General features: G+C 37.1%; 4 protein-coding genes and 5 long non-coding RNA genes across 61 annotated transcripts; 5 read left to right on the plus strand and 4 right to left on the minus strand.

Moving 5' to 3' along the window:
- The first annotated feature begins 528 nt into the window (after positions 1 to 528).
- LOC116256476 (uncharacterized) lies at positions 529 to 4,082 on the plus strand. The gene is made up of 3 exons (XR_004173137.2): positions 529 to 886; positions 1,180 to 3,285; positions 3,662 to 4,082. It is a non-coding gene; the product is annotated as an uncharacterized LOC116256476 (long non-coding RNA).
- An 11,464-nt stretch (positions 4,083 to 15,546) lies between these two features.
- On the plus strand, positions 15,547 to 23,511 carry LOC116255564 (uncharacterized). Of its 5 annotated transcripts, XR_004172897.2 has the most exons (8): positions 15,560 to 15,697; positions 15,931 to 16,086; positions 16,754 to 16,839; positions 18,373 to 18,597; positions 18,800 to 18,871; positions 20,160 to 20,668; positions 20,802 to 20,942; positions 22,910 to 23,511. It is a non-coding gene; the product is annotated as an uncharacterized LOC116255564 (long non-coding RNA). The 5 variants fall into 5 exon arrangements; XR_004172895.2 differs by having other exon boundaries at positions 15,547 to 16,086; positions 18,373 to 18,622; XR_004172894.2 differs by having other exon boundaries at positions 15,548 to 16,086.
- A 20,223-nt stretch (positions 23,512 to 43,734) lies between these two features.
- LOC116256796 (uncharacterized) lies at positions 43,735 to 66,651 on the plus strand. Of its 19 annotated transcripts, none has more exons than XR_007573550.1 (18): positions 43,735 to 45,088; positions 46,853 to 47,027; positions 47,119 to 47,171; positions 48,540 to 48,621; positions 52,653 to 52,703; positions 52,780 to 52,851; positions 52,952 to 53,002; positions 53,241 to 53,333; positions 53,639 to 53,862; positions 53,949 to 54,125; positions 54,765 to 54,915; positions 56,514 to 56,690; positions 57,642 to 57,931; positions 63,291 to 63,514; positions 63,601 to 63,777; positions 64,417 to 64,637; positions 64,734 to 66,119; positions 66,273 to 66,651. It is a non-coding gene; the product is annotated as an uncharacterized LOC116256796 (long non-coding RNA). The 19 variants fall into 19 exon arrangements; XR_007573551.1 differs by lacking the exon at positions 66,273 to 66,651 and having other exon boundaries at positions 43,737 to 43,861; positions 44,948 to 45,088; positions 64,734 to 65,247; XR_007573558.1 differs by lacking the exon at positions 66,273 to 66,651 and adding an exon at positions 49,927 to 50,237 and having other exon boundaries at positions 43,750 to 45,088; positions 64,734 to 65,247.
- Positions 50,055 to 52,200, minus strand: LOC116256795 (uncharacterized). The gene is made up of 2 exons (XM_031633281.2): positions 50,862 to 52,200; positions 50,055 to 50,186 (listed from the first exon to the last, which is right to left on the minus strand). Exons 1-2 carry the CDS (start codon positions 51,685 to 51,687, stop codon positions 50,113 to 50,115), a joined length of 900 nt encoding a protein of 299 aa, XP_031489141.1. The 5' UTR covers positions 51,688 to 52,200; the 3' UTR covers positions 50,055 to 50,112.
- On the minus strand, positions 56,711 to 81,712 carry LOC116256797 (uncharacterized). 26 transcript variants are annotated; one of them, XR_007573570.1, is made up of 9 exons: positions 73,315 to 81,712; positions 73,121 to 73,224; positions 71,962 to 72,043; positions 71,688 to 71,870; positions 71,292 to 71,405; positions 59,766 to 59,940; positions 58,729 to 59,369; positions 58,588 to 58,660; positions 56,711 to 57,288 (listed from the first exon to the last, which is right to left on the minus strand). It is a non-coding gene; the product is annotated as an uncharacterized LOC116256797 (long non-coding RNA). The 26 variants fall into 26 exon arrangements; XR_007573568.1 differs by having other exon boundaries at positions 58,588 to 59,369; XR_004173216.2 differs by lacking the exon at positions 58,588 to 58,660 and having other exon boundaries at positions 56,716 to 57,288; positions 59,196 to 59,369.
- Positions 81,713 to 92,619: 10,907 nt separating this feature from the next.
- On the minus strand, positions 92,620 to 101,206 carry LOC116255790 (protein ACTIVITY OF BC1 COMPLEX KINASE 3, chloroplastic). The gene is made up of 7 exons (XM_031631802.2): positions 100,715 to 101,206; positions 100,339 to 100,566; positions 99,381 to 99,716; positions 98,614 to 99,169; positions 96,088 to 96,274; positions 95,608 to 95,974; positions 92,620 to 93,044 (listed from the first exon to the last, which is right to left on the minus strand). The coding sequence occupies exons 1-7, from the start codon at positions 101,102 to 101,104 to the stop codon at positions 92,919 to 92,921; spliced, it is 2,190 nt and encodes a 729-aa protein (XP_031487662.1). The 5' UTR covers positions 101,105 to 101,206; the 3' UTR covers positions 92,620 to 92,918.
- A 5,922-nt stretch (positions 101,207 to 107,128) lies between these two features.
- Positions 107,129 to 108,301, plus strand: LOC116256515 (uncharacterized). 3 transcript variants are annotated; one of them, XR_007573669.1, is made up of 4 exons: positions 107,132 to 107,300; positions 107,390 to 107,429; positions 107,528 to 107,656; positions 107,922 to 108,301. It is a non-coding gene; the product is annotated as an uncharacterized LOC116256515 (long non-coding RNA). The 3 variants fall into 3 exon arrangements; XR_004173147.2 differs by lacking the exon at positions 107,922 to 108,301 and having other exon boundaries at positions 107,129 to 107,305; positions 107,528 to 107,892; XR_004173148.2 differs by lacking the exon at positions 107,922 to 108,301 and having other exon boundaries at positions 107,528 to 107,892.
- Positions 108,302 to 113,997: 5,696 nt separating this feature from the next.
- On the minus strand, positions 113,998 to 168,438 carry LOC116256166 (kinesin-like protein KIN-14I). 3 transcript variants are annotated; one of them, XM_031632423.2, is made up of 25 exons: positions 168,275 to 168,438; positions 167,455 to 167,627; positions 162,239 to 162,311; positions 160,957 to 161,088; positions 160,634 to 160,872; positions 153,194 to 153,521; positions 148,187 to 148,286; positions 147,894 to 148,075; positions 147,673 to 147,788; positions 147,472 to 147,574; positions 132,133 to 132,285; positions 131,900 to 132,046; positions 131,593 to 131,793; positions 130,444 to 130,608; positions 130,185 to 130,331; positions 129,993 to 130,070; positions 129,774 to 129,914; positions 129,127 to 129,321; positions 128,919 to 129,045; positions 128,606 to 128,808; positions 128,273 to 128,455; positions 116,609 to 116,704; positions 116,198 to 116,395; positions 115,438 to 115,709; positions 113,998 to 114,611 (listed from the first exon to the last, which is right to left on the minus strand). In XM_031632423.2, the coding sequence occupies exons 2-25, from the start codon at positions 167,607 to 167,609 to the stop codon at positions 114,413 to 114,415; spliced, it is 3,933 nt and encodes a 1,310-aa protein (XP_031488283.1). In that variant the 5' UTR covers positions 167,610 to 167,627; positions 168,275 to 168,438; the 3' UTR covers positions 113,998 to 114,412. The 3 variants fall into 3 exon arrangements, with proteins under 3 accessions (XP_031488283.1, XP_031488281.1, XP_031488282.1); XM_031632421.2 differs by having other exon boundaries at positions 147,894 to 148,078; XM_031632422.2 differs by having other exon boundaries at positions 147,894 to 148,078; positions 167,455 to 167,637.
- Positions 168,439 to 237,150: 68,712 nt separating this feature from the next.
- LOC116256432 (uncharacterized) lies at positions 237,151 to 239,700 on the plus strand. 2 transcript variants are annotated; one of them, XM_031632796.2, is made up of 3 exons: positions 237,151 to 237,254; positions 237,444 to 237,685; positions 238,798 to 239,700. In XM_031632796.2, exons 2-3 carry the CDS (start codon positions 237,455 to 237,457, stop codon positions 239,374 to 239,376), a joined length of 810 nt encoding a protein of 269 aa, XP_031488656.1. In that variant the 5' UTR covers positions 237,151 to 237,254; positions 237,444 to 237,454; the 3' UTR covers positions 239,377 to 239,700. The 2 variants fall into 2 exon arrangements, with proteins under 2 accessions (XP_031488656.1, XP_049934352.1); XM_050078395.1 differs by having other exon boundaries at positions 237,165 to 237,334.
- The last annotated feature ends 11,719 nt before the right edge of the window (positions 239,701 to 251,419 follow it).

A 251,419-nucleotide genomic window follows, 5' to 3' on the forward strand; every position in this document is an offset into this window, starting at 1 on the left:
GCTATTTGGCATGCATGCATGCATGCAACATTCAGCTAACTCATGATTTGAGCCTTGAGTGTCGTTTGAAACACTTCCCCAGCCAAGCAAATCTGTTCCGGATCTTCAACGGGCCCAGAGCCACCCCAAATGAAGCTGGACACATTTTTATAAAAGAAACATTTCGATCTTTAAATATAAATTTAAATTTTTTTTTATGTGGAACCCACCTTGGGAGGCCAAGGAGGCAAAAGCCCCCCTTATTGGCAGGTGGCGTTTCGCCCCCTCTTGGCTGCCCTGGCACGCTGCCAAGTGCTGTTGCGCATGACATGGCTGGGACAACGTCCTGGCGTGACAACGCTAAGAGGTCGTTTGATAGCCACAAGACACGCGTGTCCTGTTTTGTTGATTTTTTCATTAGACGTTGGACATAGAACAGGCTGGACAGGACGGACGACTGAACTAGGGTATAAATAATTTTTTGGTTCCATCCTGTTCCGAGCTAACCCTCGGAACAAACAAAACAGAAACTTCGTCTGCCGCCCCCGACAACCACGACCCCAACCCGAGCTTTCGACGCCATCTCCTTCTCCTCCACCTCTGCCCCCATCTCCCCTGCCTTTCTCCTCTTCTCTGCCCCAAGCTGCCTTTCTCCTCCATCTCCGCCCTCGTCTCCGCCCCCGAGCTGCCCCTAGGCCTTCCTGTTTCTCTCCTTCTCCTTGGTCGTCCGAGCTGCCCCTAGCCCTTCTTGTTTCTCTCCTTCTCCTCTGTCTCTGCTGGAGGGTGACCACCGCAGCATCGCTTGCAGCTTCTCAGCGGGCGTCCTCAAGCAAATCCTCAGCAGGGTGTCTTCCAGCAGGTCCTAAGCAGCGGCGTTCAGCAAGGCAGGGTGACCATTGCATTCCAGGTACGGGTCTATTCCCATCTCGCACACACACTCTCTCTCTCTCTTTCCTCTCTCTATTGTTCGATCCTATTGCTAAAGCTCCTTTTGCATTTGTTGCAAATGGCAACGATTACTGGATTTAGGCTTTTTACTACAGAATGGAAGATGCTCCCAAAATGTTTGTGGAAAAGCTTGACCGACGTCTTGTGTCATGATAAGCACCGTGTGCACAGTAAAATGTCTGTGCACATGTATGTTGTCTCTTTGACATGGGAAACCCTTGTCCTGAAATGCTTGATCCCATTATGGTGCAGGACCAAGCAAAAGAGAAAATTGGCATCATGACAGACCCGAGGCACATCCACAATGACATGCACGGAGGTGGATTCAGATTCAATCACATACAGCTCATGTTTTCATGGTTTTCGTAACTTCTAATACATTTTTATGGCATTTCCATTAATTTCATTTTCAACATTTTATTGGTTCAAAAATAAAGGAAAATGTTTTACCCTGCTTTCTGAAACACGCTGTAGTTGACAAGCCAAAGCCACGTCAGTCAGTTAACATATCATGTGACATGGATGTGGATATATAATCATGATATAAGCACACAGTATACATGGATCAAAGCTCACCTGATCTACCACTTAAAATTAAATTTCCAGCACACCAAAGTGTTTTTAGTTCATGGGTCACTAGGTAACTAGAGATTTTAATTTTGTGGAGCCAGTGTTTTGAATTATGAACCACAATAGCGAACTTGATGACCATTCTGCAATAAGATGGACAGTTGCAGAAAACAGCAGTAACATCTAAAGAGAAAGACAATGGGCTGTCAAAACAATGAACAAAAGGTATGAGAATGAGGAACTTAAAAAACATAGCAAGTTAATGCACATATCTACACAACTCAATCCACACAAATATAAACAACAAAAATTTTCATAAGAAACTCACTGCTCTTTGGCCCCCAATCTCCCTATCATGTAGATGAGGATACTCAAATTGGTTATCAGCACAAGAATAAATATACGATATCATCATGGTGCCTTCCGATTGCTGCCTGTAACATGGCATATAATACTCTGGGTAGTCATCCAAATAATCATTCTTTTTTGTGTGGAAGGGAGGAAGAGAGCTGTTATTCCATCGCAAAGTTGCCAAGGTCACATGGAGACAAGTGTGCAAAGTTTGACAGGAAGGGAATTCCCTGTATAGAAATTCAACGGGGAATTAGATTTTGGTTTGGTTAAGTTTGAAAGGGTGTTGTTGTAATTTTCTGTTACTACAGCATTGCCCTAAACTCCATGTTAAAAAGAGTCAGCATTTTTTGCATTTTTGTTTTGTTCAAATAGTAGAGGTCCAGTGCTTGAATGTAGGAAGGCCCTTAGTCTCTCTTGACCATATAAATCCTTATGTTTTGTATGTTTTCTTCTTTTCTTGAGAGGGCATGGCTCTTAGCACACAAGGATACCATCCAAGTTCCCTTGGGTGATCAATTGGCAAGGCAGTTGGTCCTTAATTTTGAAATTGTTACGTGTACTAGTAGAGTAACCATGGGAATTGAATGAGTTGCAAATCGATTTGATTCATTGCCCAATACAAGGTATGTGTCATAAACTACATATTTACTTTTTATTATTTTGTGATGGTTTTAAAATTTTCCTTATTTGTTTTTTATACTTTTAATTTTGAAAAATGTATACAATAATATAGTTTACTGATTCATAACCTGGTCAGTGATTTGAATTGGCGAATTCACTGACAGGCTAGCTTTGTAGTTTGGTAGATACAATTCAATTCTTGATTTTATTTTACAACATTGAATCAAATATCTGGTTCACACTCCTTAAATGTTCGTGATATTGAAATGAACTTTTTTCCTTTTCACTATTATTATATTTTTCAACGAGGCATATGGAGAGTACTTCAACAACAGGTTGCATATTATCTAGCTGGAGGCTTCCAGTTGTTAAAACTCTTAAGATTCCACCAGACTTAACCAGAAGTATTCTCAGTTTTGGCCTTCACCGCGAAAGACAGAATGCCTTCAATTAGTTCAATTAGACTTCTGTTTTCTTCCTCTTATTGTATACAAAATTGGTTTCTTTGTCGCCTTCCTAGGCCATGACAGGCTTTAATGGCCACTAGCATGGATCAAGAATTTGAATTTCGAGCAAAATGCAACAACATTTGAAATAGATCTAGTTGGTGGTGCATTGAATGGTAAATTGAATCCACCAAAAGCTCGGCTCCTAGAATGAGTTAACATTGCCATTGTGTGGGAGGGAATAAACTTTGTTGTTCCATATTGCTGCAACATTCTCCTCAACATTTTGCCAATAGGTGACTTGGGTTTATCATCTGGTAGCAGATTCTTGATGACTGCTCAAGTGGCTTAATCGCATCTAGCACAAGTGAGTACTCGCCAACTTCCATCTCTAGATCTATAAATTTGAGATTTTGTTCTAATTGGTCTAGAATCAAGTCACCATATGTAAATTTGAGTTTGTCTCTTTTGCCTAGAATTGCATTATGTAAGTTTGAATTTACCTGTTTTTTGCTTAATTTTCATGTATATGCTTGCATTTTTGTGCTTTATTTATGTTTGGCTAGAATTGTCATATGCCAACTTGAATTTTTTGAATTTGTATGCTTTTTTGCTGAAATTTCACATATGTGAGGTTGAGTTTTTCTCTACGCACATGAACTGAAGCATGTTTCTTTAGAATCGATAAGACATGTCACAAGGCATATATTTTTGCTTTACAAATTTTTATTTATGTTGATCAGACGTGCAATCGATGCGTCCTCTGTCAGGCCTTTGATGAGATTAGCAGCTTCATGTTTTAACATTGAATGAATGTCGCCGGTGTCCTTTCCCCCTAGAATTTGGCATCAAGGAATCATGAGTTCCTGTTGATTTTGAAGGGTACATCAACAACAGCTCTTGGCCACACAGTTCATCTGAGTTTGACGAATCTCTACATTTCAAGTACTACATGAGTATGTGATCATAGCTGCTATAGAAGAATGCGTAACCCATGGCCTATACGCAATGCCCAAGAACAAGAGAAAGAGTGAGAGAGGAAACAGACAACCTTGGTTGCTTACCATTTGTCGACATGAAGGCGGAGCCTTTTCTTCAGTGTTTTATTGAAGAACAGAAGAGCAAGAAGAAAAAAAAAAGAAGAAAATTGTAATGTTGCCTACCCTTGTCTCTATGTGTCCCAATCACATATCATAGACGAAATTTTGTTTTTTACAATGATTATAAAATTTCTGAAGTGAATATAGTGATTATTTGGTCGTTTGATATACATTATCAAATTTGTTTACTTGAATTTAGGTTTGAATATAATGTCATATTGCATCGGAACCATTGACATCCCTCTTAAAACCCAAAGAGGTTCACGAGAAAATTCCTCTTAAAACAAACGTCAGACAGGACGGACAAAACAGACAAAACAGACATATGTGAAACAAACGCTGAACAGGATGAACGTGGTGTTCTATTCTTAAAATCATCAAACGGTAGACAAAGAACACTATTGTCCATGAAGACAGGACAATAATGTAATGGACAGGACGTCCTGTCTGTCCTGTCCTAATGGACAGCAATCAAACGACCTCTAAATGTTCAACATGCATAGGCAATCCTGGCCATGCCTGTCCTGCGCCAGTCGAGTCAAGGCCTATCTCCTCGACATGTCCCCTTTTGGGAAAAAACCGGCCCCCTTGGGGGGCGGTTCTGGCCTTGGTGGGTAGGCATTAGGCTTGCCAACACCTTCGGAGAATGTTGGCCTGGCTAAAGCCAATCCCTTTGGCCAAGGGCTATAAAGGGCTATAAAATAAAAAAAAATGAAATAATTAAAAAAAGTTTGAAATTTACAACAAAACATTGTAAAATTTAAAAAAACTTAAATTTTGGGTTTTGACACCAAAATTTTATATAAATACTCCACTGAATCTTCACTCTTTAGTATGACCTAATCCTTATAGAACTTTTACAGCTCTTCCATTTGAAGTTTTGGAGTTTTTCCCCTAACTCTTTTTTCATTCCTATGCTCTTCTCTCTCTCTCTCTTCTTGTCTCATCTTTTTCAACCTTGGGTGGTAGTCTCTCCTTTAACTTTTATTCTTCAAGGAGCATGATGAGAACCCTTGGAGAACATCATAAATCCCTTAGAGTCTCACTTGAAAGACTTCATGATCTTCTAAAATAAAAAATGTCTTTCGACCGCTCTATTTAGAGGTATGTAACCATCTTTCCATTCATTTTCCCCTTCGTCATCTCCTCATGGTCATACCAGAAAACTTTAAATCTTTTCCTTGGAGTCAAGAGCTAACATTGGGTGCACAGGAGAATGAGCAAAGTGAAATAAATTTCATTTATGCTTCTAGGCTTGAAATATGTTTATTTCTTTTCTTTGCTTATTTCATATATAGATTGTTTATGTTTACGATAATATTCATGCATAGTTGCTTGACTTTTTCTTAAAATGTCAATAAGCGGTAAGAATAAGAACTTAAGATGTTATTTTATCATATTAATTTTTGAGGTTGAGACTTGTTCAATTTGAAAAAACTACTACAAATGTGTACCTGTTAAAGTGCATTTTCATGACATTCCTATGCTTTGTATTGATTATTTTTCTTAATCACCTAATTAATGATCTCAAAGAGAGCTCCTTTACGTTATTAACTTTTTATTCATGTACATTTAATTTTCTCTCATACCCAATAGTAGAATAAATAAATTTCCTTATAGTAAATAAAAGCAAATTTAAATCACTATTGTCTTTATATACATATATAAATATATTTTGAATCTCGTTTTTTTAAAGAATTTCAAAAGCAAAACCCTCTTTAAACAGTCATGCAGACTTAGCCTAAGCTCTTTGATCTGCTCAAGTTCCTTTTTAGCATAAAAGACTGAAGTAAAAAATCCTCAATATATATATATATATATATATATATATATATATATATATATATATATATATATATATATAAACTTATAAAAGAAAATTTAACTGAAAAGAGAGAGAGAGTCCAGCATAACGAGCGACCACAAGTGGACGTATCTCACGAGTGGTTTAATTGGATGATCGGACGTTACAGCCCTTTTCGTGAGAAAGGGCTACTCACTTCTCCCTCGACACAGTCTCTGTTTGTGTTGGGTGTCATCCAGAAAAAAAAAGTGTAAGTACTTTGCCACATTTCCCGTGCCCATCATTTCTATATAATTCCTATAAGAGCAGGGAATAAGTTCAGAGGCCTCCATCACCCAAAAGTGGTTAATGGAGAAAATACAAAAGTGCCTGGGATTGTGATAATCTGTTTCTTGTTCAGGTTCTAGTTGTTCGATCACAAAACTAGCTTACTGGTCATCATAGACAAATATATGGGGGAAAGATGGTAATTCATTAGAGTTCCTTCTCCTCATCAAGTTTTTCAAGAACAACATCAAGGAATAAAATTTTAATTCAATAGTTCATGCATCAATGACACTAAAAAAGAAGGGGGCAAAGAGATCGAGACTGTGAGTTCAATGAGGAGCGACTCTGAGAGTTGGGGACGGGTGAGGTGGGTGACGGAGGAGGGTGTGCCGGCGGACTGCAATATCCACTCTAGGCAATGAGGATCACAGGTACGTGCCCCGACTTTATCTATATGGGGACGGTGCTTGAGAGTAGAATGAGGGCAGACATTGTTGGCTGTTAGAGCCACTGCGTGAGGGTGGGAATGTGGTGGCTGTCGGTGGGCGAGCAAGGCCGGTGTGTAGATGGTGGAGAGCATCGCTACGGTGAAAGCGGTGTGAAAGGGTGGTCGCTCATTATGCCGGACTTTCTCTGTTTCTATATATATATATATATATATATATATTCTTTCTCTAAAGTCCTCTTTTTGTGTGTGTACATATATATATATAAACTTATGAAAGAGAAATATTAGGTCAAAGAGAGAGAAAGATAAAATTATAGATGTATTAAGTTTATATATATATATATATATATATAAAATCTCTCATCTTTCTCTCCTCTTCCTCTTTCTTTTTTTTTTTTTTCTCTTCCTCGCTTCACAAATGATCACAAGCACTCCTCTCTACATAACTTAAGCAAGATGAGGTGAAACTCTAGATAGGTAGTAAACGAATTAGAGTAATAATTCAAACCTACTTAAGATTTCAAATGAATATTCTATTGATTACAAAAGATATCTTCAAAAATATCAATGTTAACTTTCAAAGATTTTCAAACACTATTTGCAAAGGTTTCTTGATTCCAAAATCTCTCAGATCGAAATGGTTTATTCCCTAAAAAGGAATTTCAAATTTTTTTTATCTAAAAGTCTATAAGATATCGATTTTCAAAAATTTTTTCCAAGCACTACATCACATTGAGGCTGAAGAGCATGTTTAAGTGACTATAAAATGCATTGGGAGTGAACATAGCCCTTGGATCCGTTATTCCTAGAGTGTATGGCCAATCCTTGTACCGACAAGCGAGTTCCTTTTTTCTCTATAAAACTTATTTTTCTTAAACACTCTAAAATCAAACCAAATCAAATTTTTGTGATGCAAAATGATGGCGACTGTAATGGGACCCATCATTGTTTGGCTATGTTCACCATTTTTGCATTTCAATTCACTAAAACATTGTTTATATTGCCAACATTAAAGAATGTCCCCTCTTTTGGTCTTGACCTCGTCTGCATTGCATCACATGGTTTGGTGGATATGTTTGCTTTGTTGTGTATAGGACCAATTGAGGAAGATCAATTATTTTCACTTATATTTATAATCAAATATACCCTCCTCAATTTAAGGTTGGTTGAAAACAATATTTATTCTTTAACCTTATGTTTGTTACTATCTTATTCAACATTGCATTAGAGACATGCTTGCTTATATTACAAAATCTCCTCCACCTATTTGTCTTAATTATTATGTTGCTGGGTTTGATCTTAGGTAGTAATAGAAGACAAAGCCTTACAAATACTACAGCTTGTGCAGGAAAGCCTCATCATTAGTACCATGCGTAGCAAATTTGAGGTATATTAATGGATTACTATCAAGGAAAAATGAAAAAAAGCCTATCCTTTAGTTTCCTAAGAAGGAACCTATGTTACTATTAAGCCATTTGGCTAAGGTATATAAGCATATGTTAATATTAGATAATCATGACGCAAAATTATCCCAACTAGACCTCCACACCTTTTAAATTTTTTTTTTTTTTTTTTGCATGTAGAAAGGAGATTTTGATGAAGTCATTGCACCCAAATATAAAAAAAAGGTTATGAGAAGAGGTAAAGCTTAGCTCCTTGCCCATTTCATAATAAATGCAGGTGCTTGAAAAGATAGTAGTAGAAATTATAAGCCTAACAAAGAAGTAAACTTAAGAAGGACATGCAATCACCCAAGGAGAACGAAGAAATAAAGAGTAAACATTCGGGCTGGAGCTATGATCGAAAGTTCACTCTGCTCAGCAACTTTACGAGAAGATTTTGGAATATTTCATTGTCGAAAGAACCATCATCCTACCAAAAGTTTTAGAACCACTAAGAATGATGGAAAACGACAAAGAAAAACTGTATAAGTTTCATCATGCCCATGATCATGACACTGAAGATTGTTTTGTCATCAAGAATATTATTTAGTATTTCATTAACAAATATCTCAAGAATGATGATGACAACATTTCTGAAGTCCTAAAGAATTCATTTCTTGATGAGAAAACAACAATTGCAGTTGTCACTATGCTCTTGTATCATCCATAGGAGTATATCTGACCTTATGATAAAGATGACTCACACCAAGTTATGGTAATAAATCGAAGTAAGGAACCTTTAGATTTCATCAGTATCATGAATAACAAGGTAGCAAATTCATCTAGTAATTCAACAGTAATTCTCAAGTCCTTTTGCATGAGATGACGAGCCATCATATGACTATTCAAATGAAGACCATGTTATATAGGAGAACTTACCCCTTTAGAAGAACATCTTATTGAAGAAAATTGAATTCAGGCTTCCAAAGACCAGTCAATCACCTTCATAGAAACAAATCTTACAAAACGAGAATATTATCACGAAAATGCACTTTATATCATTGTCTAGGTTACTAAGATGACCATGCCACATGTGGAAGTGGCTTAAATAGTTGGCTTGATATCACAACCAAGGCTTTGAGTTTTTGTGAAGATAAGTACCTCCCAATTCACAACAAGATCTATGGATACAATGGCCGAAGTATGAACAGCAAAGATATTCTTAACATGGACATAATAATTGAATGTACCAGCCATTGCATCTCTTATCATGTGATGACGTACCTCCATCATACAACCTACTTTACGAATGTCTATTGATGCACTACTCTCCATTAGTGTATCAAGTGGAATTATGGAGTATTCGCCATTATCATACATTCCCATGATCTAATCAAGAGCTTGGTACAACCAATGTTTAATAGGAAAGTTCTCTCCGTGGATGTACCCAACATCAGGGCAACGAAAGAGACATCTTTAGAGGAATGTATGTAAAATATGGAGATAGGCAAACCATCTGGAGGTGCCTACCCTATTTCAAGTAGTGGTATGAACTTTCAAAATTATCCCATGTATGTCCATTAAGTAAAAAAACCCGAAGGGGTTTTAGTTTCTCTTGAAAGGTGGCTACCGCCTGTTCACTGGTCTTAATAAGAAGCAAGATGACTTCTTAGAGCTAGTCGCCATTCCTTTTCAGATGAACACCTTAGAATTAGGGTACACAAGAAAAGTTTGAAAAGGGCCTTTGTTGACTGATAATATTCACCTTTGTCTTACAAACCCCAACATGAATTTTGTGATCTAACCTTGTTCACATCTAGTCCCATGAGAGGACCCTCCTTATGTACTAAGAACTTTTTATATGAAATTACTTTTGTTTAATTTTTCTTTATCATCCCATTTACATGATATTGATACTTAACATGTCTCAGTTCTTTTTTTTTCCTCAGAACTTTTTTAGAAAGCATCGGTTAAACATGTAGTTGATGAAATAGAACCTATGGCAACACTCGAATAATAGTTGATATAATTTACCCAAATTCAAAATCAAGAATATTTGTCACCTTTGGTTAATGATCCAATTGAAGAAATTAACATTAGAACTAGTTAAAATCTTAAAATCATTCAAATTGGCACAAGTTTGTTAGTAAAAGAAAGAAAAAAAAATTGATAGACTTCCTTGTAAGTCATCAAGAAGCATTGACATAAACCTATGAAGATATGTCAGGTTTACACCCCAAGATGGTTGAAGTTTGCTTGCCCCTAAGTTCCAATTGCAAGTCAGTGAAACAAAAACTGCACAAGCTAGATCCAAAGAGCCTGTAAAAGTAAGATTAGAAGATTTAAAGGCTAAATTTATTTGTGCCATCCATTATCCAAGTGGTTGGGTAACATTGTGGATGTCTAAAAAAAAAGAATGTCAAAGTCAGGTTATGCATTGACTTTCGAAACTTGAACAATGCCACACTAAAAGATGATTATGCTCTTCCAAACATCGATATATTGGTAGACAACACTATAAGCTATGACATGTTCTTTTTTATGAATGAATATTCAGGATACAACCAAATCAAATCAGCAATGAAGTATCATCCCAAAACTTTCTTTACCATGCCTTGGGGTACTTTTTGTTACACAGTAATGCTATTTGGATTAGTGAATGCTAAAACAACTTATCAAAGAGCTATGATTGCTATCTTCCATGACCAAATGTGCAAAATCATAGTTGCATATATTAATGACATCTTAATCAAATCTAAATTAAGAAAGGATAAAATTGAAACTTTTACCCAAGTAATTGTGTGACTCTTATAGTACAAGCTTTGTTTGAATCCTCAAAAGTGCATGTTTGGAATTGAATATGCTAAATCTTAAGCTTCATGGTTAGTAAAAGAGAGATCGAGATGGACCTTATTAGAGCTAAACCAATCATTGATATATGCCACCACCCACTAAAATCAAAGAACTACGAAGTTTGCAAAGATGAATCCAATATGTTAGACAATTCAACTATAATATAGTCATGAGATGTAAACAATTCAACCATTTGCTAAAAAAATGAGTCAAATCTGAATGAGATCTCGAGCACCAACAATTATTAGAAATGATCAAGAAGTATCTCATAAACATGCCAAACTGGAAACCCCTCGTATCGAGGAGACCATTGCTACTTTGCATTACAGTAAACGAATCAGTGTGTCGGGGTTTATTGGCACAGTACGAAGAAGGAGGTGGCTTTGAGTATGCAACATATTACATCAGCAAAACTTTCAGTATGAAAAAAGTACTCTTCCATAAAGAAAACTTGTTTATTACTGGTTTGGATGTATTAGAAGTTGAGACATTATTTGTTAATTAGTGAGACCAAGATACTCTCTAAGCTAAATCCTCTTAAGTATATCATATAACAAAATTGGTGCATTGGGAAATGAATAATAATGTTAATGCAATTTGATCTGGAATATATATCACAAAAGTTAATGAAAGACAAATGATACCAAATCACTTGGCAGATTTTTTTAATATAAAGAAATCAAAGCAGATGATAAATTTTCTGATGAGCACATTTTAAGAATGGAAGTGCAACCGGTGGACAATATTCTTTGATGGATTTAGGAACGTGATAAGGGCAGGTATAAACATTTTGCTTATCATTGTTGAAGGTGAAATGACTCCATACACTTTGAAGCCTGACTTTCCATGTACTCATAATATGGTTGAATATAAGATTCTCATACAATGGCTTCGTCCTCTGTTAAATTTTCAAGTAAAGAAAGTACATGCCTTCAACCATTTTTAGTTTATCATAAACCAAGTAAATGGAGAATGACAAGTCAAAGACGAGAAATTCATGCCATATCAAGAAATTGTTGCTTCCTTAATCTGTTAGTTTAAAGAAGTGCAACTGGCTCATGTGGAAAAGGATAACAACCTCATTGCAGACGGCCTTGTAAGTCTAGGATCCACCATCTCATTGAGAGCCAATGAAACAATCCATTCTTTGGAGATTGGAAAGTTAAAACATCTTGCTTTTGAAGCAATGAAGCAAATTCATCACATCCATGAACAGAAGATACCTTGATATTACAATATCAAGAGCTATATTGACAATAGAGAACTTTCAAATGGAATGCCTAAGATAGAGCAAAAAACAATTCATCGCATGTCAGTAAGGTACTTTATTCTTGGAAGAGTACTATATAGACATGGTTTCATCACTAAATATTCTTGATGTCTTGATGAGTATGAAGCCAATGAAAATCATCAAGGAGGCCCATCAGGAAGAATGTGAAGGTCATGTTGGTTACCAAACCCTCACAAAAAAAAAAGTTAGTGCAGGATATTATTGGCTTACTATATCAAAAGATTGTTACCAATTCATCAAAAGATGTAAGAAATGTTAGTTGCGTCCCCTATAATTCATGCACTAAACTTTCACTTGCATTCGGTAATATCTCATTGGTCCTTTTCAATGTGGGCATTTCATATAGTTAGACCAACATCTTCTATAACTTATAACAACCACAAATAATTCGTTGCAACTGACTGTTTTACCAAATGAGTAGAAGTTGTTACACTCAAGACAATAGAAATGCGTCATGTAGTGTCTCTCATTCATAAGAATTTTAAGTGTAGATTCGGAGTCCCACACTATATCAGGACAAGCAAAAGCCACCAATAAGATCTTGATCGACATCTTGGTGCAAATAGCAGAAACTTGATGAGATTGACACGAAAAGATGCACAATGTCTTGTGGGCATATCGCATCATTATGAGGGCCCCAACAAATCCCACCCTAGTAGGGCTAGTCTATAGAATGAAAGTAGTTATACAACTTCACATATTAAAGCCCGCCTTGAAATCTACTTCTCTTATAGAGCTTCCTTTAAATTAGAGATTGATGCAGCTCGATCTACTAGATGAGAAGAGGCTAAAAACAACTGAACATGCTAAAACATATCATCAAAAGGTGGCTAGACCGTTCACCAAGTCAGTTATAGAAAGACATTTCAAAGTGAATGACCATGTCCTATGATCTATGGTGTATCTTAGAGGACGACCTCGTGACAAGTGGACACCAAATTAGGAAGGCCCTTACATTGTTAAGGAAGTCTTACCTAATAACTCATACAGTTTGATTGATGCTGATGGGGTGGAACTTACCGATCCTATTAATGCTCTTCACCTCAAGAAATTCCATGATTAGTCCTCTTGTATTAAGTTTTCAATCAATGACAAATACTTTTGTCCTCTGTGATTTGTCACTTATCCTTTTGGATCTTCCTAAGTTCTAAGAAAATAAGTTACACAGGCTTTTTTTTTTTAAATACTTTTTGATAATACCATTAAAAACCCAAGAGCAACCCATGTAGATAAGGGTTATACATGCAATGCAAGCTAAAGTAACCCACTCAAGTAAGGAGTTAAACCTGAACTCAATCTTGACAAACCCATGCAAGTAGGAGGTTAAACCTGCAACAAGCTCAAAATAATCCATTCATGCGTGGAGTTAAGCCCGAGACACAATTCCTAACATGTTTCTAATTTCAAATTTGTGCAAGATCAAAATTTAAGGTGTTTATCTTTGCCACTAAGCACGACATATACCGGCTTAATAACAAAGAGGAGCATCTGTTATCACCCCAAAATGTTCGAAAAGACTGCATTTGACAAATTTTGACAAATTTCAGTAATTTTAGTCGATTTTTCCTTCAATTGATAATTGATCGCACATGTAAAATATTTGGATCTAATTTCAGACCTTGAGCCCAGGCTCACCCCAAAATGAATTCCTAGATTCATATTCAAATCCAAATTTAAGGTTTAGATAAAAAATTCAACCTTAGATCCATATCTAGATCCAAATCCAAGCCCTAGATCTAAAAATTACGTCCCATTCCGAAATACAAAGTCAAAGTCTAAATTGAACCCAAAAAGCAAAATGAAGTTCAAGTTAGGAAGATAGATCTGGAAAACCATTCTTAGGTCCAAATTATATCCAAAATCAAAATTTGGACTCAAATCAAAATTTCAATTCAAAATCCGAAATCAAGGCCAAAATGTCAAATTTTGGCGCTATTCAGCACAAACACGTGCACGCAAGTTTCACCTTTGCTTTTCAACTCAATCTCGCATAAAAAATTTTAAAATGTGTTTTCAAACCAAAACTTCCATCTAACTCATGATTCAAAACTTTGGTGTTGATCGGAATACTTCCGTGACCAAGCAAATCTGATCTGGATCTAAAACAAGCTTAGAGCCACACACAATGAAGCCAGACACATTTTTATCAAAAAGAACATTTCGCCCTTTGAAAATATACCTTTTAAGATGTAACTTTTAAATTTTTTATGTGGGACCCATATTGGGAGGTCAGGGAGGCAAAAACCATGTTTAATGGCCCAAAAATGGGCCATTAAAAGGGTGTTCGCTCCCTTTCGCATGCCATGGTGTGCTGCCAGGCACCCTGGCCAAGCAGTGCATGGCCTTGCCGCGTGCCTTGGCTAGGAACTGCCATGCCAAGCATGCCTTGTGCCAACCGAGTTAGGGCCTGCCTCACCAGCTGACCCTCTTTTGGGCAAAGCCACCTCTTGGGGTGGTTTTGGCCCTCTTGGGTGGGCATTAGCCATGCCAACACCCTTCAAAGGGGATTTGCAGGGCTAAGTGACAATCCCCTTTGGTCAAGAGCTATGAAATTAAAATTTTTGAAAAGGATTCAAAAAAAAGTGTGAAATTCGCATGAAAACATTGTGAAATTAAAAAAAATTCAAAATTTGGGTTTTGGATCCAAACTCTTCATTAATACCCCCCAAATCTTCACTCTTGGGTATAAGTTAACCCCTTGGGAACTTCTAGAGCTCTCCTACTTAAAGTTTAGGAGTTCCACCCTTGCTCTTTGTCAATTTCTTTACTCTTCTCTCTCTCTCTCTCTCTTCTTGCCTCTTCGTCTTCAACCTTGGGTGTTAGTCTCTTCTTTGACTTTCATTGTTCATAGGAGTATGAGGAAAGTCCTTGGAGACCATCATCAACACCTTGGAGTCTTACTTGAAAGGCTTTTTGATCATCCGAAGAAGAAGATTTGCTTTCTTCCACCGTTCCATTTATAGGTAAGCAACCATCTTCCTGTTCATTTTTCTCTTTATCATCTTTCCATGGCCAAGCAAGAGAACTAAAGTTTTTTCTTCAGGGTCAAGAGCTACTCTTGATGAGTGCATCGGGAGAAAAATTTCATTTTTTCATGTAGACCAAAAATATATTTATGTCTTTCCGTTGCTCATTGAATGTGGACATTGTTTACGTTTACGATAATATTCATGCATAGTTGCTTGATTTTTTATTAAAATGTGAATGATTTGTAAGAATGAGAGCTTGATATGAGATTTCTTTTTTATCATATTAATTTTTGAGGTTAAAACTTGTTTAACCCAAGAATGCCCTGTGCATATATACCTCTTAAAGTGCATTCACATGATATTTCTATGCTTAGTATTGATTACTTCTTAATCACCTAAGTTATGATCCCAAGAAGAGCTCCCTTATGCTATTAACTTTCCATTTCATGTATATTTACTACAACAATTAGGCTCACCTGCTACGACTGTTGCTTAGGGCGTCATTTGTCGCAGATGATTAACTAATCGTGCCTCTTTCCATTTATAAGCCATATTCCCGCCATTTATTTGGTCCAATTAGTTGGAACACACGAGCGAGCGTTTAATCATCAAAATCTCTCCCTCCCTCTGTGTTGCAGGAGGTCCTTGAATGAACTACAACAAAGGTTCTCTTTCTCTCTGTTCGATTTGTCCATCAGCCTCTTTGTCGATCTATCGAACATTTTTCATCCACCTCTCCGCTTCTCTCCCTCATCTGTTTTCTCTTCCTTGGTTCGTAGAATGCCGAAGACAAAACCCAAATTTTGTGCACAACTCATCCACCATGACAACATTGTAAAAAATTAGGGTTTCATTCGTAAATGTTTTCATGTCTGGGGCCTGTTCCCATCTATTGTAGTGTCGTGTGGTAGCCAGACCCATCCGATCAAGCCCTGCATTGGAGATTGTGAATGAAGGTAAGGGTGTGTTCGCGCTGCCTGGCGGTACTGACCAGAAACATCATCGGCAAGAAGCACTTCAACCAAGGGGACAAGCAACTGCCCTACCCTCTCAGGTATACCACAGTATATGCTCCCTCTGATCTCTCTCCCCCTCTCCCTCTCTTTATAGACATAACCTGCTAGAACGATGATGATAATTTCCTTCGCATGATTTACTCCACTAACTGGTATTTTGTATTCTTATTTTTCAGATGACAAAAGAACAACCTTTAAATTTGTGAAATTTAAAACTGGATTTTATAAAAAATTAATTGGAAAAAAGAGAATGAGAAGAAGATTTTAGGAAAGTTCAAAAGATGAATTGCAAAATTAACACAATTTAGTATGCCTAGAAATGTTGATCTTTTAATTGTGTAAATCATGAATGATTAGACCCGAAGGAGTTGTTCACAACAGAATGGGCCTTCGCTACCCTGTGAGCAGCCAATGCTTCTTGTTCTACGGGCATTAGTCCATGTGCAAGCTCTGGTGAATCACCAGGGGTGAAGGAAGACCATCTGATGGGTTTCACCACGAGAGGGTCTGTTGGTGCAAATTTTAATTTTTTATAGCAGCATTAATTGCTAATAAAATTTCTAATAACTCTTAGTGCAGTTATTAATTTTTTGTTTTCCATTTCTTTCAATGTGCTCTTTTCTTTTTCTGTTTCTGTTCATCTTTGTCCTAAAAATCACATTTGGTGAGTGGCTAAAGGTTTGAATTTTACTTGAACTGCGACAGGAGGGATCTTCTGCCCATGGCGAATTTAACTCCAAGAGCCTACATCTATTAATCTGCAAGAAGCTATCTTATCCATTCATGGAAAGGTACTTTAACTCATTGTGGACAAGTTTACATGCCCCACTATAAGCATGAATGAATATAGAAATTGAATGTGGCTGACCTATTGTTGCTTGTTTGGTCAGTTTTTGAAAGACATGTTTAAATTCTTACGGTTATTAAGTTGGAATTTTCTTGTAAGAAAGCCTAGATGAACCTTTGATTTTGTTTTCCATATGGTTGTAATGATCCCTAACTCAAAACGGGGTTCAAATATGATCTCCTTAAAAAGGATGGTGTTTTAGTTTGATGTCTTCATAAGAACACTTGCCAAAAAACTATGGGTTTGAGGCTCTAGGAATGTTATATCAAAACTAGGCTTTGAAAATAACGATTGTTCATATGTCTCTTCGCTGGTTTTAGGTATGTACAATTTCCACAATTTTATGTTTGTATTTTCTTTATTTCCTAGAAGAAGCGGAGTGCGTCAATGCAAATTTAACCTCAGTTGATATTATCAATTTTAGTCTTGCATTTCACAATGGAGAAAATGTCTAATCTGGCCAATTGTCGACCATGATGTCTTGAATTTGTGTCTCCATCGGAATTCATTCCTTATGCATTTTACTTATCTTCTCTGCTAGTTTACGCATTTCATTAGTTTCATTTTTTAATCAAAATTTATTTTTATAACGTTCAAATCTCTTGAACCCTTTAGTAGTTGTTGGATTTTGAGCCTCCTCTTGGCTTTTGATCATTCAATCAACCCTTTTTTTTTTCATCTAGCATTTTTTGGTATAGTCCTTATGGTATCATCTTAGGCAAAATCAGTTTTTAATGGAAGAAGTAACCAGAAATACTGGGCTTGAAAGACTTGTAAGCTTTTTTTTGGAATTTGGTGAGACATCATGGAATGGATCTTTCAAGACTTGTAAATCATTCATTCACTCTTTTTTTTTTTTTTTTTTTGGAATTTAGGGAGAACATGGACTAGATCTTTCACCAGTCCTTGTTTCTTACAATTTTTTTATTAGAATTTTTTGAAAACCAAAATGAAAATTTTAAATTTTGAGTATTTTCATTTGGTCGAGTTTAGTAAAGAGCCTCTTGTGATGAATATTGTAAAGTCTTTTTTTTTTGGTCTTCGAACTCTTGCCTTCACAATCATGAGTCTCTAATTTTGCCAAATTTCCTTTTGCTGGTCTCATGACCGACATGAGAATTCTAATCTTTGGATGCACCTTTTACTGGGATTCAATAAAATTGAGTTGGGACGTCTTTTCAAGCCCACAGCCAAGTTCCAAAAAGATTTGTGAACTATAGCTTTAGGGTTTTCTTCCATAGAGCAGATCCAAAAGAACCAGTTCCAATCTTTCATAAAACAGTTAACATAAGAAAAGCTTCTTTGGGTGTCCTTCTACTCTAGTTTTCTTCCCTTTGACTAGCTGACTAGTTCCATTCGTTGTGCCATCCCATGCTTGAGCAGCTGTCTAGTTTTTCATTGGCTTACACCATTGCCATGCTTGAGCAGCTGTCTTGCTTCCTTTTGCATATCAGTGATGCAACGTGCTGTTCTGCAGGTCCTTTTCTTCACAAATTCTGGAGCAGGGGCCAATGAACTTGCTATGATGATCACATGCCTGTATATTTCTTTAGCCAATCGATACATCACTCTCCTCCTATTATCTGGTCAAATGTGTAAAGCTTCATCACCTAGAAGTCCTCCTGTCCTAGGGTGGACCAATCATTGACTTGTGATTCCAGGATATGTTGAACAAAATTCGTCAGGATTCCCTAAATCAATGGTACACCAACATAAATAGAATTGCTGTGAGCATCAAATAGATTTATCTCTTAGTCATTTTTATGTGTCCTACATGTCTATGCAAGTCTCTTCTGCTTGTTAATTGTTACATATATATGCATATAAGGCTCATAAGTAGGATATGTATGCTTCAGTTTAGTGGGTTTCCTTGTGGAGTGAATAAATTTTTGGTTTAATGATAGACTGATCAAGTTTTTTCAAGGAAAAAGTTGCTGGATGGGAACCTCCACGAGCGATTTAGGAAATGTTACCATGTAAGTTGCATAATCATTCTCTTTGATGGCAACTTATTCTTATTTTTCTTGATGCACACATGCTGCTTCATATTGTCAATGGTTTACTTGATTCGAACTGCTTTGACTTGTGAGATTGTCATGAAGTGACATTTTCTTTAAACTGATCATTGTCTAGTTTTTGCTTGTGGGATGCAGTTATTTCGTTATTGCAATTTAGATATTAACCTATGTAAACTCTTATGTAACTTCTTGTATGTTTAAATGCAAAAAAAAGGTGTACCTACTGAATAAACAACATTTTTTAAAATGGAAGGGCCTAGCAGTGACAACAATCACTACTAAAGGTGACGCTAGTAGTGACAACAATCACTACTAAAGATGACGCTTCCGCCGCTATAGACCATATTGGCAAATAACTTCCATCCTTGCCAATAATGGGGGAGGCATTGCCAATAAGATTAATGGCAACAGCTGACACCCTAAGGAGTGGCCTTTCCCAACATCACAAAGGGCAAGGGCATCCTGGATTATCCCTTAGGGTCAGCATCGACAACGGCTTTGTGGCCATTTTCCAGGGTAAGAGCCATTGCCAAAAGTAATGTTTGTTGTAGTGTTTTCTCTCATACCCAATGGTGCGAGAAATAAATTTTATTATAGTAAAAAAAGCAAGTAAAAATGACTATTGTCTTTGTATACAAATATAAATGCATTCTGAATTTGTTCTTTTTTTAATTTCAGCCCAAGTTCCTCTCTCGCCAACATTAAAATTGAAGTAAAAAATCTTCAAAATTATCTCTCGATCTTAATATATATATATATATACAATTTTCTTTTAAGGTCACTTTCTCCATCTCCCTTTCTTTCTTTAACTTAAAATTTTCTTTTAAAGTTATATATATATATATATATATAAAATTTGCAGTAAATAAAAAATAGAAAATAAAAAAAAAACTGTTTGGCATTGACTTCACCAATCAATCAATGTTGTGCAAGAGAGAGGGATTGATAGAGAGATTGACAAAAATCTACAAAAATGGATAAGGAAAAGAATGTGAGACCAAGAAAGAGAGAGGCAATGGGTGAACACGAGGGAAGTGCAGAGAAAGGGGCCTAAAGATGGAGGTCATAGATTCAATGACTGAGGGATGCTTGATGGTGGTCAGATTTGTTCTTATAAGTTTTAGGGGGAGGGAGGCACATAGGAAAACTTGAAATGTAGGAACTGTTTGCCAAACTAGTGCTAGGAGCCGATTTCTAAATCAAGGTATTGTTGTAGTGACAATAATAGGTCGTTTGATGGCCACAGGACACGCAGAACAGGACACGCCTGTCCTGTTTAGCAAATTTTTTCATCAAACGTTGGACACCGGACAGGCTGGACAGGACGGACGACTGAAGGAGGGTATAAATGATTTTTTTGTCCCTGTCCGTTCCGAGCTAACCCTCGGAACAGACAGGACAGAACTCATCTCCCGCCCCCCGACGACCCCGACCCCAACCCCAATCCCGAGCCCTCGACGCATCTCCTTCTCCTCCACCTCCGCCCCCATCTCCCCTGCCTTTCTCCTCTTCTCCGCCCTCGACTGACTTTCTCCTCCATCTGTGCCATCGTCTATGCCCCCGAGCTGTCTGATTCTTGTTTCTCTCCTTCTGCTCTGTCGCCCGAGCTGCCCTAACCCTCGCCCTGTAGCCCCTTCTTGTCTTCCTTGCCCCTCACGCTTCTTCACCCTCCTTCAACCTCTCGCCTCCTTCAAACGTGCAGTGGATTGAAGTTGCCCCTCGCCCTACCAATCAAACAATCTGCCCATTCCACAGGTATGTCCCTGTCTTATGGCTGCTTCTCCATTCTAGGCATTTGTGAACCAAAGGTCTATGTTGTATTAATGTTTTGATATCTCAGATTCTCAAGCAATCTTGCCTTTTTCCCATTGTCGTTTTTCCTTTGCAGGCAGACCAACCGTAGCTTCCGTTGCAGCCCAGCAGCTCCTCAGCTTCCTCTTCTCCTCTCCTTAGCAGGAACGACAACTCTCTGCGACAGTGACTCATCCGACTCATTTCCGGCATTCCTGAAGAGCATCTCTGGAGAAGGGTATATCCCCAACAATTACTTCGTTATGGTTCTCATCTTTTGTTTCCCCTTTTCCTCTGTTCTCCTGACAGATTATTGGGCAAGAACTTAATAGTTTAATCTTGGATTATGTTGCCAATCTGAAATAGTAATTTCTACGCAGTCGATGGATAGTTTTACTGATTTGGTTCCTTTGGGATTTTATTAAGGTTATTAAAAACAATAAGGGTGTGCTAATTACTTCACCTTTGTTCTTCACTTTGTTAAATTTGCACAGAAATGTGCTGTGCGGCTTGATAATGGATATTGTAGATGGAAATTCATGGTTAAACTGAAAATTGTTTTCCTACATAGGTATTTCGGTAGACCTATAGTGGGCTCCATGTGGAGAACTTTTGTTATTGCAGGTTGCGACGAGTTTCTTTTCAATCTTTCAATGTTGTGTGTAATGAAGTTCTGAGTACTTTTCGATGATTGACCGCCTACTGTTTATGACCGTTGCTTTTAGGATGTTGTCTTCCATGTAAGATGAGCTGATTCGGACATGAGGACCCTGGTTTTTGCCATTAATTAGTGAGAGGTTTAATCTTCAGTTGTAAAATCATTTTGACATTTTTATGTTTTATGTTAAAAGGTATCAGATGAAGTTTAAGTTTTTCTCATTAAGAAAACGGATGAGGATGGATCATGAGGGCATATGAACAACTTTCATTAGTTAAGTGTGATAGTGGAATATAAAGACAAAGAAATGTATAGCAGTTAGAAAATTATGTATGCAATCCAATGTCGTAAGTTGGGCCTTATGTCATACGTCAAAAGGGTCTACCAGGAATGGCATCTTTTTTTTCACTATTTTGTTTCTATTATTCACCTGCTCGCACTACAACTCAGCAAGGTTCAGGAAAAGTTGGAAGGTAGAAAATCAACTTCTTGTCAATGCAAAAGTAAGTTATGGTGGTCCTTTTTTTCCAACAGCTGCATGTTCACATGTTTTTCAAAATCCTGTTGTCTTCCCGATGGTTACTGTCATAGAGAATACAGTGTTAATGACTTCTGCTACAAAGCCTGCCAGGGATATAAATTACCAAAAAATGGCTATGTAGTGTGTACAATGTAAAAAAACGTAAGGGGGAAAACAGCCTACAAAATCAAGACAGTGCATCCCAATTAAGCTTGCCTCATAAGCAGCTGCTCATACTTTCTTGGCTCAATGTAGCTCATCGGCCTCAAACTTGATAGACAGCTTCAGGCTCTTGGATGCATGACATGGCATGTGAGCCATACAAATGTCGAATGTGAGATTTCTATACATACCTTAACTAGCTAGGAAGAAAAAAGCACTATGCCATGGTCAATGTACACTTCTATGGTCAATGTCATAGTGTGTGTGTGTGATCTGTAGAAACCAGACCATTAAATTAAAGAATGTTTGCTGATATGGTGAACTCATCGAAAATATGCATGTCTCTGTTGTTCTCTCTCTCTCTCTCTCTCTCAGCTTTGGTACACATGTTCAATGATGTCTCTTTGTATATGTTGTTGTTAGTGAAAATAATGGCCCTCTCCATTATTGTTCAGGCCAATTTTGTGAACTGATAGGCTGGTATCAATTTTGCATTTCAATAACATAAAAACAAACATTTCCCATGATTCCTGTATTCAATTTTTTTCTCTTACTTTCCATATTCAATCATTTACCCGCTACAGATCTTTGTCAGTGACTAGTTCTCTATCTTCTTCTTTTCTTTTCTACTGAACTTATTTCTACAGATCATCTCTCTCTCTTATACTAGATACATATATATATATATAGAAAGAGGATTGAAAGGTGTAACTTAGAAGGAAGAAGCATGTTGTCATCGTTATTAGAAATGAGTTCTTTAAACTGCATAGGTTCCTTCCTTTCGCCAGTCACCAATATATTTTGATAAAAAAAAATTCTCAGCTAACTCTAGTTATGTTTCGGTGCTCCTTTTTGTTTTGGTCAGGGGTGATACTGCATACTGTACTCTAGAGTGCAGGCAGCAGCAGATGAACATCGATGAGAAGAAGGAGAAGTGCTCGATGACATCCATGAAGAAGGAGACAGCCCCTGTTGGGTCTGAGCCCTCCGGGAAAGGAGAAACAGTTGCTGCAGCATGATGATGTTGATGATGATCCACATTGTGTTCTATGGAATCTTAGATGATGATGATGATGACACATCGTTTTGCTGCCATTTCAGATGTTCTACCTTATAAATATGTCCTGTATTTTTATAATTTTAGCAAGGGTAGCACTAGTTCTGGGGTTAAAGTGAAGTTAGGACCTTGTTTTTAGAAAAAAAAAGTTGTGGAAATGAAGAATGCTGGCTCCTTGTATGAATGGCTAGGGTGCAACAAGAATTTTCCTTAGATGGGTATCCAATGTTCGCATGAGTTTTGAGAGAAAAGAAGTGAAAAAGAAAAAGTGAAAAGAAAGTATAAGAACTTATTGTTATTGTCCTGGGCTTCTTTCTTCTTCGTGTGAAAAAGATGGTAAAAAAAAAAACTTGGTTGTCTTGTACGGCTCTCTTCTTCCCTCTGTGAATGAAACTTCATTTTAAAGATCACCAAGAGTCATTGTTATGTATCTTCGCGTCCAGAAAGGTTTAGTTGGACATATTATAATCTTTTTCACCCATTCTGGTGCTCGTGACTGCCAACAAAGTATTATGTATTGCAGACAAATTTCTAATTTATCTTTCATAATTGTAATTAAATTTGTTTATTAAGCCAACAAACGTCAGACAGAACAGACATATACGAAACAAACGTTGGACAAAAAGAACATGGTGTTATGTTCTTAAAATCATCGGTGGACAAAGAACATCATTGTCTATAAGGACAGGACAGCAATGTAATGGACAGGACGTCCTGTCTGTCCTGTCCCAATGGACAGCAATCAAACAACCTCTAAGCTACAGTAATCCGTTTGAAAGGAAACTAACCGTAACTTTTTTATTTTTTAATTCAAAATTATAATTCTCATTTCATCAAACATGTTATTGTCAATTCTAGAATTAACATTCTAAGCTATCAAATGATGCAAGAAACTGGAAGTGAAATTTTCATTTCAATTACAATTTGAAGTGCAATTTTTGTTCAAGAATGAGAATCAAAATTCTCTCACTTCAATTCCCCTTAATTTTAACCAATTCTCCATCAACTTTGTTTCTGACATATTTGGATCTAATTTCAAACTTTGGACACAAAGCTGAACGCCAATTTAGACTTATTTTATAGTTCAAGTCTGGATCCAGTCTAAAAACTCATAAAAACACCTAAAACAAATTCCTAAATCTAAATATGGATCCCAATCCCATATCCATATCCAAAAATAGATCCTTAGATCTATGTCCAAATCCACGTACCAGCTCTAGAACCAAAACAGATATGTGGACCCATATCTGAATCCAAATGCCAGATGTATAACCAAAACAAATCCTTAGATCCATATCGGAATCCAAATCCTAGCTCTAGATCCAACTGAGGTCCCTAGATCCATTTCTAAATCCCAATTCGAGCTCGAGATCCAAAATACATACCTAGATCCACATCCAAATCTAAATCCTAGATTTAGATCCAAAACATATCCCCAACTCCATACTTGATTCCAAATCCCAGCTTATATCCAAAACAAAGCCCAAAATCTACTATTAGAGCCAGATTACAACTTTGATCCAAAATAGGCTTTGGTATCCAAAACCAGATCTAAAACTGAACTACAGATCCAGACCTAGATCCAGATTTCAATTTTAACTCATTTGATCAAAATTTGAGCCTTGGGTCTAATTTAGATCCAATATAGATCCATGATCTAAAGTTTGGACTATATCCTTTTTTTGTTTCCATATTCTTAATTCAGATCCAAATTTAAATCCAATTCTATATTTCTATCACATCTAGATCCAAATCTAATATTGAGATCCAAATTTGAATTTCAGATCCAAATTTGGGATCCAAATTCAAATCTGACACCTAGATCCATTTTTAGATCCAAATTCATGTTCAAGATCCATCGATCATTGTATCAACTTTTGGCTTAAAATTCTACTTGCCTTGAAATGTGGACTTGGTTTCAAATCCAAATCCAAGTCATAGATCCTTCCGAGTTCCCAAGTATCGAAGTGTTATGGTCATTTTCCAAATTACCATTGATTTCTTGTTCAAAATTTCTAGATATCTTTGAATTTTCTTAAATGCCATTGTATTATCTAAATATCACTCAATTTCTCAAATATAGCATTATTTTTGTCATAAATGCCAAAATACCCTCCATATGCCCACTGCTGACATGGCAGGCCATACCAAGCATGGTCAAGCATGGCTAGGCTTGGCCACTGGTTGACCAAGTACGTCCCTGGTTAGCTTGGCCCAGCCAGGGCCAGGTTAGGCCTATAGCCTGCTTGTAGCTGGTCAGGCCCAAGCTACCAGCTAGGACAGGACAGAATAGGCATGTACCAGCACGACCCTTTTAGGCTTACCATTTAGCCAGGCCTTTGAGGGGCAAACTGTCTCTTGGCTTGGTCAAACCAACAAGGTTCTCGTTTTTGGACTGATTTGGCCCCCTTTTTATGGGGATAATGATTAATTATACTTTAAAAATGACCTAACCTTAGACGTCTTCCCTCTATAAATACCCCTTCACTTTTACCTTACCACATCCACAAACACTTGAGTCTTCTCTCTCCTCTTCTAGTATTCTTCCTTTTCTTGTTCAACCTTTTTCTTTTATTAGCTCTTTTTCTCTTCTTTTTCTTCAGACAACAATTCTAGCAAATGGAGACTAGGAGGCTAATGAACAACTTTTGAAGAGAATTTCAACCCATTTGAACCACCATTAATGAGCTCTTTTTGCCCATAAGAGCCATGGAGCCACCTCACTTTTAATTTTTTCATATGTAAAATTTGTATTTTCTAGATTTTTCTTCTCTCTCCATTTCATGGCAAACCAATGAAGGTCTAGGACTCTCTCTAAGGCTAAGTATCTTCCTTAATGCTTCGGGAGCATGACCAAGGCAAGCATAGTCTTTTTTATATCTCTTTCTTTATGCTTCTAACATGTATCCTTTTTTCAAAATTTTCTCTCTTCTTCCTTTTCGTTCTCTTATTATTTTTCTCTTTCTCTATATTTTCTTTTCTCTCTCTTGTACATATTTAGTTATAATATATACCTATATAACATATATACAGACATATACTATAGTGTGTAAATATGTATATATTTCATATAGTATATTGTATGTAAATGTATTATGTAACATATATATGTTGATTGTATGTATATATGTACATGTATATGACATAAGTGTATAACTATAACATATATGCATTACATAAATTATGTATGTGTATATATATGTAGACATATTGTTATATATACTATATACATATACAATATATGTGTATATTATATACATGTATAACATATAATATACAATTATATACATATATGTATACATATCATAATGCACTATATGTTATTACATATATAGTATGTATATTATAATACGAGATATGTCTATGTTTATATACATATATACATATAACATATTATATAACTTACACACATTATATTTATATATACATAGTATAATATATATGTATTGTAATATATACGTTGTTATACATTAAGTTATGCTGCAACATAACGTTGCATACATTATGTTATACACATAATGTATAGCATAATGTATAATAACATATATATATATATATATATATATATATATATATATATATATATATATATATATGTGTGTGTGTGTGTATATACATTATAGACACGTTATATACATAATATTACATGTTATATATATAATATAATATTATATATATATATATATATATATATATATATATATATATATATATATATTCTACATATATATATATATGTGTGTGTGTGTGTGTATTGTATTATTGTATGATATATGTATAGTAATCTATATTTATGCATCAATAAATATATATCATGCAATATGTAATATATATACATATATCACATGTTATGATGTATGACATATTATAACATATTACATATAATATATATGTACATATATAATATTATGTATATTATATATATATATATATATACACACACATTATTTTTTACATGTTATACTATATATGTTATATATATTATAAAATATAAGAATATACATATTATATATTGTGTGTATAAGCATACAATTATATAATATATTGTATATATGCATCATATATCTTGATCTATTATTAATCTCTCTCTCTCTCTCCTTAGTTTTCTTTCTCTTTTTGATATCTCCTTTTCTCTATTTCCTTTTCTATCTACGTTTCCCTCTTTATATCTCTCTTTGGCGCCTTTCTTTCTAATTTCTGTTTGTCTCTATCTCTTTCCATTTCTCTTTTAAAGTCTCTCTTCTATTTCTTTTATTAACCTTATTATGCCTTTGATTTCTCTTTAAAATCTCTATTTTTTTATTTTTAATTATCTTTTTCTTTCTCTTTCAAATCTCTGTTTTTTTTAATTTCCCTTTCTCTTTTGCTAATTTATCTCTTTATTTTTCTCGTTTTCATTCTCCATGTGTCTCTCTTTAAATCTTTCTTTTAAATTCCTTCCTCTCTCTTTTATTAAATCTCTCTCCTTTCCTTTTTTATTTTACTCTTCCGTTTACTCGAGACTCTTTTCTCTTTTTTATCTCTATTTTTTTGCACTTTATTTCTATGATACTATCTCTCTTTCTCTCTTTTGCTCTCTATATATCTATTTCTCACTCTTATCGTACACTTATCTTTTCCTCTCTCTTTTTACTCTCTTTCTCTATCTCTTTCTCCTTGTGAATGTGCATTACAATGGTGAGGATTTGAGAATGAAAATTCTCTTTCTTTATATTTTGGTGAAGTTGATACATATCCAATTCAAAAAAACATAAAAAATAGACTAGATGTATATATTAATTTGCATTGACCATGTCATTTTCGATTTTTCAAAGTCCAAATCTATCCTCCACCATATTTCAATCATTCATTTTTTCATAGTCATCTCGTGGCTATCTATATTTTCAATATATCTTTGAATGATTTGCTACATGAAGATTTACCCAATTATTTGTCAACAAGTTTTTCTTTTTCCTTGCTCTATTGATGTATATTATGGTAGGAATGATTTATCTCTTTCTTAAGCATATAGAAAAATCATTTTAGCATGCACACACAAGGCATTTTTGTATTACATATTCACAAGCACATCTCTTAGAAGTTTAAGTAAGACAAGATTAAGTCAAAATTAGATGATAATCAAATTAGGGCAAAATCTTGAAACTTAAGATTCTAAGAAAACACTCTCACAAATCATAAGATTTTGTCTTTCAAATATCAAACTTTTACTCTTTTCCAACATACTAATTAATTTTTAAACTTTTTGCAATATTGCAATATTTCATCCTTTTGGCTTTATGATGAATTGAACTACGATCATCACCCTCTAATGCAATGTCTTAATTTCAAAAGCAAAGCTTAGAAAACTTGTTTTTTATAAAGCATGTCAAGTTGGGCCCATGTTTTGCAAAACAAGTAATTTACAAATATGTTTCAAATCATATTTCCTCAAATAAGTTGAAAACTTTAATTCTCATAACTATCTTCAAACATAACGTATCTTTCAGAGTTCTAGTGACAATATTCAAAAAACTTATATGATTTTAAAATATACTTCTTTGAACAATTTATTTTCTAAACTATTTCTGTATATCAATCTCAAGTTTCTAAAGTTACTATCATTCAAAGTTCATTAAATACCGCTAACACCAAAGTTCTATCTTGAGGGTGCTATATTTTAAACCAAACCCTATTTAAATTTCTTCAAAATCTCTATCTATTCTTTAAATTTTAAATTAACTTGAGCATACATGCATATAGAATTTTAGAATGACATTTTAAAATATTAAAATGTGCAAAGCAAAGGGTTAGTTCTTAATCAGTTTATCTCCAATAAATGCATTGAAAACGGTTGGACCTCGTACTGACAGGCGAGTCTCTCTCTCTTTCTTCAAAATATAACCTCATCTTTCTAAACCACTCCAAATAACAAAATTAATTTTTTGATGCAAATACCTGATAGCCACATAAACCATGCTTGAGGGGATGGGTGTGGTGTAATGAATTAAAATTACACTCTAGTGTTTTATGCAAGGGTGGAGCATGGGGTTGGCAAGGACAATGTCTCCCTCAAATTTTGAACAAATAAAATTTGACAATTAAAATCTAAAAAAAATTTCATTTGGACCTTGTGAAATTTTGTAAAAATGTAATTCTGCCCCGTAAAAGTTTTCATAATATAATTTGATGCCTCTCAAACAAAATTTCTTGCTCCAACTGTCCTTACAGGCTGGAGCATGACACCAAGCTAAACTATGCCATTTCCACATAGGCATCAAAGCAACCCTAGACCTAGGTGGGAGGATAAGGACATAAATGTATATCCTTGTATTGCCTTTGTACTTTGTACCATAAGAAATGTCAATCCATGTTTATTTGAGTGCCTCTAGTATGAATAAATTTCCAATATTGTTTAGTGAATGATATCACCAAAGATCTTATTATGGTATTAGTGCATTAATAGATAGAAAGTATCAACATTTTTGTTATAGTTATACAAGTCGCCAATAGCTAGGCAGAAACTTTTAGTCTCAGTACCAGTAGGAAAAATCCTTGAGATACCACCTGAGTCCATCTCGTAATCAATTGACAACAAACCTTATTATGACATTACTGTTGTAAACAATGTTGTAAAACGTGTATCGTAAGCCGTATCGGTCGGGCTTTAAGATATGCAGTATCGTAACGTATCGTAACCGCATCGTAAATTTTTAAAAAAAATTATTAATAAATCAGAAAAAAATTTAAAAAAAATCAAAAAATTCAAAAAACATGTTTGAGATAATGATAGACTTATTATTGCTATAAACTTATGCGTTCATCATTCATAAACATCAAAATTCATAACAATATCATTCAACAAAGCATAAGGCCATAAGCCATAAAGTGATAAAGTCATAAAACATTCAATCAAGTGTTCAACAACCATAGATTCATAACTCTTAAGTTTTTGATACATATAAAATGAAAGCACTCTTGACTTGACTCTCATTCATGATTCATCATTCATAATCTTCATCATCTTCATCTTCATCTTCATCTTCATCGTCAAGAATTGGAAGATCTTCACCAACATATTCAACACTAGCACCAGCAGTAGTAGACTCTCCTTCATCAACAAAGCCTTTTGTTGCTTCAGCTTCAAGGTTGAAGCATTCAAGATCTTCCTCATCAAATATTGTAGCTGGTTCTTCCTCAATCCATGGCTCTAGATCGTCAAAATTTTCCAAGCTGATAGGATCGAACTGAGATGTGTGCTTCCTTGCTAATGATTTTTCTAATTCTCTACATTAAATAAGAGAAAACTTGTTAGTATATAATTTCATATAAATATATTGTACAAAAAATGTAAACATTAATTAAGCTATATGCCTATATTACCTTTGTTTCAACCTCATATTATATCGAACAAAGACAAGGTCATTCTGTTGATCTGATCCAGATCCAACACGTCTAACCATGTCTAAGCACATTTATCTAGGCAGGGTTATGATTGTAATTTTTGTAATTGTTTTATTCTAGACTCTAGGTTATTGTGTTGCTTCACTCTAGGCTCTAGATTAATGTGCTGCTTCACTCTAGGCTCTAGATTATTGTGATTGTTTCATTCTAGATTCTTGTAAGTTGTGTAGAAGGATCACTATATAAATGGGTTGTGTGAGAATGTGAATACTCACCTCCCTTCCTCATTTCTCTTTTCCTACTCTCTCTCTTATCTTTCCTTTGCTCAATCTGGACATGGGTTATACTTCGACACCCTAAATCTAACATGGTATCAGAGCACGGTCTGGCTGTTTCTGCCAAGGAGAATGTTTGAACAGACTTGAAATACCTGGTTGGTTTTCTCTTATACTCCTTCTAACATTCTGCTCCTAATACTTCATCTATCTTGACAACTCTCTTATATTTCTGTTTGTATATATCTACGTTGATAGATATATAATGGATATTCTCTCACAATCCAATATGTCCTCCAACTTCTTGCCACACCTTATTTCTGAAAAACTGAACCACTTCAACTATCTTACCTGGAAAAGACAAATCACTCCTTTCATAAGGAGTCAGGATCTGTACAGACATCTTGATGGCTCCATTCTAATCCCACCACAGTTCATTCAACAAGAGGTTAAGAATGAGAGAGGATAGACAATTGCCACTCAGGAAATTCGTAACCCTCAATTTATAACATGGATGAAACGAGATCAAAGCCTTGTTGCGTATATCACATCAACGCTCTCTCAAGAAGTGTTGATTTCTCTTTCTGATGACTGTACAACAGAACAGTTATGGATCAGTCTTGCTGAAACCTATTCTCAAATTTCAGAGGCACGTATTCTATATTTGAAGAAAGAATTTCAAAATCTTAGCAAAGGATCAATGTCGATTATGGAATATTTGGGACGTCTTAAAGGGATAGCTGATCAGTTAGGAGTTGTTGGATATGTTGTTTCCGACAAAGAAAAAGTCCAGCAGACTCTTAGTGGCCTTGGACCAGATTTTTATGCCTTCACTATTGCTCTTGAAGTTTTGCCTATCTTGCCCACCTTCAATGAACTTCAGGGCAAGCTGCTTCAACATGAAATGAACATGAAACAACTGATGAGAGGAACAAACCAAGGTAATGCTCACAATGTTTTAGTTATGGAAGCTTCTGCAGGTCATAGAAAAGGAAATGGGGCTCATCAAGGAGGCATGAATCGTGGGCATGATGAACAAACTAGCAAAGGTATTCTGCCAACACCAAGTATTACAAGAAGATTTTAAACTAATACCACAAAAAAGGTGCCGACGTGCTTCCAATGTAACAAGAAGGGTCACATCAAAGAAAATTGCTGGTTCAATCCACAAAACAGAAGCAATAAACTTGAAGCCAATGCACAACAAATACTTATGACTGCCCTCTCCAAGATGACAGTGAAACAAAATGATCTAGGCGAATGGTATTTGGATTCAGGTGTTGCTACTCATGTAATTGGAAATGCTGGTAAGTTACATGACCTTCTTCCTTATTCTGGTAAAAGTAAAATAGTTACAGGTGACAGAGGTTTTCATCCTATCACACATATTGGAAATGCACAAATTTCTCTTCCTACATCACCATTTCCACTATCTTTGTCAAATGTTGCCCTTGTTCCAAATATCAAAAAGAATATTATTTCTATTTCTAAACTTGTAGATGATACAAACTCATCTGTTCAATTTACTTCTTCTTCTGTGTATGTCAAGGATCTTCTAACGAAGAAAACATTCGTCGAAGGGGAACGCCAAGGAAATATGTATGTTTTCAAGGAAAATCCTTATTTCTTCCAGTCCTCTTCAAGTCCAGCTCAAGCGACCTGCTTTCCTTCCAAACCTTCACAAATTCCAAGTTCTAGCTGTCTCCAATCAGACGTCAGTAAGTCAAATTTATGGCATGGTCGTATGGGACATTGTAGTCGTGGTTTTTTTGGAAAAACTTGCATAAGATAATCTCATTCCAAAATCCAGTCTATATTTTGATTCTTATGACAAAAAATGTTCTAGTTGTGAACTATGTAAGAGTCACATACTTCCTTTTCATAATATCAATAAAAGAGCTTCTAAACCTTTTGAGATTGTCTATTCTGATGTATGGGGGCCAGCTTCGATTGATTCTTTGTCTGACTCTGGCTATTATGTTTTGTTCATAGATTCTTATTCTCGATATACTTGGATTCACTTCATGAAACAAAAAGCAGAAGTGTTTAGTATCTTTCGAGAATTTCATGCCATGATCCATGCCATGATCCAAACACAGTTCTCGTCTAAAGTTGTGCATTTCCATTGTGATGGTGGGGGGGAATATTCTTCACATGACTTTATTAACTTTTTACGAGAAAATGGGATAACTCGACAGATTTCATGCCCATACACCCCACAGCAAAATGGTGTAGCTGAACAAAAACATCGTCACATCGTGAAAAGTGGTATGAGTATGATGTATGATAGTAATACTCCTATTATTTTATGGACGGAGGCTTTTCACACTGCTGTGCATATAATAAATCGTCTGCCTATGACAATTTTGGATTCAAAATCTCCTTACTTCACTCTTTTTTGTCGAAATCCAAACTACAACGATTTAAGGGTTTTTGGATGTGTGTGCTATATTCACATTGACTTGTCATTGAGAAATAAATTTCAGAGCAAAGCAATGTAATGCAGGTTCGTTGGCTATGCAGATGAATACAAAGGTTTCAGATGTTATGACCCTACAACCAGACGCATCAAAGTATCGAGAAATGTTGTGTTTGATGAACACAACTTTAACATTTCTACTAAGAATTCTCAACTTGTGGAATCATATGATCCTTGGGTAAGTGCTGAGTTATTTGCAGGAAGCAGTCTAGAATCACATCCACATGATGAGACAGGATCTTCACATATCATACAAACAGAAGGAAACAAAGAACTTGTTCTAGCTATGAAAGAAGGAGAAAACAATGCTTCATGTCGATTTTCATGACAAGTTTATACTCGTCAAAAAAGAAGGAGAGATGACAATCCAACCTCTTCCCACGTTGAAGTCTATGATCAGCCTGTTAGAAGATCTGTGTGAGTGCGACACCCCATTCATAGATGGGTAAGTTATGATAATTTCTCCTTAGATTTTCAACTCTTTATGTCTCAAGTTATAAAACGAGATGAACCTACTTCTTTTGAGGATGCATCCAAGTCGTCGCATTGGATCAAGGCAATGAATGAAGAAGTAAATGCATTACATGAATGTGAGACATGTAAAGTTGTTCCTAGACCCAAAGAAAAGAATGTAGTAGGTTCGAAATGGATTTATAAAATTAAATATAAACCTGATGGCAGTATAGAAAGATATAAGGCAAGATTGGTGGCACGAGGCTTCACACAACAATATGGAGAAGATTATGATGAAACATTCAACCCTGTGATCAAAATGGGAACAATCCGTGTGATTATATCATTGGCAGTTGAATATAGATGGAGACTATATCAAATGAACGTGAAGAATGCTTTTCTTTATGGTGATTTGAGGGAGGAAGTATATATGGAACAACCTCCAGGATATACGGAAGGAGATTCTCATGCATGGGTTTGTAAACTAAGAAAATCTATTTATGGACTCAAACAGGCCTCACGCTCGTGGTTTGACAGTTTCTCCTGCAAGATTCAAGGAAGTAATTTCCGGAGATGTCCTCTAGATCACTCTCTTTTCATCTATCGAAAGGAAAAATATTTACTTTACTTCTTATAAATGTTGATGATATTGTTATCACAGGCAATTCAGAAAAACACATAGAAGAAGTTAAAGTTTTGATGATGCAAAACTTCAAAATGAAAGAGCTTGGTGATTTACGATTCTTTCTTGGAGTGGAGATTGATAGGCACAATGATCTCCTCACATTGACACAATAGAAATGCACATTGGATCTGCTGAAAAAAAATAGGTATGTCTGATTGTAAGCCTGTTGGAACTCCTAGTATTCTAAATCAAAGACTAAGTGCTCAGGATGGAGAGTTATATGAAGATCCTACACAATATCGAAGTGTTGTTGGGGCACTTCAATATCTTACATTCACTAGACCAAATATTATATATGTTGTGAATCAAGCATCTCAATTTATGCATGCACCTAGAGATACTCACATGGATGCTATCAAAAGAATATTAAGATATCTAAAAGGGACAATAGGAGATGGCTTAGTTTATGGTAAGAGTGAAAATATAACTGCTGGACATGAACTTATGACATTCACAGATGCAGATTGGGCTGGAGATCCCAATCAAAGAAAATCCATTTCTGGTTTTTGTATTTTCATTGGACATAATCTTGTGTCTTGGAGTTGTCGAAAGCAAAAGGCGGTGGCAAGATCCAGCACTGAAGCTGAATACAGATGCATGACTGCAGGCGCTGCTGAAGCTACATGGGTTAGACATTGGCTAGAAGACATTGGAGAAAAGATTAAAATGTCAATGTTAATGTGCGATAATCAAAGCGCTATTAACATTGCTTTTAATACCATACAACATGGTCGAACAAAGCACATTGAGATTGATCAACACTTTATTAGCCAAAAGGTGGAACACAAGGAGATTCAACCTATTTATGTTCGTACAGATGAACAAGTTGCAGACTTATTTACAAAAGGGCTAACGAAGCAACGATTATGGTTTTTAAAAGGTCAAGTTGTACATGGTGCAAAACCATATGCAACTTGAGGGAGGATGATAAGATGTTGATCTGATCCAGATCCAACACGTCTAACCATGTCTGAGTGCATTTATCTAGACAGGGTTATGATTGTAATTTTTGTAATTGTTTTATTCTAGACTCTAGGTTATTGTGTTGCTTCACTCTAGGCTCTAGATTAATGTGTTGCTTCATTCTAGGCTCTAGATTATTGTGATTGTTTCATTCTAGATTCTTGTAAGTTGTGTAGAAGGATCACTATATAAATGGGTTGTGTGAGAATGTGAACACTCACCTCCCTTCCTCATTTCTCTTTTCCTACTCTCTCTTTTATCTTTCCTTTGCTCAATTTGGACGTGGTTATACTTCGACACCCTAAATCTAACACATTCAACCTTTTATGTTCGAGCCTATTCCTTTTTTTGCTATGGATATGTTGGAACACACTCCAGTTCCTTTCACATCCACTAGCATTGCATGTCTAGCTGAGGACTTAATGAAAAACACTCAAAGTCTTCCAATCTACGATTATACGGTAAAAAATTAAGAATATATGGTAAGAACATGAGATTTCATACCTTACGAAGAAGAAATGTCTGAAATGAAGAAAACCCCTTTCCTTCCACGAAAATCAAGCACGCACAAATCGACCCCTTAATCTTCGATTTGACAATGAAAATCAAGTTTTTCACGGTGAAAATGAACGATCGCCCTCCCTCATGGCACTATCCAAGCGTTAGAAATGAAGAACGGAAGAAAATTTTCAAAAAGAAGCCTAATAAGTAGGTCTCGGGCCCCCTTTTGCATTTTTAGCCCGTATCGTACGATACGGGGTGTATCACTCCGTATCGTACGATACGGGCTCTGTATCGCACGATACGTGCGATACAGGGCCGATACACCCCCTTTTTACGATACGGGGGGTGTATCGTACCATTTTTTTCAAACGAGACGATATGTATCGTACGATACGTATCGTACGATATGGGGTCGTATCGTACGATACGTATCGTACGATATGGGGTCGTATCGTACGATACGTACAACATTAGTTGTAACAGTTAGAGGAAACTTGCACCATTGCTATAGTTGTACTAGCTAGTAGCAAATTATAACTAGAAATGATGAAACTTCTACAACCACTAGGCAGAATGCTTGGGATGTCATTGCAGTCCATTGTTACGGTCGACGAAAACAAGTCCAAACCTAATGGAGTAGCCATCTGCCCACTCAAAATTGTCAAGGAGTGACCATGCAAAATATCCCCTCACATCAACTCCTTCCCTGCCAAAGTAGCAGCAGATTACACTGGTACTGTTGACATATGTGTACATATTAAGAGAGTATTGTAGACACGTAATATTTAGGCATGAAAGAATTAGCTCTTGTTGAGCAAAAGAAAAAAGCTAATAGGCTTCAGCATGGCATAACTCACTAAGCACAATGTACATAATTAGTTTAGCATGCTTATTGTGTTGTAGCATCAACAAAAAGAGTTTGAGAACTTCAAGAAAATTGATGCACAAAGTACTTTAACAAAGCCACATGTGGCTGCTAGGATTGCTATATCCTACATTTCTTTGAAGCCTGCCAACTTTAATTCGAGAAATAGAATTCATTAATCTAGCGTGATTCTGCTCTAGTTTTCTAATTCATTAATCCATTAATGTAAATTAAAGTATTGACTCATTGGTTTAACTTTTCTTCTTTTCCAACTATAATTAGCTGCCTCTCTAACTAACCAACTTACTGAACTTGACATCATTATTTACTTCATCGACAAAATATTAAAATTATATTTAGAAAATGGTCCATAGTCAATCAAGTTTTTGTTTATTAATGTTGCCAATTGCCCAAATTTTTTATTAGGAAAAAAATGATAGTGTTGAATCAAAATATTTTATTAAAAGGAAGTGTTGGAAATTTTGATTAACAGAATGAGTGACCATGCAAAGATACTTGGTATGGTTTTTTCTCCTTCGTAAGCAAATAAAAGGAGTTGGCTTTGCTACTGTATAGCCTCAGGTAGGTAGTAAAGATTCCCAGAATAGTATCCCATTCTCCATGGATCCATAAGTGCTTCCACTAATGAAAGCGTATTATTGATGAACTCTGAATAGCTTGTAACACTGCATCCAAAAATTTCAAAATCAATAATTGCCACAAGCTACATATTCTCAATTTCACATAACTTGAGCACTAGGGATTAGAGAAAGAAGAGGCACCATTTTCTGTAATAAATATTTTTGGATTACTATATTTCTCTTTAATGTATAGCAGCAGTTCCTTTATTCCCTTAGGGTGCATATATAACCAAGATGAAGCTGCCTGTGATTGAACGTCAAAAACATAAGAATACTTCAATTTATGAATGAACCAAGCTAATCATACTCAAGACTCAAGTGGTAGTAAGTTGGAGGAATATTGTTTCCACTTTAGTGCAGCATTGAACCCTAAAGGCATGGGGAAGGGGGTTCAACTTTCATCAAGGCAATAGGTTCCCTCCCACTCATGACTCCCAAAAATGTTTAAGATTCAAGTGGTTGCACGAAAATTTAATGTGGTCTTATTAAGAAATCTAGTTGAATTTTAGAAAAGAAAATTTTGGGACATCATCAAAATGTCAACCACTTACTAGAAGGGGCATTTGGCAAAATTAATACACTATTACGGTCTCATGAACCTACCCAAAAAATTGAGGTGGATTCATAGGGCATTCTTTCATACTGTTCGATGAAGTTGCTCCAATTTTTATAGTAGGTTCATGGGACAATAACAATTTGTTATTGTTACCAAACTGGCCTTAAGAGTCAATTCCAAAAATTGTATGATGACTAGCTAACAAGATGTATATCTATCCGACATTCACTCGGCTAAGATATAGGCAAGTTATCATTGTGGTGGGTCCATGTTGGCATAATCTAGTCCAAATCTAAGTGAACCTAGCATGACTCTAAAAGAAGGGCCTTCTCCACATATATTCAAATTAAAGCAGTCGAACATTGACCTTGTGAGTGGACGTTGAGCCATTTGCTAAACAAAATCAATCCAACATGAAATTATAGACATGGAAAAAATAGTCCCCTTAGGGCAATGTCCACAGTTAATGATCTTATTCTCCCATCTTCCGACAACTGTGATGTGATGGTTCTCTTGCTTCTATTTCACTTTTCTCTTTTGCTCGCACGTTAGAGATGAGATTATTTTGTCATCTTATATACAAAGCCATTGTTTTGAAAGTTCTATCTTAGAATTTCAAACATTTATGGGGAGAAATACATTTGAGGGAATCTCATGGAAACCCTAAGACTACAGGATAAAGAGGCAAAACAAGCCTTAAGATCCCCAAAATTTACTAATAAACAGTTAGAGGAGAACAGAAATTGGTAAAGCATTGCTCCATGGGACTCATCAGTTGATGGATATCCTAAACCTATCTGTACTGTGATAGTAACGAGGCAGTAAAAGAGAACAGAGTGCTGATGACTTGAGACAAGTTGAACCACCAGTATTTGTCTTGAAATCATACATATAGATGAAAAATCTTGTTAAGGAGGACCTACTAATTGAGGTAGTAACAAATAGAATATTTGGGCATCCAATATTTCACCGTTTCTTGTCTTGGTTTGTGGGAGGAAGCTGTTGGAGACTCTGAGAACATTGTTTTATGATTCTTTGTTTCTGTTAACCTGCATCTCATGATTACCTGGTGTTGTAGGATCTTTGCTTGGTCCTGCATCTGTATGATGTTATTGAACCCTGGCTGCTGTGATGCATTGTGGACATGACATCCTGGAAGGCCAAAAGTTGCTTAAACGAAGCTTATCCCAGTCATGTCCATTCCCTAGAAGATGGACTGCAAGTAGATACTTCCAAACCATTAATGTGTCAATTACAAATAAATATTATCTTATGTCTATTCATCTTTCATTATGCAGTTTAGTCTCAAAAAGGTAGTTTATATTGCTCTTTTGTGTTTTTCAAGAACAATTGATGTCAAGATGCATCAAATGCAGTATGTGGTTCATTCAAAGCAACTAACAACTGAAGAAGCTATTGCAGCTGCAGGGGGTGTGCAAGTAACTTTTGGGTGCTTGTACAACATAAATTTTGAAGTTTGGCAGTGTGGAAGTTGTGGACGATTCTATCGGGAGGTCAGAACTTTTCTGTTGGTTTCGGCTTGGAAATTTGCTATTCATTTGATGAAACAAAGTATTCTTAATTATGTGATGTAGGTGACTAATGTTGCAGTGGTTTCTTTGTTTGGGCATAAGCATAATCTGAAAGGCCAATTTGGTAAATTTTCTGCATTCTTGTGATATCACACTTGAATCCACATTATTTGATCCTCACCTTTAACCTCTCTCTCTCTCTCTCCCTCTAGTAGTTACATGTGTGAATCTGCTGAGGTAATTGCTGCAGCAAAATCCTGCTTGCTTGAGTTGTTTCCATAAAAAATAGAAGTGTTCTGAGCACATATGATGCAGCAGAAGAGTTGAATGCAGAAGTTTTGTGTCCTTTCTGAGCACATATGATGCTGCATAACATCTGATACTGCAGCTGCAGCTTTCATAAAAAGTACATCCAACAGGGTGCTCAAGTATCTCGAGTTTGAGTAACAAACTTTGTGGTGTGTTTGGATGGATTTGATTCGATCATTGTTTTACACAGTGGGCACAACAAAGGTATGGTAGTAGATCTTCATTGTTCCTAATTTATAAGTTGTGCTGCTTGATTTCTTTAGAATTGAAGTGGAAAAGACTCATTAGGAGACACTATTAAGATTGCGGCTTGGCCCACTTAATTACTACATTGGTTGTTGTGGAATTTATATACTCTTAGACGTTGTCCGGAGACAAAATTAAAAGTCTATCACTAAGAGAGAACTGTCCTATAAGCATTAGCTATCATTTGAGATGTAGCAGTGATTACTGGTATTTTTTTAATAATTTCTTATGGTACCTATAATAATGGATTACTAACTTTTATCAATCCAGCAATATTCCACACACACACACAACACCATAGAGCTATATGTTCGAGACATCCATATGGGTGGACGACAAGAATAACACACACACACACACACATATGTGAGTATGAAAAACATTGTCTTAGGGTGGAGTGGATGGTGCATCGATGAGCTTAGTATCTTTTATTAAATAAATTAAGTTAAAATGAAAAATATTGCTCGATAACTTAAACAATTGAAAAGGTTGGGCTCGTTTAGATTGGTTTATACAATCTATAAAATAAGTCTTATATATGTTCTGCATCAAGGACTTTTCTTGTGGTAGTGGTAACAATGGGTGGGTGGGTCTTGCATTCTCTTTCGACCAGCAGAATTCGTACCTCGTTGATTATGCCTTGCGCATAGTTCAAGCCTGCTCAATTCAATTAGTGAAGTAAAGCAAACAAGCAGACTTAAATTTGGTTCACGCAATGCATGAAAATTAAATCGGATGATTTTGGAAAACTAGGAGATACATGTTTTAAGTATTGGTATTAGTTATGTATAGGCTCAACTACTCGAGGTCATAATCAAATCAAATATTGGATTGTGTCTGGGCCATTGACATCCCTTGCTCTTGGAACTCAAAATGCATGCTAAGAAACTGGCGTGTGTGAATGAATATCTTTTGGCAACTCTGTACTAATAATAATGTGTTAAAGCGTTTGTCACCAAGTTCATAATTAAGATCGTCATTAGAAGGACGCAGCCACTTGGTTAGAAGTTCATGCGTTGTTCAAAAACTTTGGTTAAAATCCTTCTGAACGTGGTTTTTGGTTGGTGAAAACGAGTCAACTGGTCCATTTAATCACATAATTTTAAACTTGTTAACTAATTAATTAAATGTGTTTCTCATATTCTAAACCATGAAAAAGAACATGAAAATCATATTTTTCAAAATCTTTAATTGCTCACTTTAAATATGGGTTGCTATTGTTTCTGTATGAAGAACATATCTATATATCCATCAAATTTGTCAAAAAGAAACAGAACATATGAAAAAGGGCTAAAATGGGTATTAGTTATTAGTGAGCATGCTTATAGGATCTGTCATGCGCTCGGGATTTAGGGCGATTTGGAGATCTGGATAACAAGCTATCTACAACCCTCAAAGTTTAGGGGTGAACAACCAGCCGAGTAACTCAAACTCGATTCTTTAAAGCTCGGCTTGAACTCAAGTTCGAGCCAGCTTTTCTACTCAATGAGCCAAACTTGAGTTGATGGTTCAGCTCGTTTAATTTATCAAGTCGAGTTCGAGTTTGTTTAACGAAGCTCGCATAACCCAACTCGGCTCATTAGCTCAAGTAACGTATTTTCTCCAGTTCTTTTGTCGATGCTTCACTTTCGCATTCTTTTTCTCTCTATTCACTGGCTTTTTCCTTCGTTCTCATGAACCCCCACCAGCCACAATTTCTTCAAACTACAAGCTATAGCATCAACACTAACTCGCTAAGGTACACCCTCTTGCTGTTGGCCTCTCCCATCCGTTTATTCTCCCATTCTCTCTTCCTCTCTTTAATCTCTCTCTCTCTCTCTCTCTCTATATATATATATATATATCCTCCTTGATCTCACACACTCTCTCGTTTTGCCAAAGGGAGGCTTTCTGGAACCCTCGCTTGGCCGCAAGGGTTTCCCTCAATCCCTTGCTTGGGCGAGGGTATGCCCAAATGTGGGTTTTAGAAACCCTCGCTTGGGCGGGTGAGGGTTTTAGAAACCCTTGTGTTGGGTGAGGGTTCCTCGCTTGGGCGGGTGGGGGCTTCCAAAACCTTTGCTTGGGCAGGGTTTTTAAGCTGGGAATGTTATGTTTCCCAAAAAGATCTTTGCGGGCCAAAGCACTGAAGATATTCTTCGGCTGGCAGGCAAGAAAGGCATGCCCATGATAGTTTTGAATCGAAAGACACTTTGGAAAATGACAGAAAACCTATACTTTGTCTTGTCATGATGAAGAAAATAAAGGTAAGATAAATCTGAATTTGCTTTACATTTGTAGGTGTTTGACAACATCTGGCTTCTCACAATGTATGATTTGTGCAACATCTTCGTACAACATTGATGTAACATTCCCCTAAATCACTTGAACCATTGCAGGGCGTAGAGTTGGGTTCTGGGTGGGGGAGAAGCGGGTGATGGCAGTGGCTGAGTTCCAATAGCATTCACATTTGATTTAATGAACTATGTGAACAGGAAAATGCTAAGGAAAATGCCAACAGTTGGTGTTGGCGGTGGTGGTTTTCTGTTCAAAGGCCTAGAAAGGCTACAGTGGTGGTGGTGGTAGATCTCCAAGATTCCAAGGCGAAGCAGTGAGTCTCATATATTCAAACGAGTTTGTCGAGCCTTAATCAAGTCAAACTCAAGCTCAACAAATTCGGCCGAGTCAAGCTCGAGCTGCTTCCGTCGAGCTATTCTCAAGCTCAAGCTCAAGGTTTCATTAGTCGAGTCGAGCTCGAGCTGGACTCGGCTCGTGTTCACCTCTACTCAAAACCCATAAGATTCATGGAGTTTAGGGTTATATAATAAGTCTTAAAAAAATTTGAAAGCGCTGCACATTTCTCGCCAACTTTATTTTTCCTCAAAAAACGTTACAACGCTGTCAGCTTTTCTTACTTACACATTAGGTGACTGGAAAGCATCCATGGTGATGATTGATTTTTTTAATAATACATTCTTTACCCAAAATTATTATTTCAAGATTTCAGTTAAAGCCTACAAACTTGCAACAAGATATTTTTAATAATACGTTAGGTGGCATGGATCGAGCTGGATTAACCTTAGTGAAATTTGTATTTATTAAAACTAATTTAAATTAGAAGAACATTCTTGAACAATATCACGTAGATCCGTGGGTGGTCCGATATATATATATATATATATATATATATATATATATATATATATATATATATATATATATATTGTATAATTCAGGCACTCCTTAAAAAAAATCAGCCGACAAAAATCAAAAGCAATGTTGTAAATATGGTTATGGCCAGACACATTGGTTTACCCACTAACATGGCATATTGGCTTGCAAATATTGTTACCCGTAGAACAATATTATCATTTTTCCTTTTTTTAAAGATTGTAAATATAGTTCAAATTTTTAATTAATTTATATGACGAGAAACGAAACTTAAATAAAAACTTTATTTTCAAAAAGAGAAAAAAGAAAAAAGAAAAGCGAATCACTTTTATTTCTCTCAACCTAACTGCAAACACATTTAATGATTTAATCCGAATAATTGTCGTTATAGGACGACAACAAAAACAATACAGCAGATTTCCTAAATAACGATGAAAAATTCCGATAAATTCTCGAAAAGAAATATCTGGACACTCTTCACCTCCGGTCAGTAGCCTCGGCAACATATTTTCTTGATGGGAAAAATACCTTGGTGGGACCGAATGGGCTGCTGCAAATCGGATTCCGAAATAACAAGGCGGGAGGGGAGGATATTGTCATTTTGAGGAACGCTAGTCTAAATATTTAAGCGCGCAAGGAGAAAAGAAAAAGGAATCTCTTTTTTTCTGTTCTTTTGGAAAACCGTCGTGAAGGGAAGTAACGAAAAAGAATTCTGGAGGAAGAAGGTTAGGAATCGACCCTTCCCCTGCCTGCCTGATCACCTTCGAAAGCATGCAGGAGCATGTTTCCCTCTGCGGATGCTTGTGTTAGTAACTGAAGAATTACGATCGCGATCGATTCCCGCATGATCATAGCTCAACTCTTGGTCGATCGTCGTTTTTGGTTGATCGTTCTGATCGCTGATATCTCTGCTGCTAACCGATTTCTGTTCGGAATTTCTACTCTGATCGTATGATTGTGGGTTATATTGAGGCTGCATTTCTTTCAGTTGTAATTTCCGTCGATAATCCCATTTGTGCTTGTGTGATTTGATGTTTGCCTATGTGAATGATTGTGTTAGTATCTGGAGAATTACGATCGCGATCAATTCCTGCCTGATCATAGTTCAACTCTTGGTTGATCGCTGTTTTTCGTTGATCGTTCTGGTCACTATTCCGATTGTTGATCTCTGCTGCTGATCGATTTCTGTTAGGAATTTCTACTCTGATCGCACGATTGTGGGCTGTATTGAGGCTACATTTCTTCCAGTCATAATTTCTGTCGGGATTCCTGTTTGTGCTTGTGTGTCTACCTATGTGAATGATTGTGTTAGTATCTGGAGAAGTACGATCGCGGTCCATTCCCTCCTGATCATAGTTCAACTCTTGTTCGATCACCGTTTTTCGTTGATTGTTCTGATCGCTATTCTGACTGCTGATATCTCTACTGCTGGTCGATTTTTTTTCGGAATTTTTACTCTGATATCATGATTGTGGGTTGTATTGAGGCTGCATTACTTTCAGTTGTAATTTCCATCGTGAATCCTGTTTGTGCTTGCGTTATTTGATGTTTGTCTCTGGGAATGATCATGCTAATATCTGGAGAACTACGATCGTGATCCATCCCTACATCATCATAGTTCAACAATTGGCTGATCGCCGTTGTTCGTTGATCGTTCTGATCGCTATCCCCATTGCTGATATCTCTGCTGCTGGCCGATTTCTGTTCGGAATTTCTACTCTTATTTCATGCTCGTAATAATCATCTTATGATCATAGTTCAACTCTGATCGTTCTGATCGCCTGATTGTGGGTTGTATTGTTTTGAAACAGGATTCCCAAGTTGAAATGATCATCTTCTGAAAGAAATGCAGAAGATGCAGCAAAGTGCAGGCCAAGTAGGAACAGGCATCTCATAACGGTTGTTGGTGGGCTGATGTTTGTTGGGGCTTTTATGTTTCTCCTTCAACTTGGGTAAGTGAGAGTCTCACGTTCTTGGGCAATGCCATAGATAGACAATATCATGATTCCACATGTTCTGCTCATATGAAATGTAAAGTGACCATTTCTTGAACTTATTCTTTTAGTTGCTGTTGATTGACGTCGTTTGTAAAAAGCTGAAAAACTTCCCTTTATTGACCAAGCACTAAAGAGAAACCCTCTCTCTATATTTTACTCCCTAGACCTATAAATCAAGATTCTGTGTATCCCATGACACGGACTCAAACGGTAAAATATCCTAACCAAGATTAACGGCTTCCTCTAGGCATGCAGATTTTTTTAACTTTAAATGTTCATTCACAAATGGTAAAATATCCTAACCAAGACTAACGGCTCGTCTAGACAAGACCCTATATAATTTATCATTCTGCCATGTGTGAATGATTTTTTTTCTTTTTATTCTTAATAATATATAAATCTTAAAAGATTATTGAAAATCTTATAAAATATTATTTTATGTGGAAGGAACATCAGTTACTTCATCCTGCAAAACAATGACACAAGGTCATGTTTTTACCTGCATCTCGCCATAAAAATGCAAAGCTAAAGACCTTCATGCAAGGCAAAATGATTTTTGTCCTCAACTGACCTTTTAGAAAAGAATAAGTATGCTGGGATATTGGAAGCATTAGGTGGGTCATCAAATGAAAATTTCTCTTGAAAAAACTAAGAAGGTGGTTAGGCACTCCAACTGTCTCTCTGCCTCTCTCTCTTTGTCTCTGTCTCTGTCTCTGTCTCTGTCTCTGTCTCTCTTTTTCTCACACGAACACACACACTCTTTGCCTATTTCTTTTGTTTGGAGAACCATCTGATCAATGGCAATGGTGGGACTCTCTCATTGTGGATTTGAAGATGATGAGCAATTTATATCAATGGAAATCCTCTTGTCAGCTTCTTGTTTTTATTGTTATAGGCAAACACTAGCTTTTGTTTTCAAAAACTCTTGGTTCAATTGTATCAGCTAGTAGGTTCTGTACAAGCACAAAATCGTCCAATATCTTTGTTGTTTTACCTCTGCATCAATAAGTGTTGTGTATTTTGTTTTTCTGGAAGATTTTGATGCACTAGAGTATAAAGAGCACTTGGTTTTATCTTATTCATAATTATTATTTATTACAGAAAAGGAAAAAATGTACAGAATTTTATATTTGCTGGTACTGCTTTCTAACTAGTATTTCACAGGTTTCACACTTTCCAATCATTCATTCCTACTTTACATGCTGCCTCTGGCTTCCCTTGTTTATAAGAGTGCCAAGGTTCAATTTGTTGAGGAATTCAAAAAATCTACTGTACTAAAAAATGGAGAAGGAGCCCATCATCTTGACAGATTTATGATCACGGGGGGGAATTAAGATGAAGGGTCATCTATGTTGAGGCTGTATAAACAATCTCATGGGAAAGTCTACTTGTTTGGCAATGAGATATCAATGCTCCTGCTGAGAAGATTAGTCAGTCTTTCAGTCAGGGACTCAGGAAACAATCTCCAAATATTAGTTTCTGGACAAATAACAAATTAAGCTGTGATGAGAATTGTTCTCCGTTTTCTTTGGTTTGGTGTTGCTTCAACATTTGTATCATATCTTTATGTGTGAGTTTTTTGTGTTGCTGTTTTTTTTTTTAATCCGAAAGACTTCACTTTGATGTCGCTACACCTACTTTTTTATGTTTATTTATCCTCTGTTGAATCATGTAGCCATAGATTGTCAAATGTAAACTATGATAGTGATAACCATGCAGGAAGGGACTTCAAAATCCAAAGACTGTTTTCTACAAGACCTACATCTTTGTTCTAATTGCATATGCAAGTGTCCAGCTGGCCTTTAGCCTACTCATGCGCATTCCAGCTTGTCATAGGCTGACGAACCGATGTGATCAATGGCCTGTTATGAGATTTATCAAGTGGATGCATCAGGTTTGGTTTCTCCATTGTTCTTCCCGTTGTATTTTCTATGGATCTGATTCATTTGTTGTTGTTCCTAACAACTGTTCTTTTCTGATTTAAGGAAAGGCATTATGTTGGACGAGGAATGTATGAGCGAACAACTGACTTTATCAAGTAAGTCTGTATTTTCCTGTGGAAATATCTTTGTCTTGTTCTCAAACATGGAATATTGTTTTAGTTTGATTTTGTGTATATGAAGGATTTTTTAGGTGTTTGGGTGTGCCCATGAGTAGGGTGGTTCTCTTGGGCCCTTGGCAGTTGTTTTGGCTTATTTCAATAGTGTTGTGCTTCACAATGGCTATGTCACATAGGTATGGGTACATACCATTTAAAAAAAAAACTTGGGTACGACTATATATATATATATATCTATATATCTATATATATATAAAATCAAAAAATAAGAATTCAAATTTTAAACAAACAGAAAAATGAAAAGAATAAAAACCCTAATTTTATGACAGAAATGGACTTGGTTAACATTGAGCATGTCAAAAAAAAAATAAGGATATGGTCTTGGGTATGTTGATCGTACTCGGGACGTAGCATGGGCATACAGGTACCCGTACCGATGACATACCCATATGGGTATGGATGCTGCTCCATAAAAGCAATACTTGTGTGACTTAGCACAATGGTTGTGTTCCACAAAATTGATTTTCTGATCTTTGATCATGTGCTCTACAAGATGCATGTAGTTGTGCAGAGATGCTTGCTAGGTCATTTTAGATAATGAAAAAATAGATCAATATAAACTTTCCATCATGAATATGTGCTTCAACAGGCAAGCGTGTCAGCTAGTACTTTTGAGTTTTGATATCTGAGCTTCTATTTCTAAACCAAAATTTATAAACTCAGATTGCATTCTTTAGATGATTGTTTTGGATATACTAGGAAATTGCACTGGGATCCAGGGGTAATGGTTGGACTTTGTGAAGTAATGAATACTTATCTTAGGTTTGTATCAGACAACCACACAACCAAAAGAGAAAATTTTAGACTGAGGAGGAGGAAGACAAATAAGACAGTTTGGTCCACTTTTTGACTTTTTTGTGTCCTTGGTGTTTCTTTCTTGTTTCTGTTGCATAAATGTTTGGGTTTTGAGAATGCTTCCATTTTGATTCTTGATAGTGATGGCATTTCATTCTTTTGAAGCCCAATTGTGTGCAATTGGAATGTACATTTTCCTTGTACTCTTTTGGTTGTTAGGCACGTTGGACTGGATGAATCCTTTTGGCTGTTGTGAAGTCTGACTCTTTACTGTGTGAACTGGCACACAGTCCCATGAACAGGGTGCTCACGTTTTTTTCATACTGATAAAATGCAGATATATGATTTTCTGGCTTTGTGTATTTGGAGTGAAATTCTCATTTGCCTATTTCCTTCAGGAAAGTAAAAGCATATACCAATTGCTAACTGGTCGATGATGGTTCTTCTGTTTATGTTTCATCTTTCTGACTGTTTCCTTTCCAACATATGCAGATAAGGCAATTGGTCAATCCTACAAAAATTATTATAAGTCTTAATGGGCTAGAGTATTCGTGGCATGATCTTGTATCAAAACGTGAGTTTTTGCTGCCTTTGTCTAGTCATAAAATACTTTCGAGGGATTAAACTAGGAAGGTAAAATGTTCTTGTGGCCTGCATAAGCTCACATGCCTAACTACAATGGAAACAATGCATCTGTCATGCCAATGTTGAAGATTGCTGCTCTTTTCTTGAATCCTTTCCTGCAGGCCTCATGATATGATATTTCATCACTGATGTTGTTTCTGTTGTTTTCTGCTGCTAAGCAGGCTGCAGGCCAATTTCTCTCTGATTAATTTGTTATTGTATAAGTATTTTGTTCCAGATGGCAGATACAGGATCACTCTAAGTGCTTCTGAATTTGGCTATATTTCTGAGTTTGATGGTACAGAAATATATTTCTAGATTTCCACTTGTAAATTCTTTCCTTTGTTTTGTGAGTTCCATACCAAAATCCATCTGCAAAATAAGACCATAGGAAGTACAGATCAACCGCATAACAGAACCACATTTGGAATAAACTGCAAAGTGTAAACTGTGACCTTCTTGACAATGCGGTCCAAAAGCAGGCACAAACTTCTGCAGAGAAAGCAACAAGTGCAAAATATGGATGATACAAGTGTTGAGCCTGGAAGGCATATCAGCAGTTTTTTTTTTATTGTCGACAAGATAATTTTACAAGGTTTAGTTATTCAATGTCAATGAAGAAGAGGAAAGAAAAGCAATGTTGCAGCATAGGGTACAACTAAGGGAACTATTAAACAGGACAAGGGCCAGCAGCAAGATGAATGTTTCAAGCTTTACAAGCTTGCAACTTAGTCTAAAACAAACAATTAACACCACAGATATTATAACGATTTTAAAGACGAGAAGTAGGGAACAGACATACTACCTGACCAACTCTTGTGCCCCCTTGGAGCATAGTTAATAGATGGAGTAGTGAACGTGTCCACCTCGGGGTGTTAGGGCTTCAGCCAGTATCTCATTAGAGATGCATTGTGATTACATGGATGAAGGAGTATTTGCTCCATACTTTGAGAATACATCTGTTAGAACAGCTCTTTCCCTGATCTTCAATCTGCACTTTCACAAAAATGTCTGTGAAAAACATGCTCTGTAGTGAACTTGAAAAACATATTCAACATGCACCTAAATAAAGCTATCTGTTCATGGCATAACAGCACCTGCTTGCAGAACCAAGGACCTTCAGTGATTTCAACCCCTTCTCAGGTTTTGGGCCTTTCACTTGCTTCTTTCTGATCTGCATCTTCTTTTGTTTCCTTGGTGTTGACATATTGGATGATGCCGTCTCCACTCTCGCTATCAATATCCTCCTTATCAGAGTTTCCAGCAGGAGTTATGGTTCCTGCAGGGTCTTCAATCTCACTTCTATATGATGGTTCCATGGGAAGATTCGTAGACTCACTTCCACTAACTTTTGTGTCCAAATCTGCAATCTTTAATCGTGGACTATATCTAACATTGCTCTGTGCTGATCCAGAATCAGACTTGGGAAGGCTGTCTGGCTTCAAAGCATCACATGAAATTTGTTTCTCCATTTTACCAAAGACGACAGTCTGCCCAGAATATAGTTCAAGGAACCTACATACAACAGAATCAACAACAGCTGATTACGACAAATGTTTACGCAAGGTCAGTCATATCAAAACATCCAGGTTGCCCAAATTCTATGCAGAAATGAACAAATGGAACAATTTTACAAACAGAAAATATAGAACCACGTTGAACATTAACAAACAGACGAAATCAAATTGGTATGCAAGGACATGCACTGGTAAAGTTCAAACATATTTAAAAAGAGAATCGTATGCATTTCTTCGCTTCAATGGATGGTTTAGACAAGTCTCTGAATTGAAATATCTGCTCCGGGAAAGCACCCGACGACAAGATGAGCATACCACCGGATTTGGCAGGTTACAGCTCTGAGGCCTCATAAGTTCTACCGGTGTTTCTAGAAAGATGTAACAGAAGAATGCCAGAACTTGAACCATATAGGCATATGTACAGCAAGGTGAAAAAGAAAACGCAAGTAGCAGTCTAGCAGATGCCGCAAATTCAAGCTTGTAGACATTCCAATAGTCATCAGAAACAAAAATTTCCAAATGAGAAGTACAGTGACGTCCATATGAACTGCAAAGGGTAAGAAGTTAAAAGCCCAACCCGATAAAACCAAACATACCAACGATGATACAAAAAATTGACAGTGTAAGCTACCTTCTAAAGCAAAATTATAAGAAATTGGTGAAAAAAAAATACCATCCTGCTGCTGCTTCAAGGGTTGCTTCATTGACTCAGATTTCGATTTGTTGCGCTTCAGATTGTTGAGGTTCGCCTCTTGGGCTTTCCGACTCTGTTCAATCTCCTGGAGGAGCTGGCCTTCCAGACTCGTTTCATACCTCTTCCCTTCGCCGAACCCCCAGGGCCTTTTCTCCAGCCAACTCCTCATCTTGTCAAATGGCAATAGCTCGCCATCATCACTACCACCAACATCCTCATTTTCCCCTTCTTCATCAAAATCATCAAAACCATCATCATCATCATTACCCAACTCGACATCTACGTAGTGGGTCCGCATTCTGGCTCCTTCCTTCTTCCTCGTAGCATTGACATAGAGGCATCGCGCCCTGCCAACAATGGCAGGAGCGATTGACGGAGAGAAGGAATAAGTGTAAGGCCTGGTGGCTATGGTAGCGGAAGAGTGGAGAGGGCGAGGGCTGCCGCAGCGTTCAGCTGCATGGCACGGGAGGACAGAATGTAGTAGCGAGGAGAGACTCCACATCCCCGGCGCTCTACTGGTCGGACGAAACCAGGAAGCGAGGAAGGTCGGACGAAACCAGGAAGCGAGGAAGAAGCTCTCGCGTGAGACGGAAGGAAGAGGCGGTCGGGAGAGCGGAGAGTGCCCAACGGGCCGTAAAAAATTTCCGGAAAAATATTTCCGTCTATCCAGCTGGAAATATTTTTCCGGAAAAATATTTCCGGAATCGACCTCAACGGTCGAAATTTTTTTTCTGTGTTTGTTGGAATGGAAAAATTTTGAAATTTTGAAATTTTTTTCCAAGTGAATAGTATTTTTCCAGGCCATCAAACGGCCCCTTGGGGAAAGATAAGAGCTTAACCTAAACCATTTGTAAAACTTTCAATCAGTTGAGGACTCAAACATTTGTGGAAAATCATCACTATTAAACCAACCTTTCATATAGAAGTCCCTAGGAGAGTTGGTGAAGTTCATTTTGCTACCCAACCAACCAATGCTATTTTCCACTTTAGTGGTTTTCAGCATAGTGTCATGTTTAGTTTTCACTTTCATTGTGACATGGGTTGTTTAGGTGCTTTGTTGTATTAGTTGCTTGGTTTTCATTTTCCAATGCCTTCACTTGTGTTGTTTAGGTGATTTGTTGTATTAGTTGCTTGGTTTTCATTTTCCAATGCCTTCACTTGTGTTGCAGACCGACTATCCCTCGGCTCCACGCGGGCCAAATAGGTTTGAAAAAGTCAGCCGTGACAACTTGATTCTTTTGATAAATAAATTTTTGCTGCACAACTTATTGTTTGAAAGTGTCAACGTCCAAGGATGTCGTGCATGATCTAATAAATTTATGTATATATTACATATATGAAATACATGTAATATATTGTGTATATACTGTGTACATATAGTTGTATGTATATAATATTGTAGTATATGACATAAATAGTATATAGTTATATGTATATGTATATATAATAGTTTTATATATGTATATTACATAAATATTATATATAATTGTATATAATGTATATATGACAGCATAAATAGTAGATATTATATAACGTATACATAAATGTATAATATGGAGAGCATGACTGGTTTTGAAGGATGTAGATAACACCTCTTCTCCAATATGCCCATTTTATTAAATAAATCGCTTTAAATTTACACAAAAAAAGGACAAATAACTGGAAGGCTCAAAGTTTATTATTGATTATGCTGCACAGTTTCAACTGTTAAGTTTGGTATTTGTTACGTGCATATTAGTTGATTTTTTAATTTTGGTGGATTTTTTTTAGGAAGGATATGAGGACATGTTGGAACTGAAATCGATTCAAGAAATGTAGAAGGTTCATGATGATTAATTTGTTTCATTGAGGTCTAAGTAGTTCAAATTCTCTTTCTTACCTTTGTCATCTTCTGCAGTATGTCAATACGAAAACACAGAAAATATCTCTGCTTCTGAAAAAGCGGATTACCACACCAAATTGGATCAAGGTAATTGAAATACATCAACCTTTTTTCTGCCTGAAGGATGAAAATAAAAGTCATGTTATGTTCAGGCACTTATTTCTTCATAATTGATAATTTTACATAGCATAAGGAGCGCAGAGAAGTTCACATGTTCGTAGACCTGCTTCTTCAAGAGGTAAATCATACGTTGTGCTCTTTAAGCTAAAGTTACTTGGCTACCAGGCTTTTTTTCTTTTTTCTTTTTTATATTTGGTGTTATAGTGACATGTACTATCTTCCATGCCCTGTGGGCCTATACTGTAGCACATAGGTCATAATGGCTAAATTTGGCTCTGGCTCACCAATTCATTTTTGGGTTTTTGGTTTCTGTATTATTATTATTTAGGGCTTTTCAAAGTTCTTGCAATATACAGGAGATAAGGCATATCTAATCATGGAGCTTCCAATGGAGCAATCCTAATCTTCTCAGAAATTTCTTGAGTTTAGTTCCTGGGTGCAAAATAGAGGTAGTGTTTCCAATCAATAGTGGTCGTCAATTTTATGTTATGTTTTAACAAGTTACAAAAGAACTTAGTCAATTTGATTGGTCCTTGATCTTGCACTTTGCGTGTTCTGAAAAGAAGGGAGAGGAGTATTCATAAGTTTCAGTAGTATTTATTGGTAATATACATGTCGTAGAAGTAAAAGAATATAGTATTAAGTTTTTGAGAAACTATTTTTGTAACCTAACTGGGAAAATTCAAGTTTCTTCTCTGAATGTATGAGTAGATGACACGCCATCATTGATTATCATATATTTTCCTGTTCCCAGCTGCAAGCTGCAGAAAGCGAAGTCAAGCAGATTTTAGTTCGCTGCTCAACGCCAAAGCATCATCGCTCTGACAGCACTGGTAGTGCAAATTCCTCTCGCGGTAACCCTCTTCGGGACGAAAAAATTAGCATACACAGCAAGTTCGAAGCCAACTGCTTGAAAGTCATCTTGCTAAGATTTTAAAGCAAAAAATGGAGATCTTCACAAAAATTGAGTTTACGCAGGTAATATGTAACTGATTTCTGGATATGTTATTTAATATAGGCATGTCCATGTAAAAAATATAAATGTTTCTGCTCCTTGTTTACAGGAGTCTGTGATCTCAACCATTGTGAAACTCTGCTTGAAAAGCTTTGTACAGTTTGGGAGACTCCAGACTTTTAACCACAGTGGATTTCAGCAAATCTAGTTGGACATGCAGTTCCTTTGAGCGCCTCTTAAAGAAATTGCCGATGATGATGCAGCTATTGATTTCCTACTTGATGAGGTACTTTATTGAAATTTCAAGCTTCACAAACTATAAGCTTAAAATCCACCTAAGCAGCGCTTCTGGCAAGGGTACATAGCGTACTGGTTTAGAGGTTGGCCATTGCATTCATAAAAAGATAAATACATTTTCCCAGTATGCTGCAACTGTTATCATTGTTTCATGTTGGAGTTCTGCCTTTTAGCAACATCCTAGAATTAACAGGAAGATGAAGGTGATTTTGAGGGAAAGCATTCACTATACCATAGATGCCAACAGCTGGCTGCTAGCAGTTATGTTTTGCAGCTAAAGCCTAAAACTATTGAATAAATGATTTCCCTTCTGAAAATAAGATGAATACATTGCCCTATGTGGACTCCCGAGGTGTTAGATTTATCTACTTTAGTTCTCATGGAAATGGTATGGTACAATATAAAAAAAAGACAGGTGTTGTGTCATGGAAATTAGTTCTATTTAGATGTTAGATACATTTTGATGAGAACCTTTTAGTTTTGTTATTTTGACTTGATTTTGAATGAAATCTCTATCCCTAGGTGATTGTTGGTGTGCATCCTTTGGATGGTTGGCTGAAAGCCTGAATCAGTTATGAATGTTTGTCGTGCTATGTTTGTCAACTACTTTCTTGTTTCAAATTTGCAGGTCTGTGTGGCAGCTGCAGAACGTTGTCTTGATTCAATTCCTCTAGAGCCAGCTATTTTGGAGAAACTGATCCAGGCAAAATTGCCCAAGAGTTGATCAATGGAGCTGATGGTTTGAAAAATATCCGATGCATTATTCTGCGGGCCAACAGGTGGTCATTCGCACACTGGCCTGTGCATGCTTCACTGTCACCACTTTTTTTCTGTATTTCCCAAGATCATGCATACGGAATTTTGTTAGGGATAGAAGTCTTCCACAAAAATTTTAGACATTTTCTAAGTTTTCCTTTTACTTAACGTAAAACATGCCTTGCTGTATGCAGCTTGTGTGGGCCACTGTCAGAGGAGCTTGTGTGGGCCATTGTCTTGAAATTTTCATGGCATAAATTTTCTTAAATGTTTCTATGAGCAAATATATTGGTACAATAATTTGTACTTTCCATCCAGTTTGCGATGGAGGTCTGGAAATTCATGGATGAAAAAAAAACATTAAAGTTAACCAAAATTGCTCAGCACTTATGCTTCTCTCTTTGATTAAAAGTGGCTATCTAGATCAGGTAGGCTCAACTCCGTACTGGTTTTGATTTTACTATTTTCCCCCACAATACTTGTTGCTTCCAAAATAAAGTAGCATAACCTACTTTAGCTGTGCATCTTTGTTTCAAATTGTGCTCATTTCAAGTTTACTGGTAGTGACTGCTGCTTTATCTGAACATGAACTTGGCATTCTAAGTGTTAGCTTTATGATGAAGGGCCAAATTGCTTGTAAATTGGCTGAATCATGAAAACAGTTGTTGTTTGGATACCTGAACATATTCTTTCTTGTCCATGTTCCAGGTTTTGGTTAATGTCAAAGCCCCTTTGATGAGCCTATTCTTACTTTTTTTAAGTAGGCCGTCAGAAGTTAGTTGACTAACCAATAACGTTACCAAATTGACTGAGTTTTTTGTGACTAAATGGTAAGGTGTGTGTTCGTATTGAATTTGTGTACAAATATCTCTTACAGAAGATTCAAATTGACCTCAAAGTGGAATCTCATTCTTATCAGGTCGTTAACAAAAAATTTTCTCTTTTCGTTGCTAAACTCATAAGGTATGAAGGTGATGCAAGATGAATTAAGATTAACGAACCTTAATCCAACTGCATCCATTACTAAGCTAATAACTATGCTTAACACTAATTATAACTTAGGAAAGGGAAGAACAGGAGAGAGAAACAGCAAACTATTTCATTAAGCAAACCACTATACTAACTGGAAGAACAGAGAAAAGTAAAAGAGATTGCATTTCTTTCAACTCATTCACCACCTACAAAATAAACCAACGTCCCCTTATATAGAGAAAGGGGATGGATTACGGATCTGGATCCGTTTACAAGTACTAAAAATCTAACTAGATCCAATTACAAGATTTGGTTATGCTTTCATCTTTCATCAGAAGGTCAACAAGCAGAAGTTTAGAGGAAGAAAATTGACTGAAGGAAAAGCAATTGCAAGTCCAATTTTATTTGGAACCGATTCTAATTCCAGGATAGTAGCTTATCTGCTATTGGTGTTAGTCTTTGTTTAGTTATTTCAACTTATCAGTGCCTTATATGTAATTTTTGCATTCTTTTTTTAGCACATTGGTGGTATATCGTATTCTCTTAAAGTTCTCATGTCTTGTTTGTAAGGATTTTAATTTCTTTAATTTTTTTCTCTGCTCTTTCAATACTTTTAAGGAGATGTATGATTTGTTAATCTTTTTTTCAGGCAGTTAATTGGTTGAAGTTGCTTGGGAAGAGTCGTCAAACAAAGCCTCATCTGTCCATTTTTAATCCCTTCTTGCGTAGTTGCAACCAAAATTCAGACCTTGCAAATGAGTGTTTGCAACTGATGGACAAACAATTTATCTGCAGGTCTGAGGAAACCTATGGAGAGCTTCTTAAGGTCTTTTATCCTGGGAAACTTTCATTGAACTATGCACTTTGTCTTAGCACTTGTGTCTTAAGTTGTAACTCTTTTCAAATACATTTTTCCTTAACATAAGTTTATTAATTTTAGTTATTAGGGAGTCCTCTCATTCTATATGAGTTCCTAGGCCTGGACTTTTATGCATTCATGTGCTAAGATGATGCGTGTCCTCACTATTCCAGTTGCATAGTAAGAATTATATATTAATTTAGAATTTGTTGGCAGTGAAGGAGAAATTGAAAAGTGTCACACCCCAACCTTTTGGCCCTCAAACAAACTTTTTTTCTAAACATAAAGCATTGAGGTACAACTACACAACAATTCAAAAAAAGAGGGAGCTATGTCATTTGAAACCATGGGGCAAACTTTCATTTATATAACAATTTCAATTCATACAAAATCACATCTATTTGTATGACAAAAATACCTCAAACCACAACTTTGATGCCTAGCAAAAATAAGACATCAAAAAGACCAAACCATGACGCGCCGGCACTACCAAAGACCCAAAACCTCCCCAATAGGATGTGAGTGAAGCTATCTGATCAACCTGCTGCCCCGGGTTCGCCAAAACCTGAAAAAAAGAAACAACTGAAGGCTTAGCCTTCGCTGTATGGCAGCAAGCCAGGAAAATCCCAAACCCTCTTAGGTAGGGCTCAAAACTGAGAACAATCATAAAAACAATCTATCGTCATGTCGTGTCAGGGCATAGACACATCATTTGCCAAGAAAACCCTTAACATAGACCACGACATGAAAAGTTACTCAAGGGCCACAATAACACAATCTCAATCACATGCAAGGCATGCTTAAACATTCCATTTCAATCATAGCATTCACATGTCCATCAATCACATACATTCGTTTACACACATTCATTTTCATTAACTTTAGTGAATTGACAGTTTTTTGTGGGTGCAAACACAGGCACGTGCACATTACGGGCGGCCCATAGCCGAGAGACAACCCCCGTGGTGGCCAAGAACAGTATGGATCCATTCAACCGCTGCAACAGTAGAGCACTCATCCATGGATGTGTGAATTCCAAGGAGAGGTACTCAGCCTTCCCTAGGACACCCAGGTTGGGAAGGCGGGAGCCCAACGCTTCAAGCACATCACACAACAGTACCCTGGGGCCTTGCACCGCCTGCGCTCCGAACAGGCGAGACCAGTGGCGAAAGCGGGACGTCTCCCAAACACATAGCCACATCCCACTGGTCTCTCATCTCTTATTCTTTCATTATTACCATTATAATAGCACATTCATAAAATGACTGACTAGCTCATGAGGTTGGTACACTTCACGAGTACACCCACACCTCCAATTGCCTCCACACGAGGTCTACACATATCATTAACAATCATAGCTAGCCGTCATACAATACGGGTACAACTACCCTTCAATTTCAATCAATTGCATCATTGCCCGCGGCAATGTGTATGCAACAAAATACAACCTTCACATCAATTATCGCATCAGTCACATCAATTATCTCTTTGAAAAACTTAGCCAAACCACAAAGAGTAGTCTCGATCTGTGATTGACTCGTAGCTGTCCTATGCAGTTATCATTCTAAGATGCTTTCTAATGCACAATTGGGGTCGAGGAGACACTTGACTCGATAGCCCACCTTATCTGTCCTAAGCAGTTATCAATTCTAGCATGCATATGCAAATGCGTAACAGTTTTCAAAACATGCTTCTCATAGTCTTTCAAAACAAATCATATCATATATCAAACAATTTGCATGCATACACACATTCATTCACAAAACAATCCATCAATCACATCACAATCCTAAGATCCCACAATCTTAGGAACACACATTCACACAATTGCCCAAGCAGGGATTTGCCTGGAATGCCGCCATACCTGTCGCGCATCCACTAAATACCTCAAACTACGACCCACATTGCTTAAGGCCTACTAGACGTGCCCGGTGTACCTGCAAACATTACCAAATGGTAAGTTCTCTACTTGTTTCGCTTACAATCGATACAAATCTGAAAATACCATCATCAAGGCATGTCTTCGCCTCAAATGAGTGTCGACCCACGAAGCCCTCCGAAAAGGGTCTCTTCCCAACCCTCGAGGTTGCCACCAACGATTAGAACTCAAACTTATGTTCGACTTATCACATGTGCGATTGTCACTTGTTTTCCTTAGTTGAGGCATCTTCCTCACCATTAAGATTCTCAACATACAACGCATATGTACATCAATAGAAGCCTATTTCCCAAGCTTGCTAAAACGGTTCTAAACCTTCACCATAACATCACAATCTCTACCATGCTTTCCTATTGCTTCGAAGATCAACACATCATGCTAGAAAAACACTTATACATATAGATCCTCGTCCATCTCAAAATGGGCATAAACTTCCCCAAATTAGCGACATCTTTAGCATGCCTTCTAAATCGTCAATTTTTAATTCTAGCATGCTCAAACAATAATTATACGTACTCCCACAGAAAATTTACAATAATCTAAGCTCGATTAGCCCTTTTTCACCCCAATCTTAGAATTCAAACTGTCGTAGTGCTCCCGGTAGCCACTTCAAGAGTTCGATTGAGCTCCAACGTCAACGATTGATCACTGCCTCCACCACCAATGCATTCTAGTCGTTGGTATGAGGGGAAATATGTGTCTCCTAGCTGCAAATCCAATCCAACAGCCACCAAAAGTCAAAATCAACGAAAAGGTGGTTTAAGAGAGGCATCTGTCGTTAGAAGAAGCCCATGGTAGTTGTGTGGGAGGCTGAAAACAAGTGGGAGAGGGCGCTGACAGAGAGGAGAGACTGAGAGATAGAGGTCGGACAAAAGGGGAGAGACAAGAGAGGGCAGCAAAGGATAAGGAACGTGCGGGTGAGAGCTGGCGGGAAGGGGAAGGAGAGAGTGAGGTACATAGACAGAGAGGGCGAGACAGTGTGGGAGAGGCGGAGAGAGGGGCATAGCACGGGAGAGACAGACAGAGAGGGCGACAGTGGGTGAGAGTGGCGGAGGAGAAGAAGGGAGAAAGAAGGGATAGGGAGAGGGAGTCCGACAGCTTACCTGTGCAACGCCGTCGCCGCTGCTGTTGTCCTTCCTCCGCCGGCCCAATCATCGTTGTCGCCACACTTCCGCCTTCCTCTTCTCACACGGTCGAGCCAAAGGAAAAAGACGAAGTGGAAGACGAGGGGGAAGAAGCCCCCGTGTTGGGTCCGGGTCTGGACCCGATCCGGCCCACCTGAGAATGCCGAACGTTACAAAAAGTGTATGGAAATTGACAATAAAGCAAGGCAGTGCCTAATTGTGGAGTGAGTGGAAAGTTACACAAAATCTATGAATTAAGTTTCTTGCTATGTAACATGGGTGCAGGGTGCAGGTGCTAGTGCCAGTGCAGGGTGCGGGTGCAGCTAGAGCATATATATATATATATATATATATATATATATATATATATGTGATCTGTTATATAAGTAATTTTATTTGTCTATATTTTTAAACTTTTTTTTATCAAGGTTACTTTAATCTCATACAAAATTCAAAGTTTTAATAAATAAAATAGGGGAGGAGAGAGAGAAGATGGAAAAAAAGAAGAGGGAAAGATTGGAGAAGGAAAAAAATGACAAAAAAAACAACAAAAGAGAAGAATGGGCAGTCAACAGCACCTGATTTGGCTTGATCGAGTCAGGTGCCATGTTGTGCCGCATCCGCACCCGAGGCGACGTGGGTGCGCCACCATATTTGGTGCACCCGTGTGACTTATATTTCTTGTTTTTAAGATTTAGGAATCATTTGTCTTAGCCTTACAAGTTTGTTGGAACCTTAAATTGTGTTCTCTTTGTGTCCCCTTTTCCCACAAGAAGGCATGATACTGTGTGTTTCTTCTTTGTTTACATTTTGGAAATATATAAGATTTTGTTTCTTTCTTCTGTGGCTCAAATAGGTATGAAGTTTGGTCGACAAAGATAGTAGACTTTAGTAGTGTCCAAAATTCATTTGGCCTGAAATTTTGTGAACTTTGATACCTATCCTGTTTTGAAAGAGAACAAATGCCCTCCAGGTCACACAGAATTTATGTCCTTTAAATATGCTGTGCCCCAGCAATATGCCAAACGAGATGGTAGAGGATATCAGAAAATGAAACTAGACAATAATGGTTAGGTGATGTTCTGCAAAACTTTCAAAAGAAAATGATTGAAGTACTGACTTGTATGCTGTTGTATTAAGGATGACCAGAAAATCAACCTTTGAACATCAATCCCATGGGTCACCAATTTGGCCACTCAAATTCTTAGTGACCTGGTCTAATAAGCTGCAGTGCCAGCAACATATATTTGAGTGCATCCATTTACAGAATTGATATAACAATGTAATGACTTGCTCCTGTGTGGACCCTAATGAGCATATGGAAGTTTATAGCCTACTTGATAACTATCTCCTATTTGCATACAAAAAGAGTTATGAACCAGGAACCAAGGTAGTAAGGGAACGTAAGTATCAACCTTTCTCAAAAACTTAGATGCAAGACTCTTCCCCAGTCAATCCCACACTTGAAATGCTATGAACAAGCCCTTATTTTATCAATTTTGATTTATATAATTTTGGATTTTTTTTATGAGGTCATATGAGATAATTGGCTGCTGAAGTTAAAAAATTTTGCAGCTCGCTGTTCAGCAGCATAATCTCGTTGTATTTAATGAATTTTGTGGGGAATACAGAAAACACTACACACCGCGACTTGTCTGCACCCACAAATTTATACGTGCTTTTTCAAAACTAGGGGACTCAAGATCTGCATACGATACCTTGAAACGTATGGTCAAAGCGACATGCATGCCTGGCCTTTTCACCTGTTATGGCTGCCTGGCCTTACTAGGGGACTCAAGATATGCATGCCTGGCCTTTTCACCTGTTATGGCTGCCTGGCCTTACTAGGGGACTCAAGATATGCATGCCTGGCCTTTTCACCTGTTATGCCTGTACATCTCATTGCAATGTAGCTTCTTTGCTAACTCTTCTTTCTTTTCCTCACATATTGTGTAGTACCTGAACACTATAAGCTGTTTGTTGAGGCAAAGTTCCTAGTAATTTTATATCTCAGTCCACATTCAAATTCATTTGTTGATATGTATAGTATACTATAAAATATATACTACATACATGTATTGTATATATGTTATAGTATATCTATATATGTATATTAACATATCACATACTATATAAGTATACACATATCACATGTATAATAGATATACGTATTATATTCCCTCATACATGTATATACCATTATGTATATCATTTGAAACAATATATGTATGTATGTACTATATTATATACATGTAATATATATATATATATATATATATATATATATATATATATATAGTTACATGTATGCTATGATGTAATACATTAATATGTATATATAAGATATAGTTTGTATAATATATAACAATAACATGTATGTTTATATGTTTTAATAATATGTAACATGTATATACATAATATGTATGTACATATATAGTATGCTATTAACATGCATAAAATATATATATACATATATGTATACATATATGCACATATGTTATAAATTATAATATATGTATAAATATATATGTATTCAAATATATACATATACATGTTATAACATATAATATTATGTGTATATATATATATATATATATAATGTCTCATAGTTTTAAACAGCGAGGTTTTTCTCGGGTTTAATACGGTGAGCTTGAAAAAAATGAAAAAAATACGAGAAAAATGTGGTAAACTTTTACAAATTTTAAAAAATTAAAAATGGAAGAAAAATAAAATAATTAGGAAAGTAATAACACAAACATCAAAAGATAAGTAGATTTGCAATAAATAAAAATAAAAAACTGTTTGACATTAATAAAATGAAAAAACTGAAAAAAATGTGTTAAAAACGTGTTTTTTTTAACGTTTTTTAAAAAAATACGTTTTTAAAGTTTAAAACGGCAAATTAATTTATCGGGTTTTTTTTCGCATTTAAAAAAAAAACACTTTTTCTGTGACTATGATATATAGTATACACATATGCTATGAATATATACATATATGTTACACTTGTATATATTCATAGTATGTAACTATGTTATATAGTATGCATCTATGTCACATGGGTGCGGGTGCGGCTAGAGCATATATATATATATATATATATATATATATATATATACACGTTATTTGGAGCATCCAATGGAGCAATCATAATCTTCTCAGAAATTTCTTGAGCTTAGTTCCTGGGTGCAAAATAGAGGTAGTGTTTCCAATCGATAGTGGTCGTCAATTTTGTGTTATGTTTTAACAAGTTACAAAAGAATTCAGTCAATTTGATTGGTCCTTGATCTTGCACTTTGCATGTTCTGAAAAGAAGGGAGAAGAGTATTCATAAGTTTCAGTAGTATTTATTGGTAATATACATGTCGTAGAAGTAAAAGAATATAGTATTAAATTTTTGAGAAACTATTTTTGTAACCTAACTGGGAAAATTCAAGTTTCTTCTCTGAATGTATGAGTAGATGACATGCCATCATTGATTATCATATATTTTCCTGTTCCCAGCTGCAAGCTGCAGAAAGCGAAGTCAAGCAGATTTTAGTTCGCTGCTCAACGCCAAAGCATCATCGCTCTGACAGCACTGGTAGTGCAAATTCCTCTCGCGGTAACCCTCTTCGGGACGAAAAAATTAGCATACACAGCAAGTTCGAAGCCAACTGCTTGAAAGTCATCTTGCTAAGATTTTAAAGCAAAAAATGGAGATCTTCACAAAAATTGAGTTTACGCAGGTAATATGTAACTGATTTCTGGATATGTTATTGAATATAGGCATGTCCATGTAAAAAATATAAATGTTTCTGCTCCTTGTTTACAGGAGTCTGTGATCTCAACCATTGTGAAACTCTGCTTGAAAAGCTTTGTACAGTTTGGGAGACTCCAGACTTTTAACCACAGTGGATTTCAGCAAATCTAGTTGGACATGCAGTTCCTTTGAGCGCCTCTTAAAGAAATTGCCGATGATGATGCAGCTATTGATTTCCTACTTGATGAGGTACTTTATTGAAATTTCAAGCTTCACAAACTATAAGCTTAAAATCCACCTAAGCAGCGCTTCTGGCAAGGGTACATAGCGTACTGGTTTAGAGGTTGGCCATTGCATTCATAAAAAGATAAATACATTTTCCCAGTATGCTGCAACTGTTATCATTGTTTCATGTTGGAGTTCTGCCTTTTAGCAACATCCTAGAATTAACAGGAAGATGAAGGTGATTTTGAGGGAAAGCATTCACTATACCATAGATGCCAACAGCTGGCTGCTAGCAGTTATGTTTTGCAGCTAAAGCCTAAAACTATTGAATAAATGATTTCCCTTCTGAAAATAAGATGAATACATTGCCCTATGTGGACTCCCGAGGTGTTAGATTTATCTACTTTAGTTCTCATGGAAATGGTATGGTACAATATAAAAAAAAGACAGGTGTCGTGTCACGGAAATTAGTTCTATTTAGATGTTAGATACATTTTGATGAGAACCTTTTAGTTTTGTTATTTTGACTTGATTTTGAATGAAATCTCTATCCCTAGGTGATTGTTGGTGTGCATCCTTTGGATGGTTGGCTGAAAGCCTGAATCAGTTATGAATGTTTGTCGTGCTATGTTTGTCAACAACTTTCTTGTTTCAAATTTGCAGGTCTGTGTGGCAGCTGCAGAACGTTGTCTTATTCAATTCCTCTAGAGCCAGCTATTTTGGAGAAACTGATCCAGGCAAAATTGCCCAAGAGTTGATCAATGGAGCTGATGGTTTGAAAAATATCCGATGCATTATTCTGTGGGCCAACAGGTGGTCATTCGCACACTGGCCTGTGCATGCTTCACTGTCACCACTTTTTTCTGTATTTCCCAAGATCATGGGTACGGAATTTTGGGGATAGAAGTCTTCCACAAAAATTTTAGACATTTTCTAAGTTTTCCTTTTACTTAACGTAAATCATGCCTTGCTATATGCAGCTTGTGTGGGCCACTGTCAGAGGAGTTTGGCAGTTCGTTTGCGTTCTCTTGGGTAATGCGGCACTTTAAACTGAGCTCTTTCCATCACATGCTCATGGTCTTACCGTGCGCAGACCTTGCAGGCAGGTTCTTCTAGAAATTCATGAATAAAATGTAACTGCCACGTTGTGTTGGGACAGTCCCAACTTTCTTCTCAAAATTGAATTGAGAAGGCTTTTGTTGCTTAAAGGGAGATACTGCTCAAGGATCTGTTGTAAGTAATACCTTACTCTGGTTGACTTTTCATATATACTTGTATAGTGCACGCAGCGCTGGTTGGTTGTTCCCGGTTTATATAGTTACCGGCCTAGGTTTTTGACATTGTACATTCGGGTTATGGAGCTTGTTAGAAACTTCCAAGGCAGTTCAGCACTATCTTTCTGTGGTGAGTACATGGCATTTTCTTTCTTTCTTTGTATAAACAAGCTATGGTAGCAGATCCGACCAAATGGCAGTGGCATATTGAATTTCTTCAGATTGAAGTTCTCAAGTCCAGCCCCGGTTGGTGATTGAAACTCTTGTTGACAAAAGGTATGTTATTTTTGTCAATCTACATAATTTCAGTTGCTTTCTCAAAAACATTGCCGTCCAGGCTGTGCTTGCAATTGAACAGTTGGAGTGAGAATAGTGCGTTTAGAAGATGGCAGCTGCTAATTTGTGTTTGCCCAGTGTGTGGCAGTAAAGATCTCACTTTGTGGTGATACGTTCTCTTTTCATTTTTAAAATCTACACAAATACCCCCTTAATTAAGGATGGGCAGTGGGCTTACGATTTGACATTGGAGCTGGCCCAAAATTTTTTATTTCAACTCCATCAACATAAGCAGTACATGCATGAGTACATGCATGAACAGTGTGTGGACATGATACTCCCTTTTTCCTAGTGGACCGCCGACGTGATGCAAGCCTTATTTAGCCCTGCTTTTAGGATTCCATGGTGACGTTCGGCCAGGGGGCAGTAGGACTGCCTTGCAGCCATGGTTGGTGCGGTGGTCGAGCTCACGAAAGTGGCGACTTTGGTTGGCCATGCTTTTGATTGTTGGAAGATTTTTAACTATAAGTTGTCGGCTCAAGTTTCAGCATGATGCAAGTACAAAAAGGGAGATATGACACTTGAAAGCCGTAGAACAGAAACAGACGTAGGAGCCAATTCTATCTGATGCACAATCAACCAAATTTAAAAAAATTGTAACTCCTTTGTCTGCTGGTTGAGTCATGTAATATGTTGTTGTTGGGAAGATAATTTCAAGACCTTTTCAATGAGTATAGGCATGCAAGGATCCTACACCGTTATAGGACGATTTGCTGGAAAAGCCACAGATGAGGACAGTTGCCACATGAATCGATGGTAACTCTCTCGTTCCGACTCTGATTGAGGCATGTAATATCTTGTTGGAAAGCTAACTTCAAGAGTTTTTGACGGATATGGATCGCAAAGGTTTGTCGTCGTTTGGTGTGGTTGATTTGTTGGGAAAATGATTAATGTGTTTCTGCATAATAGGATGTATAGGTCTTCCGATCGGCTGGATTTTGTGTTGATGGAGTAGATCAGGGCCTACGATTCCTTAAAAGAGATCTACGTTTAGGGTAGAGTTTTCGATAGAGTTCTTGCTTGCTGGGGAGCTCCACATCAAGGGTGAAGCTGCAATGCATGGACCTTGCAGGATGGTCGTGGAATGTTGTCGCACAGTTTGGGATTGAGGACAGAGGAAAGAGGGTGGTGGTACTCAAATAATTTGTTCGTACTTTTTAAAGAACTTGCTATAGATTCAAATACTCTTGTATATGAATTATCATTTTCTTTTAGGTGTTTACCTAAAGAGATCATTAAATCGATTATTGTGTTAAGATGAGATTTGTTACTATGAAACTCATGTTGGTAAGTATTTCCAAAATAACATTTGTGAGAAATGTTAGATTGGTTATGTAAATACTCGAATTTATTCATTACTATTAACCTTGGATGAGGTCACCATATCTTGGTGTCTCTTACCATTTCTCTATTATGAATGCAGTTTGTAATTTGGATTTTATTAGGCTTAGTAAGACTATAACCTTTTGTACTTTCTAAATCATACAAACATATTTTGCATGTCCTAGTATCTGCATATGATCCATACAAATCAAATCCTGGATATTCTAAGTCTTTCTCCTTTTTGGATTGGAAATCCTTTTGTTTGTCAGATTGTGGTGTTAAATTTTTCTACTTCTCTAATTGTTGAAGTATTTATTTTATGTAGGATTAGCTGAGCAATCCTATCCCTTTTTCTAATAAAGAAATCTTTATCAGAATGATTAAAGAGGAGAATTTTTACTTTACCTCTGTAGTCTGCATCAATTATTCCTACTCCTACTAAGATTGAGTAATTAAATGCAAGACCGCTTCGAGATGCAATTTGTCCATTGGAACTGCTATGGTCAGAACCTTACTAACAAGAGCAGTTTTTCCTCTTGCAGGGACAACTGTGTTATGGCTACTTTCTAAATCACAACGGGCTGCTCTGTTCATCAGCCTAGTTGACAGAGATACAGTTGGATCAAGACGCTGGATCCTAAGATAGTTATATTTTTTCTTTTTATTGAAAAAGCAAAAAAATTTTTGAAAGAAATTTTCCATACTTAAATGAAGGATTTTAAATCAGAAGTTTAAGTATAAAACCTTAAACTTGGCTCTGATACCAAAAATGACGATTGGACGGGTCACCAAATCCATGGTAGGATTTAATGCTATTGGTGCATCGCATTTATGGTCAGACACCATCAAAACGAGGTTGATCTTCTAGCAAGAAGGTTTTCTTCTCTTCGAGATCTGATTTCTTCTTGAAGAGATTGTTCATCATCTTCAAGAGGCTCATGTCTTGGTTCATAGGATGCGAACCTAATAAATTCCTGGCCTTCACTATTTTCATAATGAAGAGCTCCCTTAAGAAGACTGGTAGAGGATTCATCCTCTATAAATTTTCCTATTTCCCATTCTGATCCTACAAGTTCTTCTGAATTGTAGGACTTGGGTTTGATGAATTTAATACCTTGTGATGCTACTGCATCAACAATACCATCAACGTTCAAGTTATATTTAATCTGACCATTATTACTTAATCTTCCTACGATGGTGACAAAGACTAGAAGGTTGTCTCCTTCAATCATATCTTCATATCCTCGTGTCTGGATTCCCACACAAAGATATTTTTGAAAGTCTTGAATACTCATATAGGTATTAGGAACTAAATATATAATCTCAGCTCCCTGGTTGAGATCGATTTCCATTGCTCCTAAATTTGCTTTAGCAGCTTTGTTGAAGTGTTTGTCAAGAATCATGACAAAACACTTTCATTCGATTAAACCTATATGAATTAGGTTATAACCCCTCTCTCTCAACCTACGAGCTCCTTTCAGACTTAATAGGTTAATAGTGTTAGAGTATTATATACTAATATATAGTGTTATATACTCTTTGTTAAAGTATTAGACAGTAATATAGTGTTATAGTTTTATATAGTATCATAGTGTTATATATTGTTATAGTGTTATATAGTATTATATACTGTAATAGTGTTATATAGTGTTACAGTGTTATATATTGTTATAGTGTTATATAATCTTATAGTGTTATATTGGGTTATAATGTTATAGTGTCATAGTGTATCATATATGTTTTCATAGTATTATATAGTATTATATACTGTAATAGTATTATATAGTGTAATAGTGTTGTTATATAGTGTTATATAGTGTTACAGTGTTATATAATCTTATAGTGTTATAGCATTATAAAGTGTTATACAGTGTTATAATACTATAGTACTATATAACACTCCGATACAATAACACTATAACACTATAAAACCACATAACGTTATATCATTATAACACTATAACATAACCCACTATAACATTATAACATTAAATAACATTATAACACTATATAACACTATATAACACTATAACACTATATAACATTATAATACTATATAACTCTATAATACTATTAATACTATATAATACTATATAACACAATATAATGTTATAACACTGTGTAACACTATATAATACTATAACTCCATATGACACTTCATAAAAGTATTTAGCGCAGTATGACACTACATAACATAACACCATATAACACTTTGTAACGCCATAAGACACTGTATAGCACTATAATGCTATAACATTATATAACACTATATATCACTATAATGATATAATGTTATATAACACTATATAGGACTATGACACTATAACAATATGTAACATTATATAGCACTATAACACTACAACACTATAACAATATATAACACAATAACACTACGACATTTCTGTTACTTTCGGGTCATGACTGTTTCTTTATCATGACACACTAATGGAGTTTTTTTAGTTTTCATAAATCTTACGGGAAGACTACCATATATATCCTGATATGGCTGCATACCACAGCATTTCTGTGGCTCTCGGGCAAGCTGGTCTGATAAAAGAGTTACTGCATGTAATTGATTGCATGAGGAAACGACCTTCAAAATTATTACAAAAAATGCACTGGATCCGTTGTTTGGAACCTGATGTGGTGGTCTACAACTCAGTAAGTATTAGTGATGTTTATTGTCTGGATAGGCCGTAAACTCATAATCCAAGAATGAGGTAGGTGCAACGCCAGCAAACCTGATGAGTACTTACGGCCTAAGGGCATCACTATTTACTTGGTGTGGGTTAGTTTTGGCATTTGTAGTGCCTTTTTAAGCTGGCATCTGCCTGGATTTACCCAACCAAATTCATCTTAGGTTCGAGCAGCTGAGTGGATAGGCCTTTATGAAGATGAGAGCAATATTGTTGTGATGCATATGTACTTCATGAGATGTATTTTTGATAGGCACTCAAAAAAGGACGCGATAGGGACTCAAAAAGGACGCGATAGGCACTCAAAAAATATAACAGCAACAACGACACCGCATAGACTGGTTTTATGATAAAAAGGTGTTTACTAACAGGTGATTAGCGGATAGACAAAACAAATTGTGATAACACAATTGTAGGATTGTATACACAAATAAAATCATGTTTTGAAGGACACGATAAGCAATTAGAAAAATTAAATGCAAGTATATGGACTAGTTTCATAGTAAAAAAGTGTTTATAGGAGGCGATAAACAATCAAACAAAACATATTACAATAACACAACTACAGTTTTATGATGCACTCAAATTAGATCATGTTTACAAGGATGCGATAAGCACTTAGAAAAATTAAATGCGATTACAAAACTGTATGGACTGGTTTTATGATAGAAAGATATTTACTAAAAAGTAATAAGCAATAGGACAAAACAAATTACGATAATGCAATAGGAGGATTTGTTTTATGATACACTCTAATAAAATCATGTTTACAAGAACGTGATAAGCAGTCGAAAAAAGATGAACTGAAACAACAACATTATATAGACTGCAAGATTCATTTTAGTATAAGTTGTCGGACAAAAAAGATTATGATAATGCAACTATTGGATTTGTTTTATTCTACACTCAAATAAGAAAATGTTTAAAAGGAAACACGATAAGCACTCTAAAAAATTAAATGTGACAATGACATTGCATGGACTAGTTATACAATAAAAAGGTATTTGCTAAGAGGTGATAAACAGTTAGACAAAATAGGTTACGATAATGCAACAATAGGATTTGTTTAACCAGACACTCAAAAAATTTAAATGCAACAATAATGAGACTATATGAACTGGTTTTACTATAAAAAGGCATTTACTACAAAGCGATAAGTAGTCAAACAAATAATGCAACTACAAGATTTGTTTTATGATACATTCAAGTAAAATTATTTTTACATGGACATGATAAGCACTAAAAAAAAATTAAATTTGATAACGACATTGTATAAACTTTTTTTATGATAAAAAGCAGAAGGCAATAAGTAGTTGGACAAAACAGATGATGATGTTAATTGAAGAAAAAAAAAAGGAAAGCAAGCTGTCAAGTCTATAATTTCATGTTGGATTGATTTTGTTTAGCAAATGGCTCAACGTCCACTCACAAGGTCAATGTTCGACTGCTTTAATTTGAATATATGTGGAGAAGGCCCTTCTTTTAGAGTCATGCTAGGTTCACTTAGATTTGGACTAGATTATGCCAACATGGACCCACCACATTGATAACTTGCCTGTATCTTAGCCGAGTGAATGTCGGATAGATATACATCTTGTTAGCTAGTCATCATACAAAATTACTAGCTATTAGGCATCATTATCCATTGGGATAGTTCAATAACCATTAAACTACATGCAAGACCATCTATGGCCAATTACTACAAATATAACAAGAAAAAAAAAAGGCAAAACTCCAGTAATCACTGTCCCTTCTTAGTGATTATCAATGTCTGAACCTTTTCCCCCTCGAATTCTAAGTTGCTTCATTATCATTCCATCCCCAACCACCTTGTGCTTCCTTTGTAAAGAACGTCCAATAGTCCAACTATACAAACTTACTGTTCAAAAACAAGCTATGAGAATATTACCTCCATTGCAAGGCCATAAGTTGCTGAAGAAGGTTTTAGGCCATTATGCTTGAGCTTTTCAAGCACCCACAGTGCTCCTTTCCACTGCTTATGAGTGGCACAAGCATTTCACACCTAGAAATAAAAAATGAAAACAATAGGTTAAATGCCTATCCACTCAGCTGCTCGAACCTAAGATGAATTTGGTTGGTCTTTCAGCCACTGTCGAGTAAATCCAAGCAGATGCCAGCTTAAAAAGGCACTACAAATGCCAAAACTAACCCATGACCCAACACCATGTAAATAGTGATGCCCTTAGGCCTTAAGTACTCATCAGGTTTGCTGGCGTTGCACCTACCTCATTCTTGGATTATGAGTTTACAGCCTATCCAGACAATAAACATCACTAATACTTACTGAGTTGTAGACCACCACATCAGGTTCCAAACAACGAATCCAGTGCATTTTTTGTAATAATTTTGAAGGTCGTTTCCTCATGCAATCAATTACATGCAGTAACTCTTTTATCAGACCAGCTTGCCCTTGAGTCACAGAAATGCTGTGGTATGCAGCCATATCAGGATATATATGGTAGTCTTCCTGTAAGATTTATGAAAACTAAAAAAACTCCATTAGTGTATCACGATAAAGAAACAGTCATGACCCGAAAGTAATAGAAAGAACGCAGTACCCGCATTGCTTTAAAAATGTTCAAAGCTTCTACATGTCGCCTTGCTTTTCCAAGGATTGCCAAGAGTTTTGTGTATACATATCTGCCACATAAGATGATATGATAATGTAAATGAAAAAGAAAAAACATACGTGCAGGCACAAACCCCACCTTGCTAACTCTACAAATCACACAACCACTTATTAACAAAAAGCACCACTCTAAAATCAGGTTTGAAACCATAGAGTGATTAAGCATGAAGGTCACGGACAAAAGTAGTATCAAAAGTTCAACTAGCATATGACAATTTTATCGATGCAAGCAGTTGTTCAATGTCATAAAAGAGTAAGTTCAGAGTTTCCAAAGGATGTATACCTAAAGAATGAAAATGATTGTAGTGATGCAAGCACATTCTTAATCTCAGAAAGAGAAAAGTTGTTTAGCTACCAAAGTCTAGGTCCCTAGGTTACCTATTGACCTGAAAGCCACTAAAGACTTTTTACCCTTTTTAGACTTTAGTTACCATTCAACAACTAAAGCTACAAATATACCTCTCAGTAGAATCATTAGTACACTCATATATACTAATACAATGTCTAACATGTAGATGTATTTATTTCCAAAACTCAACATGTTGAACGCTTTACACAGTGTCTCGAATAGGGACCATGCAGGTATGCATTCACACATGCTCATGCACATCTGCACATAAAAGACATGCATGCAGAGAAAATTAATATTAGTAATAACTTGAAAAGGGGGACCCAATGCCTATACCATCTTCCTTAGGAACTTGCATACAGGTATCTATTCCTTGACCAGAAAAACTAACTAATTGATCCCCATATAATTATGATATAAGCCATTGTGACATATTGTTCCCAGATATACTCAATTTTTAATAGAATGAGCCAGATAAACAATTTAAACGTGATTCAACTTGTACTGAATATCATGCTGAGCAGCAAAACCATAAGACAGCAAAATTTGAACATTAAGTGCCAAAAACCAGGAATAAGGTTACACTACTAGCAAATGCAACATAGTTATCTTTTTAACAGCAGGCAGCTAGAAATAAATAACCATGAGAAACATAACAGCATAAGAAATGAAAGCAAACATGAGCTGCTGTTAGAGCAACTGCTCTAACAGTGAAAGTTGTTCCTATTGCAATCCTCACCTGGATGCTGCACTGGTGGCAACTCAGTTTGTAGGTTACCTATGTTTGACATCCAATCTGCTGAAAAGTTTCCCCATAGCAGACAATATCCTGCAATCTGGAAACTTAAATTCAAAAAAGGAAACCTATGATCAAGCCCAACTCACTGAATCAAAGGAACACAAACTAGTCTATCTTGTTCATCATGAGAGTACCTTACACCGGTGCCAACGCAGCTTCTGGGTTGGCTGTGCTTGACATCCAATCTGCGGTAAGTGTCTGCATATCAGACAATATCCTGCAATTTGGAAAAAAAAAATCATTCAAACAATAAACCAAGGATATCACCAAACTCATTAAATCAAAGGAACATAAGATAGTCAATCAGAGTTGAAATCCTTAGAGAGAGAGAGAGAGAGAGAGAGAGAGAGAGGAAAGAGAATGGGAGAAAGAGAGAGCATAAAAAGCGAGGAGGATCACCATCAAGGAGAGAACAAACCCTACACACGACACCAATAAAAGTAGTAGCAGTTATCATGAAAACTAGACCAGGCTACCAACAAAATCAAAATACACGAAACTAAGGTTAAAATTTAAGACCAACATATCCAAACCAGGCCCAAGAACAGGCATCCGTCATGAACCCAATCCCAACAACAGAATCAGCAAAAGCAAGAATAATCAGAAAAGCCTAAATATCACCAAAGCATCACACCCAACAACAGAATTCGCACAAGAAAGGAAACAAGACAATAAAATGCAGTCGACGGTACTTATGAGAACACCCAAAACGGAATACATGAAATCCTCCAACAAAACTTCTATTCTGCGACTGCAATGGGCATAGAAGTTACCGGGAGGAAGAGAAAGGGAAACAGACATAGTAAGGAGCCCTAATGTTGGTAAACAGCACCACCCCCCCCCCCCCCCGACCTTTATTTTTCCCATCGGCAGCCATTGTAAACAGCAATGGGCCGCGATGGCTGCCGGTGGAACAGAAAAGGGAGCTCAAGACACCAAGAAGCGATTCGCTGTTCGGCTACCACCTACCCACAGCAGAGAAAAAGAGAGAGAGAGAGAGAGAGAGAGAGAGAGAGAGACCTGAGTAACCTGACGAATGACAACCGACAGGACACTGTAGTCACAGGAGCTTCCGAGATATGGACGCCGGACGGGAGATCAACCATCGGAGAGTTGGAGGACGCGGCGGCCGACCAGGGAGAGCGGTAGTCGGGAGTGAAGAACTCGATGAACGTCGAAGAAGAGGCAAGGCAAGGCGACGAAGGACTTGACGACCACCGAGGATGAGTGGAGGAGCGAAAGAAAGAATTCCGCCGCCACCCGATCGTTCGTTCACATCTGGAAAGCGGTTTAATATTTAAAAAAGGAGTTGTGTGAATCGTTTCTTGCAACAACTCGAACCAGTTATCTTTTGAACCGAGTCACGCTTTAGCTAACCGATTCAGTGAACAACTCCATTCTGCTTACATAAACCAGTCGAGTCATGAACTCGTACATGGTTAAGACTCGGCTTGAGCTCCAGCCAAGCTTTAATGAGTTTTAGCTTCTAGTTCAGGCCTACTTCCACAGCCACCCGATAAAAATTATTGGGCGGCTTTAGCTCTAATGCAATGCATTGTGATGTGTGTGAGTAGCGTGTGACTTCTATGGCCACACCCTGACCATATAAATTCACAAATCATATAAATATGATATTTATATATATATATATATATATATATATATATATATATATATGTCATTACGAGTAACTAAGAAACTGAGTGGCAAAGCGGTTATGGAGTGAAAAGGTTGATGCATGTTTTCTTCATTTCACGATAATGTCGCATGAACAATTAAATAATTTACTTCTTAATGCATCTAGATGATCATGATAAGGAGCAGGACCTGTGGAGCCCAAGTCAGGTTCTTTAACATCAGACTAATAATCATGAACCAACAAAACATAACAGTGGATCAAGAGATCAAGAGAACACATATCCAAAGGCTAAGCCTATCTATCTGCCCATATGCAATTCACTAGGTCTGTTACATCACATTGGCGTCAGTCATGACTCCAACCTCCACCTGTCATATACGCAGCACATCCACATACCACATTATAACATGCAACTATAAATAGTACGTAACAAGTATAAGAACAAGCCATGCAACAGATATAATTTTGATTCATTCCCCTCTAGGGAGGATCAATCTAACATTTCTTGGCGGTACACTTCTATGGTCAAAAGGCACAACACCCCGAAACATAATAAGGTCTGCTAAAGGTTGCCTAGTTGACTATTCATGCAATCACATTCAACTATTCATGCAATTACATAGGCGATGGAAAAATCGACAACATATCATTCGCATGGGAACATGCGCACAACAAATCCCAAACAAGACAAGGTACGCAGTGCACCTCAAGAAGTCAAAAACAAGCCAAGCGGACCACCAACAGCAATATGTGGCCACGGATAGAGTTGTGGTCAAGCCGGACTGGCCACGGTCGGCCGCCGACGACTGGCAAAATGGCTCGGGCAATTCAAAAACTAGCTGCAAAGGCGCTATTTCACAAACTAGCTAGTTGGGGGTTTGCATAATATCCCAGTCTGCACCATTTTTCGTCAAGCAAAAGTTATCAACACGTGCAGCACATGAAATAAGCATGATTCCAAAAATATGGTGTGAAATTATGCATTAACTGAATCAAAACCATTTCCGAAAGCAAAAAGGGATGCTAGGGACACCATACCTGATTCTTGTTGATTTGACCGCCTGAAAATCAGTCTCCTCCCTCCCCTCGTCTCTTTCTTCTATCCCTCTCTTTTGGTCTTGAAATGGGGGTCGTGCAACGACCTCCCTCTTATTTTATTTTATTTTTCAATCTTGTCCCCAATTTTGAAGCTATTTACTTTCAAACTGAAAGATATTTAGTAACTCTTAATTATGGAATAGTTTAATTAAGGTTAATCTATACTTAAGTCGCAGTCAAGTATATCTTAATCTTGTTGTTAGTTCCTTAAGAGTACCCAACATTTACATATAAGCAGCTCATGAGTTCTTAATAATTTCATTTAAGCTTTCCAAAATTCTCAAAAGAACTCATACAACATATATAGCAGATTATAAACATATATTATATATTGTTATTATGGTGCATATATATAACGTACGTTATAAGCTATATACATATATAATCCTAGGTTGTATAATATATGCAATATATTATAAGCAATATTACATATAAATTATATGTATACATATAATATATTGTTAGATATGACATATACAAGTATATTACATATATTATATATGATATATGTACACAATATGTGTGTACTTGGGCCTTTGACAAGTACCTGTGTGGCATAGTCATCTATAAAATCAACGGTAGAAAAGATGCTTCCATCATCTTATACACTAAAATATGGATGTGATTAACAACCTTCAACTTAAACGTAGAATAGATTGAAAAATTACTGGTTGACATCAGCCTTGTCGAACAACTCCCATATTTTCTAGTAATAAATGGAACACAGGCTCCGGTACAACTCCTGTTTTATCAAAATCAGCAATCTCAGCTCCTTAATCTGCCCAGAGCTGAATCTGTATGCACTGTCAACACAGCACAGAGGTTCCTTCATCCTCCTCATAACTGTTCTTCATCTTCACACTATCCCACACCTCACATCTTCTTTCTCCTGCCAGCTAACTACAATCTTTTATGCTCAGTTATTGAGAGTAATGTGGGAAGTTCGTTATCAAATCCTTATTGTGCTGCTCCACTATATCCCAGTTCCTGCGGTAACATCTTTAACATTCCATTGGCTTCAGATGAGATAACAAGCTTTTGCTGAAAGTGTCTTCAGGTCCTACAGTTGCGTCAAGCTAGTCCTAAGGGTGGGAAGGGTGTGTTTTTTTTTTTTGGGTGTGGGGATGAGAAAAACTTTCCAGAAGACCCACAATCCAAACCTTTCCAATTATAGCAAATCAGTCTATACAGGACTACTTTAACCAGCAATTACAACCTCAAGCCCTTGGCATATATATACTGCCAAATAGTTTACGTGGAAGTTGGATCCACATCAAGAGAATCCTTTACCATATTTACACGTTTTCACTGAAAGTTCAGGGACATACCTAACTAGAAAAAGAAACAGGGATCTAGTTGCCAACAGACCAAAACTAATGCTTTGTCAGTTGCAGAAGAATGCAAGCTTCCGTGTAGTCATGAGCTTAATTTAAAACACGATAATATTGGCAGCCAAAGTTCGCATGTCACATACCAAAAGTAAGAAGGTTCAGGAAAGTAACTGAAGGAGTTAACAAAAGACAACAAGTAAATAGAGAACATAATTTTAAAGGCAAGCATGGGACCAGAAAGCAGCAACGTACATGATCTGGCTCCCATGACCATCCATGAGGTCCCTTAATTTGGACAACAAAAGAACCCTAAAGTTACAACACAAGATACACAATGTTAGTAAGTACAAAGGACATCAGCAACATAGTGAACATGGATAATGTTAGTAAGAGAAGAGATCCTTTCTGCCTAAGGCTTTAAGCTGCCACAGCATTTATTCCTTTGTCTCTTAGATGAATTGGTAGCTCATTATATGCGAAAATGTAAGCATGTGTGTGTGTGTATACGTCTCTACGAAAGCACCTGACATCTTGATACCGCACATGTTAGAGTCTTAGCTAAATATTGCACAAATACATGGAATATACTTGGCAGTGACTGGCACATTCGGGTAATATCCCCAAAAGACCATACTAGATTATAAATGCCCATAAGTTAATGTTCTTAATTACCTTATGCAATAGAAAACCATAAGGACTGAATTATAAAGTTCCAAACATAGATAAAAGAACATAGACCAAGTACCTTAAGGTTGTTTTCTTTCTAGAAACAAGCCAAACACAAAAGTCTTTCTTCAATATCAAAAAGGAGTTGGAGTTCTAAGTTAGTGATTCATAAGAACATTTTACATTTTTGTACAAAAAATTGAGAAACTGAACAACTAAGTCTAAGACAATCACTAAAAGCTGATCTTCAGCAGAAACAGCCAATTCAGCCCACCTCACCACCAAAATATCTGTGTCACATGGATATGGTTATGAGTGTGGGTGCATCTATGACAATTGACAATATGGGTTAAAACACAGCAGCATATATATACAGGTTCTCTTCATCAGTCATTATGAAGGAGAGGAAACCCAGCTCTAGGAGGCCATCGGTTCACGCAATCTCTCTCTTGCAAGTTATCTGCCCCCATTGGTGGCTCACCCCTTGCCCTCTGGTGTCTTAACTCGCTACCATCAGATTCTTCTTGCTGGTACTCTCTCTCTCTCTCTCTCTCTCTCTCTCTCTCTCTCTCTCTCTCTCTCGCTGGTAAACTGTACATGGTAAGGGTGTTATTCTTTTTCCCTTTCTTAAGTTTAATGTTTTGGATTGGATCTGACCAAATCTCATCTAACATACCCAATCGCTCAGGGCCCCAGGCATATCTGTGTCAAAAAAAGCCATTCCAACACAGATACTCCAGGGCAATTCCCATACCCCATGTTGCTTAGCAAAATATACAAAACAACCTTTCACTTTGTAATAATCAACCTGCCTTCTTACCCATTTACTATAATGAAGAGTAAATCTCTAAACTCTAAAGTTCCCGAACCATATTCATTATCAGATGTTTCATATCAAAGGGGTATTTTTTATATATTAAGTGTCCTAAAACCTAAATGAACATGAAAGTTGCACGTAAATGAACATGAAAGCTGCACAAAGGACCAACAGATACTATAGCAACCAGAAGCTATTGATTTATCAAAAAGTGAGCAGCATTAAAAAGTAATAAGTTTTTGATGCAGAAAACAGTTATAAACTGCAGAGGCTTGAGTTTTACATGACAGAAAAATATGTTGTGACAAAATTCAGCAGCTTGATTCAGGAAACTCTTGGAATCATTAAATGAAGAAGAGAGACATTTACAGAAACAGTGAACAAAACCGATGGAAACATCTGTTAGGAGTGGAACAGCACTGCAGTTTAATTTACTATAACACTTCCAGCAAAAAACTTACAAAACGTCCAGGCAACCAGAAAAATAAGAAAGCTAATGAACCTTTTTCTGATACCTTATCATAAACTGGAATGAAATAATAACCATTTGGAGCACACTGAGTGCTTTCTTTCACTAGCCCATCAACTGTTTGGAGCTCAACCTATATTTTCGTTTTATGTGTAAAACATACAATGCAGAATACTGAATTAAATAACTTGGAAAATTCAAGAGGAATATTGAAGGATATACAAGCCGGAAAAAAAATCATGAAGGTTAACTAAAACAAAATTTAAAATGCAAAATCATAATATGGTAATTACTATTTATCCCAACATTTGCATGCATGGATGAAAGAACACTTCATCTGCAATTCGTGTATGCACATGATTGATGAAAGAACACTTCATCTGCAATTCGTGTATGCACATGATCGTGTATGCATGTGCGCCCCTGATGAACATAAAAGCTCTTCCACAATATCTTCACCTCACAATACTGCTGATCTTGAAGTCATAGGATTTTAGGTATAAATTGCATAAAACACTAAGCAATATGCTCTATAACATAGCAAAGTTACTCCAACTGAATCGCAGTGCATATCACCAGTAGTACATGGTTCGATTCTACAGCCACGGTGCATCAAGATGCACAATGAAGTGTCATAAGTGTGACTTTTTCATCTAAAATATCATTAAAATATTGCATCATCTGGGCAGTCATTCCAAGGTTGTTAAATCAAGCTCCAAACAAGAACGAATAGCAAAAAATCCAAAGTTTTAAATACGTCGAAGGAGAATAAATAAGCAAACAGTTGGCGCTAAAGAATATGTAAATCCATAAACTTTTGTGGACCGTGTGGGCAACTGCCACACAAGCCCACATTTAACTCTGCCCCGGTCTTATTCCATGTCAAAGTAAGTACTCTTTTTATGTTTCCCTAAGATGATGGATGAAAATGGCCTATTAAATATATGATCGAGATGCATTCTATTAAAGAAAGCTGGGAACCCGTTAGTCAAAGAATTAAAAGTACTATCTGATGAAAAGAAGCATATGACATAAAACATTCACTAAAATGAAAAGAATGCCAGCAAGGAAAGAGCCCCGACAATTCTGCAGCAAAATGAATCAAACGATAATGATCAGTGTAGAGCATCGGCTTTCTTTCATCCTCACGTACAAGTTACGAATTGTGTACTTCACCATTGCAACAAAACAAACCTACTCAAGATTAAAGTAATAATTTGTGAATTTAAAAGGAGTTCACCAAATAGTACGCGTGAAGAACAATGTTTTTCAGGAAATCATAAGGAATAATAATTCTTGTTAACATTCATATAACCCAAGAAAGTATTACCTATTAGATCGTCTTCCAATATTCGATATGGTAAAAGAATCAATCGAATATGAAAGGGTGATGCTGGAGGATCTCTTTTGACTTGTGCAATTAACAGGCACAAGCACCAGTAATCCGACTACTGAACACGGCACAAAAAGCTTTGTGCTGAAGAAGAAAAAGCACAGAAATGCAAATATGGTCAATCATAGTTTCATACAGAACGGTCCAAAAAACATGCTTACTGCAAATATGAGAATATCTCATGCATAAATTATGCTGTCGATAGAATTTCAAAAGAAGAATAAGGATTTGACGGGAAAAAAACAAGAATCATTGATCCGGACAGAAAGAAAGAAAAGAGTTCACTTGCAGGATGTAAACACAGAGCACAAACCACATCCGAAACCCATCAAACTGGAATTCAACAAAAAGAAGGAACAGACATAGGAAAAGAAACAGAGCCAAGAAAAAGGAAAGTAAGCCGATGGATCATGACAAGGAAAAAGAAAAAGGCAAACCTCTTTACCATCAGAAGAACAAGACCATACCGCAAAGGCCCATCAAACGTGATGAACAATGAGTGAACCAACGATTTCTATTGACCAAGTGTGAAAAAGTCAGAAAAAATTGTTAGACGGATAGAAATCTCTGCCGCTACACAACACAAATCGAACTGTGTCCCATCAGATTTTAAAGACCTTAAGGTGATACTTCCTCGCAGGATTTCCCCTCACCCAACTTCAAGAAACCGTTTCAAAAGGGGAAACACAGCAACAATCTTCTTGCCCCAGACACCAAATTCCCAGAAGAACAAGAAGGAAGAAAAAATCCAACAACATCCGAAAATAGCAAAAGAAGGCTACCCAAATTTGAAGAGCCTAATGACCACCAAGGCGTCCAGGCCGCAGTTCCTCATGAAGTCGTCCTCTGTTACCCGAAACGCCGGCCCTACCCGCTCGAAAGAAGGAAGAAACCTGCGGAACGAGAAGGCGTCTTCCTGGTAGCGGGGGGGAAAGCCCCCTCATCCCTCGACATGGCCCGAGCGCGATATACGACGGCATTCCCTGGTTGCTTCTTGAAGATGGAGAACAGTACGAGGACGATAAACAGGAGGCCGATGTGTGCGTCAAGATTGGAAAAGAAACCGCTCAAAGTTGAGGAGATGGAAAGCGGAAACCCGATTAGATCAACAGTGTGTGCGTGAAGATTGGCTCTCAAATATAAAAATGGAACCGAAATAATGCCATTTCATAAAAATGAATGAATTCGATAAAAAAGTAATACTTAAACTTAAACTTGAAATCTCATTCTTTGAATTATTTTTATATTTCCCTTGCTCCTCCAAATTCAATAATATGGAACAAGTTTTGGTATTGTGTGTGTTTGATATGAATTAGATGAAAAGAAAGGCGATGGCATTGTCCAAATCAAATTTCGAAAATGAATCGACCGGTTCAATGATTCTGCCCATTTAAAGTTAGCCAAATTGGTTGTGCATTAGTAGTAACATATTATCATAAGTACATTTTAAAATATGGTTTGATACATGTCATATTGTTACCATGTCTATCCAATCACTATAGTGTGCTCATGTTACCTATAAAATGGAAGATGCTGGGGTTTTATAACTCCAGGGGTTTGTTTCTCCACATATATCCAAATTCAAATAAGTTGAGCATTGACCTTTTGAGTGGACATTGAGTCATTTGCTAAACAAAATCAAGCCAACATGAGCATTAAATAAGGTACTTGATTGGCATTTTTTTTTCTCCAATTAAGGTTGATGGTACAAAATGAGGTACTTGATTGGCATTAAATAAAAACACTTGAACTCACCGGAAAACCAATAAGCTTGCCATTCCTTTCATTGAAATTAATGCAAAGTTGGCACATATTAGTAGAATATACATACAAAATATGTCTAAATAGCTACCATTCAAATAATAAGATCTCAATTTTAAAATTAAAATAACATTTGTTTTCTACATGGCACTTCTTCAAGAGCAATTATATAAAGCATATAATCGTTCATATCTCTCTCTCATTCATTCATATGTGGATGGAAAGGACACATCAACTGGCCAAAAGAACTCATATACATTTGTAGTCTATCAATGATGATAAAGTATGGTATGGCTTGAGAGTCAAATAGCGGCAAAGCCCAAAAATTCTAGCTAACTGGCATAGTAACGCATACTTGGGTCCAACAATTCCATCGGAGCGAGTATGTTTGAATGTATAATATTATCTTGCTCAGACCAATAAATAGTGCTAGGGTTATAGTTGACGCAATCAATTGAAAACCAAAAGACCATACCAGAATAGGATTATGTACATTCCCATTGTGTTATGAGAGGGGGTCATCCGAACATATGTAAATAGATATAGATACAGATCCTAAGGTAGTTCATATGGCTGGACCTAAGACCCAAGTTCATTTAATTTTTACTTAAAAACATGCAGGCCCTATGCAGACTTCTGTCCACATGGGCCCACATCTAACTCTACCAATATTACCACAAAAATTTTAGGAAAGATGCATATACGTGTGCATGTGAATTAAGTAAACACTAAGTTTAATTAACCTAACAAAAGTGATTAAGAGCTTTTAAGGTGTTGCATGCAAGTTATCAGTTCAAATTCAAATTATGATTTTTCATTTTATCTTCTTAAAAAGTGATTTTACGCATATCACATTATAAATGGTCATCCACCAAATTTATTTGACCTACATGCTCAAGTATTTAATCTACAAACCAAATCACAAGGCCAAGATGCCATTAGGTTTAAAATAGTACCTAACATTGTCTGCAACTAAGCAACAAAGATACCATCAATGGCCTCCATCTTAGTTTCAATAGTGTCAAAGATGTCAAGGTATTCAAGGCTGGTAAGGGTGAGATGGAAACAATAGCTTTGAGGGATAATTAAGACCTTTGATATTTCAAACTAATGTATTCATTATTCATACAAAGAACTATTTTATATATATATATATATATATATATATATACAAGTGGCCGCTTCAGGAATGTAGTTTGCATTCCTTAGACTGCCTCTATCTTGTGGGTGTTTGAGGAAACAAGACCATGAAATTTTTCCATGAAGTGAGACATGTTTGAAAAAGTAATTTTTTGTTCTAAAAAGTCTCCAAATGCTTGAATGTTGTCAATAAGACAACATGCACTAAACAAATTAGGGTCGAACATGAAATGCCACAAAACAACTTCATAGATGAGTAAATTGCCTCATCTTCTTTTTCCTCATGAACAGTTTAAGGAAAAAGGAAAAAATTATTATGAATTAATGTTAAATAACTAAAATGCCCTATCTTCTTTTTCATATGGATGGCTGTGAGAAAAGGTTGGCAATAATGCCAAGATGACTAAAATGACTTATCTTCCTTTTTTCATTGTTTTTCTTCCAACTGTTTATTTGAACTCAATAAATGGTCAAATATTACATATATAGATCAAGTTGTAGGAATATATCTTCTTGTGTATGGGTGATATATATATATGTATATGTGCGCCTATGCACAAGAAGATTTCTTCCTGCAGCCTGAACTACGTTAGGAATTAAAAGATATAAAACTAAATACTAAAAACTATGAAAAACTGGAATAGATCTCAAGAAAATCAATGCAACAAGCGAAATAAGAGATGAAAGGGAGAAGTAGAATGCACAATTTTAGTGTTTAACAATATGAAAATATCAAAGCAAATCGAAAAGATGCTCTGGTCAATTTAGACCCAATACGGGCGGTACCTTGTACTCCAAAAGTACTTGTATTCAAAGCTAGAAGTGGTTTGGCATGGGTAGTGAACACAAATCTACATAACCATATATCTTGGGTTGGCAAGCCACATACAATACTTGCAGATTGTGCCAACTAAATCTTAAGCAATGTTGAGCTCACACCTCTACCAATTATTTGAAGCCCTTAGGAGGTGTTTGGCAATAGTAACAGTACTAACTATCCTATGAATATGCCGCAAAGATTGGGTTCAATTCATATATCAATATAACAAAATGTTCCATAAATTTATCTTAATTTGTGCTGCAGATTGTTCGAATATCAACAAAATATTCTCATTGCCAAACTGCCTGTTAGGTACAACCTTGACAACACGTTGAACCCATCTAAGCCAGCTAAGGCAAGTTATTTCTACAAAACACTTTACCTATCTCTGTTGCTTCAGCACCCCTATTGTTGGTTATAGTTATCTCTAATATTGTTTGTAGCTAACAAATGATGAGTGGTGATGTCAAAGTATTGGAAACTACAGTGATGTCAAGGTATTGGAAACTACTCATGCTTCATGTATGACTTCCTCAAGGAAAGGGATATTTTTGAAATTTAATACCTGAAGTAGAGCAATGACTTTGTAGCCTGTAAGATAATTTGATGCATAGTAGGTAGTGTAGTAGTTGAGTCCAAGAAAATCAAAGGACCCTTTTTTGCTTCCTCCCTTGTGAATCTTGGGAGGCGGCTCCCCACAAGTGACCTCATACTCGGTGGATAATCACCCTTGGTCAATGGATCCATGAACCTGCATATGTATATAATCGCAATAAAGTCCTTAGAACCATGAAAGTTCTATCGGCATTCTTTTGGCTTGCATGTCTCTAGTTCAGCAATGGCCTGAAGCTCAAGAATATTTTCAAATCATTAAGATCATAATCAGATCAAGTTGCCATTTTGAACTTTCCGTGCACCCTCACATTGTGCATGTGAGGATATTTTCATCTGTCTTAAAAAAAAAAAAAAATTCCTTTCCATTTTTGTCTTTACAAATGAGAGATCTAGCTTTTCCTAATGAAGGGTGTTTTGTCATTTAGGGCCCCAAACAACAACTTAGGTGTTCGGGACTGAACATAAAACTGGTTCAACATTGAGTAGGCTTTCTTTGCACGTGGTCGATGCATGGCCTCGTGCATTATCATTTATTGAGGGAATTTTCATCTTTTTAAAAATGTAACTTTTAGCTTTATGGCTATGTCCTTAAAAGGGAGACGCTTTTTCGTTTTCCCTTTTTTCGTAAAGGGGTAGTGGGGTCTTTTGTCCCGACCATTCGCTTCAATGCATGGCCCGCATTGCTTCTCCGCCTGTTTGCATGGGAAAAGAGAAAAAAGAGAAAGAGAGAGAGAGTACATAGTTAATTACCATCCGAACATGAAATCAAGTGCTCGTTGTGCTGCCATGCGGTTGGACGCAGAAGTTGAATATGTAATGAACCAGTTGCTCGCCAATGTAACACCTATTTCTCCCTTCTGTTCTCCCTGCCCCTGCTTGCAGCCATGTACATCCATCAAACAAAAAAAATTATATCTTTTCTCTTCTATCGATTGACGTCATTCTATTGTTATCACGAAATATGATATGCAGCTTATAACACTTTGCATCTGCAGGCCGTGAACTTCACAAATAACAAAAAGATTAGGCCGCATAGAAAGCTCATATATATGACAATGACATGCATATAAGCAGGTGGCTTACGTCTGCCGTTAATGAGAGTTCTACATATGTCTCGGAACTTGTCAAGTAATGACATGCACGTGGCTTACGTCTGCCGTTAATGAGAGTTCTACATATGTCTCGGAACTTGTCAAGTTTCTCTGTGGAGGCAAAGCTACAAAATTTTGGCTACGGGGTACTAGCCCGCCTCTAACCTAGTAGGATGAATCCGCATTAACCTAAGTATGGTGTGGACACAATGTATGGCTGAACCCAAGCGCAGCTCAGTCGCAATAAAATATTTTTAAGGGCTGGCATGGGCAGTGGCCCACACCAGCCCCACTCCGCTACTTTTCCACATGAAGACCATAGCAGATTACGCGTTTGGGGAAAAACACATTAACAGAAGCACTGTTTTGGTTCTCAACGTTACAAAAATAGCCCTACTGTTTGTACAAAAAAGTCTCTCTAATGAGGGACAAGATGAGAAAACAAAAAGCTCATTTTCTCTTCCAAGGGGACAACATGATGCTCAGGGTGAGCATGCCGAGTTCTTTTTTTAAGGGTGCTTACTATAATTTTCAAATTTTACAAGGGCTAAAATAGATTTCATATGTAAAATTTTAATTTTCAAAATCTCGCTATAGGGGTAGGGACTACTAGAGATGTCAAGACTCTAATCAGATATATCATTTACTATTTCCACTTTTTCGGATGTCTATATATTAAGATTTGAATTCATATTCAAATTTGGGTGAAGTGAAATCAATAACATGTCCGAATCCAAAATCCAAATTCATAATATAAATCCAATTTGTAGATTAACAACAGAATTTGAACCCGATTTTCAAGCCAATCGTAAACCATATTATAAACATTGAGTAGAGGACATTTATTAAAACTATATCTGGCCTAAATCCAAATCCATCAATATTTACTTAAATTCAAATTAAAATCTGAATCCGATCGGATGTCATTGCTTATATCGCAATTCAATCTGAATTCTTAATCAGATGTCAAAATTTATTTCTCATATCCTATTTTGTTAAATGCAGTTCAATCAGGCATTAGATCTAAGTCAACATCCCTAGGGACCATAGCCAGCCCGGCCCCTAGCTCTACTCTACCTCCGATGCAATGGCTTGTAAGCGGACGAACACATGAATACTATATTCGACCCTAAACACTAGTCACCATGCTCTACACTTACATAGGCGCTACTTAATTCCAAATTCACCCCATGCATTAGTTTATTTTCTATATGTTCATTCCTTATCTATTTAGTGGAAAGGAGTTCCCCAGCCCGATTGGATTCGCATGGAGAAGGTCACATGGATCCCCTACTACTACTACTACTACTACTATTATTATTATTATTATTTACAAATTCATTTTTTTAGTAAGAAGTTATATTTTTCTTTCTCATATTGGAAAACCTTAGAAAAATGAATTACAAATATATTTTCTGTTCAAGTAATAATTGAGGAAATATATATAAAAGGAAGTTTAGGCGAATGAACAAGTGATATCGAAGGGCTGTGAACTTAAATACCTTGTATTTGTCCTTGTAAAACTTGACTGCACTAGCATGGGAGAGCAGAAAGTTATGGGCAACTACATAGGGCTTCGTCCCAGAATTTAAGGCAAGGCAGTCCCCCCAAACCTTGGTGCACCGGCCAGGTGGGCAAATGCCCCTAACGTATCCACCGTAAGTGTATGAATAAGGCTCGTTGAGTGTGATCCAACTTTTCACTCTATCTCCAAACTCTTTTAAGCATATATCCACAAAATTTGTGAAATGTTCGCTGCAAGTGATCACAATATAATTATGTTAAGCTAAATCTTTTAAGTTTTTATTGTTTTAACTTGACTCTACAAATCTTCCAACACAAAGCTGTTATGTTATGAGACAGACTTCCTTCATTTGTAGAGTGAATAAGAAAAGTATTTTATCCTGTGGTCCTACTTTCTAACAAGAGAACTCAAGATGCTACCTTTCTTCCTATCTCCCATGGTCAAGCCGGCAATAGTCTTTATTCCCTTATTAACAAAGAATAGAAGAATTGACTGTACAAATATGAGAATTTTTAAGTATGATACAGTTATTTTCTCTAGGTGTTCAAGGGAATCGAACCCTATTGGGAGCCATATTAAATAGTCTGTAGTTGACCCGCCCTTACACGCTGTTTGGCTGGAGGGAAAGGAAGGGAAAGGAAAGAAAAAAACAATCAATTCTTTGTTTGGTTGATTAATTAAAAAGAAGATAAATGAAAGAAAAGTAAAAAGTTTGTTTGGTTGTAAATGAATGGAAAGGAAATGGAGGAAAAGGCTTTGCTCTGATGTAAATCTAATCCCTCTCAAATTGAAGGGATTGGGAAAGAAAGAAAAAGTCTATCCCTTTTTACCATATATACAATTTCCACGTGCCTGCAGAAGAAACATCAACCGACCTTGTGTGGCTCTTTCTCTCCCTCCTCACCGCTGGTCAATACTCCAATGGGCGCCAGGTCTGTCTCTCTCTCTCTCTTCCCTGCCATTGCTCGAGACTTGGATTGTAATCTTCTCCATTGAGACCATACCGACGTCGCTGTTTCAGCCCGCATCATCTCTAGGCATTTTACAAGGACTCAGTCTTCATTATCTTCTGCTGATCAGTTTGACCATCCAGCAACTCCTAAACTGATTGCTCTTTCATATACAATTTTTTTTATCAGATTTATTACTATAGAATGAAATGTCGAGCGTAAGTGTTGTTCCACTTTTATTGAATCAGGAAATCAAATTAAAAGTAATTTTATTTAAACGATAAATTTTTTAATGTTAGGAGTATTATTTTAAAGTATTATAAATTTTATTCTTTCCTTTCCTTTACAAGCTTTATAATCACCTGTTTCTTTTACTTTCCATTACATTCCTTCTTTCACATTTCCTTTCCCTCTCTTCCCTTTCCACCCCTCCCTTTCCTTCCATCCAAACAAAGCGTTAATCTACCGAGAACCCTATGTAACATAATGCCTTTGCAAGAAGTTGCACAGCTACAAAGTAGACACTAATTTAAAAAATCATGAACCATTTAAAATATACATCAAAATGATTGAAGGGCACCATATATAAATAAAGAAACACTTGATATGCATCTTGTACATAAATATGCAAGTGTTTGGAGTCAATATGTAAATAAAAAAAGAGCAATTTTGTGTGAGCAACTGCCTGCACAGCACACATGTGGGTTCCCCTTCTCTGAAGCAAAGTGTCATGATGGGGCCATTGTAGATCAAGTTTTGTAATATTAGAACTACCTCTTAGGGCCCGTTTGATGGCCACAAACAAAGTTGAAGAAAAATCAAATGGATTAAAACCCATCGATTGGTTACCAAGAAGTAAATGTTCATGGATAAAATTTTTTGTCCTCTGACGGGCAAGGGATTAAAATCTCTGAAATAACGTCCACCACGTGATTAAACTGGATAAAAATCTACCTGGAAAAAAGAAAAATGACCGTGGCAAAATGCCTCAACAGAATAGTTAGCTGTAGCGAAAACGTCATCACATGGTTGAGATCGGTTTAACATTACTGGCTCAAGCAAAAGATGTTGTTGCATGTTTCATAAAATGCCTTCATAATGCAATCTATATTGTCAACCATCTACCAATGCTCAGTCTAAGACAATGACCACCCTGTGATCTCATGTTTCATCCATATCCTGATTATAGTTAATTAAGGGTATTTGGTGTGAATGGTTATCCTCCGCTCACTAATTACAACTCACACAAGATGGAACCAAAAAGGAGACCATGCATCATTATGGATTATGGAAGAAAACACAAGGGCCATTGTTATGAACATTCTGTGAAGAAAATTTATATCTCACGTCATATTTACTTTTATGAAACTTTGAAGCATCAACGATTATTATCTAATCGGATCTGTCTAGTTGGGAAGTGTCATTCAAATGCAACTCAAATCCGTCCCTGATGAAATCAGTATTGAAGATGCTGATGTTTGAAGCAATAATCATGGCCAAGTTGCCTCATTACCTCCTAGTATTGAGCATAATCAGTCAATCAGTGAGAACATCTTCCACTCAAACAAGCAATACTCAGAATGCATCTGCGGACCATGCTAATGGCGGTGGTGAAGTTTCATTAGAGTTCTATTTTCTCCTCCAACAAAGAACATGCACCATATGGTAACAAGAACGACTGGCTCCTTAAAGTCCAAAAAGTTTGTGGTTGAACACTCCAGTAATTCATGTTTGGAGGAGGTGGAGCCAATGTCATATGTTAAGGCATCAAACCAACGTAAGTGGCGAGATGCTATGGATCATGAATTTCATGCTTTAATGCATAATGAGACGAGACTAGGCACTTGGTTCCACCACAGGATGCAAGTGTTGATTATGGAGAGACATTCAACCCAGCAACAAAGCCTATTACAATTGGAGCTTTGTTAGATTTAGCCACAAAACATAGTTGGCATCAGCTAGATTTTGACAATGAATTTTTAAATGGGCTTCTAGACAAAGATGTGTTTATGAGACAACCTAGATGTGTTTAGGAAACAACCCAAAGGCTAGGAAAGTCCACAATATCCTGAATATGTACGCAAACCTGACAAAGTCATTTGTGGACTCAAAGAGGCACCGTGTGCATGGTATAATCGCTTAAGTAAATACTTGGAAAGCATTGGATTTAGAATGATTCAGTCAGATATTTCACTATTTATTTTTGCAACGAAGTCGGTACAATTTTATGTTCTAGTATACGTTGATAATATTCTTGTCGCAGGTCCATGTAAAGCAGTGTTTGCTGTAGAGGAATACAATTTAAAATCCTTTTCCTTGAGCTACTACGAATTTCTAGGGCATCAAATACATCATTAGGAACTCTATTCCTCCAATTTGAACTCCGTCCACATTTCCATCCTCAAGCATTTGGTAACAAGAACTGTGTTATTGTCTCAAGAACCTACCTTAAATGTTCGAGACAGATTCATTGAACATTGGTCCCAGTTCTTTATGAACCTAAACAAAACACTGTGTAGTGTTTCAAGAATATATCTAAAATATTCATTCATTGAACATTGGACCTAGTCTTTTATGAACATACCCAATATTTAAAACAGATTCATGGAACAAGAATGCAACAAGAATGCAGGATTCGTGTTACCAAATGCCCCTCTGCAACTACCATTCAACATGAATTAACATTACCTCCCTAGCAGCCACATATAGCTGATCAAAGGAAAATTTTGGGCATCTTCTCATAGATGTCTTTTGGGATTGCAATCTTCGGTTGATCACTTGGGGCCAGTTTGATGGCACAGACAAAAATCCATGGATTGAAGTCTATGGATGAGAATCCAAGAGATAAAAATCCATGTGCTGATTTTTTGTCCGTGCATGTTGAGCATAGACAAAAATCCATGGATAGATGTCCATGACTTGACGAAGCAGGATAAAATTTCAAGAATAAAAAATTAAACCGTTGCCTGAAACATGTACAGTTTACAATGTGTGAAGAAATGCCATCTAAACAAAACGCCATTTCCTGGTAAACCAGACAAGCAAACTGATAAAAAAAATCATACAAGCTGTTGAACGAGAAAAATTACTTACTCACCCAAACTTAAAGCATCACAAAGCATTGTCAGTAAGCAAACTGATAGAAAACCTCTCAAGCTCCTTAAAATAACATAAAACCTAAACATGTTCACCTTCATACACATCCTCTAAGTATCTGATCATATCCAAGTGACTGAGTATAACAATGAGTGCACCTAGCAATCAACCATCTATAACTCAGCTAGATGGAAATACGCTACTATAACAGTTTGAAAAATATAATGTCAAAGGAGTACCAATCGTTTGACTAGCCAAACTCAGACAGAACATAAAACGTAGAACGAACATCAGATTACCAATTTTTCACAGCTAAAGCCTAGCAGGGTTGCGTCTAGAATATGGCCCCCTCAATCTAGTCGCATGTCAGAGGCTGGAACTACTAGACATACTACCGTGTAGTCTTACTCCGTCCAAAACGGAAGAAAATCAGGTTAGATCAGTTTTAGATGTATGCATTAGTAAATCTGAAAGAAAAATCCAAATTCCAAGAAAAAATAGTAATAATTATAGTGTGAACTAGCAGAAACAAGCTAGCTGATAAGCATCATTTGGATTTATCCATTGGAAGAGCTTAGGATCGACGTAGGAATCAAATTCTGATAGGTGACCGTGTGCTCTTACCAGTAACCTGTGTTAAACCTTGAAAAAATAGTAATAATTATACTGTGAACTAGCAGAAACAAGCTAGCTGGATCAGCATAATTTGGATTTACCCATTGGAAGAGCTTAGGATTGACGTAGGAACCAAATTCTGATAGGTGACCGTATGCTCATACCAGTAACCTGTGTTAAACCTTATAGAACTCAATCCGCTACCCGTTTCAGCTACTCGAGATGTAATAGAAATGCAAATAAGTTCAGGAAGCAGACAGATTTAAACTCTCAACCTGGATCCCCCACTCCGAAATTACGATCACAAACAGAGCACAGTGTGGAACGTCCCAATATGTTCATCGAGTAATCTTTTTGTATGCGTTCTATTCTCAAGGACTTTGTGTGTGCTCATCCACTCCACACTCCAGAGAGAAAGGTAAACTCCCAAGTGTTACATTATCCGGTAAGGCTGAACTAAAAAACAACCAAACGGTAAAAGGAACAGCTTCCATGTTCTTCAGAAGGAACCCTGTTCAAGGTTCCTTAGAACAGATTTTATATATCTTGAACTTAATTCAGGATTAGAGTCACCAGACATGCCAATACACAAGTATCGGCCAACCCGATGTGAGATCATCGAATAAATAATCAGCAAACAAAAAGAATGGGAACTCTCCTATACATATTGTACAAAAATATGACATCAAGGGCTGAAAGTATCCCACATCTCTCATGATGGATTTGCAGGAAGAGTTGGAGGACGAAGAAGTTGTTGCAGTAATCGTGCAGCCAGACGCTGGGTTACACCTTGAACTATAACACCACCAAGTACACGAGCTTCAGGTTCTTGAAGAATCTGTTCATCCACAGTTCAAGTAAGTTTCTTCAAAATTACATAAGCAATGGGTCCTAGTAGAACTTGTCTCCAACTTCGATTGAACAGTATCATTCTTGAGGGGAACTTTATACAAGCTAGCAGAAAAGTCTGGGCCCTGAGCTATTATCACAGCGCTGCCAGGCACGAATGCATCATATTGCAAACCACATATATACACAAACTCAAATAAAATGACTGATCCATATCGCTACTTTATTGTCAACAAATGTGTAAAAAAAATATTATCTGATTCCTAAGCATCCGTTCTGACAAATTCTGTTCACATGAACTAGCAGAAATAAGCAATCATACAACCAAAAAAATAGAATCAGGAATTTTCATGGATACAGATGCTTGCTAAAAGCTTGTACGTAATTAAATTGGCATCCATGCTCAAGCTTAATAAGGTGACCAAGCTGATAAAATTCAAGATCATGTCAGGTCATCTAAAAATTTGATAAGCATAAACAGCTTGGGTGTCATAATCTAACGTTTCTGCCATAGGAGTCACATATTAAAAATTACATTGGCATCCAAAACAAAGGGAACCTAAGTAACACTGACTCTCTATGTCACATGGGTGCGGGTTAAGTACCGGTACGGGTACGGTGATACGGGTTCTGGTACGGTAATTTCGAAAATTGTGGGTATGCGGGTATGGAAAATCTTTAAATTCTAAAAAATGATAAAATGAAAAAAAAAACATTAATAGTTCACAAGTGTAATCCCATAAAAAGATGCAAAACAAAAAATATATAATGAACAGAAAAATTCAAAGAATAAAACAATAAGTAATAACAATAAGTAATCAGCAGTTATAGAAAAGTGAGAAAACCGATCACGATCAGCTGATCACTCTTCATTTAGGCTTGTGCATAAGCTTGGCTGATCGGCAGCATCATTTTTTTTGGTTGATGAAGGGAATTGAAAGAAATAGCTGATAGATTTATCAAATTTTTAATCAAAAGTGGCAGCAACCAAACAAAACTGGCAGCCGAAATAGCCGATAGAAATGAAATGCAACCAAACAAAAGTGGCAGCAACAGATAAACACACAAAATCAAACAAAACATCAAAACGTATATAAATATATAGATTTATGGTTCAATCTTCAAACAGAAACATCCCCAAATCAAAGAAACGAAAAAAACCCAAATAAAAAAAACGGAACCCTAAGTTGTAATAGTGAAACTTACCTGGCTGCCGCCGTGCACCCCCGGACGTGGCCGTCGGTCGCAGGACGTCATCGCCACCACCAGCCATCGCTCTACTGTGGAACAACGGCAGTCGGGGTCGAGCTGAAGAGCCCGACCTTTCGTAACATAAAAATGATGGTTGAGCTGAAGAGCTCGACCTTTCGTAACATAAAAATGATGGTTTTTTATCGTTTGGATCGGGTCTGACCCAAACCCGATCCAACCCGTACCCAACATTCTCGCCATACCTGGTTCCACGTACCAGCGTACCGGAGTGGGTACATGGGACCCGTGTGACATAGATGACTCTTCAAAATGGTTGCTGCACCTTAGTGGTGTTGGATGCAGCAACAAACAAAATAACCTTTTTTCCATTGAATCATTGATAAACCCATAGTTTGTTAACCATTAATTGCTACTTTTACTACTTGTGAACAATTTTATATATATATATATATATATATATATATATATATATATATATATATGCATGCATGTTTTTTCGGAAAATCCAACACTAGCACCTGTACCTGCACCCCACATATGTGACAGAGGGGAAGTATCAAAAAATTTATGAGTATGCCTTCTACTTTTGCAGATGACTTAGCATCAAGCTTGTCCAAGGTTGAAATTGAGAAACTCAACCTCTTGTAAACCTATGGAATCAGCATGGCCTGTGCAGTCCTAACCATGATTGGTGGTTCTATATTACTGAAGTCAAACTGACAATTTTTTTATTTTTTAAAAGCATTTTAATTGTAAGCGTAGCGGTCTTGATAGTCACCAGCTATATTATACGAAACCTTAGAAAATGGCAGGGATATAAAAGAACATTCGATTTTTTTTTTCATATTAAGTAAATCTAAGATATACATAAATTGGTTTTCTTTATGAGTTTAATCTGAAGATCCACACTTAAATGTATGCATCATTTAGGAGCAGGCAACAGTCTTGCATCACATGCAGCAAGTTTTGCCAAGCAATTCTATGAAAGCCTGTCACCAACTTGATTGGTTAATAGATCATAAACAGCCAGGTTCAATAGATAACTGACAAGATGGTTTACGTTTGGCTTTAACTTTTGTATTGTCTCATGCTGCTCAAAGAAGAATACTTCTGCATTATTATGTTAAGAAACTGAGTACACTGCTGCTGCTATTGGATGAAGTGCACGCAAGAAGATTTGTGTTTGATGCAAATTATGCAATAGGTGCATCATAATGCCAAGAAAAGGAAAAATAATGCACTTGTTCTTGATGCAGAGAATCAAAGATACATTAGATGAAATCTACCTATACATCATGAAAGAAACTGAAACAACAGAGGGAAAATTAAGTAGAATTCACCTGTAAAAGTGGCTGCAAAAGAGAAGGATCAAAATCATTTGAAGACCTCAGAAGGCTCCATATCCTGAAGACTTGGTCTCGAAGTTCCAGCATCATTTCCAATTCATTTTCACTCATCTGAAGGGGGCTAACTGTACTACCATTAGCAATTAGAGTCCTCATAACTTGAGGAATGGAGTTGTATGTGTCGTATGCTGTCCCGATTGCTATAGCTTCAGCAACACGAGTTGCCTCTTTAGTCACTAAAGTTCTAAGATCTTGACCATTAGGACCTAACAACAGCTTCAATACCGGTTGCAAGGCATCTTTTGCAGTAAAATCTTTGTCCTTACGCCCCTGTACAAGTAGGTTCTCAAGCCTGTTCCACCTGCAAAAAAAAGTGAAGCCAATTTAGGCAAATTTGCACGATCGATATACCCAGGGATTTACTATGATAAACAGTCTTAAAAGAAGCATTGTCAATGAAATAACAAAACTTGCCTGAATTTACCATCCTTGAACAGCAACTCAATTAATGCATCTCTCAGGTACGGACTTGGATCAGTAAGAAGCCTCTTAGCAAAATAAGGATATGAAGCAGCAAGGACTTTAAAATTTGGATCAGCATAAAGAGCTAATCCTTCTAGGACTGTAAGCGACCTCAATATCAATGCATAATATGCTGGAACTGTGATAACCATGAAAAAGCTTGGTATTAGGAGGACAACTAGAAAAAAAATATGAAACAAGAAAACTAGTAATCATTTTATAGATGCTTAGTGAATTAAACCCGACCCAAAGTGGTACAAAGGATTAAACATATCGACCACAATAAAATGAACATTCTAGGAAAACAATTTGAACCACCAATTAAGAAAAAGATACACAGGATGCAGATTTGTAGTTTAGAATTGCTGGATCTCAACATATAACCACCAGCCAAGATCCTTTTGACTATGTCAATTGCCATACTGCCATTTCCATGCTGACACTCCTGCATTTTAGGATCAACTTTTTTCTCAATTGATAAACCTCTCCATCCTCTCTATGGAATGAACAAGGAGTATAGACAAGAGCTTACAGTAAGTGAAGTACAGCCAAGATCTAGCTCATGGAAAGCATGAGCTACACACTCGAGCTTAAGTTGGCTGGCTTATATATTTTAATTCTAAAAAAAATAGAACTCAGAATGCATGTCCTGGGTTCTTGCCTCCAACTACGTTATTTAAAAAGTAAGTGCAGTACAAAGTTGTAAGTATTCGAAATTATGTTCCCTTAACGTCCACAATGACATAAAATGTATTTATACTCGGTATCAGTTGGATAAAGAAAATTAAGAGAAGAAACAGAAAAGGAATTAGTTTTTAATTTAGTTTTAAATTTTAATCGATTTAGAGTGGAAATGTTCTAATCAGCTCGTTGTCTGGCCAGTTTCTGGACAGCAGGGTCGTTCTGACAATTTTGACTTGATCTGAAGGATTTTCCAGATCAAAATTAGTGTGTAGTAAGCTAATAAGGTCTAGATTAATGTATCTAATCTGAAAGTTTTGGTTTTATATTCGGTGTTCATTTTCTGTTTCTGTTAGGCCTCTTAAGTAGCAGATTTCTGTTTGGTTATTTCCCGTTGGAGGCAGACTTAACTTTTGTTTTATTCCAGTTAGTAATTAGAGTTTCATTTGTTGTTTTCTGTTTTCTGAGAGTTATTACTTATTGGGTTGTATTGCACTAGGTCGTTGGGTTTGTATGATCTTATATCTGTTGTAGGTATATGTTGTCTGTTCTCATTTCGGGTAAGCAGGTCATTAGTTATTAGTTTTCTTCAACTGATTAGAGATAGTCTAACTTCAGTTTTTATTTTATATCTTGCTGTAAATCTCCATAGTTCTTTTGAAAGCTAGTTGGCTCCCTGTTTATTGAGATTTCCAGCAGAATTTATCAGGTTATAATGGGACAGCTTAGTAATTATGCTATATGTATCCCATTAGGTAAATACTCTAAGGAGTATAGGATATTATTTGTTCTCGTTTGTAGTGTGGTTCATGTTTTTCTTAGTGCATGTGTGTTGGCCTTGAGGGGTAACCACCAATATCAAGTGAAGAGCAGCCTAAGGTGGAGTTTCTGGATGTTGGTGGCCCCTTGAACCTGGATCTGGAAACAAGAGCAGACAAAATCTTTCGAGCATGGTGTAGGATTTTCTAGTTGCTGCTTGTTTAATTCCACATTGTAATTAATTTTTATTTCGACAAACTTATTGTATAGATAGTTGGTCTCTTTTTATTATTTTCCAGACTTTTTTATTAGCTTAACTTAACAAAAGTGCATTTTCTTTTTGTGTTTGAGTAAATTATTTACTCAACTTATCGCCATTCTCCCATTTTATGAGAATTCATCCTGATTCATTTCTCTATTTGAACAGGATAACTGGTTTATACTTTGGTGCATGGTTCAAAGTTCAAGCTTATTTTCTTACAATCATGTTTTCAAAGGAGTTGCATTGAATCTTATTTATTTTTATTAAATTTATTTTTTGTATTGTTTACAATATTGATAGTCATAGACTCATCTTTTTCATTGAGAAAAACTTATGTTTTCCATTAGTTCCAACAGTTAATATGTTAGTTTACTGGCTTCTATTTCCTAGACCGCCTAAAGCACCTAATCTTGCCTAAACTCTACAGTCAACCTACCAAGGCCCAAAAGAAAAATTAAGGCCTTCATAGCGAAGAAAAATGGCTTAGAATTCAGTATGTTAATGCCCTGAAATTGCCAATGGACTTCAAACAAAGATTAACAGCATTCACATGAATCCATGAATGTGAAACAAGGGTCATTAAAACTCAAGTTCTAGTGCTACCATCAAAGACATATCTGCACAAGCTAAAAGAAACCACTCCAATGTAGCCAAATAAATAGACCTGGGGCAAAATAAAGAACAAGACATTTATTGTAGCTAAAAGGAGCTAGAAATCATGAATTGCAGTTAGACTTTTTCATTTGTCTGTATATTGCAGGGAGATCAAGACATACCATCAAATGGATATTGGTAAAGAACAGCTCCCAAGCCATCCACGATTGTCTTAAAATTCAGCTCACTAACAGTTGAATTGAGAGCATCATCAAAGAAGTTCTTCAGTGCAGGCACTATTGGGGAAACATCTACTTCAGGAGACAAGAAGTCTAAAGCGTAATAGTCACGGGCCATAGCTTCATAATCCCGATTAACCATATGGACAACATGGCCAATAATAGCAAATCTTGCTTCTTCTGGGGTCTCGCTCATCATCCCAAAATCAAGGAAAGCAAGTTTCCCTTCAGGTGTTGCCAAAAGATTACCAGGATGAGGATCTGCATGAAAATATCCAAATTCAAGTAACTGCCTGAGACTGCATTGTATGCCAGTATTCACCAAATTCAAAAGCTTCATCCCTTGCCGTTCAATTTCTTCTTGCTCGTTTAATTTGACTCCGTCCACCCAATCCATTGTCAGCACTTTTGCACTGGTGTAGTCCCAGAAAACATCTGGCACAAGTATGTCCTCCTTATCTGCATATAACTTTTTGAATCTACGTGCATTTTGTCCTTCCTGTTCAACAGAGCTGCTTTATCTTAGACTAACATGTCCACTTAATTAGGATAAAATAACTACTTTCAGTGAAGATGACTATCAGATTCTGCAAATATTGTAGGAGGTTCATCTTAACTTTTTTTTTGCCACATATGGACTACCATCTCCTATAGAAGATAGCAAAATCTAGAACAAGACAAAGGAACGATTGCTTGATGATCACATCTACCTGCACATAGTTAAGCTCCTGATAAACTCTTCTTGCAAACTCATCAATAAGTGCAACAACATCACTGGTGATAATGTCCACGTATTTGTTTATAAGAAAGCCCAGGTTTCTCAGCAGGTAGAAGTCAAGTCCTACTGCTTCCTCGATATTGGGTCTTTGCACCTTGACAGCAACAGTTTGTCCGGAATATCTAAGTTGAGCTTTGTAAACTTGACCCAAACTCGCGGCAGCAATTGGAGACGGAGAGATGAGTGAGAAGATGGACTCGAGAGGGAGACCCAACTCTCTCTCGATACAGGAAAATGCATCAGCATCAGGAAAAGTTGGCAAAGCGTCCTGCACAGTCATCCAAAGACATTTTGTAAATGACAAGCTCTCAACACATAGGAGCATGATTGACTTCTTTCAGCAGGATATTCCTCTAAGAACAACAATAATAGAAGAAATATTCATCTCTACCGCTGGCGCAACAAGTAAAGAGCCCTGAGTTCAATGAACTGATTAGGATACTCCAATATTTTCAATACAAGGGCAGTCACCATTATCGTCAGATGCATACTAAAAATGGCACAACAACGGAAATTACGAAACAAGGTGGCACCTCCACCCGAGAACAGGCGAGCGTTTCATGCAGGATATACGCGAAGAACTTAAAACCATTGAGACACAACGGACCGGTGACTGTTCAACCTTCCGTTCAGAAATAGGAACACTCTCCGCAGGCAAAGCTTCTCAGTGGACGAGCAAAAGAAGCAGATCGTTACTATGGCAAGACGACCAGATTACTGGAGAACTACCTTTGCTTTCTCTTTTCTTTGTCTTGCACGAAGCAATATGTAGAAACTTATGTACTAGTTGATGACTTTGGTAGTGGCGGCTGCTCGGCCATTTAGAAGAAGCGCAATCGAACAAGCACCAGCACAGCTGTGCTAATTGAGGGCAAGCAGGGAAGACATACCTGAAGCTGCGAGAGCTCCTCGATATACTCGGGCGGGCAAAGATCGGGTCTGGTCGATAGACCCTGACCCACTTTGACAAATGTTGGGCCCAACCGGGTGAGGATTCCCCTCAGCTCTGCCGCCCTAAACCGCTTGTTTTCCTCCAGCCGGCCGCTCCTCTGGTCCACTACAAGCTTGAGAGCGAAAGAACCCACTGCCACGAAGATCTGTACGGTTCTCTGCACAACCTACAAACGCAAAATGGAAAGGGGTCCAACCGTATTACTTTATATGTTGCAAAGATGTGGAAGAAAAGAAAAAACTCTTGGCTAGTGATGGAATTGGGGAAGAGATTCGAGAACAGAGAAAAGGCCCTAACGACGGCGCGTAACCGACCTTGAGCGGACGGGCTCCATAATTCTGAGCTAACAGGTCGGGACTGTAAACTGTGGCGTTTGCGGCGCGGGCCATTGCCCTGGCTTCCGCCTGAAGATCTTCCTGCATTGGACCCTTGTTCTTGCCCTTCGCGACAGCAAAACGGTCGCCTTTCCCTCTTCCCATAACGCTAACCCCATCTCCGCTTCCGGATTCCGACGAAGAAGCCACTCCGCCTCTCGGCAAGATTGGTGCAGGGCTAGCTTCCACAAGAGCAGCCGCAGCGGCACCGGCCTTCCGCTTCTGTCTGCGTCGTTGGAAGCCATGGAGACGCACCACCCTGTTATCTTGATTAAGGAGGAGGCGAAGGGAGGAACCAAGAGAGGGACACAGAGACGCAGCCGCAGCCATCTTCTTCGCTTCCCTGTGGCAACCGTGCCAAAGGTGCGCCTCCTGCCCGGTATCAGAACAGTAAAAATCCGGTTTATTTGACGTTTCCCAGTTTCCTCGCTTTACGGTTTTTCGAGGGTTGAGTTGTGCCACGTGTCATGCGTGCGAGAAAGCCATTGGCGCGAAGCAACGTCTTCTGCGTGGTTTCGGTGAGATCTTTGTTTGGGGACCTTTGATTGCTCTTGCTGCCTTTCTTTTATGATTGAGTGAAAGCTTATCTCATTGCTTTGTTGTCACTTTCAAAAGGTGTGCTCAAATTTGCCTTTAGCGTGTTGCACCAAGGTGCACTTTTTAGGACTTGGGAATGCAGAAAGTGGACTTGCTTTGGTTGTTTTTATAAAAATAGAAGAAAAAAGTGTGCTCCAATTTGAGTTAAAAATGGAAAGAGTTGGATAAAACCAAATAGAAATTTTTTCGTTAATTCGATTACTTTTTGAGAGGAGAAATGTTATAGGAAAAAAATTTACTTTATTCGCTTTCTCCTTATTTTCAAATTAAATGTGGGAATGAGATATCTTTTCCAGCTACAAATTCTGAGATCATCTTTTCCAGCTACAAATTCAAGTAGTAGAAAAGTTAGTTTTCTTGGAAGAAAGGTCTCAAGTCGTTGAAAATGCTTATCAACTTTTATGAATTTTAAAATAACATATATTTTAGTTTGAGAATTTTTTTACATGCTATGCTATGTATTTATTAGTGCCCCATAGCCCTATAGTCAAAAATTTCTATCTCTGCCACTGCTCCTATCCGTTATCATGGGAAAAGTCAGGATCTTTCAAATATCGCAGCAGCCTTAGGCAGTTTTCAATTATACGTTTTCAAGTAGCTACCTGACATTTCAGATATTTGTTCATGATTTATTCTGGGCATAACTGCTCCAATTTCCAATGAAGGATGTTGAGAGGTAGGCTCCCCACCATTTATTGAGAACGAATCATATGTACATGATAAAAAAAGATGTACAAGAGTGACAAGGATGCTAAGCATCAATAGTCAGAGCTGCTAACACAACAACCCCTCACAAGTGAAACAAAAACCAGGCAAAAACAGCCTCTACCAAAGAAACAAAATTGAGCATATACGATGATCAACTAGTAGAGTGCTCCAATTTACTAAATACAAACACAAATTGCAATTAGTAAGAAAGTTAAACATCCAGTAGTAATGTTTTCAGAGCGAGAAAGTTGAAGCTATTTACACTGTTGCCTATTCTTATGTGCATAGTGACATACAGAACATTTTATAGCAAATGTACAGCTCCATCAAATTGGGTTGAGTTTGCCAAGTTACTGCAGTAGACTCCATATGTTAGAATGCCAATTCCTTTCGAGAACTCTCTTACGGCCATCACATTGAAACGAATGAAGTTGTCTCTACTTCTAATCCTATTCATGCACAGTTACTCTGGCAGACTAGAGGCCATGTGATATATAAACAGCAAAAATCTTGTCAACCATACAGCTATGTACTACAGCATTTTGCGATCATTAACCTATTAAAGTTACAGTTGATCAGAATCTTGAATTCCTTATATTCTTGATCTTGCAAGGTAACGCAAAAAAACATAGCACACTGTTAAAGTATGCGAATGCAATTGACACCCATGTACATTTGACAGTTGATATTTATGAGTGATGAAAAATTCCATTTTTCAGGTCTCCTGTGTACGGGTAGTGCACTCACACAAGCAAAGAGACATCCATATTCGTTGAACTAACATATCTACCAATATTGAGTGGACTATGGATAAGTTCTTTTGCAATTCTAATAGGAAACATTGTTTGCATTAGGCGATAGGGAAGGCCATCAAAGAATGGTGAATGGGAAATTCGGTGTGTCACACCCCAATGAAAAATCCCATCTTCCCCATTCTTGATCTCCATCAACAAGCTCTCTCTCTTTCTCTCTCTCTCTCTCTCTCTCTATATATATATATATATATATATATATATATATATAGTGTTTTTTTTGTGGTGGTGGTAGGGGGAGGACGCGTGAGGGAGGCGGTGGTTGGAAAAAGGGGGGGGAGGGGATGTTATTCGTGAGCCTCTCTTGCAAACCTAGACCTTTTTATTGGTATTGTCTTCAACTTTGTTATTGTCTACTTCTCAGCACAAAAGAGAGTATGGAAAGGAAGGGGGCAACAAAGTTGTTCAAGTGAAGTGCATTGGGCCCTCATTGAGGAAGAATATGCATGTTTTATGTTCACTTTTTTTTAATTAAATATTTTTTTCATGAAACCACAAATAAATGGACTCTATCTATGAAATCAAATAGTACCTTAGAGTGAAAAAAATATGAGCAAGACACAAGTTATAAAGTCAAGACATAAACCAAATACATTTGACACTTAGTCAGGTGTTTGTTTCAACCATTTTATTACTGAGAAGAGGGTCTCAGTAGTAAATTTGGGCACTTTGTCCAGTCAAACATTAACTAATGCACCCTTACTCGATGTTCATCAAGAACTTTCCTTTTTTTCTCGCTTTTTCCACAAAGAGTTATGTGGGGAAAATTCTCAAAGCCCTTTGACTTGTGTTACTAGAAATCTTGGATTACATTTCCACATAAAACATTAAAACACAAATGAATTCATGCTTGATTTTTTCGTGACGCATAAAACCAATCAAATCCTTACTACACATGTAAAATGTGCATTTGTATATATTAATTTATTAATGACATGTGTTAATTTCATTTTATGTCACAAGGAAATCTAATCATGCGCTTTCTTTCAAAATCTGTTTGCAAAATCACTATTTTCTTTGAAATACACACCTGCGCAACAAGCAGTAGGAACTACACTTCAGTTTGTGATAATGTGTTGAGTCATTGCAACATTTGATTTTTCAAAAACTCAACACGTTTTTCAAAAATTAACACTTAAACCGTCCATTCAATTGAATAAATGTAGTAAACATGCCTCTAACTTGTGAGAATGGGAGCGAAGTGAAGCACGAATATTAAATTTGACGACGTTTACACCCCAAAATTGATTTTGGATTTTGAAATGCATAAAAAATGAAGGTTTGTTTATAAAAATGAGCAAAAGTCACTTGCCCATTTGTACGAGGTCTGGCCATTCCCATCAACTTTATTGAGGATAAATTAGTCTCTTTGCTTTTCACATTTCAATAGCTTTAAGTGTTATCATAAATTCTATATTCATGTGTGCTTAAATTAAGTAAAATTTTCAAATACTAAAAGTGTCAAAAAAATTAAATAGGGTTTGGTATAAAATATAGTGCCTTTAGTCTAGAACTATAGATTTAAGGGTATTTTAATGAACCCAAAATGATAGTGATCTTAGAAAGATAAGTTTGAAATGTTAGAAAATAAATTGTTTAGAGAAAAGATACTTTAAAATCATTTGAATTCTTCCACCAATATTCTCATTAAAACTCAAGTGTAAAAGAGAATTTATGCTTGAGGATAATTTTGGTTTCAACTTATTTAAAAAAATATTATTGAAAAACATAGTTATAAATTGCTTGTTTTGCAAATCTTAACTTCGATTTTTCATGCTTTGTAAAAGCAAGATTTTCAATCTTTGTTTTGGAAAATAAGATCTTAAATTGAAGGGACGATGGTCATAGTTCACATTCATCATAGGGTCAAAAAAATGAGGGACGTTGTAATATTGAAAATTAAAGCAGTGTGTTGAAAAAGAGCAAATAATTTGATGTTGAAAGGAAAAAGTATCATAAAATCAAGGTGATTTGTGGTTTAGGGTGATGTATGCAGTTAATGAGTTAGCCTAGTCTACAAAGGAATGCTTGCATTTCATTTTGAATCGATTGTCATTTCCTACTGCTTCTGTTTATTTTGCTGTTGCCCTTGTCTTGTGGAGGGACCGTTTTAAGAGAGAAATGACAGCTAGGAAAGTGGAAGGAAGAGGAGCTTTTCTGGTTGCAGAAAAATGGACAGACTCTCATTTGTAAGGGCTGTAATTGTTGTTCAAAAACTGTTGATTGCATCTTTCTCTATTTGTTGTTGAACTTTTTTTAATGGTTGGAGTAATTAGGTGTTATTTTTTCTGGTTTTGTAAGCTCTCACGGCCTTGTGATTACCTTCTTTGGGTACTTCAGTTTGTTGTTCTTGTGTACATATCATTTTTTGATTTGTTTGTAAAAGAAGGGAAGGGGACCCTACTCTCTAGTAGCCTTGCATTGGAGAGTTAAAGTGAGAGAAAGAGAAAGTAAGAATAAGTAAAAGAAAGAAGTTAAAAATATAAACAAAAGATGAGTTAAAAAGAGAAGGAGGGACGAACTAAAAAGAGAGATTTTAAGACGGAGAGAAAGAAAAGGAAGCAAAGAGCCGCCGATAAAGAGAGAAATAATTGAAAAGAAAGAAAGATAGAGTCGTCTTAAAAGGATAGAAAAAGAGATATTAGGAAGTAGTACTTGTCTCGATCATGCTCTTAGAGCTTTAGTGAAGATTCTTAGCTCGAGAGGGATCCATAAACCTGCATTAGCTTTGCATGAAGTAGAGAAAGAGAGAGATAGAGAAAAAGAGAGATATATTAAAAAAGAAAGAGACATGAAAAAAGAGAGAGAAGCAAAAAAAAAGGCAAGGAAAGACTAAAAATGAAGTTTACTTACGTGAAAGAATTCAAAGGCTCTAAGAGAGTGGCTGCAACTAGTTGAAGTCAAGTTCCACGAGTTCACCACAAACTCCTTCAAGGTCCTCTCCCATTGAAAATGGATGCTTGACATTGAAGATGAAGATAAAAAATAGAAGAGGTGAAGAGTGAGAAAGTGTAAGAGAGAGAAATTAGAGGAGGAGAAGAAGAGGATTGAGGAGAAAAAAAGAGCAGTCAAGGTGTTAAGGCATATGTGTTAGAGGAGTTAAATGATGTGTAATTATAGAAGAGAGAAAGAGCTCAGTTAAGCTGTCACGTTAGCTATGGGGCCGCAGAAATAGAAAAAGGGTATTGGGGGAATATTTGACACAAATAGAGCCATTTTTAGAAAAATGAAGAATATTTTGAGAAAACCCATGGCATTTTGGGAAATTCAAGGATATCATGGAAAAATTAAAGGTATTTAAAGAATTTTGAATAGAAAAAACAATGTCATTTTGGAAAAGGTATATGACTTGGATTTGGATCTAAAGCCAGATCCAAATACCAGTGCAAGTCAACATTGGAATATTCGAAGCGAAAATGGGAAAAAGCAATAGATATGGATTTCAAATATAAACTTGAATTAATGGCTCATACATGGACCTGGATTGGGATCAAAAGCTCAGAATGGATCTAGAATCACATATTTGGAATTGAATATCAGATTTGGATCTAGCATTGTGGATTGGGTGAATTGGGATAGCACATGGAATTTGATCTAGTTTTGGATTTGGGAAAGGATATGGATCTAGATTTTAGAACTTGGATTTGATTGGGTAAAAATGGATCCAAAACTCATATTTGGATCAAATTGGTCCAGAATTGCGATTGGGTTTAACTTCAGGTTGAAATTATGTTTTGGATCTGAAAGCCTATTTCAGAATTGGTTTGATCTGAAATGTACTTTGGATCTGGTTTGGATCTAAAATTTTGTTTGGGATTTAGTTTTGGAACTAAAAGACCGTTTTGGATCTGGATTTGGATCAAGGGATCAATTTTGAATCTAGATCTGGGATTTGGACCTAGATCCGAATCTAAATCAAGATCTAGGGTCCTTCTTGGATTTAGAGCTAGGATTTGGATACAGTCTTCAATCAATTTCTTGATTTTAGGTCTTATATAAGTTTTTGAACTATATCTAGCTTTGGATTTGGATCTGAATTGTGAAATAAGTTTAAATTTGGGATGTGTCTGAATTTAGGGGTCTGAAAATAGGTCCAAATGAGTTGGAAATCGAGTTGGCGGTCAAATCGAAGGAAAAGTTGATCAAGGCCCGTTTGACGCACAGCAATCCTGAAAATTTAAAACGGTCGGTGGTGAGTGCATCAAATCAAACGTCAAAAAAATTCACCCGCAAAAAGCGTACGAGGAAGGAAAAGTTAACGCGGAAAAAAAAGTCGGAGCGGACATTTCTCTCAAAACCTCTCCTTTTCTCTCCTCTTTCCCCTCCGTCGGAGCCCCTCTGTCGCTGCCTCTTCCTCTCCATCAAAGCTGCATTTCTTGAGCCAACTTCGCGCTACGTCCTAACACGTAGTAAGGTTACTTTTTTTTTTTTTCCCCTATCCCTCTGTTTCTGCTATACGGTGCCCTAATCCCTTTCTCCTCCCTCCCTCCCTCTGCAGGGTTGGCTGAAAGAAGCTGCATTTCCAGTATGATACGGAGGTAATTCGTGTCTTTTCTCGTCGTATTCCCTTCCCTGAATTGCCGTTCTCTCTGATTGTTTCTCACTGTTTTGATCCGCCACGAATATCTTGGTTTAGGCATCTAAGCGAGCTTGGAAAATCGCTTGCTCCTTCTCCCCTGCGGTTGTTGAGGTCCCAAGGGGAGAGACGTTTGTGATTGGCCCAATCGACTTCCCTGGAGGTTGTTCATCCAAAGTTGCTCTGTTGGTATGTTGCAATGATCTTCTTATTGATTTTGGCCTTCCGTTCTTGAGGTTTTGGTTGTAGGGCATTTATAAGAAATAGTGTAGCAACTCTTTGAAGAACATTAGTTTGTGAATGGGCTAATCTGAACATTAGTTTTGCAACTCTTTATAAGAAATAGTTTCGGGGAAAATCTTGTGAATTCTCAACCCATTCTCCCTGTTTCTATCTGAATGGTTGTTGTGACGTGAATGGGCTATTTGAAGAACTCACCATTCCTTTGAACCAGAATGTGTGCCCCTGCGATGACTTCCACTTTGTTGCTGATCGTCCTGCAGAGCATTCTTAAGTCAAGGGGAGAAATGAGTAGCATGAATTATGTTTTAAAGATTCTTTATGGTGTTGCGATAGGACACTATATTTTAAGAATTTTGCTCCAAAGTCGTGAAGAAAGGATTTTGTGTCTCTGTGACCCTGTGGTCTGTTCTTAGTGCTGGTTAAGGTGGTTTTCCAGTATTGCAGTATTGCACTAAATAATGAATAAAATTTTGCACTAATAGATCTCAGATGTAAGACTGATTGAATAAAGAAGAACATGCAAGAAAGTGTTCATGAAGATCAGGAAGAAAGTGTTCAAGAAAATGCACGAAAGTGTACATTTTACTTTTGCTGTCGTATGTTTCTAAGATGTATCAATGAATATGTTTCTAAGATGAATTTTCAATCAGTCTTACATCTGAGATCTATTAGTGCAATACTGGAATAAGTTTGTCTTCATTAACCTAGTAAGACTTTCTTGCATGTTCATTTTCTATAACCTAGTAATGACTTACCTACATAACAAAAAAAAAACAACTTCTAACTTCCAGAAAAAAAAGTCTTTCATATTGTTTACCTTGTGCACCAAACACAATTAATTTTACCCTGCAAAAAACTACCATATGCACCAAATACAGTTAATTTTACCTTGCAAAAACTTTCCTATAATCAAACAGGACCTCAAATGGAAGAGATTAAACTTTTATTTTTTTCAATATTCTTTTTCATGGTAAATTTACCACGTTAAATTCTTCCATGCCATCAAACGGGGCTTAAGGGAAATTGAAGCATTTGAGGACAAAAATCCTTCAAATGTGTTGTAAATTCATCATAAAATTTTGAAAATTTCTGAATGTAGGCTTTTGAAAAAATTGGGTTGATTAGGACGAGATCTTGTGGACTATAAGAGGACGAATATTTGTGCCATGGTTCGAAGCTATGTCAAGGCACTTATCAAAATTGTCAGGACTCTTGATGGGCTGGCCATTTGGGCAGCATTAGATGTTGGCAAGGTTATTATTGACTACAAATGCCCGATGATGTGGATACTGTGTTTGCACCTACCTCATCTGTCAACAAGACAAAGCAAATAAGCAAAGGCTAGGTAGGATTGAACCCCTTTCTATTTGGCTTATGGGATTATCTTCATGGACTGTGTTTGCACCTACCTCATCTGTCAACAAGACAAAGCAAATAAGCAAAGGCTAGGTAGGATTGAACCCCTTTCTATTTGGCTTATGGGATTATCTTCATGGACTTCATTATGGGTTTGCCAATGGTAGATGGACATAAAGCCATCTTGATGGTAACAAATTAGTTTTATGCTACTTTGTTCTTGCATCTTGAAAGTGTGATGTGGAGCTAACCACAAAGCTGCTAATTTGAAACATGATAACCATAGACATAATGGAAAGCCTAGTCAGTGATGGAGACCCTCGCTTCATTAGCAAGTTTTGGGGAGAAATCTTTCATCGGCTTAAGACCAAATTGATATTTGCAACTAGCTTTTACTTGCAGATAGACAACAGACAGAGACAATTAACACTATTTTAGAAAAGTACCTTCCGACACTTTATCAATGTGAATCAAGACAACTAGGTGGATCTCATTTTCATTGCTTAGTTTTATCATAATATGTAAATGAGTGAATCTAGCCATAATCCCTTCAAGATCACAACTAGAAGGCAACTGCAAACACCAAACACCTTTAACTATGAAACACAAAAGATGGTTCCCTTTACCCCACAGGTTTCTTAAAAGATAGGGAGGAGCAAATAAAGCTGGTGTAATGGGCTGCAAGGTGTTCCACCTCTTATAGGGACTTGTGTTCGAATTCTAGAGTGGTCATTGTCACATTTCTGTGAACTTAGGGATCAGGCAAAAAAAAAAAAATGCTGGCTAAAAAGTTTCCACACAAACGGTGAAGCAGATGAAGAAAATGGGCTGATTGAAGAAAATGGGCTGATTGAGGGCCGCAGGTAGGAGACTAAGTGCTGGTTAAAAAATATGAAGGACCCCAACTGGTGACAAAGAAAATTGGAAATCTCCCTCTACAAGATTAACTTACCTACAGCGGTGCAACAACATCTATTATTTCACATGAGCAACTTGAAGCCATACCATGCAAATCATAAAGATGAAAAGATGTCAGGAAAAACGGGATCAAGTACCTACTTCACAACCAATGTTAATTAGCGAAGTGGATTATTTTACCCATCATTTTGGAATGCTAGGGTTCAGATTGTGCAAGTATCTTGTAAAGTGAAAGGACCAGCTAGAGGATGGAGGCACAACGGGAGGAAGGTAGAGACTTGCAGGAGTGTAACTGGAAGACTGGTACACGCTTATGTTATTGCCGGGAACTTCAATTTGACTTAAAGTGGGAAGATTTGTCATACCCCATCATTTTACTCATCATGAATTTGCCCTATAGAATGAAGTAGATTCATGGAACAATAGTTCTATTATCTATTGTTCCATTATCCCATAACACTGCCCCAATCTTTGGGGCGGATTCATAGGACACTCCCAAGGTGTTCCTGTTGCCAAACAACCCCTAAGATACCTAATGATTTGCACCAACCTTCTTGATATAAGGTATAGGCTACATATTTAATTTGGATCTTATCAAATTAGCCAGATTTTTGCTCAAGTTCTTCTTGGGACATGGAATGCACTCCGCTGGATCAAAGTTCAACTAGCCATTAGCTGTTAGAGCTTTTAACTGGACATATTAAATTGTGCTTGGTTGCATCCTTTATCATGACTCCAAACTTTAAACTTCATCGTCGACTTTCGGATGAAAATGGACTGGGGTGGTCACCTTTCATTAGAGAAAGAATAAAAAATGATATGTACAATTACAGGAAGTTGCGTGGCTTCAGGTCATAGTAACCTTTGCTTCCGAGAGCAAAGAAAGAACAGGAGAAAAAAAAAACAACATTAGAAATTCTCAGAGTAGCAAACTTCATGCCTACGTTTCGGACATTATTAAAAAATAAGGATCCTTTGTAGCTGTGAAGCCAAGATTTCGATCAAGAGTTGTTGGCTCTATTTCCTATCATAGTAGAAGAATCAGATACTTGCTCTGGCAATGCATGACAAATAGAGGATTCCGTGAAGTCACCTGTCTTGAGATCCAGCAGAAAGTGAGACCACATGGTCGTAGAACTTAACCATAGAATGCCCACAGAAGTGGCTCCTTTAATCGAACGACCAGTTGCCACTTCCATCAAGTGCCCACTTCCTTGAGAGGACTGCCAAAAAGGACTAAACGCACCTGTGAATAGCCAGATCTTTTTTGGGTTTCAAGTGCAATGTGCTCTAGATTTTTGGATCTCTTCTCCGTAAGATGGACCTCTCTTCTCTGAATTTTTCTCAAATTGGCCAGATCTTCGCTCAAGTTCTTCTTGGGACATGCAATGCACTCCGCTGGAACAAAGTTCAACTAGGCATTAGCTATTAGAGTTTTTAAATAGGCATATTAAATTGTGCATGTTGCATCGTTTATCATGACTCCAAACTTTTAAACCTCTTCCTCGACTTTGAAAAAACAAAAAAACAAGCACGCATGATCATAACCAGCTTAAGAACCAAAATAAATCTGTTGTACCATGAATGCACCCTAATCATTGGAACAGGTTCATGGAACAGAAATTAAACTATACTCGTTATCAAACAACCCCACATGTCTAGAAAAAATATATCACCAAAGCGGCAAGAACCAAAAAGCTCTCAATACAATATATACTAGAGGCACACCAGATTTCGTACCGTATATGCAGTACACAAAACGTATATCTGATTTAAAGAAGTTACAATCACAGGATGTTCGAGAGTGTTACACGTGTGCAGTCCATACTTCTAGAAAAAATTACCACTCAATTAATCTGCCACCAGACTCTTGCTGTCGCCTCATGCTGGATGGCGGCCGTCGCTAGATTCGCGAAGGGCGGTGCGTTTTTCTTTTTAATTATTTTTTTTAAAATAAAAGGCCTTCGATCGTCATTTTTTACTTTTTGTTATAAGTGAAACGGCCCTTTGAAAGTTAACATGAAACATTCGGTAGTCGTCTGATGAAGCTTAAAGGTTGGGCAATTTGTCATTCGCTCTTTTCTTGAGCTGCTTCCTGCAATTTTTCAAAATAATATCTTCACATGGTATTTGATGCAAATGTTATCCAACACGCATTACAGCTTCCAGACAACTGATTGGACGATGCCTCGATGATAAGAAATAAGAACAAAACACTGGCCCTCTGCCCCGGACGTGCACGTTAAGATGGCAGCCATTAAATCATATTGTTTGTACCACAAAGTACCACATAAAAGTTCCACGCCAAGCCAGGCCAAAGCAAACTAAGGCTACAAGGCAACGTAGATCGATTCAAAGCAAGCCGGCGTAACAAAAGCAACCCGACAATCAACCCGTATACCTCCGCACACGAGGAGGAAGACGCCAAGGGGACGACCCACCACCTCCCCGCAACCCCACCCCCTTTTCTCTTGGGTGCATAATACGATTTTACATATTTTGAAGAAATTAGATAATGCTCTACCCAAAATTCTGTGGAGTCCACAACAAGAAAACCATAGGCTATGTCACGTAGGTACGAGTATGGAGTTTTTGCATATAGGTACGGTGGTACCGCGATAATATTAATTTTTTAATTAAAAAAAAATTATAAATTTTATCATTTCAAAAAAATTGTTTCTTTGTCAAAGTGTCAAACTTTTATCATGATTGTGTTTTGAATTTTTTTTAAAACTATTAGCCATATAGGTAATTTTGAAAAACTATTTCCACCATTTTGAAAATTGTTTAAAAGGGTGGGGTGGAGGGGGGGGGGTGGGGTGGAATGAAAATTTTCATTTTAACGGTTCGAACTTTTTTTTTTCCATTTTTGCCTTTTTCTTCTCTTTCCTCTACACTGTTCTCTTTCTTCATTGGAAAACCAGACTGGCATCTTTCCTCTACACTGTTCTCTTTCTTCATTGGAAAACCAGACTGGCAACGAACGACCAGTGACGGGCAACAGATGGGCAGCGACCACCTGTTGAACTTGACAAAAATGCTTGTGTTGCATGGAGAAAACCCAGTCTGTTTGCAGGTGGGTTCAACGTTTTCAGTTTGATATTTCGTCTTCTTCTACCCTCTCATCTCTTCATCTTTGTCTATTCTACCTAAGAGAGCCCTCTGCTCGTTCAAACCCCCTATGAGATAGAGGGTTTGGGAAATCCACTATGCAGAGTTTGGATCTGATTCCAACCCAAAAACAAATCCAAAACGTACCACTATGTACCGACATACCGGTACTGCCGTACCACGGTGACATAGACCGGAGGCAAGCAAAATTTCTCGACCAGGGTATCACTATGGTCCGGCCGCACTTACAAAATATTAAAAACCTCATAATTTATAGCTAATTCCATAAAGCCACGTGAATTCCTCGTTATTACTCCAAGCATGTCAATGATGTTGCAATTTGACACAATAATCAGATAGTCAACAAAGCACCTCATTTCATGTTCTTTCAATGATTTCCAACAAGTTCCAAATCATAATATTGTTAAAAAAATTATTGGTCGAAAGACGATTTTGAAGGATAGTATTTGCCTTCAAGCCCACTCATCAAAAGCTTATGAACATTCCGCCCCTTAGCACCTCTCATTGTTGCAGAATCAAGAACATGACATGATTAAAAGTGAAGCAGGAGCCATAAATTATATGGAAAGTGTTCAACAAATGCAAAGAAATGGTCCTGAAAAAAATGCCACAAATGCAAAGGAATGGTCATGAGCAGCGTGCCTTCAGGGAACCGAAAAACAGTTCCTTGCTTTAATTAATGAAGGAAACAGATTCAAGAGCATCCCCACACCTGTAGATGTTCGTGGTAACTATGGTCCGCCCACATAAGGTTCCACTCGGACCTAACCTAGAGCTTCTTCCAGCCCACAGCCTCAAGAACAGATTAAGCCTAGACCTTGTTCCAGTCGCTATCATACCAACTTTTCCCTTCCAAAACAGCAATCAGGAAACACCTTACAGAGCCAAAAAATTCAAAGAACACTGTATTAAAATGCACCAATAATTACCAGATCCCGCAAAGTGAAAGGCTGCACATTTATCTACAATTATGCTTTTCTCATAAAATAATCACCAGATACAAGATATATGCAACCATTTTGACCAGGAAAATTACAGATAATACAACATTTAACTAAATAAGCAGAGGATTAAATACTTAATATATACAAGCATTGTGATTTTCCTTCTGTATGCGCCGCCCAGCTGACAACAAACAGGAAAATCTCGATCTCCAATTTTTGTTGAACATCTAACATGGCAAAGGTCCATCATCAAGGTAATGAGCAGTGGACTCTATCTTAGAAATGACCAAGCCAACGTGGCACACTTGAAAAAAGGAAGATGGGCCTCTTTCACATCAACAAGCAGAATTTTTCATACTGAAAGCCTGCTGTCAGGGTGCTCTTTTGCTGAAGCAGGTCTCGCTTCCTGGATTTCTTCCAATTCCTCTTCATCTCCTTTTCTGCCAGCCTGTTCCTTCCAGTAAGATATCATCTTCTTCAGTCGAGCAACTTCCCTTGAAGAGACGTTTTTGCTTGGATCATTCACAATGGAGCGTACCCTTGAAGCATACCTGGAACAGCAGAACCAATGTTGTAAAACGCGTATCGTAAGCCGTATTGGTCGGGCTTTAAGATACGCCATATCGTAACCGTATCGTAAATTTTTTTAAAAATAATAATAATAAATCAGAAAAAATTTTAAAAAAATCGAAAAATTCATAAAAAAACCAGAAAAAATTAAAAATAATAAATTCTTCATAGAAAACATGTTTTAGTCTTTTAGATAATGATAGACTTATTATTTGCTAAATGCTATAAACTTACGCGTTCACGGTTCATCATTCATACTTCATAGACATCAAAATTCATAACAATTTCATTTTTTTTCATCTTCATCTTCATGGTTTAAAAAAAACCCTTTCCTAAAAAAACCCTTTTCCTCCCAATGAGAACCAGCCACCCATGCACAAATCCATGGTTTAATAGATGATTTCACGGTGAAAATCGATGATTTCACAATGGAAATCGATGATTTCCCTCTAAGGCGGTACAATCTATAGATTAGAAATGAATTAGGGGTGGGCTTTTATAAAAAAAACTCGAAAAAATGGGGTTCAAGCCCCCTTTTTAGAAATCACCCTGTATCGTACGATACGGGCCGTATCGCACGATACGGGGGCCCGTATCGCACGTATCGTATGATACAGGTACGATACACCTCCCATTTACGATACAGGGGGTGTATCGTATCGTATTTTGTAAACGATACGTACAACACTGAGCAGAACACATTTTATTAAGTTTCAGAATGTGTCATCTTGTCGACAAAAGGATTCAATGCTATCGAAAAGCAATATCAGTATATCACACAAATCAAAGGCTAGCAGGCATACATACATGAGAGAGTTATGGGTCTCGTCCAAGTTGGAATCAGCAGGCGAAACATTTACAAACATCAGTGTTTTAGCATTACCACCAAGAGAGTCGCTCATCAACATTGTCAACTTGTGGTTCCTATAAGGAATGTGCTGCCCTTCCGATGATAATGCACTGATCACATCTCCAAGTGCAGAAAGTGACCGATTTATGCTCTGTGCTTCCTTGAGTTGATGGCCAGAAGATCCTGATTTTTTCACCCTCTCAGAACCAGCAAGATCTACAAAACTCAACTGCATGCCAAAGCCAATGCAGTAAAAAGCAACAACGAATGGGTTACTCACAAGAAGTAAAAATATTGCTACAAAAAGGAAGAGGTGAGGATATAAAGTACAATATATGGCAGAGGAAGAGAGATGATGGTGTCCAATTCATCAACTTCAACTTCACCAAGATAAGTATTCTGTCTTGGTAATGCAAAGCAGATTCATGCGAACCATATGACTAGAGAATATCTAGAAAGACCGAATTTCCTAATAGCAATATTTAGAATTCAAGCCACCATAGCACTTGAAAACATTGTAAAAAAAATGCATTTGGAAAAGTTGACTCCATATTACTTAACATGCAATCGATAACTTTGTTTAATTTTCACATAAAAATGCATTTTACATTCAAAAGCAGCTTGGAAAAGAAATCTATCCACTATAACACATTAGCCCTTGATTAACTTGACATGGACCTGCCCTGGTTTGATCAAACGCCTTGAACATATGCCTACCTTTCCCTTAGCTTGAGATTGTGTCACCAGATTTGTACTTTCAATGACAATCGAGAATATTAAATGTGATCTTGAACTCTCATCATTCATCTGTGTCCCAGAAGTATGTCGCTGTTCGAATCCCCTAAAAGCGATGGAATTCAATTCCTCAAGGCCTGATATAGTAACAGTAGTGGCATTTTCAACCACGACCATCCCCTACATAGAATAGAACAAAAAATATATCAATTTGTGATAGGAAAAAACAAGATTAGATCCAAAGCTCAACAACTCATTCAATTCTGATGAAGTTACTTTCTTCAGTTGAAAAAATGGCTCTCTTCTAGAAATACATATTTGTATTAGAAGGAAGACAATGTATGTATAGGCTTCGTACTACGAAGACATGATTGAATGTAGAATGAACATTACCTTCGAATCTTTCTTAATCTCAAGTTTCAAACGTTTTGCATTTCTTGGCAAGAGGAGATCTATGAGTGTGTCCTGATACAGTTCAACCATATATGCCTGAAACATTTTACCCAAAGGTTATTTCCAGCATCATAAGCAGTAAGCAGTAAAAATGGCAGAAAAGAGTGAATTGAGAAATGATAGAATTGTTGATGACAGAGTATTCGTTATTAAATTCAGAAAAATGACAAAATTACTTGCCCATAATTACATCAATGAATATGTGAAACAATTAGATTGAACATTCAGATTCTTTACTAGCATCAATTACACAATTCTTATGTAAATACCCACCCCAAAACAGACTTGAGTACCTAATTTAACAGATCCTAATATGTCCCATAACTTTCGTTTGCACTCAAGAAGGCTACAAACCAAGACAATGCCTGCATGGAACCTAAGTCAATAAATCCATAAAAAGTTTCCAAAACTCTCAACATGGTGTCACACAATCACTAGTTTGGGATATTACATCCCACCTTCCTTTTAAAACACATGTTAGTATACAGCACAGGTTTTTTCAGTTTTAAACTTAGCTTCGGTACCAACGGTAATAACCTGACTAGAAACTGACCCGAGTGCCTGATGTGGCGAGCTTCATCCTGCCTTATACCAGTTGTGGTGGGCACCAGAAAAAAGGTTATGGACCACGACAAACAATGCATCGCAAGCGAGTTTACAATCCTCAAGGGCTCTCAAAACCATCAAGGTGCCACATCATCCCCACTTTGGGATGTCACTTCTGTCTTGCCATATTCTTCTATACTTACATATAACAATTTCTACCAACAAACCAAGGCCCAACCTGTGCCTTTTCCCCTGACGGAGCATCAAGGGGATCCTTCATATGTTCCCCCAACTGTTCAGCATTGGTTATGCTAGTTCCAAGGAACCGTCACCCTCAAATTCATCCTTGGAGACAGAAAGCCATGTAGAAGCCCTTGGAATCTGTTGCAACAGTTGAACCGTGAAGAACAGTAGAATACGAAGACAAATGTAACGTGGAAAAACCCTCGACTCGAGGGAAAAAACCACGATGAAGATCTCCGGCGCCCACCAACAGCCCGTCTATCTCTCTCTCTTAATTTTCATTCACAACTTGAAATAAGGGTTACAAAGGCTTAAATAAAGCACAACATGAACAACGGTTTGGATAGGGTCCAGACCTGGACCCAAACATACAAACACGTCAACACTCCCCCTCAAGTTGGGCGTATAGATCAAACATGGCCAACTTGGATGCATTTCTCTCAAATGAAGTTCATGACAAGGCCTTGGTCAGAGCATCAACTATCTGGTCTTCGGATTTCATGGAAGGCAGAACAAGTTCTTTAGCATCAATTCTCTCCCGAATAAAATGATGGTCAATCTCCACATGGTTCGTTTTATCATGTAATACCGGATTGTTGGCCAAGTTGATTGCAGACTTTTTATCACAATACATCTTCATTGGTCCTTCAGTTTTTATTCCGATGTCGGCCAATAGCACTTACAGCCACAACAACTCAAAGACTCCCATGGCCACAGCTCTATATTCAGCCTCAGCACTGGAGCGAGAGCAAACGTCTTGTCTCTCACTCCATACTATGAGATTCCCTCTCAAGTAAATACAATAGCCTGAGGTGGATCTCCTAATATCAAAACATCCTGCCCAGTCAGCATCTGAATAACCTTCAATCTCAAAAGAGTCTTGCTTAACATACAAGAGACCCTTACCAGGACTTATCTTCAAGTAACATAAAATCCTGTCTACGGCCTTCAAGTAAGCATCCGTGGGAGCATGCATGAACTGACTCATCACATTCGTAGCAAAGGTAATATCAGGTCTAGTGAGAGTAAGATAAATCAACTTCCCAACAAGACATTGATATCTTCCCTTGGCTTCCTCAGAGACAGGCTCTCCATCTCTAAGACTAAGCTTGTGTCCAACATCTAGAGGAGTAGAGGCAACTCTACAACCTAGTTTCTCAGTCTCCTTTAATAAATCTGGAGTGTACTTCCATTGATTTAACAAAAGATTTGTGTTTAACCTAGCAATTTCAATGTCGAGGAAATATTTCAACTTGCCAAGGTCCTTGAGGTCGAACTCGATAGCCAATAGTTCCTTTAACTTTGTTATTTCATCTTCATCATTACCTGTGACAATCATATCATCAACATATACCAACAGAAGAGTAACTTTATGCTCCTTTCTCTTTACAAAGAGAGTATGATTTTCATTCCCATGATGACATTCATGTTGTCTCATTACAAGTCTAAGTCGTTCGAAACTTCAAACCATGTCCAGGAAGATTGTTTGAGCCCATACAAAACTTTCTTCAACCTACAACATTTTCCAGGTTCCTCATATCCTGGAGGCATGCACATATACACTTCCTCTTCTCATATCCTGGAGGCATGCACATATACACTTCCTCTTCAAGGTCTCCATTAAGAAATGTGTTCTTAACATCAAGTTGCATCTTCCACTCCTTTAATGATGCTAAGGAGATGATAACTCTGACTGTCTTCATCTTTGCAACAGGAGCAAACGCTTCCAAGTAGTCAATCTCATATTTCTGACTGAACCCCTTGGCAACCAAGCGAACTTTATGCCTGTCCACACTCCCATCTGAATTATATTTGATGGTGTAGACCCACTTGGATCCTAAGAGATGAGCCGCTTCAGGGATATTTACCACCTTCCACGTTTTGTTTTTATCCAGTGCTTCCAGTTCTTCTTGCATCGCATGAGCCCACTTGAAATTGCTCTGAGCCTCAGTTACAATCATAGGAATCACAACTATAGAAAGAGACGATATAAAATATTTTTACTTCTTGCTCAGTTTAGAATATCATATGAAATTACCAATAATGTGTTAAGTACATGACTTGATACCCTTTCTAAGAGCAATGGGTAACTCTTCATTTCCAGCTTTTGTCTGAGTACCTTCCACTAACATCTCCCGAGCACAACTTGGGTCATCCAAGGAAGGTGTAGCATTAGGATTGGGATTAGAATTCTTGCCATTGATCAACTCACCAATGAGCTCTGTTGTAGTCAATCTTCTCCTGGAGCAAACCTACCCAAACAAAGGGTCACGTTCCTCCTCATTCTCAGTTGAGCAACCATCATCCTTGTTGTGCATTAGAAGGTTTGTAAATTGAATCTCTTTTTTTTTGTAAGCCAGAAAATCTATAAACTGAATCTCTTGATTTGGAGAATACTATTCTCTTATTGTGGATCTCTCCCCTTGAAGAAAATTCTCACCAAAATAGAACATATGTTCTAGGAAGGTGACATCTTTAGTAACATAGACACGACTAGTGGAAGGGTCTAGACACTTATATCCTTTTTGAGTAGGGGAATAACCTAGAAACACACCCTTAATCGACATCGGATTAAGTTTTCTAATATTAAGACTGTGATTGTGAATAAAACAGACACAGTCAAAGACCCGAGGTGGAAGAGAAAAAGGTTAACGACTCCTTGCTAACATAGCATGAGGCGTTCGCCCATTCAACACACGACTAGGCATACAACTAATCACATACACACTGGTGAGCACAACATCCCCCCAATACTGTTTTGGAAGATGTCGTTGGAACAAGAGGGCCCTGGTGACATTTAGTAACTGACGATTCTTTCGTTCAGCAACCTCATTTTGAGGAGGGGTATAACTACAAAATGTCTCATGAACAATCCTCATTTGCCGAAAGAAACTACCAACAAAATGACACATATACTCACGTGCATTGTTAGAGCGAAAGGTCTTAACAGAAGTGCCAAACTAAGTTTCCATAAGAATTGTGAAAGTCTCTATGACATTAGGCACTTCATAACGGTCCTTCAACAAGTACGCAAAAGTGTTACAAGAGCAATCATCTATAAAAGTTATGAAGTACTGAAAACCATGACAAGAAAGAATTCCCAAAAGCCCACACACATCTGAATGGATCAAAGCAAAATCTTCAGAATGACTTGTAGATATAGGGTACGAATCCCTAAAATGTTTAGTCAAATAACACACATCACAAGATAACATAGTCATATCTAGACTCAGTGTTGTACGTATCGTACGATACGACCCCGTATCGCACGATACATACCGTATCGTACGATACGACCCCGTATCGCACGATACATACCGTATCGTTTTTAAATAATGGTACGATACACCCCCCATATCGTAAATTGGGGGTGTATCATTCCTGTATCGCAGGTATCGTGCGATACAGGGCCCGTATCGTACGATACGATGCGATACACCCTGTATCGTACGATACGGGCTGATTTCGCAAAAGGGGGCCCGAGACCTACTTATTCGGCTTCTTTTTGAAAAACAGCCTCCATTCTTCATTTCTCAAGCTCGAATACTGCCGTTAGGGAGGGCGATCGTCCATTTTTACCATCAAAAAGTTGATTTTCACTGTGAAATCGAAGATTAAGGGGTCGATTTGTGCGTGGGTGGTTGATTGTCATTGGGAGGAAAGGGGTTTTCTTCATTTCTTCTTCATAAGCTATAAAATCTCATGTTTTTACCATGTATTCATAATTTTTTACCATATAATCGTAGATTGATAGATTTTGAGTGTTTTTCATTAAGTTTACCATAGGATTTCGTTTTTTTTTTTTGAAGATATAGATCCCACATGGCAATGGTGCGAAAGGGTGAAGGAGAATAATCGCTTGAAACTCAAATGTAGCTTCTGTGGGAATACATTTTCAGGAGGGATTAGTAAAATGAAACACCATTTGGCAGGGACCTCCAAAGATGTGTCTCCTTGTGTTGGAGGACCAAACAAACCCTTGCCTCCATATGTGCGTCAGCAATGTTTAGATATGCTTCATGCTTTACATCAAAAGAGGATACAGAAAGAAATTGAAGAGGCAGATGTGGACTATAATGAGCCTTTGGAAGATGAAGAAGAAGAGGAAGAAGCTTATGAATGTGACGATGAAGATGATACCATTCTAAGAACAGATTTGGAGACCTCAAGAGGTAGAGATCGTAGAGGAAAAGGGATCATGTATGAAGGAGGATGATCTGGCGTAACGGGAAGGAAGAGAAGAGGCACAGCAGATAGGGCCAGGCGTGGTATGCGACCACCTAGTGGTAGAGTTCCTACTGGTAGGTCTAGTGTTGGCTCTATTAAGAGTTTTTTCCCTTCATATACTAGCCCAGGTGGTCAGCCACAGATTCGTGCTGCTATGACATCTAAAGATATGCTATATCAAGCACAAAAGATGGTAGAAAATGGTTTTATGATGCATGTATTCCATTTAATGCAGCTAATTTTTTTTAATTCCAAGCCATGGCAAATGCAATTGCTTCTATAGGCCCCAGATTCAAAATGCCATCATATCATCAGTTGAGGGGTAAAATTCTTCAAGATAAAGTGAAAGAAGTGTCTGAACATTGCGATCAATTGAAATTATCTTGGAAGGAAACAGGTTGCTCCATTATGTCAGATGGATGGACTGATACAAGGTCAAAAACACTTGTAAATTTTCTTGTTTATTGCCCTAAAGGTACAATGTTCTTGAAATCTCTTGACTTGTCTGATGTTCCTAAGACTGCTGAGATTTTGTTCAATATTTTTGATGATGTCGTACAAGAAGTTGAACCTACAAACATTGTACAGTTTATTACAGATAATGCTGCAAATTATAGAGCTGCAGGAGATTTGTTATTTCAAAAGTATGAAACATTCTTTTGGAGTCCATGTGCCACTCATTTTGTCAATCTTATGCTTCAAGATCTTAATGAGATGCATGATATGAAATCAGCCATTGACCAATGTCAAGAGGTAACAAAATTTATCTATAATCATGCATATGTATTGAGTTTCATGAGAAAGTTTACAAAAGGAGTTGAATTGATACGACCTGCACAAACTAGATTTGCCACAAATGTATTGACTGTGCAGAGTGTGGTGAAACAAAGAACTCCTTTGAGGCAGATGTTCGCTAGTGAAGAATGGGCTGCATATCCACATGCTCATAAAAGAAATGCTTCTTTAGTTGTGGATATCATATTTAATAACGAATTTTGAGAATCATGTGTGAAGCTATTGAAAGTTTGTGTTTCATTAGTGAAAGTCCTCAAGTTAGCTGACACTGAGGATAGGCCTTCCATAGGGTACTTATATGAGGCCATGGATAAAGCAAAAGAGGCAATTCGAGACAACTTAAAAGGAAAGAAAAAGTTATATATGCCCATATGGAAGATGATAGATAAAAAGGTGGACTGGACAGCTTCATCAACCTCTTCATGCAGCAGCTTACTATCTAAATCCTGCAATTACATTTTCTCCTACATTTAAGAAAGGCAGAGAAGTCTTAAGTGGTTTGTTGGATTGTATTAACGTATTAGTGGCAAATTCTAGAGAACAAGATGCCGTTAGCAATGAGTTACATCTATATGATACTTGTTATCGGAGCATGGGACAACCTGTCGTCGTTCGAGCCAGGACAACCATGCGTCCAGGTAAATACATAGAAATGTTTAATTTACTTTGCATTTGTTACATTTGATTCTTTTAAAACTTTCACATTGATTTGTTATAACGTTATATTTTTGTTTAGATTTGTGGTGGAATAGGTATGGGTTTGATTGTCCAAACCTAGCACGTTTTGCAATCAAAGTCCTCAGCCAGACATGCAGTGCTAGTGGATGCGAAAGGAACTGGAGTGTGTTCCAACATATCCATAGCAAAAAAAAGAATAGGCTCAAACATAAAAGGTTGAATGACCTTGTCTTTGTTCGATATAATATGAGGTTGAAACAAAGGTAATATAGCTTAAAGTTCACATTTTTTGTACAATATATTTATATGAAATTATATATTAACAAGTTTTCTCTTATGTAACATAGATAATTACAAAAAACATCAGCAAGGAAGCACATCTCAGTTCGATTCTATCAGCTTGGAAAACTTTGACGATCTGGAGCCATGGATTGAGGAAGAACCAGCTACAATATTTGATGATGAAGATCTTGAATGTTTCAACCTTGAAGCTGAAACAACAGAAGGCTTTGTTGATGAAGGAGAGTCTGCTAATGCTATTGCTGGTGCTGAATATGTTGGTGAGGATCTTCCAATTCTTGACGATGAAGATGAAGATGAAGATGATGAAGATTATGAATGATGAATCATTATATGTATCGAACCACTTAAGAGTTATCTATGGTTGTTGAACACTTGAATGTTGTATCATGTATGACTTTATCACTTTATGACTTATGCTTTGTTGATTGAAATTGAATGATATTGTTATGAATTTTGATGTCTATGAAGTATGAATGATGAACCGTGAACACATAATTTTATAGCATTTAGCAATAATAAGTCTATCATTATCTAAAACATGTTTTCTATGAAGAATTTATTATTTTTAATTTTTTCTGATTTTTTTAATGAATTTTTCGATTTTTTTTTAATTTTTTCTTATTTATTATTATTATTTTAAAAAAATTTACGATACGGTTACGATACGTTACGATACGGCGTATCTTAAAGCCCGACCGATACGCCTTACGATACGCGTTTTACAACATTGTCTAGACTAGAACATAAATCAGGAAACAACTGTCTAAGTATTCCAAGAAGAAGATGGCCAAGGCGCTCATGCCATCGCAAGGCCAGCTGAAGGAAGTCCTCTCTACTCTTCTTTGTTTTGCTAACCGCCGTCATGAGAGCTGTGGCAACACGCATGGGTAATTGCTATGACCCCTCAGAAACCAAACCAATGTCAATCCTCTTCTCAGTCACCGAGTCCTGCATGACACAACGATTAGCAGAAAAAATAAGTTGAATATTCAACTCTTTCGTAATCTTGCTAACTGACAAGAGGTTAAAGGGAAGGTGAGGAACATGTAAGGCATTGTGAACTAAGAACTTATTTAAAAGTGAGAGACTCTTCCCTGACTATGGAAATAGAGGAACCATCGGCAAGAGAAACTCGTTCCTGCCCAAACGAGAGCTTATATTCATGAAAAAACTTAGGATTGACGATCATGTGGTGGGTAGCACCACTGTCAACAATCTACTCTCTCATACAAGAATTACCTTTTTCGTCAGAGATAGCAAGGGACAGATTGACTTTCACATCATCTGATGACTCAACCTGACTAGTTTCAATTCGACTTAGGTATGCACGAAGCTCACAAATCTGATCGGCAGATATTGTTGTTTTTCCCCCATTTGGATTAACATCAGAAATAGACTTGTTCCAACTAGAAGCTCTTCCACGACTATTCTTCTTCTCAAGATGCAAATCCCAACAATACTCCATGGTGTAACCGGTTTTCTTGCAGTGAGTACATTTCCGAGAGGGTCGGGTAGCCCCCATAGGAGCTCGGCTAACAAGGGCAGACCTCTCACTACATGTGCAAGGAGCCCTCATTTTCCTTGTTATAACAAGACGTCACTGCTCTTCAACCTCAATGCGAGAATAGACATCCTCAATGCTGACCATAGCTTCTGAATTAAGCATTTGACTTCTAATGCCTTCGATGTCATCACTCAGTCCAGCCAAGAACAAAAACACCTCGTTCCTCCATTCCTTGGCCCAATGATGCAGCTGGTCTTGGGGACAATTCCAAGTATCATCGAAATAGTAGTCAAGTTCCTCCCATTTTGATTTCAGCGCCGCATAAAAGTTAGCCACAGAAAGTTCTCCTTGCCATACAGCATAGACATCTTTCATCAGCTGAGACACACAAACATCTTTCTTCTGCTGACCATACATCTGTTCTAAAATAACCTTAATATCTCTGGCAGTCCTCTTACGAAGAATGAGGGGTTGAATATCAGAAGACACAGAGATAACAATCCAGGTTTTGACTTGGTTGTCCTCAAGAAACCACCTATCCCATGGTGGGCTAGACTCAAATAGTTTAGTTTTCTTCCCATTGACAAAAGCAATTCGCCCCCGATCAACAATCCCCATAGTGATGGCAGCGGACTATCGAAGATAATTATCCTTGGAGAGACGAATAATGGTGACTTGAACAGGAATGTTTTCAGTTTTGGAGACCCCAAACATCCTGCCCGGTCAGTACTAGCAGTCGATGAATTTGATTCAGCCATCACAGTGCAATAACCTTTTCAAAAAAAAAAAAATCAAACAGGGCACCAAGGCTCAAGTCCAAGCAAGTCCAAGCACGACGAAGCAATGATGGCAGCTGCGGGCAAAAGCAGGCGATGGAGATAGCAAACTTTGGCGGCAGCAAGATTCTTCATCCAAAACGAACATAAAACTCAGAACCTTGTCGGCTCTGATACCATGTTGCAACAGTTTCGTGAAGAACAGTAGAATACAAAGACAAATGTAATGTGGAAAAACCCTCGACTCGAGGGAAAAAAACCACGATGGAGATCTCTGGTGCCCACTAGCAGCCGGTCTATCTCGCTCTCTTAATTTTCATTAACTTGAAATAAGGGTTACAAAGGCTTAAATAGAGCTCAACATGAACAACAATTCGGATAGGGTCCAAACCCGGACCCACACATACAAACACGTCAACAGAATCAAAGACTAAAGAGTCAACAAACTGTTCAAAATGGTACTCAGGCAGACCCTTGTAAAGAATGACTTTAACTTCATTGCCAATTAGAAAGGATGAGGCAGTCCTTAGTAGATTTTCATTGACCAGGACCACTTGAAAGGTAGTGAATAGTTTTAGTTAAAGCACTTGAGTAAATGGTTAAATTGCAAGGTTCTTAATAAAATTGGGCTGGTGGCAACCATGAGAATTGGACCAAGGCTGTAGTTTAAGGTAGTTGTGAGACAGCTGGAGAAGCATAAGTTAGTGAATGAGAGAGGAAACATATAACTGTCAATGACGCACTGGCAACCTTATGAAATTTTCAAGAATGTATCATATTGCATACTTACTCCATACCCCTATCTGTCCATATTGTCTACTCTTTTTCTAACTTTTGTCCTGTACCATTGTCGTAAGTAGACTTTTCTGTTAGATCTGATTTAGTCCAGAACTTTGTGTTACTTTACAATGATCTATTCTAGTATTGCAAGTCATGTCAAACAGAAAATAAGATGACTGGTTCTTCTCAACATTGTCAAGCATGGTATTAGAGCCACACGAGAGTGGAAAAAGGGAACTCGGGGTTGGAGGACTTGTGATAAGCATGTGCTGGACTGTGATGCTCAAATAAATCTGTTTACCTTCTAAAATTTGGATACATCTGAGGTATGATTTGTTGCATAAAGCCTTAAAGCATAATGTAAAACAAGATTTATGATATTCTCATCTAATTTCTTTATCAGATTTTGGAATTTTGCAGGTGTTTTTGGGATTGAAAAATGTTATTTGAAAAAGTTAGTTTTTCACAAATACCATGTCATGATACAATAGTTATCTTGTTTTGGATCCAATCCACATGGGCTACAGTAAGCATCTTATGATGTTGATCCAAGCAACCATGTTTGCTGAAATGGCCATGCTTTCTATCCAGGTATGCAGTCATTCGACATACATAGTAAGTTAAGAACCTGTTAGACAAGGAAACATACTATTTTGACGAAAAGTGAGAACTACATAACAAATACAAGTACAAATGATATATATATGGATATTCAAAGAGAAAAACATTGATAAAAAGTGTTAAGGACCATGAAATGGCTGTGGAATATGATGCCTGATTCGTATCCAAAGACAAGAAATAACAGTAATGGACCAAACTCGGAGGTTTACAAGGGGATCAATCCATCCGTATATCACAATCAACAAAGGAAGTACAGCAGAGATATAACTACCATGTCAAAAACAAACATGCACATAGCACAAAAGAATAACAAAGAAAAAGTCGAAAAGTCATGAATTTTTATGTGATTTTTAGCACTTAGGACCACATAATGCCAAGCTTATGGGAAGCGAGGAGCTCCCTACACTTGGAATGAATTATAGCACAAATAGTTCACACAGGCTTCTTGGATACGTCTTATGAAAAAATAAGACGTATCAAGAAATTAACGATACAGATAACCAATAAGTTGATGTCTTTGTAACTGTTTTAACTGAAAATGTAAATGATTTATTCGACAAATTTTTATAATAAAATAAAGACAAAATACTTAGTACTTTTTGAATCACTATCACAATCATGGTTCTTCACTTATACATCAGAGAGGTTTCTCATGCGAGTTTTTCATTTTTTTTCTTAAGAAATGTAGGGAAATACAAGAATTACAAAATATGTGACAAATAAAAGAAAGTTTATGAAATTAGACACTCGTCCACAATTTTCTACAAAAAATATTAAAAAATAGTATTAAAAATTTTACAAGAAATTGAGAAATGGACAACATACAACTAAAGTACATATAAAAAGGATCTCACTAAAACTGGGGAAAAGAATGTAACATTGTGACATAATAATGCCAAGAAGTTTATTATTACGCAATATGCTGAAAATATCATAATATTTTCCTTATAAAAATGTTTCTTTTTTCTCAGGCGATAGCATTATAATATTTTCAAAATTTCAGTGACAATGATTTGAATGCCACTTCTTGCACATAGCAGATACTACTGAAATGTAACTAAAAAAGCCAACCGGTGATAGCCTGCCCAAATTGTCTAGAAATTGGAAAGGTAATTTAAGACCAAAAATCACCTTTAGAGAGAAAAGGAACCTTTTATTGCCGCGCTTTAAAATCTTGAACAATTCAGCAGTAGCTCTAGGGGTCAGACCTGGGTTGCTATCAGAACCATATATTGTATATGTCTTCCCAGAACCAGTTTGACCGTAAGCAAAAATGCACACGTTATATCCATCCACAGCTGACTGCACCAGATACTGCTTACAAAGAACAAAACCATAGGTTAGACAGCAAAAAGAAAAGTGTCATCAGAAAAAAAAAATTAAGAAAAATAATAAAATCAAAATAAAACAAAAGATAAGTAACGAAGACTAAGCATACATTAAAGTAAAAAACTAAAAATACACCTTTGTATCTTCAAAAACATCCTCTTGAGAAGCACGGGAATCAAAGACGTGATCGTAAATGTATTGTTTTGTTTTTTCAACTTTCCAGAGATGTTCAACTGTAAATTCATCAAGACTCGTGACTACAGATCTTTCTTTGTCTGCAATTTCTTTGTCAGTTAGAGGACGAAGACGACAATAGACTCGTATCTTTCCCTTCATATCTGATTTGAGAAGAAAAAAGGAGAAATAGCATGAGAAAGAACACGTTAAGCTATGCACCACAAAGAAAATATATTTTTAAAAAGAAAATGTGCTAATAGTTTGAATTAACCTTCTATGGTGTTGAAATAACGCTTTCTTAATACTTGTTCCTCCTTGTAAAGTTTCTCAAATTCAATTAGTTGGGCACCTTGCTTCTTTAAAATTTCAGCAGTCTGTGCATTTTTTCTATCTATATCCTGGTTAAACAGAAAAAGCAAGCTTTAATAACTAAAGGAAAAAACCAGCAGCATTCACAGCAAGTATAAAGTAAAATATACCTCTTTCATTTCTCTAAGTTCTTCTAACTCTTTTAAACTACTTTGTAATGCGTCAAGCTCATTATTCCTCATGGTTAGCATAGATTGTGCAACAACCAGCTCCTGTGTAGCCACAGACAATCTTTTCTCCAACTCAGATATTTGAATCTTGAGTTTCTCTTGCTCTTGCACTGACTTTTTCTCAAGAATGTCCATCTGTGATGATCAAATAACCACAATATGAATATATATATATATATACATACATAAATCTAGCAAACTAGTAAGGAATGGAGGAAACTGGTAACTTAGAATTTAAGATAACTACAACAAGAATAAAGAGTACATTCTTCGCAAAGAATAAAAAAGTTGTGGAATGAGAACAAAAAATTGTTAGCAAATTATCAAGTGGGTGAGCTTTTAAAATTTTTTAATTAGTAAATTAATCTGGGCATATGACAAACAATGAAAGTCCAAAAGAATATGGTTGAAAAAGGTACAGAGGAGATGAGAACTTCTGTAAACTAAATGGACGACTTTTCTTTCACTAAGAAAACAAATGAAATCACAGATATGTTCACATTTCAGCGCGATTTTTTTTAGAATGGCATGCCAGTTTCTGAAGACATGCAAAATATTTTTGGTGAGGCACAAATAGCGGGTCATACCTCCTCAGATTTTTTTCTTTCTAGCCAGAGTACTTTCTGCTCCAGCAGATGCTTTTCATTTGCCAGTTTCTTGGTAATTTCCTTGGCAGCGAGCACATCCTCCAGATGTGCCTTTGGTTCTGCTCTCAGTTTCATGTGTGTCTGTGTTCCAAGACCAAATTAGCTAAATGCTCAATTTTACTGAAAAAAAGTACTTTCTGCTCCTGCAGCTTATTTTACCAGGTTCCTGGTCGTCTCCTTGGCAGCAAGCAGATCCTTTGAATGTGCCTTCAGCTCCTCGTCCAATTTTGTGTGCATCTGTAATCCAACATGATGTTAGTTAAATTATGAATTCTACTGCCAATTAATACAACTATAACTGCCTTTTACTACAAAGACCTAAAAGCCACATTTATGTTTCTTTCCTCTTACATTATATACTGAGGGTGTGTCAATTCCACCAACACAGCTGCGAGTGTCCGTCAAAATTACTACATCACTTTTATTTGTTGACATCGAGCCATTGTCCAAACCCATTTCGAACTTCACTTGCACATTATTCTTCATGGTCAAGGCATCCTGTGAATAGGTTATACAATATTCAATATAACTGCAGCCTCTTCACATATGTAGCCATAACATAAAATCACATCCCAGACAGTCTATCCTTAGAAGCAAGAGGCCAAAGTACCTGCAATGCAGAATCTTTTTCATCACAGAGCATCTTGTATCTATCACGCTCAGCCATAATATCCTCAAGATTTTGCCTCTCTGACTGTAGAGAAAATTTTAATCGCTCTAACTCCTCTTGCATTTCTACTTCTCTCTTTTGTTTTTCCTGTAGTTCTTCTAGAAACTACAAATTGAAAGGGAACAAACATGAGAAAACACTACAAAAAGCTGAACCTGAAGTTTAAAATTCACCGTAAATCTGCCCGAAATATAAAGTAGCATGATTTAAGTACATAAGCAGGATTTCAGCTGTCATAGAAGTATCCACGTCAACATTATTAAGCAAGTCAAAATTGCAATAGTGAGGGCTCCTCATGAGCAAAAACAACCAATGCAACATTCTCAAAAGTGGAATGCATGAAGCATTATGATGATGTCAACTTACATACTACTAAATACAAGCACAACATTATTCAAATAAAATAGCTAAAACCTAAAAATTTTTTCATTACGTTGAATTAAAAAGCACAAACTGAAAAACATTATTTACCTCAGAACTAAATAAAGTTGATCATCAACAAGCTCTGTTGGATCACAAATGGAAGCAAGTGATGCAGGACGAGATGGACACATTACTTGCACATGGTACATGGGATCTAATTTTCCCCAGTGATGCTATTATTGTTGGATGTAAGTCGGTCTATGCCATTAAATACGATTTGAATGTGGTTGTTGAATGATACAAAGCAAGCCCGAACAGAAAAATTCAAATTGAAAGAGAAAAAAAAAACACTTTGTGTAGTCAGTGTATATATATCACATCTAGATATGGTCAGGGCCTCAAATCCCCACTGCGATTACAGGTTGTTTTGGTCGATATAGAAAGTCTCAACAATCTTTAGGAAATCTTCATTGAGCTAATCACTAACAGCAAATGAACAGAACATTAAAATTCGAGGAAGCATACTATACTGAAGAATTAAACAATGTGAAAATAACTGACCATAATAATACTTTTCCAACTTGGTATAAACATCAGACACTTAGAATGACAAAGTTAATGGGAAATAAGTTTTCAGAACCTCTTACATAGTAGACCAGCATTATGGTTGGGTTAAGGGAAGCAAATTAATGTCAATCCATGAAAGGATTAAAAACATCAACTTACACAATCAGCTTTTCTTTGAGATTGTTCAACTGCATTTGTTAATTCTTCTAAACGCTTTTCGTATGCATCCACAGAAGGAACTCTAGGAGACTGTGAGATATCTCCCTGCACGGAGGCGCTGGCTATCGACCGAGCCTTTGAGTACCTACGCAGCATTACATCATTTATGTGTGTCTGAAGGGCTACACATATTTCCTCTCCCTATAAGGTAACAGCCATATATAGGAATCAGAAAGAGTATAAATGAGCTAATACTTTGAAAGATACAAATCATAGAACACCCAAAAAAACTGTAGCACAAATGCACCTGTTTAGTTTCAAACTGGAAAATATGAAGTACACCAGCAACTCTCATCTTAAAGAAGACAGCAGTGTTGCTACTGCCAAATTGCATAATGTCCCTCAACTCAGCGGAATGCAGATATTCCTTTGGGACTGGACGGAAGAAATGAACCTGTAATTTTACACAATCAGTCTTGAAGGTTTTAGCAAGTACAACAGAACTAGAAAATCTAAACATGCAAGATAAGAATGACAAACCCCACGCTTGTTGATGCCTAGTATAATCCGACCAGGAAGAAGTCCTATGGGGTCATCGATCTTGCGAACAGCAAAGAAAATTGAGTTTCCATAAGGAAGAGTTTTTAATATTCGAAGGAACTGCTGCCTTGCATCATCTCTTGACAAGTGCTCCTGTGAAGGTCAACAAAATCCCCTTTCACTAAATCCAATCAAATCCAACTAGGTAAGACAACCTCAAGCATATAAATGAATATAAATGTGTTGTCATGGGCAAGGATACACATAAGATCAAAGGAAGATGGGGAGAGAGAGAGAGAGAGAGAGAGAGAGAGAGAGAGAGAGAGAGAGATCACTTCCATAGGCACCAGTAAAAATGCATCCCAAATGAAAAAATTATCAAACAAATACAGATAGAGGGCAACTACAAGTACTTAGAAACTAACTTAAATTGTCCAAGAAATGGATAAAGCAGGCATAGGAGGCCAAAAACTGAAGAAGACATAACTAAATTATCTCAGAACTGAAATAGGATTAATCTTCATTGTGAGACTAAAGGAGCATGTACCAGAAAAGAATAATAAAAATTTAACACATATATAATAGCATCTTCATCTGTCACAAGGATGCAGGTGCAGATGTCACATTTCTCAAAGAAAAAAACAAAAAAGTCGGATGCAGGTGCAGTAATGGCAGACACACATAAGTACATGCGCAGTTACATGCTTATAGACATATATCATAATGCCCCAACCGAAGACTGACATGAATGCTTGTTTGGCAGTCCCTAATCTGCCACATAGTTTCACACTTTGCACCCTAAAAATGCCACGAACCCTAGATAACCATAGGCACACAGGCATATAAACCCAAGGCTGACTCGGGTGTTTAATCTTGCAGATTCTAAACCACCCGCCATTAGTAGATATTGGTATATAAACCCCTAAAGATTTACACATGTATTTATATTTACATTTATATTATATATACATATAGACACAGAAATTGATAGGTTTCAGATTCTTAGATGGTAGTTCTTAAGAAACTATTTCAGCCCTTGAATTTTTTTTTTTAGAGATTGGTGGCTGAGGGAAAAAAGAAAGAAGAGAGAAAAAGTTGTGACTTAATACTAGATGATGAAAATGCCCTATGGACAAAATCAAAAGCCGAGATGGTTTCTTATGAGTCTAGGACCAAAGGCTCTCTCTCTCTCTCAAGCTATATATCATATATATATATAGTCCCTGAATGGTGACTCTACAATTGCTTGACATCAAGGGACACCAAAGGATCGCTATCCGATCTGATGCCATTAGACGGCCATCGTCGTTTTTTTTTTAGAAAAAAAACATAAGATGCTCCTTCTCCCGCTCACTACAGGCTCTCTCTCTCTCTCTCTCTCTTTTAAAACCCTGTTCTTGCCCTCTCTCTCTTGCTCTCGTTCTCCCTGCCTCCTGCTCTCATCCTCCCTCTTTTGCTCATCATCCATTGCCCCTCACCTCCCTTGTCAGCCCCTCCCTTTCTTGCTCTCGTGAGAGGGTCATTCTCACTCGCTCTTGCTCTCTCGCCCTAGGTTTTCGATGAGAGCTGATCAATGGGGAAGTCACTCAAGAGGACCCAGATCAAAGAATTAGGTGCAAAGGCTACTGCTGCTGTTGGTGGTGGTGGCATCATATTAGCTATCACTGCTAAAAACATTACTATGGAAGGGTTTTGCATTTGCAATTGTGGGTTCCATGATTCTGCACCTTTGAACCCAAAGGAGAGATTTGTCTACATCTGGGGCAACTGTGAGACCCAGTGCCCAGGGCAGTGCACCTAGCCTTTCCACCAGCCTCTTTATGGGCCTCAAACTCCAACACTGGTAGCACCAAATGGTGATGTGGGTGTTGCTGGTATGATCATCAACATTGCTGGTCCAATGGCTGGGGCAGTGACCAATGTCACAACTATCGTTCTCGGGTTTTCAAGATTTTTCTTTTTTTTTTTGACGACAAAGTTGTTTTTCTCAAGAAAATCTCGGGAAAAACTTGGAAAATTTAAAAAATAAAAAAATTAGGTATAAATGAAATAAATGAGAAACTAATAGGAAAAAAAATAAGACTATATAATAGTGATAAAAGGAATGTTTTAATAATAATAAAAATGATGAAATTAATTCAGTCTAAGTTTATATTTGAAACCATCATAAGATCAACACTAAAAAGTAGAAAAAATCAGAAAAAAATCGCGAAATAAACACGATAATAACGCGATAAATATTTTTTCCTTTTTCTCAAAATATCACGATATTTTCCCTTTTTTCGTTTTTCTTATTTTTCGCATTAATATCACGATATTTTTGAAAATATCACGATATCTATGACACTGGAAAATAAGCAACCCCTTTGGGAATGGTTACTTCCAAGGGCCCCAATCTGCAGCTTCAGAAGCAATTTCTGCCTGCCCTGGAGTTTAAGGCAAAGAAGGTTATCTTGGCTATGTTGGAGAGCTGTTGAACGACCCTGATACTGATGGTAGCTGCAATGCACACGGTGTGAATGGCCGCAAGCACTTGCTGCCCGTCATGTAGAATCCCCAAACCTCTTTGTGTTTCACTCTCTTGATTCTTCATCTCTTGTGGGTTGTGATATGTGCCTCATGTACAGATAAATTTCATGCAGTACCTATGAAATTTGTTGCTTGTTGCAGTTGTTTCTTTCGTTTTTCCTCTCTTGAACTTGTTTTTTACTGAGATTAACTCATACGAACACGTTCAAGTCGTATGGGAGAGAATCAAAGATGGAATGCAGTTGACAAGGCATCGGATCAGACACATTAATGTAGACAGTAACATATGACTAGTTCTGGTGAAGAAATGATAAAGGCAGAATGTCAAACCAAAAACCCTAGATTATGTCACTATCTCCAGTTCATCTTTAAATTGAAAATAGAGAGGTCTCTCCTTAAGTCGGAGCCCTCAAAAGTCAACAAAATAGTTCAAGTCTTAAGTAAGAAGATTAGTAAATAATACCAAAAAAAACACTAAGATGTTCTTTCTTTTCAATTGGTGATTACTTGGATCTCACTCCTTGGGGCTTCTGTTATTTTTGTTCCTTTCTCCTATCTGAAGAGACGACTCTCGTGAACCATCTTTCATGAAATAATGTTGTGTGGCAGTGCAGGTCTATTTGCAAGACCAATCTCACTCAATTGAAAATTCGTGTAAATTTTACTCATTGTTTAATTTTCAACATAGATCAGACTTCCTGAGTTTAAGAATTTGTACACGAACTAAACATGGCTTCAGACTCTTCTTCCACCTTCACAACATGAGAGGACATTGGCATGTTACAAAGTGATATTATTTTACTTGGGCGAGCCCTAATCGAAAATCTGAGGTGAAAGCGACAATGAGTGTCGCGAGGCGCTCACGAGAGCAAAAGAGGGAGGGATAGAGGAGGGAGGTGAGACATGAGAGGGAGAGGGAGGACAAGGAGAGAGCAAAAGAGGGAGGGACTAATAAGGGATGTGAGAAGGGGAGGATGAGGGGCAAGGGATGAGAGCTAGAGATGGATGGTGAGAGCAAGGGAGAGAGAGAGAGTGAGTGAGTGAGGGCCTCTCGTGAGTGGGGGAAGGAGCAGCTTGCATTTATTTAAATAAACAACGATGGCCATCCGATGGCATCACCATTCAGGGATTTTATATATATATATATATATATATATATATATTTGTCACATATAACGTGTAAAGGTATTATACGGCGAAGAATTTCTCGGATATAATACGGCAAAGTTGTATATCTCAGGAATATCTCGGCAAAATTTTAAAAATTTTAAAAAATCCTGAAATTATAAAAAAATAAAATAAATCACAAATTAATTAAAAATATTAAAAAACGCGAAAGAAACACGTACAATACGTGTTTTCTAGATTCTGACATTTAAAAAAAAATGCATCTTATTGTCGTTCTATACGGCTGACTTATTTTTCATGTGTTTAAACGCATCTTTTTCGATTAAGACGTGATGTTTGTGACAATGTATATATATACATAGGCTATGTCATATGGGTGCTTCTAAATGGCTGCCACACCCATGTCGCACCCATGTCGACGTTGGTGCTGCTGCTTTTCCGACACAGCCAAAACTGGCCATTTTAAATGTGCACATAACTAAACTATCTCTAATAAAAAAAAGTTTATTTGTAAGTATAGATAAATAAAACTACTAAACAGTTAAATAACTACGTAACAAACGATTTATACATATATACACACACACATATATACACATCATCCCTGCACCCGCACCGAAATCTTTTTGAAAAGTTGTCGCATCTGCACCCGCACCAGCTCCCACAACCCACAGCCATGTGACATAGTATATAAGTCAATGCTGCTATGTGCTAGATAGTTGCTAGATCGATAACATTTAAAAATGCATTGCTAAAATGCCATAACCGTCAATAAAGCCAACATAAACGGTCACCAACCATAAACTGTGGCTAATGGCAATCTAGTGTCGATTTTTTTAGCAACAAATTTTTAAGTTTTAACCATCCGTCAGTATCCAGCACATGATAGCATTGAATTGTGTTCTCTCACTCTCTCTCTCTCTCTATATATATATACACACACACACACACACATATCAATCAAATGCTATAGGAAGCTTTTACAAATTATAAAAGGTCCTCTTTGTGAATTATCACAAGAAAAAAGTAAAAGGTTTTCTTTGTAAATCGTAAAAAAAAAAGGTTAAAATAAAAATTTTAAAAAAAAGAAAGAAATCCTAAGACTAAAATATCTTGCTATTTCTCTCTTGCTCTACCCATTAATGTAAGAAAAGAAACAGCACCACCCTTGAATTCATAATTCTATGCCATTTTTCAAGACATACTATTGCTCATAGAGAAGACGATTCCAAAAACAAACTCCCAGTTCTGTGTGGACTGAATCAGAGGATAGACACAGAAGGGAACCAGGCGGACCATCAACCACGATGGAAACCAGGCGGAACATCAACCACGATGGAAACACCCAGGAAACCAGTGGAAATAGAATTTCGCAAATTTATTGGGGAAGATCCATTGAGCTGGGTGTTCAAATCAGAACAATTTTTTGAGTGTCAAGGAATCAATAGAGAGCAGAGGGTGAATCATGCAGCAGTACACTTCGAAGGATCTGCAATAAGGTGGTACCGATGGATATTGGCCCTATCAAGGGAAACCGAATTGGGAGACGCTGGTAGAAGCACTAACTGCTCGTTTTGGCCCCTGTACATAGTTGGATTACAAAGTTGAACTCTCCAAAATCAAGCAGACAGGTTCAGTAATGGAATACCAAGAGAGATTTAAAAGCATCAACAATATGGTTAAAAGGTGGTTGGTGGAAACCTTGGTGGGGGCTTTCGTAGGGGGGTTGAAGGAAGTGTTGCGAGTAGAGATGCAGGCCCAGAAACCAGGAAACCTAGCAGAGTGTTTCGAATGGGCAAAAACAGTAGAGGAGAAATATAAACGTCTCCACGTTTTAGGGCATGGATGGCAAGAGAACAGAGGGTTGGCGAAGGGACACATGAAAACAGAAAACGCTGGCAACCCCAGTCCCAACATGAAGCCCATCATCCCCAAGCCATTTGTTCGACAGTTAACGCCTGAGCAGATTAAGGAAAAGAGGCGACAAGGTATATGCTTTCACTGTGATCAGCCATTGACGCCAGGGCATGCCTGCAAGCGTTTGCACATGTACTTGGTGGAAGAAAAAGAAACCCCTAACGACACCATTGAGATAGAAGAAGAGCAAGATGGTCAGTTGGATGAAGCAGGGCAGGGCTCACCGGAGATTCGATTGCACGTGCTAGCTGGCGACGATGCACCCCAGCTAATGCGTGTGGAAGGCCGCCTGAGAGGGAGGAGGGTGAGCGTGCTGGTGGATACAGGACCCACCCACAATGTGGTGGTAGGTGATGGGAGCACCTTGAAGTGCAGAGGGAACTGCAGTCGCAAAATATTGGAAATTCAGGGCCATTGTTTTCCCATGGCCATGGCAGGGGCCGACTTGGTAATTGGTATACAATGGTAAGAGACAGAGGCAAGGTAGTATGGGACTTCGTGAAGATGAGAATGCATTTCAGGGACAGGGACCAAGGACAGTCCACGCTAGAAGCAGCATCACGGAAATGAATTGCAGAAGAATCAGCACTGAAACTCATGAAAAAACATCAGCTTCGTTCTTACTGCTAGCTACGAGTAATCAAACCCTGGGTAAGCCCAATAATTGTTGCAGCAGACAGAAGTCGATGGAGTTAAACATGAATAGATAATGCAAGAGTTCCAAGAGGTGTTCTAGGCTCCAAGAGGGCTGCCTCCAAGCAGGGACAGCAATCATCGCATAATTTTGCAACCTGGTACTGCTGCTATCAAACAAAGGCCTTATAGGTATAAATTTGTCACAAAAAACGGGTTTTATTCCGAAAAAAACACGTATAAAACGTGAAAAACAAGTCAGCTGTATAAAATGTGAAAAAAACGTGTTTTAAAAAAAACGCTTATAATACCCGTATAATACCTGTATTATACGTATTATACCCGTTTTTTCCTTTTTTTTTTGTTTTTTATTAATTTTTATTTTTTTGACAATTTTCAAGATTTATTAAATGTTTTAAATTTTTAAAAAATTCGCCAAGATATTCTCGAGATATACGACTTTGCCATATTATACCCGAGAAATTCCTTGCCGTATAATACCCATACACGTTTTTTGTGACAATAATCAAGTGCAACGGCATGCCTTAGAGAGTATGGTGGAGATGTTGCGTAGTGGTATTATCTAGCCCCGTCACAGTCTGTCCACCTCTCCCACCTTGTTGGTGAAGAAAAACAACATAGTTGGTGCTTTTGTGTCGATTACCGCACGCTCAATGCGGTAACTGTCAAGGATCGCTACCCAATTCCAGTTAAAGACGATCACTTGCACGAACTGCAAGGACAGATCTATTTTTCCAAGTTAGACCTGCGCTCAAGGTACCACCAGATTCGGGTGGTGGCTGATGATGTGTCCAAGACTGCATTCCTCACCTATGACGAGCATTATGAATTTGTGGTCATGCCCTTTGGACTGACCAACGCACCTGCGACGTTCTAATCTGTGATGAACATTTTTCGCCCTTACCTGTGCAGGTTTATAGTTTTTTTTTAATATCTTGATATACAACAAGGAGGAAGAAGAACACTTGCAACACCTACACACACTTCTCTCTGCGTTGTAGCAGAACCAACTGAAGGCTAACATATCCAAGCGTACCTTTGGCACCACGCAGGTCTCTTGCCCGGGACATGTGATCAGCTGAGGGCAGGTGAGGATGAAAGAAAATAAAGTAGCTGCTGTGTGTGTGATTGGGTACTGTTAGAAATCAAGCAAAGGCAAAAAATGAAATCACTCAGAATTTTAACGTGGTTCGGAGTATTATTCTCCTACATCCACGATGATGCTCTCTCACCCCATTATCGTTCGGTGAGGTTCCACTAGTATATATAGGCAATTTACATCAAATCATTCTTGGAAAGATATCTTTCCTTTGGTTTACGGATTGATTGAATCATGCGCTGGGATTGCATAATCAAGGGATTGTTGGTTTCTTCTTTCCATAATTTTCTTTCCCTTTTTATCAGCATGATTTTGTCTTCCAGATTGTACGCTCGTTTGCTCTCTCATGCTAAGATCCCCCCTCAAACTTAATGGTCTTGAACGAACGTTGCGTTTGAACCGTCCTCGAACAAAGGTATCTGTGGGGAGGGCTTTGGTGAGAGGATCCGCCAATTGATGAGAAGCGAGAATGTGTCTGACAGAGAGTTGTTTGCGGGCAACAAGATCTCGAACGAAGTGTAAATCCAGTTCAATATGTTTACTCTTTTGATGAAGTACCGGATTCGCCGTCATATAGGTGGATATTAATGTTGTCAAACCAAAGTGTTGGTGGTTCAGAAGGACAGATGCCCATGTCTTGTAACAAGTATTTAAACCAAAGGACTGCTGCAGCAGTATTGGCGACGGTCTGGTACTCAACTTCAGTAGCGGAACGGGCGACAGTAGGTTGTTTCTTCGAACTCCAAGAGATCAAATTGCGACCAAGGAAGATAGCATAAGCTCCCGTGGATTTACACTTCGTTCGAGATCTTGTTGCCCGCAAACAACTCTCTGTCAGACACGTTCCGACTTCTCATCAATTGGCGGATCCTCTCACCAAAGCCCTCCCCACAGATACCTTTGTTCGAGGACGGTTCAAACTCAACGTTCGTTCAGGACCATTGAGTTTGAGGGGGGATTTTAGCATGAGAGAGGAAACGGGCATACAATCTGGAGGACAAAATCATGCTGATGAAAAGGGAAAGAAAATTATAGAAAGAAGAAAACAATCCCTTGATTATGCAATCCCAGCGCATGAATCAATCAATCTGTAAACCAAAGGAAAGATATCTTTCCAAGAATGATTTGATGTAAATTGCCTACATATACTAGTGGAACCTCACCCAACGATAATGAGATGAGAGAGCATCATCGTGGATGTAGAACAATACTTCGAACCACGTTAAAATTCTGAGTGATTTCATTTTTTGCCTTTGCTTGATTTCTAACAGTACCCAATCACACACACAACAGCTACTTTATTTTCTTTCATCCTCACCTGCCCTCAGCTGATCACATGTCCCGGGTAAGAGACCTGCGTAGGTGTGTGCATGAATTGACACATTTCATTGACTGCGAAAGAAAGATGTGGCCTAGTGATGGTGAGATATTGAAGGGCCCCAACAGTTTGGCAATATAGAGTGGCGTCTGAAAATGGTGTTCCAACTTTTGTCGGAGAGGAATTGGCCGGTAGTGGTGTAGAGATAGGCTTGGCACCAGTCATATTTGTTCTAGTCAAAATGTCAATAATATACTTTTGTTGTGAGAGAAGCAAACCTTCTGACGTTGGAATGGCCTGAATACCCAAGAAGTAATGTAAGGATCCAAGATCTTTGAGAGAGAACGCAACACTGAGACAATGAACCAACTGAGTAACTTGATCTGTAGAATTCCCGATAATTAGAATATCATCGACATAAACCATGACAAAAATCCTAACCTGACCTCTAGTCAAGGTGAACAAGGAGTCGTCAGCATGAGGCATTTTAAACCCCATATGTAGGAGTGACTGACTGAGATGGTGATACCAAGCTCTTGGGGCTTGCTTGAGGCCATAGAGTGTTTTATGAAGTTTGCACACATAACCTAGGTGGCGTTGATCTTCAAATCCCGGGGGCTGAGCCATATAAACATCTTCAGTAAGATCCCCATGAAGAAACGCATTATTGATGTCGAGTTGTTTTATAGGTCATCGAAGAGAAGTAGTGAGAGATAAAACCGTGCGTACAGTAGCTGGCTTTACAACAGGACTGAATGTTTCAAAGTAGTCAATGCCTTCAATTTGATCATAGTCTTTGGCGACTAGCCAAGCTTTGTAGTGTTCCAAAGTTCCATCAGTTTTACGTTTAATCTTGAAGATCCATTTGCACCCGATAATGGAAAAGGTCCGGTCAAATCGAACCAAAGTCCACGTGCCATTTTGTGAAGAGCTTGCATCTCTTTTGCCATAGCCTCTTGCCAATGTAGAGTCTTGAGGGCTTGAACATAAGTTCTTGGTTCCTGGTCGGAGTAAGATTGGGTGACGAGCAATGGGAAGTGGGTAGGCTGCTGAAAATGAGGATTTTGGTCTTCTCGTGCCATCTTGTGAGCGGATCATACTATGGATTCTAAGTGGGGTCACAGCTGGAGGTGGAGGAATGGCTGATTCGTCTAGTGTGAGAGGTGGAGCTGGAGTGAGAGGTGAGTCACGGGTAGGAGGGGTTTGAGATGGTGGTGGTGGGTGATTTGAGAGGGAGTTGGTTGTGGTAGGTAGCATAGGTAAACAAATTGGTAGCGGTATGGTGGTACTATGGGGATCATGGAGTGGTTTTGGTTGTTCATGAAAAGGAAAGTCTGACTCATTGAACACAACGTTTCAACTGACAATGATTTTGGAATTTTGAAGGTTGTAACAAAGATAACCCTTGTGAACATTTGAGTATCCAAGAGAGGCGTGTTTGGAAGACTTAGGTTGAAGCTTGTGCTGACAATAAGGCTGTAAGTTTGGGTATGCGGCACAGCCAAACACTCGCAAGAATTTATAGTTTGGAGGTTTTTGGAATAAAATTTCAAACGGGGACTTGCCTTTGAGACCTGTTGTAGGAACGCGGTTCAATACATATGTTGTTGTGCTGACAGCATCAGCCGCCTCCATGTTTAAGAAGGGAGAGGTCTGTTTCAACAATTGTGTGATGCTTCCTTTCAGCTGTGCCATTCTGTTCATGTGTATAAGGGCAAGGAATTTTTCTTTCGATACCATGATCTTGAAAGAACTTGTTAAGAGCTGCATACTCACCACCACCGTCAAATTGGAAAATTTTAATTTTTGAATCAAAGATATTTTCAACTTTCACCTTAAACACTTTAAAAGTCTTTTCAATGTCAGACTTATATGCCATAAAATAAATCCAGGTATACTTCGAGTATTCATCTGTAAAGGAGACATAGTATCAATATCTGTCTTTGCTAATCATGGGCGCAGGACCCCATAGATCCGAATGAACCACTTCAAGTGGTTTAGTAGCTTTGTGATCAGATAGAGTACATGGAAGAGCATGTGATTTTCCAGATTGACAAGCATCACAAAAGTTATTGTGTTTGACATCACTCTCAAAAGGAAGTTTAAATTGTCTCAAAATAAAATGAACATTATTCAAAGCAGTGTGTCCAAGTCTAGCATGCCATCTACTGATAGTAGTTCATTCTCCATAGAGTGCCACCTTCTCAGTTTGACACTTATTGCCTTCTGGTTGTGGGAGTTGGAGACGATAGAGGCTATTGTTACTCCTACATTGTAGGATCACCACCCCTGTACGTTGGTCCTTCACCACACAATGATTTGTAGAAAATTCAAACACAACTTGATTATCTTGCAACAAACAGCGCCAGGGATAATAAGCACCGGTTGTTATACCCCGTTCTGCTGCTTCTACCACCAGACAATGCGCCCAATAGTCACACGAATTTGATTCAAATCTCGCGTAATCAATGACAAAAATCAACTTCAAGCGAAGATAACATGCAGATAAAAGGGTAAACTACAAGAGTAATGCACCAAATTGCTCAAAAACCCCAAATTCGATGAAAAATTGAAGAGCCAGTCACTGTGGCAGTGGAATGCCCTGTAGCACCGCCGATTTCTGCTCAAATCCGACTGTGATTGGTTTCTTCTTCAAAACAGCACCACCACGTCTCAAAAATGGTAGGAGTGTACCTTGGGTTTGGACTAATCTACTGGACTGGTCGTCTTCGCCAGATGTCGTCCGGTTGACTAGATTTTCACGCTTTATTAGGGTCTTCCGGTGGATGAGAGCTCTGATACCATGTTATAAATGAAGCAAAGGCAAAAAATGAAATCACTCAGAATTTTAACGTGGTTCGGAGTATTGTTCTCCTACATCCACGATGATGCTCTCTCACCCCATTATCGTTGGGTGAGGTTCCACTAGTATATATAGGCAATTTACATCAAATCATTCATGAAAAGATATCTTTCCTTTGGTTTACAGATTGATTGATTCATGCGCTGGGATTGCATTTTCTTTGCTTGTTTGGAAGTTTCCCTTTTCTTATTGTTGTAATCAAGGGATTGTTGATTTCTTCTTTCCTTAATTTTTTTTTCTCTTTTCATCAGCATGATTTTGTACTCCAAATTGTACGCCCGTTTGCTCTGTCATGCTAAGAGGTACAGCCCAAAACCGTGAGAGAGCTGCGGGCATTTTTAGGACTTGCGGGTTATTACCACAAGTTTGTGTCTGGATATGGGATTATAGCTTCTCCATTAACAGCACACTAAAAAGGGGCAATTCAGATGGGAAAGCCTTTGCCAAATTGAAAGACGCTGTGACGACAGCTCCTATGTTACAGATGCCAAATTTCTAGCTACCATTTGTGGTAAAATCTGACGCTTCAAACGTGGGAGTAGGGGCTGTATTAAGTCAAGAAAAACATCTGATTTTCAGTAAGGCCATGGAAACCGCCTCCAGTGCAAAATCGACTTATGAAAGGGAACTCATGGCCATTGTTATGGAAATTATGAAATGGAGGCACTACTTATTGGGATGAAAATTCATAGTGCTGACAAACCACAATAGTTTAAGATTCTGCTTCCAACAATGAACCCTCTCACCTGTTCTCCAGCGGTGGATCTTCAAATTGATGGGCTTTGACTTAAAATGCAGTTTCGTAAGGGAAAGGGCAATGGTGCTGCCGATAGCCTGTCACGAGCAGCAGAACAGCAAGCGGAAACTACCCTGCTAGCCTTGTCAAGGGTTCAATTGGACCTATGGGAACAAATCAAGGCGTCTCACCAGCATGCTTCCTTAACTCACCGCATCAAAGATCGATTACAGTCATCCCCTCACCAGACGTATGGGTATGAATGGAAGCATCCCTACCTATATCGCAACTGAAGGATATTTATCCCTCCTGAAACTCACCTGCCAACGATATTCCTGAATCATTTCCATACTGCTAATGCAACGGAACATGAAGGGGCTGAAGGAAAGTATCGCAGGCTGTGTCCCACCTCCTTTTGGCCAGGCATAAAGAGAGCCATCAGAGAATATGTTAGGACTGCTCATTTTGTGCCCCGAGTCCACCCATACACAGCCAAATCTGTGGCTAAGTCCTTACAAGACTACATTTTACGGTTGCATGGAATGCCACACTCCATCACTAGTGACTGTGACCCCACTCTTCTTAAGTGTATTTTGGAAGGAATATTTTCAACTACAGGGCACCAAGTTGCAAATGAGCACTGCATACCACCCCCAAACAAATGGGCAAAACAAAGGTGGTAAATAGATGCTTGGAGACTTACACTGTTTTGCAGGTCAGCGACCAGGGTTGTGGGCAGACTATTTGTCATGGGCAGAGCTAGCCTACAACACACATTGGCATTCTTCTATAGGTATGTCTCCATTTGAAGATGTGTATGGGAGGCCACCCCAGATGTTCACAGGTACTAGCCTGGTTCAGCAAGAGAGGAAGAAGTAGACCTGCACCTGAGGTGTCGTGATGTTGTGCTTAAGGATCTCAAGGAGCATTTATCAGCTCCTCGGAACCGTATGGTGATACAATACAACTGAAGGCATAAAGACCAGCAATACAATGCTGGAGAATAAGTCTACTTGCGCAGACCAACCCAAGCAGTAGGATTCCGCCTACCTAGGGGGTACAGCAAGCTCGCCCCACGCTTTGTCAGACCTTATCAAATTAAGCGCAGGATTGGGTCCTTGGCATGTGAACAGCAGCTTCCAGAGGGAAGAGCCATACACCCAGTCTTTCATGTATCCAAGCTTAAACCCGTCCTGCCTCTAGTGCTGAAGAGCAGGCCCACACAGCCCCAATTCTCGACGAACATCCTTCCATGCATCCCTATAGGCGACTGGGACTCAGGAATCAGGAGTAATAGGGGAGCAGAATAAGAATGGCTCATAGAATGGAACCATCACGACAATATCCTTAGTACTTGGGAACGGGCTGAAGACATCCAACAAAGGTTCCTAGATTTCACACCTTGAGGACAAGGTGTCGGAGAAGGAGGGACAAGTTGTTAGAGCTGGACCCAAAACCCTCGAACCGTCTTTCCCTTTTATCACATGTCATTGCATTTCCATGTTTCTATTTGGTCTTAAGTCGGGTGGCTGCCACCCTTTTTAGTCAATAGTGGGTCAGGTGAGTAGTAGCAACTAATCAGACCTGATACCCTATTTAGGGGATATATATTGAGTTTAATGGGATTGAAAACCCTAATACAAAATACAATGTCTTGTTGAAGTTGTGCTTCTCTTGGGTGTGTGAGTGGGATTAAGCAGGGGCTATCAGGGGGGCTGTGGGGGTGTGGGGGGTTGGGTGGTCTGACTTCAAGTGTGGATTTCCTATCCATGCACGAAGGTAGAGAAGGGAGGAGAGAGAGAAGGCTGAGAGAGTGCATCAAAACAAGGGCTTTTAAAATCTAAGATTTTTAAACCTCATATCTCATATCTGAGGTTCTAAAATCTGCCCAGATTTAAGGCCTGATGCAATCAAACACAACCTTATGGACTCGGATATTAAAGTTGGTTTAAGTAGCCTCAAGGGGCATAGCATAACTAGTTAGCTAGAGGCGCATGAAGAGGTGTCTCTGATTTAATTCTCATAGGTGCTATGCCCCTACCTCTTAATTGGTGGAATATGGTACCTAGGGTGTCGTGTTGTCATCACTGATGCTGATGCAGCCCAGGACACCAAAAGCAGGGAATGAGGGGGTATTTGGGCTCTTTTCCAAGCATTGGGTTGTAACCCTCTCACTCACCTAGAAATTTGGTTTAAGTATCTCTTTTATCCTCATGTGCAACAAAGAAGATATGTTAGGTTAACCCATTGTCACATATATCGTGTATTAGTAATGTGTATCAGTAATATACAGTGAGGAATTTTTCGGGAAAAATACGGCAAAGTTGTATATCTCGAAAATATCTCGATAAAATCTCGGCAATTTTTTAAAAAATTAAAACATTTAATAAATCCTGAAAATTATAAAAAATAAAAATTAATAAAAATATGAAAATATGCGTACAAAACGCATTTTTTCACATTTTTTATTTGATAGTGTTTTTTTTTTAAAAGACACGTTTAATTGTCGTTTTATATGGCTGACTTATTTTTTACATATTATACGCATTTTTTTTTAAAAAAAAAACGTGTTTTCTATGACAATAGGTTAACCTGACGTATTAGGAAAAACAAGAAGATATGCAGCAAATGATGCCAACAGAACTCAAGAATATAGCAAGATAGATTTTGTCTTTGGAAAAAAAAATGGTATTGTAGGCTGTAGCATAAGGTAAGGACAACTACCAAACAAGGTCCTAGGAACGTACTTCACTTCTAGATCCACAAAGGACTACCACTACCGGCCCCTATTAGTACAAATTGGTGCAATCAAATTTTGAATTTAACATGTCTAAATGAGGAAACTTCTAGAAAGTGGGGTTTTTTTGAGTAGATCTATTCAACACCAACTTTACTAGCCTCATTTATTGTGTAACATAAATTGGCAGAAAACCAGTTTCTCAAATTGGTATGCCTAAAAGAGGAAGATTCTTCTCATTACTGTTTGATGGAGTATGTGTTGCTTCCTACCTCATTCCACTGATAAATTGGCGCCAGCATTTTGTGTTTAATGATTCAGAAGAGGTAGATTCTGCAGAGGAAAACTCTACACTTACCATCAAATTGTAACGTGAAAGAATGTCCACTTCCCATTCTCTTCTTGCTCGAGTGATTGCAATTTGTCTTGGTAAGAATCTTTCAATAAGAGATGTCCAGTCCCTAAAAAAGAATTTGTTTTCTTTAAGAAAAAGAAACTGTGCTTTTTTGAGTAATATAATCAAAATCAATAACAACAATCATTGAAAGAAGATACTGACGTGCATGTTTCTGGTGAAACAACAAATCCATTCTCCACGAAAATTTGTAAAGCAGAGAGCTGTGCAGCATCTTCCCGCCCAACTGGATAGTTCCCCAACATATAATCATGTTGCAACTACCAAAAAAAGCACCAATCATTATGTGCAACAGTGAACAGCCAATATACAAAAGAATCCCTCAAAACTTCTGAAGGTATATAACAAGATAATTATTAATTTACCTGCACATATGATAACTGTACAAACATGGGATCTGCTATTGCATCATCTGATTCACGAAACAGCCGCTTCTTGAAAGACAATTTGCAATGCAAAATCTCCCCTTTACTGCGATCCTTCACTGACTTGAATTCAGCAAGCAAATCCCCAATATATTTGTTGTCATCTAATGCAATGTATTCCTCTGCTACAAACAATGCAAAAGAAGTACGCAGAAACAAGTTAAAAAGAATGTATTGTGGACAGAGCGTGTCACAAGAACAACGATTCAGATATAAGCAGACAGAATAATTACCATTTCCAGGATCTGCTGACTTAGAACCAGTCACAGTTTTACGACATTCAAACAGGCTAAAAGTTGAGTAGGCTGACAGCTTTATAATCCCAGCAAGTTCCTTAAAGCCCAAAGTTTCAAGAACACAAGAGTGAATGAGGAGAAGACGAAGAAGGCGAAATCTAGAGAGCTATGAGAAAAAGATGCTGATAGAAGAATTAAACAATAAGCCACATCATGCTGCTTAAAAGTTAAGCAATAAGCAGCATCCAACATCCCAAACATGGCAAACTAAGAGGTGAAAAATCAAAGTACAGCAGTTGATATCTAACTGCAACTAGTTGACTCCATATGAATAACATATTAACATCATACATAATGTCAAATCTAGGGCACAAGCCAGATCTATTAGCTATTAGCCATGGACAATCAATAACTGTTCACCAGTGCCAGTGACCCCTTCTACAGCTTTCCTAGTTGTTGGTATCCTGAGACAAGGGGGGGGGGGGGGGGGGGAGGAGGGAGCGAGAGAGAGAGAGAGAGAGGTGTATATGAGTCTATGACTAATTCGATTGGATGGTGCGCATCACTTATGGATGGTCGGTGTTGACCATAGTCACAAATAACATTTCGGAGTTTCAAATGGCGAGGTTTTTCTCTGGTATAATACGGAAAGCTTAAAAAAATGGCAAAAACACAATAAATTTTTAAAAATTTAAAAAAATAAAAAAAGGAAAAATAAAATAAGTGAGAAACTAATAACACAAACATCAAAAAAATAAGTAGATTTGCAACAAATAGAAAATAAAAAATGAAAAAAAAAGCTGTTTGGCATTAAAACATGAAAAAAATGAAAAAAGCATGAAAAACGCATTCTTTTCATTGTTAACGTTGTTTTTTAACGCATTTTTTTAGTTTTAAATGACAATTTCATGTATCGCTTTTTTTGCGTTTTTTTTTTTTTTTGGGGGGGGGGGGGGGGGGGGGCGGGGGGGTGGGCGGACCATGTTTTTTTTGTGACACTAATGCTGAATCCCATAGATGGGGTATAACATAGGAGAGAAAATTTAGGAAGGATTTCCCTAAAACCTTCATTCACATTTGAATCATACACAAGGAAAATTGACCCATTTAGCAATAGAAACTTGGCTGATACCCAGTACGACTAACTAACACTAAGTTGTATTGATTAGAATCACACTAGCCCAAAATGAAGCGATCCCTACTTGAGTCGCTGTTCCGTCGACTTAATTCGTAACTAAGACATCTAAGATTCAGTTGAATATGGTTAGGCATTGAATCATGACCCGTAAGTTGTCAACCCAAGTTCAGCCAGGTGATTCAAGTCAAGTCACTGAGCTTGTTAACTACAGCTGGAGTTACATGTGACACTTATGTCAACTACATACACAAGCAATAAATTAATTGTATTCTTATGTTTGAACAAAAACAGTGGAAGATCAAGGAGAGTGATATAAGCTATGTTTTTGAATTTTCAAAACAAAGCTCTCAAAGCAAGAGCATGAGTCTGCTTTAAACCGTAGATAGCTCGTCTTAGCTTGCATACATACATCTAGGAGACCTCAACATATATGGGAGGTCGCTTCATATGTATTTCCTCCTTCAGATATCCTTCTACATATGCAATTTTCTACATCAAATTGCCTTAATGGTCATTGACTATCAGCATCTAATGATATTATGTTTCAAATTATTTGTGGCTTATAACTGGTTTAAAGTATTATCATAGTCCTGACCATGTTCTTGCATAAATTTATGATAAGCTTTGCATCTTTTAGGCTACTAATTGGCCTGTATTTTCCTTTGTACACCCAATTGGAGGCCATAAATTTTTATTCATAGGACTTCATACATATCCTCATGTTTGACATTTGTATGATGTTTCTACCTCTTTCATTCATAGCCTTAATCCATCTGCTTGACTTCACAATTTGATGAAACGCTATAACTTTTGATTAGTGGAAAAAAGATTTTCGAGAAAGACATGGAAATTGTAAAAAGAAACCCAAGAACCTCATACTTCAGGAATTATATCCAAGTACCATCTGAACAAGTATCAAGAATAATAACATAAGACTGATTCTCAAAAAGTGGAACTTTAGGAGCAACATAAACAAAAGTGCGCCTAGGCACTGGGTGGCAGCCCACATGGCTAGGTGGGGTGCAAATTATTTTTATTTGTTTTTACTTATAATATATTATTTGAGTAGGATGAATTTCAAACTTCCAATTTTTCCCTTTCTCTTATTTTTCTTCTTCCTTTGTTCTCTTTCTCCCCATATTCTTGGCCAAATAGAGCTAATTCCAAGTAGGCCCTGCCTAGGTTTCACACAGGCCTTTCATGGGTGTGCTGCTTAACCCACCCTAGTACTTTTAAGTTTTTATCTACATAGACAACCCCCAAACATCAGAAAAGTAACTTCAAAAAGTCTTAAAAGATCTCTATTTAAAGAACCAAAAGTAGGAACATGACTCTTAGCCGTCAAGTAAAACACATTATATTGGATGCAACATTAGATTCAAGAGTCATAATCATAACAAAATTCACCTGACACAAATCTCTCAAAAAACAGACAACAAAATTTTGGCTTATAACACAAGTTTAGAAGAAAGACTTGTCATTTTCATTATTAAAATTACAGAAACACTAAGCTAGGAATAGAAGAATTTGACAAGGGAAAACATTGCACTTGTAATATGACAAATACGAGGATGAGATAAATATGTTGTCATATACCGTTTTTACCAAAATAAGGGACTAATTTCTCAAGAGGTTACCAACATTTTTGTAACATGAATTGCTTTCTTGCTGTGCATACCCATTCTGCTTCAAGTTCAGCCATAACAGTGCAGTGCAGCCAATAGCAATCCCCTCACTTTGCCACTAGTTTTGTTGTTTCTAAATCTTTTTTATTTAATATTGATTTTCTGTTTGGAGATTTTCCTTTATTTTGAGGATCCAGTTTATCCAACCAACAATTAGCTCTGATAGAACCCCTTTTTTGACCCAAACATCATGTGGGAACAACCTTTTGTTTTTTATCTCCTACAATTAGGTTGGCTAGCATATTATGAGGAGGAAGCAACACCCAATCTCCTGGTCCATTCCTCCTCCAACGCCATCCACCTTGGAAAAGCCTTTCTAAATGTCCATCACGCCTCATCCTCCACTTCACCCCACAATTCTAGCTCATCTACAACATGTTCTGCTTTATTCAAATACTTCATAGATATAGAACCAATTTAGATACAAAATTCTCACCTTCGATATCTAGGAATAAGCCTAAACCAAATTGTTCTACAACTCCAGTACCATACAACCATTTTGAATTGCCATGAATGCCTCCTGACAGAGGTAAGGTGACTTCAACAACTAAACTTTGTTTTATTCTCATCCAAGTAACAAGTTTCTAATAGTGAAGTTTGGCAGGACCAGCTCTCTATCATCATTTTCCTCATGCATGATGAATTTTAGCGGCCTTGGAGGTGTTCAATCCAAATGCCCAGAGAAATTTTAACTCCTAAGAACAGGAGCAGTTGACCTTTCCAAGTCAAAAAATTGGAACCACTGAACTTCTCATAAGCAAGTTGACTTAAGAAATTGGAGGAAGCCAGACTGACGAAGGAAGAAACTACAACAATGAAGCTATAAGAAAGTAATAAGAGAAGATGTTGTAATGCACAAAACGAAAAGAACTTTTAATCATGCATAGCTCCAAAGTGACTCTGAAAGCTGGAACAACAAAAAAGTAACATGCCTGCTAAAAGAGGGTCTACTTTTATTCCTTTTTTCTTGATAGCAGACCTCAGTTTAAGCCCATGCTCTATCTTAAATAAAGTGCAGCCTATTGAGAAGTATCCATCCACAATGTGACGGTGCAGCACGACCAGCCATTTTCTTATTCAATTCCAAGCTTCCACTTTGTTCGACTCTTCAATAACTATGCATATCCCATGTGTGAACCTAGTGTTACATGTGGGGATTGGCTAGCTTTGATTATTCACTTGTTTTCCAAGTAATATCTAACCTGGCCAACGGAATATCTACCAAATCATTTGGCTAAATTAGACAAAGTCAGTCTGCAATAGAAGGTGTTCAAATTAGAAACTGTCTAATGAGAAAGACAAAACAACTAGACGAAGATACAGCCAAAAAAGAAAACTGAGTAAAGATAGGTATATAAATTAAAATGCTGACAAATGTTACGAACAGAACAGAAGAAAAGTCATGCATCAAGACATTGATAATTGGAAACCATGAACAAGAAAAGAATAATAATATCAAGATGAAGCTTCATATGCTAAACAGAAGCCAAAAAGCAATAACAAAAGGCAAGCAAAGACAAAAGGAAAAGAAAATTTACACTAACCAATTAGTTAGGTTTTCTTTAGGAACAGTCAGAAGTAGAGTTTTATCCATCTATCCTAAAGAACAAAGATGATGAGACAGCAGTATGAGAGAAACATTCAAGAAGAGAAGCTAGATTTTGATTGGGAATCAAGAATGGGGGAATTCACGAACAACAATCGAGGATAGAAATTTTTCCTGCCTGGAAAGAGAGTCTTTGGATATACCTTTTAGAGACAATCACAAGTCCTGAACCAAAACACTGCTTTGACACCCTGTTAGATATAGGTCTTATAAACCAGATGTATTAACGAGTAGAGGAAGAAAAGGAAGAAAAAAGACTGGCAGAACCGAGAAGATTTGCAGTGTGGATAATGACATCTTTCTCCATTACTCAGTAACTGTTTAATGCAAGAGGAGGACAAGAATACCTTTGCAGTGAATACAGTAAGACAGAAGTACCCAACTATAAAACCAGACATTATCACATATAAAGAATCTGAATTTGGATGTCGAGACTCATGACATCTCAATAAACAGTTCAATTCAAACATTGAAGTAACAAATAACCAGATACAGTAACAAGACAAATAAACTATATTATACAAGCAAAAAGCAAAAAGCAAAAAGCACACGTCCAGATAAAAATGATGAGGTACCTCAACAGCATCAGCTACGGTTGTTGTCATGTCATAAGTAATTTCCTCAAATGTCTCATCCAGAAAAAATACAATCGTTGTCAATTTTTTACCAGTCAAAAGTGCATCAATCTCTTCACGAGCAGGAATTGTATACCTAGGACCTGCTTTCACAGAACGTTTTAAAGCATTCAATGTGTTCAATGCTAGATTCTGAACTTTATCGTCTATGTTTCCGCCATAAGCTACATTATGAACATATTCTGATAGATATCCACCAATATCCTTGCTAGGAGGCATTGCAGAAGTGCATAGATACATTAATTCCCAAGCCCTTGTCAAGCAATGTCTGCAGAAAATAAAACAACAAAGAAAATATTTGTATGTGTACTACACTCACAAGCTAGTGATCCATCAGAAAAATAAACAGCATGAGCCAATGAATCCAAATAACTAATCGACGCAATTCTGGTAGAGGTAGATGCCAAGTCGCCAATGCTCTTCAAGGAATTCCAGGGGAAGGTATTCTTTTCAAAGCTTCTTTTCAAAATTATTTTTCTTCTTCAAAAATCTCAACAATCCAGAAATTAAAAATTAAAACTAATGACAATATACTATGAAATTCTAAGTTCCTAGTATTTTTCTCATGAAAGCATGGACATGCAACCCTAAAATCTTATATAAAAACAAAAATGCAAAAAATTTTAAGAAAAATATTGTGATATGTCAAGCAATATTATTACAATATTTATTTTAGTAATATTCCAAAAATAGAACAAGATTTCTTGATATTCCTATTTAGAGTTATTTGTGATTTTTCCTGATAAAATCACAATATTTTCAAAATAATGTCCTTATCAATGACTGCTTAGGAACTGAACACAAGAACGATAGAAGTATTAAGTTCTCCTTCTATGTTCCTCGTCATGAAATGTTGGTTGTTGCTAATCAATTGTTAGGTGTCGGACCTTATCGGTTACGGTCCAGTTCAGTAGGGAGTCACAGGTAGGGATGTTCAATGAGGCGAGCTAATTCAAGCTCGACTCGAACTCGCTCAACAAACTTGACTCAAACTTGACTCGTTTAATAAATGAGTCAAGTTCAAGTTAAGAAATGAACTCGACAACATAAAGGAGTCGAGCTCGAGTTCAGTGGGCTCGGCTCGGTTAAACTTGATTAAACTAAAAAATATATATATAAAATATGTTTCACAAAGTTATCAGAAAAAGTAAGTTGCTCCAATGGGTATATGCTTGTGAGTTGTGACTAATATGTGGCAGGTTCCATGATCAAATCCACATGTTGCCTCTTTCTTTAAAAAAATAATTTTTAATAAAATGTTGGGCTCGGCTCAAGCCAATCTTCACCTCGAGCTTAATCGAGCCAAGTTCGAGTTTCTTTCAAGACACTCAAGCCGAGTTGGAACTAGCTCAGCTCGGCTCGTGAACATCTCTAGTCACAAGTCTGGTCCTTCGGGGTTGAGCATGCATGTTTGAGTCTATCACTTTAGGTAGGCGGATCGGGTGGACAATAGGAGATAATAAGCCACCCCAATTAGGTGAATTAGAGTATAAAGGTCCTTAGGGAGTTAACCCTAATTACGAATGAAATATCGAAGATTATTGGGAAGTCTAGGCTTTCACTAGAGCAGAGTGTGTGAGTTAATCTTCCCTTGTTAGTTGCAAGCTAACATTGGTAACAGAGCCATGGCCAACCCCAACAAGGTGACCTCGAAGGACGTCATAGCAGCTATGGAGGCGCATAGGAAGCGCATGTAGGAAACGAAGGCGTTGATGAATTAGCGGTTGTATGCAGTCGAAAACAAAAACTAGGAGGCAGAAACTCGGATGCAGGCATTTGTAGCGGATCCGCATGCCCTAGCAACAATGATAAGGGACATGCTTCAGCCGGGTCGTGGATTGGGGTTGCCCAACACCGAACAAACAGAGACAACAAACGGTGAGTCTGTCGACCTCAACCCCCTCCTTCTTTCCCTCCTCCTCCTCCTCCTCTGCCTCTGCCAAGTGATAAGCCCGATTCTGAGTTCGTGGGTAGAAACAGAGGACCAGGCGCATGGCCTTGGCAGCAGGCTAGAATAGACTTCCTACGGTTCTCAGGGGAGGACCCCCTAAGATGGATCTTCAAGGCAAAGCAACTCTTTGAATGCCATGGGATCACCTGCGAGCAGAGAGTAGGCTACGCTGTCATCCACTTCGACGGACCTGCTATTAGGTGGTACAGGTGGCTATTGATGCAGCACGGCAGACCTAGGTGGGATGGACTAGTCGACGCCATGAAATCACGTTTTGGACCTTCAGCATTTCTTGACTACAATGTCGAACTGTCCAAAATCAAGCAGAAGGGATCTATCATCGATTACCGAGTACGCTTTGAGGAGCTTAGTAACATGGTCAGAGAATGGCCAACTAAAGCACACGTAGGAGCGTTTGTACGCAGGCTAAAGGATGAAATTAGGATTGAGGTGCAGGCCTCCAAACCCAGTACACTTCCAAACTGCTTCAACCTAGAAAGATAGAAGAGAAACATAGGAGACTCAACGGAAACAACAAGCTGTCGGGCATTGACAGAGGCAGCAAGAACCTTGGATCACGCGCAGAAAATGCACCGTCGCATGCGTACGAAGCAAAACAAAATCCAACACCTCAACAGATGATTAGGCATCACACACCTTAGCAAATTAAAGACAAACAATGCAAAGGGATCTGCTTCCACTGTGACCAACCTTGATCACCAAGGCACACCTGCAGGAAGCTACACATGTACTTGGTGGACAAAGAAGACGGGCCACTCGATGAGGAAGAAGCTACTGCACCAGAGGAAGAGACGTTAGGGGAGTCATCAGCTAGCTTACCGCTGGACATTTCCCTCCACACTCTAGCAGGAGATGAAGGGCCCCAGTTAATGCTAGTTGAAGGATCCTTGAGAGAGCACAGAGTCAACATGCTAGTGGACACAGGCCCCACCCACAATTTCATTGAAGATAAGACAGCCAATGCCTTAGGCTGCACAATCAAGTAGCAGCCAACGTTCAACATGGTGGTTGGTGGCAAAAGCATTCTGAAATGCAAGGGCAAATGTTCACTTGAAACGCTAGAAATTCAGGGCCACAAATTTCCAGTCAAACTGTTCACCTTAGATATGGCGGGAGCTGATTTGGTACTGGGAATCCAATGGCTGAACAGCCCAAGAGAAGTGTTGTGGGATTTCTTGGACATGCAAATGCATTTCAATCAACATGGGGAGAGCAGACAGACCTTACAGCTACTGCTAAGGAGCTGAATGAGGAACAGCCTATTGCCAAACTGTAAAAAGGTTCTGCATCCTAAACGTTGCTAATGGCGTCTGATCAGGAACCGACACAGCAGAAGATCGACTGTGGCAAGGGGGAATCAACCCCAAGCGAATAAAGGAAATGCAGAAGGAATTCAGCAGCGTATTTGAAGCGCCGAGAGACCTACCACCAACAAGGTGAAATGATCACAGCATTGAATTATAGCCAGGAGCCAAGGCCATGAGACTGCACCCCTACAGGTACAGCCATTATAAGTGGGAGAACTTGGAGAAAATGGTACATGAGATGCTTACAGATGGCATTATTCAACCAAGTCACAGGCCTTTCACCTCCCTGGCATTGGTAGTCAAGAAAAAATACAGTAGTCAGAGATTTTGCGTAGATTACCGTGCTCTCAATGCTATCACGATAAAAAGCCGCTACCCATTCCTATCATTGAAGAACTTTTGGATGAATTACATGGGGTAGTCTATTTTTCGAAGCTGGATCTTCACGCACGCTATCACCAAATCAGAGTGAACCCCGTGGACATGTCCAAAACAGCATTTCAAACTCACGATGGGCTATACGAGTTCGAGGTCATGCCCTTCGGGCTGCCTAATGCCCCAGCCACCTTCCAGTCATTAATGAACGATGTTTTCAAACCATTTTTGTGCCAATTGGTGTTGGTATTTTTGCAACGATATCCTTGTATATAGTGCAGGAGAGGAGGAGAATTTGAGGCACTTAAGGCTAGCTTTATCCACACTGCAACAGCACCAATTGGATGCAAAAATGGCAAAGTGCATCTTTGGAACAGGGCAGCTTGCGTATTTGGGGCATGTGATCAGTAGGGAAAGTAGACATGGAAGGGCATAAGATGGAGGCCAACGAAGATGGAAACCCCCAAAATCCGCCAAGGACCTACGCTCCTTCTTGGGCCTTATACCGTAAATTCGTGCAAGGTTATGGCTGGATCGCCGCACCACTAGTTGAGCTGACGAAAAGGGACAAGTTCAAATGGGAAGCTCAGGAGGAAGACACATTTGAAAGGCTGAAACAGGCCATCACGACAGCACCAATCCTAAGGATGCCTGACTTCAATCTTCCATTTGTGGTGGAGGCTGACACATCAAACCAAGGAGTGGGAGCCCGTCCTCAGCCAAGAGCACCTTCCCATCGCCTTTTTCAGCAAACTATTGGGGCCCTCATTTAAAGCAAAGTCGACCTATGAACGAGAATTGATGGCCATCATACTTGCACTCCTGAAATGCAAACAATATCTAATGGGGCCCGATTCATGGTAGTAACCAACCACAACAGCCTCAAATACTGCTTGCAGCAGCAATCATTGTCCCCTAACTTGCAATGTTGGATTGTTCAGCTTATGGGATTTGACTTCGATATACAATTTCAAAAAGGGAAGGAGAACCTAGTGGCTAACGGGCTGTCATGCACAGGAGATTAGTTGGGTGAGTCTCTAATGACCTAATGACTTTTTCTCAAGTGCAGGTGGAGCTTTGGGACAAGACTAAGCAGGTGCATCATGCCACAGCCTCTGTACAGGACATAAGGAGGAGAATAAGCAACAGCTCTACCCAATGATACGGATGTGTGGCGAGAACAATACCTGTACTACCAAGGAAGAGTGTTTATACCTTCTGAATCGGAGCTCGTGGAGACAGTTCTGGAGCATTTCCATAACTCCAAGGCAGCAGGCCATGAGGGAGTGGAACGGACATATAGGAGGATCAATGCTCTTTCTATTGGCTTGGAATGAAGAGGTCGATCACAGACTATATTCGGAGGTGCCAAGTCTGGCAACAAAACAAGCAAGAAACCAGGAAACCAGTGGGTTTACTTCAGCCACTTCCGATCCTCAACAACATCTGGGAGGATATTTGCATGCATTTTGTAGAGGGGTTGCCGAAATCTAAGGGGAAGTCAGTCATTTTGGTGGTGGTTAGATCGCATATCGAAACATGCTCACTTCATAGCATTAGCCCACCCCTTCTCCGAGAAGACGGTTGCTAGAGCTTTCCATGACTACGTGGGAAAATTGCATGGCATACCTCGAACTATAGTCAGTGATTGAGATTCCTTATTTCTGAGTTCATTTTAGAAGGGAGACTTCCAACTTCAAGGCAACAAACTGCAGACACCCATAGCCTATCATCCGCAATCGGATGGGCAGAAGGAGATAGTGAACAAAAGCCGTGAAAGTTAAAACTTACCCCAGGTGCTTCACAGGGCTGCACCCAAACCTGTGGGCAGGCTACTTGAGCTTGGTTGAATATGCATATAACACGGGCTAGCACTCTTCAACAAGGGTCACACCCTTCGAAGCTGTCTATGGACGCCCCCCCCCCCCCCCCCACCTGACCTAAGGGGATATCAACCAGGAACAACAAGAGAGGAGGATGTAGATTATAGTTGAGGTGCAAGGACGCAGTCCTCCAAGATCTCAAACAACACCTAGCTGCCGCTCGAAACCGCATGGTGATCCAATATAACAAGAGACACTGAGACTTGCAACTGAAGGAAGGAGATTGGGTCTTCCTCCGGTGCCCTTCCCATAGCATAGGCTCAACACTGAAGAAAGACAATGGCAAGCTGGCACCACGGTTTGGTGGCCCATACCAAGTCAAAAAGAGGATAGGCCCTGTAGCCTATTAACTTGGGTTACCTGAAGGGAGCTTAATTCACCTAGTGTTTCACGTTTGAAAGTTGAAACCCTGTTTTAGTCCACCAAGAAGTGAGGAAGCCAGAGCAGCTCCCGCACTAACTGTACTAGCAGCCCTGTACCCCTATCGCAGGCTGGGAACTCGAAGAGTGAGACAAGGGAAACAGCTACAAACTGAATGGCTCATTAAGTGGAACACTTATGATGATCTACCAGCAACCCGGGAGTTAGTAGAGGACATACAATCTTGTTTTCCAGAATTTAGACCTTGACGACAATTGTTGGCCCATACCAAGTCAAAAGGAGGATAGGCCCTGTAGCCTATGAACTTGGGTTACCTGAAGGGAGCTTCATTCACCTAGTGTTTCACGTTTCAAAGTTGAAACCCTGTTTTAGTCCACCAAGAAGTGAGGAAGCCAGAGCAGCTCCCGCACTAACTGTACTAGCAGCCCTGTACCCCTATCGCAGGCTGGGAACTCGAAGAGTGAGACAAGGGAAACAGCTACAAACTGAATGGCTCATTAAGTGGAACACTTATGATGATCTACCAGCAACCTGGGAGTTAGTAGAGGACATACTATCTTGTTTTCCAGAATTTAGACCTTGACGACAAGGTGTTTTGTAAGGGGGGGAGTATTGTTAGGTGTCGGACCCTGTCGGTTATGGGTCCAGTTTAGTAGGGAGTCACAGGTCTGGTCCTTCGGGGCTGAGCATGCATGTTTGAGTCTGTCACGTTAGGTAGGTGGATCAGGTGGATAATAGGAGGTAATAACCCACCCAAATTAGGTGATTCAGAGTATATAAGGTCCTTAGGGAGTTGACCTTAATTACGAATGCAATACCGGTGATTATTGTGAAGGCTAGGCTTTCACTGGAGCGGAGTGCGTGAGTTCATCTTCCCCTGTTAGTTCCAGGCTAACATCAATCTAACAAAATTGATTTCAAACATTAAATCATTAGCCATTTTAGTAAATCATAAAACAGGGAACGCTTATTAACAGGACACAAGATCCCGCTACAAAGTTTTAGGCAATAAAATTCAAGTAAGCCATCTCTTATGAAAGTGGTAATACAATTGCACAAAAAAACCATTTCTTGATGAAATGAGACCAAATGTCATCACCAGAGCTATTGACCAATAAATATGCAGCACAAAATGGGGAAACTGTAAGCATATCCACATGCCACGCTAAAACATGTCTTTTTTGGCTTTCCCTTCACTATGGACTAGTAAATTTAGTAACAAGGAAACACTCCTTATCCGCTTCTTATTGCAAAACATTTTAAAGAAGTCAATACTGCTTTAGCAGAAGCAGAGAAGTGAACATGAAGTGGTGAGTGCCCATCAACAACTAGAAACTACAAATATGAACACTAGTAGTTACCTTACAAAAGAACAAATTTTGTGTAAAATTTAAAGCAAGTCACCTAACTGTTAAAGTCTGAGATCTTTAAAGAATTGCATGTATTCCAAAAGTGTACTCACTGATCTTGATTATTTCGTGTCTGCTTTAGTAGCTGTACAAAAAGCTCATCACGTAGCTCAGAACGTTTCAAACTCTGCTTGTAAAGTTTTCCAATGAGCTCATTTTTTTCATCCATGCTCAAAGGAGTCACTCTATCAGCTGCTTCAACTTCCATATACTTCAAAACTACTTGAAATAATTTTACTGCACGGCTCACTAAATCATTGTTGACCTTAAGCAAAGACGTAGGGATGGGATCCTGTGAAGAACTTGAGATGTGTTTAGGGCAAAAAAGAAAGAAACTAAAAATAATGAAGGCAATCTCGGAGTAAAAGAGGGATACCTTTTGAAAGGAAAGCATATCTTCTAACGTAAATTTTTCTCGACTCTGCAAGCCTGAAGACCTTTTTGAAAAGAATCCACGCTTTCCTGCTGACTGTATCTGTTTCTGCATGGATCTTAAGAAAACTTCTACCTAAAAAGGAGAATGTCGCACACTGTTTCAATAATTTGATTGCATAACATGTACACACACAAGACAAATACATACATATACATCTATACACATATATAAGCACATGCATATGTGCACACATAGATATGCATGGATACATATACCCAATTAACCATCTATAGGACGAAAATGTGAAACCTCTTAATTTCCAACAACCATTTAAAATATTCAAGCATCAACCATGGATAAGTAAAGGAAAATTATTTTTTGAACATCTGCCAGCACTAGGAACTAGTTTTCAGTTTCTTCATAGTGTTTCATTAAACAAGAATTTTGTAAAAAATTTGGAATAAAAAAAAATTATGAGCCAAACCTCTCCAACAAAAAACTTCTCTAATTTTAAATTTTTTGGAAAAAGGAGGATCACAGACCATATCAGCTGTTGCACTTGACACATAAATCTAGCACACCCTGAAATTCATCATCTATAATATTGTCTTTATAGTGAAGCCATAAGTAGTTTGTTCCATTTATGATGAAAATTTTAGGCTGATTCAATCTTGGAGTAGACTATGCTGTATTTTTGAACCGGAGACCAATTGGATCTTTTAAGGGGAATTGCTAATGATTTTGTGTATAAGTAAAACATGTCTTTGTGTACATATGCAGTTGATAGCTAACATCATAGTCATCTCCAACAGTCAAAAGTCAGAACTAAAGTTCAATATATGCAGATATAAGCCTTAAGGATGGTTGGTCATAACATTTCAAGTATGGGAGGAGCTATCCTTAAGGGTGGTAGGTCATAACATTTCAAGTATGGAAGTAGCTTTGGAATACTGCCATGTTTCTTGGTTTGTCTACATTTGAATATTGAATGGATATTTAGTCATGAAGCAAGTTGGACTCCACCAGATCAGACAGATCAGTTTTGGGTTCGGGTATAGTAATTCATACCCAAGTCATGCTCAATTCTCAAACTAGGAGTTTAATAAACAATAATGCATATGCTTTAAAGAAGGTAGATTATGACACTCCAACTGTGAAGCTAGTTTGAGAACCAAGACTGTGAGCAAGATTAATGACCTAATGGGAAGTAACAGGACCAACAAAAGCACAAACATGTAAACTGTTGCCTAAAGCAAGAGAGAACTTTTGAAAAAAGACAAACCTGAAACCTTTCCAGTAAAGGCACTGCACTGGCGAACTCAGCTGGTACAGACATTGATAAGGACCTTGGAGTACTGCAGCAATGGTGAAAAACCATGCAGTGTCATGTGCTATATTATACAAACACATATTTTTCCTAGGTAGCATGGCATAATCAAGAAAGTAAATATAAAATAAGACTGTACAAGAACTAATAGCTCATAACTAAAAATGCATGTGTGAAACTCTAGAAACAAGTGCAAAAAGTGAGACAAAACCATGCGACGAACCAACAGAAATAGGTTAACCATGTGAAAGCATAAAGAGTAAACTATTTTCCTAGGAAGCAATGGCATCTCGTATTTCTACAAAACACTAAAGCAGAAAGTAGACAAATTCAGATTCCAGATTTGCAAATTTTATATTTCAAGGATATCATGAAACACCTATACTCAGTCAATATCCCTAAGCATGAAGACATGTCAAGATACGGCTGCCTCAGTCATAAGTTTAAAACTGGAAAACCTTGCACACACAAGCATACATATGAACATGTCAACAAATTTCACCCATGAAATTTTGTTGGCATCCATTATTCACAAAAGGATACATGGCTGTTAGGTCACTGTTACGTGAGACCAAAACAGAAGGGACCAGGTCGAGAATATGAGAGAGAGAGAGAGAGAACTCTGATCGATTCTCATTAATCTGCCCTAATCTCGTGTTAAATGAGAATTAGAGTGAAACCAACAAATTACAAAATAAGTCCAAGACTAAAACAACTATTAATAAAAAGTTGTTCCTAAAACTATTAAATATTCAAAACACCACTTAACATAAATATTATTCAACACTCCCTCTCAAGCTAGAGCATAGATGTTAATCATGTTCAGCTTGTCACAACATCTAGAGGAATGTTGTAAAAGGCGTAGCATAACGTGTATCGATCGGGCCGACCTATAGGCTATATCGTAACGTATCGCAAACGTAGTGTAGCATATCGTAAAATTAATTTTTTACGGTCCTCCCTCTCTCCCTTCTTGTTTCTAAATACTGCAAGAGACATGGGAGGGAGAGATTTTGCCCATTTTCATCAAAAATCACTAAGGATTCATCGTTGAATCATGCAGATGACAAGGATTATCATTGAATCATGAAAGATGATAACTATATGTTTTGAACTTATGAATTGTAATGTAATCTAAGTCCTAAGAGGCTAAGACGCCAAGTCCTCGGCCTTTAAGTCCTAAGATCCTATGAAATTTTCAAGTTTACAATTGTGATGGATGCTTATTATATTATTTTGAATTTCTGATTTCTTATTTTTGAATGTATTGTTGATATACATGAATGTTCCTATAAGATCCTATATAGCCCAAAGTCCTAGGAGGGCCTAGGCAGTGTACGTGTTGTCGAGGCATGGCTGTGGACAGGCCAAAAGCAATAAAAGGTTGAAAAGAAATAAGGAAGAAGAGAATAAGGGGGAAAAACAAGAAGAAGAATGAAGAAAGTAAAAGAACAAGAAAAGCAGTAAGACCTCTTTTGAAGCTGGCGCCTAGGTACAACAGCCTAGTCAAGAAGGTGGCTGCTCAAGGACTAGAAAAGTGCCTACACATGTTTTTCAACTACATAAGAAGATGGCCACCCAGGGACTAAAAGAGTGCCCATGCATGTTTTTTTTACTACAGAAGTAACATCCTGCCACAAGTCAAATAATGTACATTTGATGGTGGACTACTATCCTGCTCATATGGTACAAATCGCAGCCTTGCAGTTGATTCAAGTTTACCCAATTCCATGATGTAACATCACACCTCCCCCAAACGTCCCTCCCTGCCCCACCTTGTCCCCGGCATGGACAGGGAAGCACATGCACGCCAATAAATGGACAAAGAGAGGGAGGGAAGGAGGAAGTTATATGAACATGATGATCAAAGATGTCATAGATGATAAGTGATAACAGTGCCCTACCGTTGCCACAAACATTACGTTTTTACAAAATATCGTGCTAACAAATTATATCTGTGTGCTACCATTGCCTCTCCACTGAAAACACGTTGATTCCTCCCTCATCTCCAGCAACTTTTCTCTCCAGCAACAAGTACCTATGTCACATGGGTGCAGGGTGTGGGTGCCGGTGCGGGTGCGGGATACAGCAAGGTCCAAAAAAACTTTGATGCGGGTACGGCAAGACATTATTTCATATATATATATATATATATATATATAATATATATATATATATATCAGAAAATTTTAAATAAAAATTAACAAATAACCACTACAAATCAACAAGGATTAGATCATTGGAGTTTTAAGGATTGTTCCATCAACAGATTCAACAATTAAAAAAATAAAATGAAATTCATCATTCTTGTATTAATCTTTTCATCACTCGTAATTTATTGAAGGCAGTTGCAGTGTCAAAAAAACAGACAAGCAACATAGGATGGATGAAACTACCACAAACTTCAGGGCAGCAGGTTCAAACCAGCAGCTAAATAGGAAGAATGTTTGTAATGAAGTCTACAAACTGATATCAGAAAAGATAAAAGGTAGAAGAATAGTCTTCACAAAGTATGTTTCTCAAACATAGAAAGAACGTGCTGATTGTATAAAGTATACGGCTGCTTCCTCTACTCTCACATGGATGCAGGAATATGAAAATCTATCTCAAACATAAGAAATATACAAATAACAGAAAGATAGAAACAAACATAAAAAATCAGCAAGGCACAATAAGAGGAAAACTTGTCGCTAACATGCTTATGAACAAAAATAAAAAATGCTACAAACAGAAAGATAGAAACGGAAACATAGAGTATCATAAGATGAGTTGTTGACAACAGAAAAACAAAAAAATCGTCGGAAATCAGCTGGAGTCGCCGGAATGTTCAAAAGAGGGAATCAGCAGTAATTGGGGAAAATGGGTAAATCCGCAATGAGATTTTCAATTGAATGTTGGCAATGTCTAGTTGGGGCGTGAGGATGGGAAACCCATCATCTAACCAGTAGGTTGGCCGGAAAACGGCATAAAATTCAGTGAAAAGGAGTGTGAAGGGCATTGATTGATGAGGGAGTTGAGTGCACCTACCTAAACCAAGTGGACATCGAGGAAGACCTGTGGCATAGAGGGATTGGACCAGTCAAGTAGCGTCCAAAAATCGACCAAAGAAGATGCGATTCACGGTGGTCGGCGATTTTGAGGACGCTGGAAAGAAGAGGATTCATGGCGATTTTGAGGATGCTGGAAAGAAGACGCTTCACCGACGAGTTTGAGGACGTTGGAAAGAAGATGATTCACCGGAAATCAGCATGATTCGCCGGATATCTTCGTCGGCCATTGGAAAGGAGCTTCTCACGAAGCAGAGGAGCAGTCGGTCGTCGGACAACTGAAGGCTTCAACGAAAATAAAACCCTTGTTCCACAAGGGTTTATGTTGTTCAAGTTTTAAAAAAAAACGTTAAAAAGGGACATATTTGTCCTCTGGGTGTCCTGGCCGCCTCGACTCGTCGTTGACCCGAGTCGGGTGCACCTCCGATGTGTCGTCCACTTCAACGGGTGCGGCAGACTGCACTGGACACTTGTTGGCCGTGTCCAGCGCCGTGTGGAGCCGCACCCACATCGGTGCTGGTGTGGCAGCCTTTTTAACAAATCTGTGTGACATAGAAAAGTACGTTGTCTCCCCTTCTTATCTCCACCTTCTTCCTCCTTATTGTTTCTCTATCTCCCTCCTTCTCTAGCATCCCCATCCCTCTCTCTTCCTCTCATCTGCACCACCTTCCTCCGTCACTTTTCTCGGTTTCCTTCTCTGTTTCCCTCACTCTCTGGAGCATCTCCATCCCTCTCTTTTTCTGTTTCCATCCTCTTCTGCCTCTGCCTCTTTTCTCTCTAGCTTTTTTCCCATTCATTTCTCTCTTTGTCTCCCTCTCTATCTACTCTCATTCATAGTTTCTTTGCCATTGTTTCCCTCTCTCTTAGTTTCTCTCAATAATCAACCATTCCTTTTGGCATGCAAATGAAGAAATTATCACTGACTCCATATCATTTGCTAACATTAATAATACGAAAACGAATGTGCTTTTGCTGGCTGGATTGAATGTATAAATGCTAACTACATATATATTAATAATTTGCAAATAATATAATACGCAATGATGCAAATATGTTATGCTATTATTGGTTTAAGATGCTTTACAAAAACTTCTTTTTGGCATGCAAATGATACAATGCATACATACACACACACACACACACATACATTCATGTACTTGTCCGGTTGTCCCATAACCAAGTGGTAATCCAAATATGACACCATATGCCTTTTTACATACATCTGGAAATTTCATGCACAGCACCATCTTCATGAGAAAGTTGATCATGCTTTGTGAAATTTACCCATAACACTGTCTACAGACTCTACACACTTTGAGTATATATGCTCTTTCAACTTTACAGCTTATAGTCCTTTATGCACCATTCAAATTATTCTATGTCAGCAATGGATGCATTGACAGCCACAAATTGTAAATCCTAAATGAGCATTATGTGATCAGGTCACTCAAAATTTACTTTCACATTTCCAACTTTTCATGCTAGCATCAGACTTTTTGCTGGTCCTGTAGGCCCTACCATTTAAATTTGCAAAGGGCATAAAACTAGAAGGTCTGTCACATCAACCGCTGGGATACTACATTGGGTTACATGTTGAATGCATGCCTAACGCACCTAATATAGAAAGTTCGAGAAATGTGTGTTTGTGAAACTAGAATCTCTTCCCAAAATCTTTGGCTGCTGAGGCAAATGACTGAAGTCAAGGCCACAATGTTCGTTGTTGCCATTTTTGAAACTAGAGGCTACTCAAGAGCGTGACATCAGGTGGAACCAAATTAGTTCAACTGTTCCTATCTTGAGAAGAAAGAATGAATTTCTGTACACTTTCCAATATTTTGCATCAAAAAGAGCATGAAAACTAGCTTATCAGCAACTAATAAAAAACTATCCAACTTAGCAGCTATTTAGTGTTTTCGTGACAGTTATGTGACTCTTAGGGACGTGCAAATGGCGGCGCATTAAAAAACACTGCCATGCTCGCAACACAGAAGAGATATAAAAGAAACAAAGCAGGGCCAGCAAGCTTAAAGCTTATTTAGTGGAAAAAGTGGCCCCGCCAATAACAACTAAAATAGACGTCCAAAACCAATAAATGAACGAAGAGTTGGAAAGCAAGGAACTCACGGAGCGAAGCTAGAACAGTTAGAACCATCGCTGTCGTATTCATCTCCATTAGAAACAACGTCCCCTTTCTGCAAAGGAGTCCCTTCGCTAGAAGTCAGTGATGGTCTTCTGATTCCCATGCCTTGCGACGTCATGGAAGGTGAGTCCACTGTCATTCTCCCCACATCCACCCCCTGTAAATTGCTAGGAGCAGAAGGCAAGGTTGAAAAAAAAAAAAAAAAACATGCATTGTTCTCCAGATGCACCACAGATCACGATAAGCAATAAGGGGACAACATTACTCTTCAACACAGCGAAATAGCATCTCAAATGAAACTTAAGGTCATGAGTAAACCAAGCAAAAATCCAAAGAGATGCTTAGGATCATTAGGTTCCCGCCTTCATCCCGCTTCAGCCGACGAAAAATTTGTAATTCGCAATTAACAAAATTGTTGTTCAGAGAAAGAGAGAGAGAGTTTCCGATGAAATCTTCCGAAATGCTTAGAGAACGGAAAGCTTGTGTCAATAATAAGAAAAAGAAATATATAAGTATCACGGAAAACGATTTAAAATATCGCATTAAGGTCACAATGTTTTCAAAGGAGAACAACATTTTAGGATGTTTAGATTTTTAAATATTGCAACAACTATCACGTTTGTGAGCATGCAGAGACCACCAAAACTTCAAAAATCATCAAAAATACATGAGGAAGCTCCGAAATCATTCCCACATTGCAGCGAAAACAAATCAACGATGAAAATGGGGTACGACAAAAAAATGTGATACAAAGTACTCGGGAGGATGAGCAAAATAAGAGTAAACAATAACAGATAAGAGTACCTAAAGAATGTGATCAGTTGCCAAGCTGAACAGATCCCAGTAGAAACCCTAACATTCTAGATCGCGCGAAGGACGAGAAGGGGGGGAAATGGAGGGAAGACGCCAGAGAGACGGAGACAGGGAGAGAGGGAGAATCACGAGGAATAATGAGTCAAAACTTATGCAGACAGCGACTTTCCATCAAATACGTATATGACCGAAACGCCATTGACTTGCACGCCCGCTACGGCGGCCACGGCATGGCAAATGGGTTCGCACCTATATCATCTCGAAACATGTTCAATTTCGCATTACTCGAATTAACTCTTTGGACACTTACATTATTATTATTATTATTACTATTATTATTATTATATATGAACAGACACGAAGCATGGCTTTCTGGCCGTTCCACTCCTTACAGTGCATGAGTGAAGACCACCTGATGCGCTCCCTACCGGTCTAAGGATCTAGCCTGACCAGTGGAAACTGACGGAAGGCTAGTAGTGCTAGCTTGGGCTGATGGTGCAATTAATAGCAGTTCGATTCACGAGAAGGGGCCACCAAGTTACGGTGCACTATGTCACTAACTTTAGATGCAACCATAAACCCTGGAGAAAATGCTTTGGCTCTCATATGAGCCAAGCCAAAGCCAGCTGATGCCCACCAACATCCTTCAAACTCTGCCGGTGGCTTTTTCTGCAAAGAGGATTTTTGAATATTACATTTACATGTGGGCTCTACCTATGGTGTCCTACATTATCATTAAGAATCTCTTTAACCATATATGTTTCTCCTTTTGCGGTGCCATCAAAAATTTTGGCGCAGGATGGCAACTATGCATTAGCGAACAAACTTATAAAAAAACACAATAAAAGGTCATCAAAATTGTTGATGTGGTCGCATCCTAACCGGCCGGAAGTGTTGCCACTTAGTGAGTACCTCACTGAATAATGGCGTTCATGGTTCTTTGTAATCGCGGTGATTTACTTAATTTTATTGAGCGGTACAGGTTAGTTCAAATTAAAGTTCCAGATCGATCTGGGGTTCTAATACGGTTGGAGATTATGTAGATTGGTCATACACAAAAGAGGAAAAGGTTGATGTAACTTGTGCAATATTTGTGACATAGTTTGAGGCTTCTTTGTGTTGTATTTTAACTTATCCTATTGTAAATCGTTAAATGTTGTCATAATTGTCCTTTGATGAAGTACATCATCTGATCGATGTATATCAAGCAGAGATTTCCAATCTCAACTAACATAGCAATTTGCACCACTGCACCTTAAAGTGCCTGCAAAGTAGCAGCGAATCATGCACTTGGAAATATTATTTTGTGTCATTTGAATAGCAATTTACACAACGCTTGTACTGTTTCATTCTTGAGTAAAACCTATCTTTTTTTATGTCGTATCTATAAATGGAGTTTTCATGGAAAAAGACACTAACTATTTACACCTATAGACAATAGCAACTTGCTTGTTAGTGATTGACGCATAAATCATATTTCAAGTGAATTACAACTAGGGAACAAAAATTGAATGCTAAAAACACTGTTTATACCTATAGACAATAGCAACTTGCTTGTTAGTGATTGACACATAAATCATATTTCAAGTGAATTACAACTAGGGAACAAAAAATTGAATGCCGCCACTGTGATCTAAATTAGTGATTTATGCAACAAGAATGTACAGAATAAGTAGCCATTTGCAGCTAGGAACTGGAATACTGATTTACACTACCAGAACCAAGAAATATACCGTGAACTAGTGAGTCATGCACTCAAATATAATGATTTGTGCCACAGAGCGATGCACATAGCACCTGCTCTCTAGTGTAGTATATGAAGTGGCACGATACTAATCCATTTCACACTGGAACAATATTGACTTGACAATAATGATTTATTAATGAAGCACGTGTTCATAGTGTATGCCTAGGCTCGATAGCTAGTAGCGCAGGCAACACCTACCCCGCAATGCATATAGTAACAATTTACTTATTTTGGACTCGCTGATGACAATGTGGATACAGAGGTGGACCCATATAAAGTGATTAAAACATAATGGTGTAATTGGAGCAAATGAAAACCGTGCAGTGGATTAGAAGAAGAGAAGAACAATATGAATGACACAAGCAACAAGAACGCAGTAACATAAAATAATGATGAAAAGGATACATTTGAAAAAAAAACGATAGTGACTTGGGTGTTTCATACGTGGAAATGGAGTTTAATAGTGAAGATAATGCAGTCAAGTTTTATAATGCTTATGCATTCTATTGCAACGTTCTTAGTGTTAGGTCTATTTGTGGGATAATTGCATGGAGCATCATGGTATATAAGATTGGTTGAAGACAGTTAACAATTAATTATGTTAGAAATCAAAATCAAACTGTAAATCTCCTGCAGAAATCATTAAGGAAGTTTTCCAATGTGAGATATGTGGTCTGCATGTCTGTAAGCAACCATAATATTGTTTTGGTAGTTACATCTATTGTTAATACCTTGAGGTTGTAGTCAAGCTCAGACGTGGACAGGCATAGCCAAATAATTAGTTATTAATATTGGTGACACTCCAATGCAGGCATATAATTATTTAAAAATGCAAATGGTGGTTAGGTTATCACTACAGCAAAATCAAAGATTACTGGCACGAGTTTAGGGTTTAGCTCTGACGCTGCACGAAAGAGGTCAAGTGTTGGGAGGAACTTGACTACTATTTTAATGATACTTGGAATTGCCCTCAAGACCAGATGTTGTATTGGGCAAAGAAATGGAAGAGCAGGGTGTCTGTATTCTTGGTTGGGTTGAAAGATGATTTTGAGGGCATTAGAAGTCAAAATTCTTAATTCAAAATATATGGTTAGCATTGAAGATGTCTACTCCAGTACCGAGGTTGAGGAGCAGCAACGTCTTGTTATGACAGGGAAAGAGGGGACTTATTCCCTATGAGCGGATTGCTTTGTTAGCTGTGCTCCTCTGGGAGCTCCTCGACTCTCTCGAAAGTGTCCTCACTACGAGAAATCTTTTCACACCATTGAGTTTTGTTGGGATCTTCATCCTGAAAAGAAAAATAGTCGTGAATGAGCTTCTAATTGGAAAAAGTTTATCTCTGATATTGCAGATCCAGCTGGAGGCAAATTACTAATTTCTACCGATCAGATTCATGAGCTTCGTGCTTATTCGAGCCGCATTGGTACTAATCATGCCGAGTCATTAGATGATGTGAAGGTCAATTGCACCCTTGCAATATTTGGCGAAAAAGGTAATTCTTGTGTGGGTGAGTGGATTGTTGATAGTGGTGCTATGCTCACATGACTAGAAATCCTAAGTTATTTTCATGAATATAAGCTCTGATGCCATGTTGAATAGAACTTCAACACAAGGAAAAAACCATGGTAGGAGGAGAGGATTCTCAGTGCTCACTAGCAGCCAGTTTCACTCCCACTCTTAATCTTTTCATTCACTCACTTAATTAGGGTTACACAAGCAGCTTAAATAGGACTCAACATGAACCGCCTCTTTAGAGTGGGTTGGATCGGGTCCAAACTCCAACCCAATCTCTTTCCTTAGTTGTGATTTCTAGGACTGTTCTTGAAGCTGAGAGTAACCCCAAGCGGGTTCTTGCGATGCAAGAAGAAATGGGAGCATTGGACAAAAATAGGGCATGAGAGGTGGTAAATATCCTTGAAGCGGCTCATGTTGTAGGATCCAAGTAGGTCTATACTATTAAGTATAAGCTAGATGGAAGTGTAGATAGGTACAAAGCTCGTTTGGTTGCCAAGGGGTTTAGTTAGAAATATGAGATTGACTACTTGAAAACGTTTGCTCCTGTTGCAAAGATAAAGATTGTCAGGGTTGTTCTCTCTTTAGCAGTAGTAAAAGAGTGGAAGATGTACCAACTAGATGTTAAGAATACATTTTTGAATGGAGATCTTGAAAAAGAGGTGTATATGTGTATGTCTCCAGGATATGAGGAGCTTGAAAAATGTTGTAGGTTGAAGAAGACCCTATATGGGCTCAAGCAATCTCCTCGGGTGTGGTTTGTATGATTCAGATTTGAGATGAGACAACATGGATATCATGAGGGTATAGAGATGACACTCTCTTTGTAAAGAGAAAAGAGCACAAGGTAACTCTTCTATTGGTATACGTTGATGACATGATTGTCACATGTAATGATGAATAAATTATAAAATTGAAGGAACTGTTGGCTACCAAATTTGACTTGAAGGTTCTTGGCAAGTTAAAATATTTCATTAGCATTGAAATTGCTAGGTCAGGCACAAGTCTTGTATTAAATAAGAAAAAGTATACTCTAGATTTATTAAAAGAGACTGGAAAACTTGGCAGTAGACCTACTCTTACTCCTATATATGCAGGGAATAAACTTCACCTCAAAGATGGGGAGCCCTTTGGTGAAAAAGCAAAGGGAAGATATCAACGTCATGTTGGAAAAATTGATTTATCTTACTCTTACTAGACCCGATATTACCTTTGTTGTGAATGTGATGGGCTAGTTTATGCATGTCCCACTGATGTTCACTTAAAAGTAGTTGACATGATTTTATGTTAGTTAAAAAGGAGTCTCGATAAGGGTCTTATGTATGTTAAGCAAGACTCCCTTGAAATTGAAGATTACTCAGATGCTGACTGGGCAAGATGTATGGAAACGAGGAGATCCACCTAACGTTATTGTGTTAACCTAGGAGAAAATCTTGTGGTGTGGAGAAGTAAGAGATAGGATGTCTACTCCCGCTTCAGTGCTGAGGTTGAAAATAAGGTTGTAGCCATGGGAGTCTCTGAGCTATTGTGGCTGAAAGTGCTATTAGTGGACATCGAAATCAAAGCTGATGGCCCCATAGAGATGTATTGTGATCACAAGTTTGCAATCAACTTGGCCAACAATCCAGTGTTACATGATAGAACGAAGCATGTGGAGATTGATTTTCATTTCATTCGGGAGAGAATTGATACTAAAGAGCTTGTCTTGCTCTACATGAAGTCTGAAGATCAAATAGCTGATGTGCTAACCAAAGCCTTGCCATCTATTTCATTTGAGAGAAATGTATTCAAGTTGGGCATGTCGCCCTGTATGCCCAACTTGAGGGGGGGTGTTGACGTGTTATGTATGACTAGGTCCGGGTTTAGACTCGATCCAACCCACTCTAAAGGGGCGGTTCATGGTGAGTCCTATTTAAGCAGTTGTGTAACCTAATTAAGTGAGTGAATGAAAAGATTAAGAGTGGGAGTGAAACTGGCTGCTAGTGAGCATCAGGAATCCTCTCCTCCTACCATGGGTTTTTTCCTCATGTTGAAGTTTTTCCATGTTACATTTGTGTTCTTTGTCGCATTTCTATTCAATAGGTAGTAATTGATCGACTGACTAAGCCATCCTACTTCTTGCTAATATGTGAAATACTGCTAGTGGATTCTCTTACATATTTGTACGTTGATGAGATTGTTGATTTGCATGGTGTGCCACACACCATTATTTTAAATTGAGATCCTCAATTCACATCACAGTTTTGAAAGTCATTGCAAAGAGCCTTGGGAAAACAACTATGTATGAGTTCGAATGTTCACCCTCATGTAAATGGGCAGACCGAGAGGATGATGCTTACCTTGGAAGATATTCACAAAGCTTGCTTCTTGGCAAGAAAGGGCTAGCAAAATCAACATGCAACACTAGTAGATGTATAACATGTTCCACATATCAATGCTCTAACCAGTTCTCAACCATGAAGAGTTGGAGGTGCTTGATGATCTCCCCCATGGGAAAAGCCATTGAGGATTGTAGATGAGTAGTAGTAAGTGTTGTAGACAAAGACTATTTCTATTGTCAAGGTGGAGTGGCAACACTAAGGAGAGGGTACATGGAACCTCAAAGCCAAATAGCAGACGAAATATCCTTAACTATTTGTTCACCCTTAGGAAATTTCAATGACCAAATTTCTCAAGGAGGGCAGAAATGCATCCTAGATACTAGGCACATTGAGAATCAATTTCTTGCTTTCTTAATGTGACTTTTATGCCTTTTATGTGTATGTACACTACTTTCTAACAGCTTGAAGTCCTCCTATGAAATGGACATGATTTGTATGTATAATAAAATTCTAATAAAACATGACAATGAACCATTCAATCAAAACCTAAGTTCTGTAGAAAATCCTTAAAAACCTATGTGTGGTTTTGGAAAACTAATGGGCTATTTTAGTGAAATTGCTGAGTACTTTTAAGAAATATAGTTATAAGTCTAGTAATTTGATAATCAATGATTAGCATTACTAATTAGGATTAAGACTAGCTAATGATTAATCTTAATTACTCAAATAATTAACCATTACTGATATTACTAATTAGTTGGAATTTAAGTGAAAATTTATTAAATGTTATGGTTTTTCTCAAGAAGAATGTTATAAAGGGAGAGGTTGGGCCAACTTGACCACCACCCTCACTTTATGCATATGTGTGTGTGTGTGTGAGAGAGAGAGAGAGAGAGAGAGAGAGAGAGAGAGAGAGAAGAGAAAAGAAGGAGAAAAAGAAGGAGAAAAAGAGGGAAAAAGAGAAGAAGAAGAAAAGGGGAAGAAAGAGAAGTTGCTAGTGCAAGGGGAGGTTGTCCGACAAAGTTGAGGCTGTCCGACAAAGTTGGGGGTACTTGGTGCAAACCAAAACCAAGAAAAATGCAGATATGGCCTATCCCAGTGGTTTTATGATTGAAACTTTGTGGCATGTATGGTTGCACGCCAAATTGTAGGATTGATGCCTATTTTTCATTCTCTGTGCATCGATATATTTGACATGGGGAAAAATGGCTTTGTTGGTGTTTTCATGAAGCCCCAAAACCAAGTTTTCTCTAAGCTGGATCAGTTTGGCGTGTTGTTTTTGCATCTAACTTTATGCTTGACTTTATTTATCATGCTCTATGCATTAGCATTGAATCTGCTGACAGATGCACTTTAGTCCTGATACTTACTGTCATGAGGCACTGTGTCAATTCTTTCTAATGTGAGGGAAATCGAGTTTTCCTATTTTTGTAGCCTGCAAGCTGTTGATTTATCATAGCATGTGCCAAATAGCATGATATGGATTCTGATGAGCACTAGTAACAATGCACAAACATCTATTAGACTTTCTATATGACTATACAAACTAATGTACGAGATATAATGTGAGGATCACAAACACTGTGACCATATTATGCTTGTGATTGGGCCTGTTTGAGAGGAGTTGTATTATGACTGGGATGCCGATAGACTAGTGTTAGTCTAGTGCTTGTGTGCATGTATTTTAGGTTTGTGAATCTTATTATATGATGTTGTTTGATGACTATATTATGGACTTATTAGTGTATTTTATTGAACATTGTGATATGAGCTTGTGCGGCATCCAAATATTGTGTTCTGAGCCTGAGCATGAGACACAAGTAGTATAACAGCCAAAGGCCGATCTTACTGTGAAAGGATTTTACCAATTAGATGCCAATTGAATCCACTATAAAATGGGTTAGGTGGGTGGCATAGGGGTCCAAAATTCAACAACAAACTATCTGAGAACATACTATATTGTGAAATGCTCTTCACCCATGCTACTAGGTAGAAGCCCATCCTCATGTAGAGGGTGGTGATAAGGTGTTGGGTCTAATCTGATCCAGATCCAGCACGTCTAATATATCGGTTCACATTTATCTAGGTAGGGTCATGATTGTAATTTTTGTAATTGTTTCATTCTAGCTTCTAGATTATTGTGTTTGCTTTGCTCTAGACTCTAGATTATTGTGATCACTTCATTCTAGATTCTTGTAATTTGTGTAGAAGGATCATTATATAAATGGGCTGCATGAGAATGTGATGACTCGCCTCCCTTCCTCATTTCTCTTTTCGTGTTCTCTCTCATAACATTTCCTTTGTTGATCGTGAGTTCTAGTTCGACACCCAATATCTATCATGGTATTAGAGCTAGGTTTGGTTGGTTCTACTAAAGGGAATGCCAGAAAGAACTTTAAATCTCCTAGTTGATTTTCTCTTATACCCATTCTAACATTCTGCTCCTAACTCTTCATCTACCTTGATAACATTCTTACATTTCTGTTAGTACTTAGTATATATCTAAGTTAATAGATATATAAATTCTCATGGATATTCTCTCCCAATCTAGTATACCATCCAACTTCTTACCACACCTTATTTTTGAAAAACCAAACCACTCCAACTACCTTACTTGGAGAAGGTAGATCACTACTTCCATAAGGAGTCAAGATCTATATGGGCATCTTGATGGTTCCATTCCAATCCTACCACAATTTATTCATCAAGACATTAAGAATGAGAGAGGGGAGACAATTTCCACTTAGGAAATTTGTACTCCTAAATTTGTAACATGGATGAAATGAGATCAAAGTCTTGTTTCACATATCACATCAACACTCTTTCAAGAAGTGTTGATTTCTCTTTTTGATGTCAGTACAACAAGACAGTTATGGGTCAGACTTGCCGAAACCTATTCTTAGATTTTAGAGGCACGCATTTCTATATTTGAAGAAGGAATTTCATAATCTCAATAAAGGGTCAATGTCGATTATGGAATATTTGGGACGTGTAAAAGGGACTATAAGCTTATCAGTTGGGAGTTGCTGAATACCTTGTTCCAGACAAAGAAAAAGTCCAACAGACTCTTATCAATCTTGGACCAGATTTTTATTCCTTCACTACTGCACTTGAAGTTTGGCTGTCTTGTCCACCTTCAATGAACTACTGATAGGAGGAACAAATCAAGGTAATACTCACAATGCTTTAGTTACTGAAGCTACTGCCAGTCATATAAAAGGAAATGAGGTTCATCAAGGAGGCATAAATCGTGGGTGCATTGGACAAAAGGGCTGAGGTATTCTGCCAACACCGAGTGTTACAAGAAGATTTCATACCAATACAACAAAAAAAGTGCTAACATGTTTCCAATGTAACAAGAAGGGTCACATCAAAGCAATATTCTGGTTCAACCCACAAAACAAAGGTAATAAACATGAAGTTGAATAGGATGTCAAACTCCGACCAGGCGATGTGCAACAAATATTAATGATTGCTCTCTCCAAGATGATGATGAAACAAAATGATCAAGGTGAATGGTATTTGGATTTAGGTGCAGCTACTCATGTAAGTGGAAATGGTGGTAAGTTGCATGATCTTTTTCCTTATTCTGGTAAAATTAATATACTTACATGTGACAAAAGTTTTCATCTTATCACGCATGTTGGGAATGCACAAATTTATCTTTCAACATCACCATTTCCACTATCTTGTCAAATGTTGCCTTTGCTCCAAATATCAAAAAGAATATTACTTCAATTTTTAAGCAACTCATCTGTTGAATTTTCTTCTTCCTTTATGTGTATCAAAGATCTTCTAACAAAGAAAACATTTGCTGAAGGAGAACAACTGGGAAATATGTATGTCTTCAAGGAAAGTCCTTATTTCTTATAGTCTTCAAGTCTAGCTCAATTGACATACTTTCCTTCCAACACACATTCACAAATTCCAAGCTCTAGCTTACTCCAATTAGATGTCAGTAAGCCAGATTTTTGGCATGGCCGTATGGGACAATGTAGTCATGGGTTTTTGGAAAAACTTGCATCAGATAATCTCATTCCAAAATCAAGTCTATCCTTTGGTACCTATGACAAAAAATATTCTAGTTGCAAACTATGTAAGAGCCATATACTTCCTTTTCATAATACCAATAAAAGAGCTTCTGCACCTTTTAAGATTGTCTATTCTAATGTATGGGGGCCAACTCTCGTTGATTCATTGTCTGGCTCCCGCTATTATGTTTTGTTCATAGCTTCTTATTCTCGATATACTTGGATTCACATCATGAAACAAAAATCAAAAGTGTTTAGCATCTTTCAAGAATTCCATGCCATGGTCCAAACATAGTTTTCGTCTATTGGTGGGGGAGAATGTTGTTCACAAGACTATTGATTTTTTACGAAAAAATGGGATAACTTGACAGATTTCATGCCCATACACCCCACAACAAAATGTCATAGCTGAACGGAAACATCGTCACATAGTAAAAAGTGGTATGAGTATGATGCATGATAGTAATACTCCTATTACTTTATGGACTGAGGCTTTTCACACTGTTGTACACATAATAAATTGTTTACCTATGACAGTTTTGGATTCAAAATCTCCTTACTTCACTCTTTTTGGTCAAAATTCAAATGACAATGATTTAAGGGTTTTCGAATGTGTGCTATGTATTGACTCGTCATTAAGAAATACATTTCAAAGTAAAGCAATCCAGTGTAGGTTTGTTGGTTATGCAGATGAATACAAAGGTTTCAGATGTTATGACCCTGCAACCAAACACTTCAAAGAATCAAGAAAGTCGTGTTTGGTGAACACAATTTGAACATTTCTATTGAGAATTCTAAACCCATGGAATCATATGGTCCTTGGGTAAGTGCTGAATTATTTGCAGGAGACAATCTAGAATCTCATCCACATGATGAGATAGGATCTCCACATATCACACAAACAAGGGGAAACAAAGAACTCATTCCAGCTACGAAAGAAGGATAAAACAATGCTTCATGTTGATTTTCAGGTAGGTTTACACTCGTCAGAAAAGAGGGATAGATGGCAATTCGACCTCTTCCCATGATAAAGTCTATGATGATCAGTCTGTTAGAAGATCTGAGCGAGTGTGACAACCCATTCATAGATGGGTAAGTTATGATAATCTTTCCTTAGGTTTTCAGCTTTTTATGCCTCAAGTTATAAAACAAGATGAACCTACTTCTTTTGAGGAAGCATCCAAGTCTAAACATTGGATCAGGGCAATGCATGAAGAAATAGATGCACTACATGAATGTAGGATATGGAAAATTGTTCCTAGACTCAAAGAAAAGATTGTAGTAGGATCAAAATGGATTTATAAAGATAACTATAAACCTGATGGCAGTGTGGAAATATACAAGGCAAGATTGGTGGTAGGAGGCTTCATGCAGAAATAAGGACAAGGTTATGATGGGACATTTAGACCTATGATCAAAATGGGAATGATCCATGTGATTATATCATTGGCAGTTGAATATGGATGGAGACTAAATCAAATGTACGTAAAGAATGCTTTTATTCACGACAATTTGAGTGTGGAAGTATATATGGACCAACCTTCAGGATATGCGAAAGGAGACTCTATGGGTTTGTAAACTAATCTATTTATGGCTCAAACAGACCTCATGCTTATGGTTTGACAGTTTCTCATGCAAGATCTAAGAATGTGGTTTTCAAAGATGTCCTCTAGATTACTCTTTTTCATTTATCAAAACAAAAACATATTTTCTTTACTTATGATATCTGTTGATGATATTGTTATCACAAGAAATTTTGAACAAACACATAGGAGACATTAAAGCTTTCATGATGTAGAACTTTAAAATGAAAGAGCTTGGTGATTTACGATTCTTTCTTAGAGTGGAGATTGATAGACACAATGATCGTCTCGCATTGGGCTGGAGATCTTGATCAAAGAAAGTCTACTTCTATTTTTTGTATTTTCATTAGACGTAACCTTGTGTCTTGAAGCTGTTCAAAGCAAAAGGCAGTGGCAAGATCCAACACTAAAGCTAAATACAGATGTATGGCTACAGGTATTGCTAAAGTTACATGGGTTAGACATTTTCTAGAGGACTTTGGAGAAAAGATTAAAAATATCAATATTAATGTGTGATAATCAAAGCGCTATTAACATTGCTTCTAATCCCATACAACATGGTTGAACAAAGCATATTGAGATTGATCAACATTTTATTAGACAAAAGGTGGAAGACAAGGATATTCAACATATTTGTGTTTGTACAGATGAACAAATCACTGACTTATTTACAAAAGGACTGACGAAGGAACAATTATGGTATCCAAAAGGCAAGTTGTGCATGGTGCAAAGCCATATACAACTTGAGGGAGGATGATAAGATGTTGGGTCTAATTTGATCCATATCCAAGATGTCTAACTATGTCTGATCACATTTATCTAGGCAAGGTTATGATTGTATTTTTTGTACTTGTTTCATTCTAGACTCTAGACTATAATGTTTGCTTCACTCTAGGCTCTAGATTATTGTGATTGCTTCATTCTAGATTCTTGTAAATTGTGTAGAAGGATCATTACATAAATGGGCTGCATGAGAATGTGATGACTTATCTCCCTTCCTCATTTCTCTTTTCTTGTACTCTCTCTTAACATTTCCTTTGCTGAATCTGATCGTGGGTTATGTCGGCACCTCTGTAGAAGGCGCTCATCTTGGTAGGGAGGCTAACTTTTCTTGTCTTGAGTTTGGCGAAAAACAGGTGGAGCCAAGCCGGCCGCACATGGAAGACCTAGGTAGGTTCGACCTAGGAGACCTAGACCCGCCCGGTCTAGGTGTGGAAGGCCCAGGCACACCTAGCCTGGATGAAGAATTCCCGGACCCACTTAGTCCGGAAGAGGATGACCTAGACACGTCTGGCCTAGATGATGGTGGGCTCGGCTTGGAGAGGAGCATGCGTGATCCGGGCATGGATCAAGAGCAGTGGGCTCAGACCCACTTGGAGAATCAAGTTGACGAAGCTTGGGCGGACCCGGGCGAGGTGGAGCCTTTGGCCCAATTCAGATTTGAACTTTTTATTTGAGTTAATTTGCTTATGTACCGTTTTCTTTATTAGACTCGATTTGCTTTTCGTCTCGTCTCGAGACACAACTTGGAACCGGTTCGGGCACTTGTATTTAAGCCCAAAACCGAGACACTCATTCATTATCGTTTAATTAAATTGAAGTTTTCTCTCTCCGTGTGAGGAGTCCCTTGGACCTTAGGTCGTGGCTTCCATGGAAGCACTACATTGCAATGCTCACCAAGCCGTGAGATTAGTGGAGATTCAAGCTCCGTTAATGGTCGCCGGCAGCCATTGACAACTTGGATTTGCATCGTTCTGAACCAAGAGATCCTTGGATAGGCAGCCGTGCCTTCTCCTTGATCACAAAGGAGTTGAGAGGTGGCTGCACTAGAGGAAGTTGAAGGAGGCGCCGCCCGTGGTTCTGGCTCGTCTTCTTCAACATCGACATCCGGCGAGTTTCTCATCGTGAGCTAAGTATTCCGATCTTCCTAGTACTTGGTGGATGGGATCTCGGTTCTCCCTCAACCACAACATCAACGCAGGCCCAAGCCTTGCATTCGAGGGATAAACTCCTCGTCTAACTAGGTCTGGACCAGCAGCATCGCGTGGAGAAGAAGACCTACCTTGGAGACGACTTGAGGACGATCGGGAGCATCCGGCTGGAGTTCTTCCAGCAGCCTAAATCCTGGTAATATTCTGTTGAATCTGAGATAGGTGAGGCGTCCCTAGTCTCTATACGAGTTCTGGACCAAAAGGAGAAGGCTAGGGCGAGGAAGGAGAAAGTCCGCGGAAGGAAAGAGCACCATCGTGGAGGGAAAGAAGGAGAAGCGCGGAAGAGGTGACTCTCGGATTTCTGAAGGGCGCGTCAGAAACCACTTCTGCTAAAACAGCTGTATCTGGAGATTTACTGGGAGTTTTGAGGCGATCTATATCTTGTTGGAAAGCTCTCATCCTCAGGTACAACATACTAAAATTTCAGCCTGATCGGACCAGGGCGCACCGGTCAAATCTGCCGCTGAAGTTCGCTGTTTCCACCATCGCCGGTCAGGCACAGTCCGTCGCAGAACCGCCACTTGCAGAGGCTGTTTCCGGCGATTCTGGTGAAGTTTTCAGGCGAATCCAACATATCCAAAAATCAAGGTATTTGGACTTCATTTGACCAGTGAATCATTGACTGCAAGTTCTGGATGTTGAAGGACTGCTTGCCTATTTTCATGGAGTAGATCAGACTTCCGGTTAATTTTCTGGCCAGCCCCGGTGACTTCCGGCCAGAACCGACTTTTGGGTAATTAGTTCCAAGTCTGCCCTTGCTATATCTCGATTTTACTTGAATTATTTCGTGTTTAGCAAGGTCAAATGCGGTCAAACATTTGGCGATGGAAGTGGAAGGACACTCGTGGTATTTGGAACGAGCGCCAAGTGTCCCCTGCACCAAGGAGGAAGGTGGCCCTTTCCTAATCCGTCCCTACTGATTAGGGCAAGGGAGATTTGGCGCGATTTGGGTGCATTGTACCTAGACACTTACCTAAGTGAGCAGGCCGGGTGGCGTCCTAGGAGCGCGCCACGTGGAGAAGGAAATCTCGCCCTCCCTTGTGCGAAATCCCTTTCCTATTTCTCCTCCGACGAGATAGGAAAGGGGTGGAGATTGCGGCTGGATACATTGTATCTAGGCGCCTTCCATTGAGGGCAGAATCTCGTCAATCTTTGGAGATCCTTGGTCAATCTATATCCTACACGTGGCGATGAACGAGACCCTCATCAATCTTGCGGGGATCTCATTCCTATTTCCTCTCCAACGAAATAGGAAAGGCTAGCTCGTGGAGGCTAGGTGCATTGTACCTAGACTTTTCCTAATCAAGGCAAGATCTCGGTGCATCCTTGGGGGATTCTCATGCACGAATGAAGGGGATTTCCTCCATGATCTTAGGAGGTGATTTGTGTCACATTTGGGAAGCCTCTTCATCCCAGCTCATGTGAAGAGAAAGGAGTTCACTTGGAGAAGGCATGAGTCAAGCTAGGAGCCGAGAACGTCAAGGAAGAATCGGCCGGATTCCGACTAATATACCTCGCTGGAGATTCCACATCCGCCGGAGAAGAAGAAAAGAGAAGGAGCGTAACTTGAGGATTTCCTCTACGTCCGCCGGCGCACCGGCGATCGCCTCCCCCTCTCAATACAAAAGACCGGGGTTGAATTGGTCTTACGGGTGAAGGCTTTCCTCATCTCGAAGTTGATTTTCCGCTAAACTTCTATATATCCGAGGAAGGGTGTGTTGCTTTCTATCCTGCCTTTGGCATTGACAACCGGCTGGAATCCCTCCAAGGCATCTTGCCAAGGACACGATTTCCGGGTTGTGGACCACCTAGGGATAAGGGTGTGGTTTGATTCGCATAGGGATTGCATGACATAGTGGTTTGAATGGTTTGGTGAATGATGAGTGAGATGAGTGCTTGATGTATCGCTCCGCTTTGTATTAGCCTCACATCCATTCTAGATTCTTTTAGTAGGTTCAAGCTGGGATTGGGGAAGCCATTCTTGTAAAATCTTAACCTACATTTGAGCCGGGGTTGCTATCCGGCGGGAACCACTCTTGTAATTAATTTTTAAACCCTATATCGGCAACATCCTCCTAGATCTTGGAGAGGGTCTCGACGGCACCTTGGTGACTTTCTTATCCGCATTCGGGCAGACCCTACCAATCCCGAACGCGGTGGCCATGCTCGAGGGTCTGTGCAAGGATGGTTTGATTCAGGTCGCGATGAAACTTTTTGGATTAATGAGGGAAAATGGGACAATCCCTGATGTAGTGATCTACACTGCGGTCGTTGATGGTTTCTGCAAGGCCATGCAATTCGACGATGCGACGAAGATCTTCAAGAAGATGCAATCCAATGGGGTCGTCCCCAATGCTTACAGTTACGCGGTAATGATTCAGGGGCTGTGCAGGGGACAGAAGATGGATGACACCTTGTCTTATTGCCTCGAGATGCTTGAACACGGACACCACCCTAACGTAGCGACATTCATGATGTTGGTAGACGGATTCTGCAAGCAGAACAGGATGGAGGAAGTGGAGAGAGTAATTGGGAGATTGAGAGAGAAAGGCTTTGCTTTGAACGAAAAGGATATCAGGGAACACTTGGATAAAAAGGGACCTTTTCATATGGGGCCGTTTGATGGCCTGGAAAAAAATTTCTGGAAATATATTGCTGGAAATATAGGAAATGGAAAAAATTTTTCCGATTCTAATTTTGGTGTGTGTGTGATGACTCAGAAATATATTTCCAATTCTATATTTTTAAGTTTGATAGTACAAAAATATATTTCTAGAAATTTAATTCTTAGTTTGATAATAAGGAAACATTTATCTAGATTTACAAAAATATGGCAACAACATGGTTATGCATGTATGGACGTATAAACCGGATATACTTGCCCACACAATCGATTAGAACAATTCAATGTCTTATTATTAATTTTCTTTATTTATTTCACATTTACCTAATTTTCAAGATATTTTTAATTTATTAAAAAATTTCTCGAGATTTTCCCGAGATACATAATTTTGTCATATTATACCCAAGAAATAACTCGCCGTACATGCTCGTCACCTCCTGACATTCGTCACCGATCACCCTCACCTTGCACCAACTCACAGTTTGTCAAATACTATAACGAATGTTCAGTGAAGTTCCATAAAACCTGGTAAAAAACCCACATACAACCAAGTAGGTGGATCCTTGAGAAGAACTATATGGCAAGGTGCAGAAGGATGAAGCCTTATGAATCACTATCCTAACTCTCAACATGCACCAATGATCAACAACACCAACACCCTCAGTTGATAGAAACTATCAAAAACTGAAACCAAATGTGAATAAAAATCATGCCATGCCAGATCCGATCCACCTGTGTCAGATCAGAGATAACTGCAGAAGTAAAAATACTCAACCAAACACCCAACTCGCTGCAATATATACATCAGATCTGAATCTAACATAACCATAACAAAAACGGCTGTGATCTCCACTGCAAGCAGCCAACGACCTTAGCTGCAGTGCCAAGAAAATTGTAGTTGACATCAGACCAACCACCAACAGCATGATAAAAAAAATTGAATCAATCTGGCGTCTCTCTTTCTCCCTGTAAAGTTCGTTTCTACCGAGGTATGTGCTCTTTTTATATGCTTTTAGATATCTTCTGTTAAAAACGAATTGGACATTTGAATGCTATCTTCTCCTTTTGCATACGAATTCCGTAATTATTCACTTCCAACTTGTTCCTCTGGAATCAATTAGTAATTGCGTCTTTTTGTCTTTATGTTTATCGTAGTAGTAGTCTCTGCCCTTCTCTTGAATTGTTTATCGAGTGAGACCGCTACTGGTACCTGCTTTGCAAATGTCGTCATGTAGCGTTAGCGCTTATTTCCGTTTAATCGGTTCAGACCCTGGAATCATTCTTTGATTATTCAAAACCCCAAACAAAAGAGTTGGGACGTTGGTCATGTTTAAAGAGATCTTGCACGATGTAGCATAATCTGTGATGGCCTGTTGCACCCAATGAGGACTAATTTCTTTGTTGACTTCCTACAAGTAAGCATCTCAAATGTTCAACATTCTTGTATTTGCCAAAGACATTAGCTGTTTTAAAAAACACTGTCTCATTACATTCCTACAAGAAAGCATCTCAAATGTTCAACATTCTTGTATTTGCCAAACACATTAGATGTTTTAAAAAACACTGTCTCATTACATGCGATTACAATAAAATTAATTAGTAGATGCCGTTAAAGGTCTTTGCATGTGGTAGCCACTGGCACCACAGCCGCTACTCAAGAGAAGAGTAATTACACTCATTCCGCACCTATGTGACATAGATATTAACAGAACCCAACCGTTCCATTGGGACAGACCCAACCTCTTTATTGTTCCTACTATTTCCCCTTATTACAGGACTCTTCATTACGACTACTATCAATTGCCTCCCCTTAGAACAAGCACCTTGTCCTCAAGGTGTGAAGTTGGGGAATCGTTGTTTATCTCTGTAGCTAGGCCTGGGCATCGGGCTGGGCCGGGCTGGCCCGGCCCGTTTACATCGGGCCAGATATCATTTTATTTTGAATCAAGTCGGCCCGCTACCCGGCCTTGTTATTAATGGGTCGGGTCGGGCTGGGTACCGGGCCTATACAACCTCGCCCGCTACCCGGCCCGGCCCGTTTTTTGTTCGTCGAACGAGAAGAGGGTGTTGGCGTCGGAAAGGGTCGATGCCGGTGGAGGAGAGGTCACGAAGTGGCCGGCCGCATGGAGGAGGGTCCTCAGTCCTCACCTTTTACCAGTACCACCAAGCCCCCCATGCCCCACGACGTGCATCAAGCCATAATAAAGTGCTGCCTCCGCTGCCGGCCAACATCCCCCAACTCCTGATGCTCTGATATCACTCACATCCACCATTTGTGTTAAACACTACCTTTCCCAAATTCCCTAGGGTTCCCTGTTCCTTCACGAAATCACATACAGACAATGAGAGAGAGAGTGGCTGGGGTGCTGTAAATGATAGGACAGATGGTGCCTTTGGGGAAAAACAGAGAGGGCGAGAGAGAGATAAAGAGGATGACGATGGTGCCTCTGTACTCCACCGTCCTTCCCACTTCTCGCCTCTATATCACCAGGCCTCTCTTTCTCTTTCATATCCCATTCTCACACTAGTTGCAGATGCCTTTTATCTCGGAAATCCAGCATTTTTTCTCAGGCAGTTGAATCGCATAGGCCGCACAACCCATCTCTCTCTCTTTCAAACAAAAAGGAGAAAACCAGGTTCTCGGTTTCAACCTAACGGGCCTTGCCGGGCCCTAATGGGCCTTGGATTATAAACCAGACCCAGCCCGTTTTGAAGTCGGGCTGGGCCGGGCGCAACGTGCTTTTGCCCGACAATGGCAACACAAGGCCCGGACCCGGGCCCGTTCCGGGCCGGGTACCGGGTACCCGCCGGCGACCCGGCCCGGCGCCCAGGTCTATCTGTAGCCTCGTCCCAAGCGAGTTCGGGGGCGTTTTGTTCTTGCCATTCAACCAGCCATTGTATATGAGACTGGCCTGACCTTCGAATGGAACAGTGTTGTAGGATTCTAAAGGGCTGTTGTCAGTCAATTGTAGTTGTGGGAAGTGGAGTTAGTTCCATTGGTTTTTCCTTCTACTGGTATCATAGTTTCAGTCTCGAAATATGGAACATAGGGTGGATCACTGAATCTGCGGGTAAGGTTAGTCTGTAGGCAACCTTGCCCCACTTTACTATGAATTTTGAAAGCCCCATTATAGTCAACTGTGAGTTTATAATCTCCTGTTGACCTGTGTGCTACCTTGCCTACTAGAAAGCTTTTCAAATAGACCAAATCTCCCACCTGGTATTCCTTGTCTCGGCGGTGTTTGTTATGTTGTTGCGTCATTAGATTCTGAGCTGTGGCTGATCGTGCCTTAATCACGTCAAGCACCTTATCATGGCAAAGTAGCTGAACATCCACCTTGTTAAGCTGTTCTCCTTGTGGATGATACCTTTGCAAGTTGCGCAGGGTTGTTCCATACACTACCTCGAAGGGGGATACTCCTATAGTAGACTGTGTAGCAGTGTTGTAAGCATATTCTGCCATGACAAGTATTCAGTCCAATTATAGGGTTGCTGCTCACCATAGCACCTTAAGTTTCCAAAATTCTGTTCACAACCTCCGTTTGTGGACGGTATGCAATGCTCATACACAACTTCATTCCTTGTAATGCAAAATATTCATGCCAGAAGTTGCTGAGGCACAAGGGGTCGTGGTCACTCACAACCTACGTTGTTAAGGCCTCGCTTAGGCGTGGACTAAGCAAGAGTCCACACCCATTGCCTAAGTCCACCACTTAGGCGACGAGATATGTGTTGGTGCCTAGGCTGGCAAAGAAGTTCGTGTCTGAACTTCTTTGAGTCTCATCTCAGTGTCTCGAACTGTAGCTGCTGATTGGTAGGCTGCATTCAGCCTGTTCCATATCTTTGCAATCGATCGAATCATGGTACACAGTTGAGAGGGAAATCCACCTAACTGCAAGTCTAATTTGTATTGTCGAAAGGCTACCCGCTGCATTATTCTGAGATCCTTTCCTGTATCTTACCTCAAAATCATACCCATTTTTAGTATCCACTTTTGTTGAGCAGGTGTGTGGATCTTCCTCTACATACAATATTGCAGGCTACAATGGTCAGTGTGCACAAAAAATTTTATCCCTATTAGGTAATGATGCCATTTCTGAATGGCGGAGACCATGGCTATCAATTCGCTTTTGTATGCTGATTTCCTTGAATTTCTCTCTCATTGCTCTATTGAAATAGGCAACAAGATGTCGGTTTTGAGTGAGGACTGCTCTTATGCCAGCCCTCGAGGCATCCGTCTCAACTATGAAGGGCTGCGAGAAGTTGGGCAGCTTCAAAACAGGTGTATTAGTGATTGCTTGCTTAAGCTGTTCAAATGCCTGTTTACTCCTCCTTCCACTCAAAATGGTTGTTCTTAAGCATGGTGGTGAGAAGGGCAGCGATTGTTCCAAAGTTGACAAATTTTCTGTAATACCCAGCCAGCCCCAAGAAGATTCACAGTCCTCTTATGCCTCTTAGGCAATTCCCAACTCCTTATAGCAGACACCTTATCCTCCTCCATATTAATTCCTTCTTTAGAGATGGTGTTCCCTAAGCAAGTCACTTGGCTGCTTGGGAAGAGGCATTTGGAAGCCTTAGCATACAGTTGATGGTGAAGTAGCAGGCTCAGAACTTGTCTAAGGTGGCTGAGATGCACTTCCTTATCAAGGCAGAAGATAAATATATCAACAAAAGTTACTAGCACAAACCTTCACAAATAGGGACGAAAAATTTCGTTCATGAGTGCTTGGAAAGTCATGGGGGCATTTGTCAAGCCGAAAGGCATGACTCTGAATTCGTAGTGCCCTTCATGCGTCTGAAAGACAATTTTTGCTATATCTTCCATGGCCATACGAATTTGGTGATACCTATGTCACATAGGTGCAGGGTGCGGGTGCCGAAGCTGGAGCGGTACATCTAAAAACTTTAGGTGCGGTGGTGCGGTGAGGGTATTTATTATTATTATAATATATATATATATATATATATATATATATAATATGACAAAAAATTGTCTATAAACCACAAAATCAAAATGGCAATTTGCAAATCATGATATCATTATCAATCATCAATTCAACCAGAAATATACTCTAGTTTTGAGTTCACAGTTCATACTGCATCCATCATCAATCAGAGTGGCGTTCCAGTTCCACCAATATCTTGATTTTCTTTGACGATATCATCATCATCAAACTCCTCAAAAGGAATAATAGGATCAGCTAAACCCATGTTAGCAGTGTATAAATTGCGTTCTCCATCGAAATCAAATTCATCTGGATTTACATTCCAATATTGATATGATCCACAACTGCATTTTATTAAAGATGAAAGTTAAACAATAAAATATATTGTCTACAAAATATAAAAAATGTAATATAACATAAGAAAATGAGCAAAGCAAAACAACATAGTAAAGAAATACCTATATTATTTTTCTTTCCTTGAAAGAAGACGCAAATTAGAATGCACACAACCAAGTCCTCTGCAGGTTGGCTAGTGAGCTTCTTATGTATATGACCATATATGCTCCAATTTCTTTCACAACACAATGATGTAATAAGTTGTGATAGTAATCTCAAAGCAAGTTTCTGAAGCACAGACATTTTTGATCTATAGGATGCCCACCGATCAAAAGGACTTATGCCATCATTTTCTCTTGTTGCTACTACGTCTTCAAAACTAAAATCTCCCAAAGAAAACTTTGAATATTCACAAACTACTCGTCTTTTGGTCATTGTCACGTAAAACACATTTTATTCGAAAAAAACGTGTATCAAACGTGAAAAACAAGTCAGCCATATAAAACGTGAAAAAACGTTTTTTTTAAATGCAAAAAAATAAAAAACACAAAAAACGGGTATAATACGCGTATAATACTAGTATTATATGTGGTTTTCCCTTTTTTTCATATTTTTTATTTTTTTATAATTTTTAGGATTTATTAAATGTTTTAAATTTTTAAAAAATTCACCAAGATTTTTTCGAGACATTCCCGATATATACAACTTTGCCGTATTATACCCGAGAAATTCTTTGCCGTATAATACCTGTACACGTTTTTTGTGACAATGCTTTTTGGTATAAGAATATGAAAAAAGTCTTTCCATACATGATATTATGTTCCTAGATAACTCACTATCTAGATTTGGAATGACACGTCTAGGAGCTCCTTCAATCCATTTTTTAGTGTAATATTTGAGATTTAAAGAATGAGCCATGTTGTAATGGGCTGACTCTTTCAGCCCGTGCAGCACGGCAAGAACCTAGTTGCCACTAGCCTTCAAGCCATCGAAAGGGGCGCAAAGAGCGTTTTGAAAAACAAGTGCATAAAGAAAGCAGTGTGAATAAAGAAAGCTCGCAATGTATTCATCTTGAAAAAGTTGCACATCACGAGGAAGGTAAGAAAAGGAGGATAATCTCAACTTTACTTGTAGGATGGCCGAAGCCTTGAGAAACCTTCGGTGCCACGCGGGGCCAAATAGGCTTGAAAAAGTCGGCCTGTGACACATGCAATGCAAGGGAATATTGCTCTTATCCCATCTTTCAATTAACATTGTATGTATGCGATCAAGGAACTCTAAATTATCAAGTGCAGTGTCTTTTTTTTCTTTCTTAAAAACTATACATTGAATTTGTTCAATCATATCGTCTCACATTTCATAAACCTTATGAAGCATAGACTCATTTTTGTCAACAACTCTCAACATCCAAAAAATATGCAATTTTATCTCACCATTTATCATCCACAATAATGTTTTTAATAGTTTGAGCTTTAGCCTCATCTTCAACCCGATAAAAGCTCCACCCTCTACTAGCCACCATTTGAATAAGTGCATCCCCACTCTTTGAATTCTTTTTAACATGACAATTTCTAAATCAAATCGCATCTCTACAACTTTTAACAATCTCAAATCAGAATAACCACCAAAAAGAGACAATGCATGTTGGTGATTGACGATGAAATTTCTAATATTTCTTACTTCTTTTCAATCTCTTGAATCCATGAGAATAGCCATTGTCCCTTAGGATCTGCATCTTGACTTGGAGGATTGCATATGTCCTTCAGTGCTAAATTCAAAGTATGTGTGCAACACATGGGGTCCAAAAAATATGTGGAAAATCATACCTCAAACTAAGTCCAGTACTTTTGCATACAACAACATTGTTTGTAATGAGCTGCACCACTTTATCAGAACCAACCTCCTTGATGTCTTCTACAAATAATTGCTTCAAATATTCGACATCTTTATATTCTTCAAATGCATCAATTGCCTTCAAAAATATTGGTTCATCATGTGCAATGCCAATAAAATTAATTAGTGGATGCCTTTGAATGTCTGTCCACCCATCATAAACAATTGATAACCCAGTCGTGTTCCATTTAAACTTTTTTGTTTTTAAACTTTGCTCAACCTTGCTCTTTTCATCCTTAAAAAGTGATGTTCGCAACCTTTATGAACTGGGAGGTACATATCCTGATAATTTGCCATTTGCAAGCATAGTAATATACTTCTTTCAATATAGATTTCTAACTACATTGAAAGGAATGCAACTAAAATAGAAAAACTTAGCAGCCACTTTATCTAATTTTGTTCTTCCATAAGACTGAAAACATGTTTCTATAGTCTTTCTTTCTCTGTCAATACTTTTAAGAGGCATGCTAGTATTTGTCATAATAGTACTTATTTTCTTGTTGTTGTGGATTGCATCAACATGATCTTGCAACTTCTTCAACTTTTGAGTTGTTTCTATAGAAATGCTTTTACATGCTCGAATTCCAAAACTTAACAACTTTCACAGATGTGCCTTAACTCTGTGTAAGATTCTACAAATGTAACTTGACAGTATCCACATACAAAATGCACATTTCCACCACCACTGCTTACATTTTTTGTGACCGCTTTGATTTCTTTCTATAATGGTTGTTCTTCATTTGCATATGCTTCACCAGGTTGTGAAGAAGACCTTGAAGCATTAATTATCATTCACACTAGATGAAGCACCTACTGCAAGAGAATCTGAAACAACTCTTTTTCCTTTCCTTATGTCTGCCATCTTTTGCCTTCAAAATGGAAAATTTCAAATATAACAAGTTGGCAGCGTTTAATAACTTATAAATTATACACCATGTTGACATATGTTGTTAGTCGGTTTTATGTCCGGGTATGGGTTTGGACCCAAACTCGTATGTTATCCTGTTGGGGCTACTTAAGCCTGTGTAATCCCTAATTTTTGTGTGTGAAATGAAAATCTAATAGAGAGAGAGAGTATGGCTGCTAGTGGGCACCAAACCTCCTCACCCGTGGTTTTTTTCCTCAAGTTAGGGGTTTTTTCACGTTACATCATTGTTCTATCCTTTTTTCGTTTCAACATGGTATCAGAGATGACGAGTTTTTAGGATTTCCCTTGATCGAGCACTGTAGCTGCCTGCTTTCGAACGTCTAACGTTGTTTCTTATGTTTTTTTGTCGTTGCCCGAATGCGCAATGCTGCCCCTGCTCCATCGTCTGATGCTACTCCATCACCCGATGCTACTCCATCGCCCGACGTCAGCAGGTCCAATGTCGCCTGCCTGTTCTCCCCAATGCCATCGCCTGTTTGTTCCTTGAGTGTCTGTCGTGTTGCTCCGTGAGGCGTCGTGGAGTTCTGTCGTGAGTTTCGATGGTAACTTGTCCTCCTCTTTCCTGCACTAGCTGCCAGCTAGCTTCTTGTTAATGTCGCCAGCGTCGTCTTGACCCATCGCCAGAGCTTCTAGCGTTGTCTGAGCTACAGCCCAGCGTCGCCCGCTCCTCCACTATTAGATTTCAGCCCAGCATTGCCCGCTCTTCCAACCACAGAGCTCTGTCCATCGCCTGCTCTGCCCAGCGCCCCCTGCTTCACCCACTGTCGCTTGCTCTGCCAGGCACCACCTGCGCTGCCAAGCATCGCCTATGTTATTTTTCTGGCGTCGCCTGAGTTGCATGACGTCTGCTGGCCACAACCCTTTGCAAGTGTTGTCATCGCCTGGACTGCCTTCACATTGTTGTTGCCGCCCCTGCACAACTGCTTGCTTTGTCGTGTGCATTCGTTTTCTTGCTGTTTTGTTGAACCTTGATTATGGCAAAATCAATTTCTTATACTGTCAATACAGACTAGGATGATGTTGGGGCCTTTAGAACTGAAAATATCCCCATTCAAGTTATTACCATTTGGCTCACCAAGAAAAATTACTTTCAATGGTCCGCTGCTATCACTATGGGGATCGCTGGTCGGCGTCGAATTGCTTATGTAAATGGGAGGAAGATTGAACCTATTGAGACTAGTGTTGCTTGGGACACATGGTTTCTTGAGGACAACCAAGTTAAAACTTGGATTGTCAATTCTATTTCCTTCGATATTCAACCCCTCATCCTTCGTAAGAGGACTGCGAGAGATATGTGGGTTATTTTAGAACAGATGTATGGCCAGAAAAGAAGGATGTTCGAGTGTATCAATTGATGAAAGATGTCTACGCTCTACGGCAAGTGAACTTTCTGTGGCAGATTTCTTTGTGGCTTTGAAGTCAAAGTGGGAGGAACTTGACTACTATTCTGATGATACTTGTGATTGTCCCCAAGACCAAGTGCATAATTTAGCCAAGGAGTGGAAGAATAGGGTGTTTCTATTCTTAGCCGGACTGAACGATGACTTTGAAGGTATAGGAAGTCAAATTCTTAATTTGGAAGATGTCTACTCCCGTGTTGAAGCTGAAGAACAAAGACGTCTTGTTAAAACTGGAAGAAAGGGGGATAACACCTGGTACAATGAGAGGTCTGCTCTTGTTAGCCGTGCTCCTATGGGAGCTGCCCGACCACCTCGCAAGTGTACTCACTGTAAAAGGATTGGCCATACCATGGAGTTTTGTTGGGACCTGCATCCTGAAAAGAAGAATAGTCGAGGGAGTTCTTCTAGTTGGAAGAAGCCTGTTTCTTCTGATGCTACTAACCCTAATGGAGGAAAAACTTCTATCTCTGCTGATCAGATTCGTGAGCTTCACGCATACCTAAGTTGGATTGATATTGGTTAGACCAAAGCGTCAGATGATGTGAAAGTTAACAATGCTCTTGCCATCTCTGGAGAAAAAGGTAATCCTTGTATGGGAGAATGGATTGTCGATAGTGGTGCCACTCACCACATGTCTGGCAATCCTAAGCTCTTCCATGAGTATAAGCTTTCATCTGGAAAGGAACGTGTTTCTCTTGCTGATGGTTCATCTACTTCTGTGGCAGGAAAATGGAGTCTTTCTTTGTTAAACAAATTTTTAGTACATGGTACCTTACATGTTCCTCATCTTCCCTTGAACCTCTTGTGAGTCAGCAAAATTACAAGAGCTGAATTGTGAACTCATATTTTCTGCCAATTGTTGTGTTTTGCAAGACTTGGTGGTAGGGAAGAGGATTGAGATTTGTTTGGTGTCTGAACGCTTATATCGATTACCCATCCATGGGGCCACATCTCTTATGATAGCAGTAAGCAAAACAGAGAAGAAGAGAGGATTTTCTTCCGTTATTTTTGTATTGGCATGAACACCTTGGGCATCTTCCTTTTGGAATTTTGAAACAGTTATTTTCTGATTTATGTTCTAGTTTGGACATGTCTATGATATCTTGTGATGTATGTCAGTTTGCTAAACATGTTATGGCTGCATACCTTATTTCTACCAGTTGTGCTAATGAAATTTTTTCTTTGATCCATTCTGATGTGTGGGGGCCTTTGGGAATTCATACCAGTCATGGTTTTCAGTACTTTATAACATTTATAGATGATTACTCTCAGAGTACTTTTGTATACTTACTGAAAGGCCGTAACGATGTGCCTCATGTCATGGAAACCTTCATTCTTCTTGTAGAGACTCAATATGGAGGATTTGTTAAGTCCTTTTGGTCTCACAATGCTTGTGAGTATGTGTGTCAATATGTTGAAGATTTCTTTCAAAAAAGGGGGATTATTCATGAGACATCCTGTAGTTATACCCCCCACAAAATGGGGTAGTTGAGAGGAAAAATCGTCAATTGCTTAATGTCATAGGGTCCTCTTGTTTCAAAGGAATCTTCCAAAGCATTATTGAGGTGATGCTGTTCTCACTAGTGCATATTTGATCAATAGTATGCCTAGTCGTGTGTTAAATGGGTGGACCCCCCATTCTATGCTTCTAGGGAGTCGTCAACCTTTCCTTCTTCCACCTCGTGTCTTTGGATGTGTTTGCTTTATTCATGATCAGAGTGCCAATGTTAGAAAACTTGATCCAAGGTCGATTAAGGGTGTATTTGTCAGCTATTCTCCTACTCCAAAAGGGTATAAGTGCCTTGTTCCTACCACTGGTCGTGTTTATGTTACTAAGGATGTCACATTCTTGGAACATGTCTCCTATTTTGGTGAGAATTCTCTTTAGGGGGAGAAGTCTATGGCAATAGAAGAGTATTCTTTGAGACAAAAAATTCAATTCATAGATTTTCTGGAATATAAGCGGAAAGAGAGTCAAGCAATTGAGCATGAGAGGGATGAAGGTTGTTCTATTGGGACTGAAGAAGAACGTAACCACTTGTTTGGGCAGGTTTACTCTAGGCGAACAGTGCTTATAGATGAAGTGGCTAATGGAAAGAGTTCTATTCCCAATCCCAATGCTGCTCCTTCCCTGGATGATCCAAGTCGTGCTTGGGAGGAACCAGTTGAAAAAGATATTCAGACAAAGACTACAAATGACAAGCTTCTCATTGCCCTGAAAAAGGGTGTCAGGCCATGTACTCAACACCATATTGGTAACTTCACATCATATTTTAGACTGAGCAGAGACTACAAATGTTTTGTATCTTTTCTTTTTTTGGTTGTGATTCCCAGGACTGTTGCTGAGACTCAGAGTGATACTAAGTGGACTCAGACAATGCAAGAAGAGATGAAAGCCTTGAACAGGAACATGACATGAAAGGTGGTAAAGATCCTTGAAGCAGCTTGTTGAATCCAAGTGGATCTACACCATTCAGTACAAACCAGATGGGAGTGTTGAGAGGTACAAAGCTCGTTTTGTTGCTAAGGGGTCTAGTCAGAAATTTGGAGTTGATTATTTGGAGACTTTTGCTCTTATTTCAAAGATGAAGATTGTTAGAGTTATCATTTCTTTAGCAGTGATGAAAGAGTGGAAAATGTATCAACTTGATGTTAAGAATGCTTTTCTCAATGGAGACCTTGAAGAGGAGGTGTATATGTGTATGCCCCTAGGAAATAATGGACTGAGAAAATGCTGCAAACTGAAGAAAGCTTTATATGGGTTCAAGCAATCTCCCCGAGCATGGTTTGAACGTCTTAGACTTGTAATGAGACAATATGGCTACAATCAAGGAAATAGAGATCATACTCTATTTGTGAAAAAAAAAGAGAGTAAGGTTATTCTTTTGTTAGTTTATGTGGATGATATGATTGTTACAAACAATGATGAAGATGAAATAACTAAATTAAAGGAGTTATTGGCTGCAGAATTTGATATGAAGGACCTTGGCAAACTAAGATATTTTCTTGGTATTGAGATAGCTAGATTAGGTACAAGTCTTGTGTTGAATCAACAGAAGTATACTTTGGATTCATTAAAAGAGGGTAGACCTGCTTCTACTCCTTTGGATGCTAGACACAAACTCAGTATTAGAGATGGGGAACCTCTCTGTGAAGAGGCAAAGGGAAGGTATCAACGTCTGGTTGGGAAGTTGATCTACCTTACTCTCACTAGACCTGATATTACCTTTGCTGTGAATGTGATGAGTCAGTTCATGCATGCTCCTACGGATGCTCACTTGAAGGCAGCTGATAGGATCTAGTGTTACTTGAAGAGGATTCCCGGCAAGGGGCTCCTATATGTGAAACAATGACCTTTCGATATTGAAGGGTATTCCGATGCAGACTGGGCAGACTGTGTTGATACTAGAAGATCAACCTCAGGGTATTATGTCTACCTAGGGGGAAATCTCATTGTATGGAGGAGCAAGAGACAAGATGTTTGTTCCCGCTTTAGCGTAGAAGTTGAATACAGAGCTATTGTTATGGGAGTATCAGAACTACTATGACTGAAAGTATTATTGACCGATATTGGGATAGAAATTGAAGGACCAACGAAGATGTACTGTGATAACAAGTCAACAATCAACTTGGCCAACAACCCTGTGTTACATGACAGAACAAATCATGTTGAGATTGACCGTCACTTCATTCAAGAGAGAATTGATGCTAAAGCATTAATTCTTTCATACATGAAGTTTAAAGACCAAACTGTTAATGTTTTGACTAAAGCCTTACCTTCAACTATGTTTGAGAAAAATGTATCCAAGTTGGGCATATTTGATATGTATTCCCAACTTGAGAGGGAGTGTTGACATATGTTGTTAGTGGGTTTTCTGTCTGGGTATGGGTCTGGACCCAGACTCGTATGTTATCCTTTGGGGGCTACTTAAGCCTGTGTAATCCCTAATTTTTGTGTGTGATGAAAATCTAATAGAAAGAGAGAGTCTGGCTGCTAGTGGGCACCAGACCTCCTCACCCGTGGTTTTTTTTCTCAAGTTGGAGGTTTTTCCATGTTACATCACTGTTCTATCCTTTTTTCGTTTCAACACACCAGCTACACAAGAATGTAAGAAAAGTTCTTTGAGCAGTAAAAGTAGTTCTTGATGCAATGCCACTCGTAATTGTCTTCTGTGACAATTAGATGACAATAACATATCAAAAGAACCTGAAATTTCATAGTAAAATTGCACAAAGAGATACTAAATGTAATTTGCATATGTGATGTTGTATTAGAAAGGATAGCCCTTTTAGAATTTATATCTACCTATGACATGGTGGCTAATCCTTTTACAAAACCAATACCTAAAGACTTATTTATCAAGTCTATATGCTATGCATCTGCAATCTGAGTGAATGTTGAATATCAAGTTCATTAGGATTTAAAGCTTTTCATCCATCTGAGGTAGTATAATCCAAACACAAAAATAGTAATATATGCTACCGAATCCATTGTGTTTCTTATGGCTCTAATACTCATGAGAAAATGTGCATCTAGCGGCACATCATAAGCTGTAGAACATGTGGGATATAACTAAAAAGTTATAAGTTTCTAACACATAAAACAACCTTCTCTTAAAAACTGAATTAGCAGAGACAAAAGCACCTAGCGGCACATCATAAGCAACGAGCCAGCCATATATCATAGCCAATGTAAGCCATTATTAAAAATTTATTATGAAAAACATTTTCATAAAACGTCAAACTAACAAACAGGAACCTGTTTATGCCAAGTACATCTAGTTAGTACTAAAAGGAAAAGAAGAGAATAGAAGAGTAAAAAAAAAAGAAAAAGAAAACACAAACAGACATTTCATCAAACAAGTTGAGGGCTTATACCACAAAATGAGCTGTTGTAGTTGTCACACAGTTGCTAGTAGTAACCAAGTACCTACTGTACGACAATTTGATCAAAGAACATAAGAGAAGATTTTATTGCATTTGATAAAGTTCTGCTCGAAGGTCCATTGTTTCGAGCTCAGAGAAACGGTCAAGTGTAAAAAAAGGAAATCAAAATTTCTATGAGATGAAGCTACGTAGGGTCCCCAATTTTTCCCACAATGCTTAGTAGAAACAAGATAATGAATAACTCTTTTTAGCAAAAAGTTAGGAAGGGACAAGAGGATCCGATCCTAATCTCAAAGATAGTGTCGAAGATAAGGACCACCGGTGGAGGGAGAAGACGGAGAGGGGGGGCAGATGCCACCGGTGGAGGGAGATGATAGAGAGAGATCAGCAAATGCCGCCGGTGGAGGGAGAAGACAGAGAGAGGGCAGCGGATGCTGCCGGCGGAGGTAGAATATGGAGAGAGAGCAGTGGACGCCAGATGGAGAGGATGATGCTGGTGGAGGTAGAAGACGGAGAGAGAGAGCAGCGGGAAGGGCATTATCGATCGTGCCTTAAATAAAGTTTTGCATAAATAAAAATAAAAAAACCAAAAAAAGGACTAAAATGTCCATAACACCATTTGACTGTGCTTGACTTGTGTTTGACGTGAGTCTGGTGCGCATCCAGATTTGATGAAAATAGTCGGGTGCAGTTGACTGCACTAGACTCACGTTAACTATGTATGGGTGCAAATCTTGGTCGCACTTGCACTCACGTCGCGTCGACGCGGGTGCATTACCAAAAACACATCACCTGTGTGACATTGGGTGGTACCCTGCCTTCAAATCCAGTTTTGAAAAGTCTCTTGCTCCATTCAACTCATCCAATACCTATTCTTAATTGTGATAGCATTAAGAGCCCTGTAACCTACATAGAAATTACCAGGTTCCATCCTTCTTTTTTACCAATAGGGCAGGTGACGAGTGGGGACTCCAGCTAAACTGCATTACTCCTTGTAGCATTTCTTGTATGAGCTTCTCAATCTCTTCCTTCTGTGCATAACCATACTTGTACAGCCTAAGATTTACTGGTTTAGCTCTTGGCTCTAGTTCAATTTGGTGATCTAACACCCTGGCCGGTGGCAATTCCTTATGTTTTTCAATGACCATAGTAAATTCATTTAGTAGTGGTCTTACAAGCTCAGGTTGCTCGTTGTCTTTTATTGTGTGAATCTGTGACGCTGCATCACAAGTCACCAGAAGCAAGTGTAAGCATTCAGAATTGAGGGTTACCTTATTGACAAGCTTGTTCATGTGACATGAAGGTGGTTTCAGGATTAAATCCTTTCAAGTATATCTTAGAGCAGCCATTTTTCACCGGAAGAATCACAAGCAGTAGGTGCTTCTCATGTGGTATGACTTGGAGTATATTTATTAGAAATCCATTAAAGGACAAACATTAGTTGATCAGCTAGCAGATTTTTCATTAGCTAAAGAGTTGAATGCCAATGATGATTTTTTAGATGAACAAGTGTTACACATTGAAACCACTCATCCCTGGACGATGTTCTTTGATTGCTTCAAGAACAAGGCTGGAACAAGTAGTGGAATTCTCTTACTCACCACTGAAGAGCAGATGGTCCCTAATTCTCTCAGGTTGGAGTTCACATACACTCACAACATGACTGTGGGCATTTGATGTGGTAGGGCCCATTAATCCTTCCACGTCAAGTGGGTACAAGTATTTTCTTGTTGCAATAAAATATTTCACCAATAGAGATCATCATCTTGAGAACCATGGAAGGAAAAGAACATCTTATGCAGTGTTGGAGTGCTACATGATATCACATCTGACAATGGAACATATTTCAAAATAAAAGGGTACACGATTTCTACTCAAAGTTTAGGATCAAGCATCATTTTTGGCACCTTACTATCCACAAGTAAACAGCCAAACGAAAGCAAAGAACAAAATCCTGATCTAGATCAAGAAAAGAACCATTGAAATTGGTTGAGATTGGCATGAAAAATTACATGATGCAATATGGGCTTATAGGACTACAATCAAAACTCCCTCTAATGTCACCCCAGTCAACATCCCTTTCCATGTACAAAAGCCAACTTACAAGTTAGCATATGCTTTTGAACTACCCATGCACAAATATAAAAACAACAAATGTTACAGTTAGACCCACTTGATGAGAAAAGATTGCGAGCAACAAAACACGCAAAGGCATTTTGGCGAAGGGTAGCTCGACATTATGCCAAATCAGTGATCGAACAAAGTTTCAAAAATCAATGAACTAATGTTAGGATCAATCATCTACTAGAATAATCACCCTCGTGGAAAGTGGGCCCCAAATTGGGAAGGGCCTTATGTCATCAAGGAAGTTTTGCTTGGCAATTTGTATCGATTGATTGAAGTTGATGGAGTCAAATTGTCAGATCTTGTAAATGTTCTTCATTTGAAAAAAAAAATTATGTATAATCTAGTTGTATCAAAAATTTTCTCTCAATGCAATTTCTTTTGATGGCTAGACTAGTCTCTAGTATCTATTTGATACATGCATTCCCTTCATAGCCCTTCATACTGGGGCATTTTTTTAATAAAACTTCATAAATTGCGAGGAACTAGCCACAACAAGTTTTTCTGCAAGAGAAGTTCCAAAATTTTCAAACATCTGAGAATAATTGATCCATAAGACTTCACCTCCAAGTATATGCCGATTTTCCATGTTTTGTAACTTTTCAAGAGACCACAAGCTTTCAAGCATACATAGTTTTTTCAATTCAAACACTTTGTTGCATATATGTTTTCAAATTTTGTAGTTCATTGCAAACAAATTTTCCAAATTTATATTTCAATGCCTACAAAATTTTCAATCATATGCAAGTGTTCAATTTCACACAAGTCTCCCAATTTCATACAAGTTTTGTACTTTTGCACATGATTTTAAAAACAAAATTCACAAGTCATTGTGTGCTTGGGCATAATTTCATACTTTGGTTCATACAAGTTTTTTAAATTTTGCAGTTTGGTGTGCAAGCTTTCTCAAAAGTTTTGCATACCAATGCACAGACAAATGCAAATTTTCAGGTTGTGCACATCAGTACGTAAAAGTTTTCAATTGACACAAAAGTGCAAAAAAATTTTCAGTCACATGGTTTGTCGCACTCAAATTTTCAGTCTCATTGGTTGTACTCCATTTCAATGCAACCAAAATTTCACAAATTTCCAAAATGATTTTGTGCTTTGACACAACATTTCTCGTGCTCCAACACACCATTTTTTGTGCTTCGGTGTCACACAAGTTTTACAAGAACATGTACTGATATAAGATTACATACTTCAATGACTTCAAGTAAACATGCGTTGGCATAAGATTTCATTTTGGTGCACCAAAATAAACATATCAGTTTACACACGTTTTCAAACTCTTGTACTATGGTATAAGATTTTGCACTTATTTGCCCCCAAGTAAATGTGCCTCGACGCTCCCAAATAAACATATCGGTGCATAATTTTTTCATGTTTTGGTGCTTCGATGCCCTCAAGTAAACACTCTTTGGTATTTTCACATTAGTTCCACCAAGTAAACGTGCCCTAACATAAGATTTTGTGCTTCAGCACATCCAAGTAAACATACTAGATTGCATAAGTTTTCAAAAACTTTGCATTCTAATATAAGAGTTATGTGCCTTGGCGTACCCAAATAAACATGTCTAGGCATAAGATTTCACACTTTGATGCCCCAAGTAAATGTATCATTGTGTATGATTTCTCGCTTTGGCTCACACAAGTACATGCACCTCAAAACATATTTCCATACCTCGGTGCACATTTATGCACTTTGGTCCACAAAGTCTAATAAATATTTTGAATAAGTTATCATATTATATATTGCTAGCACTAATGATTTAATTTTTCTAAAAGAACAAGAAAATTCCTGCCAAGGACAAAGGTTTTGACAAGACCACATTATAATTCATGAAGAGAGCTCAAATAAATAGAGGGTATCAATGTTCAGGAAATGTTACTGACCTTGACCCCTTAATAAGAACAATAGATTATCAAAAATCAATTAGAGAGCAAGAGATTGAGTTGACCCAAGCAAAACAGGCAAAACACTTCTAAAAATGATACTGGAAACATTGTTGAGGACCTTTCATGCAAGAGAATTCTAGACCACTTACACTTTTTCTTTGCAACATAGCCACAAGCAATTGGCCCTTCCACAAGAATTATGATTTTTGCCCACTAGGACTGCCTTTCCATTTTGAATATTTTCAATAATAATATGAAAAAGTAAGAGGTCACTGGGTAATTAAAAAACAAAAAAAAAGAACAAAAGGAGCACATGGACCCTCCAATTCACATGGACTTGCCAAATGGGCTGCCAAGCTAGAGCCAACTCGAGTGAAGATGTGTTGTGTTGCCCCTCATGTGACATAGTGCATCCCCAGTCGAAAACCTTGAAGCAAGAAAAGATAGGCTACTACATATATAAGTGACAAATAGAAGTAGAAAAAACAAAAGCACAAATGAAGCTTTTAACTTGGGGGACTCATGCTCAATTATCTAGAAAATAGAGAAAGATCATATTGCTTTGGCATTCATGCCTAATAAATGGAGCTCCAAACGGACTCAAATGGACAACATCAAAGCAAAAGCATTTATCTGTCTTTTAAAACTGTTACTCTTGAAAATTTTACAAAATGAGCTATAAGAAACATTCCTTATTCTTTCTAGCCTCATTAATCAGGTCCTCAACAATACCAATGATAGTTTGGCTAGTTTATCCATCAAAACTCATAGAGCAAGAGTGTTCAGAAGTTCTCGTGCCTAAGAAAATAAGAAAGCAAAATTTAAGTAAAACTATCCAGCAGTTTAGGGCCCAAACCAATGCTCCAAAGTAGCCTTGACACTTTTATAAACCACATTGATGTGAGGTCCCTAACCTATAGGATTCAATTTGATTAAGCTTATGTAACAACAATGGTAGCTTCTAAATGGAAGCTATTTATTCTATTAGACTGGCTTATCGAAAACTTCAGCAGAAAAGTTCACAAGATCTGAGAACACACTTATATGTTGTGTTTGTGAAATATGATCGCTGATGAATAACATCTACGTAAGATTTACATAGATAATATCAAGTTATATGTTCATCATCAAATCAATCGACCAAATCTTCATCAACGAATGTGTTTAGCATGATCCATAATCAGACAATCAATGATCCATAACATCAACATAACATTTATATAGACAATACTAAGTTACATGTTTGAAATCAAATCAATCTTTATTAACGAAGGACTTTATGATGATCAATGATAAATATCATCAACAACATGATTACGCAGACTATACTAAGTTATATGTATGCAACCAAATCAATATTTATTAAAGAAAGTGTATAAGACGATCAATGATCAGTGACTTCAACATAACATTTACATAGGCCATGCCAAGTTATATGTTTATATTCAAGTCAATCGAATCAATCACAATAAAGAGTGAATTGAAGATGATCGATAATAAATAAAAATAAGATAACATTTTTGTAGGCATTATAATGTTATATATTTGTAGTCAAATCAATTGAATCAATCTTCACCAACAAATGTATTTAAGATGATCAATGATAAATAACTCAAACTACAATTGCGCAGACAATACCAATTTATATGTTTATAATTAAATCAATTGAATCATTCTTAATTGATGAATGTATTTAAAACGATCGATGATTCATAACATCAACATAACATTTATGTAACAATACAAAGTTATATATTTGTGATCAAATGAATCTTCATTAACAAATATGTTTAAGATGACTGATGATAAATAACACCAACTTAGCATTTATGAAGACAATATCAGGTTTTATGTTTGAAATCAAATCAATCGCATCAAATTTCATTAACAAGTGTGTTTAAGATGATTATTGTTAAATAACTTAAACAAAACATTCACATAGTCTATACCAAGTCGTACGCTTATAATTAAATCAATATTATCAATCTTTATTACCAAATACGTTCAAGATTATCGATAATAAATAACATCAACATATCATTTACCTAGACCAGACCATGTTACAATTTCATTAGCAAATCAATCGAATCAATCTTCGTAAACTAATGTGTTTAAGACGATTAATGATAAATAATATCAACATAACAATTTCATAGACAATAACAAGTTATGTATTCACAATCAAATCAATAATAAACAAATGTATTTCAGATGATTGATGATAAATAACATCAAAATAACATTTACCTAGACAATATCAAGTTATATGTTCACAATCAATACAATCAAATCAATCTTCGTTAACGAATGGATTTAAGATGACTGAAGACAAATAACATCAAAATAATGTTTGTGTAGACAACACCAAATTATATGTTTGTAATCAACTCAATGAAGCTAATTTTCGTTATCTAGTGTCATTAAGAAGATCAATGAAAAATAACATGAACATAACATTTATGTAGATAATACAAAGTTATATGTTCGTAATGAAATCAATCTAATCTGTCATCATTAACGAATGTGTTTAAGATGATTGATGGTACATAACAACAACATTACATAAACAATACCAAGTTGCATGTCTATAATCAAATCAATCCTTCCAATCTTCATTCTGAATGTCTTTAAGATGATTGATGATAAATAACATCAACATAATATTTACGTAGCCAATACTAAGTTATATGTTCTTAATCAAATCAATCATCACAAATAAATGTGTTTAAGACAAGCGATGATAAATAACATCAACATAACATGTAGATAGACAATACTAAGTTGCATGTCCGTAATCAAATCAACGTAACATTTATGTGGACAATATTATGTTGTATGTTTGAAATCAAATTAATCAAACACGAATGTGTTTAAGATTATCAATGATAAGCCGACATCAACTTAACATGTACATAGAGATTATCTAGTTATATTCATTAACGGATCTCCTTAAAACAATCAATGATAAATAACATCAACATAACATTTATATAGATAATATCAAGTTATATGTCCATAATCAAATATCTCGACCCAATGTTCATCAGCAGATGTTTTTAAGACAATCTATAATTAGACGATCTATTATAAATGAAATCAATGTTACAATTACATAGACAACGAATGTGTTTATCAACGAATGTGTTGAAGAGGATTGGGATAAATAACATCAACATCACTTTTACTAGACAAATACCAAATTATATATTTGTAATCAAGTCAATCGACCCAATCTTCATTAACAAAAGTGTTTAAGATGATTGATGATAAATATTATCAATAAAAGATTTACGTAGACAATGAATGTTCGTAATCCAATTAGTTGAATAAATCTTCTTTAACAAATGTTTTTAAGACAATCAATGATAAATAACATAAACATAACATTCTTGTAGGCATTACCATATTATATGCTCAAAATCAATTTAATTGAATATATCTTCACTAAGGAATGTGTTTAATACGAGATACATAATGTCAAGATAACAATTACGTAGACATTAATAAGCTATATGTTTATAATAAAATCAATCGAATCAAGCTTTATTAATAAATGTATTTAAGACAAACACTGAACATTTATAATAAAATCAATCAAATCAAGCTTTATTAATAAATGTATTTAAGACAAACACTGATAAATAACATCAACGTAACAATACCAAGCTATATACTCATGGTCAAATCAATCGAATCAGTCTTCATTAATAAATGTGTTTAAGATGATCGATCCATAAATAATATCGACATAACATTTACGAATGAAATACCAAGTTATATATTTGTAATCAAATCAATCATATAAAACTTTATTTATAAATGTGTTCAAGAAGATTAATGAAAAATAACATAAAAAAAGATTTACATAATCTATACCAAGTAATATGTACGTAATCAAATCGTTCTAATCAATCTTCATCACTGAAACTGTTTGAGTTTATGTTTGTAATCAAATCAAACGTATGTAATGTAACATCAGTGTATCAATCTTAATTATCGAATGTGTCTAAGATGATCGATAATAAAAAACATCAACATCACATCTATATAGACAAGACAAAGTTACTTGTTCACTAGCAAATCAATTGAATCAATCTTTGTAAGCTAATGTGTTTAACATGATCAATGATAACAAGTTATATGTTCAAGATCAAACCAATTGAATCAATCTATATAACATATGTGTTTAAGGTGATCAAAGATAAATAACATCAACATCACATTTATGTAGATAATACAAAGTTATATGTTTGTAATCAAATTAATCGAATCTATGTTCATTAACGAACATGTTTAAGATGATCGATGACAAATAACATCAATGTAACATTACATAGACAATACCAAGTTACATATCCATAATAAAATCAATCATCCCATTCATCATTACAAATGTCTTTAAAATGATCGATCACTTGTACGTAGACAATAACAAGTATATGTTCATAATCAAATCAATCGAACTGATCTTTATTAGCCACTAGGTTGCAATCATAAATGACATCAATATAACATTTATGTAGACAATACTAAGTCATATATTTATAATCAAATCAATAACATGTACATAGATACCAAGTTGCATGTTCATAATCAAATCAATCCTATTAAATCAACGTAGCATATTTACGTAGACAATAATAATCTATATATTTGAAATTATGGTAATCAAACCAGTCTTCTGAATGGAATGTGTTTAAGACGAATGGTGATAAGCGACATCAACTTAACATTTACGTAGAAAATATCAAGTTATATGTCTACAATCAAATGAATCGACCAATCTTCATTTACGAATGTCCTTAAGATGATTGATGATGAATAACATCAACATAAAATTTAAGACAATGTTCATCAACAGATGTTTTTAAGATGATCAATGATAAACAACATCAAAGTCACACTTATGTAGACAATATGAAGTTATAGGTTCATAATCAAATCAATTGAATTAATCTTTATTAATGAATATTTTTAAGATGATCGATGATAAATAACATTAACCCAATTTAATCAAACTAATCTTCATTAACGAATATCATGTTGTCAATTAATGATAAATAGCATCAACATAACATTTATGTAGACAATGTTAAGTTATGGGTTCATAATCAAGTCAATCAACCAAATATTCACTGACAAAAGTGTTTAAGATGATCGATGATAAATAATGTCAACAAAAGGTTGATATATATGATACCAAGTTATGTGTTTATAATCCAATCAATCGAATTAATTTTAATTAAAAAATATTTTTAATATGATTGATGATAAATAACATATATGTAACATTTTTGTAAACATTACCATATTATATGTTCGTAATCAAATCAATTGAATCTAGTTTCATTAAAGAATGTGTTCAACGTGATCGATGATAAATAACATCAACATAACAATTGCATAGACGGTATCAAGTTATATGTGTAATCTAATCAATCTTTATTATTTAATGTGTTTAAGATTATTGATGATAAATAACATCAACATAACATTTATGAGGACAATAACAAGTTAAATGTTCGTAATCGAATCAATCTTCATTAACAAATGTGTTTAAGATGATCAATGATAAATAATAGCAACAACATTTACATGGACAATACCAAATTACATGTTCATAATAAAATCAAATAAATCAATTTTCATTAAGTAATGCCTTTAACATGATCGATAATAAATTACATGAACATAACATTTACATAGATAATACTATGTTCGTAATAAAATCAAACGAATCTATCTTCAATAATTTTGTGTTAAAGACGATCAAAGATAAATAACATCAACATAACATTATGTAGATAATACCAAGTTACAAGCCTATAATCAAATCAATCGACTCAACCTTCATTAACGAATGCCTTTAAGACGATTGATGATAAATGAAATCAACATCAAATAACAAGTTACATATTTGTAATGAAATCAAATAAACCAATCTTCATTAACAAATATGTTGTTGTCGATCGATGATAGATAATGTCAACATAATATTATGTTGACAATATGAAGTTATATGCTCATAATCAATTGAACCAATCTTCATTAATGAATGTGTTTAAGACAATCAACAATCGATGATAAATAACGTCAGTGTCACATTTATGTAGACAATACTAAGCTATATGCCCTAACCAAATCAATCTTAATAAACAAATGTGTTTAAGACGATTGATTATAAATAACAAGAATGTAACATTTACAGAGACAATACCAAGTTACATGTTGGTAATAAAATCAATGACATCAATCTTTGTTAATATACATGTTTAAGACGATCGATGATAAATAACATCACCATAACATTTATATAGACAATACCAAATTATATAGTCGAAATCAAGTTAATCAAACCAATCTTCATAAACAAATGTGTTTAAGATGATTGATGATAAGCAACATCAACATTACATTTACGTAGACAATACCAAGTTATATGTATATAATCAATCAATCAATCAATCCAATCTTTATTAACGAATGTCCTTAAGATGATTGATGATAAATAACATCAGCATATCATTCACATAGAAAATATCAAGTTATAAGTCTGTAATGAAATATGTCGGGCCAATCTTCAGCAACGGATGTTTTGAAGACAATCCATAATTTGTTGATCAATGCTAAATAATGTCAACGTAATATTTTTGTACACAATATCAAGTTATATGTTCATATTCAAATTGATCGAATCAATCTTTATTAACGAATGTGTTTAAGATGATCAATGATAAATAACATCAACATTACTTTTAGACAGATAAATACCAAGTTATATGTGTGCAATCAATTAAATCAAACCAATCTGAACGAATACCTTGTTGTCGATTGACAATAAATAACATTTATGTTTAAAAAACCAAGTTATATGTTCAATGATAAATAACATCAATGTAACGCATACGTAGACAATACCAAGTTATATGTTCATTATCGGATCAATTGAATCGATCTTCAATAACAAATATGTTTAAGATGATATATGATAAATAACATCAGCAGAACAATCATATGGACATTAAAAAATTTATGTTTTGTAATCAAATCAGTTAAACCAATCTTTTTTAATGAATATATTGTCACTGATCGATGATAAATAACATCCACATAACATTCATGCACACAATGCCAAGTTATATGTTTGTAATGAAGTCAATCAATCAATCTTTAGTAACAAATGTATTTTGAGATAATCGATCATAAACAACCCCAATGTAACATTTATGAAGATAATACCAAGTTATATGCTCATAATCAAATCAAACTTATCAACCTTCATTAATGAATGTGTTTAAGATGATCAATGATAGGTAACATTAATATTACATTTACGTAGACAATAAGTTCAATCGAACCAATCTTTATTAACGAATGTCTTTAAGATGATCGATTATAAATAACATTGATAAAACATTTTTGTATACATTACCTTGTTATATGTTCATAATCAAATCAATTGAATCAATCTTCATTAATAAATATGATTAAGATGATCGATGATAAATAACATCAACATAACATTTACCTATATGATACCTTGTTATATGTTTGTGGTCAAATCAATTGATTCAGTATTCGTTAGGGAATATGTTTAAGATGGTCGATGAAAAATAATATCAACATAACATTTACGTAGGTAATACCAAACTATATGTCTACAATCTGATTAATCGAGCTAATATTCATTAACAAATGTGTTTATGATGATCAATGATAAATAACATCAATGTAACATTTGTAAGGACAATACCAAGTCATATATTTTGTATTAAATCAATCATATCAATCTTTAAGAAAAAGTGTGTTTGTGTTTAAGATGATTGATGATAAATAACATCAAGTTAACATTTACATAGACAATGCCAAGTTATATGTTTACAATAAAATCAATCGAATCAATTTTCATTAACAAATGTGTTTAAAACAATCGATGATAAATAAAGATTATGGACATTTAATTTGGTTTTGTCTATGTGTAAGTTATATTGATGTTACTTATCATTGATCATCTTAAAGACATCCATTAATAAAGTCTAGTTCGATTGATTTAATCACAAATATACAACTTGGTATTATATATGCAAATGTTGTGTCCTTCAACAGATTCATTAATGATGATTGGTTCAATTGGTTTAATTACAAATATAAAACTTGGTAGCTTTTTTTACGTCAATGTTATATTGAGATTACTTATCATCAACCAACAACATATTAGTTAATGAAGATTGGTTGGATTGAATTGATTACAGAATATAACTTGATATTTGTCTACATAAAAAGTTATATGATGTTATTCATGATAGATCATCTTAAACATATTCATTAATGAAGATGAATTATTGATTCAATTGTGAATATATAACTCGGTGTTGTCTTTGTAAACGTTGTGTTGATGTTACATGTCTTCCATACACTTAAACGCATTCATTAGTGAAGAATTGATTGATTTGGTTATGAACATATAACTTGGTATTGTCTACGTAAATGTTACATTGATGTTATTTATCATCGATCTCTTAAATACATTCGTTAATGAAGATTGGTTCGATTGACTTGATTATGAAATTATAACTTTGATTTTTCTACATAATCTTTATCCTGATGTTATTTATCATCGCTCATCTTAAACACATTAATGAAGATTGATTCAGTTGATTTAATTACGAAAATATAACTTGATATTATCTATCTAAGTTTGCATTGATGTTATTTATAATCAATAATCTTAAACACATTTGTTAGCCAAGATTGTTTCGATTGGCATGATTATGAGCATATTACTTGATATTGTCTATGTAAATGTTTTGATGTTTCTTACCATCAGTCATCTTAAACATATTTGTTAATGAAGATTGGTGTAATTGATTTGCTTATGAACATGTAACTTTATATTGTCTAAGTAAATGCTATATTGATGTTTCTTAACATCGAATATTTTAAATACATCTACTAATGATGATTGATTCGATTAATTTAGTTATGAATGTATAACTCGATATTGTCTATGCAAACGTTGTGTTGATATTATTTATCATTGATGGTCTTAAAAACATTCGTTAATGAAAATTTATTTGTTTAATTTGATCATGTATATATAACTTGGTATTGTCTAGAAAAATGTTGTGTTGATGTTATTTTTTCAACAATAGTCTTAAACATATTCATTTTAGGGTACATTCAAGTAAAATCATGTTTACAAGGATGTGATATGCATTCAAAAAAATTAAATACGACAACAACACAGTATTGACTAGTTTTATGATAAAAAGGCATTTTCCAAGAGACAATAAGCAGCCAGACAAAACAAATTTGTGATAATGTGACTGCTAGATTCATTTTATGATTCATTCAAATAAAAACGTGTTTACAAGGCCTAGATAGAAACTAAAAAAAAAGTAAGTGCTTGGAAAAATTAAATGCAACAAAGACACTGTATGGACTGAATTTGTGATAAAAAAGTGATAAACGATTAGACAAAATAAATTGTGATAACATAAGTGCAGGATTTGTTTTAGGATGCACTCCGATAAAATATTGTTTACAAGGATGCAATAAGCAGTGGAAAAATTTAAATGCGATGATGCCACTATATGGATAGTTCTGACGATAAAAAGGCATTTACTAAGAGGTGATAAGCAGTCAGACAAAACAGATTGCGATAACGCAATTGCAAGATTCGTATTGGTACAATCAAATAAAATCATTTTTACAAGGATGTGATAAGCACTTGAAAAAATTAAATGTGACAAGGACACTATATGTACTAGTTTAACACTAAAATGGCATGTACTAAAAGGCGATAAGCTGTCAGACAAAACCGATTGCGATAGCACAACTATAGGATTCTTTTTAGGATGCAATCAAATAAATTTTGTTTACAAGGATGTGGCAAGTATTCAAAAAAATTAGATATGACAATCACACTATATGGACTGGTTTAATGATAAAAAGATGTTTACTAGGAGGTGATAACCAGTCAATCAAAACAAATTGCGACGACACAACTGCAACATTCATTTTAAGATACACACAAATAAAAATCATGTTTGCAAGGATGTGATAAGGACTCAGAAAAATTAAATGTGATAATGACACTATATGGATTGATAACACAACTATAGGATTCTTTTTAGGATGCAATCAAATAAAATTTTGTTTACAAGGATGTGGAAAGTATTCAAAAAAGTTAGATATGACAATCACACTAATGGACTGGTTTAATGATAAAAAGATGTTTACTAGGAGGTGATAACCAGTCAATCAAAACAAATTGCGACGACACAACTGCAACATTCATTTTAAGATACACACGAATAAAATGTGATAATGACACTATATGGATTGGTTTGCCGATAAAAAAACATTTACAAAGAGGCGATAACCAGTCAGACAACACAGACTACATGCAGGATTTGTTTTACGATACACTCAAACAAAATCGTGTTTACTAGGATGTGATAAGCACTCAAAAAAACTAAATGCAACAATGACTTGGTATGGTTTGGCTTAACGACAAAAAGTTGTTTACTATGAGGCAACCAGTACTCGAACAAAACAAATTGTAATAATGCAACTATAGTATTCGTTTTACGACACACTAAAAATAAAAATTGTGTTTACAAGGATGCAGTAAGGAAAAATTAAATGCAGCAATGACACTATATGGACTGGTTTGACAATAAACATGCATTTACTAAGAGGCGATAAGCAGTTAGGTAAAGCAAACTGTGTTAACATAATTGCAACATTCATTTTACGATACACGAAAATAAAATCGTGTTTACAAGTATGTGATAAGCACTTGAAAAAATTAAATGCAACGGCGGCATTGTATGGACTATCTTTACGATAAAAAGACATTTAGTAAGAGGGATAAAAAGACGTAAAAGAGATTGCGATTATGCAATTATAGGATTCGTTTTACGATATACACAAGTAAAATAGCATTCTCAAGGATGCGATAAGCACTCTAGAAACTTGAAGGCAACAACAACACTAGATGGATGGGTTTTACGATAAAAAGGTGTTTACTAAGAGGCAATAAGCAGTCAGACAAAACAGATTGCGACAACGCAACTTCAGGACTCGTTTTAGGATACACTCAAATAAATTGTGTTTACAAGGATGCAAAAAAGCACTCGAAAAAATTAAATGTGACAACATTAATTTATTGGTTTTATGATAAAAATGCATTTATTAAAAGGTGATAAGCTTTCAGACAAAACAGATTATGATAATTCAACTGCAAGATTCATTTTAGGATGCAATCAAATAAATCTTGTTTTAGAGGATGCAATTAGCACTAAAAAAAATAAATGCGACAATGACACTACATGGACTGGTTTTACGTTAAAAGGGGTGTTTATTAAGAGGTAATAAGCAGTCACACAAAACATATTGTGATAACACGACTACAACAATCATTTCAAGATACAATCAAATAAAATCGTGTTTATAAGGACATGATAAGGACTAAGAAAAAATAAATGAAACTGCAATGCTATACGGATTAGTTTCATACAATCAGACAAAACATCATGTGATAAGCAACTTCATGTTTGGTTTACTAGGAGGTGATAAGCAGTCAGAAAAAAATTGTGCGATAACACAACTGCAACATTCGTTTTACGATACACTCAAACAAAATTGTGTTTAATAGGACATGATAAGCACTAAAAAATATGAATGCGACAATGACTTAGATGGACTGGTTTTATGAAAAAAAAAACCCTTACTAAGAGGTGATCATTAGTCAGACAAAACATATTGACTCAGATGGACTGGTTTTATGAAAAAAAAAAACACTTACTAAGAGGTGATCATTAGTCACACAAAACATATTGCAATAATGCAATTACAGGATTTGTTTTACGATAAACTCAAACAAAAACATGTTTATAAAGACTAGATAAGCACTCGAAAAAATTAAATTCCACAACAACACAGTAAGGACAAGTTTGATGAAAAAAGGCATTTACTAAGAGGCAATAAACAGTCAAACAAAATGGATTGCGATAACACAACTGTAGGATTTGTTTTAGGATGCACTCAAATTAATTCATGTTTACAGAGACACAATAAGCACCCAAAAAAATTAAATCCGACAACATTGTATGGACTATGGTGTTTACTAAGAAGCAATAAGCAATCAGGCAAAACAGATTGTGATAATATGACTACAAGATTCATTTTAGGATACACTTAAATAAAATCGTGCTTACTAAGACATAATAACCACTCAAAAACAATTTTATTTGAGTGTTTTGTACAATGAATCCTAGAGTTGCATCATTTCAATCTGTTTTGCTTGACTGCTTATCGCCTCTTGTGAATGCCTTTTCATCGTACAACTAATCCACGAAGTGTTGTTGTCACATTTAATTTTTTTGAATGTTTATCGCATCTTTGTATGCAGAATTTTATTTGAGTGTATCGTAAAATGAATCATGTAGTCTCGTTATCGTAAAAAGTTTTGTCTGAGTACTTTTCACCTCTTAGTAAATGCCTTTTCATCATGAAACCGGTCCATATATTGTAGTTGTCGCATTTAATTCTCTTGAGTGTTTTTCTATGTCTTGTAAACATGATTTTATTTGAATGTATCGTAAATCGAATCCTGCAGTTGCATCACGTCAATCTATTTTGCCTGGCTGCTTATAACGTCTTTGTCAATACCTTTTTATCGTAACACTAGTTCGTACCTTGTCGTTGTTGCATATAATTTTTCTGAATGCTTATCACGCCCTTGTAAATATGATTTTACTTGAGTGTATCATAAAACGAATCATGTAGTTGCATTAACATATAGGTTTTTGTGCTTATACCCTCCTTGTAAGCATAAGTTTATTTGTGTGTATTGTAAAACGAATCCTATAGTTGCATTATCACACATTTTTTTGTCTGACTGCTTATGACCTCTCAATAAATGTCTTTTTATCGTAAATCTAGTCCATATAGTGTCATTGTTGCATTTAATTTTTGCGAGTGCTTGTCACATCCTTGTAAACATGATTTTATTTAAGTGTATCATAAAACAGATCCTACATTGGTGTTATTTCATCTGTTTTGTTCGACTGCTTATCGCCACTTAGTAAACACTTTTACATCGTAAAACTAGTCCATATGGTGTCGTTGTCACAATTAATTTTTTTGAGAGCATATTGCATCCTTATAATCACAACTTTACTTGAGTGTATCATAAATTGAATCCTATAGTTGTGTTATTACATGATTTTTTGTGCTTATCACATCCTTATAAACATGATTTTATTTTAGTGTATCATGAAATGAAACTTGTAGTTGTGTTACTGCAATCTGATTTGTCTGACTACTTAGCACCTCCTAGTAAATGTCTTTTTATCATAAAACAAGTCCATATCATGTCCTTCTAAACATGATTTTACTTCAGTGTATTATAAAACAAATCCTACAGTTGTGCTATCACACGATTTTTGTGTTTATCGTGTCCTTATAAACAAGATTTTATTTGAGTTTATCATAAAACAAATCATGCTATTGGGTAATTGCAATTTGTATTGTCTGACCGCTAATCGTTGCTTAGCAAATGCCTTTTTTTCCGTATAACCAGTGCATAGAATGTTGTTGTTGCATTTAAAATTTTTGAGTGCTTATCGCATCCATGTAAACATGATCATACTTGAATATATTGTAAAATGAATCCTGCAGTTGCTTATCACAATCTGTTTTGTCTAACTCTTTATTGCCTTGTAGTAAATGCCTTTTTATCATATAACCATTCCATACAGTGTCGTTGTTACATTCAGTTTTTTTAAATGGTTATCATGTCCTTGTTAAATTGATTTTGTTTGTGTGTATCATAAAATGAATTATCCAGTTGCGTTATCGTAAAACCAAAAAAATGAAGGTTAATCACATTTAAAGTTTATATCACATCTTGTAAACATGATTTTGCTTGAGTGTATCATAAAACGAATCATAAAGCTTGCTATGTTATCACATGATTTTTAGGGCTGATCGTGGCCTTGTAAACACGATTTCATTTGAATGTATTATGAAACAAATCTTGCAGTTTTGTTATCACATGATTTTTTGTTTGACTGCTTACCTCCTCTTAGTAAAATGCCTTTTTATTGTAAAACCATTCCACACGGTATCATTGTCAAATGTAATTTTTTTAATGCTTACCACGTCCTTGTAAACAAGATATTATTTGAGTGAATCCTAAAACGAATCTTGCAGCATTGTTGCACAATTTTTTGTCTAACTATTTATCGCCTCTTAGTAAACAACTTTTTATCATAAAGCTAGTCCACATAGTGTCGTAGTCACATTTAATTTTTTTGAGTGCTTACGTGTCCTTGTAAACATGATTTTACAAAAGTGTATCGTAAAGCGAGTCCTACAACTGCATTATCACACGTTTTTTTGTGTTTAACACATCCTTGTAAGCATGATTTTATTTTAGTGTATCGTGAAAAAAATTTTCTGTTATCACAATCTATTTTATCTGACTACTTATCGCCTCTTGATAAGACCTTTTTATCATAAAAATAGTCAATACAGTGTCATTGTCGATTTAATTTTTCGAGTACTTATCGTGTCTTTGCAAAGATTATTTTTCCTGAGTGTATCATAAAATGATTCGTCAAGTTAATTTATCACACTATTTTTAGTGCTTATCGCATCTTCGTAAACACAGTTTCATTTGAGTGTTTCACAAAATGAATCTTAAAGTTGCCTGATTGCAATCTGTTGTCAAACAGCTTATTGCCCCTTAGTAAACACATTTTTATCATAAAACTAGTCCATACATTGTCATTGTCCCATTTAAGTTTTTTTTTTTTTTAGTGTCAATCGCGTCCTTAAAAATATGATTTTATTTGAGTGTATCATAAAATGAGTTCTGTAGTTGTGTTATCGCATAATTTTTAGTACTTATCACATCTTTGTAAACATGATTTCGCTTGTGTTTATCATAAAATGAATCCTACAGCTATGTTATCACATGAGTTTTTGTCTAATGATTTTTCACCTCTTCATAAACACCTTTTCGAAAATCCAATCCATATAGTGTCATTGTCACATTTAATTTTTTTTTATTTCTTATTGCCTCGTAAACAAGATTCCATTTGGGTGTATCCTAAAATGAATCTTGTAGTTGTGTTCTCGCAATTTTTTTTATCTGATTGTTTATCGCCTCTTAGTAAATACCTTTTTATCATAAAATCAATCCATACAATGTCGTAGTTGCATTTAATTTTTCTGAGTGTTTCATATCCATGTAAACACAATTTTTCTTGAGTGTATCATAAAACAAATACTATAGTTGCATTGTCGTATGATTTTATGTGCATATCTCATCTTTGTAAACACGGTTTTGTTTGAGTGTATCGTAAATGAACCCTATAGTTGTTTTATCATAATCTGTTTTGTCGGACAGCTTAACGCGACTTTGTAATGCCTTTTTATTGCAAAACCACTCCATTGAGTGTTGTTGTCGCATTTAATTTTTTTTATTACTTATCGCGCCCTTGTAAACACCATTTCAGTTGATTGTACCGTAAAATGAATCCTGTAGCTACATTATCACATGATTTATTGTATTTATTGCATCCCTGCGAACATGATTTTATTTGAGTATATAGTGAAATGAGCCTTGCATTTTCATTATTGCAATTTGTTTTGTCTGACTACTTATCGCCCATTAGTAAACACCTTTTTATTGTAAAACCATTCCATTTAGTGTCATAGTGACATTTATTTTTTTTGAGTGTTTACTGTGTCCATGTAAATATGATTTTACTTGAGTGTTTCACAAAATGGTCTTGTAGTTGCATTATCGCATGATTTTATGTGTTTATCACTTCCTTGTAAACATGAATTTATTTGAGTGTTTCGTAAAATGATTCATGCAGTTATATTATTGCAATCAATTTTGTATGATTTCATATCACCTCTTAGTAAACTCTTTTTTATAGTAAAATCGATTCATACAATGTCGTTGTCACATGTGGTTTTTTTTAGAGCTTATCACGTCTTGTAAACATGATTTTGTATGTATTGTAAAAGGAATAATGTATTTACGTTATTGCAATTTGTTTTGTTTGACTACTTATTACCTCTTAGTAAAGGCCTTCTTATCATAAAATCAGTCTATACAATGTCATTGCATTTAATTTTGCCAAATGCGTACTGCCTCTTACTGTAAACACAATTTTACTTGGGTGCATCATAAAACGAGTCATGAAGTTGCATTGTCACACGTTTCTTAGTGCTTATCGCATCCACATGATTTTATTTGAGTGTATCATGAAATGAATACTGCATTTGCATTGTCGCATGAATTTTTTGTCTAACTGCTTATCGCTCTTAGCAAATGCCTTTTTATTGTAAAACAGTCCATACAAAGTAGTTGTCGCATTTAATTTTTTCAAGTGCTTATCACATCCCTATAAACACTATTTTATTTAAGTGTATTGTAAGACCAATACTGCAGTTGCGTTATCACAATCTATTCTGTTCGAATGCTTATTGCCTCTTTGTAAATGCCCTTTTTATCATCAAACCAATCCATAAAATGTCGTTGTCATATTTAATTTTTTTGAGTGCTTATCGTATCCTTGTAAACACACTTTCGTTTGAGTATAGTGTAAAATGCAATCTGTAGTTGTGTTTTTGCAATCTATTTAGTGGAACTGCTCATCACCTCATAGTAAATGCTCTTTTTTCTGAGTGCTTACTGCTCATCACCTCATAGTAAATGATTTTTTGTGTTTATTGCATCCTTGTAAACACAATTTTATTTGAGTATATCGAAAAATGAATCCTATAGTTGCGTTATCACAATCTATTTTGTGTGACTGCCTGTTGCTTCTCAATAAACATGGTTTCGTTTGAATGTATCGTAAAATGCATTATGTAGTTGCCTTTTCGCAATCTGTTTAGTCCAACTACTCATTGCCTCTTAGTAAACACCTTTTTTTGAGTGCTTACTACATCCATGTAAATATGATTTTACTTGAGTGCTTCATAAAATGAATCCTGTAGCTGCATTATCACATGATTTTTTGTGTCCATTGCATCCTTGTAGACACAATTTTATTTGAGTGTAATGTAAAACGAATTATACAGTTGTGTTATCACAATCTGTTTTGTGTGACTGTTTTTTTCAATTGCTTATTGCCTCTTATTGATGGCATGTTATCATAAAATTAGTCCATACAGTGTTGTCGCATTTAATTTTTCTGAATGCATAGTGTGTCCTTCTAAATACAATTTTACTTGAGTGTATCATAAAATGAACGATAAAGTTGTGTTATCGCATGTTTTTTAGTGCTTATCGCAGCATTGTAAACATGATTTTATTTGACTATCATAAAACAAATCTTGCATTTGTGTTATTGCATGATTTTTTGTCTGACAACGTATTGCCTCTTAGTAAATGTTTTTTTATCGTAAAACCTATCCATACAGTGTCGTTGTCACATTTAATTGTTCCAAGTGCTTATTGTGTCCTTGTAAACACGATTTTGTTTGAGTGTATCACAAACCAATACTGTAGTTACATTTTCACAATTTGTTTTGTCCCAATGCTTATCACCTTTTAATAAACATCCTTTTATCATCAAACTAGTCTATAGTGAGTTCATTTCATATTTCTTTTCTGAGTGCTTGTCATGTCCTTGTAAACACGATTTTATATAAGTGTTTCGTAAAATGAATCTTGTAGTTGCATTATCGCAATCCATTTTGTCTGACTGCTAATCGCTTCTTAGTAAACTTCTTTTTATCATAAAACCAATCCATAGAATGTCGTTATCACATTTAATTCTTCTTAATCCTTATCGCGTACTTGTAGACATGATTTTCATACTATATTGTAAGACGAATCCTGCAGCTGTGTGATCACAGACTGTTTTGCTTGATTGATTATTGTCTCTTAGTAAATGCCTTTTTATCATAAAACATGCCCATATCGTGTCATTGTCGCATTTAATTTTTTTGAGTGCTTTTTGTGTCCTTATAAAACAAATCCTATAATTTTCGACTGCTTAATGCCTCTTAGTAAATGGTTTTTTATTATAAAACCCTTTCACATAGTGTTGTTGTCGCATTTAATATTTCCAAGTGCTCATTGTGTCCTTGAAACACAATTGTTATTTTAAAATATCATAAAACCAATATTACAATTGCATTATCACAAATTTGTTTTGTCCAAATGCTTATCAGCTCTTAGTGAATGTCCTTTTATCATCAAATCAGTCCATAGAGTGCTCTTATTAAACACAACTTTATTTCAATGTATCGTAAACGAGTCATGCAGTTGCATTATCACAATCTGTTTTGTCCAACTAGTTATCTGTTCTTAGTAAATGCCTCTTTATCATAAAACTAGTCTAGACCATGTCGTTGTCGCACTTAATTTGTTTGAGTTCTTATCACGTCCATGTAAACACGATTTTATTTGAGTGTATCGTAAAACAAATCCTACAGTTGTGTTATAGCATGATTTTTTTTGTCCAATTGCTTGTCGCTTTTTAGTAAACACCTTTTTATCATAAAACTAGTCTATACAGTGTTGTCTCATTTAATGTTTCCAAGTGCTTATCTCATCCTTGTAAACACGATTTTATTTTAATGTATCGTAAAACCAATACTAGAGTTGCATTCTCGAAATCTGTTTTGTCTGAATGCTTATTGCCCCTTAGTAAATGCCCTTTTATCGTCAAACCAGTTCATAGATTGTATCGTAAAACGAATCCTGGTGTTGCATTATCATAATCTATTTTGTCTGACTACTTATCTCTTCTTAGTAAACACCTTTTATAGTAAAACTAGTCCATACAGTGTCATCCATAGAGTGCTTATCGTGCCCTTGTAAACATGATTTTATTTAAGTGTTTCCTAAAATGAACCCTGTTGTTGCATTATCTCAATCTATTTTGCTTGACTGCTTATCACCTATTAGAAAATGTCTTTTTATCATGAAACTAGACTGTACCATGTCATTGTTGCATTTAATTTTTTCGAGTACTTATTGCATCCTTGTAAACGTGTTTTTACTTGAACATATTGTAAAACGAATAAACACAATTTTATTTGAGTGTATTGTAAATTGAATCTCGTAGTTGGCATTTCACACATTTTTTTGTCCAATTGCTTATCACCTCTGAGTAAATGCCTTTTTATCGTAAAGACAGTCCATGTGGTATTGTGGTCACATTTAATTTTTCTGGGTGGTTATTGCGTCTTCGTAAACACAATTTTATCTGAATGTATCCTAAAATGAATCCTGCAGTTGCATTATCATAGTTGATTTTGTTTGACTGCTTATCGCCTCTCAATAAACCCCTTTTTGTCTTTAACCTAGTCCGTAGGTTGTTGTCGCATTTAATTTTTTTAAGTGCTTGTCACGTACATGTAAACACAATTTTACTTTGGTGTATCGTCAAACAAGTCTAGTAGTTGCAATATCACATGACTTGTTGTGCTTATTATCTTTGTAAACACAATTTTGTTTTAGTGTATTGTATAAATAATTTTGCAATTGCATTATCACAATCTGTTTTGTCTGACTGCTTACTGCTTCTTAGTGAATGCCTTTTTATAGTAAAAACAGTCCATGTAATGTTATTGTAGCATTTAAATTTTTTTATTGTTTCGTATAATGAATCATGCAGTTATGTTAACACAAAGTGTTTCGTTTGACTCTTAAAATGCTCTTAATAAATGCCTTTGTATTGTAAAATAGTCCATACAGTGTTGTTGTTGCATTTAATTTTTCTGAGTGCTTATTGTGTCCTTGTAAACACAATTTTACATGAGTGTATCATAAAACAAATCATATAGTTGCATTATCGTACAATTATTTATGCTTATCACATCCTTGTAAATATGATTTTATTTGAGTATATCGTAAAATAAATACTGCAGCTACGTTATTGTAATATATTTTGTATGACTACTTATCGCCTCTTAGTAAATGCCTTTTTATCGTAAAACCAGTCCATATAGTGTCATCGCATTTAATTTTTCTGAATGCTTATCAGGTTCTTCTAAACCCAATTTTATTTGAGTGTATGGTAAAACAAATCCTGAAGTTGCGTTATCACAATCTTTTTGTCTAACTTCTTATTGACCCTTAGCAAATGCCTTTTTATCGTAAAAAAATCCATATAGTGTTGTTGTCGCATTTTATTTTTTCAAGTACTTACTCTGTCCTTGTAAAAACGATTTTACTGGAGTGCATCATCAAACGAATCATGAAGTTGTTTTACCACATGATTTTTTGTGCTTATTGCGCCTTGTAAATGCGATTTTATTTGTCCACATCCTAAAATAAATTCTATAGTTCTGTTATCGCATGACTTTTTGTTAGACTGCATATCATTTCTTAGTAAAACGACTTTTTATTAGAAAAACTGTCCATATAGTGTTGTTATCACATTTAATTTTTCTAAGTGTTTATCGCATCCTTGTAAACATAATTTTATTTGAGTATATAGTAAAATGAATCCTATAGTTGCATTATCACAATCAGTTTTGTCTGACTGCTTATTGCTTCTTAGTAAATGCATTTTTATCGTCAAGTGAATCCAAATAGTATCGTTGTTATATTTAATTTTTGTGAGCGCTCGTCACATGCATGTAAACAAAATTTTATTTGAGTGTATCATAAAACAAATCCAATAGTTGCATTATGAAAATATGTTATGTCTGACTGCTTATAGCTTCTTAGTAAATGCCATTTTATCGTAAAATTGGTCGTTGTTGCATTTGATTTTTTTTAGTGCTTATCGCATCCTTGTAAACATGGTTTTATTTGAGTGTATCATAAAACGAGTCTTACAGTTGTGTTATCAAAATCTATTCTGTCTAACCGCTTATTAACACTTAGTAAACACCTTTTTATCGTAAAATCAATTCATACAATGTCGTTGCAACATTTAATTATTTCGAGTGCTTATCTTGGCCATGTAAACATGATTTTGTTTGTGTATACTGTAAAACGAGTCCTATAGTTGCATTATCACAATCTATTCTATGCAACTGCTGATCGTCTCTAAGTATATGACTTTTAATGGTAAAATTAGCCCATATCAAGTCATTGTCGCATTTAGTTTTTTTCAAGTGTTTGTCACATCCTAGTAAACAAGATTTTATTTGGATGTATCATAAAATGAATCTTACAATTGCATTATTGGAATATATTGTGTTTGAATACTTACGCGTCTTAATAAACTCCTTTTTATCTTAAAACCAGCCCATATAGTGTCGTTGTCACATTTAATTTTTTCAAGTGTTTATCATGTCCTTGTAAACATGATTTTATTTGAGTGTATCATAAAACAAATCCTGTAGTTGCGTTATTGCAATCTGTTCTGTCCAGTTGCTTATCATTTCTTAGTAAATGTCTTTTTTCATCAAACTAGTCTTTACAGTGCTGCTGTAGCATTTAATTTTTTGGAGTCCTTAACATGTTCATGTAAATGTCTTTTTATCATAAAACCAGTCTATACAGTGTCATTATTGCATTTAATTTGTCTGAGTGTTTATCACATCCTTGCAAACATGATTTCATTTGAGTGTATTGTAAAACAAATCGTGTTTACAAGACCTAGAAAAATACTTGAAGGAATTAAATGTGACAATGATACTATATGGATTGGTTTTACGAGAAAATTTTACTAAGAGGTGAAAAGCAGTCAAACAAAATAGATTATGATAATGGAGTTACAGGATTCACCTAATGATACACTCAAAATAAAATCGTGTTTACAAGGACGTGATAAGCACTAAGAATAGTTAAATGCAACACAACACTATATGGACTGGTTTTATGGTAAAAAGACATTCACTAAGAAGTCATAAGCAGTCAAACAAAATAGATTTTGATAACGCAATTATATGATTCGTTTTACGATACACTTAAATAAAATTGTGTTTACAAGGACGCAATAAGCACTAAAAAAAAATCAAATACGACAACAACACTCTATGGTTTGGTTTGATGATGAAATTTTGTTTACTAGAAGGTGATAAGCATTCAGACAAAATAGATTGTGATAACAGATCTACAGTATTGGTTTTACGATACACTAAAATAAAATAGTGTTTAGGCGGATGCGATGAACATTTGAAAAAAATAAATGCGACAACAACACTGTATGGATTGCTTTTACGATGAAAAGGCATTTACTAAGAGGCAATATAAGCAGTCGGGCAAAAAATCATGCGATAACGCAACTTCAGGATTGTTTTATCACTTAAATAAAATCGTGTTTTCAAGGACACAATAAGCACTCTGAAAAATAAACTGCGACAATGACATATTATGGACTAGTTCTACACTAAAAAGGCATTCACTAAGAGGCGATAAGTTGTCAAGCAAAGCAAATTGCGATAATGCAACTGCAGTATTCATTTTATGATGCACTCGAGTAAAATTGTGTACACAATGATGCAATAAAAACTCCAAAAAATTAAATGTGACAGTAACACTTCATTCTTCTGGTTTTACAACTACACAATTGAAGGATTTGCTTTACAATACACACCACCAAAATAGTTTTTACAAGGATGCAATAACCACTTAGAAAAACTAAATGTTACAACGACACTCTATAGAACTGGTTATACGATGGAAAGGCATTTACTAAGAGGTGACAAGGATTCAAACAAAACAAATTGCGGCAACACAACTGTGGGATTTATTTTACGATACATTCAAGTAAAATCATGTTTATATGGATGCAATAAGCACTCAGAAAAATTAAATATGACAACAGCACTGTATGTCCTGATTATACAAAAAAAGGTGTTTACTAAGAGTCGATTAGCAATCAAACAATACAAATTATAATTACCCAATAGTAGGATTCGTTTTACGAAAAACTCAAATAAAATATTGTTTATAAGGACACGATAAGCACAAAAAAACATGTGATAACGCAGTTGAAGGATTTGTTTTATAATACACTAAAGTAAAATCATATTTACAAGGATGTGATAAGCACTCAAAAAAATTAAATGTGGCTACAACACTATAAGGATTGGTTTTACGATAAAAAGACGTTTATTAGGAGTTGCTAAGTAGTGACAAATCATATTGCAAAAGTGCAACTGTAGGATTGATTTTATGATACACTCAAATAAAATCATGTTTGTAAGGATGCGATAAGCACAGAAAAATCATGTGATAATGTAACCGTTGGACTCATTTTAGGATACATTCAAGTAAAATTGTGTTTACAATGCAATATGAACTCAAAAAAATTAAATGCGACAAATGACACTGTATGGGCTAGTTTTACGATCAAAAAGCGTTTACTAAGTGGCAATAACAGTCAGACAAAACAAATGAAATAACACAAGTGCAAGATTTATTTTACATTCAAACAAAATCATGTTTACAAGGACGCAACAAGAACTCACAAAAATTAAGTGCGGCAATGACACTACATGAACTGGCTTTACAATAAAAAGGCATTTACTAAGAGGTCATAAGGAGTCAGACAAAAAATTATATGATAATGCAACTGTAGGATTCGTTTTATAGTACAAAAAATAAAATTTTGTTTACAATGAGGGTATGATTATGCATTAATGCAATTACAAGATTTGTTTTACCATACACCCGAGTAAAATCATGTTTCCAAGGCCATGACAATAATTCAAAAAAATTAGATGTGACAACGGCACAGCGTGGACTAGTTTTACGACAAAAACACGTTTATGAAGAGATGATAAGCAATTAGGCAAAATAGACTAAGATAATGATGCTACTATAGGATTCGTTTTACGAAGTACTCAAATAAAATCGTGTTTCCATGGCCTAGAAAAACACTCAAAATAATTAAATGTGACAATGACATTGTATGGACTTGTTTTACGATGAAAAGGCATTTACTAAGAGGAGAAAAGCAGTCAGACATAACATATTAGAATAACACAATTATAGGATTCATTTTACAATACACTCAAATATTATCATGTTTACAAGGTCGCGATAAGCACTAAGAAAAATTAAATGTGACACGACACTGTATGAACTGATTTATGATAAAAAGACATTTATTAAGATGCAATAAGTAGTGAGACAAAACATATTACAATAACGCAACTGTATGATTCATTTTACAATACACTCAAATGAAATTGCATGTACAAGGAAGCGATAAGCACTCAAAAAAATTAAATGACAATGACACTCTATGGATTGGTTTGACGATAAAATTTCATTTATTAATGATAAGCATTCAAACAAAATAGATTGCGATAACAAATTTGCAGCATTGGTTTTTGAATACACTATAATAGAATCATGTTTACAAGGATGCGATAAGCATTTGGAAAAATTAAATGCAACAATGACACTATATGAATTGGTATTATGGTAAAAAGACTTTTACTAAGAGGCGATAAGTAGACAGACAAAAAATCATGTGATAACACAACTTCATGATTTGTTTTATGATACGCTCAAATAAAATCATGTTTACAAGGATGCGATAAGCACTTGAAAAAATAAAATGCGACAACCACATGATATGGACTAGTTTTATGATGAAAAGGCATTCACTAAGAGGCGATAAGCAGTTACACAATACAGATTGTGAAAACGCAACTGTAGGATTTGTTTTACGATGCTTTCAAGTAAAATCATGTTTACAAGGATGCAATTAAAACTCAAAAAAAAAATAAATGTGATGACACTTAATTATTCTGGCTTTACGATAAGAAGATTCGTTTTACGATACACACCAACAAAATCATTTTTACAAGGACGCGATAACTCAAAAAAACTGAATGTGACAACGATAATGTATGGACTGGTTATACAATAAAAAGACATTTACTAAGAGGCGATAAGTTGTTGAACAAAATAGATTACGATAACGCAAGTAGAAGATTCATTTTACGATACACTCAAGTAAAATCATATTTATATGGTTGCGATAAGTACTTAAAAAAATTAAATGTGATGACACTGTATGCATTGGTTATACAAAATCAAGTGATAGCACATACAAGGACTAGATAAACATAAAAAATCAAGTGATAGCACAACTATAGTATTTGTTTTATACGACACTAAAGTAAAATCATTTTTACAAGGATGCAATAAGTGCTCCAAAAACAAATTAAATGTGACTACAACACTATATGAATCGATTTTATGATCAAAAGGCATTTACTTTGAGATGCTAAGTAGTCAAACAAATGAGGTTGTGATAATGCAACTGCATGATTCATTTTACAATATACTCAAATAAAATCATGTCTATAAGGATGCGATAAACACAAAAAATCGTGTGAGAACGCAACTGCTAGACTCGTTTTAGGATACATTATAGTAAAATCATGTCTACAAGGATGCAATACGCACTTAGAAAATTAAATGCGACAATGACACTATGTGGACTAGTTTTATGATCCAAAAATGTTTACTAAGTAGTGATAAGTAGTCAGACAAAACAAATGAAATAACGCAAATGCAGGATTTGTTTTACGATACACTCAAATAAAATCCTGTTTACAAGGACATGACAATAACTCACAAAAATTAAATGAGACGACATTCTATGGACTAGCTTTACGATAAAAATGCATTTACTAAGTGGTCTTACACAAATAAAATCATTTTTACAAGTAGGGTATCAACACAAAAACTCCTGCATTAATGCAACTGCAGGATTCATTTTACGATATATTCAAGTCTTGTTTACAAGGACATGATAAGCATTCGAAAAAATTAAATTTGACAACGACATGGTATGAACTAGTTTATGACAAAAAGGCATTTACAAAGATGCGATAAGGAGTCAGGCAAAACTGATTGAGACGATGCAACTGCAGGATTTGTTTTACAAGACACTCAAATAAAATTGTGTTTATAAGGCCTAGAAAAGCATTTGAAAGAATTAAATGCAACAAAGACAATGTATGGACTGGTTTTATGATAAAAAGGCATTCACTATGAGGCAAAAAGTAGTTGAACAAAACAAATTACAATAATGCACTTACAGGATTTATTTTATGATACACTCAAATAAAATCGTGTTTACAAGGACACGATGAGCACTAAGAAAAGTTAAATGTGACATAACATTGTATGGACTAGTTTTATGACAAAAGGCATTTACTGAGAAGCGATAAGTAGTCAAACAAAATATGTTACAATAACGCAACTATAAGATTCGCTTAATGTTACACTCAAATGCAATTGTGTTTACAAGGATATGATACGTACTCGAAAAAAATAAATACAACAACGACACTCTATGGATTGATTTCACGATAAAATTCTGTTTACTAGGATGCAATAAGTATTCAGACAAAACAGATTGTGATACAATATTGATTTTGTGATACACTAAAATAAATTCACGTTTAGAAAGATGCAATGAATGTTTGGAAAAATTAAATGTGACAATAACACTATATGGACTAGTTTTACAATAAAAAGGCTTTTGTTAAGAGGCGACAAGCAGTCAGACAAAAAAACATGTGATAAGCAAAACTTCAAGATATGTTTTACGATAGACTCACATAAAATCAGTTTTACAAGAACGAGATAAGCACTCGAAAAAATAAAATGCGACAATGACATGGTGTAGACTAATTTTACAATAAAAATGTGTTCACTGAGAGGCAATAAGCAGTTCAAAAAAACATATTGTGATAATGCAACTGTAGGATTCGTTTTACGTTACACTCAGGTAAAATTGTGTTTGCAAGGGCATTATAAAAACTCAAAAAAATTAAATGCTACAACGACACTTCATTCTTCTAGTTTTACAACAACACAACTAGAGGATTCATTTTACGATACACACCAACAAAATCTTTGTTTTTTTCAAGGACACGATAACCACTTAGAAAAATTGAATGCAACAATGGCACCTTATGGAGTGATTATATGATAAAATATTGTTTACTTAGAGACTATAAGGAGTCGAACAAAATAGATTGTGATAATACAACTGCAGGATTCATTTTACGATACACCCAAGTAAAATCATGTTTACATGGATGCAATAAGCACTCAGGAAAGTTAAATGCGACAATAACACTGCATGCACTGGCTATACAAAAAAAGATGTTTGCTAGGAGGTGATTAGCAATTAGACAATACAAATTGCAATTACCTAATAGCAAGATTCGTTTTACGAAAAACTCAAATAAAAACTTGTTTACAAGGATGCAATAAACACAAAAAATCGTGTGATAATGCAACTACATGATTTGTTTTAGGATACACTCAAGTAAAATCATGTTTACAAGGATGTGATATAGACTCAAAAAAATTGAATGCTTCAGCGGTACTATATAGATTACTTTTACGATCAAAAGGTGTTAACTAAGTGGTGATAAGCAGTCGGACAAGACAGATGAAATAATGCAAATGCACAATTTTCTTTACAATACACTAAAAAAAATCATGTTTACAAGGATGCGACAATAACTCACAAATATTAAATGCGACAACATCACTATATAGACTGGCTTTATGATAAAAAGACATTTACTAAGAGGTCATAAGCAGTCAGACAAAAAAAAGTGCGATAATGCAATTGTAGGATTCGTTTTACAATATACACAAGAAAATCGTGTTTACATTAAGGTACAAGCACAAAAAAATCTTGTGTTAATGCAACTACATGATTCGTTTTACGATACACCTAAGTAAAATCATGTCAACAAGAATGTGATAAGCATTCAAAAAAATTAAATGTGGCAACGACACTGTATGGACTAGTTTTACGGTAAAATGTGTTTACGAAGAGATGATAAGTAGTCAAACAAAATATATTGAGATGGTGCAATTGCAGGATTTGTTTTACGAAACACTCAAATAAAATTGTGTTTACAATGCCTAGAAAATACTGGAAATAATTAAATGCAACAACAACATTGTATGGACTGGTCTTATGATAAAAAAAACATTTACTAAGAGGTGAAAAGCAATTGAAAAAAACAGATTATAGTAGCCCAATTGCAGGATTCATTTCACGATACGCTTGAACAAAATCGTGTATACAAGGACGTGATAAGCATTTAGAAAAAAATAAATGTGACAACCACACTATGTTGACTATTTCTATGATAAAAGATGTTTATGAAAAGGTGATAAGCAGTCCGGCAAACAGATTCAGATTTACGAAACACCCAAATAAAATTGTGTCTACATGGCCTATAAAAACACTTGATAGAATTAAATGCGACAACGACACTATATAGACTAGTTTTACAATAAAATGGCATTTACTAACAAGGCAAACAAAACAAATGACGATAACACAACTATAGGATTCGTTTTACGATACACTCAAATAAAATTATGTTTGCAAAGACATGATATACACTATGAAAAATTAAATGTGACACAACATTGTATGGACTCGTTTTATGATAAAAAGGCATTTACTAAGAAGCAATAAGTAGTCAGACAAAACAAATTATGATAATGCAATTATATGATTCATTCTATGATACACTCAAATGAAATTGTGTTTGCAAGGATGCGAGAAGCACTCGAAAGAATTAAATATGACAATGACACTCTATGGATTGGTTTGATGATAAAATTTTGTTTACTAGGATGCGATAAGCATTCAGACAAAATAGATTGTGATAACATATCTGTAGTATTGGTTTCACAATACACTAAAATAAAATCGTGTTTAGAAGGACGCGATTACCATTTGGAAAAATTAAACACGACAATGACAGTACATGGACTGGTTTTACGATAAACATGCGTTTACTAAAAGGCGATAAAACAATTAGACAAAAAATATGTGATAATGCAACTTCAAAATTTGTTTTACAACACACTCAAATAAAATCGTGTCTACAATGACGCGATAAGCACTCGAAAAAATAAAATGCAACAATGACACAGTATGGACTAGTTTTACGATAAAAATGCATTAACTAAGAGGCGATAAACAATCAAACAAAACAAATTGTGATGATGCAATTGAAGGATTCGTTTTAATTACGAAACACTCAAATAAAATCATGTTTACAAGGCATAGATAAGCATTCAAAAAAAAAAAAATCAAATGTGACAATGACACTGTATGGACTGGTTTTAAGATAAAAAGGCATTTTCTAACTGGGAAAAATCAGTCAGACAAAACAAATTGCAATAATGCAACTACAATACGATACACTTAAATAAAATCATGTTTACGAGGATGTGATAAGCACATGAAAAAATTAAATGCGACAACAACGTTGTATGGACTGATTTTAAGATAAAATGGCGTTTACTAAGAGGCGATAAGCAGTCAGACAAAAAATCATGCAATAATGTAAGCTTCATTTTACAATACACTTAAATGAAATTGTGTTCGCAATGATGCGATAACACAACTTCATGATTCATTTTATGTTACACTCAAGTAAAATGGTGTTTACAAGGACACAATAAAAACTCAAAAAAATTAAATAAAACCACACTTCATTCATTTCTTTTTTCATAAAGGGGCCTTAACTAAGAGGCAATAAGTAGTTGGATAAAATAGATTGTGATAATGCAACTAGAGGATTAGTTTGACGATACACTCCAATAAAATCATTTTTACAAGGACGTAATAGGCACTAAAAAAAAACTAAATGTGACAACGATACTACATGGATTGGTTTTGCGATCAAAAGGTATTTACTAAGAGGCGATAAGGAGTCAGACAAAATAAATTCTGATAACACAACTATAGGATTCATTTGATGATATACTCACACAAAATTGTGTTTAAATGGTCGTGATAAACATAAAAAACAATGCGATAATGTAACTATAGGATTCATTTTACGATACTGTCAAGTAAAATCATGTTTACGTGCATGCGGTATGCACTCAAAAAAAATTAAATGTGAAAACGAGAATATATGCACTGGTTTTACGATAAAAAGATATTTACTAAGAGGTGATAAGCAGTCAGACAAAACAAATTGCAATAATGACAACAGGATTCGTTTTCAAAAAACGCAAATAAAAACCTACTTCCAAGGACATGATAAACACAAAAAATTGTGCGATAATGCAATTGTAAAATTCGTTTTATAAGACACTCAAGTAAAATCATGTTTATAAGGATGTGATAAGCAGTCGAAAAAATTAAATGCGACAACGACATTATTTCCTTACTTTTGTTGATGATTTCTCTCATTGTACTTGGGTGTAACTCATGTGCTATAAATCTGAAACGTTTTTCATAATTCACAATTTTGTCTCTATGGTTGAAAATTAATTTCAAACTACCATAAAAAAAAAATATGAAGTGACAATGGTCTTGAACTTTTCTCTACCACTATGGAAATTTTCTTCAAAACAAAGGTATTGAACGTCAACACTCTTGTGTTGCCACACCCCAACAACAAGGGTTTGTTGAACAAAAACATAAAAACCTCCTAAATAGTGCTAGATCATTGCGCTTTGAAGCTCATTTACCTTTACATTTTGGGGGGATTGTATTTTAACTGCTGCTTATCTTTTAAATAGATTTCATATTAAAGCTCTCAATAGTCATACTCTTTATGAAGCCCTTCATGAACAACCTCCTAAGTATGCACATCTTCGCTCTTTTGGTTGTTTGTGCTATGCGCACAATATTTCTAACACTCATAAATTTGACGCCCGATCAAGAAAATGTATTTTTTATCAGATATCCTTTTGGTCAAGCTGCATACAAACTTTATGATCTTCAAACTCATGAAGTTTCCATGAGTAGAGATGTCAAGTTTTTTTAAACCAAATTCCCTTTTTGAAACATCTCCAAAAATGACAGTCATGTAGTCCTCCCTCTTCCAACTCCCCAATCAATTGAATATGTATACAACAAATCCAATAAACAACCTTTTTTTTCTAATCCTCCTTACCCTTCTGACCCAACACCACCTAGCTCCACTGACCTACCAATTCCTCCATCAACGGACCCTGTTACACAACCTCTTTGCTGATCCACTAGATCATGCCAGACTCCCTCCCATCTTAAAGACTACAAATGTCTTTACATGGCCCATTCTATGTCACCTAGCCCCGTAATAACTACCCATACCAAATATCCTTTACATGACTACCTTCACCTTGACAACTTTTCCCCTAATCACCAAGTTTTCCTTACTGCTGTCCTAAACCAACATGAACCATCTACCTTCCAACAAGCTATGGAACATCAATAATGGCATGATGCCCTGTCTACCAAAATACTTGCTTTGGAGGCCAACTCTACTTGGGGAATCACCACCTTACCTCTTGGCAAGCATCTCATTGGTTGTTGGTGGGTCTACAAAATCAAATACGATGTTGATAGTTCCATAAAAAGGATAAAGTCCACCTTGTTGCCAAAGGGTATACTTAAACTGAGGGCATTGATGACACCAAAATTTTTTCCCCGGTGGCCAAAATTACTACTATTAGGTGTTTACTCTCTATTGCCACCATAAAAAATTGGCATATCTTTCAAGTTGACATTAATAATGCCTTTTTGCATGGTGACTTACATGAGGAAGTCCATATGCATCTCCCACCTGGCTTTTACCAACACAAGGAGAAGAATCTGGTTTGTCGATTAAAGAAATCACTCTATGGTTTAAACCAAGCTTCACACAATTTGTTTGTTAAACTCACTAAACTTTTGAAACAACTTGGCTTTTCCCAATCTAAAGCTGACTATTCCTTGTTTTCAAAAATTGATCAACATGGTAGCATGTTCTTAATTGTACATGTAGATGATATTGTTATTATAAGTGATAATATTGGTGCCATACAAAGCTTAAAGTCCACCATCCATAACAAGTTTAGCCTGAAAGACCTTGGTGAATTGGCCTATTTTTTTAGGCACTGAAGTTGCTAAACCTCAGGAAAGGATATTTTTATCCCAAAAGAGGTATGCAATGGACATGTTGCAGAAGTCGGGATACACCTGTGCCAAGCCTAGTGACTTTCCAATGGAGCAACATCTAAATATTAACAATGAGAAAGGTTAACCATTAAAAGATACTACATTCTTCAGATAAATAGTTGGATGACTTGTGCATTCAACTATAACTCTCCATATATCTAATACAGTGTCCATATTCTCAGTCAATTCATGGCTAATCCAAGAACAGCTCACCTCGAGGCTGCCTTTAGAATACTTTGGTACGTCAAAGCCACACCTGGATTTGGGGTGTTATTGCCATCCGACAATCAACTTCAAATTAAGGCTTTTTGTGATTCTGATTGGGCCTCATGCCCCATGATAAGAAAGTTTACATCCAGTTATTGCATCTTTGTTGGAGAAAGTCCCATTTCATGGAAGGTCAAGAAGGAAGCCACTATATCCAAATCCTCGGCTTAGGCAGAATATATAGTGATGGCTCTAGCTACATGCGAGATGACATCGATAAAATATCTTCTTGCTGATTTAGGGATTGCTCATTACCAACCAATGGAGCTATTTTGCGACAACCAAGCAGCCTTTCATATAGCTGAAAACCTAATCTTTAATAAGAGAACTAAGCACATAGAAATTGATTGTCATATAGTTGGGAAAAAGTTCAAGACAAACAAATTTGTACTAAGTACATGGCCACAATGGAGCAAATTGCAGAGATATTTATGTAGGCTTTGGAAAAGGAATCCTTTACCAAGTTAAGAAGCAAGTTAAGCCTGATAGATCCAAGAGCTCCAACTTGAAGGGGAGTGTTGAACGTTAAACAATTTAACATTAAACCTTTCAATTTGTATCGGCAAGAAATTATGTCTTCTTTGGTTTTTAATGTCTATTTTCTTTATTTCCCTCAATAACGATACTAACCATTCTATGTGAAACCTCCTTCCTTGTATATATATGTTCACAAGACAGTAATGAAATTAGGTTTTTCTTGCCTTCCTTATTCTTATTCTCACATTCTTAACAAGATTTGCTGAATTCAAACTCATGAGGGTGCTCCTTTTGACCACATTAATGGCTTGTTTTGTGGACATATGATGTTTAATGTCCCTGTCTAACCAAACCCATATCATGTGATCCTGATGTTTGCCAAGTTGGCATGGTTCTTTTCGGCTATTCTCTTCATTGTGTTAGGTTATAATGGTTGTAGTCACCATTGAGATAGAACATGCAAGCAAAGGTTGACAGTGATCGAGATCCTAATTGTTCATTAGCTTGCACAAAATGATGTTGTCTGTCAGAGAATAGGCCTACCTGGTTCACTATGTTTATGTTGTTGCATGAGAAAGGCTCTTCTACTCATGTTTGTGGTGCTTCTTTTGCTTTTGCTAATTTGGGTTTGCTCTTTTACACTACAGGTGTTTCTAGAACATAGTTTTGCTATTTTGTATTTTAGATGTTTTTAATACTACTGTGAGTGTAATTCCCAACTTCTTATTGAGAGTTTTGTTAGTAACGTTGACACACAATGCTCTACTCTTAGATTAGGCCATGTTTGAATGTTTGGTATTAAAACGCCGGATATTTACTATCAGGCTATTGTTGGGTGGAACAAAAGTTCCAGACTCCAAAGACGGCATTGTTGTGATGACATGAAACTTCTATTCCTCGCACTGATTTGCTTAAATTTACATGGAACTAAAATTTCATCTGTCAATTAACCACTGATAAAGGAAGAAGTCGCCATAGGAGCTTATTAAATAACTAGTATATTATAAATCATAGTCAACAATGATCATACGGAAGCCAAACAAAAATTTAACATATTAAAAACCTGTTGATAGACTATCACCGTTTGTGCTGCAGGGAAGATGGGAGCTCCCAAAGTGAAGAGGGTCTGTCGTTGGGAGAAAGAAGATGGACATGGGGGAGTTACGTTCCCTAACGAGTAGAAAAGCAACAAGTTGAAAAAGTGCCGAACATTAAAGTGTCGTCAATTTAGGTGGAGCTTTAATGCTGAAAATAAAATATCGCATCATCCCAAAAGCACCCGACAATATAGTTCCAAGTTTAATTTGTTTAACCGTGGTGTTTTTCTGAGATATTGAATTTTATGTCCAACTGCAATATATAGTGGAATGCTGAGAATTTAACTGTGATCTTATTATCTTAGTTGGAGAAAAAAATGTGAATGATGATTGTCTAGAATCGCCAACAAGTTGGTCATGGCAAGAACAAGTAATGACTACAAAAATTAGGTCGCCTATTATGACACCAAAAACTTAAGGGCTCCAGTACCATCTTAAGTTTTGCATGCAAGGAAAGGAGAGAGAAAGAGAGAGAGAGAGAGAGAGAGGAAACGGTCTTGATATTAAACAAGAAGACCGCCACCAAAATGGCACTAGTAAGGTCAATGAAAAGTAAAACTTCCGAAGGGGCCTATTGATGGACCGTGCTAACTGAAAAAGATGGTCACAATAAAGAAAGAATTAACAAATGAACTCCGGTGTGAGGATATTCCCATCATTTTATTCACCACTTGACGTTTTGGGTCCAGCTCTGATTGTCTTTTATAAATTATTCCGTCGACAAAAGCTGTATAATTTTAATTATTCAGCATGTTTTCGTAAAACGCATACTTTTTGCGGGATAAAATTAGATTCATTGTCATACAATAGTCAAAGATCATATTCGCCTGAAATACCAGGCTTAAGGGGCAAAAGGTAAAAGCATGAGACCCGGTCATTTCAAAAGTTTGAATTTTAGAAATTTCATTCTGTGCGCGCGGGGAGAGAGAGAGAGAGAGAGAGAGACAGAGAGAGAGAGAGAACTCTCTCCCGAAGGAAGAGAAAGGGGATGGTTAGAAGGAAGAAGAACAGGTAAAAAGAGAGAGCGAGAGCGAGAGAGAGGGCTATTCCAGAAGGAAGAGGAGGGGTTTGGTTAGAAGGAAGAAGAACAGGTAAATAGAGCGAGAGAGAGCTATCGTTCTTTTTCTTTTCAATAGGTCGTTACGGGTCGGCTTTTTCCCGGCGACTGAATGCGGCTATTTCTCCTTTTTTTGTGTACAGTAGGTGGAGACATGCCGGAGATGGAAGACCAGCCAGTGGCGGCCAGTGGTGGTGGCGCTGCTACCCCTGACGACCGTGGCGGGTTTCAGAACGCGGACGATGACAAGGAAAACCTGCCGCCGTGGAGGAGAGGGCGGTCGGGTCGCCCGAAGAGTGGGTCAGGTGGAAGGAAGAGGAGGAGGAGCATCCTGCCAGCTTGGTATCCGCGCACCCCTCTTCGAGATATCACCGCCATCGTGAGGGTAACTCTCCCTCCCTCTCCCGATTCTCTCTTGATTCTCCTGTACTGGTATTGGTTTTCCACATTATAGAGGGAAAAGGGAACGGGCGATTTGAAAGCCGTTCTTGGTCTTTCCCCGTCGACTTGCTCGAGAGAATGGGCTTTCTTGGCGTTTGGGGTTTGGAAGGGATGGTGCATTCAAATGACTCAGAGACGTGTTTGGATATTCTCTTTTGTTCATCTATTGATTTGTTTTAGACTTCTGAATTTCATTCATTGATGAAAATGTTTTCGGTGGGCCTCCTGTTTTTTCTTTTACTTCTTATCGGTTTCGTTACTTTCTTACGATTTATGTGCTACACGGATGTTCTTGTTTCCAAGAATTGATGCACGTTCTTGGTTACCTCTGTTTTCTGAGCTCTCTCTTGCCTGCTTGCTTTTTAACTTTGCCTCTAGTTGTTCCGTTATTTTTGTCTTAGATTTTCTCATTTGGTTCGTACATGGAAAAACCGCTAGTCATCAAGAAAAAATTCCAACATCCACTGTCTTCCCTTTTTTCTCCGTGGATTAGGTTTTGTTTCTTTTTGACTTATTCGGGTATTCTTGCATCCAAGAATATATGTGTTCTTGATTACTTCCGATTCTGTGTCAGTGTGGCACGAAACCCTTTAATTTTCTTTTTTGGGGTTGCTAAAAGGCCAATGACGCCTGAAAAAGTTTCAAGCGTGGTGCTTGAAACTGTGATGCTGATGCTGTCCATTTCCACTTGACTGGCCCAAGAAACGTCACCAGTTCATGGTGATTCTGTCCCGACTTCTTTTGAAATTGGTTTGGTTGGGTTCATAAGTGGGGGAAAAGTAGGCTATTGCCCCATCTTCTCTAGTGTTGTTGGTCCAACAAGCACCAGGCCCGCTATCAATGGATGCTTCTTACTAGATTCATTCTGAATTTCATAGGAAGACTAATGTTATCGTAATGGCCGCTGAACTGTTAAGAGACTAGTGTTAGTCCTGACCATGGCCGATGATGTTCAGAACCGGGATAAGTTGGAAAAGAGGACTTTGCAAAGTGCACAGTGTTCCTTCTTGAAGGAACAATATTGGTAAATGATTCAGTGTTATTTTCTAAATTCAGGCAATTGAAATGAGGAGAGCTCGCATGAGAGAGCTCGAGGGGATAATACGGGAGCAGAACGAAGAAGTTGCATCTCCAGTTTTCTCCGTTGCACCTGCGTCTCCTATTTCTGAACGTGCGGTTACAACTACTCTATCTAGTGAGGATCCCAAGCCTGCCGACGTTCTGCTCACTCCTCAAGCAAGCAAGGTTAGCGTTGAAGATATCAACAACGTTCCGCAAACCGACTCGTTGACAGTGGTCAATTGCTCCAAGGAGCCGGAAGCAGCTTCTGTGAAGGAGATCTCGACAAGTCTGGAGGTAACTGGCAGGAGGATCTTCCTCGGCCTCGAAACGCCTGATGTTGTCCCTGACAAAGTAACTAGCACTTTGTACACTCCTGATTCAGTCCTCGCAATTCAGAATTCAGAGTGCTCAGTCACGACTAGTGACGGGACTCCGGTGGAAGAGGTAGTTGTGGAGAAATGGTGGTTGAAAAAGAGAGTTGCTGAAACAACCAGTGGAAGAACTGGTTTTGGGTTGGAGGGGAAGAAGAATTCCTTGCTGCAGCATCGAAGCAAGGTTTCTCTGATGCGGTGACTAAGTGAAGCAAGTTAGCCGATCAATCCATTTGCTGAATGGATCTGAATGACTGGTAATGACTACCCTTTCTAATCGCTAGCGAGCTTGCTGAAGGCTCACCTTGCCTCATTCATTTTAGTTTCTGCATAAACTTTTGAAGTTAGTCCCACTAACATTTTGTACATGTTAGTTTTGGATTCTATGGATGTAGGTTCTTGGCACTCTTGTAAATACGAATAACCTGTTTGAACTTGGAACTGATCATTTGTCATTACTTCGTTCACCATGCTTTATGTTCTTGGAGTGCCAATGTCAATAGATGTCAAAATGGATGGTTGCTTAGATGCGTGTTACGTTTTCTTGGGCACTCAAACACAGAGAAAGACCATCGGCGCCCAAGACTTATCTTGGAAACCGCACCCATCTCAAAAAATAGTCAACATGCATTTTTGAGCGCTGTAATAGTGCACGTAATTGTTGTTTTCCGAAAAAAGGAAAAAAGGCTTTTCTTGTTGGTGCTCCCTCCATAATATTGTTAAAAAGTTGTTAGAACCATCACGATGAATTATAGCCTAGCATAGCTCGGATTCTGTGAATCACGTGAATGCAATTATTTACATACTAAAATAGCTCCATCATTGTTATAAAATGGCACTCCCTGTTTAACCTTTTGTGACAGGGATGAGTTACTGATCATGGAAAGCATTTGAATTGTGAAGGACAAGACTAACGAACTTTTTTTTATTTTAAAAAAGGAAAGTTCAATTTTACGTGGTATGTTTATGGATACGTGTATTTTCGTGGACCTGGTCATCTCATAGCCTTTTATCCATCCAATAGTGAAATCAATAATTTGTGCTATCTAACTGCCTTGGTGTCATAACTTTATACTGCCAAGGAATATTTATTATTTTTGTTAAAAGGCATTACAATTACAAGCAACTATTCGTCCTTTATTTGCTTAGAATCGTGTGTGCAGATTGAATTCAGATCTTCGACACTAATTTTCACTAAAAATAAGTGCGACTCATGCGCACGTGTTTTGGTTGAAATGCTCTGCATTTGCCGGTTTTGCAGTTTTGAGGCCCAATGACTGAGGCTGGTGGCATTTTCTATTAGCTTATTTGCTTGGAATCGTGTGTGTAGATTGAATTCAGATCATCTTCGACACTAATTTTCACTAAAAATAAGTGCAACTTCATGCGCACGTCTTTTGGTTGAAATGCTCTGCATTAGCATGATGTAAGGGTAATCATCTGTTGACAGGGGCCAGGGGGTTTATGGTTTGGTAAGTTGTGACATTAATCATCTTAAGCTATCTACAGAACTTTTAAGCCCTCTGACATGAAAGTGAAAGTTAGAAGTACGCTTTCCAGAAGAGTATTATTTTCATCATACGTCATATTAGAACATATTTTCGCAGTTTCGTCATTGACTTTGCCTCATGGAAAATATTGCAAACAGTCGTCTCCCCATGTGGTTTTGCAAATTGTTCTTAATATTTTGCCTTATTTATGCCAGTTGTCCTGTTAAGATGTTTAAGTGACCATATTTAACGTGTAGTCAATTTTAGTAAGTCAAAAAGATACTATTATAAGGCTCGTTTCTTAAGTAAAAAAGATACTATTGTAAGACTCGTTTCTTAAGTCAAAAAGATACCATTATAAGGCTCGTTTCTCAAAAGCGTATGCTTCACCTTTTCAAGAACGCGTCAGCTGAAACCCATACTTGTTACATTTTATGAACTTAGGAAAGACCCTGTCAAAGTAGTTTCTTTGATATTGAGTTTGGTGGCTTGTGAAATACATGGTGCATAAAGTGGTCTAGAAATAAAACAGCAAATGTGAAAATTATCAGGTACTTAAAAAGTATAATCTGATACAACTGAGAGATCTTAGATCTACAAGGCCGATGTCGTGTGATTTAAGCATTTCAGCCAGTTAAAAGGGTTTACAATTCATGCAATTAGACGAAGGATGTGAGGAGTTATTAGATCGTATCAAGCAATACTCGTCGCTGTAGTTTTAGAACCGGACGTCCAGCCGTAGAAAATCCATGCTTCCTCATTTGTAAGCCAATTTTGCAGACTTAGGTACTCGCCTTCAACTTGAAGCTGATGAGAAGTGAGTATGCTACTTAAAAGATGAGATATCTGACTGTTAAAAGGTGCTGTGTGATAAATTGGCGAGTACGTATCTAACGTTGGTTTACGTAATACCAAGAGTTTGATAGTGAATGACAGTATGTGAAGTTATAAGTCGTGTTCCACTTACATCCGGTTGACTACCTTTTTCTAAAAGACAATGGAACTTGGTTTGGAAAACGCATCTTGAAATTGACATGCAATAGCAGACTAATGGCGAGCTAGCCATGAAGAAAAGACCAACGTATAAAATGATGTTTGTGGGGAGAACATTTTCGAATATAGAAAGGGATACGATAGTCCCCATTATTTACAAAATATACATTGATGAATCAAGAAATGTTGAAGGAGAAAATCTGGCTTTTTTATTAATATTCCTCCACAAAGAAACGAATCCCCTCGATTCTTTCGAGTTGGATTTTTCCTAGAGCAGTGCACACTATACATCAAGGCCAACTATGAAGTACTGCTAGCTCTGTTCTCCGGAACTATGAAGTGCTGGCTCATGGATTGAGGAAATTTCGAGTAAGAGCTGAAAATGTTGAGGCATGGGAGACTCGGCATGGGAGACTCGCTACCTGTCATAAAAGCAGATCTACCAAGTGCAGCAAACCAAGCAAGAGAGGTTCATCCTTTGTATCAACCTTGTTGGCGAAATGAACATGAGCTTCAAGTGGTGCATCTTCACCCAGTTCAACTGAGAATCAAACCAAAAATGTTGACAATCTTCTCAACTTAATTCTGAAATTCTCAACTTTAATCACCTGTTTATGTAACCATACACTAGCAGTTTGCAAGATTCTCTAGGTTTGGATATGTTTTAAACTTCAATAGTCATTGTAAATCTGTTTCGACTGTGTTAAATCTGATTTGTGAGTTTATACATGATTGCATTCGGTATACCATGCATTTTAACAGATGCCAAAATTTTGAGTTTCCATTAAAGGCTCCACCTTTGGACTAACTAAAACAGTTTGAGCCATTTAGGCACTGTTTGGCATTCAGAACAAGGTGTTAATGTCTGATGAATATACCTTAAAATTGAGGTAGAACATGAAATACTTGAACAAGTGTCCCATGAATCTACCCTAATTTTGAGGTAGATTCTTGGAACACTCACATATTTTTCCTATTGCGAAACGGCCCCTTAAGAAGTCATTTGACAAATAAAACACTTTGTGAATGTACTATGAATTTGCCTTAAAGAGTGAGACAAATTTATAAACACTAAGTTCCATTACCTAATGAATCTGCCCCAACCTTTAGAATATATGCATGGAACAACTACTAATCAACCCCTAGGGAGCAACTATAATCTTGAGTGTGAGCTTTGCTCCTACACTTTTGTCTTAGTTGAGGATGAAAGGTGAGTCTACAAATTGTGGTATTAACGATCTTTGCCAAAACAGAATGACGGTGTTTCTGATGTATGCTAATCTTGATAGACTTGTTTACTTTGTGAACAGACTTCTTTTAATTCTGGTAAAGAGAATGGGGCAGTCATTGTAGCTCTGTTATTATGTTGAGCTAAAATACTACCCCTTTGTTCATGTAAACTTTCGTACAGTCTCTTTCATTTATATTATTTTGGTAATAATATAAAGGGACGTTTGATATACCAAGAATCATAGACTTTTGGAATCAAAATGCTCAACTTTTAAGAAATTAGAATTATTAAGCAAACAAGGTATTTGGTTTCCAAAATTAGGAAATTGAAACCTGAAATCTTGATTCCATTATAGTTTGAGGAGAAATTATGATTCTGAAATTTTCATTCTTGAAACAAACTTACAAACCATCAAACACTCACTTAACTTATATGTCCCTTATCTGCTGTTCCCTTCCCAACCTGCTATGCCACTTGGGGGAAAGAGAGCAAAATGCTTTTGACATTGCACAATAAGACCAGCACTTATGGGACTAGTAAGGTCAATGGAAAGTAAAACTTCCAAAGAGGCTTATTGAAGAAGAGTACTGGTTGAAAAAGATCGTCACAATAAAAGAAATAATTAGCAAATGAACTCGGGTATTCGCATCATTTGATTCATCTCTTCACGTTTTCGGTCCATCTATGAGTGTCTATTCTCAATCATTCCATCGGCAAAATTTTGTAATTTGAATTGTTGAGCTTGTTTTCGTCAAACACTCGCATATTTTTTATGGGATAAAATTCGATTCACACAGTAGTCAAAAGCCCTACTCGTCCTGCAATACCAGTGTTAGGGGGCAAAATGCAAAAGCAAGAGATCAGGTAATTTCAAAAGTTTTGGAACTCTGAAATTTCATCCCTGCCCGCGCGAGGGGAAGGACAGGGAGAGAGAGAGAGGACCTTCTCCAGGAGGAGAAGGCAAGAACGGGTAATGAGAGAGCCGAAAATAGGAAAAAAAAGCTGGCACTCAGTTGCCGGAAAAAGCCGAGTTGAAAAGAAGAATTGGACGATATCTCTCCCTCTCATCGTCCTTTTTCCTTTTAATAGCTTGTTACATATGGCTTCTTCCGGCGAGTGAATGCGGCAAGTTTTCCTTTTCTATGTACCGTAGGTGGAGAGATGCCAGAGCGGAAGACCAACCAGTGGTCGCTAATGGTGGTTGCTCTGCCGCCACTGACGACACTGCGGACGATGACTACGAAAACTTGCCGCGGTGGAGGAGAGGGCGCTCGGGTAGTCTGAAGCGTGGATCATGTGGAAGGAAGAGGGCAGCCTCCTGCCATCTTGGTATCCGCGCATCCCCCTTCGAGATATCACCAATGTCGTGGAACTAACTCTCTCTCTCTCTCTCTCTCTCTCTCCCTCGAGTCTCTTTTAATTCTCCTGTACATGGTATTTTGGTTTCCCCATTTTGGAGACAGAGGGGAACGAGCAATTAGAAGCCGTTATCGGTCTTTCCTCGTCCACTTGTCCGAGAGGACTAGGGTTCTTGGGGTTTTGAAGGGGTTGTGCTTCTAAATGATTCTGAGAGGTTTTTTGAATCTGCTTTATTCATCCATTGATTTTGTCTTAGACTTCTGGATTTCATTTATTCACGAAAATGATTTTACTAGTCATGTCTTTACTGACTTCTTATGAACTCGGTTTTACGGATATTGGCGTCTCGATTTCCTCTCATTTTCTAGCTGTCTCTCCCACTCGCTCCCTACCTTAGGCCCTGTTTGATGGGCGGGTGAAATTTAACGCGGTAAATTTACCATGGTAAATTTTTCTGAAAAAATTTACAGGATGAAATTTCTCCCTTTTCCAATATGAGGCCCTGTTTGATAGACTGGTGAAATTTAACGCGGAGAATTTAACCCTGTTTGATGCACATGAAGAATTTAACATGGTAAATTTAACCATGTTTGATACATAAGAAGAATTTAACGTGGTAAATTTGTGTGAATGTTGAGGTTTATTCCATATTATACAGAAAACAACAAGAACAACATGTTGAACACGTAATCCCTATCATCCAGTAAACAACAAGACGCACAAGGTACGAACAACACATTTATGTTTAAAAAAAAAAGCATGGCTGCAGGCACCAAGGATTGGCAAAAAAGTGACTGCATCCGGCTCAAAATGAGTCTCGCTTGGGCATTTCATCAAAGGCTTGACGAGCATAGAGATCCACAAGCCTTGAACAGAAACGGGTATGTGTATTTATCAGACAACGAGTATAGGGCCATCACCAAGCCCTCTGGAATAAAGACAGAGTGCCAAGAATTTATATAAAACATATTAAGAATGAAAGAAAGAAAGCAAAAGTTAAAGGAAACTGTAATGTTAGAGTATTGGCAGCAGCTCGTCGAAGATCCTCAATGGGAGAAGAAGCGGACGGCAAAATCCCCTTTCACATTTCAATGTAATCCCACAAGCCCAAACGCCCAAATCAGACGCAGAGAGGTAACTGTGGCAGAAGCGATAGAGATAGAGAGACTCACCGGGCAGTAGCAGAGGGAAGGAGCGGCAACTGTGGTAGAGAGGCGACGGCGCAGAGAGGTAACTATGGCAGACGGTCTATGTGGCAGAGGGGAAGGAGCGACAAGTTAGGGCATCAGAGAAAGGGGGAAAGGGAGGGAATCAGAGAGACGAAGGAAAAAGCCTACCGGCGGAGACGCGACGGCGCAGTGGAGGAGCTGTGGAGGGAGGTCCAGTGCTGCGGAGGGAGGTCCTGCGGAGGGAGGTCGAGCGGAGTGAGGTCGAGCGCTGCGGAGGGAGGTCGAGCGGAGTGCAAATACAGTCCATTTCGAGCGGGTGAAATTCCACCCGCTCCCTTTTGGGTTAAACGGGTGGAATTCCACTCCGTTTGATGGGCGGGTGATCGGGCGGGTGAAATTTCACCCGCCCGTACAAATTTCCCCTTCCCCACGAACTTTCACCAGCCCATCAAACGGGCCCTTAAGGAGTACGAACCTAGAACGGACCCTATCGTACTCAAGTGGAACCCGAAGCAAGGCCGACGCTGATCCATCTGAAGGCCAACTATGAAGTTGCATTTTTCATACAGGGAGGGCATGCTAAACGTCAAGACTAACTATCAAGTGCTAGCTCATGGATCGAAGAAATATGGAGCACCAAGTGCTAATTGAAATGTTGAAGGCATAGGAGACTCACTTGTGATCATAAAACGGATCTACCAAGATCAGCAAACCAAACCTTGTTCAAGAAATGGACAAGACCTTCAACTAGTGCACCCCCACCCATTCAAACTGAGAGTCAAATTATAGTGTTGACAATCTAGTCAACTTTCTGCAGATATTCTCAAGTTCAATCCACTCGTTTTTTGTGGCCACATTTGAGCAGTGTGCATGATTCTTTAAGTAGGTTTTGTTGTAAACTTTAACTAATTTTTCCTCTCATTTCGGAAAGTGACCACTGTGATGTAATGTTGTATTGGAATGAGAGAATAGATTTGAAAGCTAGTTTGTTCATAATAGATTTCAGTTAAGCATAATATGTCGCCTGAAGGCAAATCACTGAGCAAAGATGAATAACACCAACATTTGCCTCATCAAACGTGAGGTCAATCTAAGACGAAATCTGGTTGTCATTATAAAATTTAGCCGTAGCTTTATCAAGTATGTATCCTGGTCGAGACCTTGGTGGTTCCTCCCCTCCCAGACTTGCTCTGGCTTCGTTTCGGGACTCTGGACTTTCGACTGGACCGGCCTGCTTCTCTTGTTTAAAGGATTCGCTGTGCTATGTAATTATGCATATCTCCAATTGGTGAGGAAAGACTGACAATGACATGATTCAGAAGAAAGAACACTCTTTTATTAGCTTGGTTAATGAAGAGGTTAAGGAGATATTTTAGAGGGATAAAAGACCTACTTATGAGCAGGGGTGGAGCTAGAAATTTTTTCATGATGGGGGCCGAATTAAAATTTTTAAATTTTGACATGAGCCGAAATATCATTTTTTAAAATTTTTATATAGGACATGTAAATTTTTTTTAAAATTTATATGTAAATTTTTTAATTTTTTTTTGAGGTGGGGCCAGGTCCCTGGCGGGCCCTACCTTGGCTCTGCGCCTACTTGTGAAGGAGTTTAATAGAGATAACAAAACCAATTACATAAAATAGTAAGGACATTACTTAAGATGGGCAGAACTTTAATAAATTTAGTCCCATTGGAATTTGAAAATTTGGAACTCAGGGCATCTCATCCAGCTTGGGCTGAATTATGATTAAGGTCTAGCATATCCTAATTTAGAATTGTAAATAGAGATTAATGATTGCAAGCTTAAATATTTGGCAGATGTTATAGAGATTCCACTTCAATAGAAAGCTTATTATAGCAAATACAAATGAGTTTACAGGAGAGAAAAAAAGGAAAACAAGGACAGCCTAAACTTAAATAACCGGTGAACAATTTTGAGTAATTATACAAAACCATTGTTGGGTCCTCCATTTATTCAGGTGATTTCTTGTGCACAGACAATGAATTATGCCCAAAAACCATATTGGTGCCCTCTATGAAATTAGGTTTTGCACAAACCTCAAATGTGAAATTTGCAGGAACCAATATTCTTCTTTTGGATACTCCTACAATCGTGGTTGGTGCACCATATTGGAACCAATATTATGTCCTTACTAAATCATTTATTGCAATGGTTTTGTGCATTTACCCAGTAAGTTTTACTTATAAATGCTTTGGAGTTTGCACTTAAATAATTTAGAATTGCTTTGGAAAATTTGTGATATTTAGTGTAAGTTAATGTGGAATGTGAGTTTTGTTAAAATGCAGAGGAGGTATATTGAAAGTGTTGTATTGCATGCAAGAAAGCTAAGTGGAAAATTTTGAGTTGCAATATTAAGGTAGAACTAAAATTTATATAAACTGTATAAAATACTACATAAGATTGCTGCTGCTGATTTGATGGGATAATGTAAAATTAAAACCTTCAATTTAGTTTAAATCTGATTTCAATGTACCCACGTGAGTTAGTAACTAAAGGAGGATCAATTATGAAAAAAACAAGGACTAATACGTTATATTATTATGTGGTGAATTACTTCGGAAAATGTTATTGAGAGTAGGGGGAGGAGGGATGGCAAGAACAAAATATATTTTGAGGAACGGGGTAAACCATCCCTAAAAGTATAGACGACCATTCTTAAAATTGAGTAGAAACTGTGAGGCAGCCGTTCTTAAGCGTTCTTGAAATTGGTGTTTCTAAATACTTTTAGGAATGGTGGTGACTGCTCCTAATGACTTCAATATGAACAGTCACTAAAAAGTGTTCCTAAAATTTGTGGTTATATGTTAAGATATATATTGGAACGGTAACCCCGATTGTTCCTCATACTTAATACAATCACCCCGTTTGATGGTTTTTGCGTCCGGCGGGTGAAATTTCACCCCGTTTGATGGTTTTTGCGTCGGGTGGGTGAAATTTCACCCGCCCGTACATATTTCAACCCCTCCACCAAATTTTTCTGGGCAATCAAACGGGCCTTTAGGAACAGTAACATTGGCTGTTCCGTGAAGTAACTATAAATAAACAAATAAAAAAATATATATATATATATATATATATATATATATATATATATATATATATATATATATATATATATATATATATATATATATATATATATGAATCATTAAACAAAAAAAAATCAAATGTATTAACCTCATATATATTGTTTACATTTTAAATTAAGAAAATAATTCACTACAATTACTGAAGAAATACAAAAAAATCACACATAATTAGCTCTAACTCCAGCTTCATCTACATCTTCTTCCTCTTTAATGTTTTCCCACCTACAAATCAAAAAATAAAGTTCATAACCAAACCCTTCTGAGTTGCATTCTCTTCATTTGAGCAAACAGTATGCTCTTGACTTATATCAAGACCAAATTTAGCTGTTGACAACTAGCAGCTAAAGAATTCTGCTCACTATAGCCATGTTCGTCTTAGCAACTGGAACATTTTCAATGTCAGTGTCACCATAAATTTTCTGTTAGTCAACCAAAAACTAAATAGAAAGAAACTATTTTAGACAACAAAAAATTAAACACCAAATCCTACATAAACAACAAATAACACAAAGCAAACAAATCAACACAGGCTATAAGATTCAATATGAAAAATTGAAGAACATGAAACTAGTAGCGAAAGAAGACAAATGAAGACCGAATAAATTTCTTCTTCAAATATAAACTACTTTATTGTTAAGAATGTAAATGTAGAGTTGATCTTACGAAAACAAAATCAATTAAAGTGATAGGAGTAGAGTGCACATGATTTCCTAGAACCCTCAAATACAAAACCGGCATTCAAAATAATACAAGTTAAAATATTCAAAGATAAGTTGTACCTAACATTTTTTTTTCTTACAATTAACACACAATTTCAGGCATTCTCGAACAGTTTTCTCCCCTTACCACAGTACAACTCAAAAGGAAATCCTAATACTACCTGCTTGAGAAACATGTAAAACAACTTTAATACTATCGAACTCCAAAAAAATATTCTAATCAACATATGCAACAAAACTAAAGATTTACACACTTGAGCGAGTGATGATGGTTATATCTATATATAATATTATATATAGGTAAAATTAAATTATATAAAGGTAAAATTAAATACGCCTTTAATTCCTCTTTATGCACTGAAATTTGAGCAAATTTCATTCTGCATAGGTACTCATGGTAGGAAAATAATGAGCCCAGCAAAGTCTTGAAGTTTTGTCACTCTTTAAATTTATATAAGAAATTGCCCCCATTAACAAAAGCGATCCATTTATCTGCAAGGCAAGACAACTATTTTTTACATTGAAAGGACAAAAAGATACAATAAAATGAGTACAAAAGTTAATTTGTACTACTTTATGAATTGCTTTTCTACACCGAGGCCCTTTTTAGATAGTCATAAGCAAAAGAATAGCTCTAAAGATTTAACTTGTACTGTTACAAATCTATGTTGATAAGGAAGTGAGTCCCACCAAAGATTGAATTTGTTCCCATTCATAGAGTTCTGAAACAACAGCTACTGTGAGCTAGCTACATGCACCAAGTTATGGCAAGAAAAATGAACAAACAATGATGCAACTGACAACATCAGCTAGCTACTTCTTGGATGCTTTATCTATTAGGAAATGCAACATTGATCCACCATGTTCTTTATCCTTTCATTCTTTCTTAATAAATGATTGGGGAATTCCCTGCTTGATTTCAGCAAGAAAACATTGAGCCACCATAGAACATGATTATAGAGACTGCCATAATTAGGTTATAAGTCATCAATCAAATGGAAAATCCTTCCATGCGCCCATGGCAAGTTAAAGAAGCAGTATTTATGACCTAATATAATTTAAACTCAAATTAAACAGAAAAGTAACAGGGCAGTGCAGGAAGCGTTCTTTTCCATACACAAGGACATATAAAACAAGGCCTTGAAACATTTGCAATTTTGTATATATAAGTGCACATCTTTTAGAGCAACAACTTGAGATATCTTCCAGTCATAAAAGCATAAATTACTGAACTAAAGTACAACTGTTTTGGACGCAACATGGGACAACAAACAGTTAGGAAACAGAAGAGATGAAATAGAAAAAAGAACAGAAAATTTGTTTCTGTCTAAACTTACTTTGCAATAGGGATCACATGGCAAGGATACTTGGTGTATCTAGAGCATTGAGGCAAGACTAGACCACTGGTATGCCAGATCTTGTTGTTGATGGAGCAAACATACAATGATGATAATAAAATGAAAAAAATGACCACTATATATACTCCAAAAGCAAGAAAGTACATATAGAAAGTACAGTAAAACTATTAAAAGCTGCAAAATGAAGTGAAGAGGAGGACCACACAAGAGGCTATTTCGCCATCAGATCAACAAGTGTGCCTAACTTCTTCTCAGACAATTAGTCAAGTCATGCAATTAACACACAAGGAAATTAATTTTAGAAACAAAATCAGTTGGTTAGAATCTCTACTTTGAACACAAGTCAAGACATATATCAACGATTGACAAGCCCATCATAAGAGAGAACTCAACCACTATTGAAAATCATAACCTTGCCCTTCTCTTTTCTATCATGAAATCGAACCCCAGACTAGGCTACTTATTTGGAAGTAAAAAAAATATCTGCAAAAAAGGGAAAAGGGAGGAAGAGTCAAACAACCACAAATAGAGTTCACAAGCATACCAACAATTAAAAGAACAGAAAAGAATAATATCTAAAGAACCTAGTAAATCTCTCTCTCGTTTTATATATATATATATATATATATATATATATATATATATATATATATATAACTAGCAACCAGTTATTAATACAACTCCAGTATATTCTCTTGGGGAGTAACAATAAAATACCTCCAAAAAAGTGTTCAGAGTAGAGGTTGACAATACCCCTGTAAGGAGAAATTTGGTCAATCCAACTTGGAATTTTAAAGGATAAAACAACTAAGAA

The sequence above is a fragment of the Nymphaea colorata genome, chromosome 6 (assembly GCF_008831285.2).
Source record: "Nymphaea colorata isolate Beijing-Zhang1983 chromosome 6, ASM883128v2, whole genome shotgun sequence".
NCBI classification, from domain to species: domain Eukaryota; kingdom Viridiplantae; phylum Streptophyta; class Magnoliopsida; order Nymphaeales; family Nymphaeaceae; genus Nymphaea; species Nymphaea colorata.

Bases quoted from the DNA above. Each gene is read 5' to 3' on its own strand.
- LOC116256795 (XM_031633281.2), bottom strand. From the start codon at position 51,687: ATGGCCTGGAAAAATACTATTCACTTGGAAAAAAATTTCAAAATTTCA. The intron at 50,187-50,861 runs GTATTTTTTTTT...TGTTGTATGTAG, and splicing joins CTTGAAGCAGCAGCAGGATG to GTTCCTTGAACTATATTCTG.
- LOC116256166 (XM_031632421.2), bottom strand. From the start codon at position 167,609: ATGACAGTGGACTCACCTTCCATGACGTCGCAAGGCATGGGAATCAGA. The intron at 161,089-162,238 runs GTTTGTCTTTTT...TCTCCTTTTTAG, and splicing joins CTTTACTGGAAAGGTTTCAG to GTAGAAGTTTTCTTAAGATC. The intron at 128,456-128,605 runs GTGTATTTTTAG...CTTTGTAAGCAG, and splicing joins ATGTTTTTGAAGATACAAAG to TATCTGGTGCAGTCAGCTGT.
- LOC116255790 (XM_031631802.2), bottom strand. From the start codon at position 101,104: ATGGCTGCGGCTGCGTCTCTGTGTCCCTCTCTTGGTTCCTCCCTTCGC. The intron at 100,567-100,714 runs GTCGGTTACGCG...TTGCGTTTGTAG, and splicing joins ATGGAGCCCGTCCGCTCAAG to GTTGTGCAGAGAACCGTACA. The intron at 96,275-98,613 runs GTATGTCTTGAT...TGGTTATCACAG, and splicing joins TTACCAATATCCATTTGATG to TTCCAGCATATTATGCATTG.
- LOC116256432 (XM_031632796.2), top strand. From the start codon at position 237,455: ATGCCGGAGATGGAAGACCAGCCAGTGGCGGCCAGTGGTGGTGGCGCT. The intron at 237,686-238,797 runs GTAACTCTCCCT...TTCTAAATTCAG, and splicing joins ATATCACCGCCATCGTGAGG to GCAATTGAAATGAGGAGAGC.